The sequence below is a fragment of the Rattus norvegicus genome, chromosome 1 (genome assembly GCF_036323735.1).
Source record: "Rattus norvegicus strain BN/NHsdMcwi chromosome 1, GRCr8, whole genome shotgun sequence".
NCBI lineage: Eukaryota > Metazoa > Chordata > Mammalia > Rodentia > Muridae > Rattus > Rattus norvegicus.
In genome coordinates, this window is record NC_086019.1 from 172,302,823 (window position 1) to 172,557,601 (window position 254,779).

Consider the following 254,779-nt stretch of genomic DNA (forward strand, 5'->3'; position numbering starts at 1 on the left):
AAGAAAGAAAGAAAGAAAGAAAGAAAGAAAGAAAGAAAGAGAGAGAGAGAGAGAGAGAGGAAGGAAGGAAGGAAGGAAGGAAGGAAGGAAGGAAGGAAGGAAGGGAGGAAGGGAGGAAGAAGTGCTGCAGACCACCCAGGGGAGTGTGTCAGCAGAGGGACCAGGGCTTGGATTTCAGGTAGAGAACAGATTCAGCGTGACAGACAGACACAAACTTGAGGTGTGCGCTGCTGCAAAAAAAACTTTACTTCTTAGCATAGATTTAAACAGTTAGAACAGGTACATCATAATTGGCAGTCATCCAGCTCTTATTCATCACCCCACCGAATGTCCCTTGCAAGGAGGAAAGCAGAACGTACAGTCTAGGAACAATTCTCAGCCGCAAACAATAGTTTAAAAAACTGCAGTTATACTGCCAGATTTGTGGGCACCAGGTATGCATTCGTCATTTACCTTTGTTTTAATAAAGTTTAAACTTTAATAAAGTTTAAATTTATGACCCCTCAGAATAGTAAGGAAACTTTGTAACCATAGTTAACTCTTGAAAAGCTTGTTCAATTTGTTGGAACTTGCCTATGATCTTTCTAAAAGAACTGTTACTGTTTTGAATCATGCTAAACAAAACTTTTTCAAAAGGGGGAAAAGACTTTTCTGGAACAGTCATGTTCTTAATAGCTGCAATTAATTTCTCTCCTATTTGCTGGGAGCTAAGGGGTGCAGCAGTTGAATTCATCACAGCCGTTGCGTTCATCAGGATCATGATGGTGAGACATTTCCGTCTCTGAACTTTCAGTTCCTGAGACATCTAAAGGTACATGACAATCTTCCCGCACTGCTATATTCTTAAAATCAGATATTTTTGACAGGCTTAAAGTTGCTACGATCACCAAGGCTAGAACACAGAAGGCACCTCCACCGCAAGCATAGACCCTAGTCGTCATCTATTTGTAGGGAGACGGCCAGGGACCTCCAGGAGGCCGAGCCATTCCAGGCACAGGCCTCTGTTCTGGATAGAAACGAAGCACAAGAGCTTCATGTCATACAGACTCTACTGGAATAGGTGTAGCAAGGAAGAAAAGAAGGAAGGGAGGGAGGGAGGGAGGGAGGAAGGAAGGAAGGAAGGAAGGAAGGAAGGAAGGAAGGAAGGAAGGAAGGGACAAAGATGGAGCAGATTCTGAGAGAATGGCTAACTAATAACCAACCTGCCCAGCTTGAAACCCATCCCAAGAGCAAGCACTAATACTGTGTTATGCTTGAAAACAGGAGCCTGGCATAACTATCTTCTGATACGTTCCACCCAGCTGCTGATTGAAACAAATACAGAGAATCACAGCCAAACATTGGATGGAGCTTGGCAAGCCATGTAGAAGAGTTAGGGGAAGGATTTAGAGCCCTGGAGGAGATAGGAACTCCACAGGAAAGCCAACAGAGTCAACCAACCAGGACCCTTTGGTGCCCTTGAAGACGTAAACACCAGCAGAAGATCATACATGGGCTGGACCTGGGGCCCCCCACACATATGGAGGCATTGTGCAGCTTGTTCCTCATGTGGGTCCTCCAACAACTGCTGTTCCTAATACTGTTGCTTGTCTGTGGACCCCATTCCTCTAACTGGGCTGCACTGTCTTCTGGCCTTCAGTGGGAGAGGATTCACCTAACCCTGGTGAATCTTGATGTGCCAGGGTTGGGCATACCCAGGGGAGGTATGGCCCTCTCACAGGAAAAGGAGAGGGAAGAATGGGAAGGAACTCAGGGATGGGGGGACAGTGATTGGAATGCAAAGTAAAATTAATTAATGAATGAATGGAAAAAGAAACAAAATCACCAAACATATGAACATAAAAAACTAAATGTTTATTGGAACACCATCTTAATGGCAATGCTATAGCAATGATCTGTATGTCAATAACAGAAAGTAGATCAATAAACTGTGAATTGTGTTTCATAACCATATATATATCTTAAAAACAATTGTCTAAAGTATTAAGAAGATTAATATGATATGTTTTAAAATGTGGAGATATTATGAAAGACATAATCTAACCAAGAAATGTACTCTGTTCTCATCACCTTCAAAATCCATAGACATCAAGCGCATGATAGAAAAACACCAAGTTCATCGACAAATCAACCTGTGTGTAAAGCCACTTTTCTTTGCCATAATTTCAACACAGCCCTTTTCATCTCCTTGTTCCTCAGGCTGTAGATTAGTGGATTCAGCAGAGGGGTGAGCAGTGTGTATGCCAATGACATCAGTTTCTTGGTGTCTGGTGAGTACCTGGATTTGGGCTGCAGATAAGTTATACTGGCTGTGCCATAGAAGAGGGTGACAGAGGTGAGATGAGAGGCACATGTGGAAAAGGCCTTCTGCCTCCCTGTAGTGGATGGCATCCTCAGGATGGCAAAGAGAATTCGAGTATAAGACAAGAGTATCAACAGGAAGGGAACCATGACAATCAAAATGGTGCCCGTGAAAGCATAGACTTCAAACAGGAAGGTGTCTGCACATGCGAGTTCCAGCACAGGAGGAGTCTCACAGAAGAGATGGTTAATTTCCTTGTGGCCACAGTAGGGGAAGCTAAACACCCATGTGGTCTGCAGAGTAGTCATCATGGTACCTGAAACCCATGAGAACATGGCTAATTTTACAAAGACCCTTTTGTTCATAATCACTGGGTAGGATAGAGGATGGCAGATTGCAGCAAATCGGTCATAAGCCATTGCACCAAGGAGAAAACACTCAGTTCCACCAAAGAGAAGAATGAAGTACATCTGTGCAAAACAGCCCCCAAAGGTGATAGTAGCTTTCTCACTAGTCAGGACCACAAGTATTTTAGGTGTGATGACTGTGCTAAAACAGAGGTCCACTAAGGATAAGTTCTGCAGGAACAGGTACATGGGGATGTGCAGGCTCTGGTCCAGGAAGATGATCGTGATAATGATGGCATTTCCCAACACAGTCACCAGATAAATAACTAGGAAAGCCCCAAACATCTGCCTTTGAAGTTCAGGATAGTTAGAAAATCCCAAGAGGATGAAGTCAACTGTAGAGCTGTGATTTTGCCTCCTCATTTCAATAGTGGAACCCTGTGTTGGTCTTAGGGACATAGTACATATTAGATGAAGTCACAGATTAGGAGCCGAGTTCAAATTTGAAGATCTTGGCAGAAACTGTAAAGACCTGCTCATTTTGACAGAGATTCAGACTACGATCTTTGAAGAACAGTCAGTAAATTGTAACAATGAATCTTTAAAACACAAATGGACAAGTTATAATGTTGGCTTAGAAATCATTTAACAATTATAAAATAAGGCTGACAAAATGATTCAGCTAATGAAAGCACTTGCCTCACACCCTGACTTCAGTTCCATCCCTTGAACCCACAATTAAAAAGGTTTTTATATGAATGGTATAGTAATCTTTAATCCCAGTGCTCCTATGACAAGATGTGACTGAGAGGCAAAGCCAAGTGAAATACCCATAACCTCGAGGTTAGTCTGAAGAGTATGGTGCAACAGAATCAAAATAGACCATCCTTATTATGGAAGACAGAAGAAGCAATTCCTAAAAGTCACCTGACCTCCACAAGCGCTCCATGGCAAATGTATAAACACACACACACACAGACACACACACACACACACAAACACACACACACATGCACACGATAATAATAATAATAATAATAATAATAATAATAATTTAAAGCTAAAACATTAACTAGTAGAATACTTATCTGTGGCAACATTTTTCTATGAAGCAAAAAATTAACCAAACCCATTCTCAGAACATAAACAAGCATTGTGATATTTAGAATCCACTTTCCATTACTCTGATGCATGCATCTTTATGTTATTTTTAATTATATACTTGTACATAAATTTTAAATAAAGAATTTCAAATTAGACAAGTAGTAAAACAATACAAGCTAATTGAAACTATGATAATTTTAAATGTAAATATATTTGGTAAATGTTTTTTATGAATACTAAAGACTAAAGCACATATTCTATTATTTTGTTAAGACTAAGAAATAAACCATATATATACCTGAATAAATGTACCATATCACAAACGGTTGATTTACTGTAGATAAAGTGATCACAAATGAACATAAGTCAAATGGCTTCCAGGATATTTTTTGGTTTCTGGTTCAGATAAACCAAATTCACTGAAATTTGCCCCAGTGAGAAATTTTAGAAACCAATTTTCTACCATTGGTTCTTGGGATGACTTCAGAAAACACCATGTAGGACCATTCTGCATCTATGGCTCACTTGCTCCCTTTAAAGGAAAATACAGCTATACTTGGAGTTTGTGTCCCCCACTCGCTGTCTGAGCAACCATCACCAAGGAATGTTTGCACCCTTTCAGCTAAACCTGAGCCATACACTCCACAGAAGACATCTGAGCCACTTTGTGCATCCCTAACACCCAGGTCTCTAACTCCTATCACCTGCCTTGTCATTTGCCAGAGCACTCACTACCAATGGAAATAAATAATCCAGTCTGTTGGGTTTTTATGTTTAATGCCTAATTCTCCCTCGAGAATATAAACTGCAGGGTGACAGTAACTTTGTCCTAGATTTTGTGTTGTTCCCAGAAGTGAAAACAGATATCTATATACATAATAGATAAAAGTGATTAATCAATATTTAATAAATCTATGGAGGGATAATTATTTAAATTAGGAAAACCTGGACTCTTCCCTCAGTTGACTACTGTGTCTGAAGGGAAATAATCAACAACAGGAGAGCAAAGAAGAGCTGCATTTACTGTCTGACTTTTCTAGGAGCTTGAGGCTGCTGTGGGGTGTGAGCACCACTGGTTTAGGAATTGGTCCTGACCCTGCCAAAATCCCAGGCTTGAGCCTGTGCTCCTCCCTGCATGTGGAACCCTAACTGTATGGTCAGGAATTCCTCTGGACAGCATTTCTGGCTTTGACTCAGGCATCTTATTCATCAGTAGAAAACTGCATTAAGAGGGCTAGGCTGAGGGAGATGGGACTTCAGCAGTTAGGCAGTAAACAAGCATGAAATTCCTGATTCTCTGCCATTTTCCAGTCTTACATACAGCTGTTTACCTCCTTGTCCAACTCCCCTTTATAGCCCCAATTTGGACAAAGCTCCCCACTCTCCCTGCACCTCCCAGACCAATTCCCCATTTCCAGATCTCTCCCCATTGTCACTACTCACACATCCTTAGAACCAGAAACCCACAAACCTTACCAGATCCTGACCTCCATTCAAGTTCCTTCTCATTAGCATATGAAGCCCTGATGACTTCCCATTTCTTACACCTTCTCTTCCCATCTGTTTCCTATGACTCCATCAAAAAATCCCATGATTCCTCCCAAATCCTTCAGACATCCTCTGACTCACAGAGTAAAATGTTCATTTCTCTGGCAGCCATGTAAGAAAACCAGAGTGGAAATGACTGTTTTAGAAGCACAGGTAAGGGGAATGAGCTCTAGAGACACCTGAGTAGTAGAGCAGAGGATGCCAGCCTTTATATAAAACTTTAGGGAGACAAAGCAAAATTGTAATATGGGACATGGCACAGGAAAGTTAGAAGACAGAATTGAACAAACTGAAGACACAATACATGTGGTTCAGATCATTAGGACATTAACAGAGAAAAAATAAAAATTGATTTACTAAATATGACTCTGGTGATATCCTAAAAGCAAATACCTAGGACTAGGGAGATGGCTTAGTAGACAGCTTGATTGCTATTCATGTTCAAGCATAACGACCTGAGGTTGGATCCCAGAAACCACTTGAAATACCTGAGTCTACATAGTGATATGCATCTGTTACCCCAGCACCGGGCAGGGTGGAGACAGGCAGATTCCAGGACTCACTGCTCAGTCAGCAGAGCTGAAATGACAAGCTCAAGTTCCACCAGACACTGTCATAAAAAAATGAGATAGATATCGTGACATGATGCTATATGCCTTCAATCTCAGCACTCAGGTAGCAGATACAGGTGAGTTCTAGGTCAATCAGGGCTACACTGTGAGATCCTGTCTCAAAGAATAAAAAGAAGGTGGGGAATTATAGAAGAAGCCACCTATTGTCGACTTTTGGTCTCAACATATGAGGGCCAACACCACACACACACACACACACACACACACACACACACACACACACACACACACAAACCAATACTGAATGTTGACTATGCTAACTACAAAAATATGATATTGATGTCAAAAGTTTCATAAAATAACTAAAATAATCTCTGAAGAAAAATAAAAACTTAAATAGAATACAAAATGATATATTCAATTTTAATGTACAAAACAAATGAAGTTAATATGAGATAATACAGAGAGGATCTTATTTAAATAGACAAATGAGTGGGCTAATAAAAAATTATTAAATAAATCTAAGTGATACTTTTGTGAATGTTTTATAAGAACTGGATCTGACTGGACCCTCTTGCTCTAATGTGGAGTGCCTGGTGCTAACTTCTAATTCACCAGCATGGTTGACTGGTTGCAGCATTGACTTTCCTTTTCATGCTGATGAAACTACTCTCTCCTCAGGGTTTCCTTTCTACAGAATTGTTATTGACCACCCTCACTCTGATCCCTCTGTGAACTGATGAGTTGTGCAAGTTTAGAGCTCCAGCTGTTATCCAGCCTTTGTGTGAAGAGGAAAGGTGGGCAACTGAAGCAACTGGTTTTCTTACCTGAGCAGAGCAATCACTTGCCAAGTCCCCTCAAATGCCAGTAGAATTGAAATCAGATCCCCTGACAGGATGGATAGGGTGGAAGCCACTGACAAAATCTCAAGCATAATCTTTAGCTGTGAACTGATGCTTAACCTACTGGGTCAGATATTTGACCTCCTATTTAAAAATCATTCCCATCCATACAACTTGGTGCATGAGTGCACTGATTTTATAACATTGTATGCTCTGGGAGAAGCCTTCTCTCTGGAGACCTTATACTCCGTGTATACAGACTTTCCTCTGTGGAGATCAGGAAACACCATGATACTAACTAGGTGCACCTCTACTTCAGGCTTCTACAGGGAATATCCATGTCCTCACACAAGAGATTTGATTTCCCCATTGTGTCCCCAGTTATGAAGATGAAACTGTGAAGGTGAGGAGCTGACTTGCCTGACCTTAAGGAAATGGAAGTGGAGGTTGAACGGATGCTATCAATAAGACCTGAGAAGATAGGGAGGTGCAGGCCACAGTGAGAGCAAGCTGACCCAAGGGAAGAGCTCTTCAGAGGTGAACATCCTGTACACTGTTATGAAATGTGTGAAGTTACTTTGTGGAAAGCCTGGTTTTATCATCATCTAATTTTCAAGAAATAGTTTCAGAGCATCAAAATTTGGGTTGCGTGGGCTGGAGAGATGGCTCAGCAGTTAAGAGCACTGATACTCCTTTAGAAGTCTTTTTTTGGGGGGGTTCTTTTTCGGAGCTGGGGACCGAACCCAGGGCCTTGCGCTTCCTAGGCAAGCGCTCTACCACTGAGCTAAATCCCCAACCCCTAGAAGTCTTAAGTTCAATTCCCAGTAACCACACATGTTGGCTCACAACCATCTGTAAATGCATCTGATGTCTACTCCTGGTGTATATGAAGACATTAACAGTATATTCACATACATAAAATAAATAAAAAATTTTTTAAAAAAAACATGGGCTGTAGAGTCAACAAACCTGACCCTTGGGGCTCTCAGAGCCTGAACCACCAACCAAAGAACATACAGTGGCTGGACCAAGGCCTCTCCACACACATGTGGCAGATGTGCAACTTGGACTTCATGTGGGTCCAGAACAACTGGAATGGCTGTTATCCCAATAGCTGTAGCCTGTTGGGATATGCTCTACTAAGCAGGCTGCCCTATCTGGCTTCAGTGTGAGAGGAAGTGCCTAGCCTAACAGAGACTTGAAATGCCAAGGTCAGGGGAGGAGGGATACTCTGGGGATATCCACACTTGCTCAGAGAAGAACCAGAGGCAGAGGAGGAAGGATTGTGGGAGCAGCGAATGGGGGTGCAGTACATGGGATGTAAAGTAAATATGTAAAATAAATAAATAATTTCAAAAGATGTCCTACCATACCTCAGAGCCACATACTCTACTATGTTCATAGCAGAACATACTGGGATAGCCAGATGCTGGAAACAATTCAGATGTCCCACAACAGAAGAATGGATACAGAAAATGTGATTCATGTACACAATGGAATACTATTAGGTATTGAGAATGAGGACATCCTGAGTTTTTCAAGCAAATGGGTGGAACTAGAAAATAACATCCTGAATGAGGCAACTTAGAAGCAGAAGTACATGCATGGTATGAACTCAGTAATAAGTGGATATTAGCCAAAAATGTACAAAATACTCAGGGTTGCCACAGGACACGAGAAGGTTAACAACACAAAGGGCCCAAGTGAGGATGCCTTGATCCCACTTGAGAAGGAGAAGAAAGCAATCACAGAAGACAGAGGGAGGGAGGGAGGAACTTAGGTGGGAGAGGGAACAGGGAGGGGAAAAGGAGAACATGGTCAGGTATTGTAGGGGGGACAGAAGTGAAGCCCTGAAGGTTAGCAGAACAAATAGAAACAGGCAACCTCAGTAGGCAAGAGGTGGGGGGACCCTCTAAAATGTACCAGAGACATGGGAGGTGAGAAATGTCCAACAGTGGGGAGAGGGAATTTGTGTAGAGTCCACCTCAGTAAAAAGACAATGCATCAAGTGGAAGGATGTGGTTGCCATCCCACAGTCAAAAACTATTACCCAGAATTGTTCCTGTCTTAAAAAACTTCAGGGACAAAAATGGAGAAGAGACTGAGGGAAATGAGGGCTAGTGACAGGCCCAAATTGGGATCCATCTCAAGGGGAGGCTCCAAGGTCTGACACTATTACTGATGCTATGGTGTGCTTACAGACAGGAACCTAGCATGGCTGCTCTCTGAGAGGCCAGACCACCAGCTAACCAAAACAGATGCAGATACTTATACCCAGCCAATGAACAGAAGCCAGGGACCCCTGTGGTTGAATTAGGGAAAGGCTGGAAGATGTTGAGAAAGATAGCAACCCCATAGGAAGGCCAGCAGTCTCAACTAATATGGACCCCTGAGATATCTCAAACACAAACCACCAAACAGGCAGCATACAGCTGATAGGAGGCCTCTGACACATATACAGCAGAGGACTGCCTGGTGTGGCCTCAGTGAGAGAAGATGCACCTAATCCTCCAGAGAATTGAGGCCCCAGGGAGTGGGGAAGACTGGGGAGGGAGGACATTCTTTTGGAGACAAGGAAAGAGGAATGGGATGAGAAATTTTCTGAGGGCAGACAGGGGTTAGGGGTGAGGAGAGGATAATGACTGGACTGTAAAATAAAAAAAGATTTAAAATAACTTTTAAAAATGGGTTTTGCATTCAACCTCATTCTCAATACTCTGACCAGTTCTGATTCTCTCCATTGACTGCTGCCCACTGCAGAACAACAAGCTTCATTGAGCAAGTCAAGCACAGCCCAGGCTAATAAATATGAACATAAAATTTTAAAGACAAAAGGACAGAATAACCATTTAGCAAAATAACAATAGCAGGATCTTCTGGAGGGTCTATGATTTTCCCAGCCATGGACTTTTAACCAGAATAATTGCTAGAGGAGGGAGAATCACTCTTTATTGAGAATATAACAACTCGTATGTCTTAATGATCTAGTGGATGGCCCCACACCATGCATACATGGCATCACTAGCAGAACTTAGTGAAAGACCAAAACAAACAAACAAACAAAAAAAAAAGAAAACAATATCAGATATGAATTTGAAAGAGGTATGAAGGGATATGGTGAGTGTTAAAAGGGTAAATTGAGATAGATATGATAATATTTCTGTGTGTGTGTGTGTGTGTGTGTGTGTGTGTGTGTGTGTGTGTGTGTGTAATTCTCAAAAATAAGAACATTTAAAAATAGTTCAGTTTGGGGGTTCGAGACCCCATATGAACAACAATGCCAACCAACCAGAGCTTCCAGGGACTAAGCCACTACCTAAACACTATACATGGACTGACCCTGGACTCTGACCTCATAGGTAGCAATGAATGGCCCAGTAAGAGCACCAGTGGAAGGGGAAGCCCTGGGTCCTGCCAAGACTGAACCCCAAGTGAATGTAATTGTTGGGGGGAGGGCGGCAATGGGGGGAAGATGGGGAGGGGAACACCCACATAGAGGGGGAGGGGAGGGGTTAGGGAGATGTTTGCCCAGAAACCGGGAAAGGGAATAACATTCGAAATGTAAATAAGAAATACTCAAGTTAATAAAAAAAAAAAAGAAAGAAAGAAACTCTCAATGCCTAAGAGCTACATGAAATATAACATTCTCTGAAGTGTAAAAAAAAATAGTTCAGTTTGGAAATACTTTCTGGAAATTCCTCAGAAAATTGGAAATAGTTCTACCTGAAGACCCAGTGATAACCACTACTGGGCATATACCCAAAAGATGCTCTATCATATCACAAGGACACACGCTCCAGTATGTTCATAGCAGCCTTATTCATAACAGCACAAAACTAGGAGGAACTCAGATGTCCCTCAACTGAAGAATGGATACAGAAAATGTAGTTCATTTAAACAATGAAATACTATTCAGCTATTACAAATGAAGACACCATGAATTATGCAAGCAAGTGGATGGAACTAAAAAATATCATTCTGAGTGACATAACCTAGACCCAAAAGGACATGCATGGTATGTACTCACTGATAAGTGGATCCTGGCCAAGAAGTACAGAATACACAATATATAAACCACAGACTCTAAGAAGTTAAACAAGGAGGAAGGCCTAAGTGAGGATTCCTCAATCCCACTTAGAAAGGGGAACAAAATAATCATGGGAGGCAGAGGGAGCAAGCAACCTGCATGGGAGAGGTGAGAGGGAGGAGATAAAGGAGACAGGATCACATCACATTTGGGGGAAGACAGGAGAGAGGCCCAGAGGGACTGGAGGATGAATGGAAATGTGCAGCTGCTGGAGGCTGGCGGGGGGGGGATAACCTCAAAAAAAATCCCAGAGGCCTGGGGTGGGGAAGGCTCCCAGGGCTCAATGTGGGTGACCTTACCCAAAATGCCTAGCAGTGGGGATGTGGAACCTGAAGAGACCTCATCCAGTAGCCAGACAGGGCCCCCAGTGGAAGGGCAGAGACACCAACCCACCTACAAAATTTTCTACCCAAAATTGCTAGTGTCTGAAAGACACACAAGGACAAAAGTGGAGCAGAGACTGGAGGAATGGCTGACTAGTGATCATCCCATGCACAGGCACCAAACCCTAGCACTATTACTGATGCTATGTTGTGCTTGCAGACAGGAGCCTAGCATGGCTAGCCTCTGAGAGGTTCAACCAGCAGCTAAGACCGATGCAGACTTACCGCTTGATGGAAGTAGAGGACCTCTGTGGAAGAGTTAGGGAAAGGATTGAAGGAAACGAAGGGGATGGTAACCCCACAGGAAGACCAACAGCTTCAACTAACCTGGATGCCTGGGAGTGCCCAGAGACTGAGCTACCCAGAGAACATACATGAGCTTGGTCCATGGACCTGGACTTACGTAGCCTAGCCTTGTCTGACCTCAGTGGGAGAGGATGCACCTAATCATGTAGAGACCTGATGCCCCAGGGTCGGGGGAGAGAGAGGAGTGACCCTCTCAGAGGCAAAGGGGAGAGGGAAGGGAGTAAGAACATTGCAAGGTGGAACAAGGAGGGGGACAACATTTTGGGTATAAATAAATGAAATAAGTAATAATAAAAATATGTTTCTGGTTATTTTCCTTTTTGTTGGATATCTTTTCTGTATTTACATTTCAAATATTATACCCTTTCCCGATTTTCCCTCTGGAATGCTACTCTCCCATACCCCTTCTCCCTGTTTCTATGAGGGTGCTCCCCCTCCCACCCAACCAATTCAACCTCACTGCCCAGGAATTCCCGTACACTGGGGATATCAAGCCCCCACAGGAGCAAGGGCTTCTCCTCCTACCAATGCCACCATGCCATCCACTGCTACATATGTAGCTGAAAGCAAGGGTCTCTCCATATATACTCTTTGGTTGGTGGTTTAGTTCCTGGGAACTCTGGGAGCTCTGGTTGGTTGACATTGCTCTTCTTCCTATGGGGTTGCAAACCCCTTCAGCTCCTTCAGTCCTTTCTCTAACTCCTCTAATGGGTCCACATATGCAGTCCAGTGGATGGCTGTGAGCATCTGCCTCTGTATTTGTCAGGCTCTTGCATAGCCTCTCAAGAGACAGCTATATCAGGCTTCTGTCAGCAAACACTTCTTGGCATCCACAATACTGTCTGAATTTGGTGTTTGTATATAGGATGGATCCCCAGGTGGAGCAGCCCCTGGATGGCCTTTCCTTCTGTCTCTGCTCCACACTTTGTCACCATATTTCCTTTAAACAGGAGTCCATCTGGGTTAAAAATTTGGAGATGGGTGAGTGGTCCCATCCCCCAGTCTCTACAGGTTCTCCCTCCCCTTTGTTGGGCATTTCAGCTAACCTCATGCCTATTGGGTCCTGGGAGCCTCTTGCTTTTCTGGCATACGGAACGTGCTGGTGGCTACTCCCAGTTCTCCATCCCCCGTTGCTACACACCTCTGTTCAAATTCCCGGCCATCTGTATTCCCAGTCTCCTCCCAGACCTGAATCTGCCCCCATTTTCCCCCTCCCCCTCCTCTCTTCCTCCCAAATCCCACCCACCCTCTGCCTTCTGTGAGTATTTTGTTCCCCCTTCTAGAAGGACTGACACATCCACACTTTGGTCTTCCTTTCTCAGCTTCACATTGTCTGAGAATTAGAGCTTCGGTATTCCAAGATTTTGGGCTAATATCCATTTATAAGTGAGTGCTTTCCATGTGAGTTCTTTTGTGACTGGGTTACCTCACTCAGGAAGATATTTTCTACTTCCATTCATTGGCCTAAGAATTTCATGAAGTCATTGTTTTTAATAGTTGAGTAGTACTCCACTGGGTAAATATACCACATTTTCTGTATCCATTCCTCTGTCGAAGGGCATCTGGGTTCTTTTCAACTTCTGGATATTATAAATAAGGCTGCTATGAACATAATGGAGCATGTATCCTTGTTATATGTTGGAGAATCTTTTGATTATATGCCCAGGAGTGGTATAACTGGGTACTCAGATAATACTATGCCCAATTCTCTGAGGAACTGCCAGACTGATATCCACAGCATTTCTGCCAGCCTACAATCCCACCAACAATGGAGGAGTGTTCCTCTTTCTCCACATCCTTGGCAGCATCTGCTGTCACCTGAGATTTTGATCTTAGCTATTTTGAATGGTGTGAAGTAGAATCTCAGGGTTGTTTTGATTTGCATTTCCCTGATGAATAAGGATGTTGAACATTTCTTTAGGTGCTTCTCAGCCATTTGATATTCCTCAGTTGAGAACTCTTTTTTTATCTCTGTACCTCATTTATTAATAGGGATATTTGATTCTTGGGACTCTAACTTTTGAGTTTTTGTATATCTGTCGGATATTAGCCTTCTATCAGATGTAGGATTGATAAAGAACTTTTCCCAATCTGTTGCTGCTATTTTGTCCTATTAACAGTGTCCTTTGCCTTATAGAAGCTTTGCAATTTTATGAGGTCCCATTTTTCGATTCTTGATTTTAGAGCATAAGCGATTGGTGTTCTGTTCAGGTAATTTTTCCCTGTGCCCATGTGTCCAAGGATCTTCCCCACTTTCTCTTCTATCAGTTTCAGTGTATCTGGTTTTATATGGAAGTCCTTGATCCACTTGGACTTGAGCTTTGTACAAGGTGATAAGAATGAATTGATTTCCATTCTTCCACATGCTGACCTCCAGTTTAACCAGCACCATTTGTTGAAAATGCTGTCTTTTTTCCATTTGATGGTTTTAGATTGTTTCTCAAAGATCAAGTGACCATGGTGTGTGGGTTCATTTCTGGGTCTTCAGTTCATTTCCATTGATCTACCTGCCTGTCTCTGTACTAATGCCATGCAGTTTTTGTCAGGTTTATCTGTTGTTATGTCTCCCTTTTCATTTCTGATTTTGTTAATTTGGATACAGTCTCTGTGCCCTCTGGTCAGTCTGGCTAAGAATTGATCTATCTTATTGATTTGCTCAAAGAACCAGCTCCTGGTTTTATTGATTCTTTGTTTAGTTCTTTTTGTTTCTACTTGGTTGATTTCAGCCTTGAGTTTGATTATTTCCTGCCATCTACTTATCTTGGGTGAATTTCCTTCTTTTTGTTCTTAATCTTTCAGGTATGCTGTCAAGCTGCTGACATATGCTCTCTCCAGTTTCTTTTGAAGGCACTCAGAGCTATGAGTTTTCCTCTTAGCATGGCTTTCATTGTGTCCCATAACTTTGGGTTTGTTTTGCCTTCATTTTCATTAAATTCTCAGAAGTCTTTAGTTTCTTTCTTATTTCTTTCTTGACCAAGTTATCATTGAGTAGAGCATTGTTCAGCTTCCATGTGTGTGGAATTTCCGTTGTTTTTGTTGTTATTAAAGACCAGCCTTTGTCCTTGGTGATCTGATAAGATGTGTGGGATTCGTTGAAGGAATCAGAGAAAGAACTGGAAGAGCTTGAAGGGGCTCGAGACCCCATATGTACAACAATGCCAAGCAAACAGAGCTTCCAGGGACTAAGCCACTACCTAAAGACTATACATGGACTGACCCTGGACTCTGACCTCATAGGTAGCAATGAATATCCTAGTAAGAGCACCAGTGGAAGGGGAAGCCCTGGGTCCTGCTAAGACTGAACCCCCAGTGAACTAGACTGTTGGGGGGAGGGCGGCAATGGGGGGAGGGTTGGGAGGGGAACACCCGTAAGGAAAGGGAGGGGGGAGGGGGATGTTTGCCTGGAAACCAAAGAATTATTATTAAGTATTAAATAAATAAAAAAACTGAAAAAAAATATAAATAATATGTGATTTGAGGATCTGTAACTAATGAGATATTACCTACTCCTAACACATTTACCTAAGGTAGTTCATCAATTCATAATGAAGACATTAAATTACATGTTTTATAGAAAAAAAAAAGATGTGTGGGATTATATCAAACTCCATGTATCTGTTGAGGCCTGTTTTGTGACCAATTATACGATCAATTTTGGAGAAGGTGGTGCTGAGAAGGAGGTAGATTCTTTTGTTTGAGGATGAGTTGTTCTATAGATTTCTGTTAAATCCATTTGGTTCATAACTTCTGCTAGCTTTACTATGTCTCTGTTCAGTTTCTAATTCATGATCTGTCCATTGATGAGAATGGGGTGTTGAAATTTCCCACTATTATTGTGTGAGGTGCAATGTATGCTTTCAGCTTTATTAAAGTTTCTTTTATGAATTTGGGTGCCCTTGAATTTTGAGCATAGATGTTCAGAATTGAAAGCACATCTAGATAGATTTTTCCTTTGACAAGTATAAAGTGTCTTTGCTTGTCTTTTTTGATAACTTTTGGTTGAAAGTCGATTTTATTGGGTATTAGAATGTCTACTCCAGATTTTTTTCTTGGGACCATTTGCTTGGAAAATTTTTTCCCATCCTTTTTTGCTGAGGTAGTGTCTGTCTCTGAGTGTGTCTTTCAGGTGTGTTTTCCATATGCAGCAAAATGCTGGATACAGTTTATATATCCAGTCTGTTAGTCTATGTTTTTTGGTTGGGGAATTGAGACCATTGATGTTAAGAGATATTAAGGATACTTCCGGTTTCTAGTTGGGGCCCGAACCTCGCTGATCCTGGTGCACAGCTCCCTTCTCCCAAACCCCATGGGAGAGAGAGCTCATTGCCAAGACGCATGGGCAATCCTGAGACTGCAAGGCAGGAGAGACCGCCACTTCTGCCCACCTTTCCCCACATCCCTGGCCCAAGAGGAAACTGTATAGGGCCTCTGGGAACAGGAAGATAGCAGCAGTCAAGCTAAAGGAGCCCTGTGGATCTGACTGGACACAGTCAAACAGCTCCCTGTACACAAATCCCTGGGGAGGAAGAGCTAGACCTTCAGAGTGGCAAACCCTCCTGGGAAACCAGAGAAGGCTACCCTCAGCCAACATTTCTGAATCTAGAGGAAAATGCTTAATGCCATCTAGGACCCCTGTGCACAGGAACACAAGAGAGGGAGGGGCAGGCCCTTCTGGTTGCTGCCCTCACGGAGAGCTGAAACCAAGCCCCAAGGAGCGAATTCAGGCCCTAGACCAGAGGTAAGACTCACTTTTCTGTTGCAAGTGACCAGCCTGGTGGACTCAGGACACACGCCCACAGGAACAGCTGAAAGCCAGTGGACAGAAATGACTATACGCCTAAAAGCAGAACACTCTGTTCCCATAACTGGCTGAAAGAAAACAGGAAAACAGGATTACAGCACTCCTGATACACAGGAGTATAGGAAGGTCAAGCCACTGTCAGAAATAACAGAACAAGGTAACACCAGAGACAACCTGATGGCGAGAGTCAAGCGCAGGAACCCAAGCAACAGAAATCAAGACTACATGGCATAATCAGAGCACAATTCTTCCAACAAAGCAAACAATGAATATCCAAACACACCAGAAAAGCAATATCTAGATTTAAAATCACATTTGATTGTGATGATGGAGGACTTTGTCAAATACATAAAGAACTCCCTTTGAGAAATGCAGGGAAACACAAGTAAATGAGTAGAAGTCCTAAGAGAGGAAACACAAAAATCCCTGAAAGAATTACAGGAAAACACAATCAAACAGGTGAAGGAATTGAAAATGGAAATAGAAACAATAAAGAAGGCACAAAGGGAGACAACCCTGGATATAGAAAACCAAAGGAAGAGACAAGGAGCCATAGATACAGGCATCACTAACAGAATACAAGAGATAGAAGAGAGAATCTCAGGAGCAGAAGATTGCATAGAAATCATCGACACAGCTGTCAAAGATAAGGTAAAACAGAAAAATCGACTGGCCCAAAACATACAGGAAATCCAGGACACAATGAAAAGATCAAACCTAAAGATAATAGGTATAGAAGAGAGGGAAGACTCCCAGCTCAAAGGGCCAGTAAATATCTTCAACAAAATCATAGAAGAAAACTTCCCTAACCTAAAGAAAGAGATGCCCATAAACATACCAGAAGCCTACAGAACTCCAAATAGATTGGCCCAGAACAGAAACTCCTCCCATCACATAATAATCAAAACACCAAATGCACAAAACAAAGAAAGAATATTAAAAGAAGTAAGGGAAAAGGTCAAGTAACATATGAAGGCAGACCTTTCTGAATAACACCGGACTTCTCACCAGAGACCATGAAAGCCAGAAGATCCTGGACAGATAGCATACAGACCCTAAGAGAACACAAATGCCAGCCCAGGTTACTATATCCAGCAAAACTCTCAATTAACATAGATGGAGAAACCAAGATATTCCATGACAAAACCAAATTTACACAATATCTTTCTACAAATCCAGCCCTACAAAGGATAATAAATGGTAAAGCCCAACACAAGGAGGCAAGCTATACCCTAGAAAAAGCAAGAAACTAATCATTTTGCAACAAAACAAAGATAAGACAAGCACACAAACATAATCTCACCTCCAAATACAAAGACAACAGGAAGCAACAATCACTACGCCTTAATATCTCTCAACATCAATTGACTCAATTCCCCAATAAAAAGACACATATTAACAAACTGGATACATAATGAGGACCCAGCATTTTGCTGCCTACAAGAAACACATGACAGAGACAAAGACAAACACTACCTCAGAGTAAAAGGCTGGAAAACAACTTTCCAAGCAAACAGTCTGAAGAAGCAAGCTGGAGTAGCCATTCTAATATCGAATAAAATCGATTTTCAACCAAAAGTCATCAAAAAAGATAAGGAAAGACACTTAATATTCATTAAAGGAAAAATCCACCAAGATGAACTCTCAATCCTAAATATCTATGCCCCAAATACAAGGGCACCTACATACATAAAAGAAACCTTACTAAAGCTCAAAACACACATTGCACCTCACACAATAATAGTAGGCGATTTCAACACCCCACTCTCATCAATGGACAGATCATGGAAACAGAAATTAAACAGAGATGTAGACAGACTAAGAGAAGTCATGAGCCAAATGGACTTAACGGATATTTATAGAACATTCTATCCTAAAGCAAAAGGATATACCTTCTTCTCAGCTCCTCATGGTACTTTCTCCAAAATTGACCATATAATTGGTCAAAAAACGGGCATCAACAGATACAGAAAGATAGAAATAATACCATTTGTCCTATTAGACCACCACGGACTAAAGCTGGTCTTCAATAACAATAAGGGAAGAACGCCCACATATACGTGGAAGTTGAACAATGCTCTACTCAATGATAACCTGGTCAAGGAAGAAATAAAGAAAGAAATTAAAGACTTCTTAGAATTTAATGAAAATGAAGGTACAACATACCCAAACTTATAGGACACAATGAAAGCTGTGTTAAGAGGAAAACTCATAGCTCTGAGTGCCTGCAGAAAGAAACAGGAGAGAGTATATATCAGCAGTTTGACAACACACCTAAAAGCTCTAGAACAAGAAGAAACAAATACACTGAGGAAGAGTAGAAGACAGGAAATAATCAAACTCATAGTTGAAACCAACCAAGTAGAAACAAAAAGTACTTTACAAAGAATCAACAGAACCAAAAGCTGGTTCTTTGAGAAAATCAACAAGATAGATAAACCCTTAGCCAAACTAACCAGAGGATACAAAGAAATTGTCCAAATGAACAAAATCAGAAATAAAAAGGTAGACATAACTACAGAATCAGAGGAAATTTAAAAAACCATCAGCCTTATTTATAATAGCCAGAAGCTGGAAAGAACCCAGATGTCCTTAAACAAAGGAATGGATACAGAAAATGTTGTACTTGTAGACAATGGAATACTACTCAGGTATCAAAATCAGTGACTTTATGAAATTCATAGGCAAATGGAAGGAACTGAAAAATATCATCCTGAGTGAGGTAACCCAATCACAGAAAAATGCACATGGTATGCACTCATTGATAAGTGCTATTAGCCCAAATGCTCAAATTACCCTAGATGCACAGAACACATGAGACTAAAGAAGGATGACCAAAATACAGATGCTTCACTCCTTCTTTAAAAGGAGAACAAGAATACCCTTGGGAAGGGATAGGGAGGCAAAGTCTAGAACAGAGGCTGAAGGAACACCCATTCAGAGCCTGCCCCACATGTGTCCCATACATATACAGCCACCAAACTAGATAAGATGGATGAAGCAAAGAAGTGCAGGCTGACAGGAACCAGATGTAGATCTCTCCTGAGAGACACAGTCAGAATACAGCAAATACATAGGCGAATGCCAGCAGCAAACCACTGAACTGAGAATGGGACCCACGTTGAAGGAATCAGAGAAAGGACTGAAAGAGCTTGAAGAGGCTTGAGCTCCCATTTGAACAACAATGCCAAGCAACCAGAGCTTCCAGGGACTAAGCCACTTCCCAAAGAGTATACATGGACTGACCCTGGGCTCCAATCTCATAGGTAGCAATGAATAGCCTAGTAAGGGCACCAGTGGACGGGGAAGCCCTTGGTCCTGTCAAGGCTGGAGCCCCAGTGAACAGGATTCTTGGGGGGGAGGGTGGTAGTTGGGGGAGGATGGGGAGGGGAACACCCATATAGAAGGGGAGGGAGAGGGGTTGGGGCATGTTGGCCTGGAAACTGGGAAAAGGAATAACATTTGAAATGTAAACAAGAAATACCCAATTTAATAAAGGTGGGGCGGCAAAGAGATATTAAGGAAATTTGATTGTTGCTTTCTGTTATTTTTGTTGTTAGAGGTGGAATTATATTTTTGGCTATCTTCTTTTGGGTGTTCAGAGAATATTACTTTCTTGCTTTTTCTAGGGTGTAGTTTCCCTCCTTATGTTGGAGTTTTCCATCTATTATCATTTGTATGGCTGGATTTGTGGAAAGATATTATGTAAATTAGGTTTTGTCGTGGAATATCTTGCTTTCTACATCTATGTTAACTGAGAGTTTTGCTTAGTATGGTAGCCTGGACTGGCATTTGTGTTTTCTTAGGGTCTGTATGACATCTACGTAGGATCTTCTGGCTTTCATAGTCTCTGTTGTGAAGTCTGGTGTAATTCTGATAGGTCTGCCTTCATATGTTACTTGACCTTTTCCCCTAACTGCTTTTAATATTCTTTCTTTGTTTTGTGCATTTGGTATTTTGATTATTATGTGACAGAAGCAATTTCTTTTCTGGTTCAATCTATTTGGAGTTCTATAGGCTTCTTGTATGTTCATGGGCATCTCTTTCTTTAGGTTAGGGAAGTTTCCTTCTATAGTGTTGTTGAAGATATTTACTGGCCCTTTAAGTTAGAAATCTTCCCTCTGTTATACCTATTATTCTTATGTTTCATCCTCTCATTGTGTCCTGGATATCCTCAATGTTTTGGTTTGGGGGCGTTTTGTATTTTGCATTTTCTTTGACTGTTGTGTCAATGGTTTCTAAGGTTTCTTCTGCACCCAAGATTTTCTCCTCTATCTCTTGCATTCTGTTGGTGATGCTTGCATCTGTGACTTCTGATGTCTTTCCTAGGTTTTCTATCTCCAGGGCTGTCTCCCTTTGTGATTTCTTTATTGTTTCTATTTCGATTTTTAGATCTTGAATGGTTTTGTTCAATTCCTTCACCTGTTTGGTTGTGGTTTTCTGTAATTCTTTAAGGAATGTCTGTGTTTTCTCTTTACAGGCTTCTAAAGGTGTTCTCCTGTATTTCTTCAATTATCTATGTCCCTCTTAAAGTCCTTTGTCATCATCATGAGATGTGATTTTAAATCTGAGTTTGGTTTTCCTGTGTGTTGCATATCCAGGACTTGCTGTGGTGGGAGAACTGGGTTCTGATGATGCTAAGTGGCCTTGGTTTCTTTTGCTTAGGTTCTTGAGCTGGCCTCTTGCCATCTGGTTATCTCTGGTGTTAGCTGGTCTTGCTGTCTCTGACTGGAGCTTGTCCTTCCTGTGGGCCTGTGAGCACACACAGGTATGTCAGAATTCCTGGGAGACCAACTCTCTCTGGGCAGTAATGAGGTGCAGAGATCTGTGATCTTAGGTGTGTCAGCACTCTTGGGAGTCCAGCTCTCTCTGGGCAGGATTTGGGTACCCCCAGGTTAATTTTATTTAGGCTCTGGAAATGCCACATTCCAGACTGCTTCGTTTACGTCTCATAATCACTGATGTTCTACCCAGTCAATCAACCTTTATAATTATAGCTTTCCTAGAACTCTCCTTTACAGAAGCAAAGACTAGAATGAAAGTCGCTGTGTTTATCAATTAGCACTGTCAAGGCAAACCTGGGTGGCTTGGTAAATTGTAGCCAACTAAACTTATGTAATGTATACATTTATTGTTATTCAATAAATTTCAATGTCGTGGAAAGATAATAAATTCCAAGCATGTCAGTTATTTTGGAGCATAATAGACTCAGGACTGTGACCCTGGAAACCACCCTCTGCCATTTCTTCAAAGGGATGACTTTCCATGGACCAGTAAGTCAGCCTATAGTCTACATTGTGTCGCTCTGTGGTCATAGTCTTTTAAACTCACTGAGAAGCCAACTCTGAAAGTAGAACTATGCCCACCACTTCCCAGAGCTAAGTATGCTTGCTTTGAAATGTGCTCAAAGCCACTTGTTTAGAGACAGGCTGGTCTTCCTAACTCTGAGGAATGGAGGTCAAAACAAGTCAAGGGATAAAACACTGTGCCTGAGAACAGCTAGAAGGCAAACAATTTCTAACAGGTGTTATCACTTATCCCACAATATAAGAGCCACTAAAATACAGATGTGATGCATGCAGTCAACCATCAGACTGAGCACGGGGACCCCAACAGAGGAGTTAGGGAAGGACTGAAGGAGCTGAAGGGGTTTGCAACCCCATAGGAAGAACACTATCAACCAACCTGACCCCCAGACTGAACCACCAACCAAAGAGTACACATGGGGGGAACCGTGGCTCCAGCTGCATAGGTAGCAGAGGATGGCCTAGTCTTGCATCAGTGGGAGGGGTGCCTCTTGGTCCTGTGGAAGCTTGATGACCCAGCATAGGGGAATGCTAGGGCACTGATGCAGGAATGGGTGGGACAGTGGGGGAGCACCCTCATAGAAGCAGGGGGAGGAGAAGGGAATGGGCATTTGTGGAGGGGAAACTGGGAAGGGGGATAACATTTGAAATGTAAATAAATCATCAATAAAAATGCAAAAAAAAGAGTCCTGCCAAGACTGAACCCCCAGTGATCCTGGACGGGGAAACCAGGAAATGTATAACATTTGAAATGGAAATTTTAAAAAATCCAATAAAAAAACAAGGAGATAAAAAAGAAGTGAAACTATTTGTTCACAGATGATGTTTGTCTATGCAGACAATTCTAAAGAATTTGTTTTGAAATACTTCTCTCTAAAGTGACTAAGTGATTTGTTTATGTTAATTATATGTGATATTGTATAATAAATGACTAATAAGTTAAGTCAAAGGATGCGAGCTTAATAAGCAAGAGTCCATTGCTTTCTTATGTACGCACTTGGAATTTGGAATTAAACACAACAACAAGCCAGGCAAGGTATTTCATAACTGTAGGGCCAGCTATGTGGGAGGCTGACGTGGAAGGATCATCAGTGCCTAAGGGTATGAGGTCATCGTGGTTGACACATAGAACCCTTGTCTCAAAAATCAAAACAAGAGACCGACAGCAACATTCACCTGAACACGAAGAATAGAATCACCTAAGCATAGATTTAGTGAAATAGATATATGAGATCTCAGAGAGAAAATGTACAAAAACAATGCTAAAATGAAAGATCTAAATAAATGGAGGGCTATTCCATATTCATAATGGGAAAAGTAAATGCTGTGATGATGTCAGTTTCTCAAACTTGGTCAATTACCTTAATGCAATCTCAATTAAAATGTACTTAAGCAATTTTGTAGACACTGAATGACGAATTCTAAAGTTAATATGGAAAAACAGAAAGTCCAGGATCAGCAAGAAAATATTTAAGAACAAAGCTGGAGGACTGACTTCAAGTCTTGCTAGTACATCTCAGTAACCAAGACAGTGTGGTAGTAGTGAAACAGTAGATAAATTAATGAAGGAGGACAGAGGTTAGAAATAAGCCTAGGGGGGTTGGGGATTTAGCTCAGTGGTAGAGCGCTTGCCTAGCAAGCGCAAGGCCCTGGGTTCGGTCCCCAGCTCCGAAAAAAGAAAAAAAGAAAGAAGCCTAGGAAACAAGTCAATTGATTTTTAACAATGGATCAAAAGCCATTTACTTGAGGAAAAATAGTATTTTTAATAAATAGTGCAGCAGTGACTAGATATGCACATGCCAAAGACATAAACTTAGATAACTATATCATAATTGCAAAAATAATATAAATCATTTAAAAATGAACCTAAGTGTAAAATGCAAATGTGTAAAGCTGTTAGGACAATTTCCTAGACAGATACCAGGTACCAAAGTTAAATCAGGAACAGATAAACCATCTAAACAACCCCGTAACTCCTAAAGAAATAGAAGCAGTTATTAAAAGTCTCACAACCAAAAAAGAGCCCAGATCCAGATGGGTTCAGTGCAGAATTCTATCAGACCGTCATAAAAGACCTCATAATGGATACAGAAAATGTGGTACATCTATCTACACAATGTAATATTACTCAGCTATTAAAAACAATGACTTAATGAAATTCATAAGCAAATGGATGAAACTGGAAAATATCATCCTGAGTGAGGTAACCCAATCACAGAAAAACACACATGGTATGCACTCATTGATAAGTGCTATTAGCCCAAATGTTTGAATTACCCTAGATGCATAGAACACATGAAACTCAAGAGGGATGACCAAAATGTGAATGCTTCACTCCTTCTTTAAAAGGGGAACAATAATACCCTAGGCAGGGAATAGGGAGGCAAAGTTTAGAACAGAGGCAGAAGGAACACCCATTCAGAGCCTGCCCCACATGTGTCCCATACATATACAGCCACCCAATTAAATAAGATGGATGAAGCAAAGAAGTGTAGGCCGACAGGAGCCGGATGTAGATCTCTCCTGAGAGACACAGTCAGAATACAGCAAATGCAGAGGCGAATGCCAGCAGCAAACCACTGAACTGAGAACGGGACCCCGTTGAAGGAATCAGAGAAAGGATTGGAAGAGCTTGAAGGGGCTCGAGACCCCATATGAACAACAATGCCAACCAACCAGAGCTTCCAGGGACTAAGTCACTACCCAAAGACTATACATGGACTGACCCTGGGCTCCAACCTCATAGTTAGCAATGAATAGTCTAGTAAGAGCACCAGTGGAAGGGGAAGCCCTTGGTCCTGCCAAGACTGAACCCCCAGTGAACGTGATTTTTGGGGGGAAGTCGGTAATGGGGAGGATGGGAAGGGGAACACCCACATAGAAGGGAAAGGGAAGGGGTTAGGGGGATGTTGGACCGGAAACTGGGAAGGGGAATAACAATCGAAATGTCAATAAGAAATACTCAAGTTAATAAAGATAAAAAAATAAAATAAAATAAAATAAAAAAGACTTCATACCAATACTATCCAAACTATTCCACAAAATTGAAACATACGGAGCACTACCAAATTCCTTCTATGAAGCCACAATTACTCTTATACCTAAACCACACAAAGACCCAACAAAGAAAGAGAACTTCAGACCAAATTCCCTTACGAATACTCAGTAAAATTCTTGCTAACCAAATCCAAGAACACATCAAAATGATAATCATAATTAATGACCAAGTAGGCTTCATCCCAGGGATGCATGGATGGCTTAATATATGAAAATCCATCAATGTAATCCACTATATAAACAAACTCAAAGATAAGAACCACATGATCATTTCATTAGATGCTAAGAAAGCATTTGACAAAATTCAACACCCCTTCGTGATAAAAGTCCTGGAAAGAACAGAAATTCAAGGCCCATATCTAAACATAGTAAAAGCAATATACAGCACACCAGTAGCTAACATCAAACTAAATGGAGAGAAACTTGAAGCAATCCCAATAAAAACAGGGACTAGACAAGGCTGCCCACTCTCTCCCTACTTATTCAATATAGTACTCGAAGTCCTAGCCAGAGCAATCAGACAACAAAAGGAGATGAAAGGGATACAGATTGGAAAGGAAGAAGTCAAAATATCACTACTTGCAGATGATATGATAGTATATTTAAGTGATCCCAAAAGTTCCACCAGAGAACTACTAAATCTGATAAATACCTTCAGCAAAGTGACTGGTTATAATATTAACTCAAACAAATCAGTAGCCTTCCTCTAGTCAAAGGATAAACAGGCTGAGAAAGAAATTAAGGAAATGACACCCTTCACAATAGTCCCAAATAATATAAAATATCTTGGTGTGACTTTATCCAAGCAAGTGTATGACAAGAACTTCAAGTCTCTGAAGAAAGAAATTGAAGAAGACCTCAGAAGATGGAAAGATCTCCCATGCTCACGGATTTGGCAGGATTAGTATAGTAAAAATGACCATTTTACCAAAAGCAATCTACAGATTCAATGCAATCCCCATCAAAATTCCTACTTAATTCTTTATAGAGATAGAAAGAGCAATTTTCAAATTCATTTGGAATAACAAAAAAAAACCAAGATAGCAATAACTATACTCAACAATAAAAAAAACTTGTGGGAGAATCACTATCCCTGACTTCAAGCAGTGTTACAGAGCAATAGTCATAAAAAATGTATGGTGTTGGTACAGAGACAGGCAGACATAGCAGTGGAACAGAATTGAAGACCCAGAAATGAACCCACACACCTATGGTCACTTGATCTTTGACAAAGGAGTTAAAACCATCCAATAGAAGAAAGATAGCATTTTCAAAAAATGGTGCTGGTTCAACTGAAGGTCAGCCTGTAGAAGAATGCAAATCAAAGCTTAAGCTGTACAAAGCTTAAGTCTAAGTGAATCAAGGACCTCCACATCAAACCAGATACACTCAAACTAATAGAAGAAAAAGTGGGAAAGAGTCTCGAACACATGGGCACTGGGGAAATTTCCTGAACAAAACACCAATGACTCATGCTCTAAGATCAAGAATCAACAAATGGGACCTCATAAAACTGCAAAGCTTGCTCTGCTCCCAGACCCCGTGGGAAAGAGACCTCACCGCCTGGTCAGGTGGGCACTCCTGAGGCTGCAGAGCGGAAGAGACCACCAACACTGCCCACCCCTGCCCACATCCCTGGCCCAAGAGGAAACTGTATAAGGCCTCTGGGTTCCCGTGGGGGAGGGCCCAGGAGTGGCAGGACCCCTGCCTGAGACACCCCCGGAACCTGAAGGAAACAGACCGGATAAACAGTTCTCTGCACCCAAATTCCGTGGGAGGGAGAGCTAAACCTTCAGAGAGGCAGACAAGCCTGGGAAACCAGAAGAGACTGCTCCCTGCACACACATCTCGGACGCCAGAGGAAAAAGCCAAAGACCATCTGGAACCCTGGTGCACTGAAGCTCCCGGAAGGGGCGGCACAGGTCTTCCTGGTTGCTGCCGCTGCAGAGAGCCCGTGGGCAGCACTCCACGAGCGAACCTGAGCCTCGGGACCACAGGTAAGACCAAATGTTCTGCTGCAAGAAAGCTGCCTGGTGAACTCAAGACACAGGCCCACAGGAACAGCTGAAGACCTGTACAGAGGAAAAACTACACGCACGAAAGCAGAACACTCTGTCCCCACAACTGGCTGAAAGAAAACAGTAAAACAGGTCTACAGCACTCCTGACACACAGGCTTATAGGACAGTCTAGTCACTGTCAGAAATAGCAGAACAAAGTAACACTAGAGATAATCTGATGGCGAGAGGCAAGCGCAGGAACCCAAGCAACAGAAACCAAGACTACATGGCATCATCGGAACCCAATTCTCCCACCAAAACAAACATGGAATGTCCAAACACACCAGAAAAGCAAGATCTAGTTTCAAAATCATATTTGAGCATGATGCTGGAGGACTTCAAGAAAGACGTGAACAACTCCCTTAGAGAAACACAGGAAAACATTAATAAACAAGTAGAAGCCTACAGAGAGGAATCGCAAAAATGCCTGAAAGAATTCCAGGAAAACATAAATAAACAAGTAGAAGCCCATAGAGAGGAGACACAAAAATCCCTGAAATAATTCCAGGAAAACACAATCAAACAGTTGAAGGAATTAAAAATGGAAATAGAAGCAATCAAGAAAGAACACATGGAAACAACCCTGGATATAGAAAACCAAAAGAAGAGACAAGGAGCTGTAGATACAAGCTTCACCAACAGAATACAAGAGATGGAAGAGAGAATCTCAGGAGCAGAAGATTCCATAGAAATCATTGACTCAACTGTCAAAGATAATGTAAAGCGGAAAAAGCTACTGGTCCAAAACATACAGGAAATCCAGGACTCAATGAGAAGATCAAACCTAAGGATAATAGGTATAGAAGAGAGTGAAGACTCCCAGCTCAAAGGACCAGTAAATATCTTCAACAAAATCATAGAAGAAAACTTCCCTAACCTAAAAAAAGAGATACCCATAGGCATACAAGAAGCCTACAGAACTCCAAATAGATTGGACCAGAAAAGAAACACCTCCCGTCACATAATTGTCAAAACACCAAACGCACAAAATAAAGAAAGAATATTAAAAGCAGTAAGGGAAAAAGGTCAAGTAACATATAAAGGCAGACCTATCAGAATCACACCAGACTTCTCGCCAGAAACTATGAAGGCCAGAAGATCCTGGACTGATGTCATACAGACCCTAAGAGAACACAAATGCCAGCCCAGGTTACTGTATCCAGCAAAACTCTCAATTAACATTGATGGAGAAACCAAGATATTCCAAGACAAAACCAAATTTACAAAATATCTTTCTACAAATCTAGCACTACAAAGGATAATAAATGGTAAAGCCCAACATAAGGAGGCAAGCTATACCCTAGGAGAAGCAAGAAACTAATCGTCTTGGCAACAAAACAAAGAGAATGAAAGCACACAAACATAACCTTACATCCAAATATGAATATAACGGGAAGCAATAATCACTATTCCTTAATATCTCTCAATATCAGTGGCCTCAACTCCCCAATAAAAAGACATAGATTAACAAACTGGATATGCAACGAGGACCCTGCATTCTGCTGCCTACAGGAAACACACCTCAGAGACAAAGACAGACACTACCTCAGAGTGAAAAGCTGGAAAACAACTTTCCAAGCAAATGGTCAGAAGAAGCAAGCTGGAGTAGCCATTCTAATATCAAATAAAATCAATTTTCAACTAAAACTCATCAAAAAAGATAAGGAAGGACACTTCATATTCATCAAAGGAAAAATCCACCAAGATGAACTCTCAATCCTAAATATCTATGCCCCAAATACAAGGGCACCTACATACGTAAAAGAAACCTTACTAAAGCTCAAAACACACATTGCACCTCACACAATAATAGTGGGAGATTTCAACACCCCACTCTCATCAATGGACAGATCATGGAAACAGAAATTAAACAGTGATGTCGACAGACTAAGAGAAGTCATGAGCCAAATGGACTTAACGGATATTTATAGAACATTCTATCCTAAAGCAAAAGGATATACCTTCTTCTCAGCTCCTCATGGCACTTTCTCCAAAATTGACCATATAATTGGTCAAAAAACGGGCATCAACAGGTACAGAAAGATAGAAATAATCCCATGCGTGCTATCAGACCACCACGGCCTAAAACTGGTCTTCAATAACAATAAGGGAAGAATGCCCACATATACGTGGAAATTGAACAATGCTCTACTCAATGATAACCTGGTCAAGGAAGAAATAAAGAAAGAAATTAAAAACTTTTTAGAATTTAATGAAAATGAAGGTACAACATACCCAAACTTATGGGACACAATGAAAGCTGTGCTAAGAGGAAAACTCATAGCGCTGAGTGCCTGCAGAAATAAACAGGAAAGAGCATATGTCAGCAGCTTGACAGCACACCTAAAAGCTCTAGAACAAAAAGAAGCAAATACACCCAGGAGGAGTAGAAGGCAGGAAATAATCAAACTCAGAGCTGAAATCAACCAAGTAGAAACAAAAAGGACCATAGAAAGAATCAACAGAACCAAAAGCTGGTTCTTTGAGAAAATCAACAAGATAGATAAACCCTTAGCCAGACTAACGAGAGGACACAGAGAGTGCGTCCAAATTAACAAAATCAGAAATGAAAAGGGAGACATAACTACAGATTCAGAGGAAATTCAAAAAATCATCAGATCTTACTATAAAAACCTATATTCAACAAAACTTGAAAATCTTCAGGAAATGGACAATTTCCTAGACAGATACCAGGTATCGAAGTTAAATCAGGAACAGATAAACCAGTTAAACAACCCCATAACTCCTAAGGAAATAGAAGCAGTCATTAAAGGTCTCCCAACCAAAAAGAGCCCAGGTCCAGACGGGTTTAGTGCAGAATTCTATCAAACCTTCATAGAAGACCTCAAACCAATATTATCCAAACTATTCCACAAAATTGAAACAGATGGAGCACTACCGAATTCCTTCTATGAAGCCACAATTACTCTTATACCTAAACCACACAAAGACACAACAAAGAAAGAGAACTTCAGACCAATTTCCCTTATGAATATCGACGCAAAAATACTCAATAAAATTCTGGCAAACCGAATTCAAGAGCACATCAAAACAATCATCCACCATGATCAAGTAGGCTTCATCCCAGCCATGCAGGGATGGTTTAATATATGGAAAACCATCAACGTGATCCATTATATAAACAAACTGAAAGAACAAAACCACATGATCATTTCATTAGATGCTGAGAAAGCATTTGACAAAATTCAACACCCCTTCATGATAAAAGTCCTGGAAAGAATAGGAACTCAAGACCCATACCTGAACATAGTAAAAGCCATATACAGCAAACCAGTTGCTAACATTAAACTAAATGGAGAGAAACTTGAAGCAATCCCACTAAAATCAGGGACTAGACAAGGCTGCCCACTCTCTCCCTACTTATTCAATATAGTTCTTGAAGTTCTAGCCAGAGCAATCAGACAACAAAAGGAGATCAAGGGGATACAGATCGGAAAAGAAGAGGTCAAAATATCACTATTTGCAGATGACATGATAGTATATTTAAGTGATCCCAAAAGTTCCACCAGAGAACTCCTAAAGCTGATAAACAACTTCAGCAAAGTGGCTGGGTATAAAATTAACTCAAATAAATCAGTTGCCTTCCTCTATACAAAAGAGAAACAAGCCGAGAAAGAAATTAGGGAAACGACACCCTTCATAATAGACCCAAATAATATAAAGTACCTCGGTGTGACTTTAACCAAGCAAGTAAAAGATCTGTACAATAAGAACTTCAAGACACTGAAGAAGGAAATTGAAGAAGACCTCAGAAGATGGAAAGCTCTCCCATGCTCATGGATTGGCAGGATTAATATAGTAAAAATGGCCATTTTACCAAAAGCGATCTACAGATTCAATGCAATCCCCATCAAAATGCCAATCTAATTCTTCAAAGAGTTAGACAGAACAATTTGCAAATTCATCTGGAATAACAAAAAACCCAGGATAGCTAAAGCTATCCTCAACAATAAAAGGACTTCAGGGGGAATCACTATCCCTGAACTCAAGCAGTATTACAGAGCAATAGTGATAAAAACTGCATGGTATTGGTACAGAGACAGACAGATAGACCAATGGAATAGAATTGAAGACCCAGAAATGAACGCACACACCTATGGTCACTTGATTTTTGACAAAGGAGCCAAAACCATCCAATGGAAAAAAGATAGCATTTTCAGCAAATGGTGCTGGTTCAACTGGAGGGCAACATGTAGAAGAATGCAGATCGATCCATCCTTATCACCCTGTACAAAGCTTAAGTCCAAGTGGATCAAGGACCTCCACATCAAACCAGACACACTCAAACTAATAGAAGAAAAACTAGGGAAGCATCTGGAACACATGGGCACTAGAAGAAATTTCCTGAACAAAACACCAATGGCTTACTCTCTAAGATCAAGAATCGACAAATGGGATCTCATAAAACTGCAAAGCTTCTGTAAGGCAAAGGACACTGTGGTTAGGACAAAACGGCAACCAACAGATTGGGAAAAGATCTTTACCAATCCTACAACAGATAGAGGCCTTATATCCAAAATATACAAAGAACTCAAGAAGTTAGACCGCAGGGAAACAAATAACCCTATTAAAAAATGGGGTTCAGAGCTAAACAAAGAATGCACAGCTGAGGAATGCCGAATGGCTGAGAAACACCTAAAGAAATGTTCAACATCTTTAGTCATAAGGGAAATGCAAATCAAAACAACCCTGAGATTTCACCTCACACCAGTGAGAATGGCTAAGATCAAAAACTCAGGTGACAGCAGATGCTGGCGAGGATGTGGAGAAAGAGGAACACTCCTCCATTGTTGGTGGGATTGCAGACTGGTACAACCATTCTGGAAATCAGTCTGGAGGTTCCTCAGAAAATTGGACATTGAACTGCCTGAGGATCCAGCTATACCTCTCTTGGGCATATACCCAAAAGATTCCTCAACATACAAAAGAGACACGTGCTCCACTATGTTCATCGCAGCCTTATTTATAATAGCCAGAAACTGGAAAGAACCCAGATGCCCTTCAACAGAGGAATGGATTCAGAAAATGTGGTACATCTACACAATGGAATATTACTCAGCTATCAAAAACAACGAGTTTATGAAATTCGTAGGCAAATGGTTGGAACTGGAAAATATCATCCTGAGTGAGCTAACCCATTCACAGAAAGACATACATGGTATGCACTCATTGATAAGTGGCTATTAGCCCAAATGCTTGAATTACCCTAGATCCCTAGAACAAACGAAACTCAAGACGGATGATCAAAATGTGAATGCTTCACTCCTTCTTTAAATGAGGAAAAAGAATACCCTTGGCAGGGAAGGGAGAGGCAAAGATTAAAACAGAGACTGAAGGAACACCCATTCAGAGCCTGTCCCACATGTGGCCCATACATATACAGCCACCCAATTAGACAAGATGGATGAAGCAAAGAAGTGCAGACCGACAGGAGCCGGATGTAGATCGCTCCTGAGAGACACAACCAGAATACAGCAAATACAGAGGCGAATGCCAGCAGCAAACCACTGAACTGAGAATAGGCCCCCGTTGAAGGAATCAGAGAAAGAACTGGAAGAGCTTGAAGGGGCTCGAGACCCCATATGTACAACAATGCCAAGCAACCAGAGCTTCCAGGGACTAAGCCACTACCTAAAGACTATACATGGACTGACCCTGGACTCTGACCCCATAGGTAGCAATGAATATCCTAGTAAGAGCACCAGTGGAAGGGGAAGCCCTGGGTCCTGCTAAGACTGAACCCCCAGTGAACTAGACAATGGGGGGAGGGCGGCAATGGGGGGAGGGTTGGGAGGGGAACACCCATAAGGAAGGGGAGGGGGGAGGGGGATGTTTGCCCGGAAACCGGGAAAGGGAATAACACTCGAAATGTATGTAAGAAATACTCAAGTTAATAAAAAAAAAATGCTGTCTTTTTTTCCATTGGATGGTTTTAGATCCTTTCTCAAAGATCAAGTGATCATAGGTGTGTGGGTTCATTTCTGGGTCTTCAATTCTATTCCATTGATCTACCTGCCTGTCTTTGTATCAATGGCATGTGGTTTTTATCACTATTGGTCTGTAATACAGCTTGAGGTCAGGGATGGTGATTCCCCCAGAAGTTTTTTATTGTTGAGGGTAGTTTTCATTATCCTGGGTTTTGGGTTATTCCAAATGAATTTGCAAATTGCTCTTTCTAACTCTAAGAAGAACTGAGTGGGAAATTTGATGGGGATTGTATTGAATCTGTAGATTGATTTTGGGAAGATGGCCATTTTTACTATCCTGCTAATCCACGAGTATGAGAGTTTCCCCCAATCTTTTGAGATCTTCTTCAATTTCTTTCTTTAGGGACTCGAAGTCCTGTTATACAGGTCTTTCACTTGTTAGAGTCACACCAAGGTATTTTATATTGTTTGTGAGTACTGAGAAGGGTGTCATTTCCCTCATATCTTTCTCAGCATGTTTATTCTTTGAGTAGAGGAAGGCTACCAATTTGTTTGACTTAATGTTATAGCCAGCCACACTGCTGAAGTTGTTTATCAGGTTTAGGAGTTCTCTGTTGGAATACTTGGGGTAACTTAGGTATACTACCATATTATCTGCAAGTAGTGATATTTTTGCTTCTTCCTTTCCAATTTGTATCCTTTGACCGCCTTCTGCTGTCTAATTGCACTGGCTAGTAGTTTGGGTATTATATTGAACAGATAGGGAGAGAGTGGGCCACCTTGTCTAGTCCCTGATTTTGGTAGAATTACTTCAGGTTTCTCTCCATTTAGTTTGAAGTTGACTACTTATTTACTGTATATTGCTTTTACCATGTTTAGGTATGGGACTTGAATTCCTGATCTTTCCAAGACTTATCATGAAGGGTGTTGAATTTTGTCAAATGCCTTTTCAGCATCTAATCAAATGATCATGTCATTTTTTTGAGTTTGTTTATATAATGGATTATGTTGACAAATTTCCGAATATTGAACCATTCCTGAATCCCTGGGATGAAGCCTACTTGATCATGGTGAATGATCTTTTTGATGTCTTTATTGTATTCAGTTTGTGAGAATTTTATTATTTTTGAATCTATATTCATAGGGGAAATTGATCTGAAGTTCTTTTTCTGTGTTGTGTCTTTGTGTGGTTTAGGTATAAACATAATTGTGGCTTCATAGAAGGAATTGGCTAGTGTTCCTGTTTCTATTTTGTGGGATAGTTTGAAGAGTGTTGGTATTAGGTCTTCTTTGAAGGTCTCATAGAATTATGCACTAAATCCGTCTGGTCCTGGGCTTTTTTGGTTGGGAGATTTTTTAATGACTGCCTCTATTTCTTTAGGAATTATGGAACTGTTTAGATGGTTTATCTGAACCTGATTTAACTTTTGTGCCTTGTATCTATCTGAAAATTTGTCCATTTCATCCAGAGTTTTCAGTTTTGTTGAGTATAGCCTTTCTAGTAGGATGTGATAATTTTTTTTTTAATTTCCTTGGTGTCTGTTGTTATCTCTCCCCCTTCATTTCTGATTTTCGTAGATTGAATACTGTCTCTGTGCCCTCCGGTTAGTTTGGCTAAGAATTTATCTATCTTGTTGGTTTTCTCAAAGAACCAGTGCCTGATTTTATTGATTCTTTGTATAGTTCTTTTTGATTCTCCTTGATTGATTTCAGCCCTGAGTTTAATTATTTCCTGTGGTGTGCCCCTCTTGGGTGTATTTGCTTCTTTTTGTTCTTGAGCTTTCAGGTGTGCTATCATGCTGCTAGTGTATCCTTTCTCCAGTTTCTTTCTGGAGGCACTCAGGGCTATAAGTTTTACTCTTAGCACTGCTTTCATTGTGTCCCATAAGTTTGGGTATGTTGTGCTTTCATTTTCATTAAATTCTAAAAAGTCTTTAATTTCTTTCTTATATTTTTCTTGACCAAGTTATCATTGAGTAGAGTGTTGTTCAGCTTCCACGTGTATGTTGGTTTTCTGTTGTTTTTGTTGTTATTAAAGGCCAGCCTTTGTCCTTGGTGATCTGATAGGATGTGTGGGATTATTTCAGTCTTCATGTATCTGTTGAGGCCTGTTTTGTGACCAATTATATGATCAATTTTGGAGAAGGCAACTTGAGATGCTGAGAATAAGGTATATTCTTTTGTTTGAGGATGAATTGTCCTATAGATTTCTGTTAAATCTATTTGGTTAATAACTTCTGTTAGCTTTACTGTGTCTCTGTTTGTTTCTGATTCCACGATCTGTCCATTGATGAGAGCACTAATATTGTGTGTTGTGCAATATGCGCTTTGAGCTTCAGTAAAGTTTCTTTTATGAATTTGGGTGCCCTTGCATTTTGAGCATAGATGTTCAGAATTGAAAGTACATCTTGATAGATTTTCCTTTGACAAGTATAAAGTGTCTTTCCTTGTCTTTTTTGATAACTTTTGGTTGAAAGTAGATTTTATTGGATATTAGAATGCCTACTCCAGTTCTTTTCTTGGGACCATTTCCTTGGAAATTTTTTCCCAGCCTTTTTCATTGAGGTAGTATCTGTTTTTGTCAATGATTTATGTTTCCTGTATGAGGCAAAATGCTGGGGCCTGTTTATATATCCAGTCTGTTATCTGTGTCTTTTTATTGAAGAATTAAGTTCACTGATGTTAAGAGATATTAAGGAAAAGTGATTATTGCTTCCTGTTGTTTTGTTGTTAGAGGTGGAATTGTATTTGTGGGCTATTTTCTGTTGGGTTTGTTCAAAGAAGATTACTTTCTTGCTTTTTCTAGGGTACAGTTTCCCTCCTTGTGTGGCTTCCGGGTCACATATAGGATAAGACTATACCCTGCCTTTTAGAAACTGCCAAGCCATCTTCCTGGGCACATATATCTCACTACCAGGATTTAATTGTCCATCATTTATATTTTAACCACACTTACAGGCACATCAAAATATTTTATTATGAAGGTGCTTAACATGAAGTTGAGCATCTTCAAATAACCACTTACCATCTTTTTTTTTTTTATTAACTTGAGTATTTCTTATATACATTTCGAGTGTTATTCCCTTTCCCGGTTTCCAGGCCAACACCCCCCTAATCCCTCCCCCTCCCCTTCTCTATGGGTGTTCCCCTCCCCATCCTCTCCCCATTGCCGCCCTTCCCCCAACAATCTAGTTCACTGGGGGTTCAGTCTTAGCAGGACCCAGGGCTTCCCCTTCCACTGATGCTCTTACTAGGATATTCATTGCTACCTATGAGGTCAGAGTTCAGGGTCAGTCCATGTATAGTCTTTAGGTAGTGGCTTAGTCCCTGGAAGCTCTGGTTGCTTGGCATTGTTGTACATATGGGGTCTCGAGCCCCTTCAAGCTCTTCCAGTTCTTTCTCTGATTCCTTCAACGGGGCTCCTATTCTCAGTTCAGTAGTTTGCTGCTGGCATTCGCCTCTGTATTTGCTGTATTCTGGCTGTGTCTCTCAGGAGCTATCTACATCCGGCTCCTGTTGGCCTGCCTTTTTGCTTCATCCATCTTGTCTAATTGGATGGCTGTATATGTATGGGCCACATGTGGGGCAGGCTCTGAATGGGTGTTCCTTCAGTCTCTGTTCTAAACTTTGCCTCCCAATTCCCTGCCAAGGGTATTCTTGTTCCCATTTTAAAGAAGGAGTGAAGCATTCACATTTTGGTCATCCCTCTTGAGTTTCATGTGTTCTATGCATCTAGGGTAATTCAAACATTTGCGCTAATAGCCACTTATCAATGAGTGCATACCATGTGTGTTTTTCTGTGATTGGGTTAGCTCACTCAGGATGATATTTTCCAGTTCCAACCATTTGCCTACGAATTTCATAAAGTCATTGTTTTTGATAGCTGAGTAATATTCCATTGTGTAGATGTACCACATTTTCTGTATCCATTCCTCTGTTGAAGGGCATCTGGGTTCTTTCCAGCTTCTGGCTATTATAAATAAGGCTGCGATGAACATAGTGGAGCACGTGTCTTTTTTTATATGTTGGGGCATCTTGTGGGTATATGCCCAAGAGAGGTATAGCTGAGTCTTCAGGCAGTTCAATGTCCAATTTTCTGAGGAACCTCCAGACTGATTTCCAGAATGGTTTTACCAGTCTGCAATCCCACCAACAATGGAGGAGTGTTCCTCTTTCTCCGCATCCTCGCCAGCATCTGCTGTCACCTGAGTTTTTGATCTTAGCCATTCTCACTGGTGTGAGGTGAAATCTCAGGGTTGTTTTGATTTGCATTTCCCTTATGACTAAAGATGTTGAACATTTCTTTAGGTGTTTCTCAGCCACTCGGCATTCCTCAGCTGTGAATTCTTTGTTTAGCTCCGAACCCCATTTTTTAATAGGGTTATTTGTCTCCCTCCGGTCTAACTTCTTGAGTTCTTTGTATATTTTGGATATAAGGCCTCTATCTGTTGTAGGATTGGTGAAGACCTTTTCCCAATCTGTTGGTTGCCATTTTGTCCTAACCACAGTGTCCTTTGCCTTTGCAGTTTTATGAAATCCCATTTGTTGATTCTTGATCTTAGAGCATAATCCATTGGTGTTTTGTTCAGGAAATTTTTTCCAGTGCCCATGTGTTCGAGATGCTACCCTAGTTTTTCTTCTATTAGTTTGAGTGTATCTGGTTTGATGTGGCGGTCCTTCATCCACTTGGACTTAAGCTTTGTACAGGGTGATAAGCATGGATTGATCTGCATTCTTCTACATGTTGACCTCCAGTTGAACCAGCACCATTTGCTGAAAATGCTATCTTTTTTCCATTTGATGGTTTTGGCTCCTTTGTCAAAAATCAAGTGCCCGTAGGTGTGTGGGTTCATTTCTGGGTCTTCAATTCTGTTCCATTGGTCTATCTGTCTGTCTCTGTACCAATACCATGCAGTTTTTATCACTATTGCTCTGTAATACTGCTTGAGTTCAGGGATAGTGATTCCCCCTGAAGTCCTTTTATTGTTGAGGATAGCTTTAACTATCCTGGGTTTTTTGTTATTCCAGATGAATTTGCAAATTGTTCTGTCTAACTCTTTGAAGAATTGGATTGGTATTTTGATGGGGATTGCATTGAATCTGTAGATTGCTTTTGGTAAAATGGCCATTTTTACTATATTAATCCTGCCAATCCATGAGCATGGGAGATCTTTCCATCTTCTGAGGTCTTCTTCAATTTCTTTCCTCAGTGTCTTGAAGTTCTTATTGTACAGATCTTTTACTTGCTTGGTTAAAGTCACACCGAGGTACTTTATATTATTTGGGTCTATTATGAAGGGTGTCGTTTCTCTAATTTCTTTCTCGGCTTGTTTCTCTTTTGTATAGAGGAAGGCAACTGATTTATTTGAGTTAATTTTATACCCAGCCACTTTGCTGAAGTTGTTTATCAGCTTTAGTAGTTCTCTGGTGGAACTTTTGGGATCACTTAAATATACTATCATGTCATCTGCAAATAGTGATATTTTGACCTCTTCTTTTCCGATCTGTATCCCTTTGATCTCCTTTTGTTGTCTGATTGCTCTGGCTAGAACTTCAAGAACTATATTGAATAAGTAGGGAGAGAGTGGGCAGCCTTGTCTAGTCCCTGATTTTAGTGGGATTGCTTCAAGTTTCTCTCCATTTAGTTTAATGTTAGCAACTGGTTTGCTGTATATGGCTTTTACTATGTTCAGGTATGGGTCTTGAGTTCCTATTCTTTCCAGGACTTTTATCATGAAGGGGTGTTGAATTTTGTCAAATGCTTTCTCAGCATCTAATGAAATGATCATGTGGTTTTGTTCTTTCAGTTTGTTTATATAATGGATCACGTTGATGGTTTTCCATATATTAAACCATCCCTGCATGGCTGGGATGAAGCCTACTTGATCATGGTGGATGATTGTTGTGATGTGTTCTTGGATTCGGTTTGCAAGAATTTTATTGAGTATTTTTGCGTCGATATTCATAAGGGAAATTGGTCTGAAGTTCTCTTTCTTTGTTGGGTCTTTGTGTGGTTTAGGTATAAGAGTAATTGTGGCTTCATAGAAGGAATTCGGTAGTGCTCCATCTGTTTCAATTTTGTGGAATAGTTTGGATAATATTGGTATGAGGTCTTCTATGAAGGTCTGATAGAATTCTGCACTAAACCCGTCTGGACCTGGGCTCTTTTTGGTTGGGAGACCTTTAATGACTGCTTCTATTTCCTTAGGAGTTATGGGGTTGTTTAACTGGTTTATCTGTTCCTGATTTAACTTCGGTACCTTGTATCTGTCTAGGAAATTGTCCATTTCCTGCAGATTTTCAAGTTTTGTTGAATATAGGCTTTTATAGTAAGATCTGATGATTTTTTGAATTTCCTCTGAATCTGTAGTTATGTCTCCCTTTTCATTTCTGATTTTGTTAATTTGGACACACTCTCTGTGTCCTCTCGTTAGTTTGCCTAAGGGTTTATCTATCTTGTTGATTTTCTCAAAGAACCAACTTTTGGTTTTGTTGATTCTTTCTATGGTCCTTTTTGTTTCTACTTGGTTGATTTCAGCTCTGAGTTTGATTATTTCCTGCCTTCTACTCCTCCTGGATGTATTTGCTTCTTTTTGTTCTAGAGCTTTTAGGTGTGCTGTTAAGCTGCTGACATATGCTCTTTCCTGTTTCTTTCAGCAGGCACTCAGAGCTATGAGTTTTCCTCTTAGCACAGCTTTCATCGTGTCCCATAAGTTTGGGTATGTTGTACCTTCATTTTCATTAAACTCTAAAAAGTCTTTAATTTCTTTCTTTATTTCTTCCTTGACCAGGTTATCATTGAGTAGAGCATTGTTCAATTTCCACGTATATGTGGGCATTCTTCCCTTATTGTTATTGAAGAGCAGCTTTAGGCCGTGGTGGTCTGATAGCACGCATGGGATTATTTCTATCTTTCTGTACCTGTTGATGCCCGTTTTTTGACCAATTATATGGTCAATTTTGGAGAAAGTACCATGAGGAGCTGAGAAGAAGGTATATCCTTTTGCTTTAGGATAGAATATTCTATAAATATCTGTTAAGTCCATTTGGCTCATGACTTCTCTTAGTCTGTCTACATCTCTGTTTAATTTCTGTTTCCATGATCTGTCCATTGATGAGAGTGGGGTGTTGAAGTCTCCTACTATTATTGTGTGAGGTGCAATGTGTGTTTTGAGCTTTAGTAAGGTTTCTTTTACGTATGTAGGTGCCCTTGTATTTGGGGCATAGATATTTAGGATTGAGAGTTCATCTTGGTGGATTTTTCCTTTGATGAATATGAAGTGTCCTTCCTTATCTTTTTTGATGAGTTTTAGTTGAAAATTGATTTTATTTGATATTAGAATGGCTACTCCAGCTTGCTTCTTCTGACCATTTGCTTGGAAAGTTCTTTTCCAGCTTTTCACTCTGAGGTAATGTCTGTCTTTGTCTCTGAGGTGTGTTTCCTGTAGGCAGCAGAATGCAGGGTCCTTGTTGCGTATCCAGTTTGTTAATCTATGTCTTTTTATTGGGGAGTTGAGGCCATTGATGTTGAGAGATATTAAGGAATAGTGATTATTGCTTCCTGTTACATTCATATATGGATATGAGGTTATGTTTGTGTGCTTTTCTTCTCTTTGTTTTGTTGCCAAGACGATTAATTTCTTGCTTCTTCTAGGGTATAGCTTGCCTCCTTATGTTGGGCTTTACCATTTATTATCCTTTGTAGTGCTGGATTTGTAGAAAGATATTGTGTAAATTTGGTTTTGTCATGGAATATCTTCGTTTCTCCATCTATGTTAATTGAGAGGTTTGCAGGATACAGTAACCTGGGCTGGCATTTGTGTTGTCTTAGGGTCTGTATGACATCTGTCCAGGATCTTCTAGCTTTCATAGTTTCTGGCGAAAAGTCTGGTGTGATTCTGATAGGTCTGCCTTTATATGTTACTTGACCTTTTTCCCTTACTGCTTTTAATATTCTTTCTTTATTTTGTGCGTTTGGTGTTTTGACTATTATGTGACGGGAGGTGTTTCTTTTCTGGTCCAATCTATTTGGAGTTCTGTAAGCTTCTTGTATGCCTATGGGTATCTCTTTTTTTAGGTTAGGGAAGTTTTCCTGTATGATTTTGCTGAAGATATTTACTGGTCCTTTGAGCTGGGAGTCTTCACTCTCTTCTATTCCTATTATCCTTAGGTTTGATCTTCTCATTGAGTCCTGGATTTCCTGTATGTTTTGGACCAGTAGCTTTTTCTGCTTTACATTATCTTTGACAGTTGAGTCAATGATTTCTATGGAATCTTCTGCTCCTGAGATTCTCTCTTCCATCTCTTGTATTCTGTTGGTGAAGCTTGTATCTACAGCTCCTTGTCTCTTCTTTTGGTTTTCTATATCCAGGGTCGTTTCCATGTGTTCTTTTTTGATTGCTTCTATTTCCATTTTTAATTCCATCAACTGTTTGATTGTGTTTTCCTGGAATTCTTTCAGGGATTTTTGCGATTCCTCTCTGTAGGCTTCTACTTGTTTAGTAATGTTTTCCTGTTTTTCTCTAAGGGAGTTGTTCACGTCTTTCTTGAAGTCCTCCAGCATCATGATCAAATGTGATTTTGAAATTAGATCTTGCTGTTCTGGTGTGTTTGGATATTCCTTGTTTGCTTTGGTGGGAGAATTGGGCTCCGATGATGCCATGTAGTCTTGGTTTCTGTTGCTTGGGTTCCTGCGCTTGCCTCTCGCCATCAGATTATCTCTAGTGTTACTTTGTTCTGCTATTTCTGACAGTGACTAGACTGTCCTATAAGCCTGTGTGTCAGGAGTGCTGTAGACCTGTTTTCCTGTTTTCTTTCAGCCTGTTATGGGGACAGAGTGTTCTGCTTTCAGACGTGTAGTTTTTCCTATCTACAGGTCTTCAGCTGTTCCTGTAGGCCTGTGTCTGGAGTTCACCAGGCAGGTCACTTGCAGCAGAAAAGTTGGTGTTACCTGTGGTCCCGAGGCTCAAGTTTCCTCGTGGGGTGTTGCTTATGAGCTCTCCGTGGTGGCAGCAACCAGGAGGATCTGCTCTGCCCTTTCCGGGAGCTTCCATGCACCAGGGTTCCAGTTGGCGTTTGGTGTTTTCCTCTGGCGACAGAGATGTGTGCAGAGTGCAGTTTCTTCTGGTTTCCCAGGTGTGTCTGCCTCTCTGAAGGTTTAACTCTCCCTCCCATGGGATTTGGGTGCAGAGAACTGTTTATCCGGTAGGTCTCTTCAGGTTCTGGCAGTGTCTCAGATGCAGCGGTCCTGCTGCTCCTGGGCCCTCCTCTACGGGAACCCAGAGGCCGTATATAGTTTCTTCTTGGGCCAGGGATGTGGGCAGGAGTGGGCAATGTTGGTGGTCTCTTCTGCTCTGTAGCCTCAGTAGTGCCCACCTGACCAGGCCACCTCTCTCACGGGGTTTGGGAGCAGAGAGCTGCTGCGGGCCGGGATCTGCGGGCTTGGGACTCCTGGTAAACACCGGAAGTGCCTGGTCCTAGAGGAATTTTGCCTCTGTGTGTCCTGAGTTCAGCAGGCAGGTCTCTTGCAGCAGAAAAGTTGGTCTTACCTGTGGTCCCGAGGCTCAAGTTTGCTCGTGGGGTGTTGCTTATGAGCTCTCCGTGGTGGCAGCAACCAGGAAGATCACCACTTACCATCTTTAAACCTTAATAAAATGTCTACTCAAGTATTTTTGCCCACTTTTCCAATTTTTTTCCAGTGCCAGGATCCATCGATTTTGTGTACTTTTAATTAGGTAATTTTTCCTTATTATTGAGCCATTTACCCCATCTTCCTCTCCCTATATTCAGGCACCCCTTCAACTACTAAGCCCTAGGATTGAGACCACAGCATGACCCTGAACCCCACTCAGAAACTTCCAAAGTAAATCTCCTCCCCTGCCTGCCCACCTTTCAGCCACCTCACCTGCCACAGCGACTGTTTGGAGTCTAATCCCCCAATTCCAATCAGAACTTCAGCTTGGAATGCAAACTCAGAGGAACTCCCAGAATTAGTCCTTCAGCTCGACAGACTCAGCCTCCCTCCCCATTGCTTATTCCTGGGATGTCATGGAGCCAAACCCAGACTCCAATTAGAGGTATCCAAGTCAGTTGTTCCCTCCCTTACCTGCTCGAGATCAGTCACCCTACTACACACCGATCTTGGACCAGTTGGAATCTGAGCCCTGGCAGCCCGAAGACTAATTCGGTTTTCAAGGATTATAAGTTTTATATTATATTTAAAAAGTCATCACTAAACACAAGATCGTCTAGATTTCTTTCTATATTTTCTTTTTTAAATATTTTATTAGATATATTTCTTTACTTACATTTCAAACGTTATTTCCCTTCCTGGTTTCCTGTCCATAAGTGCCCATTCCCTACCCTTCCACACTCCCATACAGGTATTCCCCCTATACATCCCCCTTATTGCCTCCCCCCCCCATATTTCCCTGCACTGGCGGGGGGGTCCAACCTTGGCAGGACCAAAGGCTTCCCCTTCCACTGGTGCCCCAACAAGGCTATTCTCTGCTACATATGGAGTTGGAGCCCTTGGTCAGTACATGTATAGTCTGGAAGCTATGGTTGGTTGGCATTGTTTTTTTTTTTTTTTTTTTTTTTTTTTTTTTGGTTCTTTTTTTCGGAGCTGGGGACCGAACCCAGGGCCTTGCGCTTCCTAGGTAAGCGCTCTACCACTGAGCTAAATCCCCAGCCCCGGCATTGTTGTTTTTATGGGGTTGCAAGCTCCTTCACCTCTTTCAATACTTCTTCTAATTCCCCCCAAGGGGGTCCTATTCTCAGTTCAGTGGTTTGCTGCAAGCATTGACCTCTGTATTGGACATACTCTGGATGTTTCTCTCAGGAGAGATCTATATCTGGTCCCTTTCAGCATGCATCTTTTAGCTTCATCAATCTTATTTAGTTTTGGTGGATATATATATCCACCCTGGTCAGAGTCCAGGGTCAGTCCATGTATAGTCTTTAGGTAGTGGCTTAGTCCCTGGAAGCTCTGGTTGCGTGACATTGTTGTACTTTTGGGGTCTCGAGCCCCTTCAAGCTCTTCCAGTTCTTTGGAAGTTATATGTATATATATATATATATATCCTTGAGTTGTTGCTCTAAACTATATCCCCTCCTATGGATCTTTCCCCCTTTTAAGAAGGAGTGGGAGCATCTGCATTTTGGTCATCCTTCTTGAGCTTCCTGTGGTCTGTGGATAGCATCTTGGGTAATTCCAGCTTTTTGGCTAATATCCACTTATCAATGAGTGCATACCAAGTGTGTTTTTCTAACCTCACTCAGGATGATATTTTCTAGTTCATTCCATTTGCCTATGAATTTCATGAAGTCATTGTTTTTGATAGCTGAGTAGTACTCCATTGTGTAGATGTACCACATTTTTTAATCCATTCCTCTGTTGAAGGGCATCTGGCTTCTTTCCAGCTTCTGGCTATTGTAAATAAGGCTGCTATGAACATAGTGGAGCATGTGTCTTTATTGTATGTTGGAGTATCTTTTGGGTATATGCCCAAGAGAGGTATAGCTGGGTCCTCAGGTAGTGGAATGTCCAATTTTCTGAGGAATCTCCAGACTGATTTCCAGAGCGGTTGTACCAGTCTGCAATCCCACCAACAATGGAGGAGTGTTCCTCTTTCTCCACATCCTCGATAGCTTCTGTTGTCACCTGAGTTTTTTTTATCTTAGCCATTCTGACTGATGTGAGGTGGAATCTCAGGGTTGTTTTGATTTGCATTTCCCTGATGACTAAGGATGTTGAACATTTCTTTAGGTGCTTTTTGGCCATTTGATAATCCTCAGCTGAGAATGTTTTGTGTGGCTCTGTGCCCCATTTTTTAAATAGGGTTATCTGGCTCTCTGGAGTCTAACTTCCTGAGTTCTTTGTATATTTTAGATATTAGCCCTCTATCTGTTGTAGGATTGGTAAAGATTTTTTCTCAATCTGTTGGTTGCCATTTTGTCCTAACCACAGTGTCTTTTGCATTACAGAAGCTTTGCAGTTTTTTTTTATTAACTTGAGTATTTCTTTTGTTTTTTTTTTAATTAACTTGAGTATTTCTTATATACATTTCAAGTGTTATTCCCTTTCCCGGTTTCCGGGCAAACATCCCCCTCCCCCCTCCCTTTCCTTATGGGTGTTCCCCTCCCAACCCTCCCCCCATTGCCGCCCTCCCCCCATAGTCTAGTTCACTGGGGGTTCAGTCTTAGCAGGACCCAGGGCTTCCCCTTCCACTGGTGCTCTTACTAGGATATTCATTGCTACCTATGGGGTCAGAGTCCAGGGTCAGTCCATGTATAGTCTTTAGGTAGTGGCTTAGTCCCTGGAAGCTCTGGTTGCGTGACATTGTTGTACTTTTGGGGTCTCGAGCCCCTTCAAGCTCTTCCAGTTCTTTCTCTGATTCCTTCAACGGGGGCCTATTCTCAGTTCAGTGGTTTGCTGCTGGCATTCGCCTCTGTATTTGCTGTATTCTGGCTGTGTCTCTCAGGAGAGATCTACATCCGGTTCCTGTAGGCCTGCACTTCTTTGCTTCGTCCATCTTCTCTAATTGGGTGGCTGAATATGTATGGGTCATATGTGGGGCAGGCTCTGAATGGGTGTTCCTTCAGTCTCTGTTTTAATCTTTGCCTCTCCCTTCCCTTATGACTAAAGATGTTGAACATTTCTTTAGGTGTTTCTCAGCCATTCGGCATTCCTCAGCTGTGAATTCTTTGTTTAGCTCTGAACCCCATTTTTAATAGGGTTATTTGTTTCCCTGCGGTCTAACTTCTTGAGTTCTTTGTATATTTTGGATATAAGGCCTCTATCTGTTGTAGGATTGGTAAAGATCTTTTCCCAATCTGTTGGTTGCCGTTTTGAAAAGACAGCATTCTTAACAAATGGTGCTGGTTAAACTGGAAGCCAGCATGTAGAAGAATGGAAATCTATTCATTCTTATCTCCTTGTACTAAGCTCAAGTTTAAGTGGGTCAAAGATCTCCACATAAAAGCAGATATACTGAAACTCGTAGAGAAGAAAGTGGGAAGAGCCTTGAACATATGGATACAAGGGAAATTTTCCCAAACAGAACACCAATGGCTTATGCTCTAAGATCAAAAATCAACAAATGGGGCTTCATAAAATTGCAAAGCTTCTGTAAGGCAAAGGACACTGTCAATAGGACAAAACGGCAACCAACATATTGGGAAAGGATCTTTACCAATCCTAAATCTGATAAAGGGCTAATATCCAATATATAGAACGGATTCAAGAACTTAGACTCCAGAAAACCAAATAACCTTATTTTGACCAATGTGGAAATCAGTCTGAAGGTTCCTCAGAAAATTGGACATAGTACTACCTGAGGACCCAGCTATACCTCTCTTGGGCATATACCCAAAAGATGCTCCAACATATAACAAGGACACCTGCTCATTATGTTCATAGCAACCTTATTTATAATAGCCAGAAGCTGGAAAGAACCCAGATGTCCTTCAACAGAGGAATGGATACAGAAAATGTGGTACATCTACACAATGGAGTACTACTCCGCTATTAAAAACAATGACTTCATGAAATTCATAGGCAAATGGATGAAACTAGAAAATATCCTGAGTGAGGTAACCCAGTCACAAAAGAATACACATGTATGCACTAACTGTTAAGTGGATATTAGCCCAAAAGCTCAGAATACCCAAGATACAATTCTCAGACAATATCAAGCTCAAGACAAAGGAGGACCAAAGTGTGAATGCTTCAGTCCTTCTAAGAAGGGGGAACAAAATACTCACATGAGGTAGAGCGTGGGAGGGAGTTAGGAGAAAGAAAGGAGGGGGGGAGGAAAGGAAAACAGAGACAGGTATGGGAGGAGACTGTGATGATATACAGAGGGTCAGGAATTTGAACAGAGGTTTGTAGCAATGGGGGATGAAGAACAGGAGTTAACCACTAGCAAGTCCCACAAGCCTGGAAAGCTAGAGGCTCCCAGGACCCAACAGGCATGAGATTAGCTAAAATGCCAAACAAAGAACATGTAGAGACCATATCCAGAGGTTAGGCAAGGCCCCAGGTAGGGGAATGGGACCACCCACTCATCTCCAAATTTTTATCCCAGAATGGCTCCTGTCTAAAGGAAATACTGGGACAAAGTTTGGACAGAGACTGAAGGAAAGGCCATCCAGTGACTGCCCTACTGGGGATGCATCCTATATACAGACACCCAACCCATACACTATTTCAGATGCCAAGAAGTGCATGCTGACAGAAGCCTGATATAGCTGTCTCCTGAGAGACTGTGCCAAAACCTGACAAATACTGAGGTGGATGTTCCTGCCAACCATCGAACTGAGCACAGAGACCCCAATGAAAAAGTTAGAGACAGGACTGAAGGAGCTGGAGGGGTTTGCAACCCCATCGGAAGAACAACAATATCAAACAACCAGACCCCACCAGAGCTCCCAAGGACTAAACCACCAACCAAAGAGTGCACATGGAGGGACTCATGCTCCAGCCACATATGTAGCAGAGGATGGCATCATCTGGCATCAGTAGGAGTAGAGGCCCTTGGTCCTATGAAGGCTCGATGTCCCAGTGTAGGGGAATGCCAGGGCAGTGAGGTAGGAGTCAGTCAGTGGGAAAGGGAGCACTCTCACAGAAGCAGGGGCAGGAGGGATGAGATAGGGGGGTTCCAGAGGGGAAACCAGGAAAGGGGGTAACATTGGAAATGTAAATCCATAAAATATCCAGTGAAAAATAATCTGGGACTATCTTGGACCTTTGAATAATCATTGTCCTCCTCTATGTGTGACCTAATAATGTTCTTGTGACCATCACAAGAAACCTTTGGGGAAACATTAATGTTACAGATCACTAGTTTCCACCAGACAATATGTATCTGAGGCCTGCAGCCCAGATTTCCCCACCCATCCTGCTAGAACTGGCCTAGCTGGTGTTTCCACCACTGTATTAGGAAAGTGTCTTGATTTATGATGTTCTTTGTTTTGTTACCATGAAACGGTTACCAGGTTGGAATGGTATTTATGGAAATGTGAATATATGTTCATGGACTAGTCTCTCATGTTTGGCTTCAGAATTAACTGTATTGTTTTCTCCCCCCTTGAGATGAGATTTGTGTTTCTGCATCAACATACTAATATTAACTCTCAAGTCACATACTCACTGTGTGTGTGAGGTGTGTGTGTGTGTGTGTGTGTGTGTGTGTGTGTGTGTGTGTGTGTGTGTGTGAATGATACAGAATAACTACCCAAGCATTTAAGAGACCACAGGATAGTCCAGTAAGTTCAAAGAAGCCTTAGTAGATGCAGAAAGTTGCTAAAAGTGCAAAGATAGCTACTGCAGTGGGTAGATAGATATTAAGGAACTCAGTTGGAGAAAACTAGAGACAAGGCAGACACAAGCCACAGGGCCACAGCTTTAATCCAGGCCTTAGTTTTGAGTAGAGCTGCAAAAATGAGCTACAGGACTCTAGAGGTCTACAGGTAAGGTGAGAGACCAAAGGATCATGGAAGCTATGTGTAAGACTAGATCCACAGGGGTGAACAGACAGGTAGATTCCCATTAGAGGGGGAAGAGGAAAAGTGTGGCAGGATCAGGTATGGGAAAAGACAGAAGAGAAGTACAGGGGGTCAGGATATAGAAATATGTAGCACTGGGGGATGGGGAACTGGGGGTAGTCACTAGAAAGTCCCAGATGCCAGGGAAGTGAGAGGCTCCTAGGAAGGACCCAATGGGGATGACTTTAGCTGACATACCCAACAAAGGGGAGATAGAACCTGTAGAGACCACCTCCAGTAGATAGGCACAGCCCCCAGTTGAGAGATGGGGCCACTCACACATCTCAAAATTTTTAACCCAGATGTGTTCCTGTCCAGAGGAAAGACAGGGACAAAAATGGAGCCAAGACTGAAGGAAAGGTCATACAGAGACTGACGATCCCACCTAGGGATCCATCCCACATGCAGACACCAAACCCAGACACTATTGCTGATGCCAAGAAGTGCTTGCTGACAGGAACCTGAAAGGCTGTTCTCCGGGAGGTTCTGCCAGCACCTGACAAATACAGATGCAGATATTCACAGCCAACCATTGGACTGAGCCCAGGAACCCCATTGGAAGAGCTAGGGGAAGGACTGAAGGACCTGAAGGATATTGCAACCCCACAGGAAGAACAGTATCAACTAACCAGAACACCCAGAGCTTCCAGAGACTAAACCATCAACCAAAGAGTATACATGAAGGGAGCCATGGCTCCAGATACATATGTAGCAAAAGATGGCCTTATCTGGCATCAGTTGGAAGGGAAGCCCTCAGTCCTGTGGAGGCTTGATGCCCCAGCATAGGGGGATGCTAGAGCAGTGAGGCAGGAATGGGTGAGTGGTTGGAGGAGCACCCTCATAGAGGCAAAAGGGAAAGGGGATGGGAGATTTGTGGAGGGGAAACTGGGAAGGGGAATATCATTTGAAATATAAACAAATAAAACTGATAAATAGGGTAGAATAGAATAGAATAGAATAGAATAGAATAGAATAGAATAGAATAGAATAGAATAGAATAGAATAGAATACACTGCATCTTCAGGGAGGACTGAGCTGAACCAAGATTCTTGCTTTTCAGGGGCAAGAGGCTTAAACCAGATTCCAACGGAAGAGTTTCCCTCCCCTTTTGTGCCCCTACACTTCCCTGTATTTCTGCCCTGCCTCATTACTTATTTTGCTCTTAAAAACAACATGTTTGTCAGTCTGTGCCTCACATGATGGTGCCAGACAGGTGGTGTTTATGCACAGTGGCATATAGTCATCCTGCCGCTGCAGTCAAACTAGAAGTGGAGCCAAGTGCACCTCCATACAAAGAACTCACCTGGGACAAAGCAAGGCACAGTTTTACTGCATTTAAAAACGGCATAGCCTGATCTCTGCCATGGAGGAATAAGCCTGATCCATGCACTGTGGTTGAGAGGCCACCAAGCTACACAAAAGGGATAGATTATGAATTATGGTGGAGAGACCAACAACCACACAACAAGAGATGGATTTATTCAGGAATCACTACAATACCAGGAAAGTTACCAAAACAGAAGCAAATTCATGATGGGTCACTGGTGATTTACAGAGATGGAAGAGGTAGCTTCTGTGGACAGAAAAGTCACTAAAAGGAACTCTCTAGGGTTAGTGGAGATGCTAGCCCAAGCAACCTAACCAGATTCTTCCTCAAGCAGACCTGGGTAATGAGACATCACCCGAGGGCCATAGAGGGTGAAGAACCTAACCAGACATCTAGGGCAATCAGATTCAAAGGGCGGGGTTTCTATAAGGCATCGTAATAGGATCCTTGATGAAACTGGACTGTGCAGGTCTGGCAAGAAACAGTTGAAAGTAGGACTCAGAGGAAGAGAGTCGTTTTTTCACCAGGTATGGGCTACAGAGTGAGTTATTTGGAGGCCAATCTGCACTATGTTAAACCCTGTATCAGAAATAAAATAAAACAAAAACTTACCAAATCTTCTAACTTTTTCACTGCTTGTTATTTTTCAGAAAATATTGTCCATAGTTACAAACTGCTAGTGTAACATAGAAAGGGATGATTTTTTTTAATCCAGTAGGTTTTTAGTTAGAATGAACCCGGGTAGCAAAAGGGTGGGTGAGTGAGAAAGGGGACCAGCATATTAATGTGAATCGTTCGTTATATATACAGGAGGCTCGTGAGGAGTGAGGTGGCTCTGAATTCCAGTTTACGGATGCTTTTGACAATGAAGCATAAAGATTTAAAGAAATGGCAGGACAGAACTGGAGAGGAGGTGGCTTAGTGGATAAGAGGACTTCCGCTCTTGCAGAAGACCTGAGTTCCCAGCACCCATCCACACTGTGGCTCACAACCAACTGTAACTCTAGCTCCATGGGGTCCAGTGTCCTCTACTGGCCTATTCATACACATATTTATACACATAAGACTTTTTAAAACAAATTTTATTTTAAAAAGAAAAATGGCAAAACTCAAAGCATTTTGGGTCTCTATGAGCAACAAATTAAAGGCAAAGAAACATCCAATAAAGATTAGTTGGGAGGTGGGCCTGGTCATCTGTGCCTGCATCCCAAGCTACTCTGGATACCGAGGCAGGAAGATCATGAATTAAAGGCCTCTTGAAGCTACAGAATGAGTTCTAGGATAACCTGTGCAACTTAGGGAAAGTCTCTCTTGAAAGGGTGACTGTGGGAGAGAAAGATCAATACAGGTATAACTTACTGGCCTAGCCCACATGAGGCTGTAGGTTCACTCCCCAGTCCTGAGTGGCCAACTAGTTATAGAAGCCTGTAAATGCAGATCTCCCTGGGACTACATAATCTCTAGGCTCACAGGATTTCTCATGTCCAATGGTTAATTTTTCTAAGGGGTAGAAAGGATGGGAGGACAGTGTCATCTGTCTTAGTAAACCTATGTCCTTTTATTCTATGTAGGATTTTCATCATGGTAAAGTCCACATGGAAGGTCCCTGCCTCACTTATATAGCTGCACCCTACAGCTCAAGGCTGAAAGAAACTGCAAATATTTCCAGGAGCCCTCTGTGAAATAAGCTGAAGAACAAGATAGAAAGTGTTCTCCTTCAAAAAATAGGGCCTAACGAGATGGTTAGAACTTTTAACTCTGCTTCTTCAGCTAATTCTCTGATGTATGTTAGTTAGAATCAGTAGCAATGGGGAAGAGGGGAATAAGCACAATGACACTAGTAGAAAGAGCAACATAACTATGATCCCCACGCCTGGGAGATTCAGGTACAAGGGACAGAAGTTCAAGGTCATTCTAGACTACATAGCAAGTTTGAGACCAGCCTGGACTACCTGAGACCCTGTTTTATTGTTGTTGTTGTTGTTGTTGTTGTTGTTGTTGTTGTTGTTGTTGTTGTTGTTTGTTTGTTTGTTTCATTTTGTTTTATACATTTTTTCTCTGTCTTTATTAACTTGGGTATTTCTTATTTACATTTCGATTTGTATTCCCTTTCCCGGTTTCTGGGCCAACATTCCCCTAACCCCTCCCCCTCCTCTTCTATGTGGGTGTTCCCCTCCCCATCCTCTCCCCATTACCACCCTTGCCCCAACAATCATGTTCACTGGGGGTTCAGTCTTGGCAGGACCAAGGGCTTCCCCTTCCACTGGTGCTCTTACTAGGCTATTCATTGCTACCTATGAGGTTGGAGCCCAGGGTCAGTCCATGTATATAGTCTTTGGGTAATGGCTTAGTCCCTAGAAGCTCTGGTTGGTTGGCATTGTTGTTCATATAGGGTCTCAAGCCCCTTCAAGGTCTTTCAGTCCTTTCTCTGATTCCTTCAACAGGGGTCCCGTTCTCAGTTCAGTGGTTTGCTGCTGGCATTCACCTATGTATTTGCTGTATTCTTGCTGTGTCTCTCAGGAGAGATCTACATCCAGTTCCTGTCAGCCTGCACTTCTTTGCTTCATCCATCTTATCTAGTTTGGTAGCTGTATATGTATGGGCCACATGTGTGGCAGGCTCTGAATGGGTGTTCCTTCTGCCTCTGTTCTAAACTTTGCCTCCTTATTCCCTGCCAAGGGTATTCTTGTTCCCCTTTAAAAGAAGGAGTGAAGCATTTGCATTGTGGTCATCCTTCTTGAGTTTCATGTGTTCTGTGCATCTAGGGTAATTTGAGCATTTGGGCTAATATCCACTTATCAATGAGTGCATACCATGTGTGTTTTTCTGTGATTGGGTTACCTCACTCAGGATGGTATTTTCCAGTTCCATCCATTTGCCTAAGAATTTCATAAAGTCATTGTTTTTGATAACTGAGTAGTATTCCATTGTGTAGATATACTACATTTTTCTGCATCCATTCCTCTGTTGAAGGGCATCTGGGTTCTTTCCAGCTTCTGGCTATTATAAATAAGGCTTCTATGAACAAGCCTCTGAAGAAAGAAATTGAAGAAGATCTCAGAAGATGGAAAGATCTCCCATGCTCATGGATTGGCAGGATTAATATAGTAAAAATGGTCATTTTACCAAAAGCAATCTACAGATGCAATCCCCATCAAAATTCCAACCCAATTCTTCAGAGAGTTAGACAGAACAATTTGCAAATTCATCTGGAATGAAAAAAAACCCAAGATACTAAAACTATCCTCAACAATAAAAGGACTTCCAGAGGAATCACTATCCCTGAACTCCAGCAGTATTACAGAGCAATAGTGATAAAAACTGCATGGTATTGGTACAGAGACAGACAGATAGACCAGTGGAATAGAATTGAAGACCCAGAAATGAACCCACACACCTATGGGCACTTGATTTTTGACAAAGGAGCCAAAACCATCAAATGGAAAAAAGATAGCATTTTCAGCAAATGGTGCTGGTTCAACTGGAGGTCAGCATGTAGAAGAATGCAGATCAATCCATGCTTACTACCCTGTACAAAGCTTAAGTTCAAGTGGATCAAGGACCTCCACATCAAACCAGATACACTCAAACTAATAGAAGAAAAAGTGGGGAAGCATCTCGAACATATGGGCACTGGAGAAAATTTCCTGAACAAAACACCAATGGATTATGCTCTAAGATCAAGAATCGACAAATGGGATCTCATAAAACTGCAAAGCTTCTGTAAAGCAAAGGACACTGTGGTTAGGACAAAACGGCAACCAACAGATTGAGAAAAGATCTTTACCAATCCTACAACTCATAGAGGGCTTATATCCAAAATATACAAAGAACACAAGAAGTTAGACTGCAGGGAGACAAATAATCCTATTAAAAAATGGGGTTCAGAGCTAAACAACGAATTCACAGCTGAGGAATGTCATATGGCTGAGAAACACCTAAAGAAATGTTCAACATCTTTAGTCATAAGGGAAATGCAAATCAAAACAACCCTGAGATTTCACCTCACACCAGTGAGAATGGCTAAGATTAAAAAAACTCAGGTGACAGCAGACGCTGGCGAAGATGTAGAGAAAGAGGAACACTCCTCCACTGTTGGTGGGATTGCAGACTGTTACAACCATGCTGGAAATCAGTGGACATTGAACTACCTGAGGACCCAGCTATACCTCTCTTGGGTATATACCCAAAAGATGCCCCAACATATAACAAAGACACATGCTCCACCATGTTCATAGAGACCCTGATTTAAAACAAAAACAATAGAGCCAGTAATGCTCAAAACTAAAAACCAAGTAGTATTTCTTCTTACTGTTTTCTGGGGTTTTGTAAAACTATTGGGTCATTTAATCTTTTGTTCAAGCCAGTTTGAATTGAATGTGAAATCTTTGAACATGTCTACAGTCATAATCGTGTGTTAAATTCACATTGTTTAAACAGGCTTCCTTGGCACGAAGAACACACAGGGATATGGCTGTACACCTGTCTTATTATTCCCAAATTAACCCTGGCACTCAGGAGTTGGTCTTCTGAGACAACACAGCCCAGTTCAGCGGGTAACAATAAACAGCACCCAGCTGTCCAGTTATCAACTGCTCTCTTAATAAGCTGTGTGCAGACTGCTTCTTAGCATATTCTCTATATGCACACAATCTGTGGGTTCAACTTACGGTGGACATGATTGTCAAATGGCAGGCCACCACATTTACATGTGGAAACTAGTTACCAGGGCTACCGTGTCCTAAGCTCACTGTTCAAGGCTGAGCTCCTTGCAACATCTGGGCATGTCTAGCAGACAGATAGAATTGCTACCTGTGGGATCAACTCATGGGGGAAAATGAGAAAAGCAAGATTCCTGTCTGTAGCTTTTTCTGTGGGGCCAAGGGACCCATACTCGGCTGCACTAGAGCCAGCAATAGCCACTGAGCAGGACTGAGTGCCATGCTGGCTGTCTCTGCAGGCCTCTACATGGTTTGCTGTGATGTGAGGTCCAAGAACATTCTGAGGAATCTAAGAACTAGAAGGGGCTCTTGCTCATACCTTAAGTTCCATTATGCCTACAAGAATCCTTTTCTGTCTATGTAGAGAGACCCAGAGTAGAAAAGGATGTGCTCATTCTTGGAACTGCATCATCTTTTCATGAAGAAAAGTCAGTTGATGGCATAGCTGGAGCTTACAGTACTAATATGATCAATATTAGTACATAATTAAGTCAGGTTAAAACAAAGAAGAATTTCCCAGACCAGCGCTTAGGGCTGTGACCACCCATGACCCAATGGGTAGAAGTTTCTAGAAAGAATGGGAAGCTACTCTTTATTTAAGCAACACTTGAATACAAATACAGAGTCAACAGGACTTTCCATTATACCAAAGCATGTTTCCTTTACACATTGGCCCATAATGTGTTCCATATGTGCCTATATTTTACAGAATGTATGTGATTCTCACTTTCTTATTTTAAACAGTTTGTTTTATTTAGAAAAGAATCTAATGTCAGAATTAAAGTCTTAGTCATTGGATGTTAGCACCGAAGGGGCTACTCAAAGTGACTTCACACCACAGGAGATATTGAACAGCTACTAGAGGGAGGGATGCTAACTAGTTAAACTTCAGATATCTGTGGTAAGAGCTGGCTGCTTCCAATGAGTCGTTCATTACAGATGCTATGCTAAGTCTCCTGGTCTTGATTATGTAATTCTCTTTTCTATTTGTCTCTTTGTCCTTCCCTCTCTCTACTACCCATTCATCTCATCTAGTATCTCTCCACCCTTTTTGACTTCCTGTCCTTCCCCATCCTCCTGTCCGTACACCCCACCATCCTTATCATTTATCTCCTTGTTACCCTTTCCTCTGCTTGCCAGCCTACTCTTTCCTCCGTCCTGGGCTGGTGGTTCCTCTGTCTCTCTGCTTTTCCCATTAGAAGCCTTCTTTTGTTTCCTTGTGCTTTTACCAGTTTCCAAGATAGGACCCTTACCAAACCTGCTTGTCACTGAAAATGGCTTCTTCTTACCAGATTTCTTTTCATCTGAATGTTGCACATTGAAAATGACATCTTTCATCTGGATACCTTGTTTGAGCTTCTTTATTTTAGAATCATAGAGAGAGAATTCCAAATCCCATGACCTGTTGTACTTTATGGCCACTACTTGTTCCTTAAAATGCTTCAGATCCTGCCTCACCGAAGGGGCGATTTTGAAGCAGAACTTTAGCCCCAAGCTCAAGGTGTTGTCTGTTTTCAACATGTCAAATAAGAACTGCAAACTGAGAGTCACCTCTTCATAGTTCTCCTGATCTACCAGCTTTGCCACTTCTTTGTGTGTGGCCTCTCCTAGCTGACCCTGGTCCTCCTTCACAAGGAAGGACATGGCATAGAAAAATTCCTGGAAGCTAATGTGGCAAAAGCTGTAGAGTTTCTTGATGCCGAGCCCCTCTCGGTAGTCAGTGCAGTTCAGGAAAGCAGTAAGGCTGGGGCCATCTAAGCTGTGCTTTCTGAGGACGTCCTCTTCAAATAGCAGCCTCTGGTGCCGCATCCCCTCCGCTGCCAAGGAGCACAGACCCCGCAGTACCTTGTGCCTGGTAAGCTCAGAGCTGTCCCCATTGCCATCAGTGGGCAGAAAGGTGGACACATATGCAGTGAAGATGTCTGTACTGTTGCTAGGTGTCTCAGAGACTTCCTGGCCTCTCGCCATCTTCCCCTTCAGCCAGGAGCAGACCACCCAGCAAATGCCTGGAACCTGGCATGCTTTATAGAGAACAGCATTGTTTTGCACAAACTCAAGGGCGTTTCTCAACTGCTCCTTATCCATAAAATAGGAGCAGAAATATGTCTCCCTCTCCTCCTCAGAGAAGCCTAAGACATGGACATGTCGCCGTTCACCCAGCATGGGCTCCAGACTCTGCAAAGCTGGAGGCCGTGTAGTGATGAGAAGAGAGCATGGTACCTCCCTTCTCCTCATCAGAATGTGTAGTACGCGCTCGGCACGGCTGGACTTCTGTAACTCATCATAGCCATCCAGGATGAACAGGAGCCGCTCAGGCTGCCTCAGAATCTCTGTGACTGGGGCTTGATCATCCCCACAACACCAGCAGATGAGGTTGGGCAGGTCACACTTGGGTAACAGGACCACTTCTCTGCAGCTCACGTAGAAAACGTAATCAAACTGGCCCGGGTACAGCTTACCTTTGGCCCAGTCCTGCACCAGTTTTTTGACCAGGGTTGTCTTTCCAGTGCCGGCGGATCCTTGCATCACCACTATGGGCGGTGTTGAGTAGGACTCCGCCTCCGGAGCAAATAATGTCTCCACATGGACAGGATCCAACTCCTGTTCCAGGTCAGAACAGGAAGGTGATCTGAGACTCCCTGAACTAGATGTGGCCACCAGGAGCAGCTTGTTGTGACTGCTGTTTACACCCCAATCTTGCCTCTCCTCCAAGCAGAGCACGTGCTCCCGGTAGATTTCTCTGTAATCTGAGTAACACAAATGGGGTTTCGGGTGTTGAGTGTGAACAACAAAAGGCAAAAATCAACCCTTCAAACCCTCAGATTGCCCTTTAGTCTCATCTTCTACCCTCCCTAACTTGTATTGCTTCGAAGATTGTAGTTGTGGCTTCCTGAAGTGAAACTATTGGGTCGGGGGGGGGGGATGTTTTGTATGTGAGACTCTTTGTATCTACTCGTGAGAATGTGCTGTCGAGGGTATGCACTGTGTGAGGGAAAGGGTGTGCACATCTCAGTGTCAGCGTGTGTGACTATACATAACTACCTTCGAAGACCTGTGAAATTTTGTAATGGGTGAGTTGAGGACAGAGAGAGGAGAGAGAAAGGAAGCTAAAAAGCTGGTGAAGTAACTGGAATCTGTTCTTGGCAAAGGGGGAGGGGTCAGAGCTAAAGACAACCCAGCAGATAAACAGGAGCCATAACTTCCTGGGCCTCACTTTCTCCCCTCCCTTCCCCTCCTTTCCTCTGCCCTCCCAACCCTCCTTTTCCCTTTCTCCCCCTCTCCCTACTGCCACTTGTGTATATCTGTGCACAATATGTATGTGGGTACAGGAATGCATGTAGAGCCAGAGAGACAACCTCAGACAAGGTTCTTCAGGTGCTGCCCTTAGTTTTTGAGTCAGGGTTTCTCATTGAGTCAAGAGCTCACCAAGTATACTATGCGACTACCCAGTAAGCATACTAGAGCCTCCTGGTTCTGCCTTCCCAACACCAGGATTATAAATGGGGTGCATGTCTTCAACCCCAGCACTTGGGAGGCAGAAGGAGGAGGGTCTCTGTGAATTTGAGGCCAGCGTGGTCTACAAAGAGAGTTCCAGGACAGCCAGGGCTCTGTTACATAGAGAAACTCCATCATGAAAAGCAAAAAAAAAAAACAAAACCACAATAAGTGCACATGCCCAGCTTAAAAAACAAAAACAAAAACAAAACAATCAATTCTGATGTTTGAACTAAAGTTCTCACACCCATGCTGCAAGCCCCTTATGGGCAACTGTCACCTCACCATCCCAGCTTGTCCACTCCTGTTTCTACAGCACAGGAGGACTTGGGGATGAAAGAAAACTGAGAAAGATCACAGGTGTCCACAGAGGCCCCGGACCTGTATCCCAAAATAAGAAACAGGTGGCTATTTAGTCTCTGTTGCTGACGAGATTCACATTAGTCCACTGACTCCTCCATGCAAAGCAGTGTTGCCGCCTGTCACGAAGCTGGGAGTTGTGAGCCACGCACCCTGATGCTGTTCTTTCTACTTAGCGGGAATCGCTCTACCAGTACTGTGCCCCATCCACATGCCCTTCTGCATCCCCACCCCTTCTCCAACATAGCAACTACAGGTAGGAGGTGGGCTGCTTTGCTCAAAAGGTAACATAAACCCCTACCTTCAGCCCAGGATCTGTACTTAACATTCTTCGGACCCCTTATCTGGAGACTACCTTAGACTTTGGGGCTCTGGGGATCCCCAAGGAGAGGGCAGTGTAAGGAAAGGCATAAATCACAGACTAGTCTGTGGAGTACCTGGGGGTGTCTTTGGTGCTACCATCACTTCCCTCTCTCAGGTTACACTCACCATTCAGACAAACCTGGTTGAGATAGTCTACAAGTTCCATCAAGTTCATGGCCTGCAAGCTCCTGCCCACCACTCTCACAGCTTCCTGTGCTCCATACATTGAAATCAGTTTTGATGCCAGGTCCACCTGACTCAGACCCTCCAGTTCCCCTCGGGCCAGATGAAATTGGGTCACATCCCGTAAGTGGAACTTCAGCGTCTTGAAACTGTTCTCCTCAAGGTCGTTCAAGGCCCAAAGCAACGCTTCCTGGGGGCTGTTGGCCCTTGCCAAGGCCATGGTGGTCAGAGTTCAGTCCAGCCACCTGGAAATGAGAAGTAATGAGAAATGGTGAGTGGGGAACAGCTGGAGACTCCCCAACTGCCCTCCCTCTGGGTTCTTGGCAGTCTGTGGAGCAGAAGCCCTGAGCAAGACCAGATGAGTGCAAAGCTCCAAGAAGGGCAAGTAGATGAGACAGCAGGGGAAATTGCCTTAATCATTCCTGCTGTATCAGATAACATGTGTGACGGGCTGGGTAACTCGAGCAGAGAGGTCCCCCTTCCTTCCTTCCTTCCTTCCTTCCTTCCTTCCTTCCTTCCTTTCTTCCTTCCTTCCTTTCTTCTTCCCTCCCTCCCTTCCTCCCTTCCTTCCTTCCCTCCTTGCTGCCTGCCTGCCTGCTTTCTTTCTTATGTACGTGTGTGTGTGTGTGTGTGTGAGTGTGTGTGTGTGTGTGTGTGTGAGTGTGTGTGTGTGTGTGTGTGTGTGTGTGTGTGTGTGTGTGTGTATTCCCGGCAGCCTCAAATATTTTTTGTAGCTGAGGATGATCTTAAATTCCTGATCCTCCTGCCTTTACCTCCTGGGTACTGTGATGACTGCCATGTGTCATCACACCTGGTTCTATGAGGTGCAAGGGATTGAACTAGGGAACCGTGTGTGTTGGGTATCCATTCTACCAACTGGACAATGTCCCCAGAGGTCCATAGGCACTCTCAAATTAGACTCAAGCATTAAGTCTTAAACTAGCATTAAGAAAAAAATGTTTGAGATTTTTACGTTTCAAAAAGTGAGTCTTCCTTTGATTGTGAATGTTTACAGAACTTATACATGTCTGCTAAGACCACAAAGATAGGGAGATTAAAAATCTCAACTCTCAGTCCACTGCCTCTTATACCAGCATCATGAGCTCAGCCACTCATAGGATCCAAAGTTGGTCTCTAGTTTAGGTAAGGAGACAAGTTCAAATTAGGCTAAGAAGGGAACAGGCACTATTAGTGCTTAGTTTGTGCCAGGATACTTCTTCAACTCAGCATTTACTTAAGGGAAGGAGAATGACAGTGATGGCAAGAGGACTTCAGAATCTGGGAGAACTCATTATCTAAAGTCACGAGGAATCCATTGCATGTCTGGGGATGCTCAAAATAGTCTTTAGTAATAGTCTTGGCACTGCTCAAACATCAGTACTATAATTGAATTCCAGTGAAAGGAAGAAACCTCTCAGAGACACAACAGGACCCAGGGACTCTTGCCATAGGTCTTAGACTATGGGACTGCAGAAGCAGGGACACATTACCCCCAAAGTGTCAAGGATAAAAAGTTCTGACTCTAAGGCATCTAATTTCAGAAGGACAAGAAGACAACAGCAGAGCTCTGGGCCAGTCAAGCTCAGGCTTGAAGTGCTGAAGCGGGAGGGTGAGTCAGCTCCATGGGGCAAGAAGACACCAAAGTTAGCTGTCCAGGAGACATGTTACCTGCTGGTGGGGTTAGAATTAAGAGTAAAGGCGTGAATTCTCAGACACCTACTGTCTATCTACAGGCTTGGTGTTGGGGGTGGCGTGTAACCCAGGAAAGACCTCAATGATCCGGGAAGCAGAGCCCACCCATCAACTCCGTCAGTTGGCATGAGCAGCTTAACCTCATTTGTCAAACGTTACACTTGAGAAGCAAGGAAGAGACCAAAGGCGTGAACCATTCTATTGCCAAAAGAACAGCACAGCACAGAGATGATCCGCATCCCTCCCTGAAGCCATTTGTCCTCTTTACAACTTGACCCCAGGCCAGACTGGGACAGTTTGACTAGAGACAAAGGAATTGGGGCTCTGTCACTGTCTCCTCTGACACTGTCCCATTTCTTCAAATAGGCGAAGCCACTGAAGAATGTGTTCTGGCAAAACAATAAAGGAAGAAAAGAGGAATTCTGTGAACTAGGAGTATAAACACGGTCCTAATGTCCCTAACAGGCAGCTGCTCAGTTGGCCTAGAGAGCAGAGAGTCTCTAAGTCTCCCTAAATCTGGAGTGGTTTCTCCAAAACGATCCTCAAGATGAAAAGAGCAATGGATTGCACTTTAACCAATGCCTCTGTCTCTCTGCATTAGCTCTGGACAGACAACCAAAAGTGCAAAACCCAGCAGTAAGTTACCAGAAAACTAGAAACGAAAGAAAAGTAAATATTTTGGGACAAACAAAAGAATAAGAAAACTGCAGCACTTGGGGAAAATGTGTGCATACAAATAATAGTGTAACCACCGGATTACTAAAATCTGTAATATAATCACAATGAAGGGATAGTGGACAGGTCACTGCAGAGAAGGCTTCATGGTTAAGAGCTCTCTCTGGCTGCTCTGCCAGAGGACCTGAGTTCAATTCCTAGCACCAACATGGCAGCTCACAACCATCTCTGTAACTCCAGTCCCAGAGGAGCCAATATCTACTTCCGGCCTCCGAGGACATCAGGTGTGCACATGATATGGTGAGATATAGATACAGCCGCAACTTCCATACACATAGAGTAGGAAGTTTTAATTAAAAAGAATGATAAGGGGATAGTTAGAATAAAAGGTCAATGGATGATACCAAAAGCTTTGAGTCAAAAAGAATTGTGTGTGTGTGTTTGTGTGTGTGTGTGTGTGTGTGTGTGTGTGTGTGTGTGTGTGTGTGTGTACACAAAGACATTTAAAAATCTAAAGTATTTGTCTTAGGAAGATGATAAGGATAGTGAGAAAGATAAAAACCGAAGACACAGACTTTGTAATATGTTGAGTTTCTGATACAAACACGTGCATCACTGTGGTAAAACTAAGTCATAGATCATCCCAGAAAAAAAAAATCTAGGAGGCAAAGAAGTGGTAGAAATGTTCTTCAGGAAACTAGACAATGCAGGGAATCTGCAGAGGTGAGGAAGCACTGGCCCAAGCAGTCTTTACCCTCACGTGGAAAGGGTGGGGTATTTTTAAATGCCAACAAAAAGCATCTAAAGGAGGCATCAGGCTAGAAATACCAAAGGTGGGGGTTGAGAACGGGGACTGGATCAGGATCCTGAGAAAAGGAAGAAAATCAGCTTTTCAATGAGAAAGTTTGTTAGACAGAGAGGCAGTTGTGTGGGTTTCCTGTTATGAATATGCTTGTGGGCATGTCTGACAGATGCTCTAGTCTATCTGATGAATGGCTAACAGAATTCCCAAACAGCTTGGCTGTGATGGTAGCAGGAAAGAGGAGAAGCCAGGATGTGAACACTGCCAGCCCTCTCACCTGTGCACCTTTCCCCAAGCCCCAGGTCACAGTGCTCTGTGAGAACTCCGGAGTCCAGGGGAAACATCAGGAATGGGATCTGACTTGCTCAAAGCCTTAGGCAAGCTCAGGCTAGAAATTAAAAACCAAAGTACCGGAGATCGAGACCAAGAAGCCCACATGAGAAAACAAAAGAATGAGACATGGCTTTCTAGACAACAACGAGCCGAGGCTACTTACTGTACAGATGACAGATCTCAAGGCCCAAGTCACTGTGCCAGAGATTCTTAGTAACACCTCAGTATTTATAGAAACAGGAACTGAGTCTAATTGGAGGGGCGGAGGCAAGAAATGAGATGATGTTAACCCTGCCCTGGCTAGAGACAGAGGTGAGGACAAGAGAAACTGAGTATCCAAAAAAAGAAGATAAACATGGGGAAGACAGGGTCAAGGATACAAATAGAAAAAGTGAGAGAAGAAATAGAGGGAGACATAAAACACATAAACTGAGCAGAAAACAAAACAGAAGGGAGAAGCAAGAGCAGAGAGCTGGAGAGAGACAGATGGACAGACAGAAAGACAGACTGAGACAGAGACAAAGAGACTGCAAGAGGCTTCCTTTCAGTCCTTGAGGTGGGCTAGGTAAATAGCCTACAGGCCAACCGTCATATGACTCCCTGGTAGAGAAGATCCTGGTTTGGTTTGGTTTGATTTGGTTTGGTTTGGTTTGGTCTGATCTGGTCTGGTCTGGTCTGGTCTGGTCTGGTTTGGTTTGGTTTGTTTTTTTTTTTTTTCAGGTATAACTTTTCAAACACACTTCCCAGAGCAACTAGAAAGTGACATGTGATAGGGCTAATTTTGTCCACACATCACTGAGAGTTTCTGTAAGACTGTCCTTGGGATGAGACTATCATTTGAATCAGTAGCTGACAAAAGCCAACTGTGCCCCTTATCCCACCAGATGAGGCCTGAACAAAGGAAAGGCCTGGTTCTCTCATGAATAAGAAAGATCTCCTCTTCCCATCCCATGGGCAAATACCAATCCCTGACACTATTAATGATACTCTGTTATGCTAGCAGACAGGAGTCTAGCATGGCTGTCCTCTGAGAGGCTCCACCCAGCAGCTGACCCAGACAGATACACACACCTACAGTCAAACAGTGGATGGAGCTTGGGGACTCTTATGGAAGAATAGGAGGAAGGATTGCAGGCTCCTAAGAGGATAGGAACTCCACAGGAAGACCAACAGAAGCAACTAACTTGGATCCTTGTCGCTCTCAGAGACTGAACCACCAACCAAAGAACATTCATGGGCTGGACCTAGACCTCCCTGCACATGTGTAGCAGATGGGCAGCTTGGTCTTCATGTGGGTCCTGAACAATTGGAGCAGGAGCTATCCTGACAGCTGCTGCCTGTACATGGGATGTGTTCTAGCTGGGCTGCCTGGTCTGGCCTCAGTGGGAGAGGAAGCGCCTAGCTTTGCAAAGACTTGAAGTGCCAGGGTGGGGGCATTCCCAGGGGGCCCCCAGCCACTCAGAGGAGAAGAGGGAAAAAATGAGGGAATGATTGTAGGAGGGGGTGACTGGGAGGAGCAGTGAGCAGGATGTAAAGTGAATAAGTAATAAATAAATAAATAAAATTTTTAAAAGGAGGTCTCTGCTTACCATTTAGATGGACCATGTTTCCCTCATTTGAGGATCCTAGAATTTTATTTTTATATATAACATAATCTACATTATGCACATACATATATGACATGAAAGCAGAAAGAAAACTAGGGGAAGGAAAAATACTAATGGGGGAGGACTGAAAAGAGGAATAGGTTGGGGCTGGAGAGACAGCTCAGTGCTTAAATCCTGAGTTCAATTCCCAGCAACCACATGGTGGCTCACAACCATCTGTAATGGGATCTGATGCCCTCTTCTGGTGTGCATGAAGACAGTATACTCATCTACATAAAATAAATAAATCTTTAAAAAGAGAGAGAGAAGAATAGGTGAGAATATCCATCTGAGGACAAAGAATCTATGCCAACAAGAAAACTTCTCAAAGGAGCTGAGGAGAGCCTCGCCAGGTTAAGAGTACTTGCTATGCAAGCATGAAGACCTGAGTTAGAATCCCCAGCACCCACATAAAAAGTCAGGACTTAGCTCGTGAGCCTGTCACCCCAGCATTGTAGATGGTGAGACGGAAGGATCACTGGGGTTTGCTGACTGACAGCCTAGCTCCAGGCTCAGTGAGAGACACAGTCTCTAGGGAATAGAGCAGGACACTCAATGTCCTTCATGTCTGGCCTTCATACACACACTCATGAGTACACACACACACACACACACACACACACACACACACACACACACCTGTGCATATAGCACACATTAAAAAAAACTTTAAAAAAAAGAATGCTGGGCAGTGGTGGCACTTGCCTTTAGTCCCAGCATTCAGAGGGGCAGAGCCAAGCAGATCTCTGAGTTCTAGGGCAGTCAGGGCCACACACAGAAACCTTGTCTCAAAAAAAAAGAAAGAAAGAAAGTAAAAAGAACCTCTATACTTCTTACTCTGAGAAGGATCATGAGTTTCCTCTGGTCTTCTGAATAAAACTAAAACATTGGTTCACAGGGTTTGAGTCTGCTGGCTCTCAGAATTGAACCAATACTTGCTGCCTGAAGATCATAAAACACTCATTTTTCATAATCACAAATGCTTTTTTTTTATTTTCTTAATTGTGTATGCGTGTATCTATGATTAGGAATGTACGTACACGTGAGTGCAATTCCTGTAGAGGTCAGAAGAGGGCATAGGTTCCTCTGGAACTAGAGTCGTGGGTACGTGGATAGCTCTCTCTCTCTCTCTCTCTCTCTCTCTCTCTCTCTCTCTCTCTCTCTCAGAGCCATCCCTCCACTGCCAAAATTTTTTATAGCATAAAGGTTTTTTTTAAAGATTTGTTTATTACTTATTCATTCATTCATTCACTGGCTATGAATACATTCTCACTCTCTTCAGACACACCAGAAGGGGACATCATGTGGATGCTGGGAATTGAACTCAGGACCTTTGGAAGAGCAGTCAGTGTTCTTAACCACTGAGCCATCTCTCCAGCTCCAGCAGAGGCATCTTAATAATCAGTTCCTGCCCCTGCTTACAGATCTATCCTTTCTTTTGATCATGCTATCTAGCCACCAAATCCTTTCCTTAAATGTACTAGGCTTGCTCTCATTCACTTTAAGTCCTCTGCACTAACTGTTCACTCCACCAGAAGGGCTCTCCCTCCAAAACCGCAAATAATAGCTGGCTGCCTGCTTTCTTCAAGTCTCCACCCCAGCTTGATACCTTCACTGTGACCTAACCTAAACTTTCACAACTTTTCTGCCTTCATAACCTCCACTGATCATTTCTTTCTCATAGCACGGTTAAATAATGATGATGGTGGTGGTGGTGGTGGTGGTGGTGGTGGTGGTGGTGGTGGTGGTGGTGGTGGTGGTGGTGGTGGTGGCGGCAAGGAATACGATGATTACTATCATAGCATTTTCTAACATAGGATTTACTTTATCCTTTTCTTTCCCCCAAGAGAATGCAACCCTTTGTTGTTTAGTTCACCTGTATACCCAAGTACCTAAAAAAGAGCCTGGTGCATACTAAACATTTAAATTGTTGAATGAATATGCCTTCCTAGTGATACCTTATGAAGCCATCACAAAGAAAGCACTATGCATGGGCATTCAGGAAGCAGAGATAAGGAGAGCTCCAGCCAGCGTGGACTGCGGAGTAAATTATGAATCCAAAATTCAATTGACTGATTGACTAATAAGTTAAATGGATGCAACAATGAATCTCCTTTAAGACTGATATTTAATATCCAATTTAAGCCTAAAACAAGAATTGAGACTTTTACACTACTCTGTGCCGCCACCTGGTGGCAATTGTGTAGATTGCTAGTTGCTTCCTCCCCACCCCCAGGAGGTCCCAAAGTTACTAGGAACTACTTTAGCTTACTACATACTGAGTGCGCATCGGACAGAAATTAAAGCGCACACAGATCACTAAACTTTACAACCAGCCGGAAATTCCAATGCCCAATAGTGAGCAAGATATGGGTCACGTGGTACAAATTTAGCCAATCAAGGTTCTAATACTACCAACTCACGCCCTTCCGTTCTAGCCTCTCTCTTTCTCGGCAAGATGGCATCCCCAGCCGTACCGGCTAGTGTCCCTCCCGCCACTGCAGCCGCAGCCCCGGCGCCGGCCGTCACCTCAGCCCCGGCTTCAGCCCCGACCCCACCCACGCCAGCTCCAGCACAGGCTGCGACTCCCGCTGCGGCACCGGCTCCCGTCTCGTCTGATCCTGCTGTAGCTACGCCTGCAGCTCCGGGCCAGACCTCAACCTCCACGCCAGCCCCTGCGCAGACGCCGGCGCCCTCGCAGCCCGGGCCGGCCCTCCCGGGGCCTTTTCCTGGCGGCCGCGTGGTCAGGCTACATCCAGTCATTTTGGCCTCGATCGTGGACAGCTATGAACGCCGCAACGAGGGAGCTGCCCGAGTTATCGGAACCCTGCTGGGTAAGTTCTGGAGAAATTAATATTTTCTTCAGTCCATCTTCCTCCTATTCTCGTTCATCGTCCTTGAATTCTTATCCTGTTTATCTTGTTGCACCTTCTTGCTGTGGCTTGCCTTCCCAAATGATTTGAATCCTGCCGAATTTCAGTTAAGCCACAGGCATGTGCAAGGAATACGTATGAGCGATTGCATAGTTTGCGATAATTGAGCTACATATTATTTTATATTCCCAAGAGTGAGATAAAGAGAGGGCATGCTGCCAAAAACGAAGGCCCAAATGCCAGCAAATTCAAAGCCCTTGACCTGTTTAAACACAGAACCCACATTTCCCTCTTATCCACTGACCTACCGCCACCCCAACACACACAGATCGTACCCACCACCCACGTTAGGGAAGAGGATGTGTCAAAAGCTTCCTCCAGTTCACCAAAAAAAACAGGTTATTTCGAAACATATTCTGGATATATAGCTTGTTTTCCTGAACTTTTCAGACAAACGCTTGTCCCAAGGTCTTCTCACATACTGGTTCCTAGAGAAAATCCTATATATGCATTAGGGGGATATTGACCTGGAAACCAGGAAAGGGAATAACATTTGAAATGTAAATAAGAAATACCCAATTTAATAAAGATGGGGGGACCTATATATGCTCAGCTCCAAGTTCCTGCTCATGCACACTCGAGCACACACACACACACACTACCTCCCTCTCACTCTCCTTTGATTTCCATTTGGACACAAACTGTTGTGTTTACAATCATGATTCCATGTTTACAATCATTGCTAACCTTCAAGATGAAGAGTAATCTTTTCTTTGCCTGTATTACAGATTTGGGGAAGTGGTTTATGTTTAAGTAGCTTGTAAACTTGAAAAGCACTAAACACTGTTGAATATCATTCTCTGGGGACTTCTGAGCCTATCAGCCTTGTTTCCTCTCTGCCTCGGTGACAGCTTTTAGACATTGCAGTCCACTCTAGTTGTACCCATCATCTCTTACTGGTGGTCTTCTAGCAGGCCATGCACCGTAGAAGATGATCCAAGAACTGTAGGGAGGACAGGGGTTGTAGTCACACTCCAGCAGTTACTAGCTTTGTGTCCCCTGACAAATCACCGTCAGAGCCTTGTTTAGCAGGCAGGTTTTTGCTTGTTTTTGTTTTGTTTTCCAAGGGCAGCAGACATTTTTTAAAATTTTTATTTTATGTTCATTGGTGTTTTGCTTGCATGTATGCCTAAAGGTGCCAGATCCCCTAGAACTGGAGCTACAGACAGTTACGAGCCACCATGTGGGTGTTGGGAATTGAACCCAGGTCCTCTGGAAGAGCAGCCAGTGCTTTCCACCACTGAGCCATCTCTCCAGCCCCAGCAGACAGTTTTTGTGAGAATGAAATATTATAGCAAGTAGTTAATGGCTGGCATACCTCAGGTACAGCAACTGTTGGTCATCCTCTGTCACATAGGAGACCATACCATACATTCCCTTGTCTTTGACAGAGTAGGCGTTTACAGGAACTTAGAGTTAATACCTTGTCTTTTTATCAGAACACACTTGCATTTTCTTTGCCACATATCTTTCCTGCTCTTCATTTTATTTCAGTCCAGAACTCTAATCTCAGTGTCTCTGTAGTTGTAACCTTTAACCGTATATTGGCATTCTGTAACTGCCCTACTGTGAGCTTCTGTAACAAAAGAATTTTGTATCGGGGACTTGCCACATAACAAATACTTTGAATTTGCTATCTAATTTCCAGTCTCTGGAGCTGTTTAATTAAAGAAATAAATGTCTACCCAAGGTTTATGTTGACCCTGTTTTATCGTAGGACGGCTGTAGTGTATGGTTCTCTATCAGGCTGAGACCCACTCACTGCTCCCACTGTTACAGAACAGTTACTGGTAGAAAAACAAATGAAGCAGTATGTGCTTGGTAGAAGCTTAGACTTTCTTGGTTCTTAATTTGTAAAAGATTTTGTGTGGTTAAATGAAATCATCGTTGAGTTTCATGCGTCATAGAGTTGTTAGGTACTTAGAATTTAAAATTAGTCAAAGGAATTCTGCTGTAACCTTAAACTCGAGATGGAAACACAGTCCCTGTAAGTAACTACTGTACACAGGATAAGCATTCTGCTTGCAGGTACCTGTGGAAACGTAGATGTAACTACTTAGAAGGTTATGAAGGAGTTGTACATAGCAAGATGTGCAAGGTCATGGTAAGGTGTAACACATTTTCAACGTGAAGTAAGTCCTTAAATGGACAGTATCCACATGTGATTCCAAAAGGAGCAAGACCTGGATTTAAAATCTTGCGTGTTGCTGTAGGACTTTTAAATAATTTTCAATGACTATGCCCATAGGTTAAAGTTCTTTGTAAGCACTAGCACTACTAAGCCTAGTGTCCTTTATCCTTTAAATAAAAACCTTAGCTATTCAAATTATAGGATATAAAGATTACTAGAAGTGTGTTCTAAATATCATAGTTTTGAAAACTCTGAGAATACCCAGGAATGCTTTTTTTTAATCCCTGAATCTCAAAAAATAGCATGACAGGAAATTGAAAGCTGAAAAACGTATTTGCTTTCACTTTATGTAGTAGTTCCAAAATGTATCACTATTGAGAAATAAACATTTTTTTAATTTAAGAATGAAACAAGATTTTAAAAATAAAGCCCTTGGCAACTCTACTGTCTGAAGAGGTCGTCATCAGCCCTTGGTGGTTTGGACACCTACCTGCCCTTGGGGCTAAGAAGACTCCACCATGCTCATCTCTGCATGAGGCCCTTGTGCTCATTCCAAAGCTGAGACCAGAAGAAATTAGAGAATATGGCTACTTTGTGGAGAGTAGTAGACCTGAGTTGGGCCTGGACAGCAGATTGAGGGCATTCTGGTAAAGCAGACGCACTTGTGAAGCGGAGGCAGAGAGAGATGTAGGAGAGTGAAAGATGGGAAATAGAGATGACGGGACATGGTGTGATCAGAAGTGCAGCATTAGAGGATGGGTGGGTGAGTTCTAGACCTGCAGTTGTGCACAGAAGAAAGGAGAGACAGAGTTTGACTTGGTCCTGGTAGATATTCCTTCTGAGGTGCCACTGAGTGTGTCAATGGATTTTTCAAGTAGCAGATTGAGTAAGCAGGGCTGCAGGGTAGGTCACAAGCCTGCCCTTAGTTCAGTTCCCAGAACCCACATGATGGAAGGAGAAAACCTCCTGCAGATTGTCCTCTGACCTCTGTGGGCAACCCATAATTAATCAGTGGGAAAGAAAGGCAAAATTTAGCAATAAGTATGAAGAAGCAAATGTAGAGAGGTGTGGGCAAGTATGTCCTAGCCACCAGAAGATAAGAAGTAACTGAAATAAAGAGGTAGATGAACTCACCTACCACAGGGATTGTTAGCTGTGTTATTAAAAAAAAAAAAAAAAAAAAAAAGTCAGGAAATATTTTCAGCTTTGTGTGTAGTCTGTCACAGCTACTCGACTCTGCCTTTGTAGCTAGAAAAAAAAGGCATAAATGATGCAAAAGAGATTAGGCACATAAACAAGAACTGAAATGTTTCTGGGTCAAGACTTGACCTAGAAAAGGAGCATAGACCAAAAACTAGGAATGCTAACAGTGCTGAAATACCGAGGTGTCAGGGCAGCCAACAGATTAGGAAGAGGAGGGAGAAAGCTAGAACAGACTGGTGTCCTGGGGGCCCTAGGAGAAGAGGCTCTGAAATGGGGGAAGCAGTCACAGCGGTCAGAAGTTGGTGAGTAGTTAGAGAATGTATGCCCGTGGATTAAGAACGCTGTCTTAGGGTTCCATTACTGTGAGCAGACACTATAACCAAGGCTACTCTTAGAAAGGACAACATTTCATTGGGGCTGACTTACTGGTTCTGAGGTTCAGTCCATTATCATCAGGGTGGGAAGCACGGCAGCATCCAGGCGGGCATGGCACTGGAGAAGGAGCCGAGAGTTCTACATCTTGTTCAAGGGAACCCAGGAGAAGACTGGGCTTCCCTCCCTTGTGGCTAGAAGGAAGGTCTCAAAGCCCACCCCCCACCCCCACAATGGCTCGCCTAGTCCAGCAAGGCCACACTTCCTAATAGCAGCACTCTCTGGGCCAAGCATATTCAAACCACCACAAACACAGTTCAGAAAATGAAACCATAGCACTAGCTACTAGCAGAGACATGTTAGAAGGGGTAGGAGTAAAGAATTTAAGGGAAGGTACCAGGACATCAGAAGAGAGTGAGGTTGGGACCCATGGCTCAGTGAGATCCAGGAACTAGTATGAGAGTTAAGGGTCTATGGTAAGGACCCCTGTGGGGGTGGAATGACTCTTTCACAGGAGTCTCCTAAGATTATCAAAAAACATGTGTATTTAGATTACATTTATAACAGTAGCAAAATTAGTTATGAATTAGCAATGAAAATAACTTTATGATTAAGGGTCACCACAACATGAAGGTCACAGCTTTAGGAAGGTTGAAAACCACTACTCTGGAGAGTACAGAGAATTGTGGGGAAGGGCTGGTAGTGGGAAAATAACAGGCAAAGGAGACCTTGAGAAGGGACACTTAATCCAGTCTGGTGATAGAAAGAAGGGTTGGGGATCCTGAGTTTGAGTTCTCTGGGAAATACTGGTTCTGTTGATGCGGAACTTGGGGCTAATGTGTTGGCTTCATGTTTGCTGGCTTTGAGGCCATCTCCAAAAGCAGGAGCTGTAGAAACAACTCAGTTAACAGAGCACTTGCCTATCGTGCATGAAGCTCCAGCACCACATAAACCAGGTGTGGTGAAGCATGCCTGTGATCCTGGCATTGGCTGCTGGAGACATGAGGCCCAGGAGGTCTTGTTCATCTTTAGTTCAAAAGGCCCCTGACCCTGGGGTGTGGGGAGGGGGTAGTCAGGGGCTTTGGGGTCTTGGGGTTATGTAACACCTGGCCCTTCTCTCTTTACCAGGAACTGTTGACAAGCACTCGGTAGAAGTCACCAACTGCTTTTCAGTGCCACACAATGAGTCAGAAGATGAAGTGAGTTGTGTGGATTTAAGCGGCCCCTTTGTAGATCACAGCCATTTGACTACTGGCTTCCCCGAAGGTCCCACTGTGCTGTCTGTAACCAGAGCTGCAGCTGAAGCTCTGCTTTCCCTGTCCACATTGGGCCCCCTCAGATGGTGGGCTTGACAGTTTTTCCTAGTCAGCATATACTTCTAGCTTCTTAACCTCCTCTCCTGCCTTCCCCCTTAGGTGGCTGTTGACATGGAATTTGCCAAGAATATGTATGAATTGCATAAGAAAGTCTCCCCAAATGAGCTCATCCTAGGCTGGTAAGATGGGGACGGTGGGAGTGGATGGAAAGTCTCATTGAGGGCCAGGCCATTGTCACCAGACTAGATCTTGTCTCCCCTTTCAGACATAGAACACACAAAGCATGTGGTCTTGAGAGCCTATAAATTCAGTAATTTGATGATAATTTGATCTTATAAAGTCAAGAATATTTACTTTCAGTTACAGCTTTGGTTGTGCAGAGTTCTGTCATATTGTTAATTACTGCTAAACGGGTGTCAGAACCCCAGCAACACCCACAGCACTGTTGTCTTCGGTTGGTATCAGCTGTCACGTGTCTACAATTGCTGTTTCTAGGTATGCCACAGGGCACGACATCACAGAGCACTCGGTGCTGATCCATGAGTACTACAGCAGGGAGGCCCCGAACCCCATTCACCTCACAGTGGACACGGGTCTTCAGAATGGGCGCATGAGCATCAAGGCCTATGTCAGGTGAGTCCTGGGCAGTGCAGGCATCTAAAGTGACCCATCGTGCCTGGATGGCATCCCACCCCTACACGCAGGTCTGGTTCTGTGACTGTCTTCTCTTCAGGAACTGTATTCCTCTTTTAACAGCTGTCGTTAGAGAAGTTTCTGAAGTGGTCGGACTCCATAATTACACTCACTGGTCCTACTTACACTGGAGTATCTGTTGCTTGTAACCATTCCTAATGAGAAAACTACTGTTGCCATCGTCTGGGACAGATAACCCTCACATGATGTTTATCATGGTCCTTCTGTGCCTGTACTTACTGCTTTTCTGAATTATCCTTAGTTCTGCATTGTCTTCGTCTGCTTTCTATTGCTGTGATAAAACACTGACTAACACCAACTTGGGAAGGAGAGGGCTTATGTCACCCTACAGGTCCCAGTCCGTCATTGAGGGAAGTCAGGGTGGGAACCTGGAGCAGATCCATGGAGTAATGCCACATATTTCTGTGTTCCCCTGGCTTGCTGAGACTGCTAATTCCACTGAGGACCACCTGCCCAGAGGTGGTACCACCCACATCAACAAGAAAATGCCTCACAGACTTGCCTGCAGGCCAGTCTAATGGGGAATCACCTGCTTAGGTCAAGTTACAAAACCCTAACCAGTACATATTCCTAGAACTTAGCACAGTATTCATAGACTAGAGGATGCTGGCATTGTTTGGAGCACATCCTTTAAGCTAGGATTGAGTATACCTTTGAACAATAACATAGCAGTATTAACACGTAAAACTTGCTGGCAGCTACAGTACCATTTGTCAGGGCTTGCCAGGGAAGCTTTAAAGCATCTGAGGAAAGCGCTTATTACTGTAACTGGGCCCTTCCCTTCACCTCCTTGCTAGTCTACAAATTCATCTTCTTCAAAATCCAGCTAAAAAGGCAGAGTTGAAATAGGCACAACAATTCTAGTGAAGTTACTTCTAGCACCCAATCTAGTGGCTTGGGGCATGAATCAGTTTGGTCTTTTATTGATAATGAAAATTACAGGCCCAGAAAAGATTGGTCCAGTATGTCTAGTTTCCCTGGAAATGGGTGTGTCTGGCCAGCCAGGAACATGCAGAGTCCTGCCATCCTCACTGGAACTGTGGTGTATGACATCATCCTATGCCTCTCTAGGCCAAAGAGAAAAGGAAAGTTTGCTCACAAGATATTTCTGGGCCAGTCCTGCCTTTCTCAAGTGGAAGATACTAACTTTGTGACTACTTTCCCAGCCTGGTCTACACACGGAAACCGCTCCTAAGGGCATGGATTTACCTTTTCTCCTTCTTCCCCAGCACTTTAATGGGCGTCCCTGGGAGGACCATGGGAGTGATGTTCACCCCTCTCACAGTGAAGTATGCGTATTATGACACTGAGCGCATTGGAGGTGAGTGTCCGTCCCCCGTCCCCGTCCCCCCCCCCCCCCCCCCCCCCCGTGCATACTTGGAGATCCTAGGATTATTCAAGGGAGGAGCTGTTTCTCTGTGACAAAGATGGAGGCCTTGGGTAGCTTAAAGAACAGATCCAATGATCATGTTGACTGAAAGTTGAAGGTTTATTCAGGGTGGGAAATTGTCAGTGTCGTGGTCCACACAGTCATCCTTACAAGGCCAGAAGCAGTAGTTAGCAAGCAGGTGCAGTGAGGGGAAGAGCAGGGATTTGGGGGCTGACTGCTTCCAGAAGGCATGGAGGGAGTTAGTAGGTGGTTAGAGACCTCTTTCCTCTTGTGATGACAGGTATTCTCTGTTACCTCTTTACTGCCTGTCCCATACTCTCACAGTTGACCTCATCATGAAGACATGTTTTAGCCCCAACCGGGTGATTGGACTCTCAAGTGACTTACAGCAAGTGGGAGGGGCCTCAGCCCGGATCCAGGATGCTCTAAGCACTGTATTGCAGTATGCTGAGGATGTGCTGGTGAGAAATAGGAAGGGAAGAGCAAGGGATGGTGGGCATCCCCCCCGGTCTGATGCTGACATGACAGTCCCTGACAGGACAGCACCTCATTGTGTCTTTGTTTTGTGCTCAGTCTGGGAAAGTGTCTGCTGACAACACAGTAGGCCGCTTCTTGATGAGCCTTGTCAACCAAGTACCCAAGATAGTTCCTGATGACTTTGAAACCATGCTCAACAGCAACATCAACGTGAGTTCTGTGGCTGAGCCCGGGAGCTGGGGAGAGGGACTGCAGCTGCCTTGTCCAGGTTGGAGGCAGTACAGTATGTTCAGGGAGTCTCCAGTCCCCTAAGCTTGTCTAAAGTACTATTCATATTGAATAACTTGTTAACTAGACTCAGAAGACTTGCTAAAACCCAGTGTAACAAAGACATTTCCTACTTCTCCATCTGTATTCATAGGCCACACCCCCTATACTCCACAGGGCTACACTGCAGTCCCCCATCTATAAGTATCAGAGAGGATAGCGTTCATGCACATTTCCTTCCTGGCTTCTGCCTTCAACCCCGACCCAGTCTCCCCCCACTGGCATTTATCCAGGACTCTTCACAGCCAGGGTCCATGATGGAGCTGCCTTCTGTCACCGTTCCATGTAGCCTCTCATCATTGCTTCTCCTTTTGTCTTCCAGGACCTGCTGATGGTGACCTACCTGGCCAATCTCACCCAGTCACAGATTGCCCTCAACGAGAAACTTGTAAACCTGTGAATGGGCCCCAAGAGCACTTGTGCTGGTCGAGGTTTTCACCACAGGCTTGAGACTGAAGTGGAGGCAAAGGGTTTCTTTGTGGTCTTGAGTCACAGTGACTCAATCAGCTCCTTGTGACTCCAAATAAACAGAGCTTAACCTTTTGTAAATGAACTTCATCTGACGTGAGTTTATTGTTGGCTGAGAGGGGCAGCATGTTCTTGAGCTCATATAGAAGCCAGGAGTGGGCACTGCAGGGAGAAGCTGGTTACGTGTTGGCATGACTCACCCACAGTGGTTGCGCCCACGGCCTAGGCTGTGGTAGCGTCACCCAGCCCCATGCCAGGCAGCTGCTTTACAATGATACTTTTTTCTTCTCCTCTTAGGATAATGGCAAATGGAATCTCCAAGATTGTTTGTTTTTGGCTTGGTTTATTTGGGTTTGTTTTTTTTTTTTTTTCTTTTCATTTTTTTCTTCCATAACATCTTACCTGGCAATCAAGAGAGTTGCCTTGTGCACAGTGTGGAAGGATCTAGAAATGTGCTAGTGAGCTGGAACAGGAGAAAGGATGGGCACACACCTCAGTCCTGGGACCCATGAATCCACAGGAGCAGAAAACCTTCACGGTGAGGAGTAGCCGCTTCACCAGCCCGTTCGACCTGGAAAGGTATCCCAGTACAGACACACGTGTCTGATGTGCATGTGCCTGAACAGACCAAAAGCCAGAGAATGGAGAACTTAAAGAAGTCAAGCAGTCAGTGGCTGGTCACCTTAGAGGTACAGGGAGGCTGGCAAGTGGAAGCAGTGCGTGTTGGTGCCTGGTCTAGTATGAAGGTAGGCGGCAGGTTAATGGGTGTGGATTGATGACATTCGTGTGGTATTCTTCATTGTCACCCAGCTTGACTCCAGAATTAACAGACTTTTAAATGAGAAAAATACATTGAAAATAATGTGGAACAGAGGCTTTTGTTTTTTAGTGTTGTCTAGTTGACCGTTTGGAAGAATACTAATATGCCAAGACATCTGGGGTTGTAACTGTAGAATGCCTAGGGTGCATGGGCTCTGAGAGGTGGGAGGTTAGTGACCCATAAGGTTGGGTATGATAGCATACCTAAAATCCCAACCAGGGCAGGGAGCCAGAGAGTCAGAAAGTGAAGCTTATCCTCACCTGTGTGTAAGCATGACACCTGCCTCAACCACCTCAGACCCTATTCAAAAACCCAACAGCAAAGAGAGTGCTCATGAAAAATACAGGCAGCACTTACTGAAAGATCATATGCCCAGGCGAGAGTGTAACGTTTCCTAAGGTAACTTCGTATTGGTCAAATGCAAAGATACTTTGATACAGGCAAGCTGTTTCTAAATCTTTATCTGGAAAAATAAAAATTTCTTCCAAGACAGTTTCTGCAGAGAGTACTACCCCTGTCTCAGAACTGTGACCACCGCAGATGTACTGACTCAAAAACAAGACTTTACAGTGGCGTGCTCTTGATCCGCAAGGAGTCCCAAGCACTGAGAGTCCATGAGCTAATCTTTTCAGAGAGTGAGGTCCTAGAACCTATACATTTTTGACTGGTAAAATACATACATAAGCAGTACAAGTATAAATCTGGGGAAATATTTGAAATTCCTACCAAAGACCTACTATTCTTGTCATAGAATTCCCAGAGCCAGTTTTTTTTTTTTTTTTTTTTTTTTTTTTTTTTTTTTTTCCGGAGCTGGGGACCGAACCCAGGGCCTTGCGGTTGCTAGGCAAGCGCTCTACCTCTGAGCCAAATCCCCAACCCCTGCCAGTTTGTTTTGGTTTCGGGGTTTTTTGTTTGATTTTGGGTTTTCAAGACAAGGTATTACTTTTTGCTCTGGCTGTCTTGGAACTCACTATGTAGACTGGGTTGGCCACAAACAAACACACACACACACACACACACCTGTGCCTCAGCCGTAGGAAAATGCTGGGATCAAAGGCATGCACCACCACACCTGGCCCCATAACCTGTTTTGTGAAGACTAATTATCTGCTAGGTATAGGGATACAAATAGTTCACTTGGCCACACAAAATGATAAACATTTCAATATGCCTGGCCTCATAGATGCCATTACCACATTTCCTCTTCTGTGACTGGCTTGCTGTGATGGTGGGAGAAAGAAACAGCATTCCTCTCTAGCAGGATAGCCTTGTGCTGCAGCACTGAGTCTGTATTTATCAACATCACAAGTATTCTCAACTTCTGAGTTCATGGGTGTGCATGTGAAAGCTCACATACATCCTGTAGAAGGACTGACTTGATTTTAACAAAGTAGTACATGTATAATTACACCCGACTATTAGCATATTTTATGACATGCTCATGAAGTGCAATAGTATGCAGTTAACCAGACAGTTCCCTGTGTAGTGATAGAGAAGGTCTAAAAGATAAAATGAAAAAAAGACCAGGTGGGCTCTGTGATCATTGTCATGCTGTGCACAGAAATAAACGATGATGCCCAGGATATAGGGGAAAGGCTGCTCTCTTGTATTGGACCACACTCAGTACTGCATGCTCTGGCCCGGTGTGCTCTCTCCCAGGAGGGAAAGCAGTTACAGTGGTGGCATCTAGGCTATGAATTATGTATACCTGCTTGTTTCTTGATTAGCAGGATTCATCTTAGTCCATATGTCTCAAAACGATCTTTTCTCTCCTATCTGCTTGCATCTGTGCCCAGGTAGTGATTGTCATCTCCTAGTCTCTGGTCCCCATGACACTAGTCCTGCCTATGACCAGCTGTATTGTTTTATTGGGCTTTCTCCATCGTGACCACTAGAGGGCATGCTTACATAATTCAGAAGCCTCCCTCAGTGCCCAAGCAGTGTTCTAAGGTTGCCCAGGGGCTGGAAAGATGACTCAGCCATTAAAGGCTAGGCTCATAACCGAAAATATAAGGTTGCCCAGAAAAAATTCACCAACACAGTGCAAAATAAGTGGCCAAGGCTTCAGGACATGCTTCCTTTAGCTACCTGGGAGCCATAGAGGGACGACACCAAAGAACGTTCGCTTATCCTCACCCCTAAAACACTCCAAGTAGACATGTAAGTGACTTTTTAAACACTTGAATTGAAATGGAAGTAAATCTAAGCCCCTCTCCTCTTCCAACCAGACCACAATGTGTATCACAACCCAGGCCCCCTCCGTATAGAAAATCCCGAGGCTGATGTGTGCAGCGGTGTCTCCAGCCTGGCCCTGACTACGCCAGTGAGAAACGTCTGAGCAAGAAGTGCAGAGCTAGCACATGGCTTTGGAACCCTTCCTAAAGAACCTAGCCCTCCCTGGTGACACTAGAGTTTGGGACAGTAAGTATGAGGCTTTTGCCACATCCTGGAGACTGGAAGTCTGAGGTCTTTGTCTAGAGATCTTGATAAAATTGCTTTATTGAGAATAAAGGGATAGATTGAGGTTAGAGTTAGCTGGAAATATAAGCCATCAGTTTGGATATAAAAATTCATCTGAGTGGAGGTCATACTTTGGGACCACTGACAAAACACATGCAACAGAGCCTTGAGCAAAGTTGCATGTGCAAGGAGATCTCTGAGGTTGCCACAAGCTTGCATCCAAAAAACAGGTCACCAAGTGTCTGTGGCCACTAACATGAGAATCAAAGACCGATCGATCCCACCTGGTACCAGTCCCAGTACTCCGCCCCCGTTCCTTTTCCCCAGACTTACCAAGTCTTGCTGTATGCAGGCCTCTCATCAGCCAGTCAAATCATCCTCCCTTGCCCAATTTAACATGTGGATTTTTCAATTACTGATTTTATGCATATGAGTACACTACAGCTGTCATCAGACACACCAGAAGAGGGCATCAAATCCCATTACAGATGGTTGTGAGCCACCATGTGGGTGCTGGGAATTGAACTCAGGACCTCTGGAAGAGCAGTCAGTGCTCTTAACCGCTGAGCATTTTCTCCAACCCAATATGTGGATCCTTAGCTCAGATTGTTTCCCTACCTACAAAGTTGATGGATAAATGTACTAATCCTGAGAGAATGTCCCTCCCTACTCACCTAAGAGCTTAAGGAACCTGCTACAATTGAGAGCAGTGTAGTTATAGTTTAGTTTTTGGTTCATACTACAATATCAGATAATCTATTCATATACCAGAGTCAGATTTTTTCTTCCTATAGGCAGTTGTAGGAAACAGCCCCACATAGTTATAGTTGAAAATCTGAGCTAAGAATCAGAATATATGCCATGGATCCTCAACTGCCTGTTCACGTAGACATCACCTTTGTCATGCGGTGAATTAGTGGTCTGTGGCTGATGAGCTGGCGAGCATACATCGCTGAGGTCATGGCTGTGTATCCGAAATTACAGCAGGCAGTGTTCCTCCTGTCTTGATATCTCAGTGTTATGCTTTCTGGGGTCTAGTGATTCAACCATGAACTCCTGTTTCCAAGGCCAGCTACTTCTCTACTACACAAGGTAAGGCCTAGCCTCCTAAGGGTTGACACAGCTTTCCAGAGCTTATCTGTTCTTATCTAATATAGATCCCTCAGGCACTGTCAACTTATCGAACTAGAACAGCTGGCACCTGAGTTGGAACTTATTAAAGATCATTTTCTTGCTTAAGTCTACATTTAGAAGTCAAACAGAGGGCTGGGGATGTAGGTTAATGATCAAGTATATTCCTAACATGCACAAAACTCTGGGTTCAGTCTCCAGTAACACCCTTCCCCACCCAAAAAATTAGACATTAAATAGGTTTAAGGTTCTCCGGAATCATATGCCAAATTTATTCCAGCCTCTGGCCTTCCCAGTTACGCTGCCCCTAACATCCTAGTAGAATCTCCAGCCTGCCTCCTAGTTAAGGAAGTCTAGCCCTACTCTGTCACATCCAAGGACTTGGCGGGAGTGACTCTCTCCTGAACACCTTTGCCACTGTGGTCCTGCTCCTAACTTATTCTCAATCTCCAACTGCTTGCTAGGATAGTCGCCCTCCTCCCACTATACCTAGTCTCGTATAGCCAGTGCCCTACCTTCTGAAATGCCCACAGCACTGTTCAAAGAAGACAGTGTCTACAGCAAGGCAACAACAAGTACAACCAACTTAAAATATGATGGAAGTGGGGTGGTGGTGCCTGCCCTTAATCCCAGCACTCCGGAGGCAGAGGCAGGCTAATCTGTGAGTTAGAGGCCAGACTGGTCTACATAATGAGGTCCAGGATAGCCAAGGCAAAAACAAAACAGAAAAAATAGACAATTTCATCCTTAAGACTCCTGGGCATCCTTCCTAGGAAAGCTTCGCCAGGTACTTTTCCATCTGGGAATTGAGTCTTCTACTGTTTTATCTCCTCCTTACCTCTGCATTCGTTCTGCTCCAGCTCCGGCTTTATCCTTGCCACTCATTGTTTAGCTGCTGGAGAACAACTTGTGACTTCCTAATGTCTTATTAAGGCAAAGCAATCTGTGTCCTTGTGGCAGCTTTTCTACACAGACTGTGCTGTAGCCAGCATGCCCATCAGTTCCCCTGGGTGAAGGGTTAGCCCAGCTGTCTGTGGCATAAAATAACCACCATTTCATAATGCTCACGATTCTCTGGGTCGAGGCAAGGCAAGATGCCCTGAAGCAAGGGTGCCTGGTCTTTCTGTGAAATCTAGTATTCAGCCGGGAAGACTTGGCAGCTGGGATGATCTAAGGACAAGGGCTGTAATTTAGTGAAAGCCTTTTCACTCTTATGTCTAGTGCCTGGCTGTAGTAGGTTAAAGTCTGGGCTCAGCTGGGACTGTCAAGTAAAGCATGTGCCTATTCCCTCTCCTTACCCTTGTATTTCTAGGTGTCCTCAAAGCATAGAGGTCTCAGCGGTTGGGCTTCCAACATGGTGGCTCAGGGCTCCGGTGAGCAAACAAGCGCTAGGAATACCAAAGGGTCTTACATTCTTCACCTCGAAAGTCATGTGGCCTATAAACTCAAAGGGAGTTCACATAGAACTTCCTCTGAACAAGAGAAATAGCCAAGGTTTGACAACTATACTTCAAAACTACCTCATTCCCTTCCTGCAGACGTCAAAAAGATCCTTTCTTGTCCTTGCTAGGCAGTTCCACCAGGCTAGTCTAGAAATCTCTTAGTGATGTCTAGAATATAGACTAGAATAGACTAGTGATGTCTAGAATATGTCAGAACAGCTAGCCTTGAGCTTGGTTCTGTTTCTTGAAGTGTCAGGTCTGGGAGCTCAGTACATCTGCTATAGTCCCCAGCTATGGAACTCAGTGCCAGATAGTTGGCTCCTATACAATGACCAGTGAGAGTCTCAGGAAGCCTGTGTCTGCTGTTTCTGATCCAATCTGGTTTTCAGTGAGGTGATGGTGCAGTATGGGGCAGGACCCCTCCCTTGAGGGAGATCCCTTCACAGTCCTAATACCACTCCATCATTCTATTTGGAAGAAAAGGACTTCTTTGGGGCTTGTCTTACAACACACAAGGGCAAAGGCCATGCAGTGTATGTGGGAGAGCTCACAGATCCCAGATAAATGAGCTCACTTCTGCCCAAATAATGAAGCAAGACCTCACGTGGTGTAATGAATTCATTTTAGAACCTTAATACACTGTTTCTGAAGTCATGAGCCCATCAAGAGTCTCAACATCAAGAGGTAGTTCAAAAGGGCATCCTCCACAGGACTCAGTCTTCAAATGTCTGAGTTCTGCAGGGGCCATGTTTGCTTGATATGTGCAGTGCATGGTAAGCACCTGGCCTTGGTAAACCCTCTGGTAGACAGCTTAGAAATGTCAATGGTTGAAGTCATGAACTTAATTGAACAGGGGTGGCAACCACAAAAGCAACAGGGACCAAGTAAGTTGGTACTGAGAACCTGGATGTGGCCTGAGGTCTATAGGAGAGTAAGTTGGTACTGAGAACCTGGATGTGGCCTGAGGTCTATAGGAGAGTAAGTTGGTACTGAGAACCTGGATGTGGCCTGAGGTCTATAGGAGAGTAAGTTGGTACTGAGAACCTGGATGTGGCCTGAGGTCTATAGGAGAGTGGTGTGCTCCCTGATCCTGGTACGAGAAGTAGCCATTTCTCTTCAGCCCCAGATTTCTCACATTCTCTTAGTATTCAAGAGACAAAAGCAGGATAAATCATGTCATATCTCCCAGTTACATGTATGTGTGCATGCATCCACAGGCCAGAGATCAACCTTGAGTGTGCTTCCTGGTGAGCCATCCACCATGGATTTTGAGACAGTGTCTCTCACTGACCACACAGGCCTCTTCTTCCCCAGAGCTGGAATTATAAGCAAGACTACTAGACCAGCCTGCATAGAAAACAAAGGGACATTGGGACAAATGGCTGCTTGTGGTGCTTATTAGCATACCAAAGCACACACTAGACTCACAGAGTACTGTGGCTCCTGTCAGCTCTTCTCATCCCACCTCCCTACCCTAAATCTCTGAATTCAACTCAAGGATTTCCCTTCCCTCAGCTTCTTGTTCTGTCATAATCCTGCCCTTTGTGGCGCATTCTTTTGCTCTCGCCTCACTTGTCCCATTTGCCCCCTCTAGCCTCTGGCCTCTGGCTGTACTTGCTCTCATATCTATAATAAAAACCTCCTCTACCATACCTTAGAGTGGTCATGCCTTCATTCTCAGGATTGAACTCACGTCTCTGCACTTGTACTGCAAGCACTTGACTGACAGCTCCCCAGCCCTATCCGGGTATTTAAGTGATGACAATTTATTCAGTGTAAAACTGAATGTAAATGTGGTGTTCAGGAAAACCACACATGCAGGCTGAATGCAACAGGTGCACTGCTGGCGCCGCTCCTGAAGGACACCGGGCTAAGTCTCCAAACATTAGCAGAGCTCACTCAAACCCTGCCTTACTGCACTCTGCCCGCAGAGAATGAATGTGGGCCCCTCCCCGACCCTGACCTGGATGGGAAGTTGGCTCAGACTTCCCACAACAGCTGCACTGAAAAGTCCTTCTTAGGCCTCTATGACCTCGGCAAGAAGATTATACCTGTAAACCCCAGTAGCCAGCAGCCCGAGGTGGGGGAAGGGAAAGTAGCCTGGAAGACAGGCAGGCCCTAGTCACCCCGGTTGCACCTGCTCTATCTTGGTGGTCCCTCCACTTAACCTTCCCTGGCTGTAAGTCTGGTAGATCTTGGGAAAAAGTTTAAAGCCAAGTATCCTGACCAAGAGCTAAAAGTTCTAGGGAAGGCTGTACCCTAGACATCAGCACAGAGTTCTGAGCCAGGCCAGTGGGATTGTCTAGCAAGGCCCCCACGAAAGGATCCTTAACCTTTATCAGTGTGTCAGCTTTCTGCGAGAGGATGAACCTGACAGTTCTGAAGACAGTTATAAAATCTCAAATGTTCCCCTTGTTGAGAAGGAAGATCTGTGTGAACTCCCCTTGAATCTGTCTGGATGAGCCAAGACAGCTAGGCTAGAAAATTATTTTCCAAATGATTTGTGGTATAAAGGAACATAAACAGGATGAGATGGCCTAGAAATGGGAGTGTTTACAGGCTCTGGTGAGAGCCAGAAGAACTAGATTGTGGGCCTAGGAAATACAGTGAGGGAAGATGTAGATTTCCATCCCCCCCCCCCCCCCGCAAGCAAAGAGAGACTGTGATTGAAGTGTAACTCTGTGCTGGGAAGACAGGGACCAGGGGAACTCAGGATCAAGGAAATCACAGAGGGGTGGGCATTCCTCTTCCCTGTCAAGGGTGGAAGACCATCCCTCCGCTGGTAAGGCGGGGACATCTCTGCAGAAGGGACCTGAAGAGTAAGAGCGCATCTGGGATTCCCCAAGCAAGCAGAAAGCGCACCCTCTTAGCCATATCTGTCCCGGCAAGGTTTAAAACCAGCGGCGCTCTACCGACGCCGGAAAAGATGGGGCGGTTGCCATGGCAACGTGGAGCACACATCGGAAATAAGTAAATAAGCAGTCCAGTTGCCGCAGCCGCGCCCCCGCGGGACAGGCGCGCAGGGGAGGGGACCCCTCGGGTCCCGGTCCCCGCAGCCCGTGCGCCCTCGCTATTGGCGGAGACAGAGGGGGGGTCACCCCCGGGGGGCGAATGGTACAGTCCTCCGCCCGCGCCCCAGCCGGGCCCGCGGCGAGAGAGCGAGCACCGAGCCCCGCGCAGCCGCCGCCGACCGTGGAGCCCCAAGCCCAGTCCAGGACGGAGATGGAGGGAGTGAGCAGCCACCGCACCCTGTCCTACAGCCGCTGGAGCTACGACAGGTAGGGCGCGTGAGAAGATGAGCTTCTCCCGGTACCTCGAGGTGGCCCCGCGTGGGCGCCGCTGACGCGCGTGCTCGAGGCGGATGCGGGCGTGAGCTCCCAGAGCTACCAGCATGGATTCCCGCACCGGTATTCGCAGGCATCCGGGACCTGGGGTACCCGTGGCCTCGGATATCCAGAGTCAGAGCTCAGGCGCGGGCATGCTAACACCTGCGGGACAGAGCGATGAGAGGAGGGTGTGTGGGTACCGAGATCCTCCGACTGTCACCTCGCGGTGCAGGTGGGCGCTAGAACCCGGGAAAGGCCGTGCGGGTCCCGCACTGCCGCGGTGTGCCCAGCCGACCCTCAGTGGGTGACCTGGTTTGTCCCGAAGCGGACTGGCAGGCTTGCACCTGGAAGTCGGTCCCTGCTCTGCCCCGCTGGCGGGACCGTAGCCCGGAGCAGGTTGTCTGGGCTCAGGAGAGACTCTAAGCACCAGTGGGGGCGTCAGGCTTCGCGCACACCCCGCTGTGAAGGCAAGCGACTGCCAGCGTGGGCGGCTTGGAGCCGCGCTCCCCACGCACTGGTCCTGGAGGAAGGAATCATCCTTCCTGTCGAAATGAGGAAAATAAGGACAGCAAAATGAGTTAGGTAGTGATAAAGCAGAGTAGATTTACTCAGACTATATCCGTTCTAGCATTTTGTTTTCCTTTTTGCGTGTTAAATGAGCCCCACTCCCCAGTTAAAAAGGAAACCAGGCAGATGATGGTGGTGGTGGTGGTGGTGGTGGTGGTGGTGGTGGTGGTGGTGGTGGTGGTGGTGGTGGTGGTGGTGGTGGTGGTGGTGGTGTTTTCGGATTTTAAGTTCTCGAACCTGTGTAAATCTCCAGAATCCTGGAGTGACTTTTCAGAATCCTGGCTTTCAGCAGTCAAGGATGGAAGAAACTTCATTCACTGATTTCCCCGCCCCCTTGCTCTTCCTTCTGCCTGCTTTGCTTCCCTCTGAGAAACCCTTGCTGCATCTTTGACAATGTTTGTTTTTCCAAGATTCACAGGAACCGCTGTCTCTCCTTCCCAAGGCTAATTCCCTGAGGAACTCTCCTCCTTCCTCACTCTCCCAGGTTTCCCTTGGCATGATAATCCTGTTTGTCCCCTCTTAGCCAGCAGACCTACAGGTTTGCCCACGTTCTCTCCTCTCTTGGTGGTTGCGCCTGATGCATCCCTTTTTTTTTTGCACTGTAGGCCTCCTCTGGGACAAGGAGACTTGTAATTCCCTGTCCTCAGCACAGCCCTAGCAACCTCTCAGTTCCAGTGAAATTGCTCTTCTGAACAGCAGTGTTCTGTCTAGAGAAAACTAGTGCCCTGAGAGTAAGGACATAAAAGACAGACCCATCCCCCAATGGCTCCACTGTCTGCAGTTGGGTAGAAACAGGTAGTAGCGCATGCCAAGTGCCTAATGACTATAAGAGAAGAGTTTAAAGCTATGCTGACCTTTAGTGGTAGCTAGGTGGAGTTTTGCTCCTATACCAACAAATCAGAGACCCTGGAGTTAGACAGCCAGGATTCAAATCATGACCCCAGCTAGCTAACGTCAAAAAACTTCTCTGGGACATAGTAGTCACTGCCTTTGCTCTTTTATTAGTTAGCACGTAACTGTTCTTGGGGCCCCTGATTTTCCAGGAGCTGGGAAGGAGATTGTTAGTCTCCTTTTGGAGCCATGAAATGAAAACATTTCTGGGGTCCTGTCTCCAAGCATCTTTTCCTGTCACCCATTCTCAATCTCTTGGGAGTTCTGTAAATAGAATCCCTGGCCCATGTCCAAACCACCTTGATAAGGATATTAGGACGATGGACTTTGTTTGTGTCAGAGTTCCCAGGTGTGAAATCACTGGTTGGGCTGCTCTCTGGAGCCGCTGGTCTGTAGCAACCACCTCTGCTGGCCTTCCAAAACATATGTATTAAATGCAAAAACTCACACAGCCTCAAGAACCTGACAAAATATTAAACAACATGTGTGCAAAGCATGCAGACATTAAAAATCAAGCTCTGGGCTGAGGATGCAATTCAGTTGTTAGAGTATTTACCAGTCATGCAGGAGGCCCTGGTTCAATCCCAGCACTACATAAAGCAAGCATGGTAGCACATTCATTAGTCATAGTACTCAGGGGGTGGGGAGGACACAGGGTGATCAAGAGTTCTGGGTTAGTCTATGCTCCAGATGGCCCTGAGAAAAGGGGCAGTGGGAATTCCGTCATTCAGCTGCCTCACCCTGACCTCCATGAGTAAACTGTACTTAGTGGACAGTTCTTGTGCTTTGTCGGCCCTGAGAAAGGGGGAAGTGGGAATTCCGTCATTCAGCTGTCTCACCCTGACCTCCATGAGTAAACTGTACTTAGTGGACAGTTCTTGTGCTTTGGTTTGGGCTCAGCTTTTCCCGGCCAGGCCTGCTACTCAACTGGTACCAAGGCTGGGAAAGCCAGAACGGCTATGTCCCTCTCTCTCCATGTGTTTTCTCAGACTTGTTCATATTGCAACAAAAGGGTTCTCAGGTGGGACCCCTACAGCGTCTGTAGGTCTATTTTACTTCTCCGTGGTTAGCCTCACTTCCGTTGGCCATGACAATTCTTGAAGCCTACATTATACTCAAGACCTCTCCACTCATTTGTTTGGGATACTGCAGTAACTAGGGATTGAACCCAGGGCCGCACGTGTGCCAGGCAAGTGCTGTACCACTGAGGTACTCCAGACCTCCTTTTAAGTTTACTCTGAGTCAGGGTCTCACAAGGCTGCCCTTGAATTCACTATGTAGTTCACTGTGCCAGCCTCACATTTTTCCGTTCTCCTGCCTCAGCTTCCTGAGTAGCTATGATTGCTGTCCTGTGTCCCCTGACCAGATGGGGAGGGAAGCCTTTTCTAGGTGACCCTCATCCCTAACCCCAGATGCTAAGCAAATGGCCTTGTCTCTTCCAGCTCCTTAGAGAAACTGATCCCACCACATAAGACCTCCTGTCACTTTCTGATTTCGTGTCATTTCCAATCCCAAAAGTCACTCCATTTGGGAGACTTTTGTTGGTATTGTTTCCTTTTTAATCTTTGCTATTATAAACATCCATGTTTGCGTAGAACTTTCCCTCGTGTCTCATGTCTGATTATTTGATTAGCACAGACACCTTGAAGGAGGGTTGCCAGCTTTACCCTCTGGCTATTGCCAGGTTGTCTACAGAGAAATGAATTGTTTCCTGTTCTCACCGATCCCTTTGAATGCCTGCTTTGACAGTAAGCTGTTCACCAGTTCAGCCTCTAAGACTCTGAGTCAAAGTGACATAACTACAGAGAACTTTGGTTTTCTGAAGTCAGCATGATCTGGCTGAAAAGCCTAGCTCCACCAATTACTAGTTGTGTGACAGGTGGTGTAGCCCCCACTTACAGAATAGATAATGGTATCAGTCTTTTAAATCAATCCATTCGTTAAATAATTTTTTAGCACTAATGCCAGGCAGTCCTAGAAACTGGAGATAACACAGCCAACAAAACAGAGCCCCAGTCTCATAGTTCTAGCCGACTAGTGGGACTGAGATAGACGTGGACAAACACCACGCAGCTTGTGTAAGTGCAGAGAAGAAAAATGTGGACGGAGGCTGATTGCTCAGGCAGGCGGGGAAGGGAAATGTTCCACCACGCTGTGTGGGGCAGCTTCCTGGCGAGGTGATTGACACCCGCCTGGGGAAGAGCCTGAGAATAAATCCTTGGGTGAATGGGGAAGAGTGTCCCCTAGGGGGCAGCACTGAAAGAAAGGTCAGAAGGTCCGAATGATCTTGAGTGTTGCAGAGCAAGCAGGCAGAGTGTCCTTGCTCATCTTTGTAACAATTCTTTCCCATTCCTCCCAAATTCTGTATCTCATACATCATCTTCAGAGAACCATCAATTTGATTTGAATGATATGTCCTAGAATTTTATATAAATGCTATCACTCAGTATATGCCATCATACATGTCTTCTTTAACACAGAGCTGTTCGGTGTTCTTCCTGGTTGCCTGAGTCAGTAGACCATATCATTTTATTGCTGAGGATTTTTTCATTACAGGGATATGCTGCAGTTTATCTGGTCACCTCCTGGCAGACTTCTGGGTTGCTGTTGGTTTGGGGCTATTATAAATATAGCCTTTGTGACTATCAAGCACAAGTCTATGTATGAGTGTGGGATTTTATTTTTCATGGGCAAACATTTAGCAGAGGACTGTCTGGATTATATGGTTGTTGTACATTTCACGTTTTAATAAAGTTTCCAAAGTGGGTGAACCATTGGACACTTAGGAGCAGTGGTTGGGATTCCCAGCTCCTTCACATCCTTGGGACAAACCGGTCGTTATAAGGAAAAATTTTACCTTGAAGTATTCCTATAGGTATGTAATGGTATGTTGTGACTTTATTTTGCATTTCCCTGGTAACTAATGATGTTAAGCCAATTTTCATGAACTTATCTACCATCTGTATGTCTTTGGGAGGAAGTATGTTGTTTAAGGGTTTTCCCTATTTTCAAACCGAGTATCAACACTTGTTGGAATTTATGAGTCCTTTTGCTTGTTTTGGCTATATCGTGTGTGTGTGTGTGTGTGTGTGTGTGTGTGTGTGTGTGTGTGTGTGTGTTTTCAAACAGAATCTCATATAACCTCAGGATCTATGTAGCCGAGGCTGGCCTCCACCTCCTAATCCTCCTGCCTCCACCCCTGATGAACATGTGCACCATACCTGCTGGATTGCTGTTCCTCATCAGTTGTCTTGTAGCTGGCAGCGTGTCTCTCAGTCCCCTTGCTTCCTTTCTACCCTCTGAGGTGTTTTCTAAAGCATACATTTTTGCTTGTGGTGAAATCCAGTTTATCATTTTTTTTTCTTTTAGGGACTGTCCCCTAACTGTTAAGGACTCATTGCCTAACTAAAAAAAAAATGAAAAGCAACTAGACCCATTCCCCAGCCCTAGGCTGCACCGTCCCTTCCCTTCCCTGTTTGGACCATGGTTCAGAGGCTTGCAGGCCTCCAGGGACCTAAGGCCAGCAAAACCACAGTGAAAGATTTTCCTGATTTAAATAAACGAGGAAGACAAGAGTGTTTCTGGAAACATCTCCTTCTCTGTGTTAAATTTAGGTCTATCCTACTTTCGAGTGTGAGGTGATGGTTTTTGTTGGATTGTTTTGTTTTGTTTTGTTTTGTTTTGTTTTGTTTTGTTTTGTTTTGTTTGAGACAGGCTATCCCCGTGTAGCCCTAACTGGCCTAGAACTCCCACATAGACCAGGATGGCCTTGAATCTTGGCAGTCATCGTGCCTTCCCCTCCCTTGTGCTGGCATCACGATACATGATGTCATGCTTGGCTATATAGATTAAAAACAAAAAACCCAGATGGAGCTGAAACGATTACTCAGGTATAAGGCACCTGCTACTCTTCCAGAAGACCCGAGTTTGATTCACAGCACCCACTACACACACACACACACACACACACACACACACACACACACACACACACAAACAAGAAACAATGTTTAAAAGTTTCAAAGAGATCCAATTGTTCCAGTACCACTTTTTAAAAACAGGTTATTTATTTTTTGTTTTATGTGTGTATTTTCCATGTACATGTATGCCTGGTGCCACCAAGAGCAGAAAGGCATATCAGATTCTTTGGATGTGGAATTATAGATGCTCGTTAACTACCATATGAGAGTCGGGAATTGAACCTGGGTCCTGTACAAAAGCAGGCTGTGCTCTAAACTGCTGAACCATCCCTCCATCCCTGATATCACTTCTTAAAAAAAGACTTTTCCACTTTCTACTTTGAGCCTGTATTGAGAAATCAGGGTGAGCATGGTGGTATTAGCCAGAGGCTCAAAGACCTAGAAAGGAGGTCATTTCAGCCCAGGCATTCAAGGACAGCCTGGACTACATGGTGAGATCTAGTCTCAAAGGGGAGGGAGGGGAGCGAGAGACCGGAGGACAGTCAGTCACCAAGTCATGTGTCTTTAGTGTAAGTTATGTCTAGTCTGGCCCACTGATTTGATTATTTTTGCTGCTCATAGCACACTGTCTTGATTTCTCTAGCTTTATTCGTTTTTAAGTCAGATGGTTCAAGAAATTTTAACTTGGTTTTTTTACTAAAGCCATTTTAAGTTTGATAGGTACTTTTCAATTTCATATTAATCTGATACCTTTTAATGTTTAATGCAAGCAAACATCAGTCAGACTAGCTTAGATCTGGGTTGGGAGTTTTGGGGTTATAGGACAAGCTGGATTCAGGCGACAAACTGACAGTCTTTGTAGTCCAAGAGCATGTGTGTCTGTTTATTCAGACTGTCATCTCCTCTCATGTTCTGTAGTTTTCAAGGTATAGGCCATAACTCTTGTAAGATTTATCCTTAAGTTTGTATATTTCCACTCAGTTTTATAAATTGTCTTTTTAAGAAGTCCAACTTCCCAGCTCTTGGGATGTCCCACAGCCTGTGGCACAATCCTGATGACCTGGGTCCCATCTCTCAAACCCATGTCGAGGTAAAAGGAGAGAGCAGACCGAAGCTTGTCCTTTGACCTCCATATGCACGCGTGGCACACCTACACACAGTTAATATATATTAATATTCTCGTTTCCGGTTCATTGTTGCTTTGTCTAGCAACACAGCTGTAGTGTTTAGCAGTGGGGAAATGCACGTAACACAAAATGAGCGATCCCTGGGCTTTCTAAGTTCAGTTCAGAGCCAACCATCAGTTACATCCATCAGTAATCATCATCACTATCCCTAAAACACAGCATCCTAAAGAGAAACTGTCCGTTAAGGAATAAGTCTTCCCTATAGTCCTTGGTACCTCTAATCTATGTTTTATTTCTATGAATGCTAAACATCCCATAAGATTGAATAGCATGGTATTTCCCTGTGCCTGGCTTTTCCCCTTAGTGTCGTGTTTGTGAAGGTCATCTGCGTTGTTGCACGTATGAGACCTTCATTCCTGTTTTTGACAGGACACTATTCGATTGTATACATATCCATTTTGGTTATCCGTTCGTCTGTCTCTGGAGCTTGTGGCGTCGTTCTGGTCTTCTGACTGCTGTGAAGCACGGGTTCGAACATTGTTCTGCACATGCCCAAGTCTGATATTTAGAGTGCACTTGCTGTTTGTTAAGTCTCAGCTTGTTTTTTAAAGAAGCAGGGCTGTCTTCTGCTGAAGCTATACTGTTTTCTATTTCCACCAGCAACATAGAACGTGTTTCTACTTCTCTACATTTTCACAAACTCCTGTTCCCTTCTGTGTTATTACCACCATCCCTGTCTGCTCTAAATGATCCAATTATGGCTTCAATTTGTGTTTCCAAAAGACAGATGAGACTGGGCTTCAGTAACAACACCGCATGTGCTCCTTGGCCATTCACGTATCTTAGAGACAAGTCTATCCACTGCCCATTTTTATAGCAGTTCTTCTTTATATTGTTCAATTGTAGATGTTATTTACATATTCTGGACACTGAACGCTTTCATATGGGTAATTACAAATATTTTCCCATTCTGGGGCTTGTCTTCCCACTTCCTTAATATGGCTGTTTAAGTCAGTTTTAATAACATTCTGTTTATCTATTTTTTGTTGTTGTTCCTTTCACCTTTGCAGAATAATTTAATTTCTGAACTCTATTCATTTCCACCATTCGCATGTCCCCATGCACACGCCTCAATGATTCAATTATGTAGCTCTGTGTAATTTTGAATAAAGGATTAGAAAACAGGAACATAGCAAATCACATGTCTAGGAGCAGCTGAGGCTCCCAAGAGACCAGATCCCTGAGATGGCTCCAAAGGGCGCTAGGCTTCAATCTAGTCACCCTATCTGGTTCCTATGGCAGTTGCCCCTTATGCTGTAAATACAGCCCAGTGAAGGGAAATCCTTATCACTTTATTGATTTAAAAATCACATATATTCGTAAAAAGAAGCAAGGGGACTGGAGAGATGGCTCAGTGGTAAAGAGTACTTGCTGCTCTTTCAGAGGTCCCGAGTTCGGTTCTCAGCACCCATGTCAGGCAGTGCACAACCACCTCCAACTCCAGTTGAAGATCCAACTTCCTTTTCTGGTCTCCACTGGCACTTACACTCATGAGCGACACACACACACACACACACACACACACACACACACACACACACACACACTAAAATAAAATAAACTTTTAAACAACAAAGAGGTCTATCTACTGGATAGATGATCCTCTTCGCCTCAGTTTCCCCATCTATAAACGGGGAGTGGTGACTTTACTGACATGGATGAGCCATTGCGGGACTCTAGTGAGATACTGTTTGTCCACCTTGTCAGGTGGGCTATGGATGAGCAGACAAAGATCACGTATGCCCTCTGTAGGACTAGGCCAAATGAAGCTCCTGGGTGACCCAAAGCCTACAGAGGACAAGAGGAGAGGACTGGCTCCTTACTTTGTGTGTAGCTGTGGCTTTCTTTCGTCTCTTGGTTTTCAGAGTGCCGCTGCTTGTCCTGTTCTCTATGTAGACAGGTTTCTGTCGAGTTACTGTGGTACTCTATTTGTTGGGGTTTTTTTCGGGGGGGGGGGTTGTTTGTTGTTTGGTTGGTGTTTTGTTTTGTTTTTAGACAGGCTCTCATGTATCCCAGTTGAACTGACTATGGTAGCCTACAATGACCTTCTGATCTGCCAGTCTCCATCTCTCAAGTAATGGAGTCACAGGGGACCATACTTGGTCTATGCAGTGCTGGGGAGGGAACCCAGGGCTTTGTGCTTGCTGGACAAGTTGTCTACAATCTGAGGTACATTCCCAGAGGAAGTAGTTAAATTCTTGTTGTGGAAGTTGCATCTCTGCACCAAGCCTCACTTTATCAGAAATACTGAACACTAACAAGATGTGTACTGTTTTCAAAAATTGGGTTCTTGGGGGCTGGAGAGGTGGCTTGGTTGTTAAGAACACTGGCTGCTCTTCAAAGGGTCCAAGCTCAATTCCCAGCACCCACATGGTGACTCACAACCTTCTGTAGCTCCAATTCCAGGGAATCCGACATCATTTCATGGCGTCCACTGTAACCTGCACTCGTGTATACATAGCCTACACACATACACACATATGCACTGTTGAAAATAAATATTTTAGTTTTTCGATTGGATACTTGAGGCTGGCTCTCCACTAGCAAACCCATATGTATTTGGCCAGGGGTCAGTGTGTGGGGAAAAGAGAAACCATGTTTCAGCCATGTTTCCACAATGGTTCTGGCTTCTGCTTTCTCATGTTTCAGAGAATGTTCATTCAGACTATTCACAGAGCTTTCACAGAAATGGTGACGTTGGGGGAACTATTAGCCTGCTATGATGTCTCACCTGTGCAGAACCAGACCACAGTGATCCTGCCCGTCTCCAGGGATGGCTGTGTGGACTAGATGTATTACCGTGTCTAAGGCTTAATAACTAAATGCAGCATGGCTAGGTCAGTGTCCGGCACTGACTGCAGTTTAATTGTTAGCTGGTGTGACTGTGACCTGGCGTATGGCAGAGCCACGGTCACTGACATCAGGACTTGTCTGTCCCATTGAATCTGTAAGGCAGGCGGTTTCCAGGTACAGGGATAGGTGTGAGGACTCAGGGAGGCCCCCACCACAGGTGCTTGGGAGCTGTTGGAAGGGTGGGTGGGAAGGGAAGGGAAGGCTGGGGACACGTAGAAGGAGGAGGCAGCCCAGAACATGCAGCTGCGCGGTGAACGAAGACCAAGACTTCACCAGTTGGCACTAGTGGTGTGAGCAGGGCACAGTCATGGGGCCTTGGGCAGAAAGGAACGAAATCACATGGGACCTCCGCTATCCGGATCCTCCAATGTCTGAGTCATGGATAACAAGGCTTAACTCATCAAAGGAAGGATGGGGAAAAAAGTCACAAGCACATCAGACACTGAAACAGAGTCCTACCCTAGGACTCAGGCCTATTCATAATTTGAATGATCACTACAGGGGGACCCAATGGAGAGCCCAACTAACCACCCCCACCCATCACTGCTGGCGGGTCAGAATCCACACAGAAGCAGAGGAGGGCTGAAGCAGCAGCGGTGGGCAGCCACACCAAGCACTCGAGCTCACTGTCTTCACTTGGTTTATGATGTAGGAAGATGTGGTGAAAGATCAAGAAAGATCCAGCAGTCCAGGGGTTACTAATGGCCCCCACCTAGGGCCCTTACTTAGAGTCCATGCTGGCTGTGGTCACCTATGTCCACTGAAGCAGAAGGAGCTGGGCTGGTTAGGTCAGTATCATAGCCCTCGTTAGAGGTGGGTAAGGGTCCCAGAGAGCACTCAAAGGGATTTGGGTTTGTGTGTCCCTGAGAAAAGATTTGGAGAGACGCACAGATGGTAACAGAAGAAAGAGTTAATTAGAGTACTTTAGCTTGAGAAAGGAAAAGGCATAATGGCCCTTGGCCCCCAGTCTTGTAACTTTTTTTCTGTCCTTTTCTTTTTCTTTTTTTCACACCTCCCCCCCTCTCTCTTCTCTCTTCTCTTCTCTCTCTCTCTCTCTCTTCCCCCCTCCCTCCCTTCCTCTCTCCCCTCCCTGCTTTATTTTTCAAGACAGGGTTTTTGTGAAGCCCTGAATGTCCTGGAACTCACTCTGTAGAAAAGGCTGACCTCGAACTCACAGATCTGCCTGCCTCTGCGTCCTGAGTGCTGTGATTAAAGGTGGGCACCACCACCTCTGGACTGGTTTTGTAACCTTTTGTGGGTCATTTATGTCCCACACAATTCGGCACATAGGTAATTTGCAACCCTTGGCAGGGAGCAATCCAGTCTTTCTCTCTGTCATTGGTCTCTTTCCTACCATATTTTTTCTCTTTTTGTAATTTTCACAGTTTATTTTTCTCAGGAGTTAGGGAAAGGACATGGGTCTTATATGGGAGGCCCAGAGGAGTGAGTAGGAAGTTAATAGCATGTTGACATGGGACAACAGCAGTAAGAGGTTGATTTGTACACATGACCAGTGACAACAAGGTGCTGGGATGGTATTGACAGGGGGACACTGTGGGGACAATAGAACCCTCCTGCCCTGTTTATTGTTGGGACTGAGACTGACTGCCTCATTAGAGAACAGTTTAGCACAAATATACTCCGATGCCCCTTCCCCGACATCACCCTCCGTCCTGCTCTCTCCTGTCTCTGTGGCTGGTGGGATGAAGTCTAGGAAGGCAGGATTGAGACCACACTGTGACAGTGCTGTCTCAGGGCAGGGCAGGCCTCCAGGGGCAGGTGGTCTGGGATCACTGCGTTCCAGAAGCTTCTCTTCTAATGCATACTTAGCAGGGCAGGACCCAGCCCTCTGACAGGTCAGTGGGGATCTATCTTTTTTTCTTTAATTTTTTAAATTTTATTTACTTTACACCCTGCTTACTGCCTCCTTCTTGGTCACCCCCTCCTACAATCCTTCCCCCAGCCCCTTCTGCTTCTCCTCTGAGAAGGCAACCCCCGCCCTGCCCTAGTATCCCACCACCCTGGCACTTCAAGTCTCTGCAAGGCTAGGCACAGCTTCTCCCTCTGAGGCCAGACAAGGCAGCCCAGCTAGAAATCTCACGGACAGGCAACAGCTTTTGGTTAGCCAGTGGGGATCTAGCTTAAAAGGCAGTGAGTTGAGAGAGATCTGTTTTCTCTCTATCCTGAGTGGTAAGGGTTCTCTTGAAGTCATAGCAGCCAAATTGGGGTTCAGGAACATGTTCCCAGTCAGCCTCCCTCTGCAGTGTCAGGCAGATATTCTGGTGTCTTAAATGGTGAACAAAGAAAATTCTAGATGTGTGCATGCATGCATTTGTATGTGCATGTGTGTGTGTGTGTGTGTGTGTGTGTGTGTGTGTGTGCGCGCACGCGTGCGAGTGTGTTGGTTTTGGGGTGGTAGTGAGCAGGCTTTGGTACCCAACCTGTTAGGGCTGTTGCCACAAAAGGAAGATGACAGAATGTGAATCCTTCTGGAGAATTATGCCAGCAGATCAGAACCAATATAGAAGAGTGTTAGGCACAGAGTTCAGGTCAGGTAATGAAGTCATTGTCTGAGGACATCTTTATAGTCAGGGAATCAGGGTGACAGTTGCCCAGGATTAACTCCTTACAAGTTTCCATTCTGCAGCAAAGACTGGATTCCAACGTGGCCCTGCTTCTGTACTCCTGCCGATCAGTGCCACACCATCCCAGGAAAGCCAGGGCTTGCTAGTGGGCTTACATCCCTTTCTCCACAGGCTGACATCCTGCATGACAGCTTCTAACCCATGACCAGTAGTCACAGAACAGAGCTGTGAGGGTTGGGCTCCCCTGGAAAAAAAGGTTTATGGGTGTGTGCATATGTGCATGCACTGAGTGGACACCAGTTAGCATATCTGAGGTATGCGCATGCAATGAATGCAGACCGGTAAGTCTGTGCATCCTTGGAGACCGGTGTATGTTCGTGCATGTGCCACCAGGAAGGCCACATGTGCAAGTGTTATGTATCTGAGTGGAAATCATGTATAGGAAAACTGAAGAGGAGGGAGCAAGGCATAGATCTGGGGAGGGGGACAGGGTGGAAACAGTTCCCTTTCTCCAAACCCACGACTTGGTGTGATGAGGTCCCCCTGAAGAGCTGGCTTTTCATGGGAGTTTCTGCCAACTGGTAATGTCTGAAAAACAGTGGCCTAGGAAGTAAGGTCCTGCACTGCTAGGGGCCTCCACCAGAGGGGTCTGATTTAATCAGAAAGCCTGGAACAAGACCCCATGTGACCTTGGACCGTGATCTGGAGGGCAGAGGACCCTTCCCTGCTTGGCAGTCCATCACTGGAAGCTGAGACCTACGATCCCACATCTGCCCAGAGGGGCTCTGGGGCAATCCAGGGCCCACATCAATGTTGGATGAGCCCGTGCTGTGTCTGCATAGTCTCGATACCATCTTTGTCAGTCTCACTTTTAGTGTAACGTGAGAACAAGCGTACCAACCCCATCCAGGACTTGTGATCTTATTGCCCAGCGACACCTACAAAGGATCAGGGGCTGGGGTGGATGGAGAAGCTGGACAGGCCCTCTGCTAGCTGTGTGAGTCTCTAGTGAGTGGTGGGGGTCTAGTAGGGCGCAGCCTCACACAACTAATAGGGCCAGTCTGGCCTCTTTTTGGCCCCTGGCTCTAGGTGCTGGGTTACACCTCCTCCTCCTGCCTCTGGCCACCTCACCTTCCCCTGGTGTCATCTGTCTGTTGATTTGTCCCTGGGGCACTTCAGCCCCATTCACCCCTATCCCCACCCCTTGCTCTGGGGGGTTTCCTACTGGAGAAGGGGTTGGAGGGGCAGCTGCCAGACCGAGAGAGACCCCCCTAGAGGAAGAAAGTGGAATAACAGCAACAACAAAACCTTCACAGCAGGTGAGTGTCCCCCTACCTGAGTGCTGTGGGCAAGGGTTAGGAGCACAGCCCCTGACACTGGGACTGTCCCTGCTTTAACCATGACCTTATACTGTGTCTTCTGAGATCTCAGTGAGTGTGGTGGTAGTCTGAGGGCACACTGTGTAGCAAGAGGCTGTGTCCTCCAGATGTACTGAATCAGGGCATCATGGCCAGCATACAAGGGCCTACTTTTGTTAGCAGTTGATTGGCACACGGCTAAACCTATGTTTTCAGATACTGTCAAGGCACCTTCACCCTGCAATTGTGGGCGAATCTGGCTTGCAAGTCTAAAATATTTATTCCTTGGCCCTTTAAGAAAACCCTTGCAACCCTGTGAGCTATTCCCCAAGGCTGCCCTGCTTTACCCCATGGCGGCCATTCTCTAGTGTCTTCCCACAGCTTCCTCCCTCTGCCCTGGGCAATCCCCACCCCACCCACACACCGGATATACCCTGTGCTGGGTAGTCACCACTCCTCAGAATGTTACCTCAGGGACTGATCAGCTCTGGTGATAACTTTTCCCTGGGAAGAAGTGAAAGTGTACAGGCACTGAGCATTCTGGAACCCAGCGGGTAACTGAGGTCTGAAGCAGAACCCTTTCCCTGTCCTGGTCCCAGGTTGTAAGGGAGCTCATTCCTAGGCCACAGAAGCCAGATGATTTGAAGGTGCTGAGTGTAGCTTCTCTGGACCCCCCAAGTCAATGTTGGTACTTGTAAAGGTGGTCAGACAGGCTGAGATGGGCTCTGGTCACTTCCTGTGGGCTAGACCAGGAGCTGGTGACAGCTGAAGTCTCGCTGAAGGAGTAGGACGCACTGGAGAGTGGAGACATATCTAGAAGGCTGCAGTATGTCCTGAAAGGGAACCTGGGATCCAGCACCCCCTACCTGCTGGTCTGCTGTTTCCGTACCACGGGACCCATGCTGTGCCCTATCTTCAAAGCCCCAAGCCTTTGGGAGCGAAACAAAATCCATTTCCTAGGCTTTCTGTTCACATTTGATTCAGGGGCAGGGACAGATGGGGAGGGAAACATCACTTGACCTGAAGCTGCTTTCCTGCTCTGACACCACTAGGTGGCACTCAAGATGCCAGCTCCTTCCTCTTTCTGATGCTTGCCACCAGCCTGAAGTGCTCACACCTTCTGAATCCCACTGGCCTGACGAGCACCGTCTCTCCTGAGACTTCTCGAAAACACCTGTAGACTTGTGGCTCAGAGTGTCTCTTTGGGTGGAGTCCATTAGGGCCCATCTGTAGTTGTAATTTCTGTCTGCTTCTCTATCTTCCCTTGGAATTCCCAAAGGCATGACCTCCTCTGGGCCTCTCAACTGGCCTCGGCCAGGCACAGTGTAGAGAGTGGAAGTTTGGTGTGCCCGGTGAATAAACCGCCATTCACTTCATCTAAGCTGTCTGGCATATGCTTTCTTAGCATCCAGCAGCCCTGGGAGAATCAGGACAAGAACACCAGACACAAGAGTAATGTTTTCCTCTTTGGCTTGGGGTCTAGGTGGTGCCAGATATGAAAAGAAAAGCTCAGAGGCACCACAGGGTGGGCCATAAAGGGCTGCTTATTTCCAGGTAGAGTTTTCTGGCCTCTGTCTGGGGCCAGGAGCATAAGCTAGGATGGATACTAGGGTCTGTCATGTTCCACTCCTCTCAGCTGGCCACAGGTCAAGCCAGGACAAGAGGCTTCCCCTCTATAAGTGTCCATGGGTCCTGGGCACCACCTTGGAAGACTGCACTTGTGTTGTGTGTCGGGTGAGGAAGGCACTTGCTTTGGACATGGAGGAAAAATGTCAGCAGAAATGCTAGACCAAGAGGTAGGGGAAAGGATACTGGGAGTGAGGCCTGACATAGGACTCTGCTCAGAGGCTAGGGACAATGGTGAGTCCCTCGGGAGCATCAGTCCCTAGGAAGAAAGGTGGGTAATCCCGTCCACTGTTTCCCATCATGTTGGCAGAGTTCGGGCCAGCTTGTTCTCTTGAGAGTGGCCCCAGGAAAGAGTTGACATTCAGGCACCATTTCTCTGTCTGGAACAGGGCTCCAGGAGAAGACTGGCATCGCTCACCTGGGTAATTACTAGTTTGGGTTCGATTTCCATTCAAAACAGACATCCCAGCCTGAGCTGGTGTCAGATCTGAAGGCTGATTATTACGAACATTCATCAACAGCCTCTCAGCTCCGAGCAATTACAGCTAAGCTGCCATTCCCGGGAAGTCATGAAAGACTGCAGCCTCTTCCCTGCCCACCCCATTGCTCCTCCCTGTTTCCCCTCCCCTCCTCTTAGCAGCCAACCTGAGGGAGGGCAGGAAGCAGAAGCTACCTTATGAGTCACTCCCACCCTGTGTGTAAGGGGCCATGTGCGTGCCTGCCCGGCACCTGTTTGTCCCAGAAGCCCTCTTTATGTCAGAGTCGTGTGAATCCACATGCAGTACACTCAGAACTGAGATGAATCTGTGCACCTGGCAGATGGTCGGTAGCTTTGTCACCTGATACATTTTCATCAGAGTCGGAGTCCCCTGAGAAGACTCAGACTGCCCCACTCCTTCAGGCCCCAGAAAGATGAAGGAAGAGAGGCATTTATCTCTAGTGCATAATTAAAGGATCTCGAGAAAGCCCATTAACCAAGCATGGGGACTCAAATGTCTGTAATCACAGCACTCACTGATGCAAGAGGATCGTCACAAGTTCAAGGCCAACCTGGTACATACAGTGAGTTCCAAGTTAGGCCATGCTAGATAGTAAGACTCTATCTCAAAAAAAAATACATCAAATTAATATTTTAATACCATCTCTGAAAAATAATCAAGACCCAGTGAGGTAGCTGAGCTGGTCAAATTTCTGGGAAGCCTGAAGCCTGATAACCTGAGCCGAATGTCCTGTGTTGTGGGAGAAAAGTCATGACCTCCGGAGTGCTCTGCTGGCTTCCGCGTGCATGCTGCAGCACAAGTGCACCCACGTATTAATTAATCGTTTTAAAATATCACAACAAAACAAATACACAAACATCTCCAAGTAAGTAAAGCCCAGGATTTGGCCTTGCTTACCTAACTCCACCATTTATAGACCGTGGTTTAAAATGTTACTCTTTAGTCATGGACATGTTTGTATTTTTTCTATTTAAGTGGTACATTTCTTTGTAGAGTGAAGTTTTGGTTTTTGGTTTTTTTTTTTTTTTAAAGCATGTCCTTAAATTCTGCGTGGCCCTGCCCTTGCCACCCTCACTCTGGGAACTCACCCTTGCTTCCTTCAGCACTCACGTCTACTACCTTGTGTAGAATGGCTCAACTTCTCTTCTGAGTGAGGGCCCTGGGTAGCAAGGACCCAGGGAAACCCTCCTGCCCCACCCCTGTAACTGTCCTTGTGTCCCCATCCTCCATCCGTCCATCTGGACCCTGCTTCAGCCTTGAGACACCTCAGAGAAGGTCTGCAGGTTGCCCTGGTAACTAGGAGACAGACCATGCTGGTTTTTGCCCTTCCTGTAAGCGTGTCCAGACAGGGCAGTGCAGGTGAGCATTCGGCATCCCTGGCATGGGGCTCTAAAGGGCGACAAAAGTGTCCCTGTGAGTGTGCAGAAGTAGAGAAAATTACACTTGCCTGAATTCCTCCCAGGGAGAGGACAGCATGTGGCTGACAGAAGACAATGAGGATCTCGTTGTGACAGAGAGGTGAACCACTGGAGCACACATGGATGCCCGCTAACCAGCCTTCTGCGGAGGGTAGGTCTTGTTTGTTGAAGGGCTCTGTCAAAGAGGAACCCCTGTCACTAGAGAACACCCTCTCTCTGCCATGGCCAGGGTGTACTAAATGCATCTAAGGACTGAACAACATTCCTGAAAGATCAGTGTCAATGTGTTGCCAAGATGCTAAAACTGGCCTTGTCATTGCCTGGGTCATTTGACCATTCAATATCAGGATGCCTGTGAGGGGAAGTGAGCACACAGAGAAGCCTCTGTGTCTTGCCTTCGTATTCCGTGATCTGCCTTGAGTATCCGCTGTACTACAGAGCTGGCTCCTCCCCCCTCTTGGTGGTAGAAGGTCATCTTGTCCCTTACATGGAGCAGAGCATCATGTCCTGCCAGCCCACTCTGCCACACTTTCTGTGTGGTCTCGGCTTTCTGTGAAATGTTACTAGTGCCCACTGTAGAGGGCTGCGCTCCCCACTGAAGAAAGAAATGCAGAATAGTGTAACAGCTCAAAGACCCAAGTTCTGTGGGACCCAGGAGGACAGAAGTAGAACCAAAGGTCTTCCCTGGGCTTGAAGACTTTGCAGAGTACAGACCTAGATACTGAGTTATGCAAGTGTGAGGTTTTAGAACCACTGTCCATCACCTCAAGGACAGGGGAACCCCCTGTGCCTGGGAGGTGTGACCCTGGGAGGTCTGCAGTTTACCTAGCCTCTGGGAGGTGTGATCCTGGAGGTCTGTGGATATCTAGCCCCAAGATTCCTTTTGACCATCCTTCCCTAATCCTCCCCAGGGTGTCATGGGCAGAAGCCTCAGTAGCAGCTGAACCTACAGAGCAGCCTCAAGGTGAGGAGGAGAAGCACCCCTCCAGGGAACTGACTTCCGTTGATAAGCTCACCCTTTCGGTGTGGCCTACTTCTCCTGTCTTAACCCCGTGGACTGGGCAGGAAGGGACCAGGGAGAAATTGAAAAAAGCTGGTCTGAGCTTGGTTCAGAGAGCTTGTTGATTCTAACTAGAAGTTTCCATTCTGCCGAGACAGGACAGAAGGCGTCTGGAATCGCGGGAAGGTTATGAGAGATGCAATTGCCCCTTTCTGATACAAGCACTGTGTGCTCAGTGGTAGAGGAAGGTAAATAGGAAAAGCTGGAGCACTGGCAGGTGCCTTAGTGGACTGATTTGTATCATTCACAGTCCCCACCTGGTAAGTGCCCATACACAGTGCAGTACCAGGAGGCTGGCTCTGGCCTTTCCTCCCTTTTCTGGCCTTACATTCTGTCTATGACACCTGGGGTGGGTGAGAAGTCACCTCAGTTGACGTCTGTGATGCTTTTGTGTTCTGGGGTGGGTGAGAGCTAATAGAACGTGTCCCCCTTTTTGCACCCCTCCCCTGGACATGTTTCTCTAAGTCTTTATCTGTTTGCTTTGAGACTAGAGACCTGGATCTCCAGAGTTCCTTTGGCATGGAGTCAGCAACATCTGGCTTCATACCCAGGGATCACTTTTTCACCCCAAATGTGAGGTTAGCCCCCAAAGATAGGTTCAGACATTTATATTAGAAATTCTTAGTTATTGTTCCTAACCCTTGTGGAAATCAGTGTGTGGTATGTACAGGGTGGGTGAGGGGGAATAGGAGGCAGGAAGGAAGGAAGCTGGGAGTTAGGAAAGCAGCTGGGTAAGGTAACGACAGGAGGCAGTGTCCCGGGAGGAGCTGGAGAGTTCCCAGTAGCATCTGAGACATTGGACACGTGTGCGATCTGTCCTGAGGCAGTGGATGTGTTGGAGGGGTTCAGCCGGACACGGAGGGTACCTGAACAGATAAGACAGATCAGCCTCAGACCCCTTTCCCAGGTGCCACTGGAGGATGGGATTGAGAGGAGCAAATTGGCAACAGACATTATCCTGATGCTGGTCAACCGGAGAAGAGACCCTAATTCAGTGGTTTTGAGGAGAGGTGGGTGGAGTTCAGAGATGCTCCGTAGAGAGCATCAGAATGTGCCATGGATAGAGCAAAGCAGGAAGCCAAGATGGTGCTAAGGTGGCCTGACCGAATGAATGGTTAGGCACATAGGAGACCAACAAGGGCTCCTTCTAGTGAGAAGTGCTATGCAACATCCCGCTGCTAGGTCTGGAAAGCAGGAAAGAGTTTAGAGATAGGGAGAGACCTGCAGCCTGTAGGCTCAGGTGTTCTCAGTGTAGGGGGTTAGTGGACGTGAAGCCGTGTGAGGATGTGTGCTCTGCTGTGTGTACTTTCAAAGGAGCGAGGAGACAAGAGACTGAAGACTGACAAGAGACTCTGGTTCTCAATGGCCTCTGAAAGGCACGCTGTGTGTACTCCCACCCCGGAGTCTGCCCTCTGGCACAGAGCTGCCCACAGAGAGGGCGGCAGTGCCCGTGCCATCTGCCTGTGGACCTTCAGTGCACTTGGTGCAGCCTGGTTTGCCATAGTAACCTACAAACAGGGATATATGGCTTCTCTGTTGCCATGGAAACCAGCAGTTGGCTATCCCTATGTGACATAGCCCTGAGACCTTGAAAATTTAGTCTGATCTCGAAGAGCTTAGAAAGGAGAGGAGACGGAGGGTTTCTGTGTCCCGATTAACCACTGTTCATAATTGTTAGCTTCACTGTTGCCTTGGTGATGAAGGAAGACACAATTGTCAACAGACTCCAGGGCTTTGTATATAGTCTGATGCCAGGACCATCCCCCAAACTCACTCCATTCTCTGGCTGTCATGGGACCAGGATATCTTTTCTTTCTCTCTGGGTTTGCACTCCTTCGCCCAGACAAGAATTTTGTTCCCAGGAGGCACTCCCCGGCCCATGGGATCTCGGCATTCAAAGCAGAACAGGAGACCCGGGCCCCTGAAACGGGGCCACCGAAGAGATAGGTAAGCACTTGAACACCCTGCACTTGGCCCATGGTCCTGCCCCTGTGTGAGCTCCACCCACTGTCAGTTCCACCCACCACTCGCTGGCCTCACGTTAGTTTTTTTACATTCTAATCACTGCCCTCTACCCCTTCACTCCTTAAGAGTTCTGAGTTCTCCCCTTCTTCCTAGATGTGTCTCCCTTAACACATGGGGTCCCCCAGACCCTTACCACAAAGCCCAGTAGTCTCTAAACATGCCATCAAGGAGGTCCATGCTGTAGGGTATGCCTAGCACCTCAGGGATTCTCCACACCTCAAGTGAGGACCAACTGCCCTGTGCCGAAACCTTCAGGTTGCTCCACGTTGTGCCTTCTGTCTCTCCTGCTGGGCTCCTCTATCCAGCTTCTGCCTGTTCTCCATCACCCTAGCCCAGCTTCACTGGCAGCCAGTCACTGCCCACAGAGCGAGCAACCCCGTAGAAATACCTTCACCCAATCTGTCATGCAATCTACTCCCTGAGACTACTGAAACCCGGACACTAAAGGAGGCCTCGAGTGACCACGGCGTGGCCAGGCAGCAACTGGGAATAATTCCCCGAGCCGGCAAGGGCGTGGAGAGTCACCTGTTCTTTTCCTTCTCAGGAGAACGTCCCGGAGGAAGTACTGGAAGGAAGGAAGGGAAATTGCTGGGTGAGCTGACTGGGGAGGAGGGAGAGCTGGCTCTGGAGAAGGCCATCTACAGGAGAGACTGTGTGGGGAGGTGGGAAGGTCTGGGTGGCTCACTGATCATGCTGTGGTATGTGTACTGTGTGAGCTGGAGTTTAGAGAAGAGTGTGGCCACTAGGTAAAGTCTATATTACTTTGGCTATCTTGAGCTTCATTTGTTCCTGTCAGATCTTCTGTGGTCGTTTTGCCCCCTGTCCATCCAGGTAGCACTGGTGAAAGACCCAGAGGCCTAGCCATTTACCAGCTTTCCCTGTAGCTTTCAACTAGACCTCTCCAGGGATGAGTTGTCACCAGCATTGTAGCCACTACTGACTGGACCATGATGCCAAAGTTCCCACTCTTCACTGTTCACATGCATGGCCCCCTACCCCAGGCTGGCCTCTCTACACCTATCCTTTGCAAACAGGAAACAAGTCTTGCCCACGACTCCTGATCGGCGCATCGTTTGTAGCTTACTGGTGCTGGGATCCCTAGGATTCATTTCTTAGCCAGAAGGGTGGTCAGAAATAACTGCCTGCAAAGGAGAGAGCTGAGCTCTGTACAAACTAAGCAAAAGGATAGGATTCCCTCCCCAGCTAAGGAGGGCCTTCCAGGTGAACCATGTACCTGAGGAATCTGCTTGTTCTTCCAAGGAACAAACCTAGAGAAATGGGGGTACCTGAGGCTTTCTTTTGCCTCCCATCGATGTTGGTCATAGAACACTGTTAGACTACATGGCAATAATACGCTAAAGACACATTCTGTACAAAACCTGGGATCTCAGGTATGATCCTGTGGCAGAGACCTCCCATCCACACAGCCTCATAGTGGGTAGCCCAGAGAAGATCTCATCAAGAGAAGGGTGTCCCTTGAACCTGGCCTGTAGGCTCTTAGGGAGGAGAGACGGGCAAGGGTGCAAAGGGATGGCTCTGCTATGATGTCTGATGCAGCCTGCAGGACTTGGCTCATTTGTTTTCTGCAGCTCCTGTATTTTGTGTGACACAAGCTAATGAGTCTTCTTCCTGCATCTAACACACGATAGATCGTAGATCTACTGGTGTCTTTGAGATCCTATATCCAACCCATTATTTAACAGGAAAAACTGGGACTTTGGGGCAAGGTCACACTGCAAGTTCATGGAGAGTCAGAACTGGAACCCAGGCTCTCTACCCAGGGCTCCTTCTAGACCCTAAAGATGAGGGAACAAGATTTACTATGTGAGAGACATGTTTTACTGGGAGCGACAGTGATCTTGTGACTGCAATCCTGCCTTAGCTTGAGACCCTGAATAAGATGTCAATGCCTATAGCTGATGGTGAATTATCAAGGATTCTTGAACATAATATTTTTCTAGGCTAGCTGGGTTCTGGAATTTTCTACATCTCTGTTTTATTCAGGGCAACTAGTACCACTCTGACTCTTTCAATATCCCTTCAGGTTGGGCTAAACTTCATAATGGAATCCACATTTCACCAACAATGAATGACCAGTCCTACATGAACATGCATGACCATACACAGACAGGGAGTTAAGAAGCTAGGCAGCCTCAGGAGCAGGGACTGTGTTATAGGAGCACATATTTATAGGTTAGGAACAGTTAACAAAGGGCGTCCAACCCTTAGGCTTCTCTGGACAACAATAGACAATGGAGAATTGTCTTGAGCCACACATTAAACCCAGGGATGTTTAACCCATGGACCATACATTGCAAGAGAATATATCTATATCTATCTTGTATGACATTGTGACAGCACTAGCTATCCTGGGCCACAGGCAACCTGTAGATCACAGGTCAGGCATCCTTAGAGCCAGTCAATGGTATAAGAAAACAATAGACATTAGGTTCTTGACCTATAGTGTTCCATTTTAGGTTTTACCACTGTACTAGAAGTTTCTAATACCATGAGCATAGGGCATTTATATCATGACCTTTGAAGTTTTATTTTAATCTTTAACTCCTTGAATGTCCATTTCATCCACTCATACTAGCATCTCAAGATCATTTGATAAAAGTACCTAAGATCTACATGCAATGATGATGGTGATGATGATTTTAAGAGAGCACGATGGGCAAATGGACTAGTAATAACAGGGTAGATGGAACTCAGTGATATTAATAACAACAATAAATGTAAATGGTCTAAACACCCCCACTTAATGGCTAGATTTACTAAATTGGCTCAAAATAGCATAATACACTGCCTAAAAGAAAACCATTCCAGATATATATCACCGAAGTTAAAAGTAAAGCATGGAAAAATATGCAGAGGACCCATGTTTCATTCCTGGCAAATGAGGACTTATAGCCATCTGTAACTCCATTCCAGAGAATCCGGTGCCCTCTTCTGTCCTCTGGAAACATGCATGAAATACATGTACATACATGCAGACAGAATATTCATATGCATAAAGTAAATACATCTTTAATTTTTATTTTATTTATCTATTATTCGAGAGTTTCATGTGTATATACAATGTATTTTGATCATATCCACCCTCATTTCCAACTTCTCTCAGACCCTGCTACAGCGCCTTCCAGCTCTGTACTCGCTTTTATTATATATCTCCGAAACCTTAGTTTCCTTGTAGTCTCACTTCCTCACTGACGCTGTATCAGTTCTTAGAGACCTCCAGCCTCCAAACTCCTATGTTGTTGTTGTTGTTGTTGCTGCTGCTGCTGCTGCTGTTGTTGCTGCTGCTATGTGTATGGGTGTTTGACACGCATGCATGTCTGTGTACCACTTGCATGCCTGGTGCACACTGAGGCCTGAAGAGGGCATCAGATCCTATGGAACTAGAGTTACTAATGACTGTGAGTACTGGAAATTAAACCCAGGTCCTCAGGAAGAGCAGTCAGTTATAACTACTGAGCCATCTCCCCAGCTCCCTGAACTCTTAGTTTAAATGTTCACTCTGAGTCAACTCTTGCTCCTCTCCTGTGTGGATATTCTAGCTTACTGGTATAGCAATTCACCATCCTTGGAAGGTAATCGCCTGCCTTTCGTAGTACTAATTCCAAGGAGCCCACAGCTTTCTCCAAGTTTCCAGTAGTGCCCACCAGCACTCCTGTCTCCTACAGCTGTTTCAAAGCTCTCACAGAACGCTGCTTGCTTTCATTACTTCACTTCCTTCCTCATCCTCACTGCCAGTAGACCATGACTTTGAAGAGAGAAGAATGCTCATCAGGAGGTAACTTCTCTACACTCTGTCTTAGACCTCCAACTTCTCTGCATCCATGGCAGTCAATGCCTCTAGTCCCAGACACACTGAGGAATAGGTGTCACTCTTCCTGTTAACCTCACCACCAGAGGTCTGATAACCCTTTTCATGTCCCCTGGAACCCCAGATACCCTGTTTCATTTCCTACCCACACTTCCAGTGCCTGTTCACACTCCATTTTCCTGGCACCTTCCATTGTAACCCAGTTAAAAGATGGCTCCTGGGAGCTCAATTTTATAAAGTTCCATTGCTCTTTTCCTCTGTTTATTAAAGTGAAAGTCAAGACCTGTCAGCTCCCTTACCTCACTGGCTTCTGCCCCCACTCCTACATCCTGTCTGCCTCCTGGATATAACCAAGATGTCTCACTCCACATCTCTGGACCCTTTTCCTCTGCTGAATGTGACCCTACATTCCCTGTTTGCTGTCCAACTTTCTGATTATTGCTTCATCTCTGATATGAGAACTTCTGTCTTTTTTTTCTCCCTTCCCCTTGTTTTTAGTGAAAATGACTTTTGCTTCCACTTCATGTTGAGAACAACACCATACCCAAGAACCTTTCATTTCTTTTGCATTTTCTGGTGGGTCACTTCTTGCTTCCTGTATGTTGAAGTTTCCTTCTTAGGACTATAAACATTTGGAATTGCTGTGAGCACTCAACAAGTTCACTTGTATCAGTGTGGATATCCATGTTGATTCCAGAATGTGCTGCTTAAAAGTCTACTTAGTCTGTTATCATCACTCCAGCTTAGTTTTCATTAATTTTTGCCTGGCATCTTTACCCATGCTTTTTAGTTTTAACCTCACCAATTTTATACTTGAAGTGCTATAACTGTGCCTTCTTTATCCAGCCTAACAAATGTAGCTGTTATTTGGGGTATTTAGACCATTTACGTTTATTGTGTTATTTATATCATTGAATTCCAACCTACCTTTTTGCTATTGGTACAACATTTGTCTGCCCATTCCTTAATTTAATTTTTTTCTTAATTTATTATTGGTGTGTGTGTGAGAGAGAGGGAGGGGTGTGTGTGTGTATGTGTGTGTGTGTGTGTGTGTGTGTTTATATGTGTCATACACGTGTGAGAGGCTGCACAGAGGAGGAGGATGAATATCCTTCTATATTGTTTTCTACTTTATCACTTTGAGCTAGAGTCTCTCACTGAACCTGCAGCCAAGATGGCAGTTAGTGGGCCCCAGTGAGCCTTCTTGTCTCTACCTTTCATAGCCCTAGGGTTACAGGCATATGCACGGCCTTACCTTTATAATGGTGCTAGGGATTTGAACTCAGGTCCTCATGCTTGCACAACAAACTGAATTATATACTAAGCCATCTCCCCTGCCCAAGTTTGTAGTTTTCAATGTACAGCATTGAGCTTCTTTTTAAAAATGATTTCTTGGTATTCTATTTTTCGATGCTGATAAATTACATTGTTTCATTTTAGGTTGTTTATTGAATGTGTATAAGAATAAAACTAACTTCCTATGTTGATCTTGTTTCCTGAGATAGTTTTGTAATTGTTTATCAATTCTAGAGTATTTTAGAGGACACAATCAATTTTCTTAAAACAGTATCATGTCATGTACAAGTAGAAGACAGCTCTCCTTCCTCCTCTCTAGTCTGAGTACCTTCTCTTTCACCTTTTCCCTACGCATCCTGGGTAGAACCTCAAGGGGGTAGGTATCTTTGTCTTAATCTCTGGGGGCAGCTTTTTTTTTCATACAGTTTCCTTGTAAATTATTAGAAGGAATGTCCTTTCTGTTCCTACTCTGTTGAATGGCCCTTTATCATGAAAAGGTATTAAATTTGGTGAGGTGCTTTTGTTTCGTATCTCCTGAAGTGATAATGTGGGCTTTACTCTTCATTGTATTTATACTGTAGTTTCTGTTAATTGATTTTTGCAAGATAAGTTAATTTATATCCCTGGAATAACTTCCAGGTAGTCAAGATGTATAATCTTGATGTTACTAGATTCAAGTTGCTAGGGTTTTTTTTTAAAGTGATTTTCACTGATACTGTGGGTTTTTTCTGTTTATTTTTGCGTGCGCAAAAATATATATATAAATGTATACACACACACACACACACACACACACACACACACACACACACTAATTATAGTTTCTTTTTGAGAAAAGGCATCCGTGCAGACCAGGCGGGCCTCAAACTTGAGATCTTTCTGTCCCCACTCCCTAGGAATGGAACTGAAGGTGTGAGCAGTATGACTGACCCTGCTTTGGAATATGTCTATCTGTGGTTTTGAATTCAGTAACCTTTTCTTTGGAGTGTCAACACCAGCAGCACACTTTAGGTACTGAGTATAGATGCCGTTCCCCTGCCGTGTTTGCAGTTTCCCTGACTTTGTTTACGTGAGTAAATTCGCACAAGTGTTTTTATCATCTTTCCTGGATTTGAACCCCCATCTCACCAGTATGCTTCTACTCTGTCGTGTTTACCCTCAACACAAGTGTCAAATGTCTTAAGGGTTTTTCCTTTGTTTTTAGTTTGGTTTTACTTGTTTGTTGGTTAGATTTTTTTCAAATTTATTTGTTTCTTTTCCTACACCAACCACTTTGACAACTCTCTGGATGTCAACCAGATGTCTTACAGTTCAGCTCTGCTGTTACCTGGAGTCAGTTTGTTCCCCACAGGTTAAGACCTCAGTCCCACAATGCTGTTCCCATCTCACAGGCTAAGAAGTCCCCAGTTGCCTACCAACCAGCTAAGCTATAATTTAGACACTCCCATTATCCTCTGGTAATTTGCCAGAAAGCTTGGTGGAGCCCAGGAAAGCTGCTTTTTTTTTTCTTACCAATTTATTATAAAGGTCAAAACTTGGGAACAAATAGAAGAGATGCACAGGCGAGGTGTGGAGATAACCTTTGTGCCTTCTCCATTGCACTTCCCTCTCAGATGTTCACCCTAGTGAACATCTTATTCTTAAAATAAGAATAAAATTCTTATTTTATTTTTAATTATGTGTATGTGTGTATACCGGAGTGCAGAGTCTTGCTTTGTGCTCAGATCTGTGGCTTCAAGGCTTAAGTCTCTGAGCCTTAGCTTCAGCACAGACATTACAGTGGTCTAACAGCAACTTAAACTCCCTGTACTCCCAGCACTCGGAGGTGAAGCTTGTCGATGGTGATTAGTTTCCATTTTAAACTTGTTAGTGGAATATCTTGGACATTATCGCTAAGAATACACTGTCGGAGTTTGTAAGTGAGAAGTTTCGTTTGTGTGTGCATACAGTCTAGTGAAAAGGTTTTGCCGTATAAAGTTTTCATGTAATATATTCTCCAGGAGTATTATTTTAATGGTCATGTGATGGTTTTGCAGAATGTAAGCATCCTCTTATTTGGTTATTTCCCATAATTCCTAAATCTGTGATGGACATAGTCTATAAATGCCCATGCTTTTGTGGTTATTTTCTTAGAATGGCTTCAGAGAAAGAAAATTAATGGTTCACAAAGAGCGAACGTCTTTAAAGGTCTTTGACAGAGTTTATTTTCTCATACTAGCTTCCAGAAGGTTATCCGTCGACTCTCCCTGAAGACAGGAAATGGCTCCCTCACAGCATAGCTACCAAATTTGCATATACTCAGTTGGAGTGTTCGCAACCTACAAGACAGGATTTTAAAATGTTTAACCTATTAAAAACTCTATTTGTTTTTCCCTTACAAAACACGGCCTCTGGATTTAGTGTTTCTAATTTCAGGATATCTGGCTCCCTGAAGATGATGCAAAGTGTGTCCTCTGATGCTTTTGCCTTCCTGTCTGTTTCCTTTGTAAATGAAGTTTTAACCCACCTGTTATTCGTGTCAGTGTGTAGGAAGTAGGGACAGGCTTTTGTTCTCCCCAGTGGTGGCAAATTGTTCTCCAAACCATTTGCTAAATAACCAAATTCCGTGAGTATGTTTGAAAGACCATCTGTGTCCTGAGCCATTTATATATTTGTATATATGTGTATGTATACACACACACACACACACACACACACCTGACATACACACACACACCTGACACACACACACACACACACCTCTGACATACACACACACCTGACATACACACACACACACCTGACATTCACACACACACACACACACCTGACATACACACACACACACACACACACACACACACACACACACCCCTGTATACTTTGTACTCAGCCTGTCTCTCTACTACGTTGCTGCAGCCGGTCATTCTCATGTTGGTGTTTCCACTTGGTGCACCAGTTTGCGTTGTGCATGAAGAAGGTGGGAAGTGCACAGTGTAGTTTGATGGCCAGGGCCTTCATGCTGTCCTTTCGCAGATTTCTTGGGTTGTCTTGGAAAATTAGCTTACTCTTCCAGATGAACATTGCAGTAAATCCATTGGTTGGAAAACCACACTGCAGTTGTTACTAGAACAATGAAGTTCCAATGGCAGGTAGGGGGAAGGAGGTGTTGGCTGTCAACTAGGCTGTTTGTGCAAGTGACAGGCGGGGTGTTAGTAAGATTTTTTTCATTGTTTTCACACACGACTAAGGCATTTTATGTGAAGTTTTATAGCTATTCTTAAAGGTCATTTGAATGTAGTCTCTTCTTGTTTTATTTTTACTAGATGTTTCTGCTATGTGGGGGAAGCAATCATTTATGAAGAGCTATCCTACGGCTGGCTATTAACGTCACTGGATTGTTTGTCAGTTTTAATGGCTTTGGAGACTTATGTAAAGAATAATCAGTTCATCTAATTTTGAATTACATCAAAATACCCCACAAAGTGTTGCACTGGCTAGACCTAACAGGACAAGGTTTAGTTGTATCTAAGATACTTTGTCTTGAATATAATGCTGTTCTTGGTTTACATCCATCCCCGCCACATGTGTATGGGGGAGGGTTCGTCCATCTGTCTGTCTGTCTGTCTTTCTGTCTCTATCTGTTCTTCTCTCCCTGCCCCTTTCCCCAGGATTTCACAGTGTAGCCTAGGCTGGCCTAACTCATTGTATAGCACATGAAGTTTAGAGATTTACCTATTTTTCTTTGTGAAAAAACAGATCTTACAATGCAAGACACACATATACTTAATGATCACTATGGTGACAGCCATAGCCATCATAAAGACTTAGACATTTATAGTTCATTTTATTGAGATGCCAGTTTCAAAGCCTAGCAGATGTTCAGTTATGCTCCAACTCTTTCTGTTAAGAAATTCTTTTCTGGGGGCTTCCAGGTTTTTGATGACATTCCACATGCCCTTCCATCAGTCTAAGCAGATATAGGGCGTGTGTGTGTGTGGCGTGTGTGTGTGCGTGTGTGCATGTATGTGCATGTGTGTGTATGCATGCGTGTCTGTGGCATGTGTGTGTGCGTGCGTGCATGTGTGGACATGTGTATGTGTATGCATGTGAAGCAGGGAGTAGTTATGAAGACTACCCCATCTGTAACTCACAAACTGGGATGCATGTATTGATCTGTAACCCTGTGCCTTCCTATGTAAAGCATGTATCTCTGTGTGCACATCTGGCGTTCCATGTATACACATTCATCTATGTCCCTCAGAAGCTGTGCCAGCATGTATACACGACTAATATCTAAAGCTATCTCTGCCTTATGTGTACATTGTGTACATGCATATAATGCTTCATACCTTTGTGCACATGCATGGGTACAACTGTACTGTCCCTGTCCTGCCGGATCCCAAATAATGACATAGAGACTTACATTTATTTATGGAAGCTTGGGCCTTAGCTTAGGCTGCTTCCCAACTATCTTGGGTAACTTATTAACCCATTCTATTCCTTGTTTGCCACGTGGTCCATTACCACTCACTAAGTCCTGGTATGCTCGACTTCCTCCACCTCTAGCTGGCAAATCTCCTGCCTCTAAATTCCTTTCCCAGAGACCCTCTTACTGCCTGGAAGTCCCGCCTTCCCTATTCTACCCAGCTATTGGCCATCAGCTCTTTATTAAAGCCAATCAGAGAATGTCTGAAGCAGATGAGGAAGGACAGACACACCTTCACACAGTGTACAAAGGATTACCCCAACATGGGTGCACCTGTCTGTGTGAACACCACTGGAAAGCACACCTTACACATACCTGGCTAAGGGAATGGCAGGGTTATTCCGCCGAGCCTTGGTGCTTTTGTGACTTGCTTTCTGTTATTATAAACAAGCTGTTAAAAGGTGAGGTAGAAGTCCTGTAGGCAAGGAGACTCTTCTTGCTAATTGTGGTTCCATTTAGAAATCTGAAGAGAGGCAACCTTGACCTAGAATCCTAGTGTATGAGCTACAAGGTGAGGAGACCTCATCCTCACTGGGTCTTCACTGTGACCAAAGAGTTGGGGTTGTGTTCTGCACCCTAAGATGAGTCTTGACCATTCCAAGCCTGGAACCTAGGCCCAGATGCTGAGCTTATGTCTACTAAAAACCCCCAAGGCTAGACTCAGGGAAGCTATTGTTGCTATGGCAATCTGAAATAAGTATTTGTTTTTGGAGCAGCAGGATGTAGAGTACATAGATGACAGGCTGGGGTAAGGAAGAGCTAGTTTTCTCTCTCTCTTTTTCTTTTTCTCTCTCCCTCTCCCTCCCCCCTCTCGTGTGAATGTCTCTCTCTGTGTGTGTGTGTGTGTGTGTGTGTGTGTGCATGTGTGTGAGCAAACACATGTGCATAGAGGATAAAAGAAAAGAGAAAGGACTTTAAAAAGGGAAGCCAATATCATCATCTAAGGCCTTAGGCACATTTCATGTTGCTGCTGTCAGCCGTGCAGGAAGGGTTGATGTGGAGAGGGTGGCCTTGTGCTCATCACAGCCTAGTTGGAGGCTACTGTTAAGTGGTCTTGGACCATTCCAGTAGATATGCTGGTATCTCTCTGTCATGGCTCAGGACCCAGCGAGCATCTACTCCAAACTGTCTCCTTTGTTAGATAAGGAGTAGCTCAGGAAAGACCCCTACCCAGGCCAGATACTAGGCTATGGGAACAGAGAGAGACTTCCCACTTCCATGGAGGGGTTCTGGCACTGGGGCAGGCAAAGACAGGTCAAGAGGACAGGATGATGGTCCCAGATGATGGCTTAGTAGGGCCTGACCTTAAGCAGAGCAGAGGACTGGGTCAGAGAAGGACGGGGTATGTCACGGTTTGCTGAGCTGAAGGGTAAGGACACCTACTAGGCTTGTGAGAGCAAGGCCTCCGCTCTTCTCAAGCAGGCTCTTCCCTACAGGATTTCAAGCCTCCGGTGAGCAGGAGGGCTAAAGTCAGCATTCACTGCTGGCTGAGCAAGGCACTCACACCACCCAGGGCTTTCTTGTGGGAAAGCTTTCGGTTACAGATGACTTCTTTCTCCAAGGAAACAGTGCTGAAGAGAAGAGGGCTACAGGAGCCACCTGTGGTGTCTGAGTTTGGATCTGAAGCAAAGAAAGGTGTTTGATCACCCAGGAATCCTTATTCAATCCCTTTCCAAGTCTTCTGTAGTTACCGTGCGTCTTAGGCCCAGGCCTGACCTCCATGGAAGTGTATCCCACTTTACCTACCATCAGTTGTAAGGGTTCCCCCTCACTGTTCCTTGATACAGAGTATAGTCTCAGAGGGCTGGCAGAGGGAAATCCCATCCTGGAACAGGAAGACCCGAAGTATGGATTCAGAGTAAGGGTGGCTTACATAGATGCCTGGGATATGTATGTGTGTGTGGAGAAACACAAGTAGGTGTAAGCATGTGTGTGTGTTATATGTGCTGGGAGTAGGAAGCATTGTGCACACATGCAGACTATCTGGGAAGGTGAAATTATTTAGTGGGTGATATGTGTCTGTTAAGCCTGTAAGTTACAGGTACTTTGCATGTTTATTTGGAGTATGTAATTTTGTCTATGTGTATTAGGAAGACTTGGAATGATGAAGGTGATATGTGGGAGACCACTGTCTGCAAGTCAGTTTTCTCTGCTGGGTATACAAAGCACAGCATGCTGTTGTGTATGATGTATATTGAGAGCATCAGACGTGTACATGCACCAAAAATACATGCTGCATGCTGTATCCCCCGTAACGTGGTAGGGTTGGGGAAGGAGGGATGAGGCACAGACAGGAAAACGTGTGTGTTTGTGAGTGTGTGTGTGTGTGTGTGTGCCTGTGTGAGTGTGTGTGTGAGTGTGCACATGTGTGTGTGAGTGCATGAGTGTGTGTGAGTGTGTGGGCGTGTGTGTGTGTGGTATAGTGTGTGTGTGTGTGTGTGTGTGTAAGTTATAAGTGATGGCCTCCTTCTATCTCACAAGGTGCATGTATTTCCTCTTAAAGTTGAAGAACCTGAGCCTGACCCGGGTGACACGGAAGGGACTGTTTGACTTTGTAAAAATAGCACACATTAGTTGTCCATATTAATAGAGTTCCATGTGACAGCCCCATGCATGCACACGGTGTGCACTGTAGCAGCTAACCCCCCGGGTGCTGGAGGGTGAGTGGAGAGGACTGTCCACGCGGGAGAGTGAGTTACAGTCAATTCTTCAGGGTCGATGTACTAAAGTCGGTTCATATTGACAAGTAGGATTCATTTGCACAGTAGAGGAAAGCATTCTCTCACTTGTACGGGGGTCTCACTGCGGGGTCCTGACTGGGCTGGATCTCACTATGTAGACAGACACCTGCCTCTGCCTCTCACGTGCTGGGATTTATTAAAGGTGCATTCTACCACACCTAGCCTTACTTTTGTATTTATTTTATTTTTAAAAGGCTTTTGTATACAATAAAGGAAAGTGCAAAGCTGTTAGACCTAGATATTACTAAGACTTTGAAACTGTATAAACTTAAAAATGAAATTATAATTTAAAGTCAAACAAATACACACACTCTGCTCCCTCCTTGTTTTAGCTCCATCTGTGCTGTCAGGGCCAAGCCTGCTGTGCTGGGTGATGGCCTTGCTGCTAGGATGAGTTGCTCAGTATCTCTTCCTAACCTTGGGCCTCAGTGTGTTACAGATCAGCGCAGGAGAGAGGTTTCAGAGCAAGGAATCAGCAGGTTCCCACAAAGAATGGACCTGTCCTTTTATTGCATGTCTAGACTTAAAAAGGTGATGAGGATGAATGTCACAATGCAGATTAAATTCTACAGTGCTGCCACATTTGTAGTGCCACATTATGAGCAACGCTGAGCACTGGAGAACACTCTGCAGTGCTGGGAGCTGTCAGCCGGTTCAGCAGGGAAGTCACTCACAGCTCGGGGGAAGGTGTGCTATTTGTCCATTTACTCTCATCTTGCCTGCTAAACTAAGTGAAAATATCAAGCAGCATTTGAGTTAGAACTAAATCCATTTATCATTTCAGCCACAGATCAGCACGGTAAAAATGAGGTGAATCCACAAACACATTGATTTATGGGACAATTAATTGTCTGGCTATATGGGATAACAGCAAAGAGTATGGGGTTTTCTCCCTTACAGCTTCCCTTTTTCCCCCTTCCCCCGTTTGTGTGTATGTATGTGCGTGTGCGTGTGTGCATGCGTGTGTGTGTGTGTGTGTGTGTGTGTTATGTATCTGGAGGTCAGAGGACAACTTGCAGGAGTCAGTTCTCTTCTAAAATCATGGGAGTTCTGGGACTTAAACACTTGTCATCAGGCTTGCTGACAAGTACCCTTATCCACGGAGCCATCTTGCTCTCCTAAGAATTGGGTTTTTAATCCATATTTATAAACTGTCCACTGCCCATCATTTATGTCAGCAAAGTGTGCACCTTAGACGTGCATGCATGTAAACACTTTCTGAAGAGCTAGACAGTAAGTGTCACTATTTGAAGTTGTCCTGTAGCACTTTATGAGCCTGGCATTAGCCTCACCTTCTACATGCCTCCTTTATGGAGCACAGATAGAGTGAAGGGGTTTGGGGAGGCAGGTACCAGTGCCAAGCTGTGACCTGTCACTGAATCAGCTGTGGCCACCTTCTAGTCATAAGAGGAGGAGCTCACTTGGGGATCCTAGTCATGGGGCCAGGCACCAGGTGGGAGTTACATATAGAAGACAGGCTCAGTGCCTGCAGAGGGCTCACAGCCCGGCAGGAGATACCAGGTTACTGCCTGTTTCTCCCTTCAGAGTATGCAGGCAGAAAAAGACCCAGCTGATGCAGTGGGGGTGGGGTGATAGGAGTCTCCAGCTTGATGGAGCCAGTGTGTGCATTTTATATTAAGAGCAAAACACCCCTGGGATCCAAATTGAAAATGTATCCATCCTCTCTCCAGAGTCCAGGCGGGGTAGTGCTCAGGAACATGGATTATAGGCTAGGGGTGGAGACCGAGGGGACTCTGAGATCTGAGTTGGGCATTTGAAAAGCTGGAGCACAGCTGAGGTGGGACAGTCTGGAGGAGAGAGAGCAATAGAGGCAGGAGGTGGGATGGGTCTATGACCTCACCAGCCATGGGGGATCCATGGCTGAGGGGGGTCCGTGGCTGAGAGAGGAGCCTCACCAACAAGTGATATGTTTAGACTGATTTTTCTTCAAAGCCAATGTCCCTGGAGCAGGTATAACCAAGTCAAGGGAGGTGGAAGGAGGCTGAGGCATGTGAGCCCTATAGCCAAGTGGCAGCTCTCACACAGGGTGGTGGGGGTGGTGGTGGGGAGGCCCATAGAAGACTCTCGGGGAGAGCACATGGGAGCTCTGGGAGATTGGTTTGCAGTGCCATCTAGCTTTCTGGGGTGATGAGGGGTTGCATGACAGAGAGCAGAAAGAAGAAGGCCTGAAACCTAAGGTTAGATTGGCCCTTGATATTTGAGAGTGTTTCTGAAGGGCTGAGAGACATTTTGGAGTTGCAGGTGTATTGGGAAGTAGGCTAGAGCAAGGGGATAGGCGGGGAGAGCCATGGATTGCAAGACCACAAGGATGAGAAGGGAAATCACAGGATGCAAAGAGCCTCAGAAGAAGCTTCAAGACCAAATGCTGCAAGGCCAGTTCAGGAGCCCCCATAGACCTCATTCCTGGGAGATGCATTATGGACAGTAGGGCCCTCCGTGCTGAAGAACCAGAGAATGGATAAGAGGAGAGGGTCAGGGGAGTTCAGAGCCCTGGGAGAAGCTGATGGCTGCCTTTGAGCAGGGCGTGGAGGCCACAGCGGTTAGACCAGTCCTAACTCTGCTACGAACTTGTCGTGTGACCTTCAGCCAATCTCTGCCTACTCTGAGCCTCAGCTTCATCTGAAAATAAGGTTGGATTGGACCAATGACATTCAAGTGACATTTGGAGCCCCGAGGGTCCTCAGGAGGAATCTCTAAGGAGGTGTTGTGTGGGAGAAGGAGATGTGGAATGTCCACTGCTACCCCACCCCCAGCTTCATGCAGAGCTGTCCGATGATTGTTTTCTTTTGTTCTGGCTATGAAAGGGCGTACACCAGCCGAAAACCATGGGTCTGAAGCACCCAGACATTTTGGCACATAGAGCAGGTCTGTGAATCTCCGTTAGCAAAGATACTGATGGAGATGAGGAAGGAGCAAAACACAAAAAGAAAAGTCGGCTACCCTGGCTTCCGGTGCCCGTTTCCAGCACGGCACGGTTGCAGTAATAGCTCCAGTTCTTCAGCTCTGTGCTCTGTCTAGGATATAGGAGCCCGTCTCTTGCCTTGACTGGTGGGTCGCAGTGTATATATCAGAGCAGTGCCCCGTTCCCTGTGCAGGGAGGCCCCACTCCTGTGCTCGAGGCAGACTGCAGCAGAACGCCGGAAGCAGCCCATCCGACTCCCTGTGCTTTAACACCTCCACCCCCTTGTCTCTGCAAACGCACAGCAGAGGTTCCTGGTACAGGAAACCAAAACTGAGTTTTCAGGCCTGGCCCATGTGTGGGAGGGATCCACAGAAGGTGTCCTGGTTCCCCTTCAGCCCCGTGAAGCTTTCTTCAAGCCTTGCTGATAGAACGAGACCAGGTGGGCCCTGACCAGTATGTGAGGACCTGTGTTGAGTGGCGGGAGGGTTATGGGGAACACCTCATGATGGATCGGGGAAGCCAGTACCTGGCTTGTCGTCCTCTGGTGTGGCCTCAGAATTTGGAACAGGCTGCAGACCCCTATCCTTTCCCTGGGTTCTGTGAGGGAGGAGGAAGATGGGGATCAGCTTGAGGGACAAGGGATCACGTCCCTTGCCTTGTGTCCTTTCAGCCACAGGTCATATCCTATTGCCTGGAAGACAATTCCATCTTAGTCCTGCTTTCTGGGGGTCCAGATGTCTAGGACTCCAAGTTTCAGGCTCCAAGGAAGTACTTTGGGAAGCTCCAGGTCCCCCTACTTTTCTTGCTCCGTTGGGATTGGTTTAGAGGGAGGGCTCAGAACCAAGTGGTCTCCTTCCTGTACCTTCATCAGCACCTCAGACAGGGCTCAGAAAATCAGTCTAGGAACCCTGGGAGACCCTGTCCATGCAGTCCCTTCCTACCTTCTCCAGGACTCAGAAAATCAGTCTAGGAACCCTGGGAGACCCTGTCCATGCAGTCCCTTCCTACCTTCTCCAGGACTCAGAAAATCAGTCTAGGAACCCTGGGAGACCCTGTCCATGCAGTCCCTTCTTACCTTCTCCTGTTCTTTATATCCCAGACCATGAGGAGTCCGCCCCGGCTCTCACTTGGCAGGGAGGTTGGATGGGGACAGGGTGACGACTCATGGTGTTTCCTGACAACAGGCCGGGGGACGCAAGCACCAATGTGAAGCTGAAGAGAGTCCTGGAGACAGGGGTCGGTGAGACCGAGTCTGCCCAGGCCACACCAGTGGGCGGGTTGTGGCCCTGGGCCTGGGGAGGGTCGCTGTTTGAGAGGAGGACCCAGCTTTATAAAATGACTCCGTAAGTATGTCTGGGGTGAGTGGGGTCATAGGGCCCCCACTCTCCACATGGGACAAGGGCATGGACAAGAGACCTTGCAGTGGGGGACTCCAAGGCTTGGGCTCTGGCAGAGGCAGAAACTGGCTCTTTTTCTCTGGGCCTATGAAGGTGCTCTCTGAGGCATGTTTCAGATCACTGGCTGAGACATCCCTATAGGGTGCTTGTGTTACCTGTGTGACTGGGGTGTCTCCAAAGGTTAAGCGCCCTCAGAGCTTAACAATACAGCAGAATAGGCTCATACCCTCCTTCAGTAACCAAGCTCTTCAACGATGGTTTGCACCATTAAAAAAAAACAAAAAACAAAAAACAAAACACTGGAAGAGCTTTTAAAATGCACATTTCCAGTCTTGCTACCAGAGTCCAGGAGTCTGCTTTTCAAAGCGTCTGTAGACCTCTAGGAGGCCACCTGCCCTGGGTTTGGGGCATTCCTCTTCTGTCTCCAGAAGTTGTTCTGGTCAGTTGAACTCTTGCATAGGAGAGAGACCCAGGGGCTCTTCAATAATCTCTTCCTGAGGCTCAGGAGAGAGAGAGCTGATGGTTGAAGGAAACCATCATGGCTGAAGTTTGGACAGCCCAGAGGTGTGGTCCTCACGGCTTTCCCAAGACCCTGAGGACCACACAACTTCCCACATTGCTTGTGTCATGGGATGAGCCTGGAACCTCTTACAGAACCAAGACAGAGTTTGGAGAGGACTCCTGGAGTTGAATCTACCAAGGATCATTGGGAAATCTTGGTGGAATTCCTTTCAATATTTTAAGTAGTGTTTTGTAAGTTGCCTAGTTAATTCAAAGTGACCTTTCTGAAAGATAAAATTAATGACCTTTAAAGCCCCCGTAGCTGACATGCTGGCTACTGCTTGGCTGAATTAGCCCGAAGGCAGCACACATTTGCTATACATTTCCCCTGGTGGAAGCTAGAGTCAGAGGCAGGCTGGGTTGGCTTATGTCCCATCTCACAGCCTAGCATTGAGCATTCATTCCACTTGAGACTGCACATGTCCACACCTCCTGGCTGGAGAGCTTCTGAAGTGTTCACCCGACCCAGTTTGCTTAGTCAATCCCCGAGGGCTAGGCCTTTGGGTTCCTTCCAGCGTTTTGCTATTATAAATATCACAGCTATGAATATCTCTGTACAAATTACTTTCTTAGTGTTTTACTGGGAAGCATTCCCCCAAGTGGCATTGCTAGGTCAAAGGGCATGAAAAATGTTATAGTTCTTGTCACACGTTACTAGACAGTTCCTCAGATATATTGAAGCCATTTGCCATGGCACCATTTACATATGACTGTCCCTATGGCACTCCGGTATATCAAACCTCATATTTTGGGGTATTGGCAGCAATTTCATTTATGGGTTTCCCCCTTTTTTTGCCATATTGGTTAGGAGCAGTGCTGTAAAGAATTTATGCATGTGCTAATGTACGGATACATAAAGTTGGACATTATGAGGACTTTGAGAGGCTGATGGGTACCATTTGCCTTGTAGCAATTATGGCATTGACCTGATGGGAATCTGTTCTGAGTCAAAGAGCTGGACCAGGACCAACTGGGCACGGTGGTGTATCCCTGTAGTCTCAGCTTCTTAAGATGCTAAGGCTGGAGAATCAAACTCACTCGGACAACATATGGAGAGACCCCAATTCCCAAACCAAAGTGTGCTGACCTTGGCTAGTATTCGGGCTTCGGTCCTCTCATGGAAGGCCAAGCTGCACTCCGAGACCACATTTTAAATGCACGGAGACAAAGCGGTGAATGTGGTTCTCAAACAGCACCACTTGTTCCTGGCAGAAGACTGACGTGAAGGGGAGGGTGGAGAGCCATGCCCCTCCGCCTGTTCCCAGCTTGGCGGACCGCGCCTGAGCTCCACTGGGACCTGCAGAAATCACTCGAGCAGCTGTGGCCTCCTGGATGCAAGTTGTGTTTACAGCTGTGTCTGTGGAGACTTGGAGTGCACTTGTCCACCCTTGCTAATGGCCATCATGTGTCAGTACCAAGAGTGTAGCCAGTGCTTGTCAAATCATTGACTCTGACATTGGGCAGAGAAAACAGTCTGGGTAAGGTCATAGCATTGGTTGGGTGTCTAAGCCCTGATGTCTTGGTTAAGGACTAACTATGAGAATTGTAGGTAAGAGGATTAGGAAAAACTGGTCTAATTAAGAGCCCAATATTACCCTCAGGTAATGGCAGGGACGGCTCATCAGAGACAATTTGGCTCAAAACAATGAGACCGAAAGACCCGGTACCTGGGGATGGATGCATGGCACAATGCTGCAGGCAGTGGGGGCTTCCTGGAATATCATCAGGACAGACAGGCCAGATGAGGGAGGAGAGAAGTCAGGGCAGTCATGGCAGGTAGAGTGGGAGGAACTAGCAGAGAATGAGAGATGACAGCTTAAATCCTGGCTCGATGGGACTCAGCAGTTTTGAGATCGAGTAGACAGATGAAGATCCTTGAGGGTATTTGAGGCAGAGAGGAGCAGTAAAATGATGTGTGTGAACAAGGGACCTTACAAGACCAGTGCCGGGGCTCCTCCAATTTGAGGCAATATGGTGGGAGCATGGGGAGGACAAGCGTCAGCATATATAGACAGTGGGGCCCAGCCTATAAGAAATGGTGGAAGCTAGCCACCAGATCAACGTTCCCAGCCACTACCGAAATGGGCAGAGTTGTCTGTAGAGGGCAGGGTAGGATCATGGACATCAGACTAAGGGAAACACTGCATATTGCTTTAGTGACAGATGTCTTGGGCTCACAGATGTCGGACCTTGAGCAAAAGAAAATCCTCATTTTTTCTTCCCATTCTCTCCTGGCCTGTTGCTTATAGAACCTGGGCTTGGGTGGGGCTGGGCAGAAGAGTTGTGGCAGGTGCCTCAGAATGGCAGCCTGACAGTTAAGAACTGGATTGGTGCAGATGTGTAGGTCATAGAGTCTGACTCTGACACTGCACTCTGTGGTGTGACTTCTGGGTAATGTTTCTGGGTCCGGCTTCCTTGGTTGGAAAATATAGGTATCCGTAACTGTGAAGAGTAAATGAGATGAGTGCGTGGGAATACTCTGCAGATCTGTTAATTTTTTTTTTTTGAGGCAGGGTCTTGGTATATAGCCCAGTATGGCTTCAAATTTGCTCTTCTCCTGCCTCAGCTTTTTAAATGCTGGTATTATAGATAGGCATGCACCACCATGCCTGGCTTTCCTCATCAGTTAATACCAGTTCCCTTTCTTTTGCCTAAAGGAAGGTTGGGCCTGACCGAAAGCCCAGGTCACGTCCATCTTAGGCAAAAGAAGAAAACAAGGACAAAACTGTGAGCATGGAGTGGGGGAGTGAACACGAAACACAGGAAGGGGCAGCGTGCTCTTGGGGAGGCCCCAAGCAAGCACAGAACAGACGAGCTTCTGGGGCAGTCTAGCCTGGGGGGCCGGTGAATTTAGCTGGGTGGATATACCACATAAGAAGGAGCAAACGCCTGGCAAAATGTGGACTCTTGGCTTCATTCTCAAAAAAGTAGAGCTGTATGTGGGTTGGCGCCTGTGATGGAAAGCACCTAAAACTAGGCAGGCACACAGTAGGATGTTTCTGTGGCTGTAGATACTTCCATTGCCCTACAAACCATAGACTTCGGAGTGTCTGATTTGGAGTCTGACAGACATGCAAGTCTCATCTAATGACTTTCATTCATCACATCCCATAACCCCTTGATATGCCCTAAGAAATAATTGCAGTCGTCTACAGATGAGAAATGATTTAAGGTGACAGAGTGAATCAGTGCGGGAGCCATGGTTAGGACACCAAACCAGGCAGCCTGGCTGCAGCAGCTGTCTCCAAAGGACGTGCCCTCCCGCCTGGAGTCCTGGGCACCTCAAGTGCCCGCCCCCCAGAAAAGCTCACAGGTGTCTCTGCTTCTCTCAGAGCTGCTCCGATGGCTTCCTGCGATCTCCCTTCAGATCACTGCATTTCTCTTCCCCTTTGGTTTTTCATTATGTCATTAATTTTTCTTACGGCACTTTAATTTATTCTCTGGCAGGTCCTCGCGCGCATGTAATAACTTCTGATCACACTCATACCTCCTCTCTTATCCTCCTCCCATGCTGACCACCAACTCTCCAACCCACTTTCTTGGCTTTCCCTCTTTTACTTTGTGACTCTCTGGCCTAACCAGGGCCTCCTTCCTGTAAGAGCATGGGCGTTGTGGTATCCACTGGAGTGTGGATAACTTCAGTGGCCACATCGCTGTGGATAGTGACTTCTTCTTCATCTACAGCAGCCCTCGGTTGTGTTAGCTCCCCTGGTTGAGGGGCAGGGGGCGCAGTGGACCCCTCTCCTATCTATGACTGAATATTTACTGCTTCAGTTTTGTGTGGGGTCTGCGCACAGCTGTTATGAGTTCCCTAATGTCATGGCTATCTTACGCTCAAAAGACAGCATTTTACAGGCCTGCTTTCCACAGTTAGCTCCTCCTGCTCCCTGCTCCCTCTTTCCACAGTATCTCTTAGCCTTGGAGAGGCTGCTATGGGGATCCTGGTTAGTGCTGAGTACTCAACAAGCATTTGTTTTCTACACCTCGACCAGCCTTGAATCTGTCTTAACCACCATTTGCTGCAAAGAGATGCTTCTTTGATCAAGGCCAAGGACAACACTGGTCTATGGGTATAAACAAAAATATTTAAGAGACAGTTTGATATGTTCAATTAAGGGCACAAAAGTAGTAGAGTTTACCTCAGCAATAAACCTTTGACCAGGCCTCTATACTGGGCCTGAGCTCCCTGCTACAAAGCAGGCCTCAGATTTCATCAGAGAGGAGTTGGTTACCTCCTCCAATGCTCACGCCACTATTGCGCCATGAGCACTCTGTATGTGACATGTTGGTGTGGTGGCACACAAGGTCTAAAAAGCTGGGGAAGATCAGTGCTGACTTTTTGCCTCAACTACCTCTATAGCAACCTCTGGCACTGAAGGCTAGCCGGCAGGGAGGAAGCTTTCAGCTCAGTGATAACATTGCTTTGCTTATGGTGTCTTTAACAAAAAAGTTCTGTTTGTTTCTCTTTTTCTTTCCTTCTTTCTGTTTATTTGGGACAATGCCTCGCTATGCAGCCCAGGATGACTCAGACTCACAGCACTCTTCCTTCTCTTCCTTTCTCAGCCCCTTGAGTGCTGGGGCTGCACGCAGGCACCGTCATGCCTAGCTTCAGATCATGTCATTTCCCAAGCACTAGCAAACCCCTATCATTTCCCACTATTAAGAGATTCAAAGGTTGGGGAGATGGCACAGTGGATAAAACACTCGCCATGCAAGAGTGAAGACTTGAGTTCAAATCTCCAGAACCCGTGTAAAGCCAAGTCCATTTGGCACAGGTCATAATCTAGGCATTTATAGCAAGATTGGAGGCAGAGGTAAAATTCCCTGAAGCTCACGTACCAGCTACCTTGATGTCCACAGCAAAAGAGAGACACTGTCTCAGACAGGGGAGAAGGCAAAGACCGATATCCAAGGTCATCCTCTGACTTCCACACATGTGTCATGACAAGTGCCATCTGTGCACGCGCCCGCACATACGCAAGCACACACACACACACACACACACACACACACACACTCACACACACGGCCGACTTCCTTAGCCTTAAATACTTCTTAAGGTCCTTTTCCTTCTATGCATCCCTGCCCAAAAGGCTCGCTCCAACACCCATCCCAGTGCTCTCTTCCTTGCCTCCCACATTCACTGAACTTTATCGTCTTCAGTCCTCGGCCTGTTCCTCCCACCATACCTTCTTGTTGGGCTCAGCTGAGACTACTGTTTGTTGTGTCCACATCTATCAGTGACCTTCATTGACCTTGGCCCTCACGGCCCAAGCCTGAGCCATGTCCCACTCATTTCTAAATCCGTAGGAAAACAGGGCTGGGCGTGCAGTGAGCCTCACCAAACAGAAGTAGCCTGAGGTCCCTTGGCGATTCAGAGGAAAGCCAAATGTCTTCCTGCGCTACTTTCTAGACCTGCTGTAGAAACCGCCTCTGAGACAGCCGAGCCAGAAAGGCCCTGAGGTCACCGTATTAATCCTTTATCTTCCAGACGTTGGACTGAGGCCCAGAAAGGAGGAAGGCCTAGCCCGAGATTGCTCAGCAGGGAGGAGTTGTGGCTGGAATTCAGACCCCTGGCTTGAAGCCCAGGGTTCTTCCTCCTCTAACCATTCTATCTTGTCTTCTTTCCCTGGACAAACCTTACCACAATGGGAAAAATCAGGCCCTGATCTCGTAGTTCTAAACCTTTCTTTGTTGCTCTGCAAATAACAACCATAAATTCGTGTACACTTTTGACATTTTACTAGCGTTCTGAGTATGATGCTGATTAATGATTAAATCCTTATGGGTGATGAATATTAAAAGCATAGCTTTCTAGTTTTTGTTGTTTTATTATTTATTTATTTATTTATTATTGCTTGTTTCTATGTGTATGGATATATGTCTGTGCACCCTGTGTGTGCTTGGTGCCCATGGGGCAGAAGAGGGCATCATATCACTTGGGACTGCAGGTACAGACTATTTAGTTGTCGTGTGGGTACAGGAAGTAAACCTGGGTCTTCTGGAAGAGCAGCCAGTGCTCTTAACCACTGTGCCAATGTTCCAGCCCCAAGGTTTCTTATTTTCTTTTTTTATTTGTTATTTTATTTATTTAAATTTCAGATGTTATCCCCCTTCCTGGTTTCCCTTCTACAAGCCACCTATCCCTTTTATCCCTCCCCCTACCTCTTTGAGGGTGCCACCCCACCCTCCCACCTACTCCAGTCTCAGTGGCCCTAGCATTTCCCTATCCTGGGTCATCAAGCCTCTACAGGACCAAGGGCTCCCCTCCCAGTGCTGCCAGATAAGGTAATGCTACAAATGCGGCTGGAGCCATGGGTCTCCCCGCCCCCCTGAGCCCCGTGTTCTCTTTGGTGGGTGGTTTAGTCCCTGGGAGCTCTGGGAGGTCTGCTTGGTTGATATTGTTGTTCTTCCTATGAGGTTGCAAACCCTTTCAGCTCCTACAGCCCTTGCCCTAACTTCCCCATTGGGGTCCCGGCATGGTCCAGCTCTGGCAGAGCCTCTCAGGGGACAGCCATACCAGGCTTCTGTCAACAATAAGCACCTCTTGGCATCAGCAATAGTGTCTGGGTTTGGTGTCAGCAGATGGGGTGGATCCCTAGGTGGGGCAGTCTCTAGGTGACCTTTCCTTCAGTCTCTGCTCTATTCTTTGTCCCTGCATTTCCTTTTGACAGGAGGTATTCTGGATTAGTATTTTTGAGGTGGTGGGTGGCCCCATCCCTCAACCGGGGGCCATGCCTATCCATTGGCTATGGTCTCTACGGGTGCCATCTCCCTTTGTTGGGTATTTTGGCTAAATTCCTACCTGTTGGGACCTGGGAACCTCTTGGATCCTGACATCTGGGACTTTCTAGTGACTACCCTAGTCTCCCCTCCCCCACTGCTAGAAGATACACCACTAAATCCTATGTCCACCACTAAAATGTTTCAGTTATCGTAACTCTGTTCTGATAACTGGCAGAACTGGTGTTCCTCTCATTAATCATTATCAAATTTTCTTTGTCGATGTCCTTTAGTTTTAACTCACTTTTCCCCCCTTTCGGATATTATTTTTGGTTGTCTAGAGGAATTAAGGGGAGGGGAGGGGTCTATCCCAGACTACTGTAATACAGGTCAATGGCTCTCAACATGACAAAGAGGCCCAGTGATCGGGTGAAATGGTGTGTGTGTGTGTGTGTGTGTGTGTGCATGTGTGTGTGTGTGTGCATGTGTGTGTGTGCATGTGTGTGTGTGTGTGTGTGTGTGTGTGTGTGTGTGAGAGAGAGAGAGAGAGAGAGAGAGAGAGAGAGAGAGAGAGAGAGAGAGAGAGAATATATTAAGGAAAAATTTAATTTGGGACAGAATTTAAGAAGGCATACAGTGCACATGGCCGAGTCAGTGCACATGGCAGGGACAGCACAGTGGCAGGAACAGGAGGCGGCTGGCCACGTAGAGTAAGGAAGCAGAGTGTTGGCAATGGTTGATCAGTTTTTTCTTTTCATTTAGTCAAGGGCCCGCCCATGGAAAGCTGCAGCTGCTGCCCCCATTTGTGGGGTCTTCCCTTTTTAGTTGAATCTCTCTAGAAAGGCACCCAACATTGACCTGTGAGACATGAGCGTGTGCACAGATGAACACATATATAGCAGTCTCTCCTCCCTCTCCCCTCTGCCTCCCTCCCTCCCTTTCTTCCTCTTCCTCTTCCTCTTCCTCCTCTTCTTCCTCTTCCTCCTCCCCCTCCTCCCCTCTCTCATTACCAAAGCCAGGCTAAAGAACTCCCTGCACACTGTGGAGCTTCAGAATCTCCCTTGGAACTGTTCTCTGAGTAGAACAGTCTCATTAGTAAGAATTATTGTCTTTAAAACAGTCAGTTCAGGAATCTCTCTTGCGTTGTTCATATAAATCTCACTTACATCTTATGGGTTTCTTCCTATGGATCGTAATGAGCTTCATTTATATTATTTTAAACTGTTTTCTTCATAGTCCTGCCATTCTGTATGAGACATTTTTCACTTTGTAATATTTCTCTGTATCAGAATAGTATTGACTATTTTCTTTTTATCTGACACCTTTGACTAACCCCCTTTCTTGTAGTTTTCTGGTTGATTTCTTCAGGTCCTCCTGAGACCCCAGTTTACATTTGCCTTCATGTAAAGTGTCTGCCTTTCTAATATGGTAGGCTACTGAGTGCCCATCAGTGCCCCCTCAGGAACTTTAGAGAAATGCGGGTAATCTGGCCCTGCAGTCCTTGGTGGGCTGTTTCCACTGAACTCAACCTGGAGCAAGGGGCCTGGACCTGGGAGTGTGGGGATGGTAGGTGGACTCCAGACTCATTAAAAGACAGTGGAAAGTGCAAACAGACCAAGAACCTAGCACATGTGAAGACCAGTATGAACGGGGATCAGAAGCCATCCACTTTGCAGGCACTTAAAAAAAAATGTTGGCCTTGGAGCCTGGAAGTCGGCAAAGGATTTTAAACAGCAGGTGCAAGGATGGATTTGCATTCTGCAAAGATCACTCTCTGCCGTGTGAGAACAGACTGCAGGGGGGCCAGAGGGAAAGGGGGTGCAGTTCCTTATATAACAACTCACAAGGCCTAGTGGCTTTCCTGTATTAACTCTTCAGTTCCTGGGGCACACCGAGGGAGCTAATGGCCGAGTCTGCTTTAAAACCAGCACAGATTATCATGGACTAAGATAGTAGTTGCACTGGGCATGGTGAACAGGATTAAACATAACAGGACCTGGCAACACACTGATTGTCAAAGGAAGATGGCAGAGGAGGGGAGACAGCAGGTTTCCCATGTATACATTGAGCACTGGAATTTTCCTAGTGCTTTGTCCTAGAGCATTTGTCTCCTCTGTTCCTTTTCCACAGGGAGGGAGGAAATGGATCCCAGTTGCCTAGATGCTTTTTGCCCTTCCCACCTACCTGTCTTCTGCATGCAGGGTAGGCTGAGGGGCACCTTGCTGGGTCTGAGCTTCCTGCTCTGTCTTTCTACAGCAGTTGAAGGCTGAAGGGAAAATGTTTGTCTTAAACTTCAGGTGGGAACTCACACAACTCTGGAGACTTAGAATTCTAATCCCCTCCCCGCAGATCCATACACTGAGGCCAAGGAATCTGGGAAGAGAGGTTCCTATGGGCACAGAGGAGGTCAGGAACTCGGGCCTAGACTTATGCTTCCTGATGTATACGACACTGGTTGCACTTTCATAGCACTTGAGGATATCAGGCAATGACATTAGCAAATGTCTAGGCACCTGCAAGGGGCCAAACGAGGATCCTAAAGTCCACTGGAGTGAAGACATTAGGGTTAGACATTAGATTGGCAAGATAAATGAATGGCATTAGCCCACAGAAAGTAGATGGACCTAAACACAAGTATGGGAACTAAGTCACAGGGCAGAGCCCTGGGGAAGCCCCGAGGTCGTGGAGCAAAGTATGTTCTGAGCTAGAGGAGAGGGCTCTGACACAGTGAACGGTCTGAAACCTCTGTAGTTCATTCTGAGGGTGTCTTAGCTCATCTGTCTCCAAGGGAGACCTCCAGAAGTTCTGACCCCTGAGAGGATTGGGCTATGGCCCACTAGCCTGAGGTGTCTAGCTCTGAGGAAGGGGCTTTGTCTTGCTGACTATGTAGTCCTCAACCTGCACCCCTTTAGGCTCAGGGCAGCAGGACCAGAAATGGGAACATAGTGGCTTTAGAGTAAACACGGACATGGAGAGAAGGTAGACCATAATAAGGAGCAGGAATCAGAAGAGACTTAAGGCTAGTAGACAAGCCTGAGGAGTGTGCTGCCCCATCTGGCCTCACCGCCCTGGGCATGATCTCACTTGAAGAAGGTCTGGAAAGCAGCTACACATCGCGTCATCCCAGGCCAGACACATGAAAGGAAAAGGAACCTGACCCACTCCCTCCTAGTGCCAGGCCAGTGCCATTAGCTAGGATTACCTCTGTTCATCCCTAGCTCCTCTGTGGGCAGCAGCCCTATGGCCCAGACCTTGGCTGAGGCTGAGTAAACCCCTGTACTCTGTCCACACAGCACATCTGCTCCTTCCTGTCTAAGAGTACCTCAGGTTGCTGTGAGCAGTCAATGAGATTGTTCTTGCTAGTGCTTTGCTGCCCTTCAGTTAGGGCTCAGCAAACGGAAACTCTAATGACCACCTGGCATTGCCTCACTCTGGAGCTTGGAGATTAATATTCCCAGGTTCCCCTTCATCCTGTCTCACGTCAGCCTCACACACAGCACAGTAAGTGCGTTCACAGTGCCCCACTTAACAGATAGTGCCTTAGCTTGGGTTTTATTGCTGTGAACAGACACCATGACCAAGGCAACTCTTATAAAGTCAAATATTTAAATGTGGCTGGCTTACAGTTTCAGAGACTCAGTCCATTATCACCATGGTGGGGAAACATGACATCGCTCAGGCAAACTTGGTGCTGGAGGAGCCAGTGTTCTGTATTTTGATCCAAAGGCAGCCAGAAGGAGACTGCCTTCTGCACTGGACTGAGCCTGACCATAGGAGGCCTCAAAGTCCACCTACACAATGATGCACTTCCTTCAACAAAATCACACCTCCTTCAATAAGGCCACACCTCTTAATAGTGGCTCTCTCTGTGGCCAAGCATTCAAACACATGAATCTATGGGGGCCAAACCTGTTCAAACCCCACCACAGGTGGAAACCTAGGTGACACCAAAAGAGTGGCCCCTTGAGCCCATGAAATAGCAGTACCAAGAGGACAAGAAAACCCACCTTTTCCCTAAATCCTGCCTGTGTTTGATACTAGTGTTCCTTCTGTGGAACATGAGGATTCTTTCTATCCTTAGTGCAGAGTTGAGCCAACTACATCCATCCTCCATCTCCTAACAGTCACACTGTAAAAAGCCAAAATGTCTGAGAAACCCAGTTCTGGATAAAACCTTTGGAATCAACCAGATTTTCAAGAGGCAGAGAGGATTCCTCAAGGACATAGCCCATGAATGACAGAGTCATTACAGAACCCCAGACTGTTTTCTCCCCATGCCCTCAGTATCTGTAGGCCTCTTATAAAAACATTCATCCCCATTCCACAGATGGGAAGACAGAGGCATCAAGGAAACACAGTGCTACCCTGTGAGACGCAGCATCTTCAGTGACCCGGTAGCTTTGGAGTCTGATATTTATGAATCAGCAGTAGCCATACCTGACCTCTCAGGGAAAATGCATAGCAGAGTATTAGGGGTACTAAATTTAGCAAATAGTTGACATTATATTTCAGAGACTGATTCCTCTGGTTAGCTTGTGGATTCAGGAGAGGACTGTTTAAAAATGCATTTCAACCTTTAAATAACCTTGGTTTTCTTAGATGAGGGAAAAAAAACAGGTCAAAAATCCACACTCATGGGCTTTGCAGCAGAAAGGTTATGGAATAAAACGTCCTTTGCTGGAGGATACAAAGGAAATGGTTCTCTGACAAAGGAGAGGGCTCCTCCAGATAAACCCTGCCTTATGGACAAATGAAGGCTCCCTCCCTCCCTCCATCCCCCGAGCAACTTAATTCCCTGATGCTTATCCACAAATCCAATAATGCCAGTAAAACAAGCACTCCTGGAGTCTGGGCACAGGGGCCTGCACCTCTTATCTTTCATCTTGAAGCCTCAGTTCCTGGGAGAGCTGGACCAGTCTGCTTATGGGAGAAAACAAAAAGCAAAAACCTTAGAACTAGGGACACGGTGCCTCCGCGAGGGGTGTCCTTGCCCAGGTGATGCTCAGGCAGCGCCTCAAGATGGAGCAAGGCTGTGTTAGATGAAGGGCAGACGGTTTAGCATCCTTCCTGCACCTCTGAACTTGAGTGAAATAACCACAGGCTGCACAAGTGAGAGACTCTGCACTCCATACCCAGCGTCCATGTCAAAAGTGGGGTGCAGAAGCCTGCACTGTAACCCCAGTGCTGGGGAAGTAGAGATAGAAGCAACCCCAGCCAGTCTTAGCCTAAAAACACAGAACCCAGGTCCCATCAATAGATCAGCTCAAAACATAAAATACGACTCCTGAAAAACAGCCAGAGGGTGACCTCTGGCCTCCACATGCATAAGTGTGCACACGCACATGTACATACAATAAAGGAGTAACAGACTAAGAATTGGGGACACTAATCGTCTTAGTAGAACTACTTGCACTGTCATCCCAGTGCCGTGTCATATCGCCCACGGTGACTCAGGGTGTATCAGCCTACATAGCTTCAAACTGCCTTTTTGTTGTCGTTTAAATAAATGCATGCATTGTGCATAGACAGTGTTGATTTATCTCCCTAGCCCTGGGAGTTGGGATGTTGTCTGCTATTCATGGATCACTAGGGTTCAGGTGCCAAGAAGCTGGGAGCTTCTGGAAGGAGGAACCAAAAGTAATGGAGGATGTGGTCCCTGGGGTGGCATAGCCAATGGCACTAGACTGTGCCTTTCTCACACTGGGCAGTTTTACTTTTAATGAGACCATTCACTTATCGCCAGTGCACCATCACATTAATCTGCTCCTCTGTCTTTAAATGCTTCCCATAAAAGATGCTTTGTGGTCCATCTGTGAACACAGAATTATTTATTTAACCGAATCCCAATCAATAGACATTCATCCCCACCTCAACTGATTTCCTCTATTCTAAAATAAAATGTTAATGAATACATTTCTGCGTCAATAGGCATGTTTCCTTTGGCTAGAATTCTGGAACAATTCTGCGTCAAAAGCTCCACCTCTTGCTTGGTTTTCTCTAGAGGATGACAGTTAAGCCTGTGGGCTCTAAAACTCTCCGCTGCCTAAATTTGAACTTGAACTCTTATTGTTTATTGTGTGCACAGCCCTGAGCAAATTTTGTACCCTTTTATTTCTTCATCTGTAAAATGAGGGTCACAGCAGTAGTTATCTCAAGTGACATGGGGAGGACGAGGGGAGCCATGTGTAACCAAGTTGAATGAGAGTGACTCAGGAGACATCATAAAACCAATATATTTCTGTCTCTTTTGATCGCTTTGCATTAGTCCATGTAGCCTCTTTCTCCCTAGAATTAGATGAAATTCAGTCCTAAGACTAAACCTTTTGGGCTTTTAGGGCCATTTCAGGCAACACAAAGTTGTCTGATCTGTCATCTGTCCTGTTAGACTAAAAATAACCACAGATCTGTGTGTGATGTGAGGCCGGGGGTCAAGCCCGGGACCTTGTGCATGGTAGGGAACGTTTCTACCATAGACCTGCATCCCTCTCCCCCAAAAGACTTCAGTTACTTCAACAATGCCTTCCCAGTACAGTCACACATAGAACCTCGTCCAGAGGGGAGAGGGTGAGCTTACAAAGAGTTGTCTGACCCCTCTCCTGGTTTCTTGATGGAAGGAGGGGGATGGGAGAAGAGGGAGTCAGGGTTCTCCCATGACTACTCTGAGGAGCTGCTGTATTTTTTCCTGGCCTTCCCTCCCTTTAGAGTGCTGTTGTGGGATCCTGGAGACCACACCATCACTGATGTTCCTTCTAGCAGATTCCTCCCTGGATCTCCTTTCCAAGCTCCTTTCTCAGGCCCTGGAAAGCTCAGCCTCGCTCCCCGCCCCCGCTGTCATCACCTCCTACAGCGGAGACTTCTTGGCCTGCAACTAAACCACTCATGCTTGGATATCCCCCCAGTCAGGATCCAGAGGAACCACTCCTGTTCCTTTGCCTTGCAAACCTGGGGCACAAGCCTGTACTGAGTCCTCACAACCTCCCTGCCATTAGGGAAGAGGCAGGTTGTTCCTGACTCTGTGTATTTGTCATGAGTGGTGCCTCAAGACCATTATGGCCCCACACTAAACTCCACTATGGGTCTCTGAAAGCCTTACTCCCTGGGTTTAAGATGAAGACAGTAGCTTACCCCACACTTTCCAATTATTAGGAATCACTTAGGCTCTAAGGCTTGCTCTAAAATTCCTTCTAAACTTCCCCCAGACCTCCTTCGAAGCATCTCTTGTATGTGCCAAGATGGGTGTTAGCTGGGGCACAGATCCAGGTTCTTCAAAGTCCTGCTTTTCTTTATTGAGACAAGGTTTCTCTGTGTAACCCTGGCTGTCCTGGAACTGACTCTGAAGCCCAGGCTGTCAAACTCAGAGATCCACATGCCTCTGCCTTCCAAGTGCTGGGATTAAAGGCATGGGCCACAACCGCCCAGCAAATACGTGATCTATTAATTCAGATCTTTGACTGGAACCTGAGCAGAAGAATTCCATTTTATCATGTGTCACCCAGATTTGTCTTTACGAACCACACAGAGGACTGCCTAGCGTAGAAGACACACTCAGCCAATGACAATCCTGTAGGACCCAAACCCAGTGGCTCTCTGTTATCACACATTGATTTCGTAGCTGTTATATTTGCTCTGTTTTTAAATGCCTTCAGAGCTTAGAACCTTGAACACTATGCTCGTGCGTGTGTAATTATTTGCTATTGTGTTAGGCGTGCAGTGCTTTGGAAAATGGATTGTTTGTCTACTGTTAACCTATGTGTTTTCTTTTCTTTTCTTTCTTTTTTTTTTTTTTCGGAGCTGGGGACCGAACCCAGGGCCTTGTGCTTGCCAGGCAAGCGCTCTACCACTGAGCTAAATCCCCAACCCCAACCTATGTGTTTTCAAAGCCAGCCACACACCTGTTTACCCTCACTTTCGTCATCCACAGTGGAGCTCACAGTCTTTGTTGCTCTGCAAGTAGGACTTCCACAGGGTATTGCCCGGCCATCGACATGCTACTATCTACACTACAGCTTTGAAAGCACGGGAACATACTGGGTTGCTCCAAAGGGCACCCCACTCATAAACCAGTTCTCATTCTAAGCTCGGATACTTAATATCTCCAGTAGAACTGTGTACTTACTGATACACACTCTGTCCTCACCCTACTTCCTCTCTTCTCCTACTAGTTGTGTTCTGTACGATTTCCTTATTAGCCCTGATTCCTTTTGGTTATCTTGTGCTATCTCACACTTACTCCTAAGCAGTTTCTTCTTCGATTAGAGACCTTTAGTAGTTCTCCATTGGCTATAGGATAAAAACTGAAACACACTAGCAGATAATCTAACTTAACTCAACTTTCCAGGCCCATCCGCTGCCACCAGGACCACTCAGCACAGTGGTTGGCACCTTGGGTTTCAAGCACATCCTGTGCACTCCTCTGTGTCTGTGACTTTGCTCATGACATCTAGTTTGGAGTGAATATAGTATCTGGATGGTATTTATAGTCTCTTGGTAACTATTAATCTCTCCCTTTCCTTTCTCACCTATCTGTAATAAAAAATCTTTCTCACTCTTCAAGGCCCAAGTCAACCATCACCCTTTTCTATTCATGGAAGATCTTTCTGTGCTCTTCCTCCTCTGGTCTCCCTTGGTTGCCGTATAGCCATCATTTCTTCCCATTTCTACTGCCAGAGTGACAATTGCCCTTTATCCCTGCCACAGCCACCAAACCCTGCATCAGCCGTAGATCCGGTAATGTCTAGCAGACATCTGATTGATTTGACTTGCTTTTGCCAGACTGCAGGATCACAATGCCAGGCCACGAGGCAGGGCTCAGTCTGTGCACATACTCATTTATTATTCATACCCCTTTGCTTCCGCAGTTGAAAGAGGTGGCCTCGTCAGTAAACTGTTGGACTGAACGTAGATGATGTAGGACGGACTCTACATGGCAGTAACCAGTGCCCAGTGCAGACCACCTCCTCTAGGTGAACTGACTTTGCTGAGGAGAGCTGGCTCCAGGGTCCTCACGCTTAGACAGCACAGCCCTTCAGACTGTCTCCGGTTTGCTTGTTTTAATGCCTAAAGTATAACAAGAAGAATTTAAATTATTGGGAAATATCCTATGCTAACAGTATTTAGACCAGTGATGAGAAAGGCATCTTGGGCTTGCTATGACCTTGTTCCTGGGGAAAGCTTTGAAAAGCTTATGCCCTTCTTCAAAGTCACTTATATAGCACAACCGTAAAAGTGTATATAATGTTTAGTCTGCAGCCTAGTATAAAATTCTGTATGCAGCTTTCCAGAGTGTCCTTTTGATTCGACCACTGGGGATAACTTAATAGGTGAACCAGTTATGTCATTCAAGTGGGAAAACGTTCCATGAGTTGTGAGTTGAGTGTGACCACTACAGACCCTGTAGAACACCCACATCCTACCCTGCCACCAGTTTAAAAAACACACACACACATCTCGACCACTTTCTCATGCAGATCTGCTTTGTCTATAGAGGGACTCACAGGCGCTCTCTTTCTCTCTCTCTCTCTCTCTCTCTCTCTCTCTCTCTCTCTCTCTCTCTCTGACAGTCCCCAATAGCTTTTCATATCTCATGTATAGATACTTACTCATGCAGTCCCCCTTTCTCTTGAATATCACACACACACACACACACACACTATACACTGGCGCGCACACACACATGCACACACACTATGCGCTGGCACACACACACACTGTGCTGGCACACACACACACTATGCACTGGCACACACTGTGTGCTGGCACATACACACACACACTATGCACTGGCACACACACACACTGTGTGCTGGCACACACACACACACACACACACACACACACACACTATGCACTGGCACACGGATCCTTGGCTTCTCCCTAAATGATGTGCAAGCACACTCATGGACAAATTCACATACATGTGCACACACACCCTAACATGCAATAGCACCAGGTTCTTGGTCCTCCCACATCTCATGTACATACATGTTCTTAGGTACACACACACTCATACATGCACTGGCAGTCTTCGTGGCTTTCTGAATCCCACGTGCACCCACAGCCCATGAAGAAAGAAAAGCCACAGAAAGCATCTCCTTTCTGTACCTCACTCCACCTCTGATCTTGCTCCCTTAGGACAGAGCCAGGAGTGTCTGTTTAATAGATTCAATTACTTCAGGCTCCAGAGACCTTCCAACTTAATTCTGATTGCATTAAGGTGTCAGATAATTTGGGAAGAAAGGGGGGAAAAGACAGCTTCAAAGTCTTGACGGGAAGTCCTCCAGACGCTTGTCATTCTACAGTGGAGCTAGCAAATGATTATAACTTTGGCAGAGGTGGAATGGACAACAGGGAGTTCAGGGGTCAGCGCCTCTCACACACCGTTTATGAGGGTCTCTGGGCTAAAGGACGGCAGACCCTAGAGGAGCAGCTTTGCTACTGTGCTCAGGCTGCCAGGGAAGGAGGGACCAACCAGTCCTCACCTGCTGCTCTGAAGGCAAGGCAGCAGCTCTGCCCTGCACCCCACTCTCGGGTGGTTTTCTTTTTCTGGAGGTCCAATGTGGCAGTAATAGCCCTTAAGAGGTTGAAAGATAATCAAAGTTAACAGTGTTTAGGGAGCTGAGGTCTTGCTCTAGACAGAGAGGGATTTGAAAAAGAACACATGCATACCACATGTGCTACCGGGAAGCAGAGGGTGAAGAACATGGACTGAGGGCTAGTATGTGAATGCTGGCCTCACCAAGGACTACGTACGAAGCCTTGAGCATTATGCTTGTCTTCTCCATGCTTCAGTTCCTCTGACATATATATATATATATATATATATATATATATATATATATATATATATAATGCAGTTCCTAGGCCGGTTGTTAATGAAGTTATTCAAACCTCCCCTAACAAAGCCCCAACTCCTGATAGCTCACCAAGCAGACTATTTATCACCATTATTGTGTTTGTACTTTATGGGGCAGACAAGGCTGAGGGGCTGGAATAAGCCCCAGGGGCAGGTTCTGACTTGGCTGAAGGGCAGCAAGATGGGACCCACCCTAACTAAGCATGAGAGTCATTACCACACTCCTCCCAGTTCTGCCAAAAATCTCTCTCCACGGAGGCTCTTCTGGCTCTCTGGTGCTGCCCAAGGAACACTTGAGGAGTGAATAGGGTCTGTGTTCATTAGTAGTTCCTTCCCTGATCCCATCATGAGGTTCAGGCTGGCCTCTCAGCCTCCTACATTGCTGGGTACCCAGCCTCTCCCTGCTTCCTATTTGGATCGTCCACCCTTCCCTCCCATGCCTGTTATTAGATGTGGGTCCTGGGCATGGCCAGGATCTCATCAGCATTCAAGGTTAAGAGGATTGTTCTTGAGATTTTGCTGCTCTTTCTAAAAGGGCTTTGAGGAATGAGAGATCCTGGTTCAATTTCAGCTCCAGCACTTCCTTGCTCCTTGCCCCTTAGCTCAAGTATTTCTCAGACTTCATTCTCTGGGAAACGGGGATAAAGTATTTGCTTCTCACAGTTCTTGTTGCCACTCATACTCCGAGTTTCTAAGTGCCTGGAGTGCAACAGTAAACAGGACTCTTCCCTTGGTTGTAGAAGCATATATAACGGGAAATGTAGGTCCAAAAGAATAACCCAGGCAGAGGAAACACGTTTACTAAACTGAAGATCAGAAGGTTCTGGAGGCAGACACATGAAACGGGAAGTTGAGAAGGAACCAGGGACTTAGTACTCAGAGTAGAGGCTACCAGAGTCCCTCCGAGTTGAGTCCTCCTACTCTGCCCTATCCTGGGTAAATCTGAGATAGTCAAGGATTGAGAGATAGCCGAGGTCCTAGAAAGAAAAACCGGGGCTAGGTGACAGCATCCTTCTGTCAGAAGGTGGTCATCCCGCGCAGTCTGCATCCACGGACTGGGGTGGGGTCTCCGGCGGGGCGGGGCCGGGGGCGGGGCGGCGGCTGCCACGCAGGACTCAGTCTGGGGCGCAAGAGCCGGCGCCTGCGGTGCGGACTGCCTCTCCCGCCTCAGGCGCGCTCCAGCCCGCGCGCTCCCGCGGCCCCGCGCACTCCCGCCGCTTCTCCCTCTGCGCTGCACCGCGCAGACAACCGCTCTGGGAGCCCGTGGCCGGGGCCCTGGCGTGCAGAGAGGGCCTCCGCGGGGCCCAGCGGCCGGGCCCGGGAGGATGCGGCCCGGGGCAGCCCGAGAGTTGAGCAGGGTCCCCGCGCCAGCCCGGAGCGGTCCGGGCCACCGGAGCCGCAGCCGCCGCCCCGCCCCCGGGAGACATGACTTCCAAGCCGCATTCCGACTGGATTCCCTACAGGTACGCGGCCCGGCTTCTGGGCACGTTCGGACCCCCATTCCAATGTTGAGGGCCGGGGGAGGGCGGGAGCGCGCGGCCAGGGCATGCCCCCACCCCACGAGTCAGGATGCAGCGTCGGTAGGGGCCATCTGGCCTGGAGACAGGGCACTGCTCCCTCCGTATCCTTTCCAACAAACACCCAGAGCGCAGGTTAGAGGTGCCCGGCTTTTTCATCCCAACTTTGAGGGCCTCGAAGCCACCTGCCCTGTTCCACCTCCTGTACATCTGAAAAGATCTCTGGCCTTGTTGAGTAGGGTGGCACATGGAGAAAGGAACTGTTGTGAGCCACCTCCTAGGCCCAGCACCCAGGACATGCGTCTGGATAGCTTGTGCGCACACATCCCTGCATCTTCACGCTTGCACACACAGAGCATCTGCGCGCTGGGCCAAATATGCCCCTGCTGTTCAGTTCATATCCCCAAAGCATGGATTCGGCGAGACGGTTAGAACCCAGGCCACATGTCAGCTTACATGTGCTCATATATCTCAGTAGACCTTGATTTGGGGGCTGCACGGGTGCATACATTCAAATCTGTGCGTATATGAATACACCATATTACCTACTCATAAGTGCTATTCAGTATCTTTCAGAGATTCAGTAGTAACCTGCTTGTTAGCGGGACTAACTCACAACACAGAGAATTGCTCTCACATGCTCATGTGCACTCGAGAGCACTGACCCACCTCCTGATCCTGGATACTTGGTTGGGCTGACCTAAGAGAGGCCCGGGTTTTCTCGTGTGGGTGGTGGGGGAGGGGTGGTCTCCAGCCTCACACAGGTGCAGGCCTTTCTCTATCCACTCTACTCAATTCTATTACCAGGGAAAAGAGCTCATTGCCATAGCAGCGCCACATCCGTAGCCACTCATTGGCTCTCTAGTTGCCATGGGCTACCGGGCTGTCTCTAAAGCCTCCTGAAGAGGCATGTGTGTAAAAAAGGGTGCTGGACTGCTAAGACCCACTTTTTATTGCTGACCTGGTGCACATTCGTTGGGTTGCAGAATCAGACACTCAGGACCCACATAGCCCAGGCAAAGATGCTGAGTCCAGTCACTGAAGAAAAGTGATTCTGACAGAACCCTTCCAAAGAGTCTGTCCAGCTAGAACACCAATTAGAAACCACCTCAAACTGCCTGAAGCTTGTTAAAATCGGGTCTTTCTACCAACAGGCACCTGTCATAGGCCTGGGAATTCAGGGATTTTCTCGAGAATAATTACTGCCTCTGAGCTTAGCTTCTGTGGGGGCTTTTCGAGTTATTTTCTGTCTTCCCACCAACACACACACAGACACATGTAGACAGAGAGTCATACACAGGCTCCAGCAGACATGTGAGCCCACGCCCCAGTCTCACATGGATAAGGGAGAAAACTGATTGGGAACAGGGGCCTGGGTTGTACTAACTCTAAAAGACTATGTGCCCTTGACATATGTCCAGAATGGAGGTGCAGGTAGTGTTGGGGCCATTCTGGTATTCTCTTGATTCACCTGTGCCAAGGACCTTCTAGAAGTTGGTGCAGCCCTGCAGAGTATCTCTCACCATTTGTCTGCCAGCAGAGGTGGAAGGCAGTGCTGTGGACTGAACAGACAACAGGGCTATGGAAGTATCTTCAAGGGGATCAGTTGTTGGGTAGTGGCCAGCCACAGGCTACACGGTGACTGTGACATGTGACCATGCTTAGGTTTTGCAAAATGGAAGGCTTGGCTGGTTATGGTTCAAGACTGATTCTACCAGGGACCCAAGGACTGAAGCAACTTGCAAAGCTTGTAGAAAAAAGAAAGAAAGAAAAAGAAAGAAAGAAAGAAAGAAAGGAAGGAAGGAAGGAAGGAAGGAAGGAAGGAAGAGCAAGCTACCTCAAGCTAAGGAGGGTCAGTCTGCTCCTGGGAAAAGAGACCTCTGGGAGGTAGGATTGTCTCTGAGAAATCTGTTGCAAGTGCCCAGGGCATTGGTAACCTGAAATGGGTGATTGGCACTGAACCCAGCCCAAGCCTAACCCCCCCCCATTCTCCCTCCCACACTCAGCTGAGAACACAGAATCCTGCCACCCTGGAAGCCTAGCCCTGAAAGAGCTTGGCACCCTGTGGCCCACCCTGCTTCCTTTCTCCATTCCTGTCACCTGCCTTCTTGTTCTGTACAGTGGGGAGGGTGGTTATTCAGCTGGGGGTGGGATGTCATCAGAAGGATCCTCCTCTGCCCTGTTCAGTCATTCCGGGCATGCGCAAAGCCTGGGAAAACACTGGGATTGAGGAACAGACTGCCTAGTGGGGAAGACCTGTGCTGAGAGCCCATCCAAAAGGCCCTTTGCATCACTAGGCTGTTGGTTGCAGGCAAAGCCACTGGTCTGTCTTGTGGCAGAAAACTGGGACAGAAGACAAAGCATATTTCTTGGCAGCTGGGCAGGGGGCAGCATGTGTACACGTGCTTTGACTATGAGGTTTCCCTGATGCCACAGCACATCGGACTGGAATGTGGCATATGGGGGAGAGAGACTTACGTGTTAACTCTTCTGAAAGGCTCTCTCTCTCTTTCTCTCTCTCTCTCTCTCTCTCTCTCTCTCTCCTCTCTCTCTCTTTCTCTCTCCCCTCCCTCCTCCCCTCCCTCTCTCCCTCTCTCCCTCTCTCCCTCTCTCTCTCTCTCCCTCTCTCTCTCTCCCTCCCTCCTTCCCTCCCTCCCTCCTTGCCTCCCTCCTCCCCCCTCCTTCCTTCCTTCCCTCCTTGCCTCCCTCCTCCCCCCTCCCTCCCTCCCTCCCTCTCTAATGGTTGCATCCTGCATTCCCTGGGCTCAGCTCATTTTCCTTAAAGCAGTGATAGTTGGTGCTAATCTTCTTAGGGGTAATTTTGGCTCAGTTTCTAATGATCATGGATTAAGCTCACATACTGAATTAAAAGGGAGCCATTCCATTTGTAAAGATCAACAACTGGGGTCATTTTCCCCCTTTCTCTCTACCTGTAGTCCTGAAGAGTATTAGATGCCTGTAATGTATGACTCTGCAACTTTTTATAAGTTGTAGGTGGGTGGAGTTCCAAGGAAGGACTGTAGCTTCAGGTATGTGGTAGACCTGTGCAGTTGGTGTGTGTGTGTGTGTGTGTGTGTGTGTGTGTGTGTGTGTGTGTACATGTGCATGTGTGTGCCTGTGTAAGTTTATGTGTAACACGTGCATTCAGGAGTCCATGGAAATCAGTAGAGGGCGTGAGATCCCTGGAGTTACGGGCAGTTGTCAACTGCCATGTGGGTGCTGGGAGCTGAACTCAGGTTCTCTGCAAGAGCAGTGAGCACTTTCAAATGCAGGGCCTGCCCTTTATGCCCATCGTCAGTGTTCTTGCCGGCAGTGCATTGAACCAAATCACGAACCTCTTGGGAGCAAGAACCTCGAGTGACGCCTAGCGGAGCCTCCAGCTCTACCCAGCATAGAGAAAATGTTACCTCTACAAACCAGAGTGCTGTCAAACTTCAGACAACTTTCAGGGGTTCCTCGACTCCCTGGTCCCACCACAGTGAGGCCCTCTGAACCCCTGAAAGGCACAGCTCCAGCCCTACAGAATCTCAGGCCGCATGGCCCTCCCAGGCCCTCCCAAGTTTTGTCTACTGTGTAGCATTCCTGCCAGACATCTTCCATCAACCACTTGTGAATAGAAAGTTCTTCCTTGGGTCGAGTCTAAGCAACGCTTTGGGTTTCCTGTTCTTTTGCATCTTGTTAGACCCCACCCCACCCCCCAAACACACACCCCTTCAGTTCCGCTGCCAGATTCAGTCTCAGGTGCCTCGTTTGGACAATCTGCAGCAATTCCTTCTGGAAACTACAGGGCTTTTTTTTTTTTAATTCTTTGAAGATTACTAGCTGTGGTTACAGAAAGTCATCTGCATGGCTGATTATTAGAGAACAAAATTGTTTCTGGAGCATGCGCCCCCCTCCCCTGTAGTTCTGAATTACAGAGCCAAGGCCAGAGCCACCAGCAGCCTTAATTTACCCAGTGTGTTTGGGAACCCCTGGCCGGAAAGGAGAAGGCTCCTCCTCAGAGGTGAGAGCTCTCTTCATTTATGAAACTGTCCCCATTTCCAGCCGTGTGCCAAGCAGCTGCTAGGCAGTGGGAGCCATGATGTGGACCTCCCTCACTCTGGCATTTGACACAGACTTGCACCCTCATACTCATGCTTGTCCTTACAGCCCGTACGTAGCTCCGGTTCCTGGGTTCAGAGCAGCTTCTCCTGTGACTGAGGGAAGGAATGATGTAGATAGAAAGGGTTACAGGCTGTAAAGTGGGCTTGGACACAGATGGCTGGGCCTTGTCTCTGCACTGCCCTGTGCCTGTGCCTCTGGTAGTAACGGCGGATCAGCTGGAGGTTACACAGTGCAATGTAGAATGTAGAGAAGGATGGAAACAGGTCTCCTAGTGGCCATACTAGGCTTTTCCAGCCTACAGGAGAAGTCCCTAGTCTGATCCCTTCAGGAGCGTAAGTGGCTGTAGATAGCTCAACTCCATGGGAGTTGAAGTTGCCACCTTTTTGGCCCTGGGTAGAGCAGCCAAACTGGGGGATTCTGAAAACCGGAACCACGACTGAAACATTCCTTGTCCTTCTAGCTCTGGCTGCCAGTAGGAGGTGACCATAATGAAGGAGCCGCCAGGGTCAACTGGGAGACCCACCCATCAGTGTCCTGTCTCCATCTGAGCCTCCTGGCGGGGCTGCAGCTGGCAGCCTGGGCTTGGCAGTGATTCTATAATTGGAACCAGCGTCATTAAAAAGCCATCAATGTCTCCTTGAATGGTTATCATTTAGTGCAGCCTAGAATGGTGCCCATCAGAGAGGCAGGCCTGGGAGGTGCTGTGAGGAAGATAAACCCCAGGAATGGTGCTGCGGTGGAGATGAAGAGGCAGGGCACGGGGAGGGAGCTGGGGTTCTGCTCCCCCTTGAGACAACTGTCATTATTGTCACTGCTCCTCAGTACAAGCTGCTGTGCTGGAGATTCTTTTGTTATTCACCAGGGAGCTTGTCTGTACCCAGATGCTTTGTCCTTACTAGAATACCCTTCTAGCACAAGCTTGTCTGTCACTGCCCTGTGACTCTGATCTCAGTATCCTCGAAGCTCTCCTAGAGATCTGGCTTTCTCTCTGTGTTGTGTGGAAGGGTTATGATAGGACCTCCTCCATGCATCTTGCTGGACCTAGAGGGGGAGTGAAGTGGTGGGTGGCTCTCTGGGCCCTTCTGTATATCTGTGACTTCTAGAATCTCTCAGACCCTGTTCCCTTGTGCTCGCCTTTCTCTGAAAGTCACCGTTAAGTTCCTACTACAGATGTGAGGATGCAAATCATGGCCAATTAGTTAAAGCAAGCTTTATTCGTGTACGGGGCTGTCTCTCCCGGAGGCAGGATTCAAGAGATTCTCATTGGGTGTAGGGGAGATAAGTTTTTTATATCCCAGGAGTAGGGAGTTTCCAGATGGGGGATATGGCAGGCAAATAAGTGGGGAACCGCAGAATCAGCACATAGCACATAACCAGGTGGTCACCTCAACCGTCGGTAACAAAGGCATGGTCACAAGGCTGTAGTAATGAGGTGGTTGTAACAACCTCTTGAAACAAAGGCATTTGTGGTTAAGGTTACAAGTGAGGCATAGCCCAATTCTTGCTAAACAAATTTCATCATACAGGAATAAACCTAGTTTGTCTTTAATATAAGATGGCTTTTCAGCCCAAGATGAAGGCCGGCTGGTTTATCACTATCTGTATCTTATCGGCCAACCAATGGTACTAAAACCTGAGGCTCAGTGTCCCTCTTCCCAACCAGGAAATGTGGAAATAGTGGGAGAGGAAGGACTGAGCTCCTGGAAAACAGCCTCTGGCCCCAGACACAACTGTATGGAAAGTCCAAGGCTGAGTGACAGTTCCTGTGACAGGAAAGCACCTCCCTGTGTGGTACCGGGCAGTGAGAACACCACCTCCAGAAACATGTTTTGTTACCAAGCTGCCCGGGAGCCTCTCTTTCAGCAGATGGCTTTGCCCATGTGCACCTTACTTTTCCTAGATGTCTCTAGAAATTTTCATTGGCTCCCAGGAAGGCATATTTGTTGTTATGCTTAGCCGAGACCAGTACCTGGAATGATACCAGGTGGCTGCCTCTGTCCCCAGCACTGCGCTTGGAAAGAATGCAGCCTGTGACATACTAGTAAGAGGTAAATATCCTCTCCCACTGGCACAGAGGTGAATACTGACCTGTGGAGATCCCACAGGAACTTCTGAGGCCAGGTTACCAGCACACAGATGCAAGGATCAGGCTGCCAGGCCTAACCAGAGCATCTCAGGGTTTCAGACCCTTCGGCTCCTGCCAATGGGGGTCACTGGATCTAGTGAGCATTTTTCACCTGTATTCTACAGGCAGTGAGTGTGTGCTGCTGTGGACCTTGGTGGTCAGCGAGTTTGGGTATCCGTTGTCGGGAGTGCTCTGTCCTTGTGTCTCTGATGTAAATAGCAGAGCAGGGGACAGCTGTGGCCTCCCAGATCTTTTGATACCCTTGGTGTCTTGATTTCCTGACACCTCTGCTCTTTCTAGAGACCCAAGAGACTTAGGTCTCCAGAGTGGCTACAACACAGGGTCAGCGTGCTTTCCGTGGCAAGGTCAGCCACAACAAAGCTTTAGGCAGCTTGTTGAGGCCTTGGGTCATGGTAATGCATCTAGGAGCACTGGATCCAGCCGTGTTCCTGGGCAAGCAGGCAGGCTGTCTGGGGAAGATTGAGGCTTAGAGGCTTGTCTTTGTGCCGTTCTCTCCTGTCTTCTAGCAGCTGAGGGTTTGATAAATGAGGCCATTTTGCACACAGTCCCACATCACAGTTGGGACTCCTCACAGATCAATTCAGGGGTGCCAAGAGAAGGCCTTCTACTCAGGTGTAATGTATTTGGACAGCCATCAGGTAAAAAGGTTCATAATAGTCCTGGGTGACCATGAAGGCAAGTGGCAGTGGATGACTAGCTTCACAAGTATTTTAATGGAGATATCGGTTCAGCTGTCAGAAGGTAAGCAGGGCTTCACCTCATTTTTGGAGTCTTTTTGACCTTGTCTTTTGCCGTCTGTTTTGGTTAGGGTTTCCATTGCTGTGAAGAGATACCGTGACCAAGGCAACTCTTATAAAGGACAGCATAGCTGGTTCAGAGGTTCAGTCCATTATTGTCAAGGCAGAGAACATGGCAGCATCCAGGCAGGCATGGCGCTGGAGGAGCTGAGAGTTCTACATCTTGTTCAGAAGGCAGTGAGGAGAAGACTGTCTTCCAGGCATCTAGGAGCAGGGTCTCAATGCCCACCTCCACAGTGACACACTTCTTCCAGCAAGGCCACCATACCTCCTAATAGTGCCACTTCCTGGCCAACGATATTCAAACCACCACACACATATTCAGACCATCCACATATATACCATACTCACCTTTACACAAGCAAGCCTACTTCTTAACACAGGGGTCTGCACACTCTTGTGCACATACATAGAAGCCATCCATACACTTCCTTACAGCCCCCCTCAAATCCTATGCACTCACGCCTACTTGGACATGTCCCCGCCTGCTGGGTCTGGTTCAGCTAGTCTCTAACATGAGAAGCAGCCTGGGGCTTCCGGAACTCTGGGCCTCAGGTTCTCCCTGGCAGCATCCTGAGTTGGCACTTCATAGAATTTGGGCTAGAGGTATCTCGATCTAGCAAGAAGACTAAGTGACTTAAGCTACCACTTCCCTGTTACATGGTCTGCCTTCTTTAAGGGGCAGGAATAGCATTCGTGAAAAGAGGCTGCCTGACCTAAGACTGGTGGGTCTCAAGGAACTGATGCCCTCAGTACAACCTCTGCTGTGCCAGTGGCCAGGCAAGGCTCACAGTCATCTGCTGGGCTGTGCGTTGCCTCTACCCTGCAGTTATTCTTACCTAGCCCGGGCCTGGGCCTGGTTGGAATGCAGGGGAGCAGGAACTATGTCAGTATATCCCCTAGTCTTGCCTGGGAGCCAGGAATTTAGGATAGGGGGATGGTCTGCCCCAGAGTACTCAGCTTTTCCCAAAAGGGATGGAAAGGCAGGAGACTCAGATGAGGGTAGGGAACTGGAAGAAACAAGCCCAGGCGTAAAGGCTGGCCTTCTTGGGATTGGCAAGTACTGACTGATGCCCCTGCTTAGGCTCCTCTGGTTGTCAGTTAGGCCTGGCCCTGCTCAGGGATCTGAAGAGGTTTCATCCTCTTCTTACCAGGGACAGGCTAGCTCAGATGTTCTCAGAGTAATGGAAGAGAAGAAGCTTCTAACAGAGCTTCTTGGCTGTTCATTTTCTGTTCTGTTTTGTTTTGTTTTAAGACGGGGTCTCACATAGTCCAGGCTGACCCTGAACTGCCATCCTCCTATCTCAATCTCCCTAGGGCTGGGATTATAGGAGTGATGTACCACATCCAGTCTTGAAGGCTATGTTTTATTTGTGCTGGGGATCAGACCAGGGTCTTCTGCACACTAAACAAGTGCTTTCCCACTGAATGGCACCTCTCCCTTCTTTCCTTGAATTAGCTTCTAGGTGGCAGCCTCCATTCTTCTCCATCCACCACATGAATTCAGGGAACCATGCTAGAGTTTAAAGGATGGGGCTGGGTTATGGACCACCCCCTAGAGCATCCCTGGGCAGCCCTGAATACTTTTTTCTCCCTCTGCAGTGTCCTAGATGATGAGGGCAGCAACCTGAGGCAGCAGAAGCTCGACCGGCAGGTAAGTGAGACTGGGGCTGGTGGGAGGCAGAGTCTCAGCTGGGATGTGAGGAGCAGTGAGTCCCTCTTCTTTGGATGCCCTGTCTGGTGGGGTAGAGAGCGAGCCCTCCTCTCCTTTACCTGTCCTGTGTTACCTTAACCCTATGCCAGGCCTTGCCTCTTCTGTCAGGCTGGCAGCTAATCAGAGGATGCCAACAACATGAGTCCCGACCCAGGCAGGGCCAGAAATCCTGATACAACTCCTGGAACCCAGCCTGGTGACCAGGGGGCTCCTTTTGGCCCTACTGTGGGAACCCCCTTCCTTCTAGAGGAGGTAGTGGGCCAGTCCACCTGTGTGTCTACCATGTGCCTCTGTAGCGGGCCCTGTTGGAGCAGAAGCAGAAGAAGAAGCGCCAAGAGCCGCTGATGGTACAGGCCAATGCAGATGGGCGGCCTCGGAGCCGGCGTGCCAGGCAGTCAGAGGAGCAAGCCCCCCTGGTCGAGTCCTACCTCAGCAGCAGCGGCAGCACCAGCTACCAAGGTACATTCCTTCTCTGCCCTGGAGACAGCCAGCCTAGGGAATCCCCAGCATGGGGCTCGGGATGCTAGGGGACTGGGGGGAAGCAGGGGGGACTAAGGGACTCGTCCTGTAGGTTTTTCCCAGGCTGAATGTTGTACCTGGTTCAGGTTGAGTGAGGCAGGCAGAGAGACATCTTTAGCCTCGGAATCCTGTTTATGTTCAGATTGCCAGGTGGTTAGTGTTGGATCAGGAAGCTCCGGGGTCCAGGTTTCTGGTCTGATACATGTCCCTGAGATCCTGCACCCACCGGCATGCTCTCCTGAGAGGATTTCCTCTCCTGTCTTCCTGCCTTACATTGCCTAGGAGCTCCTAGGTCACCTGCTCCCTTGCTCTCTTAGTTCTTACATACTCAGTATGTCTGGCTTCTGACCTGTAGGTCACTGTTTCTGGCTGAGGACTCCTCCACTTCCACCTCCACTTCCACCTCCACTTCCACCTCCACTTCCACTTCCACTTCCACTTCCACTTCCACCTCCACTTCCACTTCCACCTCCACTTCCACCTCCACTTCCACTTCCACTTCCACTTCCACCTCCACCTCCACTTCCACTTCCACTTCCACCTCCACTTCCACTTCCACTTCCACCTCCACTTCCACTTCCACTTCCACTTCCACCTCCACCTCCACTTCCACTTCCACTTCCACTTCCACTTCCACCTCCACCTCCACTTCCACTTCCACTTCCACTTCCACTTCCACTCAGTTTTCAGCAGAGCCCAGTCTGTGGAAATTCATCTACCCAGGCGTGGTTCTCTTGCAGCTGGCTGTCCAGGATTTTCTCCTTAGGTTCTGCACCACAAGGTTTGGGAGAGGGCAGGAGAGAGGAGATAGTAGATGGTTTTTGCTGCCCTCTGCTGGCTCTTGGTGTTAGTGCAGGAGCTCACTCCCAGAAGAGGTAAGGGTGTGTGTGACATTAGAACTGACACTCTCTGGAGATGTTTGACCTGTTGCAAAGCTCATCTGTGATACACAACCTCGAATCTCCTGTGGCTCTGGGTCTGAGTGAGCATCCGGGTGTGCTCTCCATTCCCATGGAGCTTCTTGTCTAGGTGGGAGAGAATGCTGGCAGTTATAAACAGGCTGTGTCGGGAGAGCAGGGTCCTGGCTCTCATTGGAATTTTCAGGAAATCTGAAGTAAGAATTAATCAGTTGGGAAGGACAGTGCAGGCAAACACGCAGTAACATGAAAGGAGTGTGGTTCATACAGGGCACTAGGCCAGCCTGGTGCAGCTGGATACATGCTGGGTAGCAGTGTGTTGAAGTTGAGGAAGGAGATGGGGAAGCCTACCAGGAGGGAGGCTACTGGTCTCACTATGTGAAGAACATGGCAGGGACCATCTCTACTTTCCTGTTGGTGTACCTAGCTCTTTGTCTTACAGAGCCCTTCCCCCTCACAGTGGGTCCCATGAGCTCGGCACCCAAGGCCACAGCAGTTTTTCTGGAGTACCTGTATTGGCTGCAGTCTCTTTCAGAAGTTCTTCCCCTCCTCCATGGCACATCCTCAACACACACACCCCCACACTCATACACACACACATCCTACAAGCACGCACGCACGCACGCACACACACACACTCGCACACACACATCCTACACACACACGCGCGCATGCACACACACATCCTACACACTCATCCTACACACACACACACACACACACACACACACACACACACACACACACACAGTACGTGCCCAGGCTCAGAACAGTTGGCAGAACCCGGAGCCTCAGTTTCTAGCTGTCAGCTTCACTGTAGTAGGCAGACCCTCCCACTCCCCGCTCCCCATGCTTGACCATTGCCTGGTTGAGATGAGCAGGTTGATGCCGTGGGTGAAGAGCACACAAGGGCTGAGGTGGGAACTGTGGTCAAGTGGGAGCTCTGATCTCACCCAACACCCATTCTTTTTTTTTTTTTTTTTTTTTTTTTTTTGGTTCTTTTTTTTTTGGAGCTGGGGACCGAACCCAGGGCCTTGCGCTTCCTAGGTAAGCGCTCTACCACTGAGCTAAATCCCCAGCCCCTACAACACCCATTCTTTTTTCCCCCTGGGTTCTCTCCTGAGCAGTTCAGGAGGCCGACTCACTTGCCAGTGTACAGCCAGGAGCCACCCGCCCACCAGCACCAGCCTCAGCCAAGAAGACCAAGGGAGCAGCTGCATCCGGGGGCCAGGGTGGGGCCCCCAGGAAGGAGAAGAAGGGGAAGCATAAAGGTTAGCCTGGCTCCCCACACCTCCCAGAGCCTGACCTCACAGGGGTTGGGGTGGGGGAGAACATAGCCTCCTGACCCCGGGGCGCCCATCAGGGGGCCTTGTCTAGTTCATGAGTACCTTGGCTAGTGTGTGGGTGGGGAAGGCCTTGCTAGACCGCCAGGAAGTGAAGGTACTAAGCTATGGCTCAGGACCACCCACATCCTCCCAGCCTACCTCAGCCTGAGCGCCATCCATCCAGTCTCCAGCCAGGGTACTCCCTTTGTCAGAAGCTCTCTGCTCCTGGCATGTGCTGCCAGCTCTACCTTATGTAGATTTCTCCCAGTGTCCTTCCCTGTCTCCGGGGACTCTCAGACCCTCTGCTCCTCAGTATAACAGATCCCCAGAGATCAATGGCAGTGATGGTGGCCACTTCCCCAAGTCCTGTTTCCTGGCACCTGACTCTTCAGTCCTTGTCCATAACCATTGATTTCTAGGCTACTGTGTCAAGGTTGGACAGTGGGGTGTTAGGATCCCTGGGCTTCGGGAGCTGGGCTATAACACTGAGCAAAGCTCAGCCAGGCAGAGAGGCTGCCACCTATGGGCCAGGTCATGTTTCTGCTACTAAAGCTGTGGTCCCTTGGGCAGAAAATGTGAGGAAGAAGACAGGGCACATGGGATGAGTGACCCACAGCCTTCGAGGGAGGACCCCATTTCAGTGATGTATGTGTGTGTGCTGTACGAGTGTGGGTGTGTAAAGAGAACACCAGCATGTGCAGTGTGTACCTGGCTGTGTCCAGGAAGGACTGCTGCTTTCAACTATGGTCTGGATTGATCTTGTTTTCTGTCTTGTTCTTTCCACTGTGCAGTTGACTCTGTAGGTAGTTGCTGTCTGTCTTTCACACCAACCCTTGGCAGTTATCTGGGGGGAAAGAACAGAAGAAACAACACCCATGTCCTTTTACAGTTTGCCAAATATTGACAGGATGACAGCAGTCATTAGTTTTCACAGAGGGTCCTGTCACCCATGCCTTCCCCTTCATGGTCACCTGAGAATCCAGGCTCTCTCCTCCCCCTGGATGTGACTCAGGAGTATCTGGCCTGCAGGCACCAGCGGGCCAGCAACTCTGGCAGAAGACAAGTCTGAGGCCCAAGGCCCAGTGCAGATCTTGACTGTGGGACAGTCAGACCACGCCAAGGATGCAGGGGAGACAGCAGCCGGCGGGGGCGCACAGCCCAGCGGGCAGGACCTCCGAGCCACGATGCAGAGGAAGGGTGAGCCCCATGGGGGCCCAGCTGGGACCAGAGCTCAGTCCCAGGTTCTCTTCTCCAGGAACACAGCCTCCTTACATTTGGTCCAGCCCTTCCCTGGATGTGGGGGAGGAGCATTCTTGGAATCAGATGAGGTGTTTGGGGCCAGGACCCCTGATAAGGCCAAGTTAAGGGAAGTATGAACTGGGGTAGCCTGCCAGCAGCCTAACCTGTCTTGAGCTCCCATGAGGGCCAGGTTTACACGCAGATTTCTTTTACTTTCGCCCTTTGAAAGAAGCTGTCCATTTGTCTGATAGGAAGCAGGGCAGGTCCTCCCTGGAAACCCACTGCCCAATTTCTCTGTCATGAACCCTAACCCTAGGGAATCCTGGGTATAGTCTTGCAGGTCCACACCCTTGATAAGGTACTTACTAAACTGCTGCTTCGGGGGAAAGAACTTTTAAGGCCACTCAGAGCGGCATTCTGGGTCAGGCAGGACAGCTGGGACAGGCTCAGGGCAAGCTGGGGAAAGCAGTCAGTTCCGCCCACCGATGTAAGAGAACCGAGTTCGAGTCTGTGGCTTCTGCCTTTAGTCGGAAGTGGAGAGTTCCTGTGCAGGCTCAGCTCACCCTAGGCTTTGACACTCAAGAGATAGGGATGATGTACCTGCAGGTGAAGAAGAAGTGTGCGGCAGGGGCTGAGCTGAAATTGGGTGGTGGGGATGTATCCCTAGGAGAATCGTGATGAGCCCCAGTTCATGTATGCAACAGAGAACCCGTGTCCTCGTATGTGTCTGGATGAGTGGCAGTACTGAGAGCGGCGTGAGTGTCTGGATGTAGGCGAGTCAGTGGCTGAGTGTGCATCCACATGGGATCCTGTATCCTCACTCTAAACCCATCCGCGTGCTCATCCCGCCCGCTCTCTGCTCACTGTAGGCATCTCCAGCAGCATGAGCTTTGATGAGGAAGAGGATGAGGATGAAAACAGCTCTAGCTCCTCCCAGCTGAACAGCAACACCCGCCCTAGTTCTGCCACGAGCAGGAAGTCCACCAGGGTGAGTGAGGAGGACCTTCATCCCCGGTTGGGTCCCACAGTCCATAGTTAGCTCTGCCTATGGGTGGCGTCCTAGTTTGTTTTCTGTTGTGATAAAGCACTAGAAGCATCTTGGAGAGGAAAGGGTTCCTAAGCTTGAACTGTCAGATCACAGTCAATCATTGAGGGAGCTCACGCAGGACCTGTGTAGGAACACTGCTTGCTAGCTCAGACCCATGCTCTTAGCCCAAACCCACCCACGTAAGAATGGTGCCACCCGCAGTGGGCTGGACCCTCTCATATCAAGACCATCCATGATAAACATGGCCACAGATCAGTTGGATCTGGGCATGCACCCTTTTCCCTGCCCTCACCCCCAACCCCTTCGCCACCACTGGCTCTGCTGTGTCAAGTCAATAAACTAGGACGTGAGGTGGTATGGTGTATGTGACAGCATCATGAGGTGCTGGGTCTCCTTGGGCTTGGTGTCTATGTGAAGCTTCCCTAGCTGGGCTCTTCTGCTTCTCTGCTGCACTTCCTGTCACTTCAGCAAGGTCAAGGAGCTAGGCTGTGGGAAGAGCTGAACTCGGGCAGGATGACCTCCTGAGAACCTGCCCTTATCCCTGATTCCACCTCCAGGAACTGCTGAGGAAAGGGACAGCTAGAACATAGCTCTCGACACTGAGCAAGATGGCCACATCCACACCCCAGGGACCCTGACCTGATCCTTCCCTTCCGCTCACCGAATCTGGAGACAGACTCTGTTCTAGACCACTCATCTCAAACAGAGTCCTGTTACTCAGGTATCTACTTCCTCTATCCACAGGAGGCAGCATCAGCCCCCAGCCCAGCAGCCCCAGAGCCACCAGTGGATATTGAGGTCCAGGATCTAGAGGAGTTTGCCCTGAGGCCAGCTCCACAAGGGATCACCATCAAATGCCGAATCACTCGGGACAAGAAGGGCATGGACCGGGGCATGTACCCCACCTACTTTCTGCACCTAGACCGTGAAGATGGCAAGAAGGTGAGGTTCCTCTGGGCGTGTATTTTCAGTCTGAAGGCCTAAAGACTAGAATATGAGGGAAGCTCAGCTCTGAGACTGACCTCTGGGTTCTCCAGAGAACTAAGTGTCTTGTATGGACTCAGGGACTTGTAGTGCTTGTGAGTGCACACGGAGTTGGGGGCAGGGTGGCAGGGGACAGAGGCTGAATCGGTAATGTTATTTTGCTTTACTCTTTAAGGTGTTCCTCTTGGCGGGCAGGAAGAGAAAGAAGAGTAAAACTTCCAATTACCTCATCTCTGTGGACCCGACAGACTTGTCTCGGGGAGGCGATAGCTATATCGGGAAATTGCGGTACCAGTGTTCTCCCAGGAAGGCGAGGGAGGGAGGGGACTGGCAAGTCTTCTGATATCTCTGAAGAAGTCTGCCCAGCCTTGAGTCAGACAGGCCTAGGCTGCTCCAGGGTATTAGGTAATAGGCCCAGCATGAGTGACAGGTCAAGCCAGGATGTTGCCAGTGATACAGGCCACAGTGGAAGAGTTGCTTCAGATTCCTTGTCAGAGCCAAGGGACAGGCCTGCAAAGAAGCCCTGAGGTGAGGTCTCATTGAGGATGAATAAGTAAAGACATGAGTAGCTTAAGCTGGACACTGCCCTGGACAGGACAGACACAGCCATTCTCTGTGAGGTGCAGAATGCTCTCAGGCCTCCTAGATGCCACTCTGCTTACTTTCCTTGAAAAAGTAGTGCCATTGTCCCCTCCAAGAAACCTATGAACACTGGCTCCCTGAATTTCCTTCACTGAAATGAAAGTCAGCCCTTTGAGTTGAGTTGACAGCTTGTGGAGTACTTCCATTGTGTCCCCAGGTCTGCCCTGGCCCATCCCATGAATGCTCTGTAGGCTCCTTATAAGAGAATGGGCTATCCTGTGCCGTGAGAAGAGGTATGTAAGGCTGTTGGGTGTGTATTTCCTTCAGGTCCAACCTGATGGGCACTAAGTTCACCGTTTATGACAATGGCGTCAACCCTCAGAAGGCATCATCTTCTACACTGGAAAGTGGAACCCTGCGCCAGGAGCTGGCAGCCGTGTGCTATGTGAGTCCTCAGTTCCCAGGCAGGCATGAGCCCCAGTCAAGGTGCCTGACTGGGGGCTGCCCCATTCACCTTCATGGGTAGTCAAGGCTGTGTCTAAAAGGGCTGTCTTCTATAGAGTGACCCTGTGTGGGACAGTCTAGACCTTACCTGTCTTCAGGGTTCAGGCCACAGTAGGCTTAACTGCCTAGGGAGCTCTGGGAACCATCCTTGTGGCCAGACCCAGGAGGCTGCTGGACAGGAGAAGGTAGAGGCTTGAGTTCCTTTCTGTACTTCACCCACATCTCACCGCTGCATCGCAGCTGCAGCCGTATTGGCAGATTCTGTTCCCTCTGTGGTCTGGAAACCGAGGCTTGGAGTTGGGACACTTACTAACACTGTACCAACAAGAACAAGATGGGGTATAAATATAAGAGCATTGTCTGTGGCACACTTGGTTTCTTCATTTTTAAAAGTAAAGGACCGTGTCCTGGGGACACATCTTAGGGACAATTAGGACTCCTCGGCTATTTTGGATGGTTCCATAGTGCCACCTGCTGGTCAGTTTTAGAGAAGCAGCCTGAGACCATCTAAATTCATGGTCCTGTTGGAGGGACTTAGGACATAGTAAATAGAAACAGAAAAACCCTATGGCATTTAAATAAATTTAAATTAGTGAGAGACAAGCCGTAGAACGGCTGTAAATGAAATAGGCACGTTCTTGATCGATGCTCAGAATTAAACAGCGAGTAGAGGCACAGGTATATGTAAAGGCATGTGTGGACCTGGAGGAGTGATGGCAGAGAGGGTCTTACCAAGGTAACTCCTGAGAAACAACTAGAAGTGAAAATCAGCTGTGTATGTGTCTGTGGAGGGCAGAGTGCTTGCAGAAGAGAGTCAAGATAGCAAGAAAACTAAGGAGTAGGGAGCACTTAAGGCCCCAACAGTAGAACACCAGTTCCAGCGAGGGAAGAAAACGTCCTTTAACACAGCAAGGGTGCTGGGTTGAGAAGAGATGGTGTGGAGAGCCCAGGACAGTGACAAGGAGTTGCATTAGTGGCTGTCTGGTGGTCTTAGATCCTGATGTAGTCTGAGTGGGTAGCTGACAGAAACTGTGGCCAGGTGAGGAATAGGTGTGAGAGTGACGTTAGTGACTCCAGTGCATTAAGAGAGGACTCTCTGCACTCACCCTGACCTGACCTGCTGACCTGGACGCGGGAGCAGTGTGGGCTGTGCTAGACTTAGAGGTGACCATTAGACCATCAAATGTAGACGTCGCAGACATTGTATTCTTCCTCATCTTTACCTCCCTGGCTCAGTCTCCCTGGGTATGCGCTCCTAGGTAGCCAGTGCTGAATTCTCTTGTTTTCCCAGGAGACAAATGTCCTAGGCTTCAAGGGACCCCGGAAGATGAGTGTGATCGTCCCAGGCATGAACATGGTTCATGAGAGAGTCTGTATCCGGCCCCGAAATGTGAGTCTCTGTCTAATGCTTTCCCAGGCTCCAGCCTCTGTGTGAGCCTCTAGGAATTTCATCAAGGTGTATGTGTACGGGGTACAGTCTGAGAAACCCTGGAAGTCCAGGGAACCCAAAGAAGCCGCGTTCCCGGGAAAGATCCTTTTGGGGTGGTTGCGATGCCACATCTTGGGTCTGGCTCAAGTGAGACTCCCACCCCCCAGGAACACGAGACGCTGTTAGCACGCTGGCAGAACAAGAACACGGAGAGCATCATTGAGCTGCAGAATAAGACGCCAGTCTGGAATGATGACACGCAGTCCTATGTTCTTAATTTCCATGGGCGCGTCACACAGGCTTCCGTGAAGAACTTCCAGATCATCCACGGCAATGACCGTGAGTGTTGCCGCTTGTTTTTGATGCTGTACACATGGCGCCCAGCCCCCTCCCCAGCCCCCATCTGGTCCATATTGGCCAATGTGGGTGTATGGCTTTTGTTAGAACTTTCTAAGTGTAGTGATGTAGCGCCCTGCCCCTAGATTCTCTGTGCCCAGTGTGCCCGGGGTTTGGGAATACTCTGTAAGTGGATGTGTTTGCTTTCCCGTGCCCTGTTGTCTGTATACATTCCCCACCCCACCCCATTACCCTGTTGCTCCTTTCACTTCTCTTGAACCTTTGTTTTTTTATCCTTTGGCTCTTTTCCCTTCCCTCTGCGGCCTGCGTCTTACCTGGTCTTCCTGTCTCCACCATTCTTGCTCGTACATGCTGCAGCGGACTACATCGTCATGCAGTTTGGCCGGGTAGCAGAAGATGTGTTCACCATGGATTACAACTACCCGCTGTGTGCACTGCAGGCCTTTGCCATCGCTCTGTCCAGCTTTGACAGCAAGCTGGCCTGCGAGTAGAGGCTTCCACTGCCTTTAGGGCGGCCCCGTCTGGAGTGGAGCCTGCCTGCCTGCCAAGACAGCCCTGCCTACCCTGTCCACAGGCCCTCAGTGGGCTTTCTGGCCTTACCAACCAGAAACTGGCCGCTCTGCCTCTGCTGCTGAAGCAGGGAACAGCAAACGGGTATGACAGGAGGAGAGTTCCTGTGCCCCAAGGTCAACACACATACCCATCCTGGGTCAGTCCCCTGCTGCAGTGCTTTCCACACTGGGAAGCCTCTTCAACTGGAGCTCAGAGGGAGAGGAAGTACAAGCAGGGCTGCCGTGGCTCAGCCGTCCACTCAGCCGACAAGTCAGAGGACAGTGGATGTCCCAGGAGGTCGGGGTACAGTGAGTGGTGTATGTGTATGCATAGGCACTTGGGCTTTGTGTAGCAAAGGCTCTGGTGGTCAGCAGAAAGCACTCCCACTCCAGAAGGGCCCATTAGGCCCAAAGGGATTTGGGGGTGGTAGGGCTAGGTGCATGGCAGGGCCCTGCCATTGTTGCAGCAGCCTGGCTATGTGTATTAGCTGGTGGCTTAGAATGCTAGCTCATCTGTTGCTTCAGACTTGCCCAGTGCTTGCACAAGTAAGAACCCAGCTCTCAAGGCCAAATATCTGAGTGGATGGGGACTCAAGGAGTCATCCAGTAGACTCCCCACATCAGGGCTCTGAGCAGCCCCAGCACAACACCTATGACACACACATGAGGTCTAGGTCACCATTCAAGTAATGGCGTACTTCAGGAAGAATGTCCTCTCTGGGAAGACTCAGCTCCCGTTGCTGCCAGCAGCCATGATCAGTGAGGGCTGTATGCCATTCTTAGGGGAATGGAGTGGGGTTAGGGGAGCAGAGAATATTTTAGGGCCTCAAGAGCTGAGAGGTGGTAGTACTCTGTATGGTTCACCAAAAGCAGTGCTGATCCCTGAGTAGAGGGCATTTGTCTCTTGGTTACCTAACTGGTTAAATGGCAGAGTTGAGCACCCCAAGTTCCTTTGTTCCTACTGTTGCCCAGAATCTAGACTCTCCGACCTTCTGGTGGGGTCTGTTTGGCAAACCCTTTCCCTTCCCAGTCCCAGAGATTAAGACCCTCAGAGTTAAAAGGTTGAAAACCTTTCAGTAGGGAATCAGGCAGTTCCCTGTTGAAAGTTGTCTGAGTTTTTGCACACCATTCTGATCTGATGTGGCTTGTCCCTGGCTCCTCCATGAGGACTTCGAGCTGTGCACAGACCTCAGCAGGACCATGGCACTTTGTGTATGTGTGACAGGCAGCTCGAGGGCTCTAGGCCTGGGCCTGGACACCCCTCCACTTGGATGGCACCAGTCATCTGGTGGGCTCGGGAACTCCTTGCCCTTGCCCACGTGCCATTTGTGAGAAGCTTCTTGCCTAGATGGAGATGAGAAGCCAGTGGGAAGCAACAAGCATTCAGACATTGCTTTCTGCTCTGAAATAGATATGCTTGGAAAGGCTAAGTAGAAACTTAAAAAAGTAGAGTCATGCTTTGAATATGAGGCTCTGCGGGTAAGGGGGCTGGATTGATGTCAGCGGAGTAGTACTTTAAAAAAGATCTAGATTTCCTAGGCTGGACGCTCTGCTCTGAGCAAGGCACACCTGCTCGTGCAGGGTCTGACACACCTGAGCCATACATCTCCATCAGAGAACCCTCAGTGAGGTAGCCTTTGTTTACAGTCTAGTTTCTGGAGGGCAGTAGGACTTCCATGCTGGGGCTGGCCTATCTCCTGATGAAAGATTACAGTGCCATCTCCTTCCCATAGTCCTGTGTTTGCCCTCCCCCCTCCCTCCCACCCTCCCTCCCTGACTTTATAAGGAGAAGTCTCCTGACATTAGAGGTGATAGGAACCAGGTCTTTAGTCTGGTCAGGCTGTTTCTCTGGGTTGACAATTTTATGGTTGAACAGGCTGATTTCTGGAACCTTGTGAGTGGAGGGCCCCTGGTGGGAAGAGTGAAACTGGAAGCACAATGGAAAACTCCTGGCCTCTGCTCTCTGCTTTACCACACAAAAGGGGGGTGGGGGCGTATCTTGGCTATTTGAATATAAAATTGGTAGCACCAGGAAAAAGGCTGAACGTCGTAGCCCACTGTGAAGGAGCAGCCTCAGCACAAAGCCTCTGTTGGGCACTGAGTGACAAGGCCAGCCTCACAGGTCAGACTTAAGACTCGGCTCCTGGTGATCATGCCTTTTCTTGACCACTGGCCCTGTGAACACAGGCCCATGGACTTCAGATACCAGGGCCCCAGGGATCACCTGGGTTCAGCCTCTCCCACTGTAAGATTTCTTATCCTTTGCACCCTCTTCTCGTTGGTCCTTGATGAGATGAGTAGTTTAGTCTGTAAGAGTGCAGGGCAGCAGGAATCTAGGCAGCTCCTCTGTATGCTACTGGCTCCACACCCTAAAACCCCCACCCTCTGTTCCAAAACAGTTTCTCTGCAGAGTGGTGATGTTAGCTCCCCCATCTCCTCTCCACGTCTAGCTTTTTTGTCCCTCTGGCTCCAAGGTGCTCTGTGTGTGTGTGTGTTTGTGTATCTGTGTGTGTTCCCATGTGTGTGTGTCTGTGTGTCCAGAGGAAAGGGCAATCTGCGAACAATGAACAGAAGTTGAAGATCTCATCAGAGGCGGCAAAGAATAAGGCAGCGGTGACCACTATGGATGGTGCCCCGTCATTCCATGCTTTTTCTCCCATGGTTCTGAGCAGACGACTGTCAAGGAAGTGTAGTGTTGGTTTCACTGGAGGAGGAGCTGAGATGTGCATCCTATTAAATGGACATGGTGTGGTGATGGTGCCTTAACAATCTTGATACTAAGGTCAAGCAAGCAAGGTGCATGCGCAAGGGAAGAGAGGTGTTGGAAGCCAAGGTGTGTGGCAACAGGCTGAAAGAGAACCTGGTAATCCTACCTTCTTCAGTGACAAGGCAACTATGCTGTAAAGTGGGTTCCTTTGGGTTTTGTTTGTTGGTTTTTCTTTCTCCTGTCTTGAAGTGGCAGGTCTGTTTGCCCCCAAATGTTATGTAGAAGTAGTTCTAAGTTTAACAAGCAATAGAGATGACAGCTTAGATGGGGTCTGCAGGGAGCTCTGCTCTGTAAGCACAATACCCGTCTCATAGGTGGGCAGCCTGGTTTCCTTTATCAGCAGTCCTCACCTCCCCTTCTCTGTATTCCTTCCCCCAGCTACAATATCCTCATGGGATTTCAGGTTGCCAGGTGCCATCAAAACATGCTTTCTTGTGGTGCCTAGCACTGTGACTGGAGCCCAACTGCCCTGCAGAGTTGGGACCTTATACTGCCCTAGGCCCTGGCTTATTGACCTTCTTTAGTCTCCAGAACAGGCTATGGGATAGATTTTTATTTCAGTTTATGGCCACATGCCCTAACTCACTTGCAGCTTGCAGTCTTCTGTCATTTCACGATCTTAGGAAGTACTGGGATAGGTTTGCATTTTCAACACAGAGGCGAGTGGATCCAGGAGCATACGACTGTACAGAGGAGCAGCTAGAGCCTTTGAGCAGACCACGTGATCTCTGTGTGTTTCCCTCCCTGCAGACAGGCCTGTCAGAGCCAGCTGTAGGAGCGAGGGTGAGTGAAAGCAAATCCTGGCTCTCGTCTCTACCTTTCCTAGCTCATCACCGTGCCTTCTTTCTTCCCTAAGAAAGACACTGCACCCCTCTCCTCTGTTCTCCTGCCCCTCCTCTCCCAATGAGGTCCAGATAGAGTGGGAATGAGGCTGAAATGTACAGTGTTCTATAGAGCATCTCAGAGTAGCATAGAAAGAGAAGCCCAGCTCCAGCCTCCTGGACCCCATACTGGTGACCGGCTTGGTGAGGACAGGCAAAATTTCTCTAGCTGAGAGCACACTTAGCCAGTTTTCACACCTAGAACATGTATGTCGATTTACACATGATTGTCTTTTCCTATTTTGGAGTGGTCAGACATTTTATTTTTGTTCAAAATTATCTGGAGTTTTAGACAAACTTGCAAAACTGTGCTTTTATTAAGTGACTTTTTGAATAAACTTTTTGGTATTCTGAAGCAAATGTATTTATTTATTGGTATGTGCAATGACAAACTTGGTATTTTCCCATAATGACATTATGTATGTTGTAGAATTTAGTGTTTGTCTAAGTACAGACGTGTATCAGCAAATTAAACTTGAACTGTTTGACTGTGTGTCCTTGTTTTTCATGGAGAGAAAAACCCGTCTCTCCTAAAATGTTCTCCATTCCATCCCTTTCTAGGCGCCAAAGGGTCAGGTGGGTAAGAGTAGCAAAGAGGGCCCAGAGCATGTTTAGAACCAGTGACATATGGACCAGCACTGCCTTCTCCTGTGCAGTGACAAACAGACCAGCACTGCCTTCTTCTGTGCAGTGACATATGGACCAGCACTGCCTTCTCCTGTGCAGTGACATAAGGACCAGCACTGCCTTCTTCTGTGCAGTGACAAACAGACCAGCACTGCCTTCTCCTGTGCAGTGACAAACAGACCAGCACTGCCTTCTCCTGTGCAGTGACATACGGACCAGCACTGCCTTCTCCTGTGGTGTCACATTGATAGCAGGGAGACACTTCCAGGTCATCTAGGTCACTGAAGAACTGGCTGGGATTCCTAAGTATGCTTGGTGGGCATGGCCCTTGTGGACAGAACTGGGCTGTAGTACTCAGGGGTGGGAAAGGCCTTGCTTGGAGCGGGGTCTATTTAAACAGGACTCTTACATGCGTGAGAACCATTCTAGTCTGTGGTGGGTTTGAAGCCAACATGATGCAAGCCTGTGGTTGTTCTTAAAGGGAGTCATCACAAAGTCACACAAACCCCAGAGTGGCTCTGGACCATTCTTGGCACACAGAGTGGCCATAGAGAGGTATCAAGTCGGATAGTCCAGCAGCAGGAGATTCACCCCAGTGACGATGCCAAACACCCACTGCACACTTCACTCTGGGACAGACACTCCATAATCAATCCTGTAAGGTGGACATGATTCCTGGTCCATCCACAAGGAAAGTGAGGGAATAGCCTGTTTTCTTGATACTAGAAAGTGTTTTAGACATGCTAATGGTTAAAGAGGTTACAGAATAGTTGGTTTGTATCGTTCCTGATCACTGCCCACTAAGTGACGAAATGTTCTTTGAAGATACAAATTGTCTAAGTAAGAAGGGGAATTGAAGAGCAGGTCTATAATTAGGGTTTATTTACTCGGCTTGGTTTGGATGTGGGTCAGAAGCATTCCCTACCTGACCGTGGCGGTCCTGTAGCAGCTGCATTTGTGAGATCATACACTGGGTGTTCTACAAGGGAGAGAGGTTTCATTTGTTTCGTCATCAGATTGAAGAAAAATCATAAATGTGTAGAATGCATGACCAGGAAAATCTTGTTTTATACCTATTACCTCTGGTGTTTACACTTTATTGCCAACTTTATGGGACTCAGAATCACCATGGAAACATGCTTGTCTATGAAGATCTTTACAAGAAAGTCTAGCTGAGGAGGAAGACCCATCCTTACTCTGGATAGCACTGTCCCTTTAGCTGGGGTCCCAGACTGAATAAAAGGGGCAAACCAAGTCAAGTGCTATCATCCATCATCTTTCTCTGCTCCCTGTGAACCAGTCCTCTGACTCCTGCTGCCCTGAAGGACTGCCCTCAACTATACGTTCCTCGTGCATTGTTCGACATAGCAATGAGAAAATTTAATTATGCAATGAGTATTAGGTTCCTTTTGTCAGAGTGTCTGAGTGTAGACCATGTTATTTTATCACCTAAGTCTAAATACAAAGAACATAGTTCTCGCAGGCCAGTACTTTTACAGGCTAAATCCATCCCTACATCTCAGCGTACCTCCCAGGCCTAGTCCCTGAGATAATGAGGCACAGTCATGTTCCTGTATAACCTAGTTAAGGGATCTTCTGGCTGATCACCCACCTGACTTACCGAGCATGCTCCTAGGTGATGTGCAGTGGCTACGGTGCCCAGAGGTCACTGCAGACGTAATGGCAGAGCCTTGATAAAGCCCTTAATACTGAGAAATAAAGATCACAACAACAAAACAGTCCCTTGATGTTGGCCACCCTGGATTGGATATACATGTAAAATCATCATATCCAAAAGATACAATTCTGAAAAATAAACAAAAAAGCCTATATGCCAAATTACTAATAGGTACTTCAAAGTTTCCAGTATATACAAATAAATATATTCCTATGTGCAAACTAACATCTAGAGTGGCAAGAACCACGAAGGATTGGTCCTTTTGGTGGGAACTGTTTCCATAGCTCATCCCCAATAGTAACAGAGCGACTCTAAACCTTTCCCAGCTGATTATCCATCTACACACCCCACTTTTGCTAGCCTACTCTTTCTGCCCAAATGTCCTTCTCTTCCTTGCCATGTTCTTAGCTTGCCATAAAGTGTCTTCTGAAATTTTCTGGTACTTTGGCAAAAACATTCCTGTTCTTTTTTGCTCCTATGGTTTATGGTCCACACTGTGATTAATAAAACAGCTACCACATGATCTGCATGAGCTAACAACATAATTAAGCATGCCACCCTATGCGCACTGACTACCTCATTTACAGCTTACAGCCCTGAAAGACCTGTGTTTTTACTACCCTCACTTTGCCCAAACCAGGCCCAGACTGCCTAAGGAGCCGATCTAAAATTCCACAGCCTGAGGCACAGGGAAATCTGCCTGAAGAATTCACAATCCCAAGCCTTCCTGTGGTCCACAGTGCATCTGTCAGACTCATACATTAAACTGAAACTCTTCAAGGTACAAATTCAGTCTCCATAGTACTCAGCACAGAGCAGTTGTCTAACTAATGAGAAGGAAACAAGTCCTTACCTCATAACAGAACTGTATCCTATGAACAAACACTGGAACCAGTGACTCAGGGCTATCCTAAATCAACTTCTCATGGTGGATGCCAGAACCATCCAGAAAACAATTTGCCCAAACAAGAATGCCTACACTGCTTTTTATACTTAGTTATGCCAAGACCATCTTCGGTCCATGTTTAACTGCATTCTGCACAAGTTCAATCAACCATTCTACACAGATTGATACAGTGCAGCTCGGTTTTAGACTCACTCAGGGTCTTCTCTACCCCAGCTAAGATGTAAAGCTTTCTACTGGCTGACAGTATCTTAGTGTGGTCTCAGACCTTCTGATGACAGGCGGTGCAGTATGCTCCTGAGTGGTCCAAACTACCTTCTGGCATCATATTCTCGCCAGGTACAATAGAATTCTAAAGACTGTATCCAGCGTCACAGAATTCCTTAAATTTTGAGTCTCCCATTTCCTGAGTGGGAATGCTGGTGGAGACACACGGCCTTTCACTTTCAATTCATGTAACTGAACTGACTCACCCTTGTTAGGATTCTTAGGTTCCATCTTGTTTCACAAAGACATGGCTTCCTGGCTACCTGAGCGCCTCATGGAAGGACCACCATATCCAAGCAACCTCAAACTTCATCTCTGGGGACACAAACTCCCTCTAGCCACAGAAGACATTCAAAGGTACTTCTAGATTTGGCAATTCTGTTCAACAGAATAAGGACAAAGGAAGCTAGGGATGGAGGGAATATGCAAGTGAAATGGTCTCCAAAGGGGCCCATGTGTTCATGGCCTGCTGCTCTGGAGGAGTCAGGGTATCTTAGAAGGCCATGAGGAGAGATCGTAGCTCAGCTATTTCACTGTGCTCTGGACCCCTAGCCTCAGAATCAAGCACACTCTTCTCAGGAGACCACTAACCAGCTGAAAGCCCAAAGAATAAGGCATTTGGGAATCTAAAATCTTCACTTTTAAAACTTAAGTCCTCAATATCTGCGAACCCAGTCCTCATTCACAACTGTCCTACCCTAACAAACCCATTCAATAACTCACTCACAGGTAAATCATCTGTTGCTCCTATGAGGAGGGATCAGATGTTTGCCTAGGTGCTGCCACCTGCAAGCACAAACAACCAAATACAATTACTGAATGGGTTAGCGTCTCTGACAGGGAAAAGAAAGAAGAGAGAGGTGATTCTGTCCCGTGTTCACACTAAAGGCTACTTTACAAAGTGACAGGTGTGCAAGCACCAGGAAGGATAGACTGTATCCATGGTAGTGGCCCAAGAACTGTGATTCTGAACACAGAAGGATGCAGATGGCACAGGCCATGGATGAACTGAGGAAAGGTACCATGGTGACAGAGTAATGGATACTTTCCAAGCAGGCTGCTTTCACTCAAAACCCTGGGGGCTGCGCTTCCTCAACATGCCGCCCACATGTGTGTTATCAGTGCTGGTCCCCAGCCCTTCGTCTGTAAAGTCTTGGGGCAAGTTTTCCTTGGTGGCTTCCTCTTGCTCACTGTAGCCATCTGCACTGAAACCAGCATTCTCTGCCAAGACAGCAGGGTCCTCGTCTTCATGAAAACAGCAGGAGCATGATTCGGGTTTAGGGTCACACAGGGTCACAGAATTATCTCTCTGGACTCCGGGGTCAGTGGGCAGACGATCCCAGCTCAAGTGCTCTGAGCTCTCCTCGTCTAACGCTCCCATTTGTTCAGCTGTTTCTTCAGCAGAGGGCTCTTTTGGATCTGGGTAATCCACCAGGATAGTTTCTTGCCTACGCTTGATACCATCCGAAAGGTCATATATTGGATAAGTCTCTTCTGGGTAACCTAAAGAGGAAAGTAGCACAAAGTCTTAAAAAGAGCATCTTTGAAAATAAATAGTGTCAGGATCAGAGAGGATTCTCTGGCAACAGTCATCCTATCCTAACAAATCCACTCAATAAATCTCTAAGATGGTGCTAATAGTCCTCAAGTTTCACTTGAACAAATTCCGAGCAGTCTGGCTGACTGTCTCAGCGCTCTGAAATACAAACCAAGGCGGAGGAAAATCCTTTGTAAGTAAGATGCTCCGGGTCGAGGTAAGTCTCACCCTCGTGTCTGCTGCACTGATGAAGATTATGCAAACAGCACGGGCCTTCAGCATTACCAGATGGAGAGGGCTTAGTGTAAGGCTAGTATTTACAATTTCTATTTGGAACCAGTTCCAAATCTTCTGGTGGGGGTGGGGCTGGGAAAAGGAATGCTAAGACTTTTGAAAAACAAACCATAGTGCTTTCTACTTATAAAAACAGCCAAAATAGTCTGTATTGTCAGAAGCAGGGGCAACTTAGCAAGACATGACTAAGACCCTGCAGGGCAAGAACTGCATTTTCAGAGGCAGAACTTCCATTGCTAGCATCTTCATTTTGACAAAATGGACAAAAGGACAAAAACAACAAACAGGTAAGCAAAATGAGTAACACTGCACCAAGCCTCAGCTATGATAATGAGAAAGAGACCGTGCTGCCAAGTAAGGAATGAAATAAAATAAGTCCATGCGAGCCAGGCAAGCCAGAGCACAGATGGGCCATGCGGGAGCTCGTATGGCAGTGCTGGCAACTGCGGTGCTTGCTACACCGTGGAAAACTGCAGATGATAACTGCACATTCAGCTCCAACTACTTTTTGCCCATCAATTGTGAGAAATGGCAATCTTTTGGTACATGTGAGGTATCCAGAGACATTTTTACAACATTATTATAAAAGTATCCAAACATAAAAATATTACCACATTTATAAAACTATTCAAACTTTGCAGAGTTTTAGGAGGGTTTCATAGCCTCTATTTTGTTAGATTTTTCCTACTAGTTTTAATTACAAACAAGTTTTAGAAGAAAACACAATTCACCCAGAATCCTACCACTGGTAATTTACTTATCTCTGGCTTTTAAAATCATATATGCATAGTATTTCCTGCTTTTTTAATACAGAAGGATTATGTTCAATATGCACCACTGCCCTGTATTTTTCCTTTAATATGTGTCATTGGCATTCTCTGTGTCATGCAACACGTGTGATTTACCATTCTTACACAACACGTGTGATTTACCATTCTTACACAAGGCACCCCTTACTAAACCCTCACCAGCACTGTCACAGTATGAGAATCTCGGCCGTCCAGCCTGCACTCCCAGGATACCTGTGGATGAAGTGCTAGGTAAAACAAGAGTGCAGCTATCACTGTGGTTTGAGTGTCTCTTTCCAAAACCCTGCTGAAGCTCAATTCTCAGAGTTATATGTTAATGGTGTTCTGAGGGCAGGTCTTTAGAGGGGGTTTAAGTCAGAAGGTAGGATTAAATCTAAAGGTAGGTTCCACATGATGACATTCATGTCTTTGTAAGAAGAAAAACTGAAGACATCAAGCCTGCTGTGTCTGGCCATGCGACCTCTGCCATACAGTGACTCAGCCGGAAGTCTCTACCAGATGCCAAGTGGATACTGACACCATGTTCTTAGACTTTCATCTAAATAAACCCCCATCCCTTCTGAGTAACCTCACCTGGTACTCAGTTATAGCAATAGAAAACAGACAGTGATAGTTACCGAAGGCCTTCACAACCTCACGGAAGGAGCTGGGTACTTAGATCTCAACCACTGACTTCTCAAGAGAACTCCACGTGCTTGCCTTCACTATATAAAGAGCAAAGCTTACCTTTGCATTTTGATTGTTACCTGCTTTGGTGTCAGAAGGAAAGCAATTGGACTCAAGCTCTAGGCCCAGTCTAACAGCGCCAGAAGTCAGTCATCCTGACCTCCATGACCCCAGGCATCAGGCCAAGTAGGCACAAAGTCCCAGGGTAGCCCTCAGACCCTACTTAGGCCTATACTTAGCAATCACTATACTAGCCCCCACAGAAACAGGGTCCAGGCCTACCCATCAACAAGTGAGCTTTAGACTACAGACCAAGCCATAGTGTCTACATCTGTCCAGAATCAAGATACATCTAGAATCAGAAACCAAGCTGTTAAATGTAGACATAGGATCCAGACTTGCCTACTGATGGTGCAGACCTAAAGCTAATTTCCACAGTCTGGTGGATTCAGGATCCATGCAAGGTATATGAGTACTAGACAATACATGACACCAAACTTCTAGATTACCTCTGGATTCCACAGTCACTAGACCTAAAAGACGGTCTACAAGACTTTCTAATACAGAATAGGCCCTCAGATGCCAGACCTTTTAGACTCATGTTTCCAGGCTCATCTCAATGCTCAGCCTCTGCAGACCCTCTAGGTCATCCCCTGAGGGATCCAAGCTTTAAACAAACTACCTAACGCTACAGATAAAGCAACAAAATCTAATCATAAAGAAAGACAGAGAGGAAAAGAACAAAGAATCTACAAAAGAATCTATCAAAGTAACAGTGAAATGGCTCCGTGGGGCAGAATCACTTACCTTACCTTACCTTACCTTACCACCAAGCCTAACAACCTGGGGTTCCATCCCAGGACCAACCAACTTTGACAGGGTGTCTGATCTTCACATGCACACGATGGTGTAAATCCACATGCATATGAACACACATACAAACATAAACATAAATAAATAAATGTAATAGCAATCTTAAATGACACTAAATAAGTCCTTACCTATCAATTGTTACACTGAATATAAATGGGTTAAGTTCTCTAATCAACATAATGATGAAAATATTTAAAAAATAAAAAGGCCCAACTCTATGCTAACTATGAGATTCATTTCAGCTCTAAGGGCATACGAAGAGTGAAGGAGAAAGGGCAGAAACAAGATACCCATATAAATTGAAAAGTAAAAAACAATATTTATATATAAGTAAAACTAATGTTAAATCCAAAACCATCACTAATGACCCACCTGAATGCTGAAGTAGCTCATGTCAAATGACTTCACTTAATACTTTGAGACATCTTTAAGAAATATAAGCAAACGACAAAGATTCATGACTTTTATGAAAAACACGGCAATTCAAAACGTGAGAACCAAGCTAAGCAAACCACACAGCAGCCACTAATAAAACAGTCAGCAAAGGAGATAGGACTAACAACTTATGCCTATTCAAGAGGATACGGAGCAAACAGAAAACAGAACTACTGCAAACAGGAAGGCATGATCACAAGATGAAAAATGTACATCCATGAATACAGGTCTCAAGATCAAGATGAGTATGTGTGAAAATAAAATCCACATATTAGAAGTTCACATTGAAGAATTCTGTGACAACATATAAATGACAAATGAAAATTCTGAGAAATTGTGGAGGTTGATCAGTATACCTGATTTTTAATTACTAGACTATGAAATTCAAAAAAATATATTAAAGCATTAATAAAAAAGGGTGAAAGGAAACTCACTGAAGTAGGTTCACAAACTGCTGGGCAAAAGTCGCATAAAAACGCATTCACATTTACACAGACAGAACCAATGTCTGTGACCAAATTCAGATTTTAAATATAAGATGAAAATAAATCTCAGACAGAAACACATAGCTACCTAAAACCAGGCTGCCTACCGAGAAGAGACCAGACCAAAACAATACTTCTTATTTTCAGTCAAATGAAAAATACAGAATGAAGAAGGGTTTCCAGATTTTTTTTAAAAATGCATGGGTGTTTTTCCTGCACATATGGCTGTGTGTCAGGCACATGCCTGGTGCCCAAGGAGGCTAGAAGGGTCCCTTGAGACTGGAGTCACAGATGGTTGTGAGTAACCATGTGGGTTCTGGGGATTGAACCCAGGCACTCTAATACCCAGGTCTGGTATTAGTCATTGACTAATGACTGCTCTGACCCACTGAGTTGGGTCTCCAGCTCCAGATTTTCAGATTTTTAAGGAAAGGCGTGGTTGTGAATATTCTAGCAAGATGAAAACTCCACATACATATCTAATTATTCTGAATTTATGGTACTAAAATCCCAGCACTCAGGAGGCACTGGCAAGTCTGGGCTGCATGGTAAGAGTTTTTCTCTGAAAAAGAAAGGAGGGGAGAGTGGTGTAAGAGAGGAAGAAAAAGGGAGAGGGTGACTTACCAAGGTAAAGTAATCAATCATTGGTAATATGCAGGAAATGTAATACCATGGCTAAATACTACTTAAAGCAGAAAAAGCCTTTACAAGTGCCTTTACAAGTTAGCTAACGGCCCATGTGACCTCAACATGACCTACAAGGCAGGTGGAAAGTAATGGGGAAGGAGTAATGCTGGGAATACAGTTGTATAATACAGATTTACAAGCTGGAAGAAAAAGATTCTTTCATTGATGATTAGTGAGATTGAAATACTTTTTTCACAGGTTGCATAGCTGGCAACAGTTTTTCCTTTGTGAACATTTTAGTGACTCCTGCATTAGTCATAGAATGTTTTATATATTAAACCCATCAACTTGTTTTCACCATATTTGCTATAGCTATTTTAAACTCTTACACTGTCTTAACTACAAAAGGTGAAGGTTTTCTTTGTGGAAAACTATCTTATTAACATTTCTGTTATAACTTCTTGTGTTACTTTCAATAAGTTAACCTTTTTATCTTGAGATAATTATAGGTCAACATGTAGTTATAAGAAGCACAGAAACTGGGGCTGGGGATTTAGCTCAGTGGTAGAGCGCTTACCTAGGAAGCGCAAGGCCCTGGGTTCGGTCCCCAGCTCTGGAAAAAAAAAAGAAGAAGCAGCAGAAGAAGCAGAAGAAGCAGAAGAAGCAGAAGAAGCAGAAGAAGCAGAAACTTCAGGTTATTCCAGTTTCTTCCAATAGTGGCATGAAGAAAACTATAGCTTACGATCATAACCAAGATACCTACATGAGCAGAACAGGTGTTGAGAGGTGACTCAGTGGGAAGGCCTGGAATTAAACCCCCAGCACCCACATACATAACAGTTGGGCGTGAAAGACCTGCCCATTTCTGCTTGAGAAGCAGAAACAGGCTCCTCAAGATCCTAGTGAGGTGGCTACCTAGACTAGAGAAATTGGCAAGGTTTAAACAAGAGTTCCTGCCTCCATATATAAAAACACCTGACCTCAACCTGTCACCTGCACATGTGAATGTGCATACATACACAGATACCCCATTCATATGCATGCATTAAGCATGGATAAAAAGAAAATATAGCAGAGAATGCATCCATCCACAAGGCTGCCTCAATGATGTTGCCCTCCATGACCACACCCATCCCTTCCTACTGGCATGTCAACCCTTAAACCCTAGCAACTACTAGTCTGTTATCTTTCCCCACAACTTTGCCATTTGAAGATAATACATATAGAATCCTAACTTTTATTTATTTTATGTATATGAGTACACTGTAGGTGTCTTCAGACACATCAGATCCCATTACAGATGGTTGTGAGCCACCATGTGGTTAATGGGAATTGAACTCAGGACCTCTGGAAGAGCAGCCGGTGCTCTTAACCACTGAGCCATCTCTCCAGCCCCGAATCCTAACTTTTTAAATAATCTTCTACCCTTTGCTCAGCAAAATTCTCCGCATGTACCAATAATCCACTCCTTATTGCTCTGTGGTATTCTATGGAATACATATACTATCATTTAACCCATTCACCCACTAACAGGCAGATCTGGATAGATAGGCCTGCTATAGATATTCATGTGCAAGTTCTACGTCTTAATTTCTCGGGGACAAATATCAAAGCTATTCTGTGCTAGAGTGCACAGAATTGGCATGCTCAGGTTTTTAAACAAACTACTGCATCATTTTCTAAAACATCCTACTGTGGATTGAATATGAAATGCCCCTACATGCTATATTTTGAATGCTTGCTTCCCAGCTGGAAGTTCTATTTTAGGGGGCTGCGGAGGAGGTGAAGCCTTGCTGGAGGAGCATAGATTACTGGGGATGGATTCTTGGGTGTATGGTATCCCTGACCACTTCCCTGTCTCTGGCCCTTCCTTGTTATGAAATGGGATGTCCCACCTGTCCTGCCATCAGCAAAGCAGGTAATTTGGTCACGGAGACAGAGAAGCAACTAATACATATACATTCTGTTTATGTCACTAGTAAGGTATGCAGGACAGTTTCTTTGCATCTCAATCTGGTGCTGTAATTTCTTATTTCAGTCATTCTAAAAGGTATGGAGAAGCATCCTATTCTAACTTTTTTTTTCTTTTGAGACAGTGTCTGACTATGTAACCCTGTTGCTATATAGGCCAGGCTGACCCTGAACTCACAGAAATCCATCCATCTGCTTCTGCCTCTGCTCAGGTTAAAGGTGTGCACTATTATACCCAGCTATCTTATTCTAATTTTAATTTGTATTTTTTTAGAGAAAGATTATGTTGAACATGCTTTAATGTCCATTTTTGCAATCTGTATATCCTCTTTGCTAAAATGTCTGTTTATATCTTTTGCAAATCTTCAAGTCCTACAAAACAAGTGGTACACAGTAATTCCAAGGAAGGGAAAGAGGGCTCACTGAGCTCCTAGAGTTAATCGGAACAGACACTAGAGTTCAGAGAAGGAAGAGGAGTTTACTGAGGTCTACAGTGTCTTAGGTACTCTAATGAGTACTGAGATGGAAGGAACAGGACGTAAGAGCACCCAAGAGCAGCTGTGCTCTCCTACCCAGAGTAGACGTTTGGATGAAGTATGTAAATTTTTAAAACTACTTTCAAAGCACATTTAAGAAAGTATTAAAGAAATTGAATTTATTTTTGTAATTCTACACACACACACACACACACACACACACACACACACACACAGAGGCGTGCACATGCACTGTCCAAACACAAAAAAATCCCCCAGGTTGGCACTGAAAAGCTTCACTAATGACTATAAATTAACAACAATTCTACACAAACTCTTCTGGAAAAGACTGCAACCCCAGTACATTTTATGAGGCTGTGACCAACATTACTCGGAATTACTCCAAACTCAGTATAGGGTAAAAGAAAATCACTAGTAAGTAGCTTTTATAAACACAACATTAAAAAAATAATCCTTTACAAACAAATACAGAAACCCACAACTAGACATTATACAGAGAGTCCTTGGAACACACAGCTCTAAATGGTGTGTGTGTGTGTGTGTGTGTGTGTGTGTGTGCGTGCGTGTGTGTTTTGGAACTCAGTGTTAGAGCATGTACCCACAATGTGCAAACTCTAGGTTTCACACACACACTCACACACACACACACACACACCAGAATCAACTGATTTTCAACCAGTGTGCTAAAGTTATTAATTAAATCAAATTAATGGAGAGTGACACAGTACCGAGAGATGCAAAGCAAATTTAAGTCCTGATGCCTTACGATCTATAAAGGTTAACTCAAGGAAGGAATTGGAAGGAGGAAGGGTGGGTGGGGGAATGATGCAATTATATTTTAATTTAAAAAAATTAATTCTTAAAATAAGCCTAAATGTAAATACTAAAGCCATATATATCTTCTAGATGAAAACATCTGGATTAGGTAAAGATAACTTAAAGAGAACACACAAAACTGTGATGCAAAAGAAAAATGATTAGTATGACTTCATTAAAATTTAACACTTCTCTAGCAAATATGCTATTAAGCAAATAAACAGGCAGGTTGCAGGTTCTAAGAAAATGCATATAAAATACCTAAATGGTAAAGTGCTTGTCTCCAAGGTGCATGAAAATTCCTGCTGCTGGGCACGGGTGAGGCACATTATTGCCAGTACCAGGGAGGCTGATGAGTGAAGACTAGCTTGGGTGCTACAGGTGGGAATCAGGCCAGCTGGGGTACTGTATCACAAAACCTCCCCCACTCAAAAGACCCACCTGCACAATAAAGAAATATGTTGCAACTTAATAAAAACACATTCAACCCAATATTCGACAATGATGATTTGAACAGACTCTTCAACAAAGACATAGGGTTTGAAAATAGGACATGAAACAATGTTCAGCATCGTAGTCCCTGGAGAAACGCAAGCTTGAGTTATGATTGCAATGCCACTGTAAACTCATTAGAATGGCTAACATTTACAAAAATGGCACATTAGCGAGGATATGGGGAAATCGACTCATAAGCTATGGTGGGAATGTACAGCCCCTTTAAAGTGTCTAATAAATCTAAACGTGCACCCGCTATAAAACCCGAAACCCCACTCCTAAACACACACCGAACGAGAAGCAGTGAGTCCAAAAAGCCTTTCATGCAAACTTCACAATGGCTTGGATCCTACAGTTCAAAGCTAGAAAGAGCCCAGTGTTAATCAACTAGTGAGTGGATTAACAAATTGTGGTATATTTATATAATCCTGCTCAGCAGGATTGGACTTGTGCTACACTCGACACCAAACAGGAATCTCAAAGGCATTCCTCTAAGCAGAAGATCGCCATCACAGCGCATCTGCAATATAATCCATTTATATACAGCAAGCCAAATTAAGAGGCAGAAAGCAGTTCAGGTGCTGCAGGAGGCAGGAGGGTGGAACTTCCTAGGGTAGTGAAAGTGTCCTTTTCTGACACTACAGTGTGATTATCATTGCACATTTGCCAAACTTTTCCAACTGCACTTTTAAATTAGGTAAACATTATACAGATGTCATGTCTCTATACAAAATTGATTTTTAAGAAAACTGGCAAGATCTCCTTTCTGGGTGACAGCTAATAAGGAAGCAAGGGGGCATTTTACCTTCCCAGTCCTCCATGTACGGGGCTTCCTCAGCTTCCTTCTCTGGAGATGTGTCAATGAACTTGCCTTCTTTCATGACTCTGGTGATTTCTCGGAGCTGATGCAGTAATCGTTTCTCTTGGTCAGAAGTCACAGTCTGTGCTCTGCTGAGAAACAGACAATCCAGCCATTTAGTGGCCAGCACTCCAAGGTAACGGAGACACTTCACCATGATTGATCTGTTTGATCCTCAAAGAAGAGGTCTAACAGCAGGTGATTTCTGGGATGTCATGGCTGTAACCAGAGATGTTAGTTCATTGTTGTGATTTTATAAATGGAAAATCTAATCTCCAGAATATTGCAATCAAGTAGCTGCTTGAGGTTCCAAGATGAATTAACATGGAAACAAAATCCTGGTGGTTTCACCCTCACTCCTCAGCAGCCTGATTCCCCAGTCTCCTGCAATTTCCCTCTGATTCTTAGATTATTCCTGCCATGGTTTGTATATGCTTGGCCCAGGGAATGGCACTATTAAAAGGTGTGGCCTTGTTGGAGGAAGTGTGTCACTGTGGGTGTGGGCTTTAAGACCCTCACCCTAGTTGCCTGGAAGTCAGTATTCTGCTAGCAGCCTTCAGATGAAGATGTAGACCTCTCAGCTCCTCTTGCACCATGCCTGCCTGGATGCTGCCATGTTCCCACCTTGATGATAATGGCCTGAACCTATAAGCCAACCCCAATTAAATGAACCCATAAGCCAGCTCCAATTAAATGCTGTCCTTTATAAGACTTGCCTTGGTCATGGTGTCTGTTCACAGTAGTAAAACTCTAAGTCAATTCCCTTCACTGTGAGACACTTTCTTTGAAGCAAGTTGTGAAAGAAATTATTCTAGGCTATTAGACTCAACCATAGAAAAACACTAGACTGGAACCACAAGGCTTTTTCCATTTGTACAAGAGTAAGGATACAGTCTGAAATCTCAAAGGTACATAATTCACAACACAAAATCATGTAAATTGGAGAAACTGGGGAACTGAGGTTCACAAACTGAAATATACACACGATGATTGGTGCCTTTTCTTTTTCCTCTTCTCCTTTCTTTTGGAATCCCTACCAAGCAAGTACTACCAATGAGCCCACCACAGTACTCAATTTCCAGTTTAGAAACCTCGTGAGACTACCAGAGGAGCTGTGGTTCTGGGAAATACCTGCGAGCGCAGCATGAGATGTGAGGATAACCACACAGCTAAGAGGAAAGCACTGTATCACACAGAAAGGCAGCGTCCTGGACAGGAAACAGAGACCATCTAGTGGAGCATTTAAGAGAACTGCTCTTTATCTCCTTAGAGCCCAAAGCATCCATCAGCAGTGCGTCATGCAAAAAGCCTTGTACCAGTAATGGAGGCACCCTACTCAGTGCAGATGTTCGCTGTGTCCCTCTGTGTTCAGACCAACAAAGTTCACCTCACAGGAAAAACAGGTTTCTCCATCAATTGTAACTGAGGAAAAGGAGTGTGCCATTTCCACCACCTTCACTGGGAAGAAAACAAAACCTGCCCAGTTACCCAAGTTCCTCTAATGAAGATGACTGTTCTGTGGGAGAATGCAAGGGCAGAAGAGGAAACCTGCCTGCTTCCACAAAGCTCTGGCCCACAGTCTTTACAAACCATTTCTGTAACTGTACACAGAGTGTTCTGACACCAAATGAAACAAATTTGAGCCTCTGCTTCCTAACTCAGGGTAAAATGGAAGCCCTTAACTACAATAACCAGGCTTAGAGAAGCACCAACAGACAAAATTTCAAACTAAAACACCTTTTTAACTTGGAAAAAGTGTGTCTGCACTGCCCATTAAACACAGAGGCAGGGTCCACACGAGCACATCTTCAGATTTACTACAATGGATGTTTCTATGGAATTCTCACCGTCAGGGCAGTCATGTACACCCATGGCAGCACAGCCACGGCCTCATCATCTGTAATGACTGTGTCTGCTGCCCGGTCTCATTCCCTCACCACCTGCTTTCCTCTACATCTCTGAAATGGGGCCTCCACTGTATCAGTTACCAAAACTTGAGTGGTTCATTGATAGCTGCATGATCTAAGCTGGACCAAGTGTACTTTCTCACCAACTGGATCTTGAGTGAGTAAATCTTGGCGTGGACACCTCTGATGATAATTCATTCTGGAGCGGTGCCTTTGCTCCTATTCCCAAATCCTCAGAGAGACTCAGAGCCACTGTGATTGCCTCTCTTCCTAGAAGCTGGAGGTTCAAAACTTTGATAGCTTGAGATACCTCATATTCTTCTAAGTTCAAATTTCTGCTAACTAGTACTGGTTTGCTTCCAATAAACATAAATTCCTACAATCTGTGCCCCTCTTTTCTATTTTCACTGCCTACCACTTTGTTTGTTGGTTCTGTTTTTAACAAAATTTGTCTACACAGCCTGGTTGTCTTAGAACCCCCTGAATGGCTGGCTGGCTGGGTCCCTGCCATATTCCCGCGGCCGCCCTCGAGTGTCCACCACACCAACACTTCCCATTGCCTTCTGATGGAACATTCCCAGTAGGCTTCTGGCATATGACTGCTATATTAAATGCATTAAATGTATATATTAAATGTAGGACAACATGACACTTCTTCTGAAAACCTTCATGAAAACAGTAAATGCCGAATGCAGCCCATCATCATTCAGACACGGGTCTTCGTTGCCTAGCTATCTCCCGTTACCCACCTCTCTAGCCACTTATCCTACCCTACTGTAAATACTACACCAGCTCCCAACTGAATGCTATTCCAAGTGCTTGCCTTCTTCTCTCACCATTACTGCCTCCTTCTGAAACATTCTTTTTCTGAACTCTGTCTGAAGAAACTTCTATCTTGAAAAGCTTGTTCAAGGTCTCCCCTTTCCATCAGACCTTAAGATCTCACTCACCCCCATAGAGAATCCATAAACTCCCCTCTAAGGGGACTGTGGCTGTAGGTGGACTTGAGGTTTCTAAAATCAGCTGACGTTATAATGGGAGGTTATCCTGGGTTATCTGAGAATGTGCAATGTGGTTGGAAGTATTCTTTAAAAATGGGAAAAGGAGGCAGCAGAAGTCAAAGTAATAGAATCCGAATAGGTCTCAATCCAGTATTGATGGCTTTGAAGATAAAGAAGGGGCTATAAGCCAAGGAAGGTGAACAACTTCTAGAAGCTGAGAGTTCAAGTCACCTTGAGAGTAACTGCCACAGGGCCCTGCAAAGGGAATCCTGCCAACACCAACAATTCTCACTCAACATAGGACCACTAACCCACAGAACTCAAGCATAATAAATCTGCATTATTTAAGCCACTAGATTTGAGTTTATTTGCTATAGCAGTGTACTTCATGCTCTCAGATATGGTTACTTCTCGAGGAACTAAGGCCGCCATTAGCAACCACACAGGGCTGTGCAGAACAAATGAAAAGAGGTTCCAAAGAAGACACAATTGTTGCTGAAGACCCTGCTTTAAAATACTCTTTATTTCAGGGTGTACAGAGGTCATCAGTAATCCAGCACAAGGATTAAGACTGAACAGGTTATAGGACATCAGGGAAGACATGCTTTGGTGACAGTAAGCTGTATATATCACTCAATAAGCCCAGGAGGTGTGAGTACAAAGGAACACCCAGGCAGATTCTGTAGTTTCAGATAAGGACTCTCAGGGAAAATTATGCCCTTGTTGAGGACTCTATGACAATCCAAAGTCAAAATGAGTGTATGGTGGGGTGGGAGGTCAATGCCTTAGCAAAGGAAGATGAAGGAAATTCTTGCAAGTTCCTAGATGAAAAAGTGAACGGATGCTTTAGAAGAAAAGAGTCATTGTGTGGGTTGAGGGCTACAAGGGAGCACATAAGAACATCTGCAAGTCCAGGCTACCCAGAAGCAGGCTCTTTGCTAATCAGTGCTTCCTCAGGCCACTCCGGGTTTCTAGCAGGTAAGTCACCAGACATACCACTCTCAGAAGGAAATCTTGCTAATTCTGAAGGCAGAAATTAGAACATTTCACCTGAGTCCCTTAACCTGTGTATTTGAGTTTGATATTGTATTTTATATTGGACATAACACAGAGGACACTGAACGTGTATAAGCTACATGTTCATGTGAAAGATGTCTAAAACAATTTTACTGGTCATATCAGGAATCATTTCCATGTTTCTATTCACACATAGACAGGAAACCACAATTTGAGGATGTCTTTTTGCTTGCAACAAAGGAGAGATAAACTAGATGTCAGTGAGCAAAAGATGAGATATGGAGCATGAGTAGTTGAAAGAGGGCAAACACCCTCTGCTCCTTGCATCAAAGACTCCACAGCTGTCCATGAAAGTAAGGGTGATACTCCTCAATATACTGCATGTGATTTTATGGCCCGCTGTGAAGTTCTCCCTCCTCTCTGTGAGAAGGCTCAGTTGAGACGGACTCTGTCTTAGTACTCAGTATCACATTTTGGTGTTCTTTCCTGGCTTTTTTAGGTACCTTAGTTTTCTTAGTTGTTCCAGTTTCCATAATCCTTCTGCACCTACCTTTTCAGATTCTTAGCCAGTATGGCAAAATAGAAGTGTATCTTCCTACAGGATTAAACTGGCCCTTGATACCTACTTTGCATGTTTAATTCTGCACTAGGAGTAGTCAACACAGAACACAAATTCCTGCTGTGATGACAGCTGCTTTATGTGAGGCTGTTGTTCTAATGGGTGTGAGTATTGCCTGGATGTGTGTCTGTGTACCACATATATACAGTACCTACAGAGGCAAAAAGAGACCAAAGGGTCTTCTCCCCTGGGATTGGTGTTAAAGACAATTGTGAGCTGCCAAGTAGGTACTAAAAATTGAACCCAGGTACTCGGGAAGAGCAAGTGATCTTAACCACCGAGTCATCTTTTCAGGCCCTTGCTTTTTTTTTCTTATTTGATATCAGAAAATAAAATTTTCAATAACCAGATTTCACTTAAAATTTTTATTAGACAAATAGAAGATCCTTCCTAAAACTAAGTTATTTGACCCAGCAAGATTTACAAATTTTACAAACTCTTACAATATTTTGTACCATATTTAACACTTGAAAACAAGTTTCTCAAGGATTCTTCCAGTTTCTGCCTGCGCTTGGAGCTGACCCAGTCTCTGTACCCAGATCCTGTGGAGGAGAGAGCTGGACTCTCAGAAGTGTGGACAATCATGAGAGCACAGGGGAGACCACTATTTCTGCTCACATTCCTGGCCCAAGAGGAACCTGCCTGGAGCCCTCTGGACACAGGAACCAAGGAGTTGGCCCTGTGACACAGCTCTCTGTACTGAGATCATGCTGGGAGAAAGCCAGTCTCCAGGAGTGCTGACACACAGGCTTACAGGACGGTCAAGCCACTGTCAGAAACAGCAAGACCAGCTAACACCAGGGATAACCAGATGGTGAGAGGCAAACACAGGAACCTAAGCAACAGAAACCAAGGCTACATGGCATCATCAGAGCCCAGATCTCCCACCAAAGCAAATACTGGATATCCCAACACACTGGAAAAGCAAGATTTGGATTAAAAATCACATCTCATGATGATGATGGAGGACTTTAAGAAGGACATAAAGAACTAGCTTAAACAAATACAAGATAACACAGGAAAACAAAGAGAAGCCCTTAAAGAGGAAACACAAAAATTCCTTAAAGAATTATAGGAAAACACAACCAAACAGGTGAAAAAAAATGAACAAAACCATTCAGAATCTAAAAATGAAAAATAGAAACAATAAAGAAATCACAAAGGGAGACAACCCTGGAGATAGAAAAACCAGGAAAGAGATCAAGAATCAAAGACACGTACAGAGCGGAGAGAGTGAGGAGGCTGCGTCTGGCTCCCGCTCTCACAGCCATTGCAGTACATTGAGCTCCATAGAGACAGCGCCGGGGCAAGCGAGAGCCGGACGGGCACTGGGCGACTCTGTGCCTCGCGGAGGAAAATCAACTAAACATGGGCAAAGGAGATCCTAAGAAGCCGAGAGGCAAAATGTCCTCATATGCATTCTTTGTGCAAACCTGCCGGGAGGAGCACAAAAAGAAGCACCCGGATGCTTCTGTCAACTTCTCAGAGTTCTCCAAGAAGTGCTCAGAGAGGTGGAAGACCATGTCTGCTAAAGAAAAGGGGAAATTTGAAGATATGGCAAAGGCTGACAAGGCTCGTTATGAAAGAGAAATGAAAACCTACATCCCCCCCAAAGGGGAGACCAAAAAGAAGTTCAAGGACCCCAATGCCCCCAAGAGGCCTCCTTCGGCCTTCTTCTTGTTCTGTTCTGAGTACCGCCCAAAAATCAAAGGCGAGCATCCTGGCTTATCCATTGGTGATGTTGTGAAGAAACTAGGAGAGATGTGGAACAACACTGCCGCGGATGACAAGCAGCCCTATGAAAAGAAGGCCGCCAAGCTGAAGGAGAAGTATGAGAAGGATATTGCTGCCTACAGAGCTAAAGGAATGCAGCGAAAAAGGGGGTGGTCAAGGCTGAGAAGAGCAAGAAAAAGAAGGAAGAGGAAGACGACGAGGAGGATGAAGAGGATGAGGAAGAGGAGGAAGAAGATGAAGATGAAGATGAAGAAGAAGATGATGATGATGAATAAGTTGGTTCTAGCGCAGTTTTTTTTCTTGTCTATAAAGCATTTAACCCCCCTGTACACAACTCACTCCTTTTAAAGAAAAAAATTGAAATGTAAGGCTGTGTAAGATTTGTTTTTAAACTGTACAGTGTCTTTTTTTGTATAGTTAACACACTACTGAATATGTCTTTAGCTAGCCCTGTCCTGGTGGTATTTTCAATAGCCACTAACCTTGCCTGGTACAGTCTGGGGGTTGTAAATTGGCATGGAAATTAAAGCAGGTTCTTGTTGGTGCACAGCACAAATTAGTTATATATGGGGACAGTAGTTTGGTTTTTGGTTTCTTTTTTTTGTTTTTGTTTTTGTTTTTTTTCCTTTTGGTTTTTTTTTTCCATCTTCAGTTGTCTCTGATGCAGCTTATAAGAAGGTAATTGTTGTTCTGTTAACTGAATACCACTCTGTAATTGCAAAAAAATGGCGGCTGTTTTGTTGACATTCTGAATGCTTCTAAGTAAATACAATTTTTCTTATTAAAAAAAAAAGAATCAAAGACACAAGCATTACCAACAGAATACAAGAGGTAGAAGAGAGAATTTCAGGGGCAGAAGATACCACAGAAGACGATGACACAACCATCAAAGACAATGTAAAACGCAAAGAGCAAAACATCCAAAAAAATCCAGGACACAATGAGAAGATCAAACCTAAGGATAATAGGTATAGAAGAGAGTGAAGATTCCCGACTTAAAGGGCAAGTAAATATCTTCAACAAAATTATAGAAGAAAACTTCCCTAACCTAAAGAAAGAGATGCCCATAAACATACAAGAAGCCTATAGAACTCCAAACAGATTGGATCAGAAAAGAAATTCCTCCTGTCACATAATAATCAAAATACCAAACGCACAAAACAAAGAAAGAATATTACATACAGTAAGAGAAAAAGTCAAGGAACATATAAAGGTAGACCACTCAGAATTACACCAGACTTTTCACCAGAGACTATGAAAGCCAGAAGATCCTGGACAGATGTCATACAGACCCTAAGAGAACACAAATGCCAGTCCAGGCTACTATATCCAGCAAAACTCACAATTAATATAGAGGAGAAAACAAGATATTCCATGGCAATCTTCTTGCAACAAAACCAAAAGAAGAGAGCCATACAAACATAATTCCACCTCTAACAACAAAAATAACAGGAAACAAGAATCACTATTCCTTAATATCCTTAATTCCTTAATATCCTATCATAAGTAGAATAAAAACACATAGAATAACAGACTGGATAGGTAAAGAGGACCCAGCATTTTGTCGCATACAGAAAACACATCTCAGTGACAAAGACAGACACTACCTCAAAGTAAAAGGCTGGAAAACAATTTTCCAAGCAAATGGTCTCAAGAAACAAGCTAGAATAGCCATTCTAATATCCAATAAAATCAACTTTCAACCAAAAGTTATCAAAAAAGGTAAGGAAGGACACTTCATATTCATCAAAGGAAAAATCCACCAAGATGAACTCTCATCTTGAATATCTATGCTCCAAATGCAAGGGTATCTACATTCATAAAAGAAATTTTACTGAAGTTCAAAGTATACATTGTACCTCACACAATAATAGTGGGAGGTTTCAATATCCCATTCTCGACAATGGACAGATCATGGAAACAGATACTAAACAGAGACACAGGGAAACTAACAGAAGTTATGAACCAAATGGATTTAACAGATATCTATAGAACATTTCATCCTAAAACAAAAGAATATACCTTCTTCTCAGCACTTCATGGTACCTTCTCCAAAATTGACCATATAATTGGTGACAAAACAGGCCTCAACAGATACAGGAAGATAGAAATAATCCCATGCATCCTATCAGATCACCATGGACTAACGCTAGTCTTCAATAACAACAAAAACGACAAAAGACCACATATACGTGGAAGTTGAACAATGCTCTACTCAATGATAACTTGGTTAAGAAAGGAATAAAGAAAGAAATTAAATACTTTTTAGAATTTAATGAAAATGAAGACACAACATACCCAAACTTATGGGACACAATGAAAGCAGTGCTAAGAGGAAAACTCATAGCTCTGAGTGTCTGCAGAAAGAAACTAGAGAGACCATATACTAGCAGCATGACAGCACACCTAAAAGCTCTAGAACAAAAAGAAGCAAATACACCCAAGAGGAGTCTATGGCAGGAAATAATCAAACTCAGAGCTGAAATCAACCAAATAGAAACAAAAGGGACTATACAAAGAATTAACAAAACCAGAAGCTGGTTCTTTGAGAAAGACAACAAGATAGATAAACCCTTAGCCAGACTAGCCAGAGGGCACAGAAAGAGTATCCAAATTAACAAAATCAGATATGAAAAGGGAGGCATAACAACAGAATCTGAGGACATACAAAAAACCATCAGATCCTACTACAAAAGCCTATATTCAACAAAATTGGGAATACCAATACTCTCCAAACTATTACACAAAATAGAAACAGAAGGAACACTACCCAATTCCTTTCATGAAGCCTCAATTATGCTTATACCTACACCACAGCAAGACCCAACAAAGAGAACTTCAGACCAATTTTCCTTATGAATAACAATATAAAAATACTCAATAAAATTCTCACAAACCAAATCCAAGAACACATCAAAACAATCATCCATCATGATCAAGTAAGCTTAATCCCAGGGATGTAGGGATGGTTCAATATACAGAAATCCACCAATATAATCCACTATATAAACAAACTCAAAGAAAAAAAACCACATGATCACCTCATTAGATGCTGAGAAAGAATTTGACAAAATTCAATACCTCTTCATGCTAAAAGTCTTGGAAAGATCAGAAATTCAAGGCCCATAACTAAATACAGTAAAAGCAATATACAGCAAACTGATAGCCAGCATCAAATTAAATGGAGAGAAACTTGAAGCAATCCCACTAAAATCAGGGATAGACAAGGCTGCCCACTCTCTCCTACCTATTCAGTATAGTACTCGATGTCCTAACCAGTGCAATCAGACAACAAAAGGAGGTAAAAGGGATACAAATTGGAAAGGAAGAAGTCAAAGTATCATTATTTGCAGATGATATAATATACTTAAGTGACCTCAAAAGTTCCACCAGAGAACTACTAAGCCTGATTAAACAACTTCAGCAAAGTGGCTGGATATAAAATTAACTCAAACAAATCAGTAGACTTCCTCTACCCAAAGGATAAACAGGCTGAGAAAGAAATTAGGGAAATGACACCCTTCGCAATAGTTACAAATAACATAAAATACCTTGGTGTAACTCTAACCAAGCAAGTGAAAGATCTGTATGACAAGAACTTCAAATCTCTGAAGAAAGAAATTGAAGATCTCAGAAGATGGAAAGGCCTCCCATGCTCATGGATTGGCAGGATTAATATAGTAAAAATGGCCATTTTGCTAAAAGCAATCTACAGATTCAATGCAATCCCCATCAAAATTCCAACTCAATTCTTCATAGAATTAGAAAGAGCAATTAGCAAATTCATTTGGAATAACAAAAGCCCAGGATAGAGAAATCTATCCTCAACAATAAAAGAACTTCTAGGGCAATCACCATCCCTGACCTCAAGCAGTATTACAGAGCAATAGAGATAGAAAAAAAAAGTGTATGGTATTGGTACAGAGACAGGCAGGTAGATCAATGGAATAGAACTGAAGACCCAGAACTGAACCCACACACCTATGGTCCCTTGATCTTTGACAAAGGAGCTAAAACCATCCAGTGGAAAAAAAGATAGCATTTTCAACAAATGGTGCTGGTTCAACTGGAGGTCAGCATGTAGAAGAATGCAGATTGACCCATTCTTATCACCATGTACAAAGGTTAAGTCCAAGTGGATCAAGGACCTCCACATCAAACCAGATACACTCAAACTAATAGAAGAAAAAGTGGGAAAGAGCCTCAAACACATGGGCACTGGAGAAAATTTCCTGAAAAGAACACCAATGGCTTATGGCCTAAGGTCAAGAATAAACAAATGGGACTTCACAAAATTGCAAAGTTTCTATAAGACAAAGAACACTGTCATTAAAACAAAATGGCAACCAACAGATTGGGAAAAGTCCTACATCCAATAGAGGGATAATATCCAATATATACAAAGAACTCAAGAAGTTAGACTCCAGAGAATCAAATAACCCTAATTAAAAATGGAAAAGTCCTACATCCAATAGAGGGATAATATCCAATATATACAAAGAACTCAAGAAGTTAGACTCCAGAGAATCAAATAACCCTAATTAAAAATGGGGTACAGAGCTAAACAGGGACTAAAACAACATCCAAAGAATATACATGGACATACCTATGGCTCCAGCTTCATATGTAGCAGAGGATGGCCTTGTTGGGTACCAATGAAAGGAGAAGCCCTTAGTCCTGCCAAGGCTAAATCCCCCAGTGTAGGGGAATGTCAGAGTAGGGAGGCAGGAAGGGGTAGGTAGATGGGTGGGGGAACACACTCATAGAAGAAGGGGGAGTGGGGATTATGTAGGGGCTTTATGGATGGGAAACTGGAATAGGGGACAACATTTGAAATGTAAATTAAAAAATCCAATTAAAAAATGTTTAAGGGGTTGGGGATTTAGCTCAGTAGTAGAGCACTTGCCTAGCAAGCGCAAGGCCCTGGGTTCGGTCCTCAGCTCCGGGAAAAAAAAAAAAGAAAAAAGAAAAAAGAAAAAAAATGTTTAAAAAAACCAAGTTTCTAAATGATATGAAAATGAAATGTTAATTTAGAAAGAATACATATAGTGTACCTAAACTGACAATTACATAAGATAAAAACATGTGGTCTATACATCAACAGCCAAAGTATAATCTATAAATATGAAATTGTCTGAGTCCTATTTGATGGAAACTTACCTCTCACCATTAGGTCCCACTCTGTTGATTAATTTTTCCATGGCTTCCTCTGTCTCTTTTAGTTTTTCTTGTAGTTGAACAAGCTCAAAGTTGGCTGAAAAAAACAAGTATGAGTCTAAGAACCATCATGGGCAATCCCCTAAACCCTTCCAAGAAATGGCTAGCTGAAATGATCTGAGGTAATCCAGACTTGCTCAGAGATTCAGACAGGGCTTCCCTTGCTAATACAATCAGCACAAACAAGGTACAGAGGTCTGAGGAGCAGGTGCAACAGGATATATATTCATTTAGGGGATGATAAACAAATTACTCCCCTTCCACACGGTAATCCAGCAGAGCCAACTAAAGAAAACATCCAGCACCAAAAGCACCCTGCTATTACCCCAGAGTAATCGCAGAAGGTAGACAATGGCTTGTGATCCAAACAATGCTCCTGGGTAAGATACTAAGCCTACACAGGACTACAAGTAAAGGATCAGGGCTCTTAGGTGATCCCTGTTTCCTGTACATAAGGTCTGGAAGTATCTAGGAATTAAGAGTGTCAGTGTTACATTTCTGTAAAAGAAAGTCCCAAACTGTGGTTGGGACCTCAATGCCTTTAAACAGTGTCAGTATAAAGTACACACACGCGCATGCCCTACACTGAAACACTAAGATACTAAAAACACAGCAAATAATACTCCAAATATGAAGTGAACTTTCAGATCATAGGAAAGGGAAATGCTGCAAATGTTGACGTTAAATTCCTAATACGTACCCAAGTGAACTAGCAGCCTTGTGCTAAAGCACAAGCAGCATTAGCCCTTTAAGGCCCAACATCCATTCACATTTGGGAAACGCTTTTGGGACACACCCACATACTCTTCCCTGCTTGTATCCCACTCCAACTCACTACCACTGAAGACAAGGGGTGGAGCACTTACTGATCTTCCGGTGGGTGTTTCCGGGTGGGGCAGTGGAGCAGTTCCGGTCCTCTGCAGTTTTCCCCTTTGAAAGCTGAGGATGAAGGAGGCAGAGCACATCAACAGCAGCTCAGAACCTCAAAGTCACGGAACACCTCATGTTAAATGAAAAAACAAAAAAAGCTAGGAGACAAAAATTAAGTCAGAAATCAAACCAAGTATCAACATTAGAGAACTGTCTTTTTAAAGCCACTGAAAGAGTCAAGAAGGTAAAAATGATTGACGCAAAGATTACAGCACACGGAAAGCAAAGTCCCCTCAGTCACCTGCCATACCATGCTCATCCAGCGGCAGGTACAGGGCACCGGAGGACAGTCTCATCTCCACGCAGACGGCCTGCAGAGTTCCTGGGCAAGAAGAAACTAACCTCCCCTCACTTATACTGAGGCATGAGTGTAAGGTGAGGCTTCTATACCTTAACACAGAGAACAAACCTATAACCTCAAAACCTGCCTAAAGGTGGGACTTATTTGGTTGTCTCCCTTAAAGGACCCAGCATGACTTCCCACAACCAGGAAATGTTGGGCTTAGTGTCTTGACATGACTAATTACAGAGATGACACCAGACACAGTATCCCACACACTGGCACCATTAAATATGGCCTCACAGTGGCTACTTGGAAACATTGGTGCCCATCCTATGAACAAGCTGCTTCTTAGAGCATCTTAATGGTCTATCAGCTTGCAAAGATGCCTAGTCTCTTATTCTTTTTCTCTGAATTAGAGTGCTGTTTGGATTATGAACTAGAAGATCCAAGTTCTAATCTTGGACCTACATTTTACTTGTAAACCAATCCTAAGATTTCTCTCTGTAAAACTGAGATGGCAGCAATCCTAGCTAGTTCACAAGGAGACGATGAGGCTTTCAAAGAAATAGTGGATTTGAAAGGGCTGCGTGACCCTAGCAGGGATTTACCAGAGGCAATGGTTTTATTACAATGACATTAGATTTTCACTGATATACACATATAAGATGCACATGTAAGACAATTTCACTTACCTTAAACAAAATGTACAGGATGTACAAAAAAATCCCGAAGCCATAGATTGGAATGATCTGGCCCATCAGTCCTCGTCCACTACCCCCTCCTCCAGCACCGCCTCCTGCTCCCTTGGCCTTTGCAAAGGCCTCTGCAAGATGAGACCTCTGGAAATGAGCCCCTGGTGTCTGACCATCTGAGGGTGCCGTGTGGTGATGCATCATAGGTGGAAAGCGGCCCAATTTTCCTGAGAAAATTAATTAATTGGTTTTTATCTCTTCTGTTTTATATATGCATTGAAGTTCAAATAACAAACATGTTTAAGGAAAACCAGGACATTGATTAGAAAGATCTGGGTTTCATATGGATACAGACCATGTTGTGATAATCTCTATTTGTCTCTTCCTTCTGGGTCCATAACTAAACTTCACTTCCCAGCCTCCTGTAGAGTTAAATGTGGCCCTGTGACAGAGTTCCAGTCAAAGAAACTTGGCCTATAAAGCTTCCCATAGGCTCAACTACATGGCCATTTTCCTTCTGTAGGATGGATACTAATGTCCAGGGAGACCTTGAAAGTCATATGTTGGAAATGCCAGAGCCTCCATTACCCTTGGTTCCTAAGTAACTGTGGCACAGGCCTCCACTGCTGCTACCCTGATAACGTGGAACCATCTGGTCCTGTTTGTGGAAGTGAGAAACAAGCTTCTATTGTGTGAGAGCCATTATATACGTTGGAGTCTATCTGTTACAGTGGTTAGCCACCCCTATCTAATACAAAAGGAAATGTAATGTTCTCGGGAGAGAACAGAACCAGAAGCTGGAAAGCCATCAGGATTCAGGCTGGCTATTTTCACATTCCAGCTCAAACTCTCTCCTCTCTATGGGACCATAGCCTTTCCCTTTGTTTCTTTGCTCACATCTTCAATCTCTTTCTTCAGATAACTCCTCTAATTTCTTTGTGCCTATAATAGAAGAGAGTCATTCCAAGCCTCTCAATTTGCAACTCCTTCAAGAAATAGCTAAGACTGGGCCTAATTCCAAATTCCTTAGAGGAAGATGGAGCACACAGCTTGGGGAGGAGGCAAGCATCCCTTTTTGAATTAGCTACAGCTGAGCCTCCAAGATTCATAGAGTAGAAACAGGGTCAAAGGCCCAACCTTAGAAGAACTGAGAGAAGAGGAGGTTTGTCATCCACTGTTCTGCATTTTTCCTCTTCCTACTTCTCCTTCCTCTTCCTCGTCCTCTTCCTCCTACACTTATTTACGTATGTATGCAGAAAATGCTGGGAATGAAACGCAGAGCCTCGGGGAGATCAGCCAGTGTGCTTAACTACTGAACCATCTCTAACAGAGGTAACACACTAAAGTATAGAACACCAGAGAACAGAACAACCTTAAAGAAATTCTAAAACTACAAATTTACTGAATTTGACTACAACAAAATTAAGGATTTCCATTCAATACAGAAGACCATGAACAGAATCTGGAAGAATGAAATCAAGGAAAAAAAACTCTAACATATAAAACTGATAAAGGACTAAATATCTATAACATAGAAGAGTCTGCCACTTAATGACATCATGTAAAATTCACAGCAAAAGGAACCAAAGACATGAGGAAGGGACTTACAGAAAGGGAGGCTTAAGTGGCTGCCAACACATACAATGATGAAACTCAAAGTAAGACAGTTCCTGGTCAGTAGTGAGTTATCAGTACTAACGGGTGTGCAAACTACAACAGTGACCAAAATGCTCAATTAGTGAGACAGGACTTTCTACCCAGCAGGATGGTGGAAAGTAGCAAAAGCTGGCCAAGATATGGGAAGGCAAGAATTTTCGAACACTGAGGTAAGAGTGCAAACACACAGCCACCCTGCTAAGTGCCTTGCCTGTATTCTGTGATACTATATACATAGGCTGGACGGTCCATTGGCCCCTCTCTGGTGGGTAAATCTGGGAGATGTTGTCAAATATGGTTATGTAGGTAGGCTAACTTACACACTATAGGTCTGTGAAGATATAGCAAGGTACTTCAAGCATCTGACCTCCATAACTGGAAATGAAAAACTGAAATGGAATTGATGCAAATACTGACTTCATGTTTTTAGAAACTGTGTTGTAAGAGTGTCTATACAGACAGGTAGCATACATCTATAAATCCAGCACTTGGAAAATGGGGCAGAGGAGTGTGGGTAAGGCTACCCTGGGCAACATAGCAAGATCCTGCCTCAAAAGTGGGAAAGGGAGCTGAGGACAGAAATTGTTCATTGGTAAAGAGCTGGCCTGCCATACCCAAGGCTCTAGACTAGATCCCCAGCATGGAAACAGGCAAACAGAGGCAAGATGGAAAGACAGAGCAAAGAAAGGGGACAGGAAGGCAAAGAATGCCTCCCTGCCCCCCTGCCTTGCCTTTCTTGCTGGCTGAGAGATGGCCTGCAGAGAAAAAAATTTGCTCTTTTGAGAGATTTCTCAAATAAGAGTGTTAAACAAGCTAATGAGCCATGCATGGGCAGATATCCCTTTAATTCCAGCACTAGAGAGGTGGAGGCAGGGGGAGCAGGAATTCAAAGTCATCCTTGGGTAAATAACCAGCTTGGGTTACAGGAGATACAGTCTCAAAAACAAACAAACAAAAAAGCAAAATAAAATAGGAGGGACAGAAAGAGAGATAGTAATAGACAGACAGAACTAATAACCATGCTTAAGTCCCAAATTTTTTTTCTTTTTTTTTTTTTTCTTTTTTTTTTTTGGAGCTGGGGACTGAACCCATGGCCTTGTGCTTGCTAGGCAAGCGCTCTACCACTGAGCCAAATCCCCAACCCTTTAAGTCCCAAATTTTAAATTTAACTTTATCACTGCTCCTTTCTCATCTCTGAACTGTATTTTCTGAGAAAATCATACACGCAGGTTTGTGGAGCATACTTATGATAAAAACACAAGCCTCAACCCTCACTGTACAGTAAGAACTATTTTGACCTTTTTTTTTTTTTGACCTATGTCTTCATCTTAAAAGCACTCTTTTTTTATAATTTGTAAATATGTACCACCTACCTAATAAGACACCTTTGAATAAAATTCCTTTGGACAAGAAGTCAGGACTAGGGGTGTAGTTCATTTGGCAAAGCAGCTGCCTAGCCGCACAAGGCTCCCCAGCACTATTCCCCCCAAAAGTATACCAGAATATTTCTGCTTAATCTTTTAAACTTAGATATCAATGACATCATTTGAACAAAGTAACTTCAAAAGCCACAAAACAACACACTACACAGGCACACAGAAGTAAAGCACTTAAATGTGACTTTCTTAAGAAGCCGGGCCACACACTGGGCTTATGAGTATCTTTTCTTAATAGACTCCCTTTTGCTTTATAGGATCCTGGCTACACCCAATGTGAGAGTATCTGTGAGGGAGCTTCTCAGGCTAAGCACTGACTGACCACAGCAATTCTGCATTGTCATTTCCTGCTGTGAATGATAATGTCATATAAGTTGAGCACACACATAATTACTTTGTACTTCTTTCAAGCAAATACAAAAGTATAAAGATTTAAAATAAAGACATCAGAGAAGGTACATATGACCCAAGTAAGGGAAGGGCATGTGGCTTGAGGCTCAGTAGGTAAAGTGCTTGCTTTGCAAGCTTGAGGCTGGAGTTTGATCCCTAAAACATGTATTTAAAAGCCAGGCATGGTGATGTGCATCTGTAATCTTAGTGATGGGGAAGTGGAGACAGGAGGATCCCTGGAGCGTGATGGCCAGCCAGCTAAGCCTACTTGACATGTTCTAGGCCAGTCAAGTACCTTATCTCAGAGAGAAGGAAGAAGGGATAGATAGATAGATAGATAGATAGATAGATAGATAGATAGATAGATAGATAGATAGAGCCCAAGGAAGACAGCTGAGATTTCCAATGGCCTCCAAATATGTATCCATATACATGTGCACACAAATATATGGCCTTAAAAGAAAAGAATCTTTTGTGCTTGAAAAACAGACCATGAAGTGCTATGAACTGAGAGCTATCTTTAAGTGGACTCTGTCCTTAGGTAGAAGGAAGGGGGAACAAGGAGGTTAGATCATTAGCTATGGGGCATGGAAACTGCCTTCTGCCTTCTATCCTTTCTTACTCATGCTCTCTTTAATAATCTTCCTTTCCCTCCCAATACTGACTGTGCATGCCATGGAAGCTATGAAGGAAACTCTTCATCTCCAGAGTGGGTCAACCCAAGAATGGTGCCTTACATCTGTAATTCCAACATCTGAGAGGCCAAGGCAGCAAGATTGCCATGAGTTTGAGGGCAGCCTGGATACCCTAGTGGGTTCCAGGCTAGCCTGGGCTGTAAAGTGAGTCTATCTCAAAGCAGGAGAAAACTGAAATGATTCAAATAGGAGTACATCAGTGCCAGGGTTGAGTGAGAATGCCTCCCACGGGCTATTGAGTTGATGCTTTGTTACCAGGGAGGGGAACTCTTACAGGATTAGAAGGATTAGGAGGTATGGCCTTGTTGAAGGAAGTGTGTCACTAGGGGTATGCTTTGAGGTTTGAAAAGCCCATGCCAGACCTAGTCTCCCTCTCTGCTGTCTACAGATCTGGGATGTAGAGTTTTCAGCTGCTTCTCTAACACCATGTCTACCAGCATGCCACCATGCTTCCCACCATCATGGTGACAATGAACTAAGCTTCTGAAACTGTAAGTAAGCCTTGGTTAAATACCTTCTTTTATGAGTTGCCATGGTGGTGGTGTCTCCTCACAGCACTAGCACACTGACTGAGAGAGCAAAGGAAGCACAACGTTGGGTAAAGAAATGACCAAGCCATGAGCTCTTGTTTTGGGTGCTGATGACTATCTCTTTTACACTGAAGAATCATATTAATGATGATTGTTGGTTTCAAGGTTATTAGACAATGCCCCCCACCTCCAGACAGGGTTTCTCTGTGTAGCCCTGACAGTCTGGAACTCACTCTTTAGACCAGGCTGCCCTCAAACTCAGATTCACATGCCTCTGCCTCCTGAGTGCTGGGATTAAAGGTGTGTGCCACCACTGCCCAGCTATGCATTTTGTTAAAGCGCCTAGCCACTGAGATTAGCCCCCAGAACCCATGGAAAAGACGTAAGGAGATACCTGACACCACAAAGTTTTTCTCTGACCTTTCATACTTGCTAGGCATGAGAGAGTCCCACCTCTTTCTGTTTCTTTCTTGCTCTTTCTGTTTCTCTGTCTCTGTCTCTGTCTCTGTCTCTGTCTTTGTCTCTCTCTCTCTGTTTCTCTCTCTCTCTCTTTCATGTGCACACACATATACACACACTCACATACAACTAAGTTTAAAATGATATAAAACTGGGTTCGGTCCTCAGCTCCAAAAAAAATGATATAAAAAATAAAAATGATAATAAATTCTCCCATTTACCTGTTGTCCTGATAATTTTATGAACTGCGTCTGCTCCTTAAAAGTTTGAAAAATTGCTCACAACCATCTGCAACGGGATCCAATGCCCTCCTCTGGTGTGTCTGAAGTCAGCTACAGTGTATTCGTACACAGTAAATAAATAAACCTTTAAAAAGAAAGTTTGAAAAATATTTTGTTTTACTAGGTCCTAGCACTTTTAATAAACTATATTTCTTGGTTAATTTTGAATTTTATATTAAAAATATCAGTCTTATAAATGTATTCTTCCTTAGAATATTTTATACATTTCATCAAAACATATAGAAGTAGCTCAAAGGTTATGTAGTTTTTCTCTACATTTTTTCAAATTATTTCATTACTAATTCTGGGTATTTACATTGTCTTTAGCTTCCCCAGGGATTTTCTATCAAAAAATTCAGCTCTTGTATATGCTTGCTAAATCTTTAACTCTAGTTTTAACATTCACGGGATTTTTGTCTTTCTCAGACCTACTGTATGTACATAATTTCTACCAATGAGTATTTTATTCACTTATATTTATTCTTTCTAGTATAATGTTAGCATTCAAGGACTTAGATTGCTGTGTTAATAGATCTTTGGCTACTTTTCAAAATGAAATTTTGTTTCTTAGATGCTTTAAATTTGAACATATTATTTTATTGCTTTTTATTCATTATAAAATTTCAAGCAGTACAAGCTTATGTAACTAAATTCTCTTCTCAACCATATCTGTAGCCAATTCTACAATGCTACCTAGCAATAGCCTATTCTTTCATATATTTTTTTAAAGAATTATTTATTTTCTGTATATGAGTACACTGTAGCTGTCTTCAGACACACCAGAAGAGGGCATCAGATCCTACTTCAGGTAAGCCACCATGTGGTTGCTGGGAATTGAACTCAGGACCTCTGGAAGAGCAGTCAGTGCTCTTAATCACTGAGCCATCTCTCCAGCCCCCTCCTTTCAGTTATTTTTAAACATATCAATACACGCTACATTTCTGAAGACTGAAATGTCCCTTTTCAGGCTACATCCTTGCCTGCATGTGTTAGGTATTTATCTATGAGAGATTTCAAGGACTTGTTCTCCTGGGTTAAGGCACACATTTAAATTTACCAAGAATTCTCTAATTTCGCGCCACAAAAGACTATATGGGTTCACACACAGGGGTGTGGCTGATCTTGATAAATCATCAATATCTTCATTTATAGTTTGCTCTCCAGTATTTAAGCAGACCAGCTTTCATTTCTAATAGACCTTTTTCCCCCTATTGCTATTAGGGGTTGTTAATCCTTTTATTGTTGTTTCGAATTTTCTTGTGCTAATTCAATACAAAATAAGATTTGTAAACATTTTACTTTTAAATTGCATTGAGATTTTTCTCTTAAATTTGTACAGGTAAACTATAGCATGCACAAAGCACCATAATAAGATTTTTTCCTTAGACTAAAAATGCTAGTATATTTTTATATGTGATATTTTACTATTTTATTATACATACGGTCTTCCTTGTTATTTATTTAAAGCTAAAAAACAATTATTACGATTTTAACTTTCTATATTGATAATGGTTTCTGTTTAGTTAAAAATCTCTATCCCAAAATTATACAATGCAAAAATGTAAAGACAGTATATAGAAAAGCATTCTTTCTCTTGATACAAATAGACTAGATTTAATGTATGTAGCAACGTGCTTTTAAACTCTTTTACTGCTCTATAGGCCTTTTAAAATGACATAAAAATTAAAATCAGATAATGAGGTTAAAGACATTGCTTTATATTATTTTAAACTGCAAACTAATGATGCTATTAAGCTCTCTTGGCCATGAAAACTTATTAGACATGCACTTTGTTTAAGAGTCTCCCTAGGTAGAAAGGAAAAGAGCCATAAACAAAATAGCATGAACTTCCCTTGTGGAACAATGTTGATAAAGGGCACCATGTCCACAACAAAGAGACAACAAGCAAGCAATCACCATGGTTTTCATTACTACAGGATTCCACCTTTAAACACTAAAGGATACAAACATTTCAAAAAGAAGAGAGCGCCATCAAATGGGGTCACTGCTGAAGGAAATGAAAGACTAAGAACCCTGCCAGGTGAGTTTGACACCATTAAGGAAGAAACAGAAGTTAAGGAAAGGGTGGTAGATATTGGAAGACTTTGCACACCACTGTGCAGTACCCTGGATCTTAGGTCAGGAAACCACATAATGAGAAAGGCACTTGAGGGGAATTAATCTAGCAGCTGAATATAGGGATATAAAAGAGAAAGTAGGATCTGGGGGAAATAGCAGAAAGGCATTACAGTAAGTTAGCGGTACCAGAGGTGCCAGAGGCGATGGCTGGAGCTGTAAACAAGGACAGGCCCAAGACTATCACCATGTAATCAGCAGAAGCATTTAATATCAAACCTACCAGAGATCTGGGAAAGATTTAGTTTTCTAGGAGAAGAAAATGAAGGACTGAGAGGCTCATGGTTAGGTTAAAGCTGAGTTCACTTGTATCTGAGGCATTGGTGGGATATAGCTAGAAATGTTTGACTGCAATCAAATTGAGCAGTAACTCTGTTCAACCTAAGTGGCAAAGCTGGAAAACTGGATGAACTCTTCTCAGTCCCCAAAAGCCTGGAGGAACATGTATCCTTACACAAAAGGGGATGGAGAGAAAAAGAAAACTAAATGATCAAAGACAAACAAAAGCAAACCAATGTCATAAAAGTCAGAGAAAAGGCTACTGAAAAGACTAGAAGAATAAACTGATTGAAAGTGGGGTGTGAATGTACTTACAATCTCAGTCCTCATAGAGGCAGGGGGATGGAGAGTCCCAGGGGAACTGTCCTGTCCTGCCACTGTGGGCTGTGCAGTGAGACAGTTTCAAAAACAAAACCAAGCTTCCTGGTTGCTGCCGCCACGGAGAGCTCATAAGCAACACCCCACAAGCAAACTTGAGCTTCGGGACCGCAGGTAAGACCAACTTTTCTGCTGCAACCGACCTGCCTGATGTCCTTGGGACACACAGAGGCAAAATTCCTCTAGGACCGGACACTTCCAGTTTTTAGCTGGAGTCCCAATCTCTCGCTCCCTGCCTCCAGCTCACTGCTCCCAAACCCCGAGGGAGAGAGAGTTCACTGCGAGACAGGTGGGCACTCCTGAGACTGCAGAGCGGAAGAGACCACCAACACTGCCCACTCCTGCCCACATCCCTGGCCCAAGAGGAAACTGTATACGGCCTCTGGGTTCCCTTGGATAAGGGCACAGGAGCAGGAAATCCGCTGTGTCTGAGACACCGCCGGAACCTGAAGGGACCGACCGGATAAACAGTTCTCTGCACCCAAATCCTGTGGGAGGGAGAGCTAAACCTTCAGAGAGGCAGACACGCCTGGGAAACCAGAAAAGTCTACACTCGGCCCACATCTCTGTCTCAAGAGGAAAACACCAAACGCCATCTGGACCCCTGGTGCACGGAAGCTCCCAGAAAGGGTGGCGCAGATCTTCCTGGTTGCTGCTTCTGCGGAGAGCTCATCAGCAACACCCCACGAGCAAACTTGAGCCACGGGACCGCAGGTAAGACCAACTTTTCTGCTGCAAGCAACCTGCCTGGTGAACTCAAAACACAGGCCCACTGGAACAGCTGAAGACCTGTAGATAGGAAAAACTACACGCCCAAAAGCAGAACACTCTGTCCCCATAACTGGCTGAAAGAAAACAGGAAAACAGGTCTACAGCACTCGTGACACACAGGCTTATAGGACAGTCTAGCCACTGTCAGAAATAGCAGAACAAAGTAACACTAGAGATAATCTGATCGCGAGAGGCAAACGCAGGAATCCAAGCAACAGAAACCAAGACTACATGGCATCATTGGAGCCCAATTCTCCCACCAAAGCAAACACGGAATATCCAAACACACCAGAAAAGCAAGATCTAGTTTCAAAATCATATTTGATCATGATGCTGGAGGACTTCAAGAAAGACGGGAAGAACTCCCTTAGAGAAACACAGGAATACTTAAATAAACAAGTAGAAGCCTACAGAGAGGAATCACAAAAATCCCTGAAAGAATTCCAGGAAAACACAATCAAACAGTTGAAGGAATTAAAAATGGAAATAGAAGCAATCAAGAAAGAACACATGGAAACAACCCTGGATATAGAAAACCAAAAGAAGAGACAAGGACCCGTAGATACAAGCTTCACCAAAAGAATACAAGAGATAGAAGAGAGAATCTCAGGAACAGAAGATTTCATAGAAATCATCAACTCAACAGTCAAAGATAATGTAAAGCGGAAAAAGCTACTGGTCCAAAACATATAGGAAATCCAGGACTCAATGAGAAGATCAAACCTAAGGATAATAGGTATAGAAGAGAGTGAAGACACCCAGCTCAAAGGACCAGTAAATATCTTCAACAAAATCATAGAAGAAAACTTCCCTAACCTAAACAAAGAGATATCCATAGGCATACAAGAAGCCTACAGAACTCCAAATAGATTGGACCAGAAAAGAAACACCTCCCATCACATAATAGTCAAAACACCAAATGCACAAAATAAAGAAAGAATATTAAAAGCAGTAAGGGAAAAAGGTCCAGTAACATATAAAGGCAGACCTATCAGAATCACACCAGACTTTTCGCCACAGACTATGAAAGCCAGAAGATCCTGGACAGATGTCATACAGACCCTAAGAGAACACAAATGCCAGCCCAGGTTACTGTATCCAGCAAAACTCTCAATTAACATAGATGGAGAAACCAAGATATTCCATGACAAAACCAAATTTACACAATATCTTTCTACAAATCCAGCACTACAAAGGATAATAAATGGTAAAACCCAACATAAGGAGGCAAGCTACACCCTAGAAAAAGCAAGAAACTAATCGTCTTGGCAACAAAACGAAGAGAAGAAAAGCACACAAACATAACCTCACATCCAAATATGAATATAACAGGAAGCAATAATCACTATTCCTTAATATTTCTCAATATCAATGGTCTCAACTCCCCAATAAAAAGACATAGATTAACAAACTGGATACACAATGAGGACCCTGCATTCTGCTGCCTACAGGAAACACACCTCAGAGACAAAGACAGACACTACCTCAGAGTGAAAGGCTGGAAAACAACTTTCCAAGCAAATGGTCAGAAGAAGCAAGCTGGAGTAGCCATTCTAATATCAAATAAAATCAATTTTCAACTAAAAGTCATCAAAAAAGATAAGGAAGGACACTTCATATTCATCAAAGGAAAAATCCACCAAGATGAACTCTCAATCCTAAATATCTCTGCCCCAAATACAAGGGCACCTACATACGTAAAAGAAACTTTACTAAAGCTCAAAACACACATTGAACCTCACAAACTAATAGTAGGAGATTTCAACACCCCACTCTCATCAATGGACAGATCATGGAAACAGAAATTAAAGAGACATAGACAGACTAAGAGAAGTCATGAACAAAATGGATTTAACAGATATTTATAGAACATTCTATCCTAAAGCAAAAGGATATACCTTCTTCTCAGCTCCTCATGGTACTTTCTCCAAAATTGACCATATAATTGGTCAAAGAACGGGCCTCAACAGGTACAGAAAGATAGAAATAATCCCATGCGTGCTATCAGACCACCACGGCCTAAAACTGGTCTTCAATAACAATAAGGGAAGAACGCCCACATATACGTGGAAGTTGAACAATGCTCTACTCAACGATAACCTGGTCAAGGAAGAAATAAAGAAAGAAATTAAAGACTTTTTAGAATTTAATGAAAATGAAGGTACAACATACCCAAACTTATGGGACACAATGAAAGCTGTGCTAAGAGGACAACTCATAGCTCTGAGTGCCTGCAGAAAGAAACGGGAGAGAGCATATGTCAGCAGCTTGACAGCACACCTAAAAGCTCTAGAACAAAAAGAAGCAAATACACCCAGGAGGAGTAGAAGACAGGAAATAATCAAACTCAAAGCTGAAATCAGCCAAGTAGAAACAAAAAGGACCATAGGAAGAATCAACAGAACCAAAAGTTGGTTCTTTGAGAAAATCAAGAAGATAGATAAACCCTTAGCCAGACTAACGAGAGGACACAGAGAGTGTGTCCAAATTAACAAAATCAGAAATGAAAAGGGAGACATAACTACAGATTCAGAGGAAGTTCAAAAAATCATCAGATCTTACTATAAAAGCCTATATTCAACAAAACTTGAAAATCTGCAGGAAATGGACAATTTCCTAGACAGATACCAGGTACCGAAGTTAAATCAGGAACAGATAAACCAGTTAAACAACCCCATAACTCCTAAGGAAATAGAAGCAGTCATTAAAGGTCTCCCAACCAAAAGGAGCCCAGGTCCATACGGGTTTAGTGCAGAATTCTATCAGACCTTCATAGAAGACCTCATACCAATATTATCCAAACTATTCCACAAAATTGAAACAGGTGGATCACTACCGAATTCCTTCTATGAAGCCACAATTACTCTTATACCTAAACCACACAAAGACCCAACAAAGAAAGAGAACTTCAGACCAATTTCCCTTATGAATATCGACGCAAAAGTACTCAATAAGATTCTGGCAAACCGAATCCAAGAGCACATCAAAACAATCATCCACCATGATCAAGTAGGCTTCATCCCAGACATGCAGGGATGGTTTAATATACGGAAAACCATCAACGTGATCCATTATATAAACAAACTGAAAGAACAAAACCACATGATCATTTCATTAGATGCTGAGAAAGAATTTGACAAAATTCAACACCCCTTCATGATAAAAGTCCTGGAAAGAATAGGAATTCAAGGCCCATACCTAAACATAGTAAAAGCCATATACAGCAAACCAGTTGCTAACATTAAACTAAATGGAGAGAAACTTGAAGCAATCCCACTAAAATCAGGGACTAAACAAGGCTGCCCACTCTCTCCCTACTTATTTAATATAGTTCTTGAAGTTCTAGCCAGAGCAATCAGACAACAAAGGGAAATCAAGGGGATTCAGATTGGTATAGAAGAAGTCAAAAATATCACTATTTGCAGATGATATGATAGTATATTTAAGTGATCCCAAAAGTTCCACCAGAGATCTACTAAAGCTGATAAACAACTTCAGCAAAGTGGCTGGGTATAAAATCAACTCAAATAAATCAGTAGCCTTCCTCTACACAAAAGAGAAACAAGCCGAGAAAGAAATTAGGGAAACGACACCCTTCATAATAGACCCAAACAATATAAAGTACCTCAGTGTGACTTTAACCAAGCAAGTAAAAGATCTGTATAATAAGAACTTCAAGACTCTGAAGAACGAAATTGAAGAAGACCTCAGAAGATGGAAAGATCTCCCATGCTCATGGGTTGGCAGGATTAATATAGTAAAAATGGCCATTTTACCAAAAGCGATCTACAGATTCAATGCAATCCCCATCAAAATACCAATCCAATTCTTCAAAGAGCTAGACAGAACAATTTGCAAATTCATCTGGAATAACAAAAAACCCAGGATAGCTAAAACTATCCTCAACAATAAAAGGACTTCAGAGGGAATCACTACCCCTGAACTCAAGCAATATTACAGAGCAATAGTGATAAAAACTGCATGGTATTGGTACAGAGACAGACAGATAGACCAATGGAACAGAATTGAAGACCCAGAAATGAACCCACACACCTATGGGCACCTGATTTTTGACAAAGGAGCCAAAACCATTCAATGGAAAAAAGATAGCATTTTCAGCAAATGGTGCTGGTTCAACTGGAGGTCAACATGTAGAAGAATGCAAATCGATCCATGCTTATCACCCTGTACAAAGCTTAAGTCCAAGTGGATCAAGGGCCTCCACATCAAACCAGATACACTCAAACTAATAGAAGAAAAACTAGGGCAGCATCTCGAACACATGGGCACTGGAAAAAATTTCCTGAACAAAACACCAATGGCTTATGCTCTAAGATCAAGAATCGACAAATGGAATCTCATAAAACTGCAAAGCTTCTGTAAGGCAAAGGACACTGTGGTTAGGACAAAACGGCAACCAACAGATTGGGAAAAGATCTTTACCAATCCTACAACAGATAGAGGCCTTATATCCAAAATATACAAAGAACTCAAGAAGTTAGACCGCAGGGAGACAAATAACCCTATTAAAAAATTGGGGTTCAGAACTAAATAAAGAATTCACAGTGAGGAATGCCGAATGGCTGAGAAACACCTAAAGAAATGTTCAACATCTTTAGTCATAAGGGAAATGCAAATCAAAACAACCCTGAGATTTCACCTCACACCAGTGAGAATGGCTAAGATCAAAAACTCAGGTGACAACAAATGCTGGCGAGGATATGGAGAAAGAGGAACACTCCTCCATTGTTGGTGGGATTGCAGACTGGTAAAACCATTCTGGAAATCAGTCTGGAGGTTCCTCAGAAAATTGGACATTCCACTACCTGAGGATCCAGCTATACCTCTCTTGGGCATATACCCAAAAGATGCCCCAACATATAAAAAAGACACGTGCTCCACTATGTTCATAGCAGCCTTATTTATAATAGTCAGAAGCTGGAAAGAACCCAGATGCCCTTCAACAGAGGAATGGATACAGAAAATGTGGTACATCTACACAATGGAATATTATTCAGCTATCAAAACAATGACTTTATGAAATTCATAGACAAATGGTTGAAACTGGAAAATATCATCCTGAGTGAGGTAACCTAATCACAGAAAAACACACATGGTATGCACTCATTGATAAGTGGCTATTAGCCCAAATGCTAGAAGTACCCTAGATGCATAGAACACATGAAACTCAAGACAAATTATCAAAATGTGAATGCTTCACTCCTTCTTTAAAAGGTGAGCAAGAATACCCTTGGCAGGGAATAGAGAGGCAAAGATTAAAACAGAGACTGAAGGAACACCCATTCAGAGTCTGCCCCACATGTGGCCCATATATATACGGCCACCCAATTAGACAAGATAGATGAAGCAAAGAAGTGCAGACCGACAGGAGCCGGATGTAGATCGCTCCTGAGAGACACAGCCAGAATACTGCAAATACAGAGGCGAATGCCAGCAGCAAACCACTGAACTGAGAATAGGACCCCCGTTGAAGGAATCAGAGAAAGGACTGGAAGAGCTTGAAGGGGCTCGAGACCCCTTATGAACAACAATGTCAACCAACCAGAGCTTCCAGGGACTAAGCCACTACCCAAAGACTATACATGGACTGACCCTGGACTCTGACCCCATAGGTAGCAATGAATATCCTAGTAAGAGCACCAGTGGAAGGGGAAGCCCTGGGTCCTGCTAAGACTGAACCCCCAGTGAACTAGACTGTGGGGGGGAGGGCGGCAAGGGGGGGGAGGGTGGGGATGGGAACACCCATAAGGAAGGGGAGGGGGAGGGATTAGGGGGATGTTTGCCCGGAAACCGGGAAAGGGAATAACATTCGAAATGTAAATAAAAAATATTCAAGTTAATAAAAAAAAAAAACAAAAAAAAACACAAAACCAAACCACCTGGTTTAAGACTAGTATCAGAAAGGTTTTCAGGTACAACATATTTTTGAGAAACAGACGGAATGCCACATGAAATTCTGACTATTGGCCATTTTTGACAGTAACAGAAACCAAAGTATAGCAGCCTACTTCCTTTATACATGGTCTCTCTTTCCATAGGTTCAGTTACCCACAGCCATGATCTAAAAATAGTAAGTGGAAAATTCCAAAATAAGCAGTTAAGAAAAAATACACGCCATCCTGCATAGTGTGATAAAAGTTATGCCATGTCACCCCATCCTGCCTAGTGCATAAATTACCCCTCCACCCACAGCACCCACGAGGAGTAGCTACCTGCTTGCTCATCAGTGAGTGCTCCCTCAGTTACCAGGGTGGCTGTGGCAGCCCTGCTCAAGTGATGACCACCAATCTGAAAAGTGATGATGCCACCAGTCCTATTGTAACATTGTTGCGACCGTTCTACTCTAGTATCAGTTCCTGGTATGTATTTATGAATTAAACTTCCTCATAGCTATGTATGTGCAGGGAAAATATACACGCATGCATACATAAACATACCTAGAAGGAGTAGGGAGAGAAAAGAGTGTAGCCATTCAACAAATGTGTAAAAGAGACACCATATTCCACAGTCATGTGTAAAAATAACAAAATGGACCTATATTCCACACTATACTGAAATTAACCTGAAATAGACGAAAGGCTTAAATATAATAGGTAAAAGATCTTAATTAGTGATGTAAGTCTTTATGACTCTGAATTAGGTAGCGATTTCTCAAATGTAAAACCAAAGTAATAAAAAGGAAGTAATTCTGACACAAACTTTTGCCTGTAAAAGACACCATCAAGGAAATAAATATAACCAAGTGAATGAGGAAAAGACTAGCAAATCATTTACCTGATGAGGGCTGGTATCCAAACTACTCTTAAATTCTTAGCACTGAATGGTAAAAGACAACCTAACACAAAACAGACAAAAGGTCTGACTGGAGACATCGCTGTAGAAATGCCCCAGTGCCTTAACCCTTCAGTCATTTCCCCAGCCCCCCAGAACCTTTGTACATGGAGAAGTGGCTCATGGGACTAAGAACAGAGCAGGAGTTTCAAAACCAACACTGAGTGAATCCTGAGGAGGCAAGAACTGAACATATCCATCAGATAGGCTAGATGGTAAAAACAAGTTTTATAACCTAGAAGGAATTCTTCACTCTAACAGTTCATGTATTCACTAGTGAACACTTTACAGCATGCCTGGCACCATAGCAGACACAGACCAAACTTAAAACAAGCCAACACATTTGCAGATGACAGCTACTGCAGCAGGTTCCCACTGCCTCAACCAAGTCAGTGGCCTTTCTTGTTCTCTTACTTCGTTTCTCTGCAAGAAAGTGGGTATCAATGTTGACATATTAGTTGCTCGATGAACATTACCTTGAACAGAGCTCTGTCAAATTGTCCTACCGTGATCTGTATAGGACATTACTCTCCCAAGCCCTTCCCTGTCTCTTACATAGTTCCTTTATCCTCCAAGATTCTGTCTCAACCTCTTTCTTTCCCTTTTGCAAATGTGTTTATTCTGAAGGAATTCACTATGAATTCCAAAATGTAAAGCCATAATCCTAACTTTTCCCCTAAACTCTTTGTCTTATCCCCAACACCAGCTGTTTATTTCTTTTTTACGTTTATCACCTCAAACCTGAAAATGAAACTCATTTTCACCTTCCACACCCTGCCTTTGTAGACTCATTCTCTCAAACTTTGGCTTTGACCTAAAACCTCTAAACCCAAGGATGTAGTTGAGCCAGTAGGGTCAGAATGTGGAGACAAAGGGACTCTTCTCTTTATACAGATAGACGGCCTCCACAGGGAAGCCGCACCTCTCAGAGCTTGGTAAACAACAGAATAATCTCAAATGCTTTAAAAGTCAACAACAGTAAAACATGTGGAAACTACTACTTAGAGTGATTTTTAAGAGAAAAATTTCAACTATGCAATATTCAGGTATGGCTGACATACCACAAAAGTATGGATAACATGTCACATGTTCACACCTAGCACCCAGTGCTCCTGCCGTCACTCTCAGAGTTGTGTGTTCATACAGTCATTTCACTTAACAACAGGAGTACGCCCTGAAACTGCAGTGCCAGCAACTCTGCTGTGTGAACATCAACGTAAACCCACAGTTAAGATGTGACGCCATGGCTAGGCAATGCAGTCTTATGGGAGCATACTTTATGCAGCCATCATGGGCCCCACTTCTTGTATTCCCCTCCATTTAACTTGTTTGGTCTCTACTACTTGAATGTTTTCTGCTATTTGGCCATCTGTTTCTCTCTGTGTGTTTCTCTCTCTCTCTCTCTCTCTCTCTCTCTCTCTCTCTCTCTCTCTCTCTCATCTTTCTCTCTCTCTCTCATCTTTTAACCAAGTCCCCTAACAAATTATTATGTGTCCAAGTTGGTTGGTGCAGGTCTCATGTACCCAGGGTATATAATACCAGCATACGAACACCTAGTACGTGACTGCATTAGTGTGCTTTTACATTTCATTGCAGTAATCATGGTTTGTAATGATTAAGTAAGCATAAAACACATGTAATACTGGGGCTGGAGAGATGGCTCAGTAGTTAAGAGCATTTGCTTCTCTTGCAGAGGACCAGGGTTTTGACGGCTCATAAATCTGTAACTCCAATTCTAGGAGATGGAGCACCCTTTTCTGGCTTCCATGAGTACTGCATACACTCACATACATGAAATAACTTATAAATATACATTCAATATTGCCTTGAATGTTTGAAACTTTATAAGTAAACGGTGGTTATAGTTGTTCAAATGTCCTTAATGATACTGAACTGTTACCTAAACTTGTTTAAATTATAAGTTTTGTTGTACATATAGCCTACCACAGTTTTTAGTCAAAAGATTTGTCTTTCATGTTAATATCTCATCATTTTTGCTATAAATATATGACCTTAACTGGTTGCCATTTATTTCATTTCTTCTTGTCTTAAATATTTTACACATCTCAAAGTGCAAACATTACTCTTAGAGTACAAGAGCAAATGCTCTGCTTTACTCGGTACTAACTGGCTGTCAATGAGATGGCTCCTCCCCTCTTCTGAGTTCTTCCTGCTTTGGTTCCAGGCAGCATATCATATCACCAGCACCATTTTAATACTTCTTGGCCACAGTACTTGCTGCTGGAGAAAAAACTGCTTGGCATTAAGAACTCTGGCCTTCCCCGTAGTAAGCTACCAAGGCTTTTGGACAGAGCAGAGTCAGTACTTTCGCTTGGGGTTAGAAATCCGTGCCATGAAGCAGAACCTAAAGTCTTGACCACTGAAGAGCACTATTGTTTTGGATCCTTAATACCTCCCAAAGGCCAGTGTTAAAAAACCTTGGCGTTCAGGGTTCTGCTGCTGGGGACTGAAGGGACCTTCAAGAGGGGCCTAGTGGCAGGTCTTTAGGTCACTGGCGGTTATGCCTTTAAGGGTGATTGTGGGAATGAACCCAGCTCCCCGCTCACTCTTTGGCTTTCTGGATCCTAATGTAAGAGGTTTTGTTCTTGCCTCACCACAGGCCCAAAATAAGCAGGCCAAACCAATCCAGAACCTCCAAAACTAAGAGCTAAAAATAAACCTCTTTATGAACTGACTGTCCCCAATATTTTGTATAACATTTTAAAAAAAAATCTGGCATGACATTATACTATGCCCATGCTACTCAACTCCCCACCTGTTTTGTTTGTTTGTTTGTTTGTTTTGTTTTGTTTTACCTTTTTATCTGGGAGTGATCAATACCTTGGCCCAGAAATATAGCCACGGTGCCATGGTGATGTGTAGCTCAGTTCACCAATACTACTGACCAGCATCTTAAACAAACTTTCAAGCTATCTACCTAGTCTCCAGACAGAGATCATTTAGAGAACTTCTGATCTTTTAGTACTGCAAAGTTTTCTGTTACGATTAGGACTTGTGGGCCTTTTTAAAGATTTGCTTTAATGTGGTTTGTGGATGGCTCAGCTGTAAAAACACTTACCATACAAGATGAGGGCCTAAGTTTGGACTCGACAGCCAGCCTGTGACTGTAAAACAGCGCTCCCTCGATGAGCTGGGAACCCAGCTACAAACAGAGACCACATCTCAAACAAGATGGAAACCAAGGACTTCAAGTCCTCTGACCTGCACACATGTGTGAGTGTGAGTGTGTGTGTGTGTGTGTGTGTGTGTGTGTGTGTGTGTGTATACATGTGCACATACGCTACATGCATGCATCATGCACAAATAAAGGAAATGGATGAGGGCCAGTAAGGGCTCAGTGGGGAAGGTCCTTGCTGACAGATCTGATGCTGGAGTTTTGATCCTCAGGATCCACACAGTGAAAGAAGTGAACTGGCTCCTGTATTTTGGCACACACCTTCTTACTAACCCTCCAAAGAAAATATATAATAAAAACCTGTAACTAAACAGATGAAAAGACCAGAATAAAATTACTAAAGACATTAAAATTTATATTTTTCCAATGAAGAAACTATCTGTGCAGTAATCTCAGAAAGTACTTAAATCTTCAATAAAATGTGACTTAACCCAATCCAAATGGTCTATTGAAAGCTTTCCCCACATCTAGGTTTATTTGACTCTTAAGTTTTCCTTTAGCATATCATTTAGATTTGACTAAAACCTTAATGGCTTTCCGGAGTTTTACTTTTGCTTGTTAATAACCACCCTACTGCTGCTCATGAGACAAACTCTTACACTATTAACAAAAGAGCTTTCTGAAAGTAGCATTAACCATCTGTAGCATTTCATTCTTGAACAAATAAATCAATAAAGAGCTGGATGTGTTTATATTTTTCATTAGAGCAGTTCATGAAAGGTCTTAATGGGGCAAATAAATCAATAAAAGATGAGATGTGTTTGCATGTCTGCTAACCACAATTTAAGAACGGTCTTAATGCCAGGTTCTTAAGATGCAGAAGCTTCTCCATGAACACTGCAGCTGTAGCAACATTACTTACTCCACATGACTTAATGTGGAGCTGGAACGGCTCCGACTGATTCTTCCTCAGCAGTCTCCTATTTCCTTCGGTGCAGGTTTCCAGTTTCATAAGGAGAATAGATATAATGAGATGCCCATCCTTGCACACTTATACACCAATACGAGGGGTAGCAAAGCAACACATGCATCTAACCTATATGTATGCATTTCTGTAGCACAGAGAAACCAAGACTCAGTGAGCTCTGCACCACTCAAATACACAAAAACAGGAGACTGGGCTAGGATTCCAGGGAATGAGTTTCCTGGGAAGTGGCCAGGAAGAAACTGCCCTGCTTAAGTACTAAAGTGAGGGGCTTATCAGACAGCACGGCAGGCACATTCAGGTATGTGACTGTGGCAGCAGCAAAGGCTACCAGCCAGTGCAGATGGTGGACAAGGCACTGCTAATGCCAGTTCTAGTATCTTAGAGGATTCAACTATCTTGATGTCATTCAAAGTCTGATTTGGCTAACACTACAGAGTGTTACCTTGATCCAGTGTGTTGTTAATGTTCCACTAAAGGTAAGTACCAGGTAAGCTGAGGGATCACTACTATGACCAAGAAGAAATGTATACCCTTTTGGTGGCTGTAGCAACAGGAGTAGGAGCTATGTGGCACAAGCTCAGGAAGACAGGGTTGAGAAGTTGGTGTTTTGTTTGTTGATTGTTTGGTGTGTTTTTTGTTTTTTAAACAGAGACTCAATTTCACAGCATGAGACCCTAAGAGGAAAGCTCTAAAGCTGGACATTTCAGAAAGTCTCAGCAGGTGGAAAAGCAAGGTGGAAAGGTAAATATAAATGGGAAGTAAAAGTGAGCAAATCAGGTCTTGTGAAAGGTCAGAACGATGAACCAGCACAGAAGTAATCAGCACAAGTGACTCAGACTTCAAAAAGCTGGTCGAGGAGACAAGTCAAGACCTGCAAAAATGCCAGCAAAAGGAATGGCTTCGTGGTGAGGTTTACAGCAGAAAGGGAACTTGCTAGGTGATAAAGGGTGATTCACAGAAAGCAGAACATCTTGGCCCTTAGTTCTAGCAACAGGGACAACCTTCAGGTTAAATGGACAACTAACAATACTTAATTCATTCAAGTCTGTCTATTCATCAAGTAATTTCTACCAATAGAATTGGGAAATAAAGTCTCTGAACTAAAGTGAATTTTATGAATTACACGAGATGAAGTCTGAAAGAATGGAGATAATTACTGCTGCACTCTGCAGAATGCAGAGTGATTCGTGGACTCTACCACTACAGGCCTGCTGTCGCTCTCCAACAGATTTTGAAAAGAACTCTTAGGGGTATGGAGGAAAAAAAGAGCCTGATCATAAGAGAACTGTATACCCATATCAAAAAAAAGCACAGAAATATGTAAAGAATAACTTAAAATTTGTACATACTTCTAATGAATACATACATTTGATACATTTGTATCATACAGCATTCTCATCTCAGTTAAAGCTCTTTGTGAATATAATTTACAAGTTCCACAGTGGTTTAACACATGGAGGCAAGAGCAATTATGTAACCATAAAGAATGACACAAGTGGAGGGGGAGGGGTTAGGAGGATGTTGGCCTGGAAACCGGGAAAGGTAATAACAATTAAAATGTAAATAAGAAATACCCAATTTGATAAATATAGAGAAAAAAAGAAAAGAAAAAAAAAGAATGACACAAGTGGGCTGGAGAGATGGCTCAGCCTTTAAGGCTAGGCTCACAACCAAATATATAAGAATGACACAGTTGATGGTGATGGTTATAGCGCATGAAATCTAACAGTGGAAAGCAACCAAGCAGCGTGCACTAATTTACTCCTTCCGTGCGTGAATAAATACTTCCTGTCTACAGTGTATACACCTGGCCTACTGCTGGGCATACAGCCATGAGTAGTATATGCCCCTGCCCTGTTGGGCCTCACCTCTAAATGGGAAAAGAGACAATAAAAATAATGATAAACACTAAGAAGAAAAATCAAGAGGAAAGAGTATAGGTAGTGATTTGAGATGCTGAGACTTTAACAGAGGTAACCAGAGGTCCACAGCACACTTCACTCTGACCCCTCCAGAGAAGATATCAGATTCATCTCAGTGAAGACACGAAGAGGGAGGAAAAGCATATGGACAGACGAAAGAAAAGCTTCTCAGGCAGAGAGAGCCACATATAAGGCCCTTGAGGAGGGAGCATGCCCAGAGTGTTAAAGAAACAGGAGATGGCCAGTGTGACCAGAACAGCATGGGAGGAAGGGGGAAGCAGAAGGAACTAGAAGAATGGAAGGCTTCCAAAAGGCTTTGGGTCACATAAGACTCTGCCCCTTTATCCCAGTGAGCCTGGAAGCCACTGGAGGGTTCTGAGGACGGGAGAGCTGTGCATTAATGTAGGCATAAACAAGATCATTATGGTTCCCCAACAGAGAACAGACTGAAGCGGAGAGAGCAAGCAGAGGAAGATGGACCATAGCAATCAAAGGCTAATAAATGCGTGAAAGCCTTCACACAAAATGTTTCTTCAATCTTAAAGGCAGTTGCTAATAACGGATACATTTTAAAATAACTTGATGGCTCCAGCACAGAGGCACCCTGCTCACAGGCCAGGGCAAAGGAGGATGGTGTAGACTGCATTAGTCTACTCTTTTTTTTTTTTCCCCCTTGTGCTTGAAGCATTTTAACAAAGTTTTTTTTTTTTCAAGATACATGATAGAGACACTGAATTCAACAAGGAATTACTTTTAAAAAAGTCCAAGAAGCTGAAGTGCTATAGCAAAACAACAGGAAAAAACTACCAAGTCCCATATTTGGTTCCAAAATGCCAAGTGAACAGTACAAAATAGACCAACCCTAGATGACCATCACAAGGAGTGAACAGCCTGGAGTTTTAATACACTACAGCAAAGTCAGTGGTGAGACTGCCAAAGACTTACAGCAAACTCAGTTCCTAAGGCTTAGGAAGGAAAATGGAGGGAGGTGATTGTTTCAGGCACAGGCTGCTGATACCTGCTACTATCTGCAGTTCTAGAAGCCCGTTCCAATGCAGCCTGTGTTCAGCCATCTCCAACTACATTATCTAAGGAGTGGATTAGGGAGCTAGAGATGCCATAGCAGGAAGAAATAAATGCTGGAGAAACAAGTAGTAAAATCTAGTGGTCTTTCTTCTTCCTTCTCCATTCCCACTGAGGTAAAGATATTACCACTTGCCCACTCACCTAAGGCTGAGAACAGTCCATAATGCTCCCCTCTCCCTCTCCTGTCGCATCTATAGAAAAGCATCCCTCGTGACTGCTTTCTCCTCCCTCACAATGGTGACAGCCTTCCTTGCCCTGGTGACACGTTTTCCTTTGAGACCAGGGTATCTAGCATCTCTTTTCTCCTCACAGCACCAAAGTAACTTAATGCAACACATTAAGGCAAAAGGCTAGTTTTTCTGTAAAGCGGAGTTGGGATTAGGCCTGAGTAGTGTGGAAGACCCTCTGCTTCTATGGACGGTAGGATGTGAGCATGCAACACCTTGAAGTGCTGCAGCCATTGTTCATACCCAGAGATGGAGGGTGGAGATGGATGAGTCACTGTGAGAAGGGCACAGTACAAAGCTGAGTTCTGATGAGACAATCTATGGCTCAAACCTCCCTGGACACCAGTTCTAACCATCTTTTCACTTACACAGTACAATAAATCCCTTCCTGTCAGACAACTCAGGCTAAACCTTCTCCCACTTAAATGACCTCAAGGACACTGACTTAGTGATGCTCATGGTATCTCACCTAGAGGTGACAACAACCTCCTGCCTGAAGAACATTCTCCATGGAGCCTCCACACCACTCTCATCCTGAAACCGACTGTCTGTCTTCTAACTTATGATGAGTAGGGTAAAATCCAGATTCCTCAACTATAGCAGAGAAATATTTCCACAATTTGGTCTCAACATCTTTGGTCTCAGATCTTAAAACTCTTACGCCTTTTTCAACACTATGTTTTCTCTACCTGAAACTTCCTCCCACTGGATGGTTAATGACCTCAACCTGCATGTCATTCTTTAATTACAGGGTCTTAAGGGTGAGGGCCAGGAGATGAGAAGATAAAAAAAGATACGAAAGCTGGGGTCAGGAGGTCTTGCAATGTCTTATGCCAAGGAAGCATATTAGGAAATACAATATCTTATATACAGTTTTTCTTGAAAGGGAATTGGGAATGATGTCAGCAAGAGATATCATGCAATGAGAAATAGTCAGCAGGAAGCTAATCTAGCAATTTGGGACAGACACCATAGCCCCTTAGGATGGGAAGAGTTGGGTTCTCAGGATATTAAACCACAGCTATTATGATTCTGCCAAGTATATTCCTGTTTTAGAGAAGGTGCCATATTCCTCCTCAGGGCCTAGGGGAATCTCAGGTCAGGTCCTAGTCCTCAAAAGTTAAAAAAAAAAAAGGGTGTGTGTGTGAAACAAACATACACACATGGGGGTGGGGGGTGTGTTTAGAGTTGCTTCTTCATTTCAGCCAAAGAATGCAAGGTTGATTTAATATCTATAAATCAATTAATGTAAATATAATATCAATGGAATTAAAAGCAAACCACACAATCATCTTGATAGTAGAAAAGCATTTGGTAAAAATCAATAACCAATATATGATCAAAACAGTCAACAAACTATAAACAGAAGGAAATTTTCTTAGTCTGATAAAAGACAGCTAAGTCACCCCTACCCACACTATACTTACAGGTATAAGAAATATCTTAAGATCAGAAATAAGATAAAATATTGGCTTTTATCCCATCTATTCTACACTTGTATTAGAGACTCAAGTTAACCAAAAAAAAAAAAAAAAAAAAAAAAAAAAAAGGAACAAAAGGGATGCTGACCAGAACAAAATGTAAAGCCATGTCATTTGAAGAGAACACGATTATGTTCAAAAATCTAATAAACTAGTTCAGCAAGGTCAGAATACAGGATCAATTCATAAGTGTCATGTATCCGTGGTCTAGCAAAGAAAAGCCTCAAAATAAAACTATTAATTCAATTCATAATATAGCATAAAGAGAAAATAAGGATCCGTTTAACAAAATAAGGTTTAAACACCAAAAATCAAAAGTTCCTCAAAAGAAAAAGATTTAGATAATTAAAAACCCTGTGTTTACAGAGTGAAAGCTTAACACTGGTAAGGCAGCAATATTCTCAAAACTGACTCGAAACAATCAAGCAAAGTCCCAGCAAACTCTTCGTTGCTATTGTTTCCTTTCAGGAAACAATGAAATGATCATAAAATTACCAAAGAAATGCTAGTCACAGGACACAGAAAATCCTAAACTGTTTTACAAAAGGAAAAACTTAGGAGATTGCAACGTCATGGTTTCAAAAGAACCATGTGTAGCCTACTGGAACAGAACAAAGAATATAAGCATGACCTCATGTTTATAGCTAACTGAGTTTTCACAAGGATGTCAAAACTAATTCAGAGAGAAAGAGCTGCTTTTTAATAAATGGTGCCAGAACAGCTACACACCCCAATATGGAGTCGGACTATTTCCTCTTATCATATGTCAAAAAAAATAACCTCAAAGGCTCAAAGATATAAATACAGGATCATAAACAATAGAACTTACACACATAGGAATAAATCTTTATATGCGACAAAGATTTGTCTTGTCTCTGAAGCTAAAGGCAATAATAGAAAAAAAAAAGAACTTCAGCAAAATTTAAAACTTTCTTCTTTTGAAGAGAGTGAGCGTGACACCCTGATTAGGGGAGGACAATGCACTACTGAGTGGAGTGTGCACCATGTCAACGAACCAAAAAAAAAAAAAAAAAAAAAAACAAGTTCTCCATTCTTAAACGATTTAAACAAACTTTTCTCTACAGCAGGGAGAAATGCAAAAAAGCAAAAAGCAAATACACACACACACACACACACACACACACATTTCTTAATGCCATCTGCCATCTGTCACCAGAGAGATCAAAATACAATCACAAGGAGACACCACTTTTGACTCATTTGGATGGCTGTAATCAGAATGACAGGTAATCAATGCCCTGAAGGGAAAACAAAACAAAACAAAAACAAAACAAAACAAAACAAAAACAAAAAACTAGCCCTGTGTATCTACACCAGCTGCAAGGAAACATGAGACCAAAGAAAGACTCACAGATCCAGAACTGCAGAGTCCTTTATCTGGGACTTACTAACAGAAGTTTGGTGGCCAAAACAGCAAAAAGCCTGGTGCCTCTCCATTATCTGGGTCAGAAGAAGGTGGCTTTTAAAAAAAAAGCCTTATTTATTTATATTTTATGTGAGAACACTGTAGCTGTCTTCAGACACACCAGAAGAGGGCATTGGATACCATTACAGATGGCTGTGAGCCACCGTGTGGTTGCTGGGATTTGAACTTGGGACCTCTTGAAGAGCAGTCAGTACTCTTAACTATTGAGCCATCTCTCCAGCCCAGAAGGGGGCTTTTTTTAACCATTAAGACATGTTTTCTCCAAATTCAGGAACATGCGATGCTTGTCTCAGGCTAATGCCAGAAATGGCAGGCACATTCACATAGCGCGCCAGACTCTGCTCGTACAATCGCACACTCTAAAGATTTTCTCTACAAACTATGCCAGGAAGCCCACCAGGCTTACTCAAGGGCGATCATGTGGTTGGGACCCAAGATGGACACAGTCATTTCAACCTTGCCACTGCAACTGGTAAGATGTAGGGAAATCAAAACTTTCACATACTGCTGGTAGGCCTATAAAGTGGAAGAGTTGCTTTGTTCACTGTCTGGCAGTTTCTCAAAAAGTGAAATGTAACTATATGACTAAGAAATCATGCTTAGTTCTAATCACAAATGTACCACACAGAAATCTTTAAACAAATGGTAGCCTTATTCCTAAGAGCTGAAAGGCAAAACAACCCAGATGTCCATCAACTAACAAAGAGATCAGAAAAATGTGGCCCATCAACACAAGCTACTATTCAGCCACTAAAAGGGATACAGTACAAACTAGAAGATAAATAGACCTTGAGACTGTATGCTTGTGTAAAGCCAGTCAGAAAGTGCATAGGTGATCTTCCAGACATAGAAAGAGAAGACTGGTTGCCCTTGCTAAAGATGGAGAAATGAGGAGACTACCTTTGGGAGATGATGAAATGTTTTAAAACTTATTAGGCTGGTGGCTACACACCTGTAGATATACAAAAATAAAATTGATTTGTGTGCTTAAATAGACAAATTACATGTCATATGTATCAGATTGGGGGGGGAGGGGAGAAAAAACCAGACTGCTGCATATGCACATCTTCAGTGTTCCCAGTGTAGACCAGAATGAATACCAGCAACAAACACCTTGGTGGCTGTCAAGACATGGTAGCATATCTGTTTTCCTCTACTAAACCAGGAGTCCTCCTAGTCGGGGATTTAACTCCTGCTCCTTGGAATTCAGTCCAAGTCTACACACTTTGTATGACATGTGACAGGATGTACCATTACTGTTAGTCAACACTACCCTTAAATGGCCCTGAGGGAAGCTTTACCTCAATTGGGGTCAGCAGGCAAGGTCTAAGGTATATCAGAGCAGAAACTTGAATGATGAGAGGAAAGCAAGAGATGAGCATTTCAGTAATGAAGAAAACAGACAAGGCAAGGACCTCAAGGCGGGAACACTGGCCACCAGTACCTGGGCTGTCAAGGTACGGAGTCACACCTACAACGTAGTTTATACTCTCCAGAGCACTCAGGAGGGGCATCTTCTACTCACGTACAATAGCATTTCTTTAAGATATTTCAATTAGGCGAAAGGGGGTTTTAGAACTCTTCACTGATTAGGATTACCTCAGATTTACTCTTTTTCAAGACAAAAACCACGGAAAGGAAAAAAAATGAGCAAAACTTTTTGAATTTTGGAATGACGGAAAGTGCAGCTTAACAAGCACAGCTCATCAAACGCATTCTGCAGGCAGAATAATGTGCTCAACCTGCCTTCAGCCCCTAGAGCATGGCGCTCTGCATTTATAGTACTTTTAATCTCTAATGCTCCGGAGGATGGAAGGACAGCCAATATGCACAAATTCAAAGAGGATTACAGTTCAAAGGGAGCTGTCCAGCAACCAACAGGCTGAAATCAGAGGAGACGGCTCACAAACTGTTCGCATGGCTCAAGGACATTGCGCGGATTATTCACAAGGCAAAGTTACCAGCAGAACTTAGTGAACAACAGCAAATTGTTCCAGTCCCTTCTCCCAGGTCCAGGCATTTACAGATTCTGTAAAACTGCTAGGATGTAGTAGTCAAAGGGGCTGACTTTGAAACATTCTCTTGTAAAAAACCAAGAATAACAGCCATGAGGAGAGCAGTAACTTGTTTATTTCCACCTCAGGAACAAAAATGTTTTAAAATGTGGTTTTGTTGTTTTGAAACTGAGTTTTACTATGTAGCCCTAGCTGGCCTGTAATTCATTAAGCAGACCAGGCTGGCCTTGGACTTAGTGGTCCTCCTGACTCTAGAACAGTAGCACTGTAGGCGTTTACCACCCCAGCTCAAGTTGTACTGTAAGAGGCAACAAGAGTCTGAACCAGTGAGCGCCCAAAACCAAGATGAAACTCCACTATCAACTAAGATTACTACAGATACATGGCAGAACGGGGAAACCTACTAACTCTAAGTTCAGGCACAGGTGACAAGATGTAAGGCAAGCCACTGAGGGGAAGAGTGTGGGCCTGGGAGGCCATGACCGCCGGAGAGCTCCGCGGCTGCCCAGTCGGCGCTCACCTTCCGGGCCCGGTGGCGGCTCTGGCCGCTTCCCGCGGGACAAGAAGGCCTTGGGCAGCAGCAGCGACACGGCCAGGACGAGCCCAGAGGCCAGCGCCACTCTCTGTACTGTGGAGTACGCCATGGCTGCGTACGGCGGGGCCGAACCGGAACCGGAACCGCAACGCCCAAGCCGGCTCACACCCGACCCGCAGGCTGAGCGGACGGCGGCGCGCGAGGGACAAGAAGAGAGCTCCCTCCACTCTGCCAAAGTGCCCCAGGGCGATGCGGTGTAAGCCAACAGCAAGCTTCTGTCTCCTAGTTTGCCTACGTCATCCAGCTGTCATCCAGGCCCGGGCATCCTAGCACCTAAACCTGGCAGTTTTGCACTTCTCTCCATTCCTGCTCACCACCCAACCCTAAACCCTTTCCTTCTTTGTGGAAGAAACTCACTTTCCTAACTTCCATTCATGCACTTCCCAAACTCAGAACTATTGAGCTATTGCCATAGCTTAAAGCCTTCTAGGACCTACCATAACCTTCGGAACAACATCGAAGGTCTTTCCCTGACCTCAAGACCCTGCGTGCGCTACTCTTACCAATGTTCTTTAGAAACTGGAGGACACATTATTTGCTACCAATTTTCTTGTTTCAAGTGGACGTTTACTCACCCTGTTCCCTCTACCTGGATAATTCCTGTAGTCATCCTCACCTGTCAAAAGTTCACCAGAAGAAACAGCTTAGAACAACTATCCTTAAGAAACGTTTTCAGCCCGTCTCTTCATCTGTTAAAAAACCTTGGCTCCCTGCCACCTATTTCTATTCCTTTAACAAATGTTCTTTTAGTTTGTCTTAATCTACTCACCAAACTCTGAAGTTAGCATTACAGAGTGTGATGGATCAAATGGGTTCCACTGAGAAACAGGTTGGTATCTAAATAAAATTCTGGACAGCTAGCTCAACTGCAAAAGGGAGTCAGTCAGGAAAGGCTCTGCCGAAGCAAACTTTGAGCTCTTTTTATTTAATAGGCAGGCAAGCGAGAGAGGCTGGGGATGTGTGTGTGTGTGCGTGTGTGGTGGGGAGGGGTAGGATATTCCTGGAAAAGCAAGTAAAGAAAGCTAGGGGAGGGGAATGCAAAGCTTCCCACCATGTTCAGAGAACTACCAGTAATTTATTTTAGCTGAACCTTCCATTGGTGACCAGACATAAAGCGGTGAGACGGTAGATCTCAAAAGTAGATTTTTGAAAAGGGTAGGGAGAACTTTCAGTTAAGCATGGGGGGATGGAACATGTGTATTTGTCTTTGCCTCCCGTAGACACCTCATGAAATGAAAAAGTACACACACCTACAAGACTAAAGAGAATGGTAGGAAACAAGATATCTGCTGAGAAAGGGATATCAGGTAAGAAAGATCAAAACTCCGTTGGGTATATAGCAACATCACCCAATAGAAACACAATGTCTAGTTTCCTAATAATCGATATAAAGGGTTAAAATAAAGACGTGAAATTTTTAAATAAGTTTTATATAATTTGGTATACCCAACATATTATTTCAGATTGTGTAGTACTAGTCAGTCACACTTTAGTGACCCAGTAGCCACATTTACAGCTACAAATTGGGCAGTGCAGGTACACAACATAAAAAGTTAATTGGTTACAAGAGGAAAGCCTCTAGGAAGCAGACTAATTTGTTCCTCAGAACCTATAAATTCTAGTAGTTAGAAGCACCAGGCACCTTTGAAAGTCGGGATGAGGCATGCAGCTGAATAAAGAACTGGATGAGGTCTAGGTAAGTAGATACCCAAGCTAGGCGTGGTGGTGCACACTTCCAACCCCAGCTCTCGGGAGGCAGTGGCAGGTGGTTATCTGTGAGTTCAAGGCCAGCCTAGTCTACACAGCGAGTTCTAGAACACCCGAAACTACATAGAAACCCTGTCTCCAATGATAAACAAACCAAAAAAGGATAAACATCCTCCAAATATCTTTCCTACAGAGGTTTAGCCCTGCTGGAACCCTTCAGACAGCCTTACCATTTGTGTCCCCCATGCCACTAAAGGCTATTAAGTCCCTACAATGTTCTCAGAATGGCACATGTTGCCCTAGTTGCTTTTCTCTTGCTGGGATAAACTCCATGACTAAAATTAACCTGGACTAGGAAACAGTTTATTTGGCTTACAATGCCCAGTCCGTCATCAAGGGAAGCCTAAGCAGCACCTGAAGCTGAGACCATAGAGGAGCGCTGGCTTGGTCCTCCAGCTTGCTCAGCTTCTGTTCTTATAACTCTAGCCCATATGCCCAGGGATGGCACCACCCACAATGGCTGGGCTCTTTTACGTCAGCCAGCAATCAAGAGAATCCTCCCATGGACACACCCACAGGAAAAACTGACGGAGGCAATTCTGTAATTGAGGTTCCTCTCTCAAACACTCAGTTGGTTGTCCTAGTAACCATGTGAAGGAAGTACCATTTTATGACCATTTGAGAGATGATAAAAAACAAGGCACAAAAAAAGCTTAAGAACGTTGCCAACAACTACCTGGTATAAATTGGAATCTGTGATTTGAACCCAGGGACACTTATCCTAGAACTACCAGTTTTAATCTCTGAAGATGTTGGACCAGAGAAGCTCTGAGCTCAGGAATAACATGGGACATGTTAGGAAGAAATTACTGAGGGAAATATGGCCACCAAGAGACACAGAAGAATCTGATATATGCTCTCAAATTCTAGCATTGTATGACTGGCAGGCAGTAATCCTATGTTACAAAAAAATTCAGAACAGAGACAGAATGAAGTTGGTAAGAAGATCATGAGTTCAAGTTTTGAATCTGATGTTCTATAAAACACATAAAAATATCTAGAGCATGTGCCTGACTTAGAAGAGAGGTGTAGGTTGAAGTCAACTGGAAACATAATTAGTAGTAATTAAGTCAGGGAGAAGATGACATTAGCAAAAGTGTTTGTGGAAAGTAAGATGGTAACAGTGGAAATCTAGATGACAATGCTATGCCGAAGTGTGGATAGAGATGGACAGATGAAAACAATGACCCAGGGGAGAAATCTTGAGGGACAGAAGATTTGAAGGTAATATGTATACAGATATGACAAACAACTTGACATAAGTTCTTTTAAGGGTGTGTGTGTGTGTGTGTGTGTGTGTGTGTGTGTGTGTGTGTGTGTACAGGTGTACATGCTTGTGTGGTGGTATGATCAAATGCATATGGAGACCAAAAAGACAACCTCAGGAAACTTCAAGTGTCACAGGAACATCGTCCACATTGTATTTTGAGGCAAGGCCTCTCACTGTCCTTGGGAGTCACTAAGTAGATTAGGAAGGGTAGATGGCTAACAAGCCCTAGGAATCCGCCTATTTCCACATCCCAGCTCTGGGCTGAAACCATGGTCCACTGTGCCTGTTTGTTTGTTTATTGTATTTGTTTTGTTTTAAACAAGTTCTGGGAATTGAGCCTGGCTCTTCACACTTGTAAGAGAAAGTGCTTTACTGACTGAGTCATCTCCCGAGCCCCTGGAACTGTGTTTTTGCTGGTGGTCATGGTCTGTCTGTGTATAAAGGAGCAGCTATTTGAGAGCACAGAGGAAGGTTGACTTGTACACCTACTACATTCCCAGGCTCTGAGCCACAGAAGACAAATAGATCTTCTTTATGGGAAAAAAATGCCAATGACCATCCGAGAGGAAGTATCCAAGTATCCGTCAGAGCAAGAAAGATAAGAGAAGTGCGGGAAAGAGAGAAGGGTGGGTAAGAGAGTCCATGTGTTACAGTAATGTGGGGATGGAGGACCGTGTGAAGATGAATGAACAGGTGGCTTAGATCTCAGCTACAGTAATCACATGATCACATGATCACATGATCAGCTACATGATCACGTCAGACCTGGGAAGTCGCCTAGTGAAAACTGAAAACACAAAGTTATAGTCTAGAGGACCTATTACCGAGCTGGGTTCATCGTCCGTACTGCAGCCAGGTGAAGTGTAGTCCTGAAAGGGACAGCAGCCTGCTCAGGGAGCAGAGAGGATTGGCTGCTGCAGTGAAGTCATGACTGGCTGTGCTCTGTGGTGGTTTATGGTATCCTGGATCCAGAAGTATACTGTAACAAAATTTTCTAGAAAAAATGCAGATCCTGCTACAAAGCAAGGTCTTATCTGCCTCACACCAGGGTGCAGCGAGAACTCCTGGCCCTCTTCTGTTCCTACTGGATGCCATATCCTTCCCATCCAGTTGGTCTCCCCTTAAGGACCTGTATAACTCATCCCTTTGCCTAAAAGATCACCTCCTCTATAAGTCGGCAGGAGCTCTCTCTGTTTATGGCAATTCCAGAATGCTCGTTGACCCAATTTCCCTCACCCATGCCCTGTCTTCCAATCTTCCCTTAAATACAGGCCCGGCACCAGTATGAACAACTTCTGGAAGGTTCTCATGGACTCTGGCTCATGCTGACTCTTCCTTTGGATGGGCCCTGGGTAATATTCCTCTGGAGGTTGTTAGGATTTCTCACCTAGATGGGAGCCCCAGAGTCACAAGTTTGCATCTCCTCCCGTGGCATGGCTGAGTGAGAACTGGCTTTTATAGAGGGTATCTTAGAACCCTAGACTACTGATCTCACAGATTTCACACGCTGATGGTGTTTTCTTCTTTGAAATGTGGCCTCACTACATAGTCATGGCTGTCCTAGAACTCGATGTATAAACCAGGATGGTCTTGAAAAAAAAAAAAACACAAATATCTGCCTGCTTCTGCCTCTTAAGTGCTAGGATTAAAAGCATAAGCTAACACACCTGGATTGATGCTTGATTTTTAAAAAAATTACAATCTCTGGCAACTGTGGGCTTTGAACTTAAACTTCTGATCTGCCAAAAAAATACTTTAAAGAATAAGGAATGATGGTAGTGCCACTGTGGAGAGTAATAGTCCTTACTACAGACAAGAAATTGGCATAGCCATTAAAGAAACGGTGTCTGAGTAGCCAGAATATAAAGGAGAAGGGAGAGACTTCTAACTACAAAGTCTCTGAGAAGGGAAATTAAAAAACAAACGAGCGAGCAAGTGGGACGCATAGAAGACACTGTACTGGACTCGAACTTTGAGAGATGAAGTTAAAAGGAGAGTGTCAAGCACCAGACAACTGTAGATACCCAAAGTCACTGCATACCATTTCTCGATGTTATCTACACTGAGAATCTCTTGTTTCCACTGCAGGATCCAACAAAGCCCATCTCCTGATTTCATTTAGAACCAGGATGCAGATGTCTAGCTGCTTCCCACTCGGATTTGGGGTTGAAAGGTATTATAAGCTCTACCAGCAGAAGGAAGCCCTGTTTTGATGAGTATCAGTGGCAGCAAAGCTGGGACATCTCGTGCTGACTAGCATGCACAGGGCACCTTCCTGACAGGTCGAGTAGAGGCCACACAGGTCTGGGATCAGTCGCAGAGCCTCCCGGAAGACCAGTTCTGTAGTCCAGCACCCAGAGGCCATCCAAGCTCTAGAGAACCACTGAGTTTCTCATCTGTAAAATGGAAACTGTGGGCTTCCCTCCCACTGGGCTTGAGGGAACTTGCACATGCATGACGGAAACAGCCATAGTAGCTGCCCCTCAAAAGGGAGCCTAAAGAAAAAGAAAAGACTGTTGGGAGAAAGCGTCTAGAAGGCCCAGACTCCCTCCTCAATGGGGCAGGATAGGCAAAGGTAAGGAAGATGAAGACAGAGACTTCCTGGTTGCTAATGGGCAAAGGGACAATGACCTCTCTGCTTCCAAAGAGAAGTCACAGCCAAATACCTTCTTTCTGCCCCAAATAAGGAGAAATAGTCTTTGGCGCCAATTAATTAAGCAAACTAATAGAAATTCCCCGCTTAAGTCACACTTTGCATATCCATAATCTCCGAACTACATTTTCGGTATACTTTACCCCTGGGTAAAAATGGGTGAGCATTTAAATGCTTCCTCACATAATCTCGCTAAAGCACACTCTGGCCTATAAATATTCATGCTGCTGCCAAAACATTTGCAAGCTTTCCCCAAAGGTGAGATGTGTAGAATGTGCTTTGTCTTCTGGGTATAAATATTACCCAATACATTTTGGTTAATATGAATACACTAATTATTCCTGTAACCCTTTTAAAAAGGGTCATCTTCCTGATGTGAATTTTTAAAAAATGTAATTACAGTAATTGGATACTTAATCTAATTAAAATTTGCTTTATCTTTAATGGAAATTTTTCTAAAGAGGCGTAACGACAATTGGCTTTTTGATAATGACTGTTTTCTTTCTGCAAGGGGATCAAGTTGCTGAAAGCTGGAGAAGCAGGCAAGTTCTGCCCTAGCTCCTGGGCAGAGCGAAGCCAGCCCTTCTCATAACTCAGTACTTAAGGGTGAATGTGGCTTTAGGAACATAAAAGCGTAAGGGAAAAAATAGGAGAAACTGGTTTTTCTATTCAAACAAATGAGTCGCCTTCCTTCCTATGAAGAGGCCTCCTGCTACTCTGGACCTGTGATTGGTCGATGGCGGTCATATGACCTTAGCCCTATCCTCGCAGAACCTGCGCTTGCTTGCTGGGCTTTCTTGGGTAGGAACGGGACAGTGCCAGGCTGCTTTGTTAACTACAGTGTTGGAAGGAGTTGTGTAGTCATTGTAGGTGTGGTCTAATTACGCGGGTACTTGATTTCTGTTTACGGGGTAGGGGATTCTTGGGTCTTTCAACATAGGTCATTCCCTGGCCTGGGAAGTAAGCCTGGGTCATCACCCTTAGACCAACTCTCAGTGAAGAAGAGAACAAGCCTTCCTACTTCATGGACGAGAAAGTCTGAGGGCTGTTCCAAACATTCTTTCTGTGGCAACACACACACACACACACACACACACACACACACACACACACACACACACACACAGAGAGAGAGAGAGAGAGAGAGAGAGAGAGAGAGAGAGAGTGTGTTCCTACCCCTACGCCCGACCCCTGTGCCTCACTTTCCTACTCCCTCACTACCTGTTTTGTCCAAACAGTTTTGAGATCACCTTCCAAATAAAGTAGTGTAGTTGAATCCTCGCCTCAGAGCCAGCTTTGGGAGCCTACACAGAGATAGATACAATGAACTTTCCAGACAACCCTTTTCGCCACCAGGTGGAGCAGGCCTGCCTGAAGAAGACCGGAAGGCAACTTGCACAGCAGACCGTGGAAGCAGTGAGCCCAAGCACTTGGGTGCTGAACTCCACCTCAGCTTCCAACACTCTGCTTTCCCTAGGTTGCCCCTCCCTCCAGCCCCCACCTCCCGCCCCGTACTTTCTCCACTCAAGCAATACATCCCTTCCATTTTGGGGTCATTGTTAAGTTTGCCGGAGTTTCATCTTCATCTCTAGCAACTCAAAGTTTGGTGCAAAGAATACGTTTTCCTGCCGAGCAATTTAAATAGAGCATGCCTCCATTAAATGCTACTGGAACTCTTAGGTGGATGTTATCTGTACTTAATGCCTGACCTGTTTCCAGAAGGGTCTATGGATCAAGCACCTAAATAAAGCCTAGAAAAGATCTACAAAAAGTCAGTTGAGTTCTGCCTCTACCTTTTTGTCTTTGTCATAACATGAGCTGTTTGATATCTAGCGACTCTCCCAGTTAGAGGTATTTATAAAAATAACTGTGGCCATGCTATCTTCTTATGGCTAACAATAGACAATTAAATGTCATTCTAGTTTACTTGAGGGGTTTAAATGCAATTAGGTCACAAGGATCTGAGAGACAAACCACCCAGCGTGAGTGACCCAGTCAGGTTCGATTCCTGGAAGATCCTGCCTGGCTCCAAGGACTTATTAGGGATGGCACCTTAGTTACATTACATTCGAATTCGACCTGTTAAAAACATTTAAAATTATTCCTTATGCCTGCGTGGATACAAAGATTTAAGAAGTTAATATTTATGTAGTACATAGTTTTTGACCGAAAAACTTTTTTTTCTTCTGATTTTAAAAGAAAGGAATGCATTTTAGGGTCCAGCATGCCTAGTGTTTTGAGATGCCCTGCCTGGTTGAATGCATAGCCAATGCTTGGTCACAGCCTCTTCTCCAAGGAGTCCAGTGTGTAGTGAAGTAATATGGTTCCCAACGTATGTTGCCATACCGTAGGCGTGTGTGTGTGCGTGTGTGTGTGTGTGTGTGTGTGTGTGTGTGTGTGTGTGTTATACACCTGGAGTACATGCTTGTGTGTGAGGCCAGAGGAGTTGGATGTCTTCCTCTACCATTGTCTACTTTGTGAGGGAGGGTTCTTCTCTGTACCATTCACAGGTTTGGCTTAGAGTGGATAGACAGCAATCGGCAGGGATCCTCCTGTTCTCAACCTACTCCCAACCACCAGCACGTGGATCAAAGGCACAATTCTACGGGATGTGACACAGGTCTTCCTGTTTGCACTGCAAAAGCCATTGCTGGTTGAGTCATTTCCCCAGCCCCATCGTTTTAATTTCATCAAGCACATCAGAGGAGTTAAAAGTCGGAGTTTTTAGAAAAGTTCCCAGCAGATACTTTCATGTTCTAGGACTGCAGGAGGCTTACTTAGCTCTCCCAAGAGTTTTCTGGTTCTGCACATGTAAGGCTCAGGCTCATCCTGGATTGAGTTGGAGCAGGGATAGCAACAACGAGGACAAAGGGGTTTTTCCAAATAAATGAGTGCTTCCCTTCTGTAATGTGAAATCTGTGAGTGCTCTGGTGGCCCAGGAATGTGTCAGCTTGGGTACTGGGGAGGAGAAAACTGTTTAAAGACATGTGGTTTGTCACAGAGTTGGGTTGAGGTCCCGTGCAGGGAGATCGCCGTTGCGTTGGACTAGGTTTCAGCAAGCTGATATCCACATTTGCTTTCTGCGTGTTTTCCTCGAGCCTGTGATCATGACAATGGCCCCAGGAATAAGGGGTGGGTTTGTTCCCCAACCTCTGCCCCTGTATTAAGGGTGTGATGGGTAATCATTACCAAACGAACTGGATTTAGACTCACCTATGAGACAGACCTCTGATCATAGTATACGGGAGGGAGTCTCCAAAGAGGTTTAACTGAGACACTCTGAATGTGGGTGGCCATATTCTATGAGCTGAGATCCTGGACTGAATAAAAAAGAAAAAAACAAGTTGGGTACCAGCATTCACCTCCTCGGGCTTCATGGCTGCAGAAACAATGTGACCAGTTACCTGCTTGATGTTCCTGCTACCAAGCCTCCCCTGTCATGATGGATTGTGTCCCATTTTAAACATAAGATAAAATAAACTGTTTCTTCTTAGGGTTACTTTTACAGGCATTTGGTCACAGTAACCATACAGAAAGCTACAGCAGTAACAGTGATATTGAATGACCGGCTTATCCTAATCCTGACTGCCATGGTGACAGAAAACCTCGAGTGAAGGGCTGAGGCATAGCAGATGTAAGCATAGGATCACTAGCCACCAAGGTCAACGATGCCCTTGAAACACTGGATGTTTTTCCCCAGGATACTGGCAGACTGTGATCCTTCAATGGAAAGAGGGGGATTGGATCCCCAGTGATGCAGTTAGGTGATATTAATAGACGCCCTCATCTCTCTGAGATTTCAGTCTTTATTTCCAGCCCCACCCTCAGCCCCACTCAAAGCTTTCCTGGAGAGTACTCACCCTGAGCCTCTAGATTGTGCCCTCTTCCTGGAATCCTCTGTCCTTAAATATCTACCTGGCTCAATACCTCCCTCCCCCCCCCAAGACTTTGTTCAAAGAGCACTTTCCTTAGTGAGTCCTTCACTGACTAACCAAGATCACAGTCAGGGCTGGGGAGATGACTCAGCCAGCAAGGCACTGCCCTTGCAAACATGAAGATCTGAGTTTGGATCCACGGAACCCATGTAAAAATCTTGGCACAGGTGCTTGTCTCCTTAATTCCAGGGTTGAAGAGGAGGGGGGCAGAGGCAAGTGGAAGGCACCTAAGGAGTGACACTTGAGGTTGTTCCCTGGCCTCCATACACATGTACATACATGTGTATCTACACCCATCCCACTCCCACAAACACAATACCCATTCTCCTGTCCTGTTCTGTCTCCCCCATTGTCCTTCCCACCTTTCAATACATATCAGTTTCAATGGTCACCTGACCCTCTTCTCCAGAGTATAAGCTTCACGAGAACAAGAGGCCCTGTCAGTTTGGGTTACTTTTGCTTCCCCAACAGCAAGAGCACTTCCTGGCATGTGGGCGCCAATAAATATCTGTCAGGTGCATGAGTGGAGATGACAATATGCAGAGTCTATAGATAAAGTGCTTTGAGCAAACCCCCATCCTGCCTGGAAATTAGCTTATATGTACATTACACAGCAACTGAGAACCACAACTGGGTAAATGAAGTGAGAACAGGTTTGCAGTGAGTGATGGATCACCCATGTTCCCGTGTTGGACTTGGACCGTATTTATCAAGTTACATGTACCTGGTTGTTTTTAAAATGGTGTTTCATAGCAACATGGAGACTACAGGCCTTCCTTCAATGTCTCTTCTTCATCTTATCTTCAAATATTTTAAGAATAAAACATACGCAGATATAGGATATATTAAATTTGAATATATTAGCAAGTTCTAATGTCTGGTGCTGTCAGGTTAACTCCCGTTTTAAAAGCAGAGCCTGAGAGCAAAGACTTTTGCCATTCTTTGAAGCTCTTTGGGTTTCTTAGAGTTCATAAAGGGTTGCTGTAAGGTGGCAGCCCTTGTTTGTCACTTTTATTTGTGACAAGGAATGCAAGCAGTTAGATAGAGTGATGCTCTGTTGTAAAAACAGAAAGAAACAAAAACACACCAGTTGTCTATTTCCTTTCTTCTTCCTCTCACTCCTTTCCTTCTTCTTTTCTGTTTTGAGACAGGGTTGCACTCTGTAGTTTGGATAAGCCTAGAACCCACTACATAGACTGGATGTCTAGGCATGGTGCTGTTCTCTTGTGATCCCAGGGCTGTGGAAAGAGCCAGGCCTGTCCTTAGGGTCTGCTGCTTGCCAGCCTAGCCTACTTGGTGAGCTCCAGCACAATGATTGACTCTGTCTCTGAGCAAACAAAACCTTAGGCCTGGAACCTAAGGTTGCCAAGGTTGTTCTCTGGCCACCACTTATTCCTGTTCACACACAAGTCCTGTGCAACTATACTCAGATGTGCAGCCACACATACATGAATGTGTACACATGTGTGCACACACACACCAAATAAAGCAGTGTTTTGTGCCTCTGACCTCCTTGAGCGTGTTGGTATTGATTTCCCCCTTGTTCATTCTCACATCTTCTCAGCCCAGTTTTTAAAATCAGGATCTGGTCAGAACTCTAAGCCTTCCAAGCCCACTTAGGTGCAAATCTATAAACATGAGAGGTGCCCACCCGCTGGGCCCCACCAGGGTGTGCTGCATTCATTCCTGACTTGATTCGCTTCACACATCACACCCCACAGGGTTACCTGTTGGTTCCACGGATCCTTTGCCTGTGAACTTCTGTGTTCTCCGCATCTGCAGCTGCTTGAGGCTTTCCTCCAGACTACCTTGGATTCTCCTCAGACAGTCTGAAGTAGCTGCTGCTACAGTCTAACCTATCATGGTTAGCTCAGGACAAGGAGGTGAGGTTTCCCTGCAGATTCCACTGTAGTTTTTTTTTCCTTCTTTTTGAGTGTGCTTATGTGTGTTGGCATGTTCATGTATGTGCAGGTGTCCATGTACATGTGTATGCATGTGGAGGCCAAAGGACACCCTTGGTATTGTTCTTAAGGCACTGGCTACCTTTATTTTCTAATTGTGACAGCTTCTCTCATTGGCCCAACGCTTGCTAAATAGGCTTTTATCTGGTCTCCAGAGCTGGGATAACAAGCCAGTATCAGCACATCATGCTAACTTAAAACAAAACAAAACAAAAAAGGCAGATGGTGGGGATTGAACTCAGGACCTCGTGTGTGTGTGTGTGTGTGTGTGTGTGTGTGTGTGTGTGTGTGTGTGTGTAGCACTTTAACCAACTGAGCTATTACCTCCCCTTTTGTGCCCCTCTGAAGATCTGAAGGATCAGATGCACGTACTAGGAATGGGGGTGGGGTGTCTAGGTGGTCTCAGCCCTGAGCTCAGCACAATGAGGAGTTTCTGCATCCTGCTGGGAGGTTCAGGGAAGATGGAGACAAGATGCTGCCATCACCACCACCATTTTCACAACTTCAGAACAATCTGGACTCTGGGGCTTCTTCCTTAAGAGGGAGTGTGGGATCCATATGATTTATAATGTAAACAATATACAGTGACAGGAGGTGAGTGAATAAAAGAGGAGTAAACAAAGGCATGGGAATAAATAAGCCTCCCATCTCGGCCCTGTTCTAAGCAGAGTCCCAGCAGGACAGGACACAGTGGCTGCTGACTCCTCCTCTCAGAGGCCTGCACAGCCTTCTACCCTCCAGCCCTCACCCCTAGAGTCCACTGCCTTCATCAGACCCTATTTTTGGCACTGACCCCTTCATGCTATAACAGTCTGGTGCCCGAGAAAAGCAGGACAGACATTGTGAGATAGTGTGGCAACCTTCCTCTCTGCTGTCACCTTGAAGCTCAGTTTCCCTTGTACAGGTGAGGGGATCAGACTAGATACACTTGAATCCTTTCACAGAGTTTCTAAGGTCCTTCCTGTCAGAAATGTGTCACACGTCTGACCCTGTTTTCTTATGTATGAAATGCGCACTTCTGATGGGAAGTCTCAGGCTGTTTCCCCCCATCTCACTAGGTATGTCTGTGTTGATGTGTGGTATATACCTGTCTGTACATGTTCATGTGTGATCATGTGAGTATGGAAATGCATGACCATGTATGCTTGTATGTGTGGAAGCCAGAAGTCAATAGCAACATCTTCTTCAATTAGTTTCTACATTGTATATTATCTTTTTTTCTTTTTCTTTTCTTTCTTTCTTTTTTTTTTTTTTTTTTTTTTTTTGGAGCTGGGGACCAAACCCAGGGCCTTGCGCTTCCTAGGTAAGCGCTCTACCACTGAGCTAAATCCCCAGCCCTGTATATTTTATTTTATTTTATTTTATTTTATTTTATTTTATTTTATGGAGACAAGGTCTCTCTCTGAACCTAGAACTCTCTGGTTCATCTAGACTGTCTGGCCAGTGAGCTCCGGTGGTCCTCCTGGATCCATCCCCTACAGCATTGGAATTACAGTCACGTGCCACTTTACCTGTCTCTTTTATGGGTGCTGGGGGGTTTGAACTCACATCCTTGTGCTTGTGCAGGAAACATTTGCTAACCTAGCCATCTACCAGGTGGCTTTGACTTCCCTAATTTGTTCTCTACGTTTGCAAACAGAGATACAGGACTCTAACCCCACTCCTTGCTTCAAGGCAGCTCTGGACTTGTCCACCCTAGTCCTCTGGGCCTGCAACCCCTGAGGTAAACTAGAGGCAGTGCATGCAGATAGGTCCACTTCAGACCTACAACAGGTTGGGCTCTGTGACCTCCCCTTTCTCATGCTCTCTGCCTGATGGAGGGCACTGCCCCTACTTCACAGACATATATACCCAAAGCCTCCCTGGTGCATCCCTCAGCAATCCTGTGGTTTGTCCTTAAGAGTAATAACCTAAAGGGGCTTGGGGGTCAGGGAGTAGAACCCAAGAGATAAAGGGATTGGTTCCCGCAGGAGGTGTGGGGGAGTACTTGGAAAGCCAGAAGAGGCAGGCAGGCAAGGCAGCTAGTGAGAGGTAAATTCTGCCTTGGGTCTAATCTCACCGAGGCTTTGGAATCAAGTCCTCTTGTCCTCCAGCAGATGGCAGTGTTTGTATAGTGGATTCGGGATCTCTGGATAAGAATTTTGCTGGCCATAGAGTAGTCACTGCCCACAGGGCAGCAGTCGTATAGAGGTCATTTGTCCTCTTATACAGTCACCCTCTGTGTGTGCTCTGCTGAAAAGAGGCTTATCCAGGAGCAATGTGGCCCACAGGGCAAGCCCCTTCCCTTGCTCCAGATGTTCCTGTTCACCCCTCTGTGCCTTGTGCTCAGATTCATGAAGGTCTGGATGGGGGTCAGACTTTACCCCAAGTCCTCATGATCCCCACATACCAGGGGAGCCCACCGTTACTTGGCCATCTCTGCTGCTACAACTCTCTCAAAGTTAAAATTGCTTTGAGATAGCTCTCCCCCATACATTCAATTCCGTGTGGTGATCCTGTAGAAAAGGCAAAACCGACTCCAGTGGTTAGTTTGAATTGTCAACTTGTAACACTCCAGAATCATCTGACAAGAGAGTTTCAGTTGTGGACTTCCTAGATCACCTTGGCCTGTGGGTGAGCATCTTCATTCCATTATGATTGTGGGGAGACCCAGCCTAAAAGTGGACCCTGAGTTTGGGTCCTTTACCATGTAAGAGTAGAGGTGGAGATCTGAGTGGGAAGCACACACCCCTATTTCTCTCTGTTCTTCACTGGATGTGATACCTGCTTCAAGACCCTGCCATGACTTCCCCAGAGTGATAGACTGCAATCTGACATTGTGAGCTGAATAACCCTTGCTCCCCTTAAAGTTGCTTTTGTCAGGATGTTTCCTTTTTTACCCCAACAACAAAATGAAACTAGAACACACCCTGGGTCCACAATTGTTCCCGGAAGAATAGCAGCTAGAAGGACAGCTCTTGTTCACCCCCACCTGCTGAGTCCTGGATTCTCCCATCCCTGATGAAATATGAACTTCCACAAATGTCCTAGGATACTTAACCTTCATTGTCAACTTGACTGATTTAGACCTCTTTATGAGACACACCTCTGGTTATGTCTGTGACAGCATTTCCAAACAAGTTTAATTGAGGAGGGAAGACCCACCTGAGACAATACCATCCCATGGAACTGGATACAGAGCAGGTAAGGCGAAAGCTAGCTGAGCCCCTCCATCTCTCTCTCCCTGCTTCCTGAGTGCGGATACAAGGTGACTGGACATCGAATACTCCAACTGCCATATTTTGTCCACCACTGTGGACTGTATTCCCTAAACTAATCCAGACTGGGAGAGAGGATAACAATTTTCTTCAAGCTGGTTTTGCCACATGCTTACACAGCAGTGAGAAAAGTTAACTAATACGACCTCCACCCCCACCCAAGTCTGGGAGTCAGGATGTCAGGTTCAGGTTGAATCAACAGCTCTATTTAATCCAGAAGGAAGCAGCCTGTGGGATTCCAGATCTTCAACTAGCCTGGACCAAAGAGGGATATTCCAGCTCGTGCCACTCTCGCCGTTGCCACGGAGCATGGCTCCTTTGCATTTCTCAGATGCCCGTCCTAGCATCATAGAGGTAGTGCAGCTATGGAGTCAGACAGCTTCTCGCCCTCAATTTGCTGGCCTCTGTGTAGCATAAACGATTTTTTTTTCTGTGAGCCTCAGAGTCCTCTTCCATAGGATGAGAAACCTAGAAGTATATACCACAAAGGTTGTGAGGCACTGCACAGGGAAGCCACTCTACTCTTAGTGAATGTTGACTCACAAAAACTCGTGAAGGGAGAAGGGTAGAGTCCTAGGTCTGTCTGTTTCAGGCCTCTTACTCCTGAACAGGCAGAAGGTGGGACTCTGGGGCAGTAGTCCACCAGCACCACCAGTGTGGAAAACAGAAGGGTGATCACGGTAGCTGTTCCTAGGTCACCCTTTAGGGACCTCTGAGAACTGGCATTTTAGACTGTGTGAGTTCTGGTTCTGCCATTGGCCCTGAGAAAGACTCTGGGTTGAGTTGGTTCAGAGGGAACATTGAAAATTATATCACTTAAAGGATCTGTGATTGAAGTAAGGATTGACAGATGAATGATCAAAAATAGTGTATGGGTGGGCTGAAACAATGGCTTAGTGGTTAGGAGTCCTGGGTATGGGGGTTGGGAATTTGGCTCAGTGGTAGAGCGCTTGCCTAGGAAGCGCAAGGTCCTAGGTTCAATCCCCAGCCCCGAAAAATAGAAAAAAGAAAAAAAAAAAGAGTCCTGGGTATAAGGACCTGCACCTACACAATAGCTCACAACTTTCTGTAACTCCAGTTGCAGGGGATCTGACACCCTTATACAGAAATACATGTAGGAAAAACACCAATGGACAAAAAATAATTTAAATAAGTTATTTTAAAAATTAGTATGTGAATGTTTGAGTGGCTGTACTTGTCTTATAGGCCTCATCAACTGGTTGGGAGTCTTTTGAAGTAGAAAGGAGGCAAGTGATACGGGATCCAGTTCTTACACATCTTATTTCCTGATTCCGTCCCGCATCTGTGACTGAGATACTCCCTTTAGTGAGCCCTGATTTCTCTGTTAGAACTGGGATAGGGTGAACTTTATAGGGTTCTCTCGCTCTGAGACCGCTGGGTCCTAACGGGAGAAGTTAGGAGAAGCTGAGACCATGCATCTTCCCTCCTGGTATAAAATGTAGGCCTTTGTAGGCGGCCACAGTGCCTCCTGGTGAGAATTGACAGCAGATGTTCACAGTTTTTCACAGTGGGAAGAAGAGAGATGTCATGGACAGGCTCAGAAGTGACCGTGCACGCTGAGGAGTGAATGTGGTGTGTAGCTGTTTCCTGCTGGCCCTGGAGATATTTGTTCCCAGGTCTATCCTACCTGGGGAGGAGATAGAGAAGCTTCATGGATAGGCAGTGCTGGGGTTCATCTGCCTTTGGATCTGTGAGGAGATATGGTTCTACGTTACCTGAGGAACTTCAGCATACAAGGAGTCGTATTATTTGGACCAACTCAAGCACAAGAGGTGAAGTACGAGGGAGTCTGAACATTTACAAACCCGAGGACAGAACTCCGGCTGACTCCCGGTAGCTCGGGTGAGAGCTGGTTTCTGGTCTTGGTGGCTGATACTCATCTGCTAGTCACGAGTGCTCACAACTGCTGGGTGTCCGCTTGCCATACCTTACCAAGGTCCATTAGGACTCAAACCCAGACCTTTTCTGTAAGACCTCGGTAGACGCATCTTTTAACCATCTAATCCACCTGTAAAATTTGTATTACTCACAAATCATCATTTCCAAGAGAAAGACAATAACCCACCATCTCCAGTCAGGTACCAGATTCCCATCCTGTTAGCTGTGCTAGGAGACAACATAGTGCACATGCTGTCTGAGGAGGACATTAGGCTCCGTGATGACACAAGGAGGCTCCTACAACTTGAGCAACAGGTACCTGTACAGGGGAATCTAAGGGGACAAACGGGGCTGTGTCCTATTTGCAATGCCTTGTCAAGTCATGCTCTTTTGTGTAGGACTCTATCAGCCCAGAAGGAGAGAGGGGCAGCATTTTGCAGAAGAGAAATGGTCCCGTTATACGTCAACTACTGATCATAATCTTTTATTACTTAGGATAGTGCACCTTATGTCTTCTCCATTCCAGCCTGTCTCTGCTAGCTTTTGCTGCATAATAAACCAAGTCTCCACTAAAGTTGTGCCTTCTAATGATAACTACTATTTCTCATGTGTCTTTGGGCCGGCTGGATGGCTCTGATAATTTGAGGTATGTTTGGTTGATCTATCCTTGGTATTTCGTGGGGACTCAACTAGGGGCAGAATGATCCAGGATAATACCATCCAATGGCTCAAAGTTCTAGAAGTGAGGCGAATTTAAGTTGGAGACTACAGATTGCCCCACCAATTAGCAACCTAACTTGTACTTACAAACAGTCTCTTGGATAAGCCAAGGTCAAAAACTTGTATAACGTTTCTTGTCTTTTGGATAAGTCTTCAAACCACTCTAGATTCAAAGGTTAGGAATCCTGACTAGGTGTTCCAAGACATGCTACAGAAGGGAAAAGATGAACTTCAGTCACATCTGCCATCTGCCACACCACCAACTTGTTCATGTTGTCCCATTGCAACATCATGGCTGAGGGCCCTTGAGCATAGGTCAAGGGAGCAGGACCTATGTGGGGGTGGGGGTGGGGTGTTTCTAATCTTTGTACGTAGATCTGCTATTCTGAGTTGAGATCTCAGCTGGATACGGAGTTGTGGAAAGACATCGTGGAGATCATTTTCTCTAAATGTCCCTGTCTTTGCCCTCATGATTTATAGAACACAAATCCCCATCATTAGAACCCCACCCTGAAACTTGTGTTCCCTATGTCACCTCTTAGCCAGCATCAGGGCAGAGACAGAAGGTGCAGATAGCCATGGAAAGGGACCACTCCATGCTCTGAACTCCCAGCTTCTCAGCCTCCTTCCATGTGCACATGACTCTGATCTGTATCCTTGTCCTGGTTTGCTTCCTGTTGCTGTGATTTAAAGAAAATAACCAAATGCAACTTGGGAAGGAAAGGGTTCATTTCTTACTATACCTTACCTTCCATTGGTGAAGAAAGTCAGAGCAGCAACCCACGGCAGGAACCTGGAGGCAGGAACTGAAGCAGAAGCCAGGAGAAGCACTGTTTACTGGCTTGCTCTCCCGTCTCAGTTTCTTTTTCTAGACAACTCCGAACAACATGCCCAGGGTGGTACCGCTTAAGGTTGACTGGACCTTCCCATGTCATCATTATCAAGACAATGAATGCTGCTACAGACTTTCCTACAGGCAGTCCAATGGAGATAACCCCTCAACTGAGACTCCCTCTTTCCAGATGATGCTAGCTTGTGTTAATTTGACCACACAAAACTAACCAGTACAACTCTCACACTGCCTGGCAAACTTTGATGATAAAAACAGCCTTGGCCATGACCTCATCCGAGCTGTGTTACCTGTAAATCCTTACTTTCTATTATTTCCTGGGATGCTCAGAGTTCCCTTCTAAGGGTACCCACACTTAAGTCCTTCTGATTCTATTGGTTTTGCCCTAATTGTATCTGGCAGCTTCTCACATCCCCTTTCCTCTGGAAGTCTTTCAGCCTTCTCCTGGCATTAGTTTCTACTCTCTCCCCTTCCCTAATCTGCTACATTTCCTCGTGTTTGCCAAAGCACTCAACTCCACCGACCTCCGTTTTCCATTCTACTATTAGCAAACTTCCAGCAGCCATTTTTTGTAGTTATCCGATTTAAGCTTATCCCCCATCTAGTTTACAAATGAATGAGACTCAGACTATGGTTATTTTATTTGGCTTTGACAATTACTGGGGGGTAACCCCTAATCTACTTTTGTAACTGTTGGCCTGGCTACTTCTCCAGCAGTGTATCCTAAACACTCACGGTTTCTCCTGGCCATGTGCTCGAGGTCCATCTCCTCTTATGGCGGCTTTCTCCTCTCTCTTCCACACCTGTGACCCTCAACCAGGTAACTGAAAATCCACCTACCTCTACTCCCTTCAGTAACTGGCTGTAGCCATTTTTTATTCAACACATATTTTTAAGTTAAGGAACAAGGTTTGCCCAACAAAAGCTGGCATATGTAAGAATCGGCTCTTTTTGAGGTAACTGGACCTTGGGATATAGAATTTACCATTACAAAACATAACAACACACCAAACCCCTACAACTTGTTTTTTTCTGTCTCTGCATATGGGGACCTGAGTGCTACTAAGGACAATTGTCGCTCAGGCACGAGAGCCAGCATCCTACAAACTTTGGCGCCATTTCTGTCAGGTCCTTGACACTGCCCACTGCTCCCTCCCTTGATCCCCCCATCTCTGTATCCTCCTTTCCAAAGAGACTATTTCAGAATGCATCCCCTCTGCTTTTGTCTCCTGCAGCATCGCCTGCCACTCTACTCATTATTAAAAAGAAACCCTAAGAAATAGAAACCTGTCTGTAGGAAACTGTTTCATGCCCTCCTCTGTCAGGAGCACAAGGCAGCCTCTCCCTGGCTATGGCGCTGACACCAAATAGTCCTCAAACAGTAGCTTTTTCTTTCTCTCCTGGGTGAGCCACTTCAAAGTTACACCGCACCAACTCTCTGTCTAGGTTCAGCCTAGAAGAAGATGGAGCTGCTACCTGGGGTACGTGGAGGTCTGGGTGCCATAGCAGGGGCTCTGATCAAGGAAAGACAAGGGCAAGTTAAATCAGAATTCATTTTAGGAATAATCAAAGTTATAAGACTGGTGCTTAAAGTCTGAGAGAATAGTGGAGGGATCAGAGTCGGGGTTGTGAGACAAGAGCTGGGTCACCGGAGATGGTGTCAGGAAGTGAGGAGAGAGGAAGAACAGGAAGAGAATATCCAGGCAATTTCTGTAAGGAGCCTTGAAATGTACAGATAATCTTGCTTGCCAAAAGAATGAGCTATAGATTGTCTTAAATGTGTGAAGAATTGAAGCCACAAGCCTTCTTTATGGGGGAAAGCAGATTTTCTAAGAGCACGTGAAGTTCTTCTAGAGAAAAGAGAGAGTGTGTGGGTGGAGGTAGGTAGGGTAGGGTCTCCTGCCTTCTTTGCAGGCTTAATGTATTTCTTGATGGCCTGTACTGAGTTGTTTGTGGTACCAAGATTCTACAATCTTGTTCTGAGTTTTAAGGACTGAGACTGGGTACTGTGATGGACTGTCTGGACTGTCCCCCCAGAACAAGTCTTGGCACATGTCAGGACTTCAGTCAATATTTGGCCTGGAAGACACTGAATCCATGTGTTACTTTCTTCCACACAGGGAACTCTTGTCTTGTACTCTGGCTCTTTGAATAGATACTAAAAGCCAGATGAGTGGTCCCCAGTGTCAGGGTCATAGTTCTCCTGTCCCTTCACCCCATCCAATTAGATGGAATTCTTTGATGGGAAGTTTCTGGACTAGGAATTAAACAAGGGGTCCTGGTCCTTTCACTATCAATGACTCATTGAATAAAATTGGGAGGATCATCTACCCATGAGGCTTCAGTTTCCTCGTGGAATGGCAATATGAACCACACTTCTGTCACTCTACTAAAAGACCTGAGATTATCAATGTATAAAACTTCTAAATTTTGTATTTACTTCTAAATTTTGGAGATTCCATTTTTTTAACCAAGTGGCCTCATTGCTAAAGATATTTGATCATGATGCCAGAAGACAATGGTCTGAAGTATTTGACAGAAGCACATGCCCCATGAGCCAGAGATTATCTTTTTTTTTTTTTTTTGGTTCTTTTTTTCGGAGCTGGGGACTGAACCCAGGGCCTTGCGCTTCCTAGGTAAGCGCTCTACCACTGAGCTAAATCCCCAGCCCCTCTTTTTTTTTTAAGTGAAACTGTTGCAAAGTTAAATGACCTATTGAGTCACAATAGTTTCAGATCATACAGCGCCTATATGTTGCTTGGGATAGGACTTTACTGGGGATTATAGTTTATTATTTATCATTTAATTTATTTAGGGTGTGAGAGTAATTTTTGGTGGAGGTGTACCTCCTTCTCTCTTCCCCTCTCCCCTCTCCCTGCCCCCTCTCTTTGTGTGTGTGTGTATATGCACACATGCACACATGCATGAACAGAAGTCAGAGGAAGGTGTTGGGTGTCACACTCTATCAATTTCTGCCTTATTCCCTTGAGGAAAGATCTCTCACGAAACCTGGAGCTACACTGTCAGATAGCAAGACTCCACAACCTTAGCTGTGCCCCACACCAAGTACCAAGGTTATAGGAATATATACAGTCACACCAATCTTTTTAAATAGGAGACAGGGATTCAAACTCAGGCCCTTGTGCTTGCACAGCAAGGGCTCTTTGCCACTGAGCCTTCTGTACAGGCACACTGGGTATTATGGGTAATCATTTTAAAATGTTTTATTGCCTACAGAGGCCAGAAAGGGGTGTCAGATACCCTGAACAGGAACCACAAGTTGAGTCCTCTGCAGAGCACCACTAAGCAATCTCTTCATCCCTTTGATAGGTAATCTTGACTGTTAATATGATCAGATCCAAAATAGACCATTTTAGAGCCACCTGTGGATGGGTATGTGTGAGCATTTCCAGTAAGGATTAACAGAATGGAAAAGACTGCCCTTCACAGTGGGCAGAGCCTGCTGGCAGTGGCTCAGACATTTCCTTTTCCTCAGAAGGGCAGGCATGTTTACTTGCCTTCACTTCCACCTTTTAAAAAAAAAAGAAAGGGATTTATTTTAATATTTCTATTATGTGTAGGTGTATATCTGCATATGGGTATATGCATCCCGGAGCTGGAATTACAGATAATTCTAAGCTACTCGATGTGGGTAACTGGGAATGGGAACCAAACTCAGGTTCTCTGGAGGAAGATCTACAAGTGCTTTTAACTACTAAGCCATCTCCACACCCACTTCCACCTCTTGCTGCCTCTTTTATCATCTTTCCTGCCATCAGAACTCAGCCTCTGAGGCTTTCCTATGTAGATGGAAGACCTGTGGCTCTCCAAGAATCCCTGAGGCCTACGGCAACAGATTGGGACTGCCAAGGTATCCATCTACCATGTGCTCAGCCTCTTTAGCAAGCAGGCATTCAGTGCTTCAGCCCTATTGTGAAAGCCAGTCTAATAAATCCCCTTAGCCATACATGTTCCATCAGTTCTTCTCCTCCAGGAACTGGGCAAGGACCCAAAGAAAGTTCAGCTCTTGATCTCCACCTTTCCCTGGGGGCCAGCTTCACCTCCTCTTGTACACGTCCATCCACCCCTCAAGCTTTAAAGAAACCCTGAGGTCTGAAGTCTCCAAACTGACTAACTGTTTCCTCTATACTCCTCTCACAGTGGACTGCTATTATAATTGCCATGTGCAGAGGCTTGGCCACCCACTGGAGGAAGATGCCCAGCATCAGCCTTTGCTTATCAAGAACCGCTTTGAAATACTACTTGATTCAAGACTGAAAATGACACTTAGGCAACCTACATCACATTCTTGTTGTTGGACTTTATCCAACAGGGCGGTTACGTTTCTATGCCTCTACCTGTCATTTTATGGATTTAAATTTCTTAATTACATCAAGCCAAAGACTCAGCTTTTCCTTTTTTCCTTTTTATTTAACTCAGGCTCTCTGACCATGGGATGTGCCACCTGCATTCAGGGTGAGTGTAGTCACCCCTCACTTTGAACTCTCTAGGAACACCTTCCTATTCAAGACTAGAACTATATTTCCTAGGTGATTCTAAGTCCAGTTATGCTGACAATGAAGATAAACTGTATCAGGTGCCCTTCTGGGGGTATTTCTCATGCCTTCCCTCCTCCCACTTTTGGCCACTGGTGATGTCTCTGCGCTGAGCACTGCTAGGGCAATGTAAAGGTAAAGAGAAGACATTATGGGTTTTGGGTAGCCAAGGGGACACATTTCACTTGAGTGCAGGGAACAGACCTGAAGAAGCACACACATGCACAAACTTATACCTGAGCACACAAGCACTAACACACACAAATAGACCATTCCACACACAAGCACAGACCACATATACACACGCACACACACACACATACACACATACACATAGACACAAACATGTATACATAAACACATAAGCAAACACATGTAAGCATGAGCACACATACATGAACAAATACATAAACATACATATGCAACACACAGATACACATGGAAATAAAAAAGCACATATATATAAACAAATTCCCATGCAAACATGCACAGGCACACATACATGCACATGTCTATGCACACAAATAGATGTATACATGAGTGTACACATGAATACTCCCAGGAAAATATGCACATACACACACAGCACACATACACACATTCATGAACATGGGTGCACACCACCAAATATATGTAGATACATACCTATATGCATGTAAACACATGCCTACACTACTGAAAACATATACATGCACACATGCGTGTACACAAGCACACATATACATGTACTGCAGACACATGCATATATACACTAATGCATATACATGTGCAAACATATACTATCCACATGAAAACATACACTGCCATTCTTTCATAAATTCACAATACACACAAGTGAGCACATAGACCAAGACAAAAACACCTGTGATCTCACACATATGCATATATAACTTTAAATATACACAAGTTGAGACATGAACAGACACATATTAATACACATGCATGCGTGCACTTAAATGTGTGAACATATATATATATTATATGTATATTATATATATATACATGAACCCACATACAAATATTTTTGGGCACACTGATTCATACAAACATACATTTGCTCAAGCACAAGCATTCAGATATACACACATGTATGCACATACCCACATTCCTTCACATGAATGCACACATGAGCACACAGAGGCACTTATTCATATCTTCACATGTACATGTTAGCCTACATATGCACACACATAAACATATGCATGGACACATTTGTACATAAATACACATTCACATACACACACCCATGCCTGCATCCATGCACCCACACACAAATGACAGAGGCAGAAGGATGAACATGTGTCTCTAAGCTGAAGAATGGGTGGTCCTCTGTCCTAGAGGAACAGGAAAAGAATGGGAAGAGAACCTGTTTTCTAGAAAGCTGGAATTCAGAACATGATGTCAGGAAGCCAGGACCCAGGTACAGCCTTCCTTGCTGTGTGTTCTGTTAAGAAACCACAGGCAGCCCTGTCGCTGAAAACACCAAAGCTCTGCCCTTCCAGAAGCCAGCCCAGTGGACCCTGGGTCCAGAACTCCTCTGTAGCAGAACTGGCATCTGCTCCAGTGCCCGGAGGTGAAGACCCAGCTAACTCTAAGATGGCTATGCCGAAAGCACAAGAAGGTAAAGGCAGGCTTCATAGAGCTTCATGGCTCTCTAAACGCCCCTAGAGCTCTCCTTGTGTGTTCTCCAATCAGGACTTAATTCCTAGTGTTAATGGGAGTGAGGCGAAGCTGTGTTTCTGCAGTCTCCTGGGTCTTCTGACTTGGCAGAGCAAAAGCATACCAATGCCTGCTATAGCTGTGTGCCCTTCCGTTTCCCTCCTCCCGCATGAGCCCAGTCCCCAGAAAGCACAATGGGCTCCCTGAATTCCCTGTGATTCTCAACAAAAAGCTGCATTTGTTGCTGTTGTTTTGTTTTTAAGACAAGGTTTCATGTATTCCAGGCTGACCTTGAACTCTGTGTAGCTGAGACCAACCTTGAAGTCCTGATTCTCCTGCCCAAGTACTAAAATTACAGACATGTGCCACATAACCTAGTCTATGCAGTGCAGGGACCTGAACCCAGGGCTTTGCGCATGCTAGGCCAACACTATCAATTGAGCCATGTTGTCAGCCAAGACTGCATCTGTCGGACGTACTCAATGTGAAGAGAGTGGAGAAGGGGAAACAAAAATAGGCTGAGGCTTGCCAGCTGCCTTTGAAGAGAAAAAGCTAGCCTAAGTGCTACACAGTAGGCAATGTGGCTCCGAGAAGGGAAGGTGCTCACCCAAGGTCACACAGCCAGTCTCTTTTCCTTGCTCTAATAAGCTTTTCTCTCCACAATACTGTACTCAGCACCAAACTGTAGGCCACCCCAAAAGAAGGAAAACTAAAGAATGGATCTCAAAGCTTGCATCCCAGCCATAGAACCCTCTGTGTTACAAGGCCCTAAGGAAACAGAGCACCGCCCTCCCCAAAGTCTGAAGTGAGGAGGCCCCCTCTTGAAAAATCAGTTAAAATGCCCTCCTTTATGCACATGCCAACTTTGACTTCAAAAAGACTTTATTCTCAAGGATAAACAACCCCATGTTTGTGTAATATAATTAAGTGAAGGCATCTTTAAATGTCATACTAGCTTGTGCCCATTTCAAATTGTTATGCATCAACAGAACTTAACGAGATAGCCAAGCCTCTGCCTTGCTGCGAGGCTGCGATAAGCCCCAGCACTGTGGGCCCTTTAATAGATTGCCAAAATAAAGCATTTTCTATGCAAATTATTCATGCAGTGGGACAGCTAATCGCTTGCCAAGAGCCCGCCCACCGTCTCTCTGCAATTAGTCCTGAAGTTGAAGGAGCTCCAAACTCCACAGGCACACTCAGGGCCTCCTGCTCCTGAGCTTTGCTTTCAGGCTAACAGAAACTTTCTTTCCCCTGGTGGTAGTGCTTGGATGCCCCCACAGTGGAGTCAGTCCAGTAAGGGAGTGTGCGTGGAGGGGTAGATGTCAGGCAGACTGTAGGAGAGTTAGGGCTATCCCTAGATGTGTGCTGTCCCTGACCCAACGTGGATAGTATACAATTGGAAAGCAGCCCTGGGAGATGGTTCAGTCAGTAAAGTGCTTGCCTTGCAAGCATGAGGATCTGAATTCAATCCCCAGAAACTACAATTAAAAACAACAAACAAACAACAAAGCAGACAGGTATGATAGAATAGCTAGCTGTTCTGGGAGCAAGGAGACTCTGGGGCTTGCTGGCCAGCCAGCCAACTTAGCCTATTTTCTAAGTTCCAGGCCAATGAGAGACCCTGTGTAAAACAAATATACATGTGTATTGTGCCTGATGATGCCAACCAACGTTGTCACACACACAAACACACACACACCACACACACACACACACCACACACCACACACACACACACACACACACACACACACACACACACACCCATGTGCTCATGCAAAGCTCTTGTGCTCTGAACCTCAGTATTCCTTACCCATAAAAAGGAACTGGACTGGTCTGAGGGCCCCCAAAAAGAGCAACCTCAGCCCTTATCCTGCTCAAGGAAGAAGCCACTTGGGGCATAAGGGAAACCAGAGACTCAAGGTCAGGGTAGGAATTTAGAAAACCTGCAGACCTCCTGTCTACCACCATTTTCATACTGGTAACTGTCACCACCATCTTGGAAAGCCTGTGTTAGCCAAGAGTAACCTCTCCACTGTGGTGACCATCAGCCAGCAGCTCTTGAGGGTGTCCTATGCCTCTTTCAGATTTGACTCTTGGGAGTCTCGATGCTTCATTGCTATGGGTTCTGTCACTGTCTATCCCACCTACGCTTTGCCCATGAGCCTCCTAAAACATGAGCAGGACAGATTAGACCTGAAAAAAAAGAGCCTTGGGTGTTTTAATTCTGCACCCACTTGTCTGGGTCAGTATCCACAGCCCAGGATTATCCATTCCTCTGGAAAGAGGATACAATCACATCTCAAACCCACATGGGAAAAATGCTGATATCCAGTTCCAACACCCAGTCAGATGAGCTAAACCCAGATTGTCCAAAGGAGTAGACTTGCTCAAGGACCCAGGAGTCCAGAAGGGCTGGTCGGAGTATGAGCAGGTATGAGCGGGAAAAGGGAAGGTGTGGGTGCCCTGCACTCTTCAGAGCTCAGTGCTCATTTGCTAGGATTCAGGCTCTGCCAACCCATGGTTCTTAAGTAAGTGATTTACTTAGCAGACAGTTACGTTCCTCACCAGAGTTTATCATAATCAGATGGCAGTCATCAGATCTGGAAGAGCAGTGATGGATAGATACCTGCTTTTGATATTTTTATCAGCCTTGGTGTCACCCTCAAACCCCAAATGGTTTTAGTTGTCCCCCAGAACATTAGCTATTCCTCCCCAAAGCTCTTTGCTGGTCATTCTTCTAGCCCACACCCTCTAAACAAGAGGTCGAGCCTGCCCCAAGGGCCTGGGAAGCTCTGGAAATTCCTTTTAGAAACTCTACATGGCAGGAGGCAAGGAAACCAGTTCCTAAAGCAGCCCATTGAGCCTGTGATGTGGCTTCGTATTGGACAAAGTGCTGTTCAGATTGTCAGCCACATAGGGATGTCCCTGGAGATGGAAAAGAACTTCAGGACCCTGACCCTCACCTTCCCATCTCACCAACTGTCATAGCTTCTGGGCTCCAGGACCAACACCTTGAATTTGTTTTCAGACTCAAGGCTCTGCCAGGTCTGCCCAAGCTATCATTTTCTTATCAGAGCCGTCCTTTACCTGAGCTGCCTTTGCCCCACTGAATTCCCATAGCTCCTATGGCTGGATCCTGCCACCTGTTGCTATCCATATTCCCTTGCGCTTGGCCACGACCCTAGGAGGATTATGGTTCTCCTTTCCTTTTACTGAGGTCTGCAGCATCCTCCCTGGACAGAGTTAGATTAGGAGCATTGAAGGTGAGCTGGGCTAGTTTTGCTGGTGTTTGCTCTATACTGCCTTCTTGTCCTTGTTGCTTGACTGGCTTCCCCACAGCAGCTGAGAAAAGGTAAGCTACACGGAGTGGGGTCTCTTTACCTACTTCATCTTAGGCTACACTCAAGCCCAAACCTCCACAATCCTTCACCCTCGGTGATTAGGTGCCCTTATTGATATGAAGATCAGGAACAACCTGGCCTCTACTACATGCAGCTCCAGACTTGTGGATTTCAGGTCGAGGAGGGCAGGGAGAAGGGAGACAGGCATGTGCCTGTGCTCAGAGCAGGCCTGGGAAGGTGCACTGATAGAGAATAGGTAAGTTGCAAACAAAGAGATGGGGTGCAGAGGGAATGCAGACCACTGTAGAAACTGCCTCCTTAGAGAGGAAAGCAGCTGAAACCTAACTATGAAGGTCAATATTGATTGTCAACGTTACAAGATCAAAAATCAACCTAGGAGACCAACCTCTGGAAATGTCTGTAAGAGCTTTAACTGGGTTCACAGAAGTAAGGAGACCCTAAATGTAGGTGCACCATCCCATGAACTGGGGTCTCTAATTGAATAAAAAGGAGAATGCCAGCTTCCTTCTCTTTCTATTTTCTGATTGTAGATCCAAGGTGAACAAATGCTTCACATTCCTGCAGCCATGCCTTCCCCCATCATGGTGGGCTGTAGCATCAAACTGAGTCAGAACAAACCCTTCCTTCCCTAATTTGCTTCTTGTCAAGTATTTGCTCACAGCAACAAGAAAAATAACTGTTACATTTGTCCCGTGCTTTGAGTCCTTGCAAGATGTAAGTCCCTCTTCTTCGCTGACTTCCCCTGCTTCCTTCCCTTTCTGATCCCATGGTCCATCCTATGGAGCAGGTGAGCTGAGATTCAGCCTGCTGTGGGTCTGAAAGCATCTGGGGGCTAGCCTTGGAAGCCCTTCCCACAGGAAACATATTCTATAGAATTGCATTCTAGCTCTGTAGAGCCAGAACTTATCAACCCCTTGGTCATATGTATTCTTACCCCACAGGCACGGCCATGACAGTGGTTGCCGCCTCCTGCTGGTCATCCTACTTCTCTCAGAGCACCTTACATCTCCAGTGCTCAGAACTGAGGGGAGGAGGAGCCCCAAGACAGGAGGAAAGAGTACATGTAACCTCCTCATGCACAAATGGTCCTGAGACACAGCCAGGGGTTTGAACTTTTCAACTACTTTTCAACTGCCTCTCAACCTTCAGCTTGACAGTTTTCTAGAGAGCCGTATAATAAACATAGACTCTCAGATCTCTACTCCATAGGCTTCAGTTCTAGGAGCCTGAAACCTCTCTGAAGCTCTCAAGCAATGACAACTGCAAGCTCATAGGCCATGTTTGGAGTAGCAAGAGTCTGTTCCAACCTTTTCCTTTCCTGAAAGACTGAATGGATGACGGAGCAAGGCAAGGGACACTGACTTCTACTCACACACCCACAAACCCAAGTTACTTTAGGAAGACAACAGAAGTCAGGCCAAACCCAGTGGGCCACGAAGCTGCATGTCAGGCCTCTGGCCTGGCCCAGATGGTTGGGACTCGAAGAATGTTAGCCACCGTCATTGGCTGGTCCCCCATTGACAGGTTGTCATTGACAGCAGAAACTTGGCCAATGGCAATCAATCAGAGGGTCCTGCGCTGCCTTAAATACCAGCAGAGCAAACAGCTTTAGACAAAGCTGAGCCATATATCAATTACCAAGAGGCTGTGTGCTCCTCTGGGTGGAGGCAACCGGAGTGAGCAGCTAGGGCTGCTGCCCCAGCTGATAAGGACCGGCATTGTTTGGGGACAGCTGGCAGTCTGATAAGGGCCTGCTAGCCCGAGATAATGGCAGTGGGCAGACGCCTCGAGGCAGTTTAGAATTTCTTGGGTCTCCAAGAAAGGTTCTATTAAGCCCACTGACCCCAATTGAATATTAATTAGCTAATTAACGGATTTATTGTTCCACGCCATTTCTGGAGAGGCCATTTTTTTTCGAGTGCCATTATTTTTGTAAATGATTTTTCGCATTGTGCATAATTGAATCTTCGCAGCTGCCAGCATCTTCTGCATGATTTGGCAAAAAAAAAAAAAAAAAAAAAAAGCAGAAGCACTTAGGGTTTTCTCCCCCCCCCCACCCTCTCTCAGAACAAATGTTTTCAGCCCCTCCTGCACCTACTGGAAGAGGGGGAGCAGGGGGGCCTCTCTCTATTTCACAGGTTTGTTTTTTAAGCTCAACTGCAGAGTCTGCACTCCTTTTTCCTGCCTATTGTAGGCAGCTGAGGGCCGAGGCACTCAGGGCAATCTTGCACCAGCCCTTTTGTCTCGCTGTCTCGAAGCTGGGCAGACTTAGCTTTTCTTGGCCTGGACTCCTTAAAGGCATTGTGATTTCTATGAGAGGGTAGAGGGAGGGAACAAGACAAGAGCTGGCCCTGTGGCCAGTTCTGGATTGCCAGAGGAGGCGCTCTGTTAGCAAGCAACTCTAGCCTGGGAGTGAGTCTGCCCCTATCTGCCCAAACCTTGGCTACTGGAACCAATCTTGGTTCTCTGTTCTGGGGGAGGGAACAAGTACCCCCGTGCATCTCTATTGATCTTTAATAAGCCTTTCCTCCAAATTCCACACCAGTGTTGCCTGACTCCCTGGTGCTGGCATGTGACCACAATAAGTTGACCCAGTTGGTCCCATAGGCAAATGGCTGATTGCATGAAGCCCATTCTTCAGGTCTGGAGTGGGAAGCTAGGTATACTGGGGTGGGGCTGGGGTGGGCAGCTTGGCAATATTGTCAGGCAGCATTGGAGAGCCTTGTTGGACCTCTTGTCCCTTCTGAATGGGTAATGAAGCCAGGGGCAGGCAGAGGCTCCAGAAATATTAGTTAGGGCCCCCTGCTGGGAGGGTCTATGGAAGGCTGTGCCCAGGCTTTGCCCCTGGCCACCAGGGGCTGCAAAGCTTTATTGGGATTTTTTATTAAGCCACCTCTTCCTGGCCCCATTTTGGTCCCTCTCCTGCTGTTTGTGCACAGAAAAAAGGAAGGAGGGGGTGCTTTTCTGCATGGAGACATGAGTCAGGAAATAGTTCTGGGGTCCTCTACTGCAGATGGCGCATGGTACTACCTTCACTCCCTCCCTTTTCTGCACACAAACAGACCAACAGACTGTGGTGGACACCCCCTCCAGATGCAAAAGGCATGGTAGGGACCAGGTGAGGTAATACATTTGCTAAGTAGCTGGATTTCTCCCTTTTACAACGTGTGTGTACCTCAGAAACATTGTGATGCATGGTACATAAATACCATTCTCATCTATTAGTCTATACTTTTCAAAGATGTAGAAAGGACATCAAACATCTAGCTAAGAACGAATGGTGTTCTTTAGAGATGGAGACCAGGGTCATTCGGTGCCTATTTCAACACCTGAAGGAATGGGCTGCTCACTAACAAGCATCTTGAAGATCCTTACACAGAGCCTGAACACACTTTCTCTAACCCCAGTCTCCCTCTCTGTGATGTCACTCTGCTAATAATAGTGATAACGATAATAGTACATAGGTGAGTGTTAACTTTGAACCTATTATGTAGCACACATTGCCTTAGGCACTTCTGATCTGTTACCTCCTTTAGTCTCCTACTGTCTCTTTGAGGTAGGGACACTCTCTTGAAGATGTAAAACCGTAGCAGCCACTCCAGAGACTGCCAGATGCTAGAGTTCCTACTTTAGACCCCTCTGCTCCTTGATGGAAAACCATGGGCAAAGGCTGCATTCCTCCGGGAGCTGCAGCTCTGATACAGTAGATAGAACTTATGCAGCATCTTCGCTGTCCTGAATCTCTCCAGAGGCCTGGGGTGATCTACGCAGGAGAGCAGTGGGAGCCCATGACCACCCATACTTTATGCCCACACTCAGGAAAAACTGCCCAAGTTTCAGATTTGCTATTTAGAAAAGAAGGCAAAACAAATCCTCTTTGCCAACTCTTAGAATGTTTGAATAACTCAATTTGATCCTTCTTGAGGTGTCAAAGATGTAGGCTTCCTCACAGCTCCAGAACCTGCTCAGGTATGCTAGTCTACACCCAATTGCTGTGGTAAATGCATGACCAAAAGTGACTTGTGGGAAGAAAGAGCTTGTGTCTTGATGGGCCACATCTTACAGCTTACAGTCCATGGTGAGGGGAAATCAGGGCAGGAACTCCAGCAGAAACCTGGAAAAAGAAACCAAAGCGGAGACCACGGAAGAACGTTGCTTACTGTCTTGCTCTCCATGGCTTCCTCAATTTGCTCCTTATAATAACCAGGACCACCTGCTTAGGGCTGGTTGGATGCTCCTACCTCAATCATTAATCAAGAAAGTGTGCCACAGTCTTACCAGCAGGCCAATCTGATGGAGGCATTTTCTGAGCTGAGATTCCCTCTTCCCAGTTGAGTCTAGTTTGTGTCAAGTTGAGATCAATAACTCGCCGGCCATATGAGAGACTCTTCTCAGATGACAGTGAGCTACCAACTACAGCCATCCTCTGGTCAGTAGGAGGAGGCCTCTTGTCAAGCCTCCTGTTGGCTTTCCTGGGGGTCATAACCCACATCTTCAGACTTGCTAGTTTCTTAGAAGAGTGAGGGCTCAGAGTGGAGAGATACCTGCCCAGAGTTACTTTGCCACGCTAAGAGATCTGACTGTCCCAGTCTCTGCCTCCAGGGCAGAGAAGGGAAGAGTGTCCAGTCATGGGCTTGAGAAGCCAAGAGTCATATTCAGTTCAGAGGACTCTCAGGATCTGGCTTCCTGGAAAGGGCATCAACTGATCACTAGCCACCCTAGCCCAGCTACCTGGAGTCCTCTGCTTATCCCTTTGGTTCAGTTCTTAGAATCATTGTTCTCCCAGAGAGGGCACCCTAGGTTCCAGCAAGCACATCTCTGTCCCCCTTGGGAACACCAGGCCCTGGGGAAAGTCTAACATCTACAGTTCACCCACAGGGGCTGGGGTGTGTCAACTCACAAGTCACTTTTTTGACTGTAATGTGTGGATAGTAATATGTCAGTCCCCCTATTCGATGGAGCTGTTAGAAGACCGAACAGAAGGAGGTTCTGTGCTACTCCAGCTGGGGTAGCCCTGCAATGCTGGGATGAGCCAGTGGCTCGGAGGGGCACAGATGTCTCTAACAACAGTTGACTCAGGGGGAAGGAACATAAGGTTCCGAACAACATATATTGTGGCAGGATATATGTCACCTTTAATGGGTAGAGCCCAGGAGTGGTCATTGGAAACTTCTGGGGTGCTTTAAGTATTGCCATTCTGGGAAATCACTATGGTGATTATACCATTTTTATTTGTGTTATACTTGAATAAAAGTTATACTTACAAAATTATGTATTATAACCTGGAATATAAGGATGTATGCAAACTTTTAGGACGGAACATAAAACTTAACATGTTGTGGGGGCTTGAGAGATGATGGCTCGATGGTTACGAACACCATTGAGAGGACCTGAATTCAAGGCAGAAGATGTGGTAAAAGCAGATGTAATGGCTCCTATATCCCTAGATGGCCACGCCATACCTTGGAATAAAGAGAGTTGATGGACATACCATGTCCATGGCCTGCATTTGACACCCTCTCCTGACTGATACTTCAGGCCTAGAGATGGTTTCTGGCTAGTAATTGACCCACTGGATCACTGCACTGGGCCCACAGCTGGGTTCTAGCCCCAGCTATCTATGGTTCCTCTTCTCAGGCAATGAGGTCTCAAGAGAGATGCTTAGACCTCCTAGTTGTCTTATAAACACCACCTGGAATGGTTACACTGTTTGCTTCCTTCCTTCTTCCTCCTTCCTTTCTTCCCTCCTTCCTTCCTCCCTTCCTTCCTTCTTTTTTTCCTTCCCTCCTCCCCTTCTTCCTTTTTTTTCAATAGAGTGTCTCTGCATAGCCCAGGATTTTTTTAATATATGATCCTCCTGCCTTAGACTCTTGAGTGATAGGATTGTAGGTAGGTGCTATCACTCCAGATTTTCCTCATTTCTGCCCCTGTTTTGATGGCAGTTGGATCTGCTATCCCCAGAAGATGCCCATCTTCATCACTTAGGGATACTGACCTCACTCTCCACTCACATTCATTTAGTCTTAAAAGCCCTGCTTAGTCGTGAAAAGAGACCCATGGCTCATTTCATTTGATGAAAGTCGTCTGCCCAGTAGGAACACCTTTCCCAACTTTATTCTCTGGGGTGAGAGGTGACTGAAGAGTGAAAAGGGGCTGAAATCCCTGGTGGGTAATCTAAACAGAGGCAAAGTAGACCTAGGGAACTCTGGTTGAATAGGAGCACCTGACCTCTACACCTCAAGAGGGTTGTAGCAGGGGTTTTGATGGAAATAAGACCAAAAAAGTACATCAAGGTGGCCATGGGGTAGATTAATAGATTCCTGGTACTTGAGAGGTGGAAACTATAGAATCAGGAGTTGAAGAGCATCCTTGGCTACATAACTAGTTAAAGGCCAGTCTTGGCTACAGGAGACTTTGTCTCAAATCCCCATCCCTTCTAAAAAAGAGTGATACATCTTATTGTCCCAGAACTCAGACCCTGGGTTGAAAGTTCAAGGCCAGGCTGAAATACAGAGCAAGTTCTGGACTCACCTAAGTTATTCGAAGAGCTCTTGCCTCAGATTTTATTTTTGAAAAACAAAACACAAAAATGTCCACCAAGAGCTCATGAAGAGCAATTGATGAAACTCCCACCTTTACTTCAATGGCAGAAGCAATATTTCTAAGGCTGCTGTCTGCTCTGTCCCCACCCTTGGATTCCCTCTGAGTGGCCCTTGATGTCATTCACGAATGATCTCTCAAAGAGTGCAGATCTGATCATGTCCCTGTTCTATTTAAAAATAAAAACAAAAAGCGTTGACATCCCCTGTTGCCTTGCGGATGGAGGAAGGTCTATCCCCTGGCCTGGTGGGAGAGCTTCTGTTAGCAGCATCCACGAGTGCCACGCTGTGGGCCCCTCCCCCATCTCTGTGCCTCTACCTGCTGCCTCACATGCTTATCCACCTGCGTTGAGAGCTCAGAAACTCTCTTCTCCTGGACTGCTGGTTTCCTTCTTCTCCTCCCTGCAGCTTCTGTTTTGAAACAAGGAGCTATATGATGTTTCCATGGACTGGTTCCTGACTCTCCTCTCTGTGACAGTTTTTGTGGGAAGGGCATTCACTGGCTCCATATCTTTTGCAATCTCTCTTAATCCGTGTTAGATACTGGTTAGATGGATGGAAGGCAGGATGGAGGGATGGATAGCAGTGGGAGGGTGAATCAAAGCACCTCACTGTTTTCTGCTTCGGTCACTTCCTGAGGATGCTTTCCCTCTCTACGGGTGCCCTGTAGGTAGGTAGTACCTAGGAGGAATGGGCATCAGCTCTCTTGCTTCTTGGGAAGAAGGACTCTGTGGCATATTAGATGTTGTTATGATACCAAACATATCAGATATATTAGGTACATTCAGAACTGAAGTATTCTTTATGGATTTATGTTTTAGGTGACTGTTTCTCAGATGGCACTAATTGAAGCCATCTATGAAGGCCACTATGAAGCCTTTAGGCTGTGGAATCTGTATGGTAAGTAAGTCCTTAGGGTTGGTTGTTTGAAGGTGATGCCTGGCCTCTGGTTCCTGACTGTGTGAACTGTCACATTCTCTTAATAATACTGCATTTGCTGCTGTGATAGGCTGAAACCATGGGCTGAAATAAGTATTTCCTTCCTCTAGTTGTTTCTGGCGGCATTGTGATCGTGGTGGCAGGAATGTAACCAATACAGATGTGGACCACTGGTATTGCTAGTGGGGAATGGGAATCATGTCATGAGAATTCTGAAGAAGGGCTAGCTCCTGTGGTGGAAAATACCCAAGGAGATGGCTATTAAGCTGCTCCTTGCACATACAGCAGCTGGAGACAAGGAATCTGCAGTCTTGACTGGATGGACCAGAAGGCAGGGCGCTGAGAAGTGGGGTGTGTTTAGACTAGGCAGAGGTAGGAGTTGTGGCCATCTGGCTGTCACCCATATGGGGTCAGAAGCCTGAAATGTACACTTGGCAGCTCTGAAATGGGTGCTTCTTCCTTTACACAGAGGTTTTCCTCCTTGCCCAAACATTCGTTTGCAAGCATCAGAAGGCAAAACTTGAATGTAGACAGGCCTGAGAGACTCCAGAAAAGGACTTAGAATATAGTACCTCACTCTTTGAAACCCCGCTGCTTCTGGGGGTTAGCGGGGTGGGGTGGGGCAAAGCATCAGGGTAAGGCAGAGTCTGACTCCTTGCACACTGAGAAGGCAAGAAGAGCAGGTAACATCTCTTTCCTTTAATTTGCCCCTCCACACAGAGCTCACTTATGAGCTAAGCATTAACATGCATTTTCTACCAGTGAGGCTGGAAGGAAGACACACAAGGACACTTCACACCACCTGTGCCTTGGAAAGCAAACGAAAACCTTCAGAAGACCAGCCGTAAGGACTGTGTCTCCCAGTCCTCAATA

The 254,779-nt window shown here is 44.9% G+C and overlaps 5 protein-coding genes and 1 pseudogene across 11 annotated transcripts; 3 read left to right on the forward strand and 3 right to left on the reverse strand.

Annotated features, from left to right (window-relative positions):
- Positions 1–2,127: 2,127 nt before the first annotated feature.
- Positions 2,128–3,072, reverse strand: Or10a3c (olfactory receptor family 10 subfamily A member 3C). Its single transcript, NM_001000225.1, has one exon. It carries the CDS (start codon positions 3,070–3,072, stop codon positions 2,128–2,130), a length of 945 nt encoding a protein of 314 aa, NP_001000225.1.
- A 51,753-nt stretch (positions 3,073–54,825) lies between these two features.
- Positions 54,826–62,383, reverse strand: Nlrp10 (NLR family, pyrin domain containing 10). The gene is made up of 3 exons (NM_001106291.1): positions 62,323–62,383; positions 58,601–58,902; positions 54,826–57,003 (listed from the first exon to the last, which is right to left on the reverse strand). The coding sequence occupies exons 2-3, from the start codon at positions 58,875–58,877 to the stop codon at positions 55,271–55,273; spliced, it is 2,010 nt and encodes a 669-aa protein (NP_001099761.1). The 5' UTR covers positions 58,878–58,902; positions 62,323–62,383; the 3' UTR covers positions 54,826–55,270.
- Positions 62,384–66,239: 3,856 nt separating this feature from the next.
- Positions 66,240–75,221, forward strand: Eif3f (eukaryotic translation initiation factor 3, subunit F). Its single transcript, NM_001277302.1, has 8 exons — positions 66,240–66,639; positions 71,573–71,643; positions 71,860–71,939; positions 72,256–72,393; positions 73,704–73,795; positions 74,189–74,325; positions 74,438–74,551; positions 74,991–75,221. The coding sequence occupies exons 1-8, from the start codon at positions 66,264–66,266 to the stop codon at positions 75,066–75,068; spliced, it is 1,086 nt and encodes a 361-aa protein (NP_001264231.1). The 5' UTR covers positions 66,240–66,263; the 3' UTR covers positions 75,069–75,221.
- Positions 75,222–83,949: 8,728 nt separating this feature from the next.
- On the forward strand, positions 83,950–162,969 carry Tub (TUB bipartite transcription factor). 4 transcript variants are annotated; one of them, XM_063282067.1, is made up of 12 exons: positions 83,950–84,267; positions 149,262–149,313; positions 149,670–149,832; positions 151,937–152,080; positions 153,164–153,331; positions 154,243–154,361; positions 155,166–155,363; positions 155,581–155,693; positions 156,315–156,432; positions 157,783–157,881; positions 158,088–158,259; positions 158,635–162,969. In XM_063282067.1, exons 1-12 carry the CDS (start codon positions 84,101–84,103, stop codon positions 158,766–158,768), a joined length of 1,647 nt encoding a protein of 548 aa, XP_063138137.1. In that variant the 5' UTR covers positions 83,950–84,100; the 3' UTR covers positions 158,769–162,969. The 4 variants fall into 4 exon arrangements, with proteins under 4 accessions (XP_063138137.1, XP_063138141.1, XP_063138142.1 ...); XM_063282071.1 differs by lacking the exon at positions 83,950–84,267 and adding an exon at positions 84,336–84,547; XM_063282072.1 differs by lacking the exon at positions 83,950–84,267 and adding an exon at positions 137,152–137,282.
- Positions 162,816–218,527, reverse strand: Ric3 (RIC3 acetylcholine receptor chaperone). 4 transcript variants are annotated; one of them, XM_063274190.1, is made up of 6 exons: positions 195,104–195,245; positions 189,717–189,943; positions 188,678–188,750; positions 187,755–187,848; positions 176,263–176,408; positions 162,816–167,455 (listed from the first exon to the last, which is right to left on the reverse strand). In XM_063274190.1, the coding sequence occupies exons 2-6, from the start codon at positions 189,918–189,920 to the stop codon at positions 167,016–167,018; spliced, it is 957 nt and encodes a 318-aa protein (XP_063130260.1). In that variant the 5' UTR covers positions 189,921–189,943; positions 195,104–195,245; the 3' UTR covers positions 162,816–167,015. The 4 variants fall into 4 exon arrangements, with proteins under 4 accessions (XP_063130260.1, XP_038946942.1, NP_001263998.1 ...); NM_001277069.1 differs by lacking the exon at positions 195,104–195,245 and adding an exon at positions 218,402–218,527 and having other exon boundaries at positions 164,169–167,455; positions 176,263–176,405; NM_001115045.3 differs by lacking the exon at positions 195,104–195,245 and adding an exon at positions 218,402–218,527 and having other exon boundaries at positions 164,169–167,455.
- Positions 182,085–183,387, forward strand: LOC108349532 (high mobility group protein B1 pseudogene; annotated as a pseudogene).
- Positions 218,528–254,779: the final 36,252 nt, after the last annotated feature.

Bases quoted from the DNA above. Each gene is read 5' to 3' on its own strand.
- Ric3 (NM_001115045.3), bottom strand. From the start codon at position 218,525: ATGGCGTACTCCACAGTACAGAGAGTGGCGCTGGCCTCTGGGCTCGTC. The intron at 188,751-189,716 runs GTAAGTGAAATT...CTTCATCCTCAG, and splicing joins TCCTGTACATTTTGTTTAAG to CTTTCAAAGGGGAAAACTGC. The intron at 176,409-187,754 runs GTAAGTTTCCAT...TCTGTTTCTCAG, and splicing joins GTGGGACCTAATGGTGAGAG to CAGAGCACAGACTGTGACTT.
- Eif3f (NM_001277302.1), top strand. From the start codon at position 66,264: ATGGCATCCCCAGCCGTACCGGCTAGTGTCCCTCCCGCCACTGCAGCC. The intron at 71,940-72,255 runs GTAAGATGGGGA...TGCTGTTTCTAG, and splicing joins AATGAGCTCATCCTAGGCTG to GTATGCCACAGGGCACGACA. The intron at 74,552-74,990 runs GTGAGTTCTGTG...TTTGTCTTCCAG, and splicing joins TGCTCAACAGCAACATCAAC to GACCTGCTGATGGTGACCTA.
- Tub (XM_063282067.1), top strand. From the start codon at position 84,101: ATGGTACAGTCCTCCGCCCGCGCCCCAGCCGGGCCCGCGGCGAGAGAG. The intron at 84,268-149,261 runs GTAGGGCGCGTG...CTCCCTCTGCAG, and splicing joins AGCCGCTGGAGCTACGACAG to TGTCCTAGATGATGAGGGCA. The intron at 157,882-158,087 runs GTGAGTCTCTGT...CCCACCCCCCAG, and splicing joins TCTGTATCCGGCCCCGAAAT to GAACACGAGACGCTGTTAGC.
- Or10a3c (NM_001000225.1), bottom strand. From the start codon at position 3,072: ATGAGGAGGCAAAATCACAGCTCTACAGTTGACTTCATCCTCTTGGGA.
- Nlrp10 (NM_001106291.1), bottom strand. From the start codon at position 58,877: ATGGCCTTGGCAAGGGCCAACAGCCCCCAGGAAGCGTTGCTTTGGGCC. The intron at 57,004-58,600 runs GTGAGTGTAACC...TGTGTTACTCAG, and splicing joins CAACCAGGTTTGTCTGAATG to ATTACAGAGAAATCTACCGG.